Source organism: Notechis scutatus, chromosome 3, assembly GCF_049901735.1.
Source record: "Notechis scutatus isolate UNSWTSFEM ecotype Mainland chromosome 3, rNotScu1.2, whole genome shotgun sequence".
Lineage (NCBI taxonomy): Eukaryota > Metazoa > Chordata > Lepidosauria > Squamata > Elapidae > Notechis > Notechis scutatus.
Genome location: NC_142011.1, coordinates 210,366,605 through 210,641,769, shown reverse-complemented (window position 1 = coordinate 210,641,769; position 275,165 = coordinate 210,366,605). Strand labels below are relative to the sequence as shown.

At 53.2% G+C, this 275,165-nt stretch overlaps 12 protein-coding genes and 1 long non-coding RNA gene across 16 annotated transcripts; 9 read left to right on the top strand and 4 right to left on the bottom strand.

Annotated features, from left to right (window-relative positions):
• Nucleotides 1-32,382: 32,382 nt before the first annotated feature.
• SPATC1 (spermatogenesis and centriole associated 1) lies at nucleotides 32,383-44,099 on the top strand. The gene is made up of 4 exons (XM_087960098.1): nucleotides 32,383-32,467; nucleotides 33,399-36,644; nucleotides 43,032-43,171; nucleotides 43,731-44,099. The coding sequence occupies exons 1-4, from the start codon at nucleotides 32,383-32,385 to the stop codon at nucleotides 44,061-44,063; spliced, it is 3,804 nt and encodes a 1,267-aa protein (XP_087816224.1). The 3' UTR covers nucleotides 44,064-44,099.
• Nucleotides 44,100-97,112: 53,013 nt separating this feature from the next.
• LOC148131594 (uncharacterized) lies at nucleotides 97,113-100,973 on the bottom strand. The gene is made up of 2 exons (XR_015749077.1): nucleotides 98,917-100,973; nucleotides 97,113-97,975 (listed from the first exon to the last, which is right to left on the bottom strand). It is a non-coding gene; the product is annotated as an uncharacterized LOC148131594 (long non-coding RNA).
• Nucleotides 100,974-117,765: 16,792 nt separating this feature from the next.
• On the top strand, nucleotides 117,766-124,768 carry LOC113425137 (sphingomyelin phosphodiesterase 5). Its single transcript, XM_026687134.2, is given in 10 exon segments — nucleotides 117,766-118,582; nucleotides 118,584-118,971; nucleotides 119,427-119,499; nucleotides 120,042-120,119; nucleotides 120,122-120,158; nucleotides 120,160-120,179; nucleotides 120,269-120,358; nucleotides 120,522-120,585; nucleotides 121,444-121,594; nucleotides 123,654-124,768. Coding segments are annotated over 10 exon segments (1,545 nt in total). The 5' UTR covers nucleotides 117,766-118,064; the 3' UTR covers nucleotides 123,780-124,768.
• Nucleotides 124,769-136,141: 11,373 nt separating this feature from the next.
• Nucleotides 136,142-148,626, bottom strand: OPLAH (5-oxoprolinase, ATP-hydrolysing). Its single transcript, XM_026687120.2, is given in 35 exon segments — nucleotides 136,142-136,632; nucleotides 136,722-136,819; nucleotides 137,162-137,265; nucleotides 137,267-137,320; nucleotides 137,651-137,808; nucleotides 138,085-138,216; nucleotides 138,219-138,236; nucleotides 138,349-138,483; nucleotides 139,472-139,618; nucleotides 140,024-140,208; nucleotides 140,303-140,401; nucleotides 140,404-140,476; nucleotides 140,651-140,722; nucleotides 140,724-140,753; nucleotides 140,852-141,012; nucleotides 141,087-141,128; nucleotides 141,131-141,217; nucleotides 141,220-141,236; nucleotides 141,461-141,491; nucleotides 141,494-141,553; nucleotides 141,556-141,571; nucleotides 143,816-143,954; nucleotides 144,058-144,148; nucleotides 144,151-144,194; nucleotides 144,274-144,444; nucleotides 144,696-144,808; nucleotides 145,093-145,346; nucleotides 145,436-145,503; nucleotides 145,733-145,871; nucleotides 145,947-146,112; nucleotides 146,729-146,924; nucleotides 147,215-147,338; nucleotides 147,426-147,534; nucleotides 147,889-148,080; nucleotides 148,305-148,626. Coding segments are annotated over 35 exon segments (3,861 nt in total). The 5' UTR covers nucleotides 148,479-148,626; the 3' UTR covers nucleotides 136,142-136,470.
• A 56-nt stretch (nucleotides 148,627-148,682) lies between these two features.
• Nucleotides 148,683-149,746, top strand: EXOSC4 (exosome component 4). 2 transcript variants are annotated; one of them, XM_026687127.2, is made up of 3 exons: nucleotides 148,683-148,925; nucleotides 149,018-149,227; nucleotides 149,308-149,746. In XM_026687127.2, exons 1-3 carry the CDS (start codon nucleotides 148,755-148,757, stop codon nucleotides 149,665-149,667), a joined length of 741 nt encoding a protein of 246 aa, XP_026542912.1. In that variant the 5' UTR covers nucleotides 148,683-148,754; the 3' UTR covers nucleotides 149,668-149,746. The 2 variants fall into 2 exon arrangements, with proteins under 2 accessions (XP_026542912.1, XP_026542913.1); XM_026687128.2 differs by having other exon boundaries at nucleotides 148,686-148,925; nucleotides 149,021-149,227.
• Nucleotides 149,747-149,939: 193 nt separating this feature from the next.
• GPAA1 (glycosylphosphatidylinositol anchor attachment 1) lies at nucleotides 149,940-154,561 on the top strand. Of its 2 annotated transcripts, none has more exons than XM_026687124.2 (12): nucleotides 149,940-150,082; nucleotides 150,171-150,353; nucleotides 150,425-150,536; nucleotides 150,632-150,782; nucleotides 150,864-150,965; nucleotides 151,277-151,473; nucleotides 151,700-151,896; nucleotides 151,981-152,134; nucleotides 152,563-152,655; nucleotides 152,871-153,067; nucleotides 153,189-153,359; nucleotides 153,987-154,561. In XM_026687124.2, exons 1-12 carry the CDS (start codon nucleotides 150,009-150,011, stop codon nucleotides 154,228-154,230), a joined length of 1,875 nt encoding a protein of 624 aa, XP_026542909.1. In that variant the 5' UTR covers nucleotides 149,940-150,008; the 3' UTR covers nucleotides 154,231-154,561. The 2 variants fall into 2 exon arrangements, with proteins under 2 accessions (XP_026542909.1, XP_087815074.1); XM_087958948.1 differs by having other exon boundaries at nucleotides 149,942-150,082; nucleotides 151,259-151,473.
• Nucleotides 154,562-155,715: 1,154 nt separating this feature from the next.
• CYC1 (cytochrome c1) lies at nucleotides 155,716-158,430 on the top strand. The gene is given in 8 exon segments (XM_026687125.2): nucleotides 155,716-155,773; nucleotides 155,776-155,822; nucleotides 156,472-156,665; nucleotides 157,030-157,156; nucleotides 157,375-157,532; nucleotides 157,636-157,796; nucleotides 157,872-157,972; nucleotides 158,123-158,430. Coding segments are annotated over 8 exon segments (936 nt in total). The 5' UTR covers nucleotides 155,716-155,730; the 3' UTR covers nucleotides 158,228-158,430.
• Nucleotides 158,431-158,538: 108 nt separating this feature from the next.
• Nucleotides 158,539-170,155, bottom strand: SHARPIN (SHANK associated RH domain interactor). Its single transcript, XM_026687122.2, is given in 17 exon segments — nucleotides 158,539-159,006; nucleotides 159,163-159,306; nucleotides 159,387-159,485; nucleotides 159,938-160,014; nucleotides 160,017-160,116; nucleotides 160,246-160,316; nucleotides 160,319-160,356; nucleotides 160,446-160,470; nucleotides 160,473-160,605; nucleotides 165,322-165,495; nucleotides 165,610-165,746; nucleotides 165,884-166,154; nucleotides 166,298-166,388; nucleotides 166,478-166,619; nucleotides 169,127-169,210; nucleotides 169,665-169,839; nucleotides 169,912-170,155. Coding segments are annotated over 17 exon segments (2,061 nt in total). The 5' UTR covers nucleotides 170,131-170,155; the 3' UTR covers nucleotides 158,539-158,925.
• A 9,096-nt stretch (nucleotides 170,156-179,251) lies between these two features.
• MAF1 (MAF1 negative regulator of RNA polymerase III) lies at nucleotides 179,252-184,245 on the top strand. The gene is given in 10 exon segments (XM_087960097.1): nucleotides 179,252-179,480; nucleotides 180,523-180,651; nucleotides 181,006-181,171; nucleotides 181,568-181,689; nucleotides 181,770-181,889; nucleotides 181,980-181,993; nucleotides 181,996-182,098; nucleotides 182,253-182,379; nucleotides 183,215-183,616; nucleotides 184,225-184,245. Coding segments are annotated over 10 exon segments (1,287 nt in total). The 5' UTR covers nucleotides 179,252-179,397.
• A 1,221-nt stretch (nucleotides 184,246-185,466) lies between these two features.
• WDR97 (WD repeat domain 97) lies at nucleotides 185,467-205,650 on the top strand. Of its 2 annotated transcripts, XM_087958946.1 has the most exons (29): nucleotides 185,467-186,563; nucleotides 186,655-186,812; nucleotides 187,753-188,345; nucleotides 188,606-188,727; nucleotides 189,094-189,754; nucleotides 189,998-190,146; nucleotides 191,158-191,394; nucleotides 191,505-191,595; nucleotides 191,955-192,087; nucleotides 192,208-192,335; nucleotides 192,990-193,065; nucleotides 193,178-193,333; nucleotides 193,816-193,971; nucleotides 194,225-194,296; nucleotides 194,564-194,746; nucleotides 195,015-195,119; nucleotides 195,629-195,772; nucleotides 196,390-196,521; nucleotides 197,619-197,762; nucleotides 197,896-198,018; nucleotides 198,937-199,137; nucleotides 199,342-199,463; nucleotides 199,992-200,151; nucleotides 200,622-200,693; nucleotides 200,949-201,029; nucleotides 202,217-202,276; nucleotides 203,202-203,338; nucleotides 203,927-203,988; nucleotides 205,199-205,650. In XM_087958946.1, the coding sequence occupies exons 1-29, from the start codon at nucleotides 186,539-186,541 to the stop codon at nucleotides 205,399-205,401; spliced, it is 4,686 nt and encodes a 1,561-aa protein (XP_087815072.1). In that variant the 5' UTR covers nucleotides 185,467-186,538; the 3' UTR covers nucleotides 205,402-205,650. The 2 variants fall into 2 exon arrangements, with proteins under 2 accessions (XP_087815072.1, XP_087815073.1); XM_087958947.1 differs by lacking the exons at nucleotides 202,217-202,276; nucleotides 203,202-203,338; nucleotides 203,927-203,988; nucleotides 205,199-205,650 and adding an exon at nucleotides 202,033-202,189.
• A 78-nt stretch (nucleotides 205,651-205,728) lies between these two features.
• Nucleotides 205,729-258,743, top strand: NUGGC (nuclear GTPase, germinal center associated). Its single transcript, XM_087960096.1, has 32 exons — nucleotides 205,729-205,829; nucleotides 214,238-214,384; nucleotides 215,621-215,805; nucleotides 216,041-216,150; nucleotides 218,871-218,948; nucleotides 220,758-222,395; nucleotides 222,505-224,799; nucleotides 224,902-225,703; nucleotides 227,919-228,963; nucleotides 229,639-229,864; nucleotides 229,969-230,181; nucleotides 232,014-232,220; nucleotides 232,801-232,982; nucleotides 233,490-233,610; nucleotides 233,875-234,018; nucleotides 234,146-234,265; nucleotides 234,421-234,607; nucleotides 236,924-237,057; nucleotides 237,261-237,461; nucleotides 239,522-239,670; nucleotides 241,593-241,752; nucleotides 241,866-241,974; nucleotides 242,975-243,108; nucleotides 243,346-243,457; nucleotides 244,585-244,790; nucleotides 245,939-245,972; nucleotides 247,646-247,789; nucleotides 248,151-248,326; nucleotides 248,793-249,004; nucleotides 250,181-250,283; nucleotides 257,360-257,408; nucleotides 257,748-258,743. The coding sequence occupies exons 2-32, from the start codon at nucleotides 214,290-214,292 to the stop codon at nucleotides 257,858-257,860; spliced, it is 9,684 nt and encodes a 3,227-aa protein (XP_087816222.1). The 5' UTR covers nucleotides 205,729-205,829; nucleotides 214,238-214,289; the 3' UTR covers nucleotides 257,861-258,743.
• Nucleotides 258,744-261,575, top strand: HGH1 (HGH1 cochaperone). The gene is given in 8 exon segments (XM_087958944.1): nucleotides 258,744-259,815; nucleotides 259,818-260,001; nucleotides 260,074-260,174; nucleotides 260,260-260,358; nucleotides 260,446-260,537; nucleotides 260,957-260,978; nucleotides 260,981-261,078; nucleotides 261,169-261,575. Coding segments are annotated over 8 exon segments (1,476 nt in total). The 5' UTR covers nucleotides 258,744-259,079; the 3' UTR covers nucleotides 261,313-261,575.
• A 1,060-nt stretch (nucleotides 261,576-262,635) lies between these two features.
• On the bottom strand, nucleotides 262,636-273,603 carry LOC113425134 (testis-specific serine/threonine-protein kinase 5-like). Its single transcript, XM_087958945.1, is given in 9 exon segments — nucleotides 262,636-262,732; nucleotides 262,735-263,070; nucleotides 263,243-263,452; nucleotides 264,604-264,719; nucleotides 264,797-264,929; nucleotides 266,007-266,062; nucleotides 269,639-269,841; nucleotides 270,824-270,931; nucleotides 273,332-273,603. Coding segments are annotated over 9 exon segments (1,461 nt in total). The 5' UTR covers nucleotides 273,536-273,603; the 3' UTR covers nucleotides 262,636-262,637.
• Nucleotides 273,604-275,165: the final 1,562 nt, after the last annotated feature.

The window sequence follows — 275,165 nt, the reverse complement described above, 5'->3', positions numbered from 1 at the left end:
CACAAGAAGTTGTAGGGCAACTTAAGTCACGTCATCAAGTCACTTGATGAATCGGGACTTTTCCCTTTCCCTAAACTGGGCATGGGTGTGGCCAGAGCAGGGTGCATCCGGTCTGCAGGCAAGGAGTCTGACAGCCCTGTTGCAGGGCCTCCGTCACTGGAGGTTTTAAAGAAGAGACGGAACAAAACAGTATTTTCTACTTCAGACGGGTTGGACGAGGGTTCAGCCAAGGTCCCTCCTGACTCTTATCCTGAGATGAAAGACGGGCTCCATGAAGAAGTAGATACCCTTTGATCAACAGTGAGATCTTGCTTGGCCTCTTCAGTGCAAGAGAATGGTGAGATTCTGCAGCCGGGTGGGAGCCGTCGGGAGAGTGGGCAAGTGTGACAGGTCCTCTCTCACCAAAGACCCGTGCAACACGCAACTTCCTCATCACCGGTGCAGGTTTCCACTTGGCTACTTCCTGGCTGTACCTCGACTCCAAGCATTGCACCTTATTATGTCCTTGTCAGGAGAAAAGGTGGGATGTCAGAATGCGCCTGTGTTGTGCTGACTGCTGGACAGAACAAAGGTGCATTGTCTCCAAAGTGAAGCTCCAAGCTGTGACCTCAAGGAAGCGAGGCCATCAAAAGACTCAGGCCAAGCTGCCAGGCTGTCTGAGGCCTTTCAGGGCAGCAGAGCTGGAGTCCAATTCAAGTACAGAGTGGATGGGAAGCTCTTCAACTTAAGGAGGCCTCAAACTTTCACCAAATGAAGGAAGTTTTACATTGACATTTTGTTTGATTTGTCAATCGCTTACAAGATACAGGTATAAGAATAAATATAGTTTTGAATACATGAGATAGATACTTAGAAGTTGTTCTGAGCGGCTTCCTCTTAGCTGATGACCATGTCCTGAATGCTGGCTCAGGGCCAGAGATGCAAGTCAGTGTGGACAAATTCTCCATGGTTGTGACAACTTTGGACTCCCCACCAGTATTCAGAAGTCGGTGGTTGTGCACCAGTCTGCTCCTCATGCATTGTACGCAGAACTCAAAATCACAATCAAAAGTCAGAAATGAGAAGCAGTGGACCAGTTCAAGTACTCTGGCAGCCTCTCTCCAGTGTCTGTGCTGGTTAAACCGTATATAGTTAGTTTGGGAATGAGAGCTGTCCCCTTGAGGGAATGCTTCATGGGAAATGTAGTTAATGTCTCTTGGGAGATGTAGTTTATGTCATGTGGTCACATCTTTAATCTTTATTGGTCACTGAATTGACCTCTAGTTGGGTTGGGGAGAGTTTCGGTCATTCCTACCTGGACCCCAGCATCATGCTGGAGTCTTCCTTTGCTGTACCATTATGGGATGAAGATAACTATCTTTTCACACTATGAAGACAACAGTGTAAAGATTGGACATTAGATGAATCTCAACATAACTGTGAGTTATACCTTGAGGATGCCTGAGATAGTCCAATAAAGAAACTTTGTATGGAAGCCTTTGTAGTGTTTAACTCCTTACCTCGGGTATTTTGAGAAGATAAATATTGCCTGAGACGAGACAGTGAAAAGATATGGAATCTGATTTCCTATAAATGGTGAAAACATAAGTTTTTTTATTCCTTCTTAAATCAGTAGCAAGAATTTTGAATTGTATCTTAGAAGAGGGAAGAGGAACTGTTAAGCAAATAGAAGATTGCACCCATGCTGTTTCCCTGTCTCTCCCTACGAGCCCTCCAGTTTCGTACTAACAAAATGCAGTCGAAACAGTCCAAGTGATCTTTTCTTGTGTCCTAAAGCAAAGAAACTGCATTATTCCTTATCTCTGGAACTGCTAGAACAAAAGTTTGATTCCTCTCTGTGCCATGGAGGAAACAGGCAATAAAAAGGGGCCCAGCTTTACTTTGAGTTTATGATGGTGGTCTCCAAGCAACCGAGTTGTAAATACCTTAAGCTACTCTGCATGGAAACCAAAACCCCCCAGCTTACAGCTAAAAGAAAGTTGCCCTCCTGTTATCCCCTTTCCAAATTGGAGAGGCAAATCCTTAGATGAATTTAGCAAGAATCAGTCTAAATTCTACACAAAGGAAAATGCCCAAACCCAGTTGAGCAGAACATAAGATTAAATGACAGCATCCTTTGATGACTACTCTTCAAAGCTTAACTGCCTGCAATCAAGCTACCTGTTGCAGCGCACCCCAGTGGCCAACATGTGTATTGCACCAGCATCTTCCAGAGCTTGCAACGCACTCTAACGGCCAACCAGTGTACTGCACCAGCATGTTCCAGAGCTTGCAATGCACTCTAGCGGCCAACCAGTGTACTGCACCAGTGTCTTCCAGAGCTTGCAATGCACTGTAGCAGCCAATCAGTGTTCTGCACCAGTGTCTTCCAGAGCTTGCAATTCACTCTAGCTGTAAGGCATCTAGAAAGTATCCATGATATCAATCACTCCAAGACATTTTATCTCCAATTGATTCATTTAGGAACAGATCTGGCATGTCAAAGGCAATTTCCCAAACTGAAAATTTTTCGCGCGTTACACAGAATCCACCTTCTCCCTTCTCCCACTTCTACACTTCATAAATCACGAGAACCAATTAACTGCCACTGGACTTTCTTAATACGACATACAGAATAACCTTGAACTTTTCAACTCCTCCAACTCCTCTCTTAAAAAAATTGTGGCAGCTGAATTTCAAAGCTGACAGGCGTCCCCCCTTGAAAACTCCTCCTAAAGAAAAAAAAACATACAGGGGTTAATACATCGCCCTTAACCCCCTCTCCCCCCTCCATGAGGACCCTTCAGTTTGTGGGGAAAATCCTCATGGAATTGGTTCACCAATTGATCAGCATGAACATCCCAACTCTTTACTCAACTAGCATCTGAGAGGGGGTATCCTTTCCATAAGACCAAATATTGCAATCGGCCATGGTGCAATCTAGAATCGAGAATTTTTTGAATCTCATAATGTGTTTCCCCCATACCATTACAGTTTAGGGGGAGCGATTGGCAGTGGTCTTATTATTGATGCAGTAGCTGGTTTTAGTAAACTACAATGGAACACTGGATGAATTTTCCCCAATAATCGAGGAAGACTTAATTGAACAGTGACCGGATTGATTATTTTTGAAATTGGAAACAGACCCAAGAATTTTGGACCCAGCTTCTTACCGGGCAGCTTCAACCTAAGATACTTGGTCGACAAATATACTTTGTCCCCTACTTTAAAAGGTGGTTGAAGTAATCTATGTTTATCCGCCTGTTTTTTATAATTTTTTTCAGCTTCGTTCAAAGCTTTTTTTGTATCTTCCCATCCTTTCTTTAATGAGTTCATCCATTCTGTTAGGGACATGGACAAGGGAGGTTGGCTAGGTAATTCTGGCATCAGGACAAAATCCATTCCAGTGTTGATTTGGAATGGAGTCAATCCCATGCTGCTATATACTGCATTATTGTAAGCAACCTCTGCAAAAGGTAATAACTCAGCCCAATTTTCATGTTGTTAATTTACATAGCATCTAATGTACTGTTCAATCATGGTGTTAGCCCTCTCCGCTGCTCCGTTACAAACAGGATGGAAAGCTGAGGATAACCCTTGAGAGGAACCAATGGATTTCAGAAATTCCCTCCAAAATTTTGCAGTAAATTGTTCCCCTCTGTCCGATATTACTCTACGAGGTACTCCATGTAGTCTATAGATATGTTTCACGAACAGCTTTGCAAGTTTTTTCGCAGATGGAAGTCCTTTGCAGGCTATAAAATGGGCCTGTTTAGAGAATAAGTCAATTATAGTCCAAATGATTGTATTCCCTTCACTCTCAGGTAGTTCAACAACAAAGTCCATTGCTATTTCTTTCCAAGGTTGGGTTGGTTCAGCAACTTGTTGCAGGAGGCCAGGGGTTTTTCCAGTTCTGTGTTTCATTGTGGCACAAATTGAACAACTTTTTACATAGTCCTTGACATCAGATTTCATTTTTGGCCACCAGAACTGTCTTCTCAGTAAATGTAGGGCTTTTAGGAATCCGAAGTGGCCTCCCAGCTGGGAGTCATGGCTATGCTTTAGTACCAGTAGTCTTAGGGTTGTGGATACATAAAGCTTAGTCCATTTCCAAGCTAGTCCATCATTCATGGTCAACTCGGTTTGATTGTCCAGGAACCAAGGATCGGTCAATAGGCCGTTTTCAATTCTGCAGTCAGCTTATCTTCCAGGCATTTGGGGTTGCAGTTGGCTTGGGCTCGAGTGGTCACTTGGCCTGCCGATTGAGCATCTGAAATTAAGGCTTGTACTATTTCTTTTTGGTGGCTGTCAAACTGAGGTTTTCGGGACAGACCATCCGCCAGTACGTTTTTCCCTCCAGGGATACATTTAATGTTGAAATTGAATCACTTGAAATATTGGGCCCAGCGGACTTGTTTGGGTGATAATCTCCTAGGGGTCTTTAGAGCATCAAGGTTCTTATGATCAGTCCATACCTCAAAGGCCTCTGGCACCCCTTCTAGAAAATGCCTCCAAGTCAATAAAGCCCATCGTACAATGAATGCTTCTTTCTTCCAGACTGCCTGTTGAGGTATTCCCTGTTAGGAGAATAAGTGCACTCAGGGAAACGTAGTGAGAGTGATGTTGAATAACACACGACCAGCATACAGATACACTGAATAGTAAAATATAGATTTTACTTCCAGTAAATGGGTAAACAAAGTCCAACACAGTCCAAATCATACACAGTTAAAGCAGTTAATATCAGTCCAGGGATAATCAAAAAATGAAGTCAAGTATCATAAACAAAGTTCAGTAAACGGAGTTTGCTAACAGTTGCAAGACTCACAGCAATCCAAGTAGAATGACAATCAGGCAATACGGCAAAACAGAAATGCACAGAGGTTTCTGGCTCCATCTTATGGCCGTTGGAGGAACCTCAGCCACTCACACTTACAGCATTCTCTTAAAGATACAGTATTAAACGACTATCCTGGTTTATATATTCCCAACCCAATTGTTAGGGGACTAACAGGCCCCCTGAATCCTGGCTGGGTGGTGCCTCTCTGGAATAGGGGTCCTTGTGGCCTCGCTGTTGGTTGGGGCTGCAATTGTGGTTGCCAGGAGGAAGATGGGTGTGGCCTGGTTCCCTGGTTGGATGGAGGGGAAGTGGCTCCTGTCTGCTGTCTGGGCAACCCCCCTTCAGACCAGGACTGTGTTGATGCTGGCTGCCATTGGCATTGAATCCACCCCTGGCCTGGATAAAATCCCCACCCTGGAGGGATACTCTCTGCAGGGGGCAAAATTCTGGAAAATGAGGGGATTGCCTCGGAGGCTGCAACATACCTCTGTCAGTCGATGCTTCTTTCTGGCTTCCACCAACTGGCATCTGTATAGTCTCCTCGTTCCTCATGATACTTGAGTAAGTGAATATGGGTGGTCTCTAGCTTCCACCCATCCAAACAGACTGTGAGACCAAACCTGTCACCTTTAAATTCTGGAACTGTTGATGTAAATCTGTCCTAGATGGACTTCCAGGATAAATCTTGGGGGTGTCTTCTTGGGAGAATTCCAACCACAATTGTCTCTCTTCCCTCCAATCTGGCAGAATAGCAATATGCCTGGGGCTAGAAAAAGATTTCTCTTCAGACAGCTGGATTACATCTGGGTTATAACAACTTCTTGAGTTGAAATGCTTCAGTATAGCTCCCAAATCTCTTTCTCCTACTGCCATTCTGAAAGCATCCATCATCTCCTCCAAACAAGGGCTGGCAGGTTCAATTAATACTCCGGAAGGAGGGCCCCCACAAGCTCCCTCCAGCACATCTCCAACTTCAGCTGATTGTTGATCTTTATCCATCTCTGGGAAAAGAACTCTGGGGTATCAGCCAAGCCCCCTTCAAAAATAAAAGATGACTTTGGGAAATAATTGTAAGGCATCCAGAAAATATCCATATCAATCACTCCAAGACATTTTCTCTCCAATTGATTTATTTAGGAACAGATTTGGCATGTCAAAGGCAGTGAAAAATTTTCGTGTGTTACATAGAATCCACCTTCTCTCCTCCCTTCTCCCACTTCTACACTTCATAAATCATGAGAACCAATTAACTGCCATTGGAATTTCTTAATACGACATACAGAATAACCTTGAACTTTTCAACTCCTCCAACTCCTCTCTTAAAAAAATGTGGCAGCTGAATTTCAAAGCTGACACTAGCGACCAACCAGTGTACTGCACCGGTGTCTTCCAGAGCTTGCAATGCACTCTAGCGGCCAACCAGTAAATTTCAACGGAATCTCCTAAATTGAGCTACCAACCAGAAACGCAACCCAGTGGTCAAGTAGTGAATTTCATCGGTGTCTCCTAAATTTAGCTACCTGCTTGCAGCGCACCCAAGTGGAAAAACAGGGAATTGCATGGAAAACTGCTAAATTTTCCAAAATTCACTTTTTGCTAATATAAAGCATGGCAGCGTCTTCAGCCATGACAGATGTCTCTGATGTGCCAGAAGACTTGAACCCTCCACCCACCCTTGACGTAAATGTGGAGCTTGGTTCCCAAAGCCCAAAATCAGATGTCCAAATTTCTGACGAGGCAAGGGTACCTCAGAAAGCCTATGACCTCAGACAGCAAAGAAAGTCTACCGAGGCCATGCAGTCACACTTGAGGGAGGATTGGAACAGGCAGTATCGATGCTATGCAGACTCATGGTCGGAGTTGCTGAAGATCTACAATGCCCCCAAATGCAAGTTGTCCCTCGAGAGCACCCACTCATTGATGAATGAAATAGATTAGCTTCTTGCATGGTGGAGAGACAGCGAAAGTAGCCTCAAATCCATCCAGTCGAAGCTGTGTGACTCAAAGCTCCAAGACCATATACAATGCTTTGAGGAGTTAAACAAGGAACACAAGGACCATGTTCAGAGAGGCAAAGACTCCCTCCATGCAGTGCTCCACGCTGTGCTACAGCTGGAGGAAATGTCAAGGGAGAAGGCCACATCTGACATAGCCCCTCGATCACACTTGGCTTCCTCCCACTATTTTAAGAAGGCTTCCTCCCTCCATCCCAAGCCAACTAGATCTCAAGTAGGTTCCAGCGTCTCACGGCAATTCTCTGCACTAGCTCTTCCCACCCTTCCACAGCATCCTCCCATCACAGCAATGCATCTAAGGCCTCAAGAGCAGCAAGTTATGCAGAACGAGCTGTAGAAGCTCAAATCGAAGCTGCAGTAGCGAAGGCAGATCTATGTGCAACAATGGAGGTGACATGGCAGAAGGAGGCAGTAGCAGCTTAAGCAGCAGAAATGGCCAAAGCTCAGGCCAGCCAACAGGAAGAAATGGCAAAGGCTCAGGCCAAATTGGAGTTGCTCGAACGACAACGGGAGATGGCAGCAAAGACAGCATGAGCCGCAGCATTGCAGAAGGTGGCCGACGAAGCTTCCCTCAACTTCAATCTTGGAGAGTTGGAGAGAGAGAGCCCAGATAAATGTCTCAAGGCCTATGTGGATGAACAATACTTGCTATGGCACGAGCAGGTGGAACTGGCATAGTTAGTCAGCAGTCTCCCAAAACCAGGGGATCGAGGGGGAGAATCTCAACCACAGGCTCTAAATGCCAGTCCAAAAATTGATGCTGTATGACCCAAAGCTCGAGATTCCTTCTCCGCAGTTAAAAAACTTACCCCAATGTCTCAAGACCTACAGAGCAAGCAAATTAGCCCACCATTAACAGCGAAGGTTTCTCAGCAAGGAGACATACATCAAGCATCAACTTCCCAGCTCAACCCAAATGCAATGGAGTTCCTGCCACAACCTCAACACAATTCGAGCTCAGAGGTACACCAAGATAAACGTGGTTGCCTGCCCAGCAGCATGAAGCACAGCCATCGTATACGACATGGCAGGACAATCTCCTCAGGAAGTACAGGGGGAAAGACTACAAGCCATCATTGAGACACAACCCGGACCAAGTCCACGAGAATCCAAAGGGAGACCTCACCGTACCAATGCATCTTACTTACAACCCCCATGCAACCTCAGTGGATGATCCAGCACTCTGGAGAGAGTTGACACTAAGGAGAGGAAAGCTAGATTTGGCCGCTAATGGTGTATACAAATTCTCTGACAAGCCAGGCAAAGGATATCTACTATGGAAGAGTATCTTCATGCAAGGAATAACATGGTTACCTAACGTAGTTTGGGTAAAATAATATATATAAACTATGATAGTGAGTTCATGTGTGTGTCACTTTAAACTGCAAAGCATGTAATTTTGGGTGCAGCTGTAAAAATGCCATAAGAGGGAGCAAGAGAACTGGATTGATTGCTGGCTTACTGGATTGCTTGCTGACGATGATGGATTGATGGTGTGATAACTGCGTGTTCTCTGCTGTTGCTGAAGGAAGAAAAGAGGTTTGACTTCATATCTCTATTGCGAAGAGATATATTACTGGACTGATATTTGTAAGTTTACTGACCTCTTTTTCAACACTGGACTTTGCAACTGATTAATCCCTGGACGGACTGAACTAGTGTATGATATATGGACTGTTTGACTATGCTAAAACTATTACTGGAATAAACTATTTAACTAGCACATTGTATCTGTTTTACTGAGTGTAAACTACAAAAACGTTTATCTCACATATTTGCCTGCCTGCCTGCCTGCCGTGCAGATTCTGCTAGGGTGTATATCCCTAACACTGGTTATGGGCCCAGGCTGCACAGTCAGACTAACCAGGATATAACAGGCTTATATAAAGTGAGAGTTTGTGTAGTTACACAATACTGTAAACAGACAGCTGTGTTTTATTAATTATAGTTTAATATCCAGAAAAAGATGGCACAAGTCAATTTACAAAGTTTGTCTCTAATATCCAAACTGGATGGAACAAACTATGTTTCATGGTCTATGAAATGCAGCCTACTTCTACGCAGAGAAGGTTTGTGGAGTATAATTCAAAACCCACCAGAGGTAGATGCTTGGGATCCGGAAGATGAGGATGATGCCCAGAAAATACAAGAATATAAACTAAAGAATGAGCAAGCTCTCTGTATAATAGGACTGACACTCTATGACCAGCAGCTTGTCCATATTCGTGGAGAAGAAACAGCTGCGAAATGTTGGGAGAATTTAAAGAAGATTTATGTTCGAGACAGTGTAGGAGCACATATAAATCTTACACAGAAACTGTTCAGAACACATCTTCAAAAGAATGGAGACATGTTGACTCATATAAACACAATGAAGAGAATTTTTCAGGAACTGCATCTTCGTTAGATGAGAGCTATGATGACTATGTAACTTCACTGGAAGTACTGCCAAAAGATAACCTCACATTAACTGACATTACTGGCAGATTAATTGAAGAAGCCAGGAGAAGGCTTGAAAGGGATCAACTCAGAAGGGAACAACCAAAAGAAGAAGATAAAGAATCTTCGACAGCCTATACATTTAGAAAATGTTTTAATTGTGGAGGAAAAGGACATTTGGCTAGATTCTGCAAGAAAGGAAAACGCCGCAATGCCAGCCAGAATGCTAAAAGGCATCAAAAGAATGAAAAATGCTTAGAGTTAGCCATGTATAGCAACGAAACTGTGAATAATAATTTATGGGTTGTAGATAGTGGAGCATCGCACTGCATAACGAAAGATAAGAAAAGATTTGTTAAGATGTCCACGAGTTCACAGCAGATGTTGTTAGCTAATGGCTGGAAAATGAAAGCAAAAGGTGAAGGTATTGCACATTGTTCTTGCATAAAAGAAAATGTAAAAATGTTATATGTACCACAACTTAAGTTTAATTTGCTTTCGGTTAGAGTTTTGGTTAAACTAGGTTATGTAGTTACCTTTAGGGGAGAAAACTGCATAATAGAAAAAGAAGGTAAAAAAGTAACTGCAACTTTAAAGGGTGAATTGTATGTTTTAAATGATAATTCATCAGAGGTAGTTAACACAGTGTATAATAACGTTAAACCTCATGATGAATGCATACATTTGTTACACAGACGTTTAGGGCATATAAATTTTAAAATGCTCAAGCCAACGGTTGAACTGTCTGAAGGTATAAAACTGAAGCCTTGCAGTAAGTATTTGCAGTAAGTATTTGCACTGCAATGCGTGTAGTCAAGAAAAAAGCAAGGTAATACCAGCAAATAGAATAAATGGATTTAAAACTAAAGAGCCTCTAGAGGTCGTATTTGCTGATATTATAGGTCCTAAAAAACCAAGTGTGGGAGGTGCTTGTTATATATTAAGTATAATGGATCATTATTCTAGATATGGTTTCTGTTATTTAATGAAGAGTAAAACGGAAACATATCAGAATTTCTTTAATTGGTTGAAGTTTGCAGAAAGAATTATTTTAAGTTTGCAGAATCAATTATTAACCAATCCATCATCCTCCACTTAGAGTCAAACAACCTACTCTCCAATAAACAATTTGGTTTCAGAAAAAAACTATCCTGTAATCTGCAACTCTTACACTGCAAAAACATATGGACGACACAACTCGACCAGGGCAAAGCAATTGACGCAATCTACATAGACTTCTGTAAAGCCTTTGATTCAGTGGTACACGACAAACTACTCCTAAAAATAAAATCCTATGGTATCTCTGGACAACTGAATAACTGGATAGAAGCATTCCTGTCAAACAGACAACAAATGGTCAAAATCGGGAGCGTTCTATCAAATCCAGTACCTGTCAATAGTGGTGTCCCCCAGGGCAGTGTTCTAGGACCAACTCTCTTCATACTCTACATAAACGACCTCTGTGATCATATTAAGAGCAATTGCGTTCTCTTCGCTGATGATGTAAAGCTGTTCAATACCACAGACAATACTGCTACCTTACAAAAGACCTTGACTATGTATCTGAATGGTCAAACAAATGGCAACTCCAAATCTCAACAAATAAATGCTCTGTCTTACATATTGGCAAAAAAAATCAGAAAATAAAATACAAGCTGAATAGTCAAGATCTTGTTGATGACCCAAGCTCTGTAAAGGACCTTGGAATACTCACCTCTAATGATCTAAGTGCTAGAGCCCACTGCAACTACATAGCCAAAAAGGCATTAAGAGTTGTTAACCTAATCCTACGTAGTTTTTTCTCTGGTAATATCACACTACTAACCAGAGCATACAAAACATTTGCTAGACCAATACTCGAATACAGTTCATCAGTCTGGAACCCTCATTACGTATCTGATATTAGCATAATTGAGAAAGTCCAGAAATATTTCACAAGAAGAGTTCTCCACTCTTCTACTCGTTGTAGAATACCTTATGCCACCAGACTTGAAATTCTAAAACTAGAAAACCTTGAATTACGCCGTCTTCGGTCTGACCTAAGCATGGTATATAAAATCATACATTGCAATGTCCTACCTGTCAATGAATACTTCAGCTTCAACCATAACAACACAAGAGCACACAATAGATACAAACTCAAAGTTAACCGCACCAAACTTGATTGCAGGAAATACGACTTCAGCAATAGAGTGGTCAATGTCTGGAATACTCTACCCGACTCTAAAGTCTCTTCCCCAAACCCCAAAAACTTTAACCTTAGACTGTCTACTATTGACCTCACCCCTTTCCTAAGAGGTCTGTAGGGGGCGTGCATAAGCGCACCATCGTGCCTACCGTCCCTGTCCTATTGTTTCTCTTATTCTTTTATTTTTCTTATATGTACCCATTTCATGTATTCACAACTATGTATACACTTATACTTATTATCTTGTAAACAATTGGCAAATCAAATAAATAAATAAAGAAAGAAAGAAAGAAAGAAAAACTAAAAGGAAACTAGTAACTCTTGTAACTGATAATGGTACGGAATTTATAAATAATAAATTCCAAAATAAACTGAAGATGGCAGGTGTTGAACATAAAAAGTCTGCACCATATAGGCCACAACATAACTCCTTTATAGAAAGACGAGGCCAAACAATACAGGCAATGGCTCGTACTATGTTGTCGGATTCAGGATTACCTGAAACTTTGTGGGGAGAAGCTATAATGTGTGGTAATCATATATTAAATAATGTTGTTAACTCAACAACAGGTGAATTACCATTCACACGGTGGCATGGTAAAAAACCTGACCTAAGCTACATGCACACATTTGGAGCACCAGCATGGGTGCATATTCCTACACAACTGAGACATAAGGGGCAGCATAGGGCTAAAAAGTTATTATTTGTAGGTTATGAATCTAATCACAAATCATACAGATTCTGGGAAAAAGGTACACCTAGAGTTTACTGTAGTGCTAGTGCACAATTCCCTGAACATGTAGGATGGGAAAAACTGGAACAAGATTCAAGTAAGGATGTAATCATAGAAACCTACAAAAGACCAAAATCACATATCAGTAATAAGAAGTGTACAATTAAAGAGGAAGTACAGGAAGAGCACATAGGACCAGAACAGGAAGAAATAGATGAACAGGAAGAAATAGATAACCAGGAACAGGTAGTACATGAAAGTCTACCTGTAAGCCCTGTAATACCTAGACGATCAACACATGAAACCAGACCATCTGACAGGTACCAAGCAAGTGTAGTTTGCCAAGTTAGTAAAGTTCCAACTACTGTTGAAGAACTTAAAATGTATCCAACAAAGGAACAAGAAAATTGGCAAAAAGCAATGGAGAAAGAATTAAATTCATTGAAACAAATGGAAGTTTATGAAAATGTTAAATTACCTCCAGGTGAAAAGTCCATTGGCTGTAAATGGATATTTAAATTAAAAACAGGTAAAAATGGGACTGTTACCCATAAGGCTAGGTTGGTAGCTCAAGGATTTAATCAAACTGCATGTGATTATGATGAAGTATTTGCACCGAGTCTAAAAGCAACAACCTTGAGAGCAGCTTTAGTGTGGGCAGCTAAGAAGAATTATATTATAAATCACTTAGATGTAGAAACTGCCTATCTGCATGCACCATTGCAGCACACTATATACTTAAAGAAACCTGTAGGAATTAAGGATGATAAAACAAATAATGACTGTTGGAAACTTAAAAAGAGTCTCTATGGATTAAAACAATCTGGTTACGAATGGAACCAATATATTGTTAAGGAGTTAAACAATATAGGGTTTAAAGCAGGTTTAGCTGATCCATGTGTATTTAAGAGAGAGAAAAATGGAATAGTGTCATTATTATTGTTGTTTACAGATGATATTGCTTTAATTACAAAAACTAATAATGAAGCTACTGAAATAATATCATTATTAGGTAAGAGGATAAAATTAAAGCAATTAGGAGAGATAAAACAGTATCTAGGATTGACAATAAATAAAACTAAAAGTGGCTATAAGATATCTCAAGAGGATAAGATTTATCAATTACTAAAAACATACAAGATGGAACTTTGTAAACCAGCTAAAACTCCAATGAGTCAGGAATTTGGCCACACTGATGCTCAAAGTCCAAAATTCGATAAGACTATTTATCAATCACTAATTGGTAGTTTATCGTACATTAGTAATTGGTCAAGGCCAGATATTGCCTATGGCGTTAATCAATTGGCAACATTCAATGCTGAACCCACTGAACGACACTGGCAAGCGACATATTAAGATATCTTAAAAGGACAATGCACTATGCATTGTATTTGGAGCCAAAAGATGATCTGATTTTAAGTGCATATGCTGATGCAAGTTTTGCAACAGACATAAACACTAGGAAATCAACTTCAGGTACGGCTATAATGTTAGGAAAAGCACTGATTGGTTGGAGGTCAATTAGACAGCAACACATAAGTATGTCCACAATGGAAGCAGAATTTTCATGTCTATCTTTATTATGTACTGATTTAATTCTGTATAAACAGTTGTTATTGGATATGGGAATAACTGTTAATGATTCCATTGTAGTTTATGAGGACAATCAAGCAGCCATACGGTTGGCTACAAATATTGCTGTAAAAACGAGATCTAAGCATACAGATCTTAGATATCTGAATGTAAGACAATCTGTAAAAAATGGTTTAATAAGATTGGAATATTGTATGACTGAAGAAAATATTGCTGATCAATTTACAAAAGCCCAAGGTTCAGTCAAACACAAAAAAAGTTGTGATAACTATGGTTTAAAGTTGTAAATAGATATATATATTATTATATTACCCAAAAGGGGAGTATGTTAGGAATAACATGGTTACCTAACGTAGTTTGGGTAAAATAATATATATAAACTATGATAGTGAGTTTATGTGTGTGTCACTTTAAACTGCAAAGCATGTAATTTTGGGTGCGGCTGTAAAAACGCCATAAGAGGGAGCAAGAGAACTGGATCGATTGCTGGCTTACTGGATTGCTTGCTGACGATGATGGATTGATGGTGTGATAACTGCATGTTCTCTGCTGTTGCTGAAGGAAGAAAAGAGGTTTGACTTCTTCATATCTCTACTGCGAAGAGATATATTACTGGACTGATATTTGTAAGTTTACTGACCTCTTTTTCGACACTGGACTTTGCAACTGATTAATCCCTGGACAGACTGAACTAGTGTATGATATATGGACTGTTTGACTATGCTAAAACTATTATTGGAATAAACTATTTAACTAGCACATTGTATCTGTTTTACTGAGTGTAAACTACAAAAATGTTTGTCTCACATAATTGCCTGCCTGCCTGACTGCCGTGCAGATTCTGCTAGGGTGTATATCCCTAACACACAACATTCAGGCCGCATGCCTGCAGCCTGATGAAGCACTCGTACATTTGATAGCATGGCTAGGGCCGTGGTCTGCAGAAGCAGTGAAGGACATTTACGGATCCCACTTAAAAGATCCAGATGCTGCCCTTCGTTTAACGTGGAAGAGACTCGACGAGGAGTATGGCGCTCCCACAGAGGTGGAATCCTCGCTCTTGGACCGCCTCAGCAGCTTCCCTAAGATCAGTCTCAACAAGCCTAGCCAGCTCAGGGAATTCTCTAATGTACTTATACAGCTGAGAGCAGCACAAAGGGATCCCGACTTGCCGGGACTCGCTTGTCTTAACCAGTTTGAAATGCAAAGCAAAATCATTCGAAAACTATCACAGCTGTTAACTGAACAATGGATCCAGTTGACTGAGGCCTACAGGGCCAATGGTCAAAACAAAGAACCTTCCTTTGCCCTTCTCAAAGTATTCGTGGCCCACCAGGTACAGACATGCAATGACCCCTGGACCCGCAGACTCAGAGCTGATCGTTCACCAACTGACAAAAGAGCCAGCAAGAACTCTGCACCATCCATGGGTCTGGCACAAACTGCAAAGGGAAAATCCCTCGTGGCTATACATAAAACCAGAGTTGCTACCCCACCCGTAAAGAATATGGGGGGAAACCCATCGGAGACAAAGAAAGGCCAGATTTGTCCACTCCACAAGTCCTCACACCCGCTGAACAGGTGCAATGTATTTGCAAAGAAACCCCTGCACCAAAGGAAAGCTTTGATAAGGGAATACGAACTCTGCTACAAGTGTCGCAAGTCTACAGAACACATGGCCAAAGACTGCACAGCTAAGGTGCGATGTTACTTATGCAACAACACCGAGCACCCAGCCGCTCTGCATCCAGACTCTGAGCCACCACAGCAGACAACTCCCAACCCTCCCTCGACCAAGGAGTCCCAGAGTGCTACCGAGGCACACCCGGAGCCGGTGGCGAGTGTCAAGTGCATGGCAGTGTGCGAGAACACACTATCCCTTTGCTCATGTCCTCAGATCTGTTTAGCCAACGTCTACCCCGATGGATGCCCAGAAGAAGCTCTGAAGATGTATGTAATACTGGATCCTCAGAGCACTCGTTCGTTAGCCAGGTCCGCATTCTTCGACCTTTTTGATGTTCAGAAGGAAGAAGTGCACTTCACAATATCATGTGCATCATACCACAATGCACGGCAGGAAGGAAAGCTACTGGACTCTATATAGAGTCATTAGATGGGAGTTCCCGGTTCCCACTGCCACCTCTATTAGAATGGGATGGGATGCCAATTGACCGCAGCCAGATTGCAACACCAGAGGTAGCAAGTAACATACCTCACCTGAAGCACATGGCTCATCACCTTACCACTCTAGATCCTGAAACCGAGATTCTGCTCTTGCTGGGAGTAGACGCCCCTGATGTTTTAGCTTACACTGAAGTTGTCAGAGGCCCGAGAGGCTCCCCATTTGCCTTCAAAACAGAACTGGGATGGGGAATCTCAGGAATAGTCTGTGTCAATCGGCTGCAGGCCCCATCCCAGGCAAATGTCTTCACAACATCCATTCCAACGGCTTTCTGATACCCTTTGGAACCATTGGAAGCAAGGATACCTGTTTACCCTACAAGACTGCCATAAATGGAAGACCAAAGAACTGAACCTCAAAGAAGGGGACCTTGCCTTGCTAAAAGGCAAGGATGTGCATTGGAACTCATGGCCCATGGGACTTATGCATCGAGTCCTACCGAGTTCTGATGAATTTGTCCGCCGAGGTCCAGATAGTGAGGTCGCAAGATTCTTCCTGTGACCAGCAGACTTTCACCAAGAAGCTCTACACCAGACTGACCTAGTGTTGCTGTGGAGAAAGGCTGAACTCGAAGATTGAACCTCAAGCTTTGCATGCTTTGTATCTATCTCATTGCATTGTTTGATGATATGTCACTATTGTTAGGGATAACATTGTTTACCCTAACTGGTTTGGGTAAAAAAATAATAAATATGGTATCATGGTTTGTTAGTTAAAGTGTGTGTAACTTTAACAGCAAGAATGTAATTAAGGGTGTGGTTGTAAAAGCACTATATAAGAAGCGAGGCAATGCAGCTCTCTCTCTCTGGCCTACTGATCTCTAATTACTGAATGGATTGATGACTGCGTTCTTGCTGAAAAGGGGAGAGAAGAAGGAGTGTTGATTTTTCTCAACGGAGAGATAGTAAAAAGATTGGACTGATTTATTGTAAGTGAACTGACATTGGCTATTCAACACGGACTTTGCAATTAGAGTATCCCCGACAAGACTTGACTGAAATTGATATATGACTAATGGACCGTTTGTTTGACTATGCTATAATTCTTAAATGGAATAAACTATATTTTTGATAGCACAAGCGTATCTGTATTTTTACTGCGTGTTAACTAGAAAACTTATCTCACACATTTACCTGTCTTCCTATCTGACTTCGCTGCACGTTCTGTTTAGTTTGTTTTCCTTAACACCCGTTGGGGAATCCAGGCTTAACAACTATCTAATGTTTACTTTAGTTGATAGTTAGCTGGTAATGGAATTTATAATTCCAGGCAGGGAGCGTGCTGGTTAAACAGTATATAGTTAGTTTGGGAATGAGAGCGGTCCCCTTAAGGGAATGCTTCATGGGAAATGCAGTTAATGCCTCATGGGAGATGTAGTTCATGTCATGTGGTCACATCTGTAATCCTGATTGGTCACTGAATTGACCTCTAGTTGGGTTGGGGGGAGTTTTGGTCATTCCTACCTGGAGTCTTCCTTTGCTGTATCATTATGGGATGAACTATCTTTTCACACTATGAAGACAACAATGCAAAGATTGGACATTAGATGAATCTCAACATAACTGTGAGTTATACCTTGAGGATAGCTGATAAATCCAATAAAGAAACTTTGTATGGAAGCCTTTGTAGTGTTTAACTTCTTATCTCAGGTATTTTGAGAAGATAAATATTGCCTGAGACGAGACACTGACTATCGGTACAGAAGTCCACTGCAAAAGAGCAGAGGCGAGTTCTGCTTTCAGGACGTTGCACCCCACTGTGCTGTGGAGAAATTAGATGAGCAACAGAAGGTCTACAGAGATCTTGATACTCACTGCCCTTCAGTCTGCTTGTAAAATGAGTGTATTGAAGGCATGCAGGACAACTCAAGCATCTATGTGGGATGTGTCTTTGCAGAGTATTGGGCACCAGACACTGAAGTGCTAGAGCAAATCTGCCCTAAGTCCACATAGATAGCTAACAGAATAACAGAGTTGGAAGGGACCTTGGAGGTCTTCTAGTCTAACCCTCTGCTCAAGCAGGAGACCCTGGATCATTTCAGACAAATGGCTGAACAGTCTCTCCTTAAAAGCCTCCAGGGATGAAGCCCCTACAACTTCTGGAGGCAACTTCTGTTCCACTGGTTAATTGTCCTGTTAGGAAGTTGATCTTCAACTCCAGGTTGCTTTTTTCCTTGGTGAGTTTCCATCCATTGTTTCTTGTCCTGCCTCCTGGTGCTTTGGAGAATAGTTTGCCCCCAGGGTCTTATTTGTGGAAGCCTCTCAAATACTGGAACACGGCTATCACATCACCCCTACTCCTCCTGTCTTTAAACTACACATATTCAGTTTCTGCAGCTATTTTCCATATCTTTTGGCCTCTAACTTCCTTTAGATCGGTGGGCAGATCATGCCATCTGTATGCTACTAAAGGCCTTCTAGAACATGCTTGAAATGGACACGACCACCAGGGAAACACTGACACAGAATTGCTCTGCCTGGAGTGGCCCCATCCACGAAGGCTGCCAAGCCAAGGAAGGGAGGTCCATCACAGACGCACGGCACAAGCACAAGCTGCGCAAGCCCAGAGCCACTAGTGCAACAACTGCAGGAACTGCATGCTTGCCCAACGTGTGCCAGATGTTCCCTGCTCAACTAGGCCTTACCAGTCATCTTCCAGCACCCCACATGCAGTTTTAACAGGGCTAATGTGATGGATGAAAAAGCATGGAGGGCAGATCTGAGGATCAGCTGCTGCAAATGCGGGGGTTGTTAGGAATGTAAGTCACCTAACAGTTGGGTTGGAAAATATATAAACCAGGATAGACATTTTAATACTGTCTCTTTAAGGGAATGCTAAAATTGTAATTGGGTGTGGTTCCTCAAACGGCCATAAGATGGACCCAGAAACCTGGGTTGTTCTGTTGTTGCTGAGAGTGTTGCCGTTCCTGCATTTCCCTATTGACTTTTGCTGATTGTCGTTATTCTTGGATTTGATGTAAGTCTGTTACTAAACTATTTATGATACTGGACTTTGTTAATTGGATTCTCCCTGGACTGAAAACTGACTGCTTTAACCGTGAATGACTTGGACTGTTTGTTGAACTTTGCTTAATCGTTTTTACTGGAAGTAAAAACCTACATTTTACTATACACTGTATCTGTGTGCTGGTTGTGTGTTATTCTTCACTACTCTCACTACGTCTCCCTGTGTGCGCTCATTCTCCTAACAGAGAATTACCTCAACAGGGGTTGTCTTTACATACATTTGTAAGAACTCCCAAAGAATTAATGTGGGGAACCTGTGGGGAAACACTGCCTGTTGAGCTATGAAATGGGTCCTCTCATTGGCTGCTTGCCTGATCTGAGCCCAACCACTCTGGCAGCACTTGGCAGGGAAAAAGCTGCTTCCTCTCCCCTCCCCCATATATTCTCCCTCTTCACCCTTCCACAGCCAAATTGTGGGCCTCGGCTGCACCTGCTGGGGACTCCATGGCTGCAGAGAGGTGCCAGTGTGTGTGAGACGCACTCCGTGCCCTCCCCATGGCCTTGTCCCTTCACAGCTGCCTGACTGCGGAGCCTCCAGTGTGAGCAGGTGCCACTCTTTGCACAACGGGTGCTTCCTGTCCTCTCTGAGCTGGGAAAGGGGCCACTGTTTTCTCTTCCAGGCAAAGCTCCGTGGAACCTCCTGTGAGCCGCCTCAGGTGGAACTCAACTTTCACGTCTTCTGTGAGGCTCCACGCAACAAGACACAGTTCCCCAACCCACCCACAGGACAATTCGGGGACTTCTCTCCAGCCCACTGCCGTGGGTCAATAAGGCTGAGCCTGCTTAGCTTTCAGAGCACCAACAGTTGGCCAAATGCTGACCACACAACCGGAGCTTCTTTCTCCGCAGGCCAAGAGGTGATCTTTTCCCAATATCACTTCTGCAAGAGGACGGGGGAGAGGGGGGTGGAGGAAGGGGGGAGAAGGCCTCTTGTCCAGAGGAAGCATAAATACGACAATAGGCAAGTCACGGATGGCCCAGAATGTTTGACTGCTTACTGAAGGCTCCCTAGACAGTTCAGGCACCCCGTCCATCTCATCTGTGGGGACAGGAGTCGTTTAGCTGTTTTCAACAATGCTCTCACGTTAAATCAGTCTTTCTGTATTTTAAACAAAGCTTGGAAGTACAGTTTGGAGGGCCTGGGTTGCACCAGCATCGGACAATTCATGGGCTGTGAGCACCACCCACATTCTCGGCTTTGCCCCTTGTAATGGGGCCATGGACCGGAGGCCACCAGCCAGGAGAGCTGCCCTGGAGGCCAGGCTCAGAACCCACGTGCTTCTTTCCCTCTTGCCAGAAGGGCCAGAGACCCTCGTCAGCAGGCTGGCAGGCCAGAGGAAGAGGCCAATGTTTCAGCTGCAATCAGCCTCCCCCCTACCCCATGGCCAGGCCCCAAAGCAGCAGATTCCCCAGAAGACCCCCCCCCTTTATTGTGGAAGCAGCTGGCTAGAACCAGGCACCACTTTTGGGCTGGCGAGGGTCCCTCCTGGCTGGGTCAGGGCATTCCTGGCCCACCCAGGAGCTCCTTCTGCCTCACTGAGGCAGAGCCCAGATCCCCCCACCCCCACACCTTCAAGTTCCTTCCCTCCCCCACCTGGCCGCATCACAAAGGCTGATTGTGTCACTGTGCCGGTTATCCAAGCTCCCACCTAACAGCTTGGCAGTGGACAGGAGAGGGGAGCTCTTGGCAGCTGGGGCTCCCACATGGCCCTCTGAATGTCATTCTTTTGGGGCACCCTGAGGCAGCAAAATCTCCCCATTTCATATCGCTTTTAAGGGGATGGCTATCTTTGCTCGTTATGAGGCATTGAGAAAAGAAATCAAAGCCCTCGTGGCTGAAAACGAGGAACTGAAACAGCTGGTGCTGCTCTTACGCGAGAACCAGGAGCTCAAGTCTGCCCTTCACGACCAATTCAACGAGAGGAATCAGCTGCCCGACTTTGAATCCACCCGTCTGGACCAACAAGGTGGTATGGGGGAAGGGAACGAGGGGATGCCCTTGATTCCAATCAAATAAGAGCCCTTCGGGCTGCCCCCAGGCCCCAATCCAGGGGTCCCTGCACATCTACTCGGTCCCATGCTGAGCTCAGCAGTGTCCCAAGGGGTCAGGGCAGGTGGGGAAGACCTTGGCCTGGAAACCTTGGGGCTGCTCGAATGGAAGACGGGCAACACCCTGGCTCCAAAATCAAGTGCCACTCAGACCCAAAACTCAGGGGTTGGCACCTCTGGTTATCCTTGAGGGGGCACCCACAAAGGGTAAGCTGAGCTGAGAGGAATACTTTGTGAAGCCATGGAGGAGAAAGAGGTTCTCTAGGTCCCCTGGTTTTGGCTAGTCCTCAAAAGACAGCAGCAGAGTGTCCAGGAGCGCCTCACCAGCTATGAGGGCCCCCGTCACCATCGGCCTCAGTCCAATGTTATGCCCGCTCATCCAAGGGTGACCCAATTGGAGACTCTCCATGGATTGCCATGAGGACTTCCGTGTCTCTAAGTCCCCCCACCCCAATGGTGGAGGCAGACAGGGCAAAGGCCCACTTGAGGAAGTGCATGCAGGGAGGCCCGGAGGCCCAATTCTCCACCCACCCACCCCCTGCCTGCCTGCCATCAAAGAAGAAGGAGTGGGAATCCATGAAATACGATGTGGTGTTATTGGGGGGGAGGGGTGTCAAGGTGGTTCTTTCCCCTCAGCAGTGGGAGGCTGACCCAGGCTTCCCCGTTTGTCCTCTCCACAGAACCGTTAGCCAACCAGGCCTTCCTTGGCGCTTCCAACTTGGATCAATCCCAAAATTCCCAGTGCACCAGCTTGCGGCTAGGCATTCGACAGCGACATCCTTCTGGCCTCACAGCCCAGCTCACCACACAATACCCTCCACCCCCTTGCACTTGTACTTGTGCTTCAGGAGCCATGGCTGCCAGGCAGAGCCCTCCCCGCTTCCAGGCCTGCTCTCCAGGTTCCGCTTCAGGTGAGTCACAGGTGCCCATTGAGGCTGGCTGAGAGGGGCGTCCATGCAGGATAAAAGGGAGTCATGTGGTCGAGGGCACCGATGGACTCTGGGAGGACAGAAGTTGGCAGTGCTCCAAAGGCTTCAGGGATTCCGTTGTTGTTCCTCCTCCTGTAGCTGAGAGGGGAATTGGCCTGGTGGGCAATTCATGATGATGATGATGATGATGATGATGATGATGATGATGATGATATCGATTCAGTCATGTCTGACTCTTGGCGATTCTAAGGGCCAGGTGGTCTCTCTGCATCTCCTGATCTTGCACTGCTGCTTTGAGTTGTTCTGTGCTCTGGCTGGTGTCACCTTTGGCCGCCTGGTTCCCTTTTACCCCTAACTCTTCCCAGCACAGTCGCTTTCTCCCATGAACTCCTCCAAAGGATGGGGCCAAAGTAAGTGAGACCCAGTTTCAGGGTTTTGCCTTCCCGTGACATTACGCAGTCTAGTATTTGTTTCCTTTGCTGTCCAAGGAATAAGCCTTTGACCCCTATTCACATTAATTCCAGGGTTACATATAAAGCCTTGCTTGCAAATCAGGGGAATTTTGTTTCATACTAAAGAGTAGCTGAGTGGGCTGAAATCAGGGGTTGGGGGTGGGGAGAATGAACTTTGTGGCTGTTTTGCAAAAGAGAAACCTACAAGAAACCTGAATGGGGAGGAGTTGCAATGGACTTTGCCTGCTCCGATATCTAGGCTGGCATTTCTCAACCTTAAAGCTGCTGAAGTTGAGAAATCCTTCCTTGGATTCAGGGCAGCTATCTCGGATCTGATAGCCCTCTTCTTGTTTGAAGCATGTCCTTCCCAGTAGAAGGCCATCCAAACACTTCCTGCACCCCTTATTTGGTTTACTAGCCAAAGGGCTCTTCCTTTATCATTCATGGGGTCAGAACGTGAGAAAGCTGCCAGCGGGCTAAAGAGGCCAGAAGTGGAGATTGGAGATTGCCAACAGCTGTATAGGGATCTGTGTGAAGAGCTTAGGACCAAATCCCTTGGAAACAAGCCGGTTGGAGGAGGAGCTTCAAAGGAGGAAGAGGAGGAGGAGGAGGAGGAGGCAGGATGGACCTGGCCCATTATTGACTCGCCTCTCTCCCTTTGTTAACACCACAGAGAAACTGTACACCTGATACTTACTTATCGAATAAGCAGAAAGAAGAACAAATTCTTCCTTTAACAACAAAGAATGGCTTCGTACTACAGCAGGAGTCTCCAAACTTGGCAACTTTAAAATTTCATCCCTGGTGCTTCATGACTGGAGGTTTTGAAAAAGAGACTGGACAGCCCCCTGTCTGAAATGACATAGGGTCTCCTCCTGGAGCAGGGGGTTGGACTAGAAGTCCTCCGAGGTCCCTTCCAGGTCTATTTGATTGAGTTTCTTGTGGACTTCAACATAGCTGGCTGGGGAATTATGGGAATTGAAGTCCACAAACCATAAAGTTGCCAAGTTTGGAGATCCTTGTAGCAGAGTACTGAATAAGTGAAGAAAAGATAAAGGAAGGGAAATTGGAAGCTTTGGTAGACCTAAAAGCTACCCGTGAGCTCATGAATGGAAAATTGGAAGCTTTGGGTTGGCGGAAGATGTTTAAATTGCTCTTTCTATTCAGCTATTTATACAACTGGAGGTTGGCCCAAAACCAGGTCTCTAGTTTAATTTATTCATGTGACATTTTGATGTTTTTGAATTTTGATGTTTTTGAATTACAAAATATTAGCAATAGAAACGCACACGCCCCGTTGCACTAGTGGGTGACCTCCATTTCAGGTGGCCTGGACAGATGACAAAAAATGTGGCATTCTGGAAGATCCGGGCAGCAAAATAAGGGCCCTTTTCTTTGAGGATGGAAAGTCAAGCGGTTTTCTTATCTTGAGGTTTGCTTTACCAGCAGGTGGTCTTGTTTATTGCAGATTCATGTTCTTTAAAAGGACCAAACCACCAATGGGTTGAATAATATTAGTCTACGGGGAAGAGGACGGGTAAAAGAATGAACTCTGGGCTTGTTCGGGCAATGATAGTCGCCAATGACTGCTTATAGAATCATTGTTTGAGATCGTGCACTTTATATGCTGATTTATAAAGTTTACTAACCTGAATTCTGAGGAACCCACGGCAATATACAAATATCAAAGATTAGAAACTGGATCTCTGCTGTGAATTTATGGTATTTGCACGTTGGGATTTGCATCATGGGTTGAAGCTCAGAGCCATGCCAGCCAGCAGGCCTCCCTAAATTCACCTCTCAAGATCAGAGTTGGCACCCCAGGGCCTCAGGACCTGAAGGGCTGACTGTTGCCTCCCCCCCGCCCTTCCTCAAAGATGGGGTTTTAACCTGGATGGAGGCTTGGGTAGGTAGGGCCTGGTACACAAAAGGATCCTGGACCCTCTGAGGCAGATAAACAAGGCTGGATTTGAAAGCTGACAATTTACAGTTAAAACCCTAATATATAAAGCCTTTCCAAGACAAGACAAAGGTCTGAACATCCCCTGGAGTAACACTTTTAAAACCAGACCGCAAAATGTAGGAGGAAGGAGAGAGCAGGGCCACCACTGAGGAGGCCCGTCCGGCTCAAGAGGTCCCCTCTGGGGGACGGAGGGTCCTGGCTGGGCGGATTCTGCCTCGGCAACCCATCCTGAGCCAGAGCAGCCCCATGGAGGCCTTTTAAAATGGCGGCTGCCATCTTGGCTGTGTTTCTCCCTCCACTGCCAGGCCTGCAGGACAAGCATCTCCTGAGCTGGGCAGGACGGAAGGGACCCCACTTAAGTCCGCTCAGCCTGCCCTAGGCCTTGCTCCTACACACTAACCCTGGTTAGTATTGAACTTATGGGGCGGGCGGAGGGGGGGAGGCTGGCTTAACATAGTTTGCAAGTCCAGCCTCTGGCATCTTCAATCGATTGTGGAAACCTAACCATGGACCTCAGGCCTCTTGTGTGAGTGGAAACGTACCTCCCGTGGCTGGCAGCCAAACCATTGCTGCTTTTGACTGAGCTTTCTCTCTCTCTCCCGGCCCTGGCCTGTTCCAGCTGCAGGACGGGGCTGCTCTTTTTTTCTTTCAGCTTTGCTATTACAAAAGAATATGTCAATTCAGTAGGCAAACAAGGTTTTAGGAAGGGGATAGCAGGGTATATAGCCGGGGAGGGCTTCCCCAGAACAGTCCTTGGTTACCCTCCCCCCAGTCAGTGACCAGATTATATCAATTAGGCTTTGTGGAAAAACTTTTAATAGGATGACCATTTCAGTTCATGCTCCAAATACCAGTGCAGAAAAAGATTATTTATTTATATAAAAGGTTTCTAGTGGCTCCCATTTTAAGCAACTCTGGGCAACTCGCAGTAAAAGTGAAACCAATAAACAAAAATATAGATGCAATAATAAGAACACTGAAACAAAAACACAAAAATCCATAATCAAATCCCACCCCTTTGGCCCACCCCATAACAGGCTCAGCTGCCCTCCTTCCATTCTTTCTCCCACACCCCAGGGGAAAAATGGGTCTTAAGGGCTTTCGGAAAGGCAAGAAAAGGACTGGGGAGGGTGTTTCATTATCAACTGGAGATGGACAGAACATGCAGGGGAGATGCAGGCTTATGCCTGGTGACCGGGATGTTAAAGAAAGATGGAGGAGGAGGAAAATGTGGTTGGATTGTATGGGACTTACCCACTGCTGCCATTCCAGGGATTTCTTCGTAGCTAACACTGTCTTCCAACAACCCTAATGGTGGCCTGTGAACATGGATGCCACCTGATGGAGCACAAAGGGATGCCAGGTGCTGCCTGTGGAACAGATCACAAGCTGCTCCAAATTAAGTTGACGAGAAGAAAACCAGGCAGCTTCCATGATATGAACTTGAACATGGAGCCACCAGCTCAGGTCTAGTGAAGAGAAAGACCAGGGCTGACATGATAGTGGAAAGGGCTTCCTCCAGAAGTCGTGAGTCCCTGGAGATCCCTGGAGATTTTCAAGAAGAGTTTGGACGGCCATTTGTTCCAAAGGCACAAGTGTCAAACTAACAGCGTCACATTGCTGCCACATAGCGCATTGCAACGTTCTCCCCCTTTGCAGAGCTGCGATGAGCATGGCCTGCGCATGACTCACTGGCCTGCAGGCTGCCAGTTTGACAACCCTGGTATAAGGTCTCCCACTTAAGCAGGAGGTTGGACTAGAAGACCTCCAAGGTCCCTTCCAATTCTGTTGTTCTGTTAATCTCTGTGAAGTCCTGGAACTCTTCAATAGTGAAGCAGAGGAACTGTAGAACGAACTCAAAGGAAATGGCTAAGGAGGAATGTGGCAGGAGACTCTGCCAAAGAGGGAGAAACGGAAGAAAGCAAAGTGGATGTGGGAAGAAACCATGGAAATCGCCAAGAGCAGAAGCCAAAGCGAGGAAAGACAGAGATCTCAAGAAGGAGCTTCACAGTTCCAGAGACCGACTGGAAGAGACCAAAAACAGGGTTACAACTCCCGTAAAGACACCCAGGACAGCAACAGACACGGGAAAAGAAGGGACGTCTTTCAAAAGGTCTCGGACGCAGAAGGGGCTTCCGACTTCAATCTGGCGGCTAACGGACACCGAGGGACCGATAGTCAGCGGCTGAAATTGATCCCAGGAAGAGGGAAGGGATTCGCTCTGAACCCCCGAGTGGCCGAGAGGTCAGTACCCAAGAGGCCTCAGGAGAACAGAGCATTTCATTGTTCTCGTGAGGAACTTACCTACAGGTCAACAATGCATAGTCTGGACAGAATAGGAAGAACAGACTGGATCCAGGTTGGCAAAGGCTGGATGTGCTTCCCTTATTTTTTCAGCCTGTGTTCTAAATATATTAAGGGAGGCTAGGTTGAAAGAAGATACATGTGGTTTTGAAATTAGAGGAAGGAACATCAATATGCTACGCTGATGATGACACTGCCTAGACAGTGAAAAATGCAGAAGATTGGCAAACTCTAATAATAAAAGTCAAGGAGCAGAGGGGAAAATGGGATTAAAATTAAACATAAAGAAGACCAGATTAATGACAACAGGCACAGCCTTAGAACCAGCAATGAAGCTATCAGGAACGTAAATGGCTTATGCCTTTTAGTGCCAAACATGCACAGTAAAGCATGTAAAGCCTTTGAGACACACCCGGTGAAGGAGCCCTCGCTGGAGGGTCCACGCAGCTCTGGGAGGGACCTGCACCTCCAAACATCAGAAATCATGGAAGCCTTGGAGTCCCCTGTGTGCTCTAGGGAAGCCAGACTACCTTCCGGAGGGAAAAGGATCAGCAGTGGGATCCTACCTGTTCCACCACCGGTTTGGTGATCGCACGCACACTCAATGCACGCACACCTAATGTATATGTGCAGCTTTCCTGCAGCACCAATCAGCTGAGAGGATAAAGAAGAGAAAAGCGCAGGGGCAGGTGGGAGGGGGGCCGATCCTGCGCTTTTCTTCCTCCTCTCAGCTGATGTTGGAGGCTTTTTTTACTACCAGTTCGGCCAAACCAGTCCAAACCGGTAGCATGCCACCACTGAAAAGGATCCAGATAACCTTCATTCCTGGCCCTTCCCAGCTGAAGCCTGCCCTAAAACAGGAGATAGTTCCCTTACCTGAGGGAAGGGTGACCTCTGGTGGAGGGGGCCAACCACCCACCCTTTCAAGGCAGGCAGGAAACACCCCCTCCCACAAAGAGGCGCTTGCCGCTTCTCCGACCCCACCGCATGCCCCTCCCGGCCTCCAATGTTTTCCCATCAGTTTTCATTTATCAACATTTGGAAAAGGGCCAATTTTGAAGGATAACAGTTTCAGGGCCCGTGGCTTTAAAATGCAAATGAAATGAAGGGGATAGGGATGCCAGATGCCAGAGATAAAACATGGGCTCCTCTAGAGGCAGAGTTGCCAGCTGGAGCAAGACTTTGGCTGCAAGTGGTGGCACCTCTGCGCACCCAGGCCAAGGAACGGCGAGTAGCATTCCCTCTCTTTCCAAGATGGGTGGCACACTTTGTAGGTGCGCACACTATGCTCCTCAGGTCACACCTATTTTTCTGCCCAAGGACGGACTCTTGGCACTGGTGCGCTCAGTCCAGAAGCATTGCTGGCTGCCTCCAGCTTGACTGACTTGTGTGCGCATCGCACCCTGCCCTCCAGGCACTGTGGCCATCAGGGGTCTCATTGTGACCACTGTTTGGAAGAAGGCTGTGCCAGGAGGGCTCTGGCCATCCCTGCTGTGCCCTGCTGTAAAGCCGGGGTGCCAGTCACAGCTGGGATGCCAGGGCTCAGATTTTCCCCTGAAAGTCTGAAGGTTTTGTGCCAGCGAACGAGGCAGCAGCCCAGACAGCAGATTCTAGCCTTTTAGGGGCAGGTTGCCCAGGGCTGGAGAGATCAGGAAAGGGGGGCTCCCAACATCCTTCTGCCCCCTCTGCACAGAGCCCCTTCGGGAGGGTGCATGTGTGTGTGGGGGGCTACATCCCTCCATTTAATGAAGTAAATCAAGTTCTGACCAAGAACAGCTGAGGAAGCACCACCCGGGCATGGTGTTAGCAGAAAGGGGGGTCCAGGTGGCTCTGCAGAAGGGAGCCGAGCCTGTGCCTAGAATGGCAGGTGGCACCCAGCAGAACAAGCGGGTGGGGGGCACAAGGCGCAGGGCTGGAGGGGGCGGCAGGTGATGGGTAGGGACAAGATCAGGAGGCAGCCTTCCCTTCCCCAAAAGCATTGGGGAAGATCCCAAGGCCTCCGGGGAGCCAGTGGGACCCCTACCCTGCCCTGCCACAGCGCTCGTTTAGCAGACACTCTCTCTGTTCTTTGCAGCCAGTGGCACTTCCAGCCCGAAGTTCGCCGCCCCAGCCACTCCTCCCACCTCCCTCCACCCCTCCAGTTCCCGTGGCTACTGCCACGAGTGTGCCTTCCCATGGCACCCGCACCGGCCCCCTTCGCCCCCAACCTTTGCCAGCGGCACCCCCTCACCTTTCCTGCCCTGCTGGCCTCAGCCCAGCCTTCAGCACTTTCCTGTGGCACCTGGTTCTAGTGCCCATGGGATCCCCACTGCCTTCCAGGCTTTTGGCTTTGGCCATGGAGGCACCGCACCTTCCCAGCCACCGCTGCCGCTCGCCTTTTGGATGGGGCCAGGTGGTGTGGCTGGTGGAGGTGGCCCTTTGGTTGCTGCTCCGGTCCAGAGCACTTTTCTGCCTGTGGCACAGGGCAGCCAGCCCCCCGCTGCCCTGCCACAGCCCCCCACACCCTCTCCTGGCCCGACCCCCCCACCTGAGGTTGGGAAAGGCGAGTCCCCAGCTCCGGAGGAAGCCCCGCAGCCCCTGCAGGCGAAGGAGAGCAGCGGCTCTGTCCAGCGAGAGGGTGCCGCCGACAGCCGCAACAGCACCATTGGCACCGGAGAGACAGGTGAGAACGGCAAGGGGAGGTTGGAGAGTGTGGGATCCTTTGCCCGGAGACCCTGCCCAGACCAGAGGAGGAGGAGGGGGTGGGTGGAGGGGCACAAAAGGACTCTGCAATGCTCGCAGCCACGCAACTCTGTACAGGCTAAGAAGTTTGGCCAGGCCAACAAGCCAAGAGGGACACAACATATTTCCAAGTTCCTCCATTAAATTTCAAATGGAATTAAAAGGAAAGCAGAATAGTGGCTCCCAAGCTCCATTTCCCACAGTGTCCCACCCAGGTCTCTGCCCCCTTGGCTGGCTTGGCCTTCTCATGCCCAGACACTGAGTGGTGGTCCCACTGTGTCCTCATCCGTGGCGCTGGCTCAATGCAGCCCCCAGCTGGCCCTGGTTCCTTTCTCCCGGCCAGGGCTAGGTCATCCTGAGCCTGCCCCCCTGCCGGCCCACATTGGGGACCCCCGCCCTGCTTTGGAGCATAGAAATAGATCGAGCAGGAGGGAACCTGCCCCCCCCCAGCATTGCTGATTGCTGGGTCTCCGGGAATCCCCTTCTCCCCCAATGCTGACCAGGCTCTGGGAGGGGTTGATTCCTGGCCCCAAGAGAGAAGCCGGCCTAGCTTTAGCCACCTGCGGGGGGCGGGGCTGCTGGGGGTGGGGCTGCGAAGGCTGCTGCTGATTGGCGTTCTCTTGCAGAAGCCAACAAGCAGGAGCGCATTGTGGGTGAGGTCGCCTTTCAGCTGGACCGCCGCATCCTCTCCAGCATCTTCCCTGACCGACTCCGCCTCTATGGCTTCACCGTTCGCAATATCCCTGAGAAAATCTCACAGGTGAAGCGACCCACTCTTGTGGCCTGTCCCTACCCTGGGAGGTATCTTTGGGGCAGGAAGAGATGCTTTCTGCCCTATGGGGTGTGACTGGCTCACGGCTGAGGCAGCCACATGACAACCTCCCCCAGACTCCACCTGGAGTGACCTTTGGGTTTTACATGGGGAAAGCACTCCCCCTCCCAGCTTCTCTGGTAGTCAGGAAGGGGCAGGGTAGGTCAGGTAGTTTGCCCCTCCCGGCTGGACTCCACCATGCCTGGCCCACAGAGGCTGCTTTGCCGGACTCCCTCTGAAGGGGGGCAGCGCTGGCTCTCTCCTGTCCTGGTTCCTGGGCTGCCCTCCCTTTGGAGGCCCCAAATGAAGCTCAGGGACCCCAGGGTGGGTATCTTGCCCCCCCCTGCCCTTCTCACGCTCCCCGTCTCTCCCCAGAGAGAAAAGGACCCCTTCCTGCAGCTGAGCCCGGAGCAGTCCGAGGCCATCATGGAGCGCTACAACAGCATCATGGACTCCCTGAAGCCCCTGGGCTACGACCCCAAGGTCCACCCGAGCCTGACAGAGCGCACGGTGAACACCTTTGGCATCCTTCGCGAGCGGCCCGAAATCTCCAGCCCCGAGGCAGCTGCCTACGGCAACCTCCAGCACTTGGAGGAGGTGGTGAAGAGTGTGGTCCCTGCCGAAATGCTCGAGGACTGCCTGCTGCTGCTGAACTGCCTCCAAAAGCTCTCGCAGGAGGACGGGAAGCCCCTCTTCATCTGGTGACCCCCCTCCCCCTTATTGTGCACCCCCATTAAAGGCAATAAAGGTCTAGAAAGGACTGACTGCTGTGTCGCCCTCTCAGTCCGGAGCCCTGGCGTCTGTGCTGCTGCCAAGCTCCTGATGGCCGATGCCATGCCACCCTGGGGGAAAACCTGGACCTTCCTGGGGGGAGGGCTCTGGAGGTTGCAGGGAGTCCCTGAAGCGAGGTGTGGGGGCCAGAAAAAAGCCCCCCATCCCGTTTAAGACAGGGGGCTTGGATTAAACATTAACAAATCCCAGGCCAGGAAGATTGCGGTGACATCGATGTGATGTAAAATAGACCAAGGAATGTTTGATAAGAATTTGGACAGCTGCATCCTGTGTTATATGTAGATACCCACTTTATAAAAGACAATGGAATTAAACATAATTAATGGGGTTGAAGGATTTGCATATTTTCACCTTCAGGCGTTTCTTAAAAGAAAATAGGTTGGTTTTGTGCCATCAAGTCATTGTCAGCTCTTCATGGTCACCTCGAGTTTCTCCCTCTGGTCTTTAGACCTGGTCAGCTCTGCAGGGGAGCCCAGAGGCCTTGTTGCTGGTCACTCCTTCTCTGGCCTTGCCGAGCACTAGACCCGCGCCTGAGAGAGGGGTCTCCCCCTCCTGGGTCTGATGGAAGAGAATTCTGGTCTGGTCAGTTTTGTTTCAGGGACAATCCTGGCTGGGTTTGTCTGATGTCTTGGCGGTCCCCTGGCATTCGGAGGAGCCTTCTCCGGCCCCCCGAGTTCAGATGGATCAGTGCTCTTCATCTCCCGCTCGAATCTTTGCTCCTTTGTCTGCTAGGAGGCTCTTTCAACCATCATTCTCCAAGTTTGCTACTAGACCCTTGACTGCTTTTTCTTCTGTCGCTTGCTGTATCTCAGCGGTCAGTTCTTGTAGCCTTTTGAATTGGAGATGGCCAGAGGGGTGGTCCCCCTTGGTCTTCTGGGACTTAGAATTTATTGGGAATAGGCCGTGTCTCCTAAGGCATCATGGATGCTGACATCTGTGCTGCTTCACCTTTCAATAGAGATAGTCCTTGGCTTACAACCACAATGGAGCCTGCCCTGCACTCTGGCGGCTACCCTTTGCTACCTTCTACCCCTGGCTGAGAGGGCAGGCTGCCTCCACCCTTGCTCCTTGAGCTGCTGGTGGCTCTCCAGCATCGCCAGACGATGGAGGGAGCTTCACCTCACCTCATCCTCCCACTCTCTTTTCTCTGGTGGGGCCTGGCAAGCTCCCTTTGGCAGATGAGGCTCTGCACTGACCACAGGAAGGCCAAGGTTGTTGGAGCCTGAATCTGCAGATGAAGACAAGCCAGAGCTGACAGAGATCAAGGAGGTGGCTTCTTTGGCTTTGGAGGAATGTGGGGAGGAGCAGGCTGAGTCAGGCCAAGCCATTTCAGGGATGGCTTGTAGGCAGGGAGGAATGGGCAGGATGACTAAGAGAGCCTACGCAGTGAACATGAGGAGTGAAAGAGCTCAGGTGATGAGCAAGGATCATCCCCTCCTGATCCCTGAGGGTGGAGAGTGGAGAGAAGGCGGGAACAGTGCAGGCTGACCCAACAACTCAGGAGGAGAGCACCCCGCCCCTCTTCACAAGGCACACCTGGAGACTGAAACTTAAGGAGATGCTGTCGGGAGGGGTATTTGTTGGGAAGAAATGCTGAATTCATGGAGTGTTGTGTGCTGTTGCCTACATTTGGAGTTTCCTGGATTTCTTGCTTTATTTCTTGCTTCCTGGATTAGTTGCCTTGTTCTTTTGCTTGCTGGACTCATTGACTTATTCCCGAGCCCCGCTGGATTTCTTGTTTTGCAGCCGTTGTGCTCACAGTGTTGTGCTGGACTACTTACAGCCAGAGGCTGCTGGAGGTGTGTGTGTGATCACTTTGCTGTGGAACTTGCCATAAACATGGGAGCGTTTGGGGGAAAGTTGGAGCAATAAAGGAGCAGTTTGAACTATCAGCTGACTGTGTCACCTCTGTGCCTTGCCCTGGGTCATCACATGGGATCTGTGACAATTCACCGTGGCCAACTTGCCAAAGCCAGCTCACCACAGTCAAGCTGCCTCTTTCCATGCCCAGTCAGCAAACATATGCTCCTCCTCCCCCACAAGAACAACCCTGTGAAGTTGGACTGTTCTGCGGGAGAGCAACTGGGCCAAAGTCACCCAGTCAGTTTTCATGGCAAAGGCGGGACTAGAACTCACTGTCTCCTGGTTTCTGACATGGTGCCTTAACTACTCTCACACCTTTCCGATTGTAAGGGCGAGGAGGGGGGGAATCCCAATTTTGATCATGTGAACAAAGGGGCATAACAATAGCTGTAACTTCAAGGACCATTCATCACTCTGTTTTTTCAGCACTGTTGTAACTTGAAACAGTTGCTGAATGAATAATCCAAAGGGAAAACTGCGCTCCCACTCAGAAGGTAACTTGACTGCCCCAGATTAAGCGGGGGAGGATAATGGCAGTTTCCTGCCCCCTATTAGATGCTACCACTTCTTTCTCTCTCTCTCTCTCCACCTTGCAGGTGTTGGCGGTGCAACAATCTCAGGTCAAAATGCTTGTCAGCAGAGCAACGGCAGCTCAATCGTCCCGCGGGGCTACTGCTTTGAGTGCCCCATCCCATGGCACCCCCACCTGTCTTCCCCCTCTACTCCCCTCATTGCACCAGCCAGTCTGCCCAACCTGCCTGCCATCACCCAGCCAGGTGGGGCGTTCATTCCCTGTGACCTCCCCAGCACCCAGCTCACCTCTGTCTTCCCTGGCAGTAGCTTGCCCAACCTTCCTGTTGCCAGGCAGGGAAGGGGGACGTACATCATCCCCACCAGAGGGGGTACATACTCTGTCCCCAGCACTGGAGGGTCAACGCCTCCCTGGCACGTTGGTAGCGCCGAGCTCCCCAGCATCCAGCAGCTCTCCCAGCTGCCCTCTGTCTTCTACAGCCCCACCGGGCCCACTGCTGGGCAAAGAAGGGGGACATACACCATCACAGGTGATGAAGGGGGGTTGCCCAACTGGTACCTTGATAGCGCCGAGCTCCCCAGCACCCAGCAGCTCTCCCAGCTACCCTCTGTCTTCTACAGCCCCACCAGGCCCACTGCTGCACAGGTAAGGGGGACATACTCCATCCCTTCCAATCTAGGCAGTCCCGAGGCGCCCAGCACGCAGAACCTGTCACAACTCACCTCCGTCTTTGGGAGCAGCCTGCCCTCCACCCAGCTGCTCTCCCAGCTGTCCTCTCCCTTTAGCTCTGCCCAGGCTGCTTCTGCTGGGCAGGGAGGTGGGGCTTTCTCTTGCATCCCAAGCAGTCCCGAGGCGCCCAGCACGCAGAACCTGTCACAACTCACCTCCGTCTTCGGGAGCAGCCTGCCCTCCACCCAGCTGCTCTCCCAGCTGTCCTCTCCCTTTAGCCCTGCCCAGGCTGCTGCTGCTGGGCAGGGAGGTGGGGCTTTCTCTTGCATCCCAAGCAGTCCCGAGGCGCCCAGCACGCAGAACCTGTCACAACTCACCTCCGTCTTCGGGAGCAGCCTGCCCTCCACCCAGCTGCTCTCCCAGCTGTCCTCTCCCTTTAGCCCTGCCCAGGCTGCTGCTGCTGGGCAGGGAGGTGGGGCTTTCTCTTGCATCCCAAGCAGTCCCGAGGCGCCCAGCACGCAGAACCTGTCACAACTCACCTCCGTCTTCGGGAGCAGCCTGCCCTCCACCCAGCTGCTCTCCCAGCTGACCTCTCCCTTTAGCTCTGCCCAGGGTGCTTCTGGTGGGCAGGGATGGGGAACTTTCTCCACCCCTGGCAGTCTAGTTAGTCCTGAGATGTCTGGTATGCAGACCGTGTCCTCACTGCCCTCCATGTACATGAAGCCCGCTGTTAAGCAAAGGCAGAGGATATTCACCTTCCCCACCATTCTAAGCAACGAGGGAGGATATTCACCTTCCCCTTCCCCAGGCAGCCCTCAGCTGGCGAGCACGCCAAACCTCTGCTCGTTGCCCTCCATGTACATGAAGCCCGTTGTTAAGCAAAGGCAGAGGATATTCACCTTCCCCACCATTGTAGGCAGTCCCGAGCTGCCCGGCGCACAGTACCCCTCCCAGCTACCCTCCATCTACATGAGGCCCACATCTGGACAGGAAGGGGGAATGTTCTCTTGCCCTCAAGGGACTCCCGAGGCGCCCAGCACGCAGAACCTGTCACAACTCACCTCCGTCTTCGGGAGCAGCCTGCCCTCCACCCAGCTGCTCTCCCAGCTGTCCTCTCCCTTTAGCCCTGCCCAGGTTGCTTCTGCTGGGCAGGGAGGTGGGAATTTCTCTTGCATCCCAAGCAGTCCTGAGGCGCCCAGCACGCAGAACCTGTCACAACTCACCTCCGTCTTTGGGAGCAGCCTGCCCTCCACCCAGCTGCTCTCCCAGCTGTCCTCTCCCTTTAGCCCTGCCCAGGCTGCTTCTGCTGGGCAGGGAGGTGGGGCTTTCTCTTGCATCCCAAGCAGTCCCGAGGCACCCAGCACTCAGAACCTGTCACAACTAACCTCCGTCTTCGGGAGCAGCCTGCCCTCCACCCAGCTGCTCTCCCAGCTGTCCTCTCCCTTTAGCACTAGGTCCATCCTTGGCAGGGATGTGCCATTGGCCCTCCCCACCCAGTGGCAGCCCTTCCAGCCTACCCAGACTTCAAGCCCTCTCTCCGCTCCCTCTGGCCCTTGCCCCCCCTCTTACATGGTCCCCTCCTGGGATTCTTATGGCGGTTTGCAGCTTCCAGCCCCTGTCAGTGACCCCTTTTCCCAGTTCTCCAGTGAGATCTTCCCCTCAGGATCTGACCCTGGAAGGGCCGCCCGGCCTCAGCTGCCTGGCATGCCCGGCATGTCCCCGATACAACCCTCCCGCTATGTACACTTCCCTGACGAAATCTATACTCTCGGGGGGGACCCCTACCATGCCCCCTACAGTCCTGGCCAATTTTCTCCCTATTCTCCAACTAGCATTTTCTCCCAGACAGACACCTGCAGTCCAATCAGCAGTCCAATCAGCCTCAATAACTCTTTTGCCCCACTGGTTCCAGGATCCCCTGATATGTCCAGCCTCTACACCACCCTGGGAGCCTCCAGCCCTTTCAGAATCGTGCCCCCAGCCAGCTCCCCTGACACATCCAGTACTTTTGGTCCAATGCTCCCAGCCAGCTACACTGGCACCTCCAGTGTCTTTGGGCCAATGATCTCGGCCAGCTCTGGCAGGGGCAGCCCACTGATCTCGTGCCCTGAGTTCTCCTACCTCATGAGTCCCCTGATCCCGGACAGCTCCCGTGGAACAGTGCCCAGCACTTACAGTTCTCTGGGCGCCACCAGCCCTTTTAGACCAGTGGCCACCGCCAGCTCCCCTGACACGTCTAGTCTCTACGGGCCCATGTTGCCGGCTAGCTATTTCTCCAGCTTCTACGGGTCAATGGTCCCAGCCAGCACCACCGGCTCAGGCAGCCCAGTCTTCTCCAGCGGCCCCTCCAGCCTCTTCAGCCCCTTAGCTCCAGCTAGCTCTCCTGGCACCATTTGTGTCCCATCGCCCATCCAATATTCCCCACTGATCAGTTCACCTGTCCCAGCCATGAGCCCAAGAGCCATCTCGCCACACATGCTGGCCAGCCCCTTGGCCCAACCCGTCAGCCCAGAGCCTGCTGAGAAGAGTGATCGCCGCACACAAGCCACTCCCATGGGCAGAGGTAAGACAGTCCGTGGAGGGAGAGGGAAGACAGATGGGGGGGACAGATGGGGGGGCTCCCCCTGGCCCCACTGCACCCAGCATGCCTCTGCCAGGTTCTAACTGCTCAAGGCTGGTGGGACTAGCCCGGCCCTTTGGGCTGCAGGGAAGAAGGCCAGCACAGAAGTATGTGGGGCTCCTTTGGGCCTCTCCCCCTAAGCAAAAAAAAAACAACCAACGGTTCCCTACCACTTTGGGCAGGTAGAGCTCAGTTCACCTGCAGACCCCTCTCCCTCTCTGCTCAGCCATGCCAGCCCACCAGGGCTGCCCCCGGAGGCTTCAAGACCTTCTTCCCAATTGGGCTGCCTTTGGGCCTTTGAGAGTGACCAAGAAGTCACTGGACCCATCCTCATCCTGAGGCAGCACAGATCCAAGCATTTGGAAGATCCTGCCAGGAAGTCCTGGGAAAGGCTGGACTTCCTTTCCTGTTTTTGGACCGTTCCCCTCTGGCAAAACGGCCATCTTTCCTCTCCCTTGGCTACCAGGAATCCTGGGAATCAGGCTTTCTGATACACAGACGTGCCCGTCAGATGGGTCAGCTTTCCAAAGGCTGCCCGGGGCAATCCCGAGGGCCAGAGGGGCTCTCCCCGTGGTCTGTTGTAAGTTATAATATGTGGCACATCTTTCAGCTTGGCCAGGTAAGATTTTGCCCCTGAGAACATGGCAGGCTGTGTGTAGCGACAGCTGTCTTTGCTTTGGGGTGGGCGTCCCCTGAACTTTGCCTGAAGCTCTCTGTTAGGTCTAAGGGGAGAAAGCTACGGGTCCACGCCAGATCTCTAGGGAGACCTCTTCTGGGATAGACGTTCAAGGCACCAGGCTAAAATGTAGGACATGGGATGCTCTTCTCCTGCCTTAGACACAAAGGCTGATGGTGACCTTGGGCCAGTCCCTCCCTCTGAGCCTAGGAAGAAGGCAGTCAAGGAGGAATGGGGGGTTGGGGTGGGGGTACGATCGGCCAGGGAGCTCCTCCTTCCAGAGGAGGAGCTAAGCTGTTTCCCCAGACAGGTGAGCCAAACAGGGGCTGTGGCTGAAGAAGATGAGCTGAAGAGCCCCTGGGGGGCAGTGCCCTTTGCATCCACCAAAAGCACCTTCCAGCATGCAAGGAACACAGCCCTCATCTCTGAGAAAACCTGAAATGGGTGATGGGGAAATGCAGCCCAGAAGCCAGAGCTGTCATCTCTTTCCCCCTTCTCGTGTCCCCCAAACACCTGGAGGCACCCCACTCCCCAAAAGGAAAGGGAATCCCAGGACCAAATCACCAAATTCTTTTCAGCTAGAACTTCCTAGAAGCCCCTCCTTTTTTCCTCCTCCCCCAGCCTTTTAAAAAAGGTGGTCTTTTAAGTTACGGTTTCCATTTTGGCCCAGAAATCTGTGGCAAATCACCCAGGGAGCCGCTTGCCAGGCAAATGGCAGAGACATAGGTATTTCAAGAGATACATCAAGGGGCTTGTTTGGTTTTATCCTGGCCAGAAGATTCCCCCGGGGTCCTTTGCCATGCTTGGAGGCATGTCCATTGAGGGGCTCCCGCAGAAGGCAGGGGGGCTTCGTTCAGGGCCCGCCACCTTTAGGAACCGTTCGCAGTTGCAACCTTTATGACCAATCCTCGCATTTACTTCACAGGTCTCTAAAGGAAACGAAAGCTGAAGTAAGTTCACCAGCACAGTTGTGGTTTCCATTAGCGACCGGTCACGTGATCAAAATTTGGGTGTTTGGCAGCCCACCCCCACCACAGGATTGCTTCAACTCCCCTCCGCCTCTCTTCCCTATCCCCCCAAATCTACACCCTTTTGGCCACTGCACTCACGGCTGCCCCTCCTGAGCCGTTCTTCGTGGGCTTCTTGCTTGACCACACACAGCCAGCTGAGCCCTTGGTGGGCTTTCCTCCCGAGGTCACCGTTGGTGGGTTCCTGTGAGGTCCAGCTCAGAGGCTGCCTGGCAAAGGGCTGGGCGGGCAACCCTCAGCAGCATCTGGAGGAAGAAGAGGGGGCAGGGCCTCGGGGTGCAAGCAGGCATGGGGTGATTAGCACATGGGCCCTCTTCCCAGCAGCAGACCGCCCTTGGCCCCACGGATAAACAAGAACCCCCTTCATAAACAAAACAATTGGAGGAACAGCTGTGCTCCCCCAACCACCTGATTAAATGCCTAGGGAAGCCTCATCTTCTGAAAGGCCACCCAGGTCTCCATGAGGTGGGTGTGCCCCTGAGAAGGCCGGACTCCCAGGGCATCGCTTGATAGAAAGGGCCTAGAATGGGTCCCGTCTGTTAAGTCTGGTGGGGCAGGCAGAAACAGTGAGGGGGAGAGAGGCAGTCCCACAAGAAATACGACCATGTTCTGGATGGCTTGATAGCCGATAACCAGCACTCTAAATTGCCTGCTGGGAGCCAGGGCAGCTAATGGGGCAGTGGGGTTATGTGGGTGCAATGAGAAAGACCCCAAACCACCCACACTGCTGCATTTTGCCACTTCCGAACATGCTCCTATGGACTCTGTTACAGTAGTCGGTTCGTATCAGTTCACTGTACTTGTTACAGGCTGAAATGGAGCTCCGTGGGCCCAATCCACTTATTCCTCCCCACCCTATTTCCCATGGCTTTCCTGTACTTACTTTTTAAAGAGCTGCAGAAGAGACTGACCCAAGTGGCAGAGAAGCCAAAGTCTTTTATTCAGAAGCCGATGAAGCAGTAAGAAGTGAAACTGCTTTCCCCATCTGAGTAAAAGACCAGCTTCTCTGCCAGGAGGGCCCACAGGCTTATTTTGAGCCCAGTTGGCCGGCATGGAGCAGCCTCCTGACTGGCTAGTTTGAATGAGCAGCTTCAGGGATTGGGGTGTGGCAGCCAATCATCAAGGGACTTGCCGTTCAGCCCAATGAGACAAAGGAAGCAAGCTCCTCGTTGATTGGCTGCTGTTGCTACCTCAATCCCTGAAGCTGTCCTAAAGCAGGAGGCCTGCTGGCCACATGGCCGTAAGCAAAAGTCTTTTACTCAGAAGCTGGTGAAATTGTTTTCTGCCAGTGGGTCAGCATCTTTTGGATCTCTGGAGATCTTCAAAAAGTAAGTAATCCCTGGGAAATGGGGTGGGGAGGAGTAAGTGGAATCTGGATGCTAGCAAAGCAGGCCCAGTCTGTGGGGACCTGGTGGGGCAGGATGGGGGGGAAGCAATTGTGGGGACCCCAGAGGAACATGAGGTATCTCAGTGGATTGGGGGAGACCTGGCCTGCTTAGCACTAGGGCCCCATGCTGTTCCCCAGCCTAAGTTACCTCATGTGCATTTAATGACCTGCACACTCGATTAACAAATGCATTGAGGAAAGCAAGGAGTGATCAAGTTCATTTAACATGATTCAATCAAATGAATCCCCAAGTTACAAATGTAATTGGCAGGCTCTATTACATTTGTAACTGGAGGATTGCCTGCATAATGAGAGTGAGGGACAGTCCCATGAGTCCCGTGTTACCCCTATCCCAGCCATTCCTACCCAGCTGGTCATTAGAGCAGAGAACCAGTTGTTAAATTATTTGAATCCCACCACTGAATTATAGGCCCAAGGTATAACCAAAGCCCCCTTGGCTCTTGTTGCCATCTACTCTTCCAGCAGGAGCCACACGAAACTGCACACTGACTTGGGGAATGATCCACACACAGATCTAAAGAGGGGAGACCCCCAGGACCCCAGAAGACAAGCCGCTGTCTGCCATCCAGACTCTCACCGCCTCCAGGCGCTGGGAAAGGAGCTCAATTATTTTGGATGGTTGGTTGGTCAGTCTGGGGTGGAGACACATCACTAGCAACTGATATCTCAGCCCAAGCTGACCAGCTGCCTCACCCAGCAGCCTCGGCGTATGTTAAAGAAGGTCAAGGAGAGTTCAGGCCATGGCTGGAATTGGCCCCGGCAAAAGAACTGCAACAGAATGCCCCCATTGCCAACCCCCAGTGGCCCAGAGTGGCATGTTAAAGGCTGCCGAGATATCAAAATAGGACCAGGGGGACCCCACTCCCCCACCCCTGTCCTAGGTCTGCATAGGAACCTGCAACCACCCTTAATGCTGTTGTTTTCGTACTGCAACCAGGCCCAGCTGGGCTGGATTCAGTGAGGGTCTCTTAAAAAAAATAGACCTTCAGGGCAGAAAAAATCTTCCATCCTGCGGAGACAGAATTTTATGTTATTTATTACTAAATTTATTTACCACCCATCTCACTATGAAGCGACTCTGTGCCTCTTACAGCATAATCATTAACCATAAATATTCCTAACCCAATAAGATGCCAACCCCCCGCCCTCCGCCAGCTTCTGTGAGAGCTCAATTCCACCTGGAGGGACAGAGATAGCTGAGCTCGCAGTTCTGAGGACCCTGCATGCTTCTTCTTCTTCCTCCTCCTCCTCCTCCTCCCCCTCCTGCTCCTTTTCTTCCCATTTCCTGCAAGGGCAGGGCCCACTTTTTTGGATCATCCAAATGTTGATCCATTGGTTGCAACAGGAGTTGACCAATCGCTTTGTCACCTGATCCAGACATTGTGGGCTAAGGCAGAGTGCTTGGCCCAAAGTCACCAGCTGGATTTCATGGCTAAGGCAAGACTAGAACTCATGGCCCCCGTTTATTGCCTGGTGCCTTAATCACTAGCCCAGACTGCTCTCACAAGGTCTTGTACACATCACCAGAGCCAAAAAGTTTGAAATTTTCAGGTCATCCGGTAAACCATCCTCGGCAGCTGTATTGCAACTCTGAGTGAATCCAACTGACTTGTATCTGGGGATCTGATGGGTCCTTGAATAATCTTCACCCCAGCCCTACAAGGCTTCCCTTTGGCCCCTTCTTGCCCAGGAAGGATCCAGTCACCCCAAACAGACCCACCAGCCGGCTCCCTCTGGACACAAAATGACTTCATTTCACTGTCATTCTGTGTAGAGAAGGCTCGGGCCTGAGACGGGCCAGGTCCACTCTTGGGTTTGTTCCAGAAGCGTTCCAGGTGTCTCTTATGCCTCTCCATCACCTGGGGCTCCTCAAAAAACCCGGAGATGCTGTGAGATCCCCTGGCATGAAGAGGCACCTGGCTGCAATTTGACCCACGGACCAGGTCACCCTCTCAGCCCACGCAGCCACCTGAGCCTCAGTGATCAGCCGCACTTCAGAGCCCCTAAGCTCCCTCCAGGACTCAGGAAGGGCTATGCAGGATGGACTTTGTAGTACTTGCAATATGGAATCTGTAGTACTGTTGCATTGGCTAACTAACATTAGTTTTCTTGTGTTTTAAATTTGCCTTTTACAAACGTATTGCTAGTAACTTGCGATGAGCCTTAATCTTCAAGAAGAATTAAAGCCTTTCTTTGATAAACCAGGCCTGGCAGAGGGATTTGAAACATTTGAAAAAGGCAAGTGTAAAATACAAGAAAACCACGTTAGTCTGTGCAAGTACTACAAAACCCATACTGCAAGTACTACAAAGCCCATCCTTCGTGGCCTTCAAGAGCACCCCGTGGGGAGGGCTGACCCCAGAGCCAGCAGGCAAGGGAGCCTGACCAGCTCCAGATCACGTTGCCACCGCCCCAGGGCCGATGCCTGACGCGTGGCCTCTGTGGGGAGTGGAACAGCCACGATTGTTGTGGTGGCCACCAACTCCCAAGCTGTCTCAGAGCCCATACCCCCCAGGGTGGCAGGATACGCAAATAACAAACTCAGGGAGTCCTCGCTTAGCAACTGGTTGCTTAGCGACAACTCAGTTACAATGGACACCTCCCCCCAAAATAGTTACTTCCACCTGGTTCTAGAGTTCTGATAGCAGCAAACTCCCCCACTCCCCCCATCGCATTTTGTGTGCCAGGCAACGGGTTCACCCTTACGGCCAACTGCAGGGTCCCGTGGTCACGTGACTGTGATTTATGATGGTTTCTAGCAAAAAGTGCCCTTAGGAATGAATGAACTCTATGATTGTTGTATTCGCTTTACGACTGCCCCCAAAAGGTCATAAAAATCGGATCGGTCATGTGGGTGTCTCAGCTTATGACTGTCAAGATTTACCACAGAAGTTCCAAACTGCATTACGGTCATAAGTGGAGACTACCCTTTAGTCGCTGGAGTCTGACTTGACCCCTCTGTGAAGGAGCCCCTCTGAAAGGGTTTCCTGGATGACGACCCCCCCCTTTGCCCACTGATTCCTGCATGCTGGGTTTTTAAACCTTGTCCTGGCATACTATGACCCCCCCCCCAAAGTTGATCTGGACTCAGCTATCCCTAAACTCAGGTCAAGAAATGCAACCCATCCCCAGTGGGGACGAGCCCTTTGGCCAGGCCAGGAAGAAGGCAAGGGTGGCTGGGGGCCTCTCAGACTGACCGGGGATTCTGCTCTCCTCAGATTCCAAGTCTGCCAACTTTGAACGTATCGTGGGGGAGGTGGCCTTCCAGCTGGACCGACGGATCCTCTCTAGCATCTTCCCCGACCGAGTCCGCCTCTACGGCTTCACCGTTGGCAATATCCCTGAGAAAATAATGCAGGTAAGACTGACATGGCCGCCAGGGGGCGCTTTGCCCTTCCGCCTTCTGTGGGGCCACAGCAGATACCCTCATCTCATGAGGCGGGTCTAAAATCTCACTTAGCAGTTGGCGTCAAACTCACGCCACTCCAAGATTTACGTAACACTCAGGGTGGGCTTTACAGGATTATTGGGAGGACAAAGGTTTGGGCTATTAATGTGACACCCATATCAGCCATGGGTTACCTCAGTTGGGGTGAGGGACAGAAAGAGGAGCACCAAACACTGGCGGGCAGAGTCGATGCCCATCCTGCTGAGGCCTGGAGATCACATCCTAAGAATGCAGGAATGTCAGGCCACCTGGCTCGACAGGGAACCTTGGGATCTCCTTGGATCAGGGGCACCTGAGTGCCAGACAATTTCAGGATTCCCGTGGCTGTGAGGTTATTGCCGTCAGCACCAGTGCCAGGTCTCCTGCTTGCTCCTGAGGGACAGAGTGGGTGGGCGCTGGGCAGCCAATCTTGAGCACCCCAAAGATGAGGAGGATGAGGAGGAGACTGAAAATGTGCTTCTTCTCCCAGCAGGCTGAAAATGACACCGTCAACCCCCTGACCCAAGAACAGCGCTCGGCCATGATGGACCGCTACAACGAAATCATGAACCGCTTGAAGCCACAGAACTACAACCCCACCTTCCACCCCCAATTCACCGAGCACATTGTGAACACCTACGGCATCCTCCGCGAACGTCCTGACGCCTCAGGCTCTGAAGCTCAGCTGTATAATGATCCAAACTACCTGCACGAGGTGATTGTCAGCGTGGTGCCCCAGGACAAGGTGGCCGACTGCCTGATCCTGCTCAACTGCCTCCAACTGCTGTCCCAGGCTGATGGGAAGCCCCTTTTCATCTGGTGATCACCCTGCCTCTGCCCCCTTCCTGTCTTGCATCCACCACAAGCGCAATAAACCATCTGCGAAATGCAACGTGTGTCCTCCTGGGAACCCTGCAGGGCCCATTGCTCACCAGCCCATGAGCCTCCTTGTTGGGAGGGGACCAGTCCTGCCCCCTTGTTAAGCAGGGAAACCAGGTCTGGCTCGGCACAAACAAAGAGGCAGAGTCCAAGTTTTCTCTCTAGGTAACACATTTATTTAGCATGGAACAAAAGTGGGTCCTTCCATAAGACTGGAAGGGCCCTGAATGCATTTTGAAACAAGAATATATAGGATGGGCCTAATATGAGCCCTACCCAGAAAATTGTCCCGGGAGGATGGCCATGGCCAGCAAGAGAGGCGGCTAGTGCAGGGGGTGGGGCGATGGTGTCCGGTAGCAGCTGCAGTCTGCCAGCCCCTTGGTGCAGCGCAAATACTGATAGGTCCGAGTGTGGGGGCAGAGGCAGGGGGGAGAAGACAGGTGACCCAGACATGCTGCCTGACTCCGGGAGGCTCGCAGGGGGCTTGCGCAGTGGCAGCAGCAGCAGCAGCAGGGGGAGGCAGAGGCATGGGGGAGTCTGGTGATCCCGACGCCCCGTGTGGGTACTTGTTTGGCGTAGCCTCAGGCACCCAAGAGATGGTGGGACGGAGTGGGTGGTGCATTGCAATTGCCTCTGCCTCCGCCTGGCTCTGCTGCACACTTTCCACCCAGAGGGAGGTGGAGCTTTGTCTGCTTGCAAAGGGGATGCTTTGAAACAGAGCTAAGCACTCCAATTTAAGCCATTCCCTTTGCAAGCACGCAAAGCTTTGCGTCTCCGTCGTTTCTCCATCCGGGAAAAAAGCGTTTGGTGACCTATGGGGTGTTCGGGAATGGAGCAAATCACTACCTCTCAGCACTACTGCCTGCCAGCAGCCAATCCACCCCTGTGTCTGTGAAGGCAGGCAGCTCTCCGTCTGGTGGACCACCTCCCCCAATGACTGAGAGGCCCACGACAGCATCGTCCTTGGTCCCTGTCTTCTCCAAACATGCCAAGGGAGACTGGCAGTGCCTGCTAGACAGTCCCAGTTCCAACTCCTCCTCCTCTTCCTCCTCCGAAGTGGCCTCCAGTGGTTATGATCACATGTTCAGCTGTAAACTTGTGGCTTCTTTATCAAAGCTTCCACAACTCCAAAGGTCTGTAAGGCCTGAATTTTATTTCAACATAAGAATCTTTGGACCAATCATCAGAATTATCAGAATCCTGATCAATATCCTCACCTCATTTTACTTCTGGAAGAAAAAAAATGCAGGAACCATGAATGGTCACCCAGCAGGCATGATCTGAGGCCCGGCCAGGTCTTTGAAAGACAGGGGGAAACGGAGGATGGGAGGGAAATGCTGGTGGAGAGCGGCCATTTTGGTTCCCAATGGATCAATTAAGGGACCAGTCCACACTTTGGAAGGCTGAAATACAGGATAGCAATTTCTACCATGAAGTAACCAACTCAGCAGTAACTTCCCCAGACTTGGGAACAAAATACAGGGTAGCCATGAGTTTGCCTTTCTGGTAAGAAACTTCCAGTGGGCAAATTCAGCACAGGAATAACAAAACATCAGAGTTGTGTTGGAAATAACTCAAAACCAACAAAAAAAACCATGTGGATCGTTGAAAACAAAGAGGATTTATTAAAAAGAAATAACAGACGGTTTGCTGGTGCTGGTGGTCTTTAGAACCTCAACAAACAGGTTCAAATCAAAAGCCACACCTTTGACTTCCAAAACATACTTTTTATACAGTTTCATCTGGTCACCCAAGTTCCCTCCTTGTTGACACACATTCCTTCCCAAATTCAAGCTCATTGGATTTGGCCTCAGGTGTTGCAGCTGATCCTAGGATGTTCCCAAGGAGAATTCCCTCCCTCCGTTTCGTTCTCACCCATACTCCTCTGTACCTTTTACTTTGGCTGCCCACATGGCATCTTTCCTTAGCATTAAGGAATGTAGCATCCCCTCATCGGGGCCTCTTTCTAATTTCTGAAAATACAATTTTACAGTTTCATCTTATACTACCATTTTCCCAAAGAGATTACAACAAACCCCCCCCCCCCGCCGCCGCCAAACATAATAATAATATAAAAGGCATAAGACAAAAATATAAAAAGGCTTAACAATGGAGCATGTGAAAAATATAAAAACAAATCATGTATATACAGGGACATATATTTCATTTGATAACGTTTGATTTGAATTGGAAGGGGCTCTGCAGGTCATCTAGTCCGACCCCCATTTGTGAAACCTTTAAGCATCTTATATACCATTTTATTTTTGAATTTCCTTAGGGGGTCTTCTAACCCCCTGCTCAAGCAGGAGACCCTCTATCATTTCAGACAAATGGCTCTCCAAACTCTTCCTAAAATCCTCCAGTGATGGAGTAATTACAACTTCTGGAGGGAAGCCATTCCACTGGTCGATTTTTCTCACTGTCAGGAAATTCCTAGCTTGCTCCTCTCCTTGATGAGTTTCCATCCGTTGCTTCTTGTCCTGCCTTCTTCAGGGGCTTTGGAGTATAGGTTGACCCGCCCCCCCTTTGTGGCAGCTCCTGAGATGTTGGAAGGCTGCGATCGTGTGTCCCCCGGTCCTTCTTTTCTCTAGACTGGCCAATACCCAATTCCTGCAACTGCCCTTCGCATGTTTTAGTCTCCAGCCCCTAATCACCTTTATTGCTCTTCTCTGCACTCTTTCCAGAGTCTCAGCATCTTTCTTGCATTGCGGTGACTAAAACTGGGTGCAGCATTCCAAGCCAGGTGTTACTAAGGCATTATAAAATGGTACTAATGGGAGGTGCCCATCTTCTCCACCTGGGCCCTTCTAGAAGCAATGCCTAGAAGGGAGCTCCCTCTCCCCCATCCTTCCTCCTCACTGAGTCCAACTGTTCAGCCAGCACTGTGTCCATGCTGTCCCACTCTTGCCATCCTCTGCTGGGATCTTTTGGGAGAGTGAAGCTGTGTCTGCTGCGTTCCCCTCGTCAACTAAGAGAAGAAGAAGAGGCCAGCTGCACAGGGTTTAGTCTTGCGAAGTTCTGAGTCCTCAGAAGCGGAATGCAAAACCATCTGTTTGGGTATCAGGTATCCAGCTGTCCAGTCTGGTTACTTGTGGCCTCTTTTCCCCCTTTTTGAAGACTGCCATAATCTTTGCTCCTTTCTGCTCTCCACTGGCTCCTCTGTCCATCCTCCATGATTTCTCAAAGGCTCTGAGAAGGGCTCAAGGATGACCCTCACCAGCTCTTCAAGGCTCTCACTGACCTGTCCTGGGGCTTCAACTCCTCCCAGGGGCTCCATGACCCTCCCATCGTGTACCTGGAGTTGCCCCTCTCTCTTCTTGGCTCCTCATGAGCACAGCTCCTCTCTGTGGAGAAAGCCGGTGCAAAGGGGGAGTGGAGGCGTCCTTTCCTTGTTCCCACTGGAAAGGCTGGGCCACCGCCATCCATTTTGGAAGCCCCAACCCCCCTCCCCCAACTCTCATTCCTGTGGAGATTTTGATCTGAAGGACCCTGCCTCAGACTTCTCCAGGCCTGTTGAGGTTGGCTTCTCTCTAAACCAGGGTGCTTGTACAATCATTTTCAAGTCTCCAATCTTCTGGCTGAATAGAGACAAGCAGTCCAACACTACAAAAGCTTCCATGCAAAGTTAATGTTATTGGATTATATCAGGTATCCTCAAGGTATAACTCACAGTTATGTTGAGATTCATCTAATGTCCTGTCAGTCTGTGCTCCCTTCAAAATCCAAGAAAGAAATACCCAGACTCCATGGGTTAGAGCAAAGTTATCCTTTTACTGGAAAATAAAGGGAAAGCTACAGATTTAATTCCGAATCTGAGAAATTGGCGCGCAGATCACATATACAAAGGAATGGAAATACTCCCACCCCCCAAAGTCCAAATGATTCTTCCAATTAAAAGTTCTGAATACGATCATGTGGCCATCTCCAGGTGGTGATGAGGCTTCTGTCCGTTGACCTTGACATATTTTGATAAAAGTTCGCAGTTGCGCAAAGGGGATAGAAGCTAGTGAAGAAATGGAAAGTTAAAGACAGGAATCCCCCTCCCCTTGCTACCCACAGCAAAGGAATGCAAAACACCTCCAGCTTTCTTCCCCTCCAAGTTCCCCCCTCCTTCTGTTGCTAATGACAGCCGAAAGAAATAGATTGGCATAGCAGCAGAGAAGATGCAATAGTTAGAATGCAGAATATATATATTATGGAAGATATCTTGAGGCTGACATTCGGACCCCCTAGAAGAAGGACATTAGTCCCTGTAAGAAAAAATAGCATAAACATATGTTAACATTTGCATGAAAATGGCAGGTGCCCCCTGTAGGCCAAAAGGGAGAACATTGAACTGGAAACAACCCATCGGGCAGTTGAACGCAGTCTTCCACTCGTCTCCCTCTTTAATTCGGATTCAGTAGTACGCCTCCCTCAAGTCCAACTTTGTGAAAATCTTCCCTTTGGCCAGGTGGGCTAACATGTCCTTCATCAGAGGGAGGGGGTACATGTTCTCCACGGACACTGCATTTAGGTTTCTATAGTCCACCACCAAGTGTTTGGAGCCATCTTTCTTCTCGCGGAACATCACAGGGGCCGCCACTCAAGGTCTGGCGGGTTGGATGAAACCACGTTTCAAGTTCTTGTCGATAAACGCTCTCAGTTCCTCCAGCTCCCGTGGTGTCATCGAATAAAGCTTCGGTTTCGGGAGCGTCACCCCCGGTAGAAATTCAATATTACAATCGGTTGACCGAAGAGGGGGAGCTCGTCGGAGGCCTCTTCGCTAAACACCTCTCTTAGGTCCCAGTACTCCTTCGGGATTTTCTCCTCCCCCTCCACGCGTTCGGCACCTGCGGAAGCTGTCTCGGCCGGACCCTGGAGCTTCAGATGGGATTTCTCCTCCCCTTCCGGGTAGGGTTGCTCCTCCCCTTCCGGTGGCCGATCGGTGCGGATACGTATCCACCCCTCTCTCCAGTTCACATGGGGATTCCACTTCCGAAGCCAGGGCAATCCCAATATTAGAGGCTGTTCCATCCCAGGGGCCACAATAAAACACAGGGTCTCGCGGTGGGATCCCATGGTCATCTCTAGGGGCTCCGTTATAAAATGTGCGGGGCAACCTCCCACCTCAGATCCATCCAGTTGGCAGAAGGATATGGACGTTCTTAAAGTTCTCAGTCCGATGCCCATACCCTTGACTACCTTCATGTTAATTACGCATCTCGTGCACCCTGAGTCCAATAAGGCCAACATCTCTCCCTCGGCCCCTGAGGTGGGCACCCTTAACTTTATTGGGATGGTCATGGGCCCTTGGTTAGGACTTCCGAGTCGGTCTCACTCTCGTCGAGGGGGGTCGGAGGTCCCAGCTCCTCTCCCGCCGGAGGGGCGACCTCTACAACCTCCCTTATCTTCAACCCAGTTTCGCAAGGCTTGGTTGGGGGGTTTTCGGGCTTCCTCCCTGGGCCCTGCACTCCCTTTGGATCCGGCTTGGCCCGGCAATCCGCCATCCGGTGGCCCTCCTTCCCACAACGAAAACAGGCCGTGGATTTGGCTCTTGCCATCGCCCCTCCCTTTCGGGGGTTGGAGGTCTCTCGGAGACGTGGGGGGAGTGGTTTGCTCCAAACGGGCCCCCCTCTGCATCTGCTTTGGGTCAGATCTATGGCCACTTCTTCCGCCAGCAAGTACCATGACTGCAAATCATGTGGATCCCTTCTGGAGATGCACATGTGGTATATATCTTCATTTAAGCCATCTTTGTAGGCTTCTACCAGGGCCCCCTGGGACCAGCCTCGGATGTGATATGCCAGCTGCCTGAATTCTTGGGTGTAGTCAGCAACTGATCTCCCCCCTTGGATTAGGGTCTTCATTCTGATCCTGGCCCTTCTCTCCGCCAGAGGGTCCTCAAACCTCCTCCTCAATGCAGTCATGAAAACATCGAGGCTCCGCAATTGGGGGGAGTTATCATTGTAGAAAGTCACCACCCAGTCTGCTGCCATCCCTTCCAGGGTTCTGGTAACACATCTCACTTTGGCTGCCTCAGAGGTGAACTCCCTTTCAAATTCTGCCATATAGCTCCCGACTTGTACCAGGAAAACCCCCAAATCCTTGGGATTTCCTCCAAACTTCACATCTAACGGGGGCAGGTGGCATCTTCCAGGAATCACACCTATTGCTGGGGCTCCCTGGGCGGCGGCGGGTGGCTGCGCTGGCATAGGCTGGGCTAGGGGGGTGGGGGCAGCTCGCCTTCCCCAGGCTGAACTCGCTCCCCCTTCCCCCTCATACCTTGGAGCCGTGCCGGGCTTCTCAGAAACGTCCATAAGGAATTTCCCGGCTTGGTCCAGCCTGCATTCCATCTCCTCCCTCTCTTGCCACAGCCGTTCCCTCACACCTCTTCGACTTACAGTGATCCCAGGAGGGGGGGTCTTCAGGGTCTCTCCAACCAACCCCCAACGACCATCTGGGCATCTCAGCTGGGGTTTCTTCCAGAGTCAGGTCGGCCAGCAGGTCAGCAGCCGGCATCTCTGGTAGCAGCATCAACTGCCCCCCCGCAGCTCCCTGGTCATCTTCATCGCTGGCTGGAGACGACATGAGATGAAACCCCCTCCGAAGAAAAGTTGATATTTTCTCCGGGTGGGTTGATGCTGATATTCGGAATAATGTCAGTCTGTGCTCCCTTCAAAATCCAAGAAAGAAATACTCAGACTCTATGGGTTAGAACAAAGTTATCCTTTTACTGGAAAATAAAGTGAAAGCTACAGATTTATTTCCGAATCTGAGAAATTGGCGCGCAGATCACATATACAAAGGAATGGAAATACTCCCACCCCCCAAAGTCCAAATGACTCTTCCAATTAAAAGTTCTGAATACGATCATGTGGCCATCTTCAGGTGGTGATGAGGCTTCTGTCTGTTGACCTTGACATATTTTGATAAAAGTTCGCAGTTGCGCAAAAGGGGATAGAAGCTAGCCAAGAAATGGAAAGTTAAAGACAGGAATCCCCCTCCCCTTGCTACCCACAGCAAAGGAATGAAAAACAACCTCCAGCTTTCTTCCCCTCCGAGTTCCCCCCTCCCTCCGTTGCTAATGACAGCTGAAAGAAATAGATTGGCATAGCAGCAGAGAAGATGCAATAGTTAGGATGCAGAATATATATATTATGGAAGAGATCTTGAGGCTGACAGTCCAATCTTTGCCTCAGTAGTTGCCTCAACAGTGTGAAAAGATGGTTATCTTCATCCCATAGCGTTATATCAAAGGAAAACTCCAGCACAATGCCTGGGGTCCAGGTAAGAATGCCCAAAAACTCCCTCAGCCCAACCAGAGGTCGATTCAGTGACCAATCAGGATTACAGATGTGACCACGTGACATGAACTACATCTCTCAAGAGGCATTAACTACATTTCCCATGAAGCATTCCCTTAAGGGGGCAGCTCTCATTCCCAAACTAACTATACACTGTCTAACCAGCACACTCCCCGCCTGGAATTATAAATTCCACTACCAACTAACTATCAACTAAAGTAAACAGTATATGGTAACATAGCATCAAACAATGCAACGATGAGGTAGATACAAAGCATGCAAGGCTTGAGGTTCAATCTTCAAGTTCAGCCTTTCTCCACAGCAACACTAGGTCGGTGACCGGTCCGGTGTAGAGCTTCTTGGGGAAAGTCTGTGGGTCACAGGAAGAATCTCGTGACCTCACGATCTGGACCTCGACTTGGTGGATTAGTCCATCAGAGCTGGGTAGGACTTGTGCATCAAGTCCCCTGGGCTACGAGTTCCGATGCACATCCTTGTCTTTTAGCAAGACAAGGTCTCCTTCTTCAAGGTTCGGTTCTTTGGTCTTCCATTTACGGCGGTCTTGTAGAGTAGACATGTATTCTTGCTTCCAACAGTTCCAGAAGGTGTCGGAAAGCCGTTGGACTTGTCTCCATTGTTGTTTGTACAAGTCCTTAGAATCAAAGTTCCCTAACAGTGCGGGTGAGTCACCTAGCTTCTGGGTTAGCAAGGTGGCTGGGGTGAGAATAGCTGGATTCTCAGGACCTGAGGAAATTGGAACTAAAAGTTGACCATTGATGGTAGCTGCTCCTTCTGCCATCAGGGTGGTTAGGCTCTCATGGATCAGCATATGTGTCTTCATCAACATGGAATCCAGGATTCTGCGGGCTATGCCAATCATGGGTTCCCACGCTCCTCCCATGTGGGATGCATGGGGAGGTTTAAATATCCATACACAGTTATGGGCTTTTATGTAGCCATCAATTGCCGAGTGAGGGCGAATGCCTTCATCAATCTGTAATTCTACAAGCTCCTACAAAGTTCGTTCCACGATTGGATCTGAATACCTTGAATGGGCCTCTATAGGCTTGAAACCTTCTTAGAGCATTGATAAAGCAAGAGGAGTCCATGGATTTGATGACTTCAATATGGACAGCTCAAATGCTAAGGCATGTGAAGAAAACAGCCCAGCGTTTGCTGTTAGCTTGACCACCTCTGGTCTGGTGGGCAGACACTGACCAAGGGCCAAATGCATCTAGGCCTACATTGGTGAATGGTGGTTCGGGACTAAGATGCTTGGGTGGCAGGTCAGCCATCATCTGGTGTTGAGTCGTGCCCCGTTGTTTGTGACAATTTAGGCACTTGTGCAGAACAGTCGCAATGCATCTCTTAGCACCCATGATCCAGAGCCCCGCAGCTCTGATGGCACCTTCTGTGAAGTGCCGGCCTTGATGGTGGATGGCTTCATGGTGGTGTTGGACCAGCAGGTGTTACGTGTTGCCGAGCAGGAAGGATGATTTTGCTGTCTAAGGCCATTTCAGCCTTGTCGAGGCGTCCCCCTATTTGAAGTAACTCATGGCTGCCGAGGTACAGGTTCAGTCCCAGAAGCGGGTTAGACTTCGGGCTCGACTTCTCTGCTTTCAGGCATTCAAATTCTAACTGATAAACGTCTTGCTGCACACTTTGTAGAATTCTTCTCTCTGCTTGGACGTAGCTGTCTGGGAACCTGGTCTGGAAACTCTTCTGGTGACTTTGGAGACAGATGATCGCACGGATGATCACGGTCGCGCCCAGATGGACAGGTTTCCAACAGGAGAAATGCTCAAAGCAAGCTGGTTCTAGGGGGCGTTCCTCCTTTTCTTTGACTATCATTGCCATGCAGATGGCCTGTTTGTTCTCCTTCTTGTCTAGAGGTTGAATGTCAGCATCTTGGTCTGGATCTAGAAGCTCATGGTGTTCTGATTCCCCAGGATTCAGGGTGTCTGTGCGTGACAGGGCCTTTTATCCATGTCGATTCTGCTAATTGGGATGCAGGAATAGACCTTGTAGCATGGTCTTCTGGGTTCTGGTCTGTTGGCACATACCTCCATTGCTCAGGTTTTCAAGATCTTCTGATCCGATCCATTCTGTTGCTCACATAGACATAGAAGCATCTGCTCTCATTGTGGATGTAGCCAAGCACCACCTTGCTGTCCATGTAGAAGGTGGTGGGTTCTAGCTCAAGGTCTACCATCTTCGTTTTCAGATCTGCTAATTCCATGGCCAGCATGGCCCCACAGAGTTCCAGCCTTGGCACAGTATGAACTTCTTGTGATGCTAGTTTCGCCTTTCCCATGACGAAACCGATGTAAATGTTGCTCTCTCCACCATAGACCCTGAGGTATGCCACAGCTTCTACTGCCTTTGTTGATGCATCTGAAAAAACATGCAATTCTTTCTTCTGTGTGGTGGCAGGGGAGATAGGAACATACATGCACTGCAAATGGATATCTTGGAGACAACTTAGGGAGGTACGCCACGTCTCCCATTCTTGCTTCTGTTCTAGGGGACGTGGCTCATCCCAATCCTTGGTGTTCTGCAAACATCAACTCCATCAACCAATCAAGAAATGACAACACAGCCAACCTCCCCACCAGTATATATAGGGAGACGGCAGCTCCAATCACGCTTTGCTCGCACAAGCATGAAGCCAAAAGCACCAGCCTGAAGATGGCGAGTGGGACCTCGTTGAAACGTTGCCAAGATACTCTCAATCTTACACAGGAAAAGACCCGAACATGAAAAGAAACTCTCAAAATCATCAAAAATAAATACCAACCACCCAAATATCTCATGGAACTAGCAGAACACTGTTTAACCAACACATATTTCACATACAAAGGACAAAGATACAAGCAAATTGAAGGAGCCCCTATGGGAGCACCACTGTCACCCATCATTGCAAACCCGTTCATGGAAGAATTCGAATTCAGAGCCCTAGCCAATACCACCCACAAACCCAAACTATGGTTAAGATACATCGATGACATATTTGTGATTTGGCCCCATGGAAAAGAAAACCTAAACAATTTCCTAACACACCTAAACAGCACACACCCCAAAATCAAGTTCACCATGGAAACGGAAACAAACAAACAACTACCATTCCTAGATGTACTAATCTACAAAAAAAAACAGATGGCACACTAGGACACACCATATACCAGAAGAAAACACACACCAACCGCTACTTCAACGCCCAATCCCACCACCACCCAGCGCAGATAAACTCCATGGCCAAAACACTAATCGCCAGAACCAAACGCCTGGCAGACAAGACACACATAAAGACTGAACTATGCACCCTGACTAAAGTACTGACAGCTAACGGCTTCCTCAAAAGCAAAATCGCCGGCTTGATCCACAAAAACACACTGAAACATAATGGAGACCTAGAAGATGAACAGACCTATGGAACAGCTGTCTTGCCCTACATAAGAGGTACAACAGACAAAATCAGTAAGATACTACACAGGCATCACATCAAGACTGTTAGGGATAACATTGTTTACCCTAACTGTTTTGGGTAAAGATAATAAAATGATGAATCATGGTTTGTTAGATAAAGTGTATGTGACTTTAAGCTAAAGGAATGTAATTAAGGGTGCAGCTGTAAAAGTACTATATAAGCAGCAAGGCACTCTCTGGCTCTTACTGGCTGGCTTATTGAAGACTGCGTTCTTGCTGGATCGGGGAGGAGAAGAAGTGTTGGATTACTTTGAAGATATTTCTCAACGGAGAGAAGATAAGTTTTGGACAGATTTATTATATGTGTACTGACACTGGCTATTCGACACGGACTTTGCAATTAGAGTATCCCGACAAGACTTGACTGAATATGATATATGACTAATGGACTGTTTATAATGACTATGCTATAATTCTTAAATGGAATAAATTATAATTTTGATAGCACAAGCGTATCTGTATTTTTACTGCGTGTTAACGTTAAGGCTTATCTCACACATTTACCTGTCTTCCTATCTGACTTCGCTGCACATTCTGTTTAGTTTGTTTTCCTTAACACCCATTGGGGAATCCAGGCTTAACAAAGACTGCCTCCAAAACAGACAGAAAAATAGCAGCCATCCTTAGCAACCCCAAAGATAAAATTGACCTGGAAAACCAAGGCATATACGAAGTCCCCTGTGCATCATGCCCAGCCACATACATTGGACAGACCAATAGAAGAATAAGTACCCGCCTGGATGAACACAAAAATGCAGTCAAAAAGCTGGAACACACTTCCTCACTAGTCCAACACATGGAAGCCACAGGTCATAGCATCAACTTCAATGGCACCAAAACCCTAGCCACTATAGAAAACCCTAGCCACAGAATCATCAGAGAAGCCATAGATTGAAAAAAGACCAGAAAGCATGAATAGAAGAGATGATTCCACCAGGCTGTCAATCATTTGGAAGCCTGCACTCACAAACAAAAAAATCTCCACACCACAAGCCAGGCAAACACCTGGGCACAAACAGATCCCCCTGATACCTCCAGCTCAAACACACACCAACCAGGCACCCAGATGAAACCCAGCTTCCTAACTAATGATAGCCGTCCGTTTACTCAGAGCCAAGCCACACTAAAAGCCTCCAATACAGGAAACACAATGTTGCCAGCCAATCAAGACAAAAAAAGCTACAAAACAGACAGAAGATATTAGAAATACTCACTCTGAGAAGCACAGAGCCGAAGACACAAGCCTGAAGATGATGAATGAGACTTCATCGAAACGTTGCCTAGATACTTCCAATCTTACGCGGGAGAAAACCCGAATAACCAAAGATCCACATACAAATACCCGAGAACCTCAGAAAACAAAATATATATATATATATATATATATATATATATATATATATATATATATATATATATATATATATATATATATATATATATATATATATATATATATATATATATACACATATACATATACATATACATATACATATATATATATATATATATATATATATATATATATATATGGATGGATCTTTGGTTATTCGGGTTTTCTCCCGCGTAAGATTGGAAGTATCTAGGCAACGTTCGATGAAGTCTCATTCATCATCTTCAAGCTTCTGTCTTCAGCTCTGTGCTTCTCAGAGTGATGTGACTTGCAGCTGCTTCTTCCTTTTAACTGCTAGTGGGGGTGTGACTTGATTGGGTGGGGGCTTGGCTATGTTCTGATTGGGTGGCCATGTTCTGACCCCCAACCAATGAGAACACACCCCCACCCAATCAGAACACAGCCAAGCCCCCACCCAATCAAGTCACACCCCCACTAGCAGTTAAAAGGAAGAAGCAGCTGCAAGCTCACATCACTCTGAGAAGCACAAAGCTGAAGACAGAAGCCTGAAGATGATGAATGAGACTTCATCGAAACGTTGCCTAGATACTTCCAATCTTATGCGGGAGAAAGCCCGAATAACCAAAGATCCACATACAAATACCGCGAGAACCTCAGAACACACACACACACACTATGTATGTATGTATGTATGTATGTATGTATGTATGTATGTATGTATATGTATGGCCTTCGGCTTTGTTCGGGTATTTTCCCACGTCATTGTAGTTGTTCTTTTAAAGTTGTAGCAACGTTTCAGCAGAATCTCATCTGCCATCATCAGGCTTCGTATAGTGTTCGTCTGTGAGTCAGACTTTTACAGTGGTTTCAGATTTAAATTTGGGGCAGCCTATTGCTGTGCCAGAATGGTTTTTCTTCATCCTGATTGGTTGGAAGTCTTGGTCTGTGTTTATTGGTCTCGGAGTTTGCTGTGTTCTGCTTGATTGGTGTCTCTAATATCTTCTGTCTGTTTTTTGGCTCTTTTTGTATCTTGATTGGCTGGCAGAATTGTGTTACTTTATTGGAGGCCTTTAGTGCAGCTTGGCTTCGGGTAAATGGACGGCTATCATTAGTTAGGAAGCTGGGTTTCATCTGGGTGCCTGGTTGGTGTGTGTTTGAGCTGGAGGTATCAGGGGGATCTGTTTGTGCCCAGGTGTTTGCCTGGCTTGTGGTGTGGAGATTTTTTTGTTTGTGAGTGCAGGCTTCCAAATGATTGACAGCCTGGTGGAATCATCTCTTCTGTTCATGCTTTCTGGTCTTTTTTCAATCTCTATGGCTTCTCTGATGACTCTGTGGCTAGGGTTTTCCATAGTGGCCAGGGTTTTGGTGCCATTGAAGTTGATGCTATGACCTGTGGCTTCCATGTGTTGGACTAGTGAGGAAGTGTGTTCCAGCTTTTTGACTGCATTTTTGTGTTCATCCAGGCGGGTACTTATTCTTCTATTGGTCTGTCCAATGTATGTGGCTGGGCATGATGCACAGGGGACTTCGTATATGCCTTGGTTTTCCAGGTCAATTTTATCTTTGGGGTTGCTAAGGATGGCTGCTATTTTTCTGTCTGTTTTGAAGGCAGTCTTGATGTGATGTCTGTGTAGTACCTTACTAATTTTGTCTGTAGTACCTCTTATGTAGGGCAGGACAGCTGTTCCATAGGTCTGTTCATCTTCTGGGTCTCTATTATGTTTCAGTGTGTTTTTGTGGATCAAGCTGGTTATTTTGCTTTTGTGGAAGCCGTTGGCTGTCAGTACTTTAGTCAGGGTGCATAGTTCAGTCTTAATGTGTGTCTTGTCTGCCAGGCGTTTGGTTCTGGTAATTAGTGTTTTAGCCACGGAGTTTATCTGCGCTGGGTGGTGGTGGGATTGGGCGTTGAGGTAGCGGTTAGTGTGTGTTTTCTTCTGGTATACGGTGTGTCCTAGTGTGCCATCTGTTTTTTTGTAGATTAGTACATCTAGGAATGGTAGTTGTTTGTTTGTTTCCGTTTCCATGGTGAACTTGATTTTGGGGTGTGTGCTGTTTAGGTGTGTTAGGAAATTGTTTAGGTTTTCTTTTCCATGGGGCCAAATCGCAAATGTGTCATCGATGTATCTTAACCATAGTTTGGGTTTGTGGATGGCATTGGCCAGGGCTCTGGATTCAAATTCTTCCATGAACGGGTTTGCAATGACGGGTGACAGTGGTGATCCCATAGGGGCTCCTTCAATTTGTTTGTATCTTTGTCCTTTGTACATGAAATATGTGTTGGTTAAGCAGTGTTCTGTTAGTTCCATGAGGTGTTTAGCTGGTTGGTATTTATTTTTGATGATTTCAAGGGTCTCTTTTATCGGGACTTGAGTGAATAGTGAAACCACGTCAAAACTTACAAACAGATCTTCTTGCTCCACATGTAGATCTTTGATCATTTCCAAGAAGTGGTATGAGTTTTGTACATGTGAAGCTGCTGTTTCAGCATGGGGCTGTAGCTGTTTTGCTAAGTGTTTAGCTAGGTTTTGTAGTGGTGCTCCTCTGGAGCTGACTATGGGTCTGAGAGGTATGCCTTCTTTGTGTATTTTTGGGAGGCCGTATAGTTTGGGGCATCTGGAAGATTTTTCTCTTGGGATGATCATCTGTTGGATCTCTTTGCTCATGTGGCTGGTTATAATTTTCTTCTTGGTTAATTTTTCCAGATATGTGGTTGGGTCTGTGTTTATGGGTTTGTATGTGGAGTCTTGGAGTAGGTCTGTCAATTTTGTTTCGTAGTCTTTTCTGTCCATTACTACAGTGGCATTCCCTTTGTCTGCTGGGAGGATGATTATGCTGCTATCTCTTTTCAGGGTTTGTAGTGCTTTAATTTCATTTTTCTGCAAGTTGCTTTTGGGTGGTTTGCTTGTGCATAGGATGTTGGTAACTTGGTGTCTTATTTTATCAGCTTCATCTGTATTTAATTTAGTTAGGCTGGATTCTACTGCACATATGATGGATTCTGTGGGGATTTTTTGGGGTGCTATAGCATAATTGAATCCTTTGGTTAGGACATCTGTTTCTGTTTTGGTGAGTTCTCTGTTGGAAACGTTGTGCAGTAATTGTTTCAGGTGTTGTTGTGAGTTGTTGGGTGTTTTCTTGTCATGTTCTAATTTCTTTAATTTTTTCAATAGTTTTTCCTGTTTGTAAGTGGCTTCAGATTCAGCTCTCCAAGTTGTAAGTTGTTTTATCTTGTCCCAAAGTAGAGGGTGGATTTTGCTGCTCAGTTCCAGGTGTAGTGCTAGCAGATCTTTGTTTAACTGATCTAATTGGAATCTCTTACTGTGGAGCTCATTCCTTAGTAGAGCCATTTCAGTTCTTTTCAGGATACGTTTAGTGGCTGCTGTGCTTGATGAAATGTTAATTTGAAGCAGGTTGGTGTAGTATTGTTGTCTCTGCAGCTGCGTAGGAATTGGAGGTCACATAGTATTCCTGCTCTTTTAATTTCCAGTTTCTCGTAGGTTTTAAATGGACGGCTATCATTAGTTAGGAAGCTTCCTAACTAATGATAGCCGTCCATTTACCCGAAGCCAAGCTGTACTAAAGGCCTCCAATAAAGTAACACAATGCTGCCAGCCAATCAAGATACAAAAAGAGCCAAAAAACAGACAGAAGATATTAGAGACACCAATCAAGCAGAACACAGCAAACTCCGAGACCAATAAACACAGACCAAGACTCCCAACCAATCAGGATGAAGAAAAAACCATTCTGGCACAGCAATAGGCTGCCCCAAATTTAAATCTGAAACCACTGTAAAAGTCTGACTCACAGACGAACACTATACAGAAGCCTGATGATGGCAGATGAGATTCTGCTGAAACGTTGCTACAACTTTAAAAGAACAACTACAATGACGTGGGAAAATACCCGAACAAAGCCGAATGCCATACATGTAAGTACCCATGCGAAAACTTAAGAGAATATATATATATATATATGTGTGTGTGTGTGTGTGTGTGTGTGTGTGTGTATGTATATGTATATGTATATGTATATGTATATATGAATGGTATTCAGCTTTGTTCGGGTATTTTCCCACATCATTATAGTTGTGCTTTTAAAGTTGTAGCAACGTTTCAGCAGAATCTCATCTGCCATCATCAGGCTTCTGTATTGCGTTCATCTGTGAGTCAGACTTTTACAGTTGTTTCAGTTTTAAATTTGGGGCTAGCCTACTGCTGTGCCAGAATGGTTTTTCTTCATCCTGATTGGTTGGGAGTCTTGGTCTGTGTTTATTGGTCTTGGAGTTTGCTGTGTTCTGCTTGATTGGTGTTTCTAATATCTTCTGTCTGTTTTGTGGCTTTTTTTTGTATCTTGATTGGCTGGCAACATTGTGTTCCTGTATTGGAGGCTTTTAGTGCAGCTTGGCTCCGAGTAAATGGACAGCTATCATTTGTTAAGAAGCTAGGTTTCATCTGGGTGCCTGGTTGGGGTGTGTTTGAGCTGGAGGTATCAGGGGGGATCTGTTTGTGCCCAGGTGTTTGCCTGGCTAGTGGTGTGGAGTTTTTTTTGTTTGTGAGTGCAAGCTGCACTAAAAGCCTCCAATACAGGGACACAATGTTGTAAAAGATTATTTTTGTATTCCTGAAGCCCAAGAAAAGTAAACGGATTGCTTAATTTGAATTCCTGATGCCAAAAGAGGATTAAAAAGTAAAGACTGTTAATTTGGATTTGTGATAAAGCAAGTAATGTTGAAGCCAGGAGTGAATGTAGAATGCTAAGCTCTGTGCCTCAGTTTGAATTGCAGGGAGGGAAAAGAATCCCCACTTCCCCTTTTACTCAAGAGACTTTTCCAATATCCTACGCTCTGGCTTTCAAAGGCTATCAAATTTGCCTCCAGGATTCCTTTGTCTTTGTATCAAGCCAGGAAGTGGCAAATTCCCCCTCCTTTTCTCTTCAGTGAAAGAAGTGCTGTGTCTCAAATTACAACTCCTTACTGGGAAGAGTCAATTTGTAAAACAAAGGGAGGAGCCAGGTTTTACCCATCTGCCCTGTTTCTCCCCGGTTACTACCTACAATTTTTTTTCAAATGCAGATGAAGCTACAATTCTCAGCAGCTTTTGCTTTTTTTTCTTCCTTCTTCCTTCTGAGACAAGGACTGCATCTCACTGGCCCTTCCAACCAAAAGCTTCCACAGGAAGTCAGTAATTAAAATACCTCATCACCATAGAAATGGACTGCCCATGAGGTAGAAGCCCTTTGTCTCAAAGCTCTTTACAAATGCTGATTTCCCTCCCTGTACAACTTTGTAAAAACTCCCTGTAAAAACTTTGAAAAGCCGGCTTGGCTGCTGGGGGAATTGCCGCCCCCCCCCTTTCTCTATCCAACCACAGAGGCTCAGGAAGCTTTGCTCCATTTTAAAGTTATACAGTCTGTTTGGATTACAGAGAGGGATCCTTTCTTTCTTGAGTTCTACATTATCTCTGCTGACTTGTTAAAATGTTTACACTCCAGAAAGGGAATTTAGCAGGACTCTGTAAGATTTTCTGAATCTTAAAGCAGCCCACAGCAACATCTGGTGCTCAAAGAAAAATCTCCCTGAGTTTTCCAATACGTGTTTGCATTGATAACCCCTTTTTGAAACTATTGTGAACAATTTAATCAATTTAATTCAAATGTTCCAAGATTACCAGACAGACTAACAGACTCAAGTAAAGCAGCCTACATCTCCATCTGGTGGTCAAGAAGAAATTTACAGTGAAGTCAAAGAATTCTTACCATTTTTTTCCTTTTTTTTTTCCCAAGAGTAGGCAGGAAATTCTCACAGTTTCTCAAATTTGACCAGAGTGTTTATCCAATGACAATCCCTTTTTGCAACTATTGTGGACAATCTAATCAATTTAATTAAAGGTTCCAGGATTCACTGCAACCTCATCTTCCAGATCCTCTGCTGCCACCTTGTGAAGCAAGCAACAATAATAGGCATATTTCTGCGTTCAGCCCTCAAGTCTTCAGACTCCGCTATGCATATTTCTGCATTCAGCCCTCTAGTCTTCAAACTTCGCAATGCAACCTCTAATGCCCCCTTGTGTTGCAAGCTCACAACATACCCTATAAGCAGCCATACTGTGTCTTGTCCTAGCATTGCCCAGACTTTGCAGTGCCACCTACGTGCTCATGTAATAAATCCAGCAGCAATTCTACTTTCTGCTACCTGCGCATAGTGCCCCCTAGTACAAAAAAGGAATTACACGGAAAACCACTAAATTTCCCAAAATTCTTCCTTTGCCAATTTGAAGCAACTTCCTCAGCCATGACAGATGTCTCTGATGTACCACAAGACCCAAATCCTCCACCCACCCTTGTTGTAAATGTGGAACCTGGTTCCCAACAACCACCTTTAGATGTCCAAACCTCTGGAGAAGCCGCGATACCTCAGAAGGCCTACGACCTCAGATGGCATACGAAGCTTACCTCACCCGCAGTGACACGCTTCAGAGAGGATTGGGAAAGGCAGTATCTCTGTCATACAGATGCATGGACAGAGCTGTTCAAGATTTGTGACACCCCCAAAAGCAAGTTGCCCCTCTTCCTGATGCAGAAAGAGTTAGAGGAGCGCCTCGCACGATGGAGAGACAGTGAAAATAAGCTTAAATACATACAGTCAAACCTGGAAGACCCAGAGTTCCAGGAACATATTCATTGCTTTGAGGAGACAAACAAAGAACGTGAAGACAGTGTTTGGGAAGGCAGAAACTCCCTCCAGGCCACGCTCCTTGTTGTGCTACAGAAGGAGCAAATACCGAGGGAGAAGACCACATCTGACAGAGATCTTCAATCACAAGCAGCTTCTTCCCACCACTCAAAGAAAGCCTCCTCCTTCCATCCCAAACTGACTAGACCACAGGCAGGTTCTAGTGTCTCATGCCAATTCTCTGCTGCCGGCTCTCACCATCCTTCCAGAATATCCTCCTGTTGTAGCGGCACATCTAAGGCCTCCAAAGCAGCAAGTTATGCCGAACGAGCTGTAGAAGCCCAAGTTGAAGCTGCAGCAGCGGAGGCAGATTTATGTATTATGACAGAGGTGGTATGGCAGAAAGCTGAAATGGCCAATCAACAAGCAGAAATGGCCAAACAACAGGCAAAAATGACCAAAGCTCAGGCCCAAGTGGAGTTACTCGAATGACAAAGAGAGACGGCAGCAAAAACAGCACGGGCCGCAGCATGGCAGAAGGCGGCCAATGCTGCCTCCCTCAACTTCGACCTCGAAGACTTGGGAGAAGAGACCCCAGATACACAGGTCAAAGCCTACGTGGATGAGCAGCACTCGCTTCGAAACGAGCAGATGGAACCACCTCAGTTGCCTAACAGTCTCCCACAACCAGGGAAGCACAGGGATGAATCTCAACCACATACTCTACACGTCAGTTATGCAACTGACGTCGTATGATCTAAAGTATGAGATTCACTTCCCACCAACAGCAAACCTTCCCCAACTGATGTATGTACTTAGGTTCAAGATTCTCTTCCCAGCACCAGCAACCCTACTGCAACGTCTCACACCATGCTGGCTGAGCAACTTAGCCCACCAGTGCTTACACTGACTTCTCGACGAGTTGACATGCCATCAACAACAACTGCCACACTCAATCCACAGGCAGCAGCATTCCTGCCACAACCTCAATACCACTCCAGCTCCCAGACACCACAAGGTAACCATACCCAGCCTACATAGCAGCGTGACGCTCGACCATCATCCCCAGGATGGGAGAACGACATCTTCCATAAGTACTGGGAGGAAGACTACAATCCGTCATTGCCTTACAACCCGAACCTGTTAAGGCAATTCCCCATTAGGAGAATGAACGCACACAGGGAGACGTAGTGAGAGTAGTGTAGAATAAGAGTCACGCAGCACATAGCTACACTGTATAGTAAAATGTAGGTTTTTACTTCCAATAAATGTTTAAGCAAAGTCCAAACAATCAGTCCAAGTCGTTCACGGTTATAGCAGTCAGTTTTTTTAGTCCAGGGTAATCCAAATATCAAAGTCCAGTATCAAAAACAGTTCAGTAACAGACTTACATCAAACCCAAGAAGAACTATGATCAGTAACAGTCAATAAGGAACAGCAACACTCTCAGCAACAGGACAGGAACTAAAACAACCCAGGTTTATGACTCCATCTTATGGCCATTTGAGGAACCACACCCAATTACAATTTTAGCATTCCCTTAAAGAGACAGTATTAAAATGTCTATCCTGGTTTATATATTTTCCAACCCAACTGTTAGGTGACTTACATTCCTAACAGAACCCACCCTACAATAATCCAGGGGGAGAACCCTCTATGTCAATACCTCCCCCCAACTCAGCAAATGCTGAAGATTACTGGAGCAACTTGGCTGTACAGAGTGGAAAGCTAAATTTGCACGCCAACGGAGTTCGCAGATTCTCTGACAAACCAGGCAGCAAGTATCTAGTATGGAAGAAACTTTTCCTGCGCCCCGTTCAGGCGGCACACCTGAACCCTGATGAAATAATTGGACACTTGATAGCATGGCTAGGGCCACAGTCTGCCGACATACCGAGGGCACTTTTTTTTTTTTTAAACAAGTTTTATTAATTTTCAAAACACACAAGTCATCATTATCCATTACATATTTAAACCTTTTTCCATTATAAATTTAACAAGTCAGATGAACTATAATTCTGTTTTAAACCATTTCCATATAAACATACAAAAACCTCTTATCCACTTTCTCTTTATTTCTCTTTACTCTTATTCCATTTTATTATTATTATTTCATCTATTTCTTTCTGACTTAGTTACCATTATTCTCATTCTATATTTCTGCAAGGTTTCATTAATTCTCCCGGAAAAAAAACATATATACACAACACACAAAACATAAAAAAAATCTTTTGGAAAGTAACTTGGACCCAGGTATCTCTTTCTTCATGGACTTCAACTGTATTCATGCTCATCTTACATATCATTACTTATTTTATTTACCATTCTAAGTCTTCTATATTAACTTCTCCACATATTTCACTCTTTTTAATTCTATCTTAATTAATCATCTTAATTTGAATCATTATATTTGTATCTTTTGTCCATTCTTTATTGTACCTTTGTCTCATTCCTTATATAAAAAAAGAAATTTCTCCTGAAATCACTAATCAGAGTATGATGCCTTTCTATCTCCCCACTAAATTAATCAAATTAATCTTTAAAATAACACCCAATACCCAATCTGATTTTGCTTGGTACATTCTAACTGAATAATACATCCAGAATAATTAAATACATAGTTAAACAATAAATCTAAATATTAAAAACAAATACTATAATAAAAATTTTATAATAACATCAATATCATAATCTTATTAAACTCTTTAATTAAAACTCAATATTCTAAACCTCCCCTCATATTATTAAATTTTAAAACCAATCATTATTAACATTTCAACATTTTAATCTCTTATCAACTCTTAAGCCATTTAAGTTTTCTATTTCTAATACAATACTACAATATCATCTTATGTACCTTGCAAAATCTCTTTGGAAAAATTATACTTATCCTTTATCCCTAAAAAGATTCCTTTTTCCCATTTAATTTCAAAACTTTGTAGCTTTTCTCCACCTTTTCCCTTTCTTTCTTCTCCCAACAAACCTTTCTACCCCCCCTTCTTCTAGCCTCTGCCTTACTGGCTTCCCTTCTCTGTCGTATTCCTCTTCCCTTTTGTTTACTATCATTATATTGATTTTGCACCTTATTTTTCCCTTTCTTAAATGTTTTTTTAAATCTTAAGTCCTTTATTTTTCTTCCTTTCCCTCTTCCTTCTTTCTTGGTCGAGTTCTGAGATTTATTAAAGATGGCTTCCTCTCCTTCTTCTTCTTCTGCTGTCTTCATCTGTTGTAATGTTTGTTGATAGTTAATGAGCGCCATTTCTAAAAAAGGAAGGCTTCTTTCAAACCAGCTTTACCATTTTTTTTTTTGCTTGTTCATAATCTTTTCTCAGTTCCTCAATAGAAGGAGCCATTATAAATCTTTTCTTTTCTTTTCTCTTACAACAACCAGAATATTCCAAAGGAAAAATAAAACAATCCCAAAGTTATCAATCAGTCCAAACCAAGGCAGAGTTCTCACTTTCTCCTCCTAGGGTAGTATCAATCAGAGAAAAAGAAAGTCCAAATCTGTTTCTTAAAATCTTATTGCAATATATTTTAGTCTTTCAATCCTTAAGGCATCTCCTCCAACAAAGTCTTAGTATACAATTTTTTTTTTTTAATCATCTCTTTTCCCACTCATCGCTTAAAGCCAGTTTTCACCTAAAAAAAATAGGTTTCTTAATATTCACTTTTATTCCGTAGAAAAAGAGGGTAAGCTATCCTTTCAGCACCATCAAACTGCCGCTTTTTCCTCTTCTCGAAGGTATCATTCAGAAAGTCATACTTTTCAGGAATTTTGTTAAATATGTCTTAGAGTCCTAGGAACCAAGAAAAACTTTCTCCTTTCAAACACTTTCTCCACTTCCTCCTGCGCATTCTTACCCGGCTGCCAGCTTCTTTGTGGCGGCCATTACGGACCGCTGCTGCATCGTCCTGGGAAGAGGGGTTCTGCCGGCCGGGAGGGGGTCTGCAACACCCCCAAACCCCTCTCCGGATCCCCTACCTTCAGCTGCCCCTGCAGGGCAGCCTAGCTCCGCACCCGTCCGGATCGGAGCCCCAAAAACGGCTAGCGCGGCAGGGATCGCGCAGCTTCGCAAATCCCTGCCACTCGCGAAGCCGACAAACCGGAAGAGACATACCGAGGGCACTTTTGGCATTCCACTTAGACGACCCGGCCACTGCCCTACGGTTATCATGGAAAAAGCTTGACGAACTGTATGGCACTTCCAAGGACGTAGAAGCAACACTCTTGGATAGCCTCAACAGATTTCCTAAAATTCCTATCGACAAGCCTTGCTGGATTATAGACCTCACTAACATACTTGTCCAGCTGAGAACAGCACAATGGGATCCCAACTTACCGGCACAGACCTGTCTCGATCACGTCGACATGCAGAACAAAATTGTTTGAAAACTTCCACAGGTGCTAATTGAAAAGTGGCTCCAGTTGTCTGACACCTTCATGGCCAAGGGTCACCACTGCTTTATACGCTTCACATTTCTTGAAGAATTCGTGTCCCACCAGGCGACAGTGTGCAACACACACTGGGCCCATGGACTCAGAGCTGTTAGTCCTCCTAATGACAGAAGATGCAACAGCAGCCACATATCACCCTCAGGCCCTATGCACGCTACCAGGGAACGACCCTTCATGGTTGTCCATAAAACCGAGATCGACTCCTCATCCACACACAGTTGGGGAGAGAACTCATCAGTTACAACCCAAGTTAGATCCCCGAACACAAGGAGAATATAGTTTTGTCCTATGCACCACACTCGTCACTCGCTGAACAGCTGCACTGGGTTTGCAGCGAAACCACTGACCCAACGAAAAGAGTTGCTAAGGGAGTACCAATACTGCTATAGGTGTTGCGAATCCAAACACCCATCCAAGTACTGCACAGCCAAGGTGCAATGTGACTTATGTAATAGTAACCAGCACCCAACCGCGCTGCATCCAGACTCCGAGCCGCCACCGCAGATATCTTGGAGCCCTCCTTTGGACAAGGAGCCTCAACGTAAAACAGAAGCATGCAGGGCTCCTCGGCAGGCTGCCAAACTGCAACCAAAACCAAGGATGAGTGTCAACTGCACAGCACTGCATGCCAATTCACTGTGCCCTCGTTTGTGTCTTCCCATCTGTTTAGCCAAAGTGTACCCTGAAGGATGCCCTGAAGATTCCATGAAAATGTACGTGCGGATAGACACTCAAAGCACCTGCACCCTGGCCAGACCTGCATTCTTTGACCTCTTTGAGGTGCAACAAAACAAACTTCACTTCACTGTATCAACGTGCCATGGACCAAGAAGCATGGCAGGGAGGAGAGCTACTGGACTCTGCATAGAGTCATTGGATGGAAGTTCCCAGTTCCCACTCTTGCCCGTATTTGAATGCGATGGGATACCAAACGACTGCAGTCAGATTGCAACACTGGAGGTCATAAGTAGCATGCCTCACCTACAGCACCTGTCTCATCACTTTCCCACTCCAGATCCGGAGGCTGAGATCCTACTCTTGCTGGGAAATAATGCCCCACGTGCCTTTCTCTTCTCTGAGTCAGTCGGCGGCCCTGTAGACGGTCCAGTGGCCATCAAATCTCCACTAGGATGGGGGATCGTAGGAATCGTCAGTGACAATTGGATGCAGGCTCCAACCCAGGCAAATGCCTTAGCACCATCCATTCCAACAGCCTTCCGACGCCCTTTAGCACCATCGAAAACAAGAATGACGTTCCAGCCTAAAAGGACACCAGCAATCAGTACACTTTCGCTAGGACACGCTAAACGTCCACCAACAACCACCAGACGTCCACTAAGACACTCTACATGGGCATATGCCTATGCAACACCCTTTCCAACAGCTTCCCGATGCTGTTTGACACCGTGGAAGCAAGAGTACTGTTCCAACCCTAAAAGGCCGCCAGAAGCGACCACCAGACTTTCACGATTGGTACCAAGAGTACCTGTCAACCCTAAAAGGCCGCCAGAAGTGACCACCAAACTTTCACCTTTGCTGCCAAGAGTACCTGTCAACCCTAAAAGGCCACCAGAGGTGACCAGCAGACTTGCACCAAGAGGCTGAACTTGAAGATTGAACCTCAAGCTTTGGATGCTTTGCTTTGTTTGATGTTTTATTAATGTTTACTGTTTTTTCTTAGTTATATAGCTAACTGTTTATCTTAGTTATACTGTTATCTGCTATTCATAGTATTACTGTTTACTGATTATCTTAGTTTATAGTTAATTCTTTTTCTTCTTTTAATAGTGGAATTTACAATTCCAGGCGGGGAGTGTGCTGTCCAGCCAGTGTATGGGAATTGGATAGTTAGGTAGGGCCCTTCGTTCAGGACCTGTGGTTGCTGCAACCAAACCCCTTTGCATGCGTATTGGGCAGCATGTGGAGGAAATTGTGTTTTACGTTGCTGCAGTGCCTCATTTTCCGGTGGTGCTGGGTTTGGAGTGGTTACAGGCCCATGATCCACAGATTGTCTGGTCATCTGGAGTTGTGCAGTTCCTTGTCTGGTCGTCTGGAGTTGTGCAGTTCCATTGCTTGCGCTCCTGTGCAGGGAGTGTGGCTACACCCATGGACCTGGATCTACCTGTGGAGTTGGTGGACTTTGCTGATGTGTTTGGGGAGAAGGAGGCAGATCAGTTGCCTCCTCATCGGGTGTATGACTGTCCAATCAACTTGTTGCCCAATGCAAAATTGCCGGTGGGTCGGAGATATTTCCTGTCGGAACCGGAGTTGGCCGCATTGCGGGATTTTATTGACAAGAATCTCCAGAAAGAGTTTATCCGGCCTTCTACCTCCCCATTGGCTGCACCAGTGCTTTTTGTGAAAAAAAATCGGGGGAGCTACGTTTGTGTTGTGATTACCGCAAGTTGAATGCAATTACAGTGAGGAATCAGTACCCGCTTCTCCTCATCCCTGAACTGATTGAGCGGCTTCGTCAAGCTTACGAAGTTGGACTTGCAGGGGGCCTACAATCTCATTTGCATTCGTGCAGGGGACGAGTGGAAAACAGCCTTCCGGACAAGGTATGGGCATTTTGAGTATACCGTGATGCCTTTTGGATTAACCAATGCCCCAGCTGTGTTCATGCATTTCATGCACATGATTTGTTGGATCAATTTGTGGTCATTTATTTAGATGACATTTTGATTTACTCAGACTCCCTGCAGGAACATTGGCAGCATGTGCGGCTGGTGTTGCAACGTTTGCATAATAACCACCCGTTTGCTAAATGTGAGAAGTGTCAGTTTGCACAAACCACGATTGACTTATTGGGACATCGTATTTCACCTGCTGGGGTGGAAATGGACCTGGAAAAAATTCAATCGTTGCAGGAGTGGAAACCTCCACAGCGGGTTAAGGATGTGCAACGACTGTTGGGGTTTGTGAACTACTACCGCACATTTATTCCCCGCTTTGTTGCATTGACTGCTCCCCTTTCTAATCTGCTCAAGAAGGGGGAGAAGTTCCATTGGGGTGCTGAGGAGCAGGCAGCTTTTGAGGTGTTGAAAGTCGCCTTTGCTTCTGAGCCTATCCTCAAACACCCTGATCCAGGCCAGCCATTTGTGGTGGAAACAGATGCTTCTGATGTGGCTGTTAGTGTGGTGCTCCTCCAGGCCTATGCTCCCGCAGGCACCTTGTTCCCGTGTGCTTATTATTCCTGGAAGTTCTGGGCTCCAGAGCGCAACTATATGATTTGGGGCAAGGAGCTATTGGTGGTTAAGGTCGCTTTTGAAACATGGCGGCATCACCTGGAGGGGGCTCATCACCAAATCGAGGTTTGGATGGATCATTGCAATTTGGAACACTTACGTACAGCTCGGACATTGAACCAGCGTCAGGTGAGATGGTCCTTATTTTTTTCTTGATTTGATTTCCGGGTGACCTATGTTCTGAGTGGAAGGAATCAACGTGCCGACACCCTATCTCGGAAGCCCGAGTATACCTGAAGGGAGGATAAAATCTTGTCCTGGACGGTGATTCTGTTGGAGTGGTTTGTGGCCACCGAGGAACCTGTGGACCTTCGAGTGAGGATTCAGGAGGCGCAGTGGCAGGACCCATTTGTGACAGCTTGACGTCGAGAATTGGATGAGAATGGGAGACAAGAGACTCCTTGAGCGTATATTGGGGACCTGTTGCGGTTCCGTGATTGCATTTATGTGCCTGGAGGTCCTCTTCGTGGCCTTATCCTATGTCAATGTCATGATAGTCCAGCGGCAGGACACTTTGGGGTGTTCAAAACACTGCATCTCATCTCTAGGACATTTTGGTGGCCGAGACTTAAACATGATGTGTCGGGATATGTGGTGTCCTGTGGGATCTGTCGCCAAGCAAAGTATGGTCCTGGTGCACCCCCTGGTTTCTTGCAGCCCTTGCCCATGCCAGAATGACCATGGGGAGCAGTTTCATTGGATTTTATCGTTGAGTTACCACCATCAAATGGTGCCACAACCATTTTGGTGGTGGTGGATATGTTGACTAAAATGGCCCACTTTATTCTGTGTGCAGGTCTTCCATCGGCCAAGATAACAGCTCAATTGTTTATCTCCCATGTTTTCCGATTGCATGGGTTACCAGACCGCATGGTATCAGATTGGGGGGTACAATTTATGGCACATTTCTGACAGACCCTACTCGTGAAACTGCAGGTTCAGGTGTGTCTGTCGTCTGCTCATCACCCCGAAACTGATGGAGGGACAGAGAGAGTAAATGCTATTTTGGAGCAGTACCTCCACTGTTTCAGCAATACTCAACAAGACAATTGGGTGAAAGCGCTGCCGGTGGCAGAATTCACTTATAACAATTCTCAACATGCATTCACCCATGTGTCCACTTTCTTTGCTAACTATGGGTTTCATCCACGACTTTTCCCTTTAGCCCCGTCTGATTCCTCAGTTCCAGCAATGGATACATTTTTGCAGGAGTTAAAAGCCATGCACCACATGGTCCGCAGTCAACTAGAGAGAGCCAAGGAAGACTATAAACAGTTTGCAGACCGACATCGTTGTGATGTTCCATCTTTAGCGGTTGGCGATCGGGTTTGGCTCTGTACTCGATATTTACCAATGATGTGACCATCGAAAAAGCTTGATCACCGTTACTTGGGACCTTTTCTGGTCGAGGCGGTGATCAATCCTGTGGCTTATCGTCTCTCCCTGCCATGGACCATGTGTATCCATCCTATTTTTCATCATTACCTGTTTGTCCCTGCCTCGCCCGACAGTCTGCATAGACCGGCTCCATCACAGCCGGCCCCAGTAGCCCCTCTGGGAGAGGAGGAATACGAAGTGGATAGCATCTGAGATTCACTCTAGTTGCAAGGCCAATGTCAGTATTTGGTGGCATGGAAAGGTTATGGACCAGAGGATTTCACCTGGGTCGATGCCACTGATGTTCATGCTCCTCGTTTGGTCCAGGACTTTCACGCTCAGTTTCCTCAATGTCCTCATCCATCTGGTCCCGGGGGAGAGGGCCCTGTGGGGGGGGGGATAGTGTCATGCTCCTGGTGGAGTCTGACTCTAAGGAAGAGAAGGAACAGCCAACAGGGAATGGGAGTGTGGCTCCAGAGGTGGTGGAGGAGGCTGGGGAAGGGCAGAGGCTGGCTGAGCAGTCAGAGGAGGATCCAGGCCCATCCCCTATCCATCCTAGGTCACGCAGGGAGGAGAGGATCAGGGAAAAGCGAGGTCTACTCAAGAGATTACCATGATCCTCCTCGTGGCTTGCAGGTGGGAGCTATGTATATAAGTTTGCAACTGCGCAGTTAGAATTGCTGAAGTCAATTAGTGTTTACCTTGAAAGAGGCTTATCTTTGCTGGCATTCTTCCCATGGACTTTTCTTGTTTATTTTCCTGGAGTTTATAATTTGTTATCTTGGCTTGCTTCAGAACTCTCATCAATGCGGTTTGTTTTGGTTTTCTGTTTGCCTCATTATTTACTTTTGTGACTTTAAACTGTGCCTAATAAAACAGTGAAGTTAAGTAGAAGGCTTTACCAGACTTTAATATATGTTTTGGGTTTTGGGTTATTTTGAGAGACTACGGGTCATCAAGCTGTCCCCTTAAGGGGACATCATGGTAAATGTAGTTAAGGTATTCTAGGAAATGTAGTCTATATCACGTGACCACATCTGTAACCCTGATTGGTCACTAAATTGATCCTCGAGGGGTTGGGGGAGTTTTCCTCACTCTTGGCTGAACTCACAGACTCATGGTAACTGGTCTATTTCTCCTGCTACGAGATGAGGGAAAAAGGATAGCAGATAATCATCTTTTTACCTACAAGACGGATATGCAAAAGATTGGTCATTAAAGAAGAACTGTGTCACAAATGTGAGTTATGAGGATACCTGATGAACCAATAAAAGTACATTGTTATGGATGTTTTGTGGAGTTTATCTATCTGCATCTGTACAGAAGACAAATCTACCATTGTACAGAATACAGAACAGTAAAAAGGTGAAGAACTTAAATTTCTGTTGTCATGTCTAGGACCACAGTCTAACTACATGGTGAAACACATTCACACAGGCTTACTTAATGACCCAGACACTGCTTTAAAACGAGCGTGGGATGCTTTGGACCAGAAATATGGCAAAGACACATTGATGGAATACTCGCTCCTAGAACGACTTTACAGTTTCCTGTGTATCACCATCCACAAAACCTGAAAACTAGAGGACTTTTCCAACATCCTTACAGAGCTGCGAACAGCCAAAGAATGTTCTGACTTACCAGGACTGGCTTGCCTTGATCTCTTCATAACGCAAAAAGCAATCATCACCAAACTACCAAAAGAAATATTAGAACGATGGATTGTTTTGTCCGACGCCTTTCTGGCCACAAATCGCAAACGAGACCCACCTTTTGCCTTTCTCCAAGAATTTGTCTTCCAGCAAACAGAGTCCTGCAACAGCTTCAGAAACCTTCACCTCAGAGGCAGATTTCACCAACCTAACAGAGACCCCTACCGCAACTCTGAACCTCTCCAGCCTCTACTGCACATCTCTACAGATCATCACCAAACGACAACACATAACACTGGGGTCGTGACCTCATCCGTACACAGTGCGGGAGAGACCTCATCAGACACAAACCAATTTAGATCTCCTACTCCAAAGAGAAACCAGTTTTGTCCTATGCACCACACTCATCACTCGCTGAACAGCTGCACTGGGTTTGCAGTGAAATCAATGACCCAACAAAGAGAGTTGATAAGGTAGTACCAATACTGCTACAAGTGTTGTGAATCCAAACATTCGCCCAAATACTGCACAGCCAAAGTGCAATGTCACATCTGCAAAAGTGACCAGCACCCAACTGCCCTGCATCCAGACACCGAGCCACCATGGCAGATATCTCGCAACCCTCCTTCGAACAAGGAACCTTCCCATACCACAGAAGCACACAGGGCTCCTCAGCAGGCTGCCTAACCCCAACCTTAACCGGTGATGAGTGTCAACTGCACAGCCCTGCGTGCTGACTCACCATGCCCTCGTTCATGTCTTCCCATCTGTTTAGCCAAAGTGTACCCTGAAGGATGCCCTGAAGATGCCGTGAAAATGTACATACTGATAGACACTCAAAGCACCTGCACCCTGGCCAGACCCACATTCTTCGACCTCTTTGAGGTGCAACAGGACGAACTTCACTTCACTGTATCAACGTGTCATGGACCAAGAGGCACGGCAGGGAGGAGAGCTACTGGACTCTGCATAGAGTCATTGGATGGAAGTTCCTGGTTCCCACTACCGCCCATCTTTGAATGCAATGGGGTACCGAATGACCGCAGTCAGATTGCAACACCTGAGGTCATAAGTAGCATGCCTCACCTACAGCACCTGGCTCATCACTTTCCCGCTCTAGATCCAGAGGCTGAGATCCTACTCTTGCTGGGAAATAATGCCCCACGCAGCTTTCTTTTCTCCGAGTCAGTTGGTGGCCCTGTAGACAGCTCAGTGGCCATCAAATCTCCACTAGGATGGGGGATCATAGGAGTAGTCTGTATTGATCACTTACAGGCCCCAACCCAGTCAACTACCTTAGCTGCCTTCTCAAGAATGGCAGACCATCTCACCTGACACCATACCAAGAACACTTCACGCTTTCTAAAGTCAAACCTGTCTTGGGAGAGGTACTATTTCAGACTACCAGAGAAGACAATGACTTAGCTCTGTCTGTTGAGGACAAAAGATTCCTTCAGTTCATGGACAAGGAGTTTCAACAGGACGCAACCGATAGTTGGGTTGCACACTACCCTTTCGCACTCCCAGACAATGCTTGCCAAACAACCAGAAATATGTGCTCTCCCGCCTCTTCAGTCTGAGTCGGATCCTGACCCAGAACCCAGAGATGAAAGCTCATATGGTGGAGTTCTTGGACAAAATGATACAGAATGGACACGCTGAGCTGGCCCCACCCCTGGAAACTGATGAAGAATGTTGGTACCTGCTGTTCTTTGGAGTGTACCATCCACAGAAACCAGGCCAAATATGTGTAGTCTTTGACACCAATGCACAGTTTCAAGGCCACTCTCTGAACAAGGCCCTTGTGACAGGACCTGGCCTCATGAACAGTCTACTTGGGGTGCTTATCCATTTTAGAAAAGAATCCATAGCAGTTATGGCCGACATACAGCAGATGTTCTATTCCTTCCTTGTACAAGAAGATCACCGTAACGATCTCCGTTTCCTGTGGTTCAGTGATGATCAACACAACCAAAGGATCTCGGAATACCAAATGAGGGTGCATGTGTTTGGCAATGGCTCCTCCCCTGCAATTGCAAACTACGGTCTCCAATGTACTGCTCATGAGGGAGGAGACAAATACTGAGCAGAAGCTCAACGCTTTGTAGAACACGACTTCTACGTAGACAACAGCTTGAAATCTGTAGCCACCCCAGCTGAGGCCATTGACCTCTTGAAGAATACACAGCAAATGCTAGGGACAGCCAACCTCAAGCTACACAAGATAGTGTCCAATAGTGAAGAAGTTCTAAAGGCCTTTAGTCCTGAGGACCATGCCAAGGAATTGCAAGACCTCAATTTCGCCAGCGACACCCCCTTCATTCAACACAGTCTCGACTTGTGTTGGGACTTGAAGAAAGACCTCTTCACCTTCAAAACCCCAGCCCTAAAGACTGGCTTCACAAGGAGAGGAGTACTGTCAACAGTTAAAAGCCTGTTCGATCCTCTCGGATTTGCAACTCCTGTTGCCATTCAAGGCAGAATCCTACTGCGCACAGTCTCCCCAAACATCAAAGATTGGGATGAACTGCTCCCATCAGGGCAGAAGCAAGAATGGGAGTCATGGTGCAACTCTCTCTGCTGTCTCCAAGATGTTCCCCTACATCGCACGTATGTTCCCATCTCGCCCTCCATGGCACACAGAAAGGAACTACATGTTTTTTCAGATGCCTCAACAAAGGCAGTAGCAGCCATGGCATACCTCAAAGTCTACGGCTGGGAGAGCAACGTATATGTCAGATTTGTCATGGGAAAGGCAAAACTAGCACCGCAAAAAGGTCATACTATACCACGACTGGAACTTTGCGGAGCTGCGCTGGCAGCAGAACTATCAGACGTGATAACAAAGATGATAGATCTTTCCTTAGAACCCACCACCTTCTATACAGACAGCAGAGTGGTACTGGGTTATATCTACAGTGAGAGTAGACGCTCCTACGTCTATGTGAGCAACAGAGTTGAGTGGATCAGGAGATCTTCTAAACCTCTGCAGTGGTGATATGTTCCAATGGATCAGAACCCTGCAGATCATGTGACAAGGTCTATTCCTGCATCCCAGTTATCAACTTCTACCTGGCTCAAAGGCCCCGGGTTCTTGCGGTGTACAGATGCCTTGAAGCCAGAAAAACCCGATTTGTATGTACTCCTAGAGCCAGATAATGATGGTGACATTCGACCCCTAGTCAAGAAGGTAGAACCAGTCATCCCTCTGGTTGTCTGCCTAGCAACAACGTTCCAAGGCAAGAAGATAGCACCCTTAAAACCTGCTTGCTTTGAATGCTTCTCCCAATGGAAACCTCTTGTACTGGGAATAACTGTACTCATCCACACAGTCGTCCGTCTCCTCGGTCATTGGAAAGGCTTCAAGTCATATTTCCCAGACCACTGCACTCATGCTGAGAAACGAATATTGAAAAGTGTGCAAAAAGATGCATATCCGTCAGAATACGGATGCCTGAGTGCAGGGAAGGCCATACCACAATCCAGTCCACTTCTGAGACTGAACCCTTACCTTGACGACCAGGAGGTACTGTGAGTAGGAGGTCGCCTACACAAAGCAGAAATGGACTCACCCAGCAAGCACCCCATCATCCTTCCGGCTAACCATCATGTAACGAGGCTGTTAGTACAACACCACCACAAACTAATCCATCATCAAGGCTGCCACTCACAGAAGGTGCCCTCAGAGTGAGTGGACTCTGGATCGTAGGCACCAAAAGATGTATTACAACTGTTCTGCAGTCTTGCTTCCATTGTCACAAGCAACAAGGCCAGACTCTATACTAGATGATGGCTGACCTACCACCCGACCGCCTGAGCTCCGAACCGCTGTTCACCAATGTAGGCCTCTATGTATTCGGCCCTTCATCTGTGTAATGCCTGATGGACCAGGGGCGGTCAAGGTAACAGCAAACGATGGGCAGTACTCTTCACATTCCTCAGCATTCAAGCAGTCCATATCGAAGTCATCGAATCTATGGACGTCTTTTGCTTCATTAACGCCCTGAGAAGGTTTCAAGCCCACAGAGGCCCAGTCAAGGTATTCAGAACTAACTGTGGAACGAACTTTGTAGGCGCTTGTAAAGAACTACAGATAGAAGATGGAATTCACCCTGACTTGCCACTTGATGGCTACCTTAAAGCCAACAAATGCACATGGATATTTAATCCTCCCCACGCATCTCACATGGGAGGAGCGTGAGAATATATGATTGGAATAGCTCGTCAGATCCTTGATTTGATGCTGGTGAAAGCACCTAAACTGACACATGAGACTCTATCTACCCTTATGGCAGAAGTCACAGACACCATAAATGGTCGACCTTTATTTCTGGTCTCTTCAGATCCTGAGAATCCAACCATTCTCACTCCAGCTGCCTTGCTCAGAAGACGGGTGATTGGCCCACGCCGTTAGGGAACTTTGATTCTAAGGACTTGTACAAACAACAATGGAGACAAGTTCAACAGCCTGCCAACACCTTTTGGTTGGAAGCAAGAGTACCTGTCTACCCTAAAAGACTGCCGTAAATGGAAGACCAAAGAACCAAACCTTGAAGAGGGAGACCTTGTCTTGCTGAAAGACAAGGATGTGCATCGCAACACGTGACCTATGGGACTTGTGTCTCAAACCATGCCCAGCTCTGATGGACTTATCCGCAAAGTCAAGGTCCTGATGGTGAGGTCACTAGATTCCTCCTGCGACCATCAGACCTTTACCAAGAAGCTCTACACCAGGCCAGTCACTGACCTTGTGCTACTGCAGAGAAGGGCCAGACTTGAAGATTGAACCTCAAGCTTTGCATGCTTTGCTTTGTTTGATGCTTTATTAATGTTTACTGTTTCTCTTAGATATATAGCTAAGTGTTTATCTTAGTTATATAGTTATCTGCTATTCAGTTAGTATTACTGTCTACTGCTTATCTTAGTTTATAGTTATTTTTTCTTCTTCTTTTAATAGTGGAATTTACAATTCCAGGCGGGGAGTGTGCTGTCCAGCCACTGTATAGGAATTGGATAGTTAGGTAGCAATTGTGAGCTGTCCCCTTAAGGGGATGCATCATGATAAATGTAGTTAAAGGTATCCTGGGAAATGTAGTCCATATCATGTGACCACATCTGTAACCCTGATTGGTCACTAAATTGACCCTTGAGGGGTTGGGGGAGTTTTCCTCATTCTTGCCTGAACTCACAGACTCGTGGTAACTGGTCTATTTCTACCGCTACAAGATGAGGGAAAAAGGATAGCAGATAATCAACTTTTTACCTCCAAGACAAATATGCAAAGGATTGCAAGTATTTGGTCGAGAGGAATACTTTATCGCCCACCTTATACAACATCTGTGGGGCTCGCTTTCTGTCAGCAAATTTCTTATGAGATTGGTGCGCCTCGTCCAGAGCTTTGCGAGCGACCGGCCAATTTAGTTGAAGTTTAGATATCCAGTCGCCCAACGATTGGACATTGGGTTTTTCTTGAGGCAGTTCAGGTATGGGCACAAAATCTTGTCCCGTGGCTACTTTGAAAGGAGTAAACCCCGTACTACTGTGTACAGAGTTATTATACGCCACCTCCGCAAAAGGCAGTAAGTCCACCCAATTGTCTTGCTGATAGTTTATATAACATCTGAGGTATTGTTCTAACACCCCGTTTGTCCTCTCACAGGCCCCATTAGTTTGGGGATGATGGGCGGAGCTTAAGCTCTGGGTGGAGCCTATCAACTTCAAGAATTCCCTCCAAAAGTTCGAGGTAAACTGGACCCCCTGATCAGAAACTACACGCTCAGGAACGCCGTGTAACCTGTAGACATGTATAATGAACATTCTGGCCAATGATTTCGCTGAAGGAATCTTGGAGCAAGGGATGAAATGGGCTTGTTTGGAGAACAAATCAGTCACTACCCAAATGACAGTGTGTCCAACACTCTCGGGTAGATCTACTATAAAGTCCATGGAAATTTCCTTCCAAGGAGCAGTTGGCCTGGCCACATTCTGCAACAAACCTGGTGGTTTACCAGGAGGCCTCTTTGCTGAAGCACAAACTGGACAGCTTGCCACATAAGTCTCAATGTCCTTTTTCAACGAAGGCCACCAGAACTGCCGTTTCACCAAATGTAGAGTCTTCACAAACCCAAAATGACCAGCCGCTTTAGAATCATGAGTTTGTTGTAAAACTTGGCTTCTCAGGATTTGAGGTACATACAATACTTGATGAACCAATAAAAGTTACTTCTCAGGATTTGAGGTACATACAATACTTGATGAACCAATAAAAGTACTTTGTTATGGATGTTTTGTGGAGTTTATTTATCTGCATCTGTACAGAAGACAAATCTACCACTGTGGTTGTTTTGTGGAGTTTATCTATCTGCATCTGTACAGAAGACAAATCTACCACTGTGGATGTTTTGTGGAGTTTATCTATCTGCATCTGTACAGAAGACAAATCTACCACTGTACAGAATACAGAACAGTGGCAGCACATTGGGAAAGTGCCACCGCTGTCGCATTCTGTCTGTCTGTCTGTCCCTCCGTCCATCCATCCATCCATCCATCCATCCAAAAAAGAGAGAGAGAAAGAGAGAAGGAAGAAAAGAAAGAGAAAAGGGAAAGAAAGAAAAAGGGACAGACAAAGAAAGGGGGGGATAGAAGGAAGGGACAGAAAGAAAAAGAAATAAAGAAGGATGGAGGGAGGGAGGGAGGAGAAAGATAATGAGATATCTATTCTAGTCCAATCACCTGCTCCAGCAGGGTTAGAAGGGAGTGTGTGTGTGTTAGGCTAAGAGGCAGCAGGGGGGCGTTTGAGGCGCTGGCACCACAGGCTCACTCCATTGACTGTTGTACCGCTCTGGAGCCGGCGCCTCGAATGTGGTGGCGGCAGCTTTTCCCAAAGTGCTGCTGCATTTGAGGTGCCTGCTCCAGAGCGATGCAACCGTCAATGGGGTGAGCCATGATGCAATACACTGGTTGGCCACTGGGTTGCAAGCTCTGGAAGTTGCTGGTGTGGTACACTGGTTAGGCCACTGGGTTGCGTTGCAGGCTTCAGAAGACTCAGATGCAATACATTGGTTGGCCACCAGAGGGTACTGCCATGGGTAGCTTGTTCACAGGCTGTAGCTTAGAGATCAATCACCAGAGGATGCTGTCATTTAATTTTATGTTCTGATCAACTGGGCTTGGGTGATTTCCTTTATGTAGAATTTAGGCTAACTTCTTGCTAAATTCAGCTCATGGTATTTTCCTCTCCAGTTTACAAACAAAGATAAAACAGGACAGCAAAGTTTGTTGACTTTCTTTTGGCTACAAGCCTGGTCACTTTTTTCAGCTTTCCAGAGGCAGATTCCCTCTTTAGGGGGTTGGTTTACAAGCAGAGTGGCTAAAGGTATTTATGACTCGGTTGGCTTGGGGACCACTGTCATAAAATTCAAGGCAAGGATGGGGCCCTTTTTATTGCCTGCTTACTCCATGGAAGAACAAATTTTAGTAGCTTCAGAGACAGGAGATAATCCAGCTTCCTTACTCAAATCAGTCTCTCGTTTGCAAATACAGTCACTCAGATGCGGAGAGAGACAGAGAGGATGCAACTGTCCGTTTGCTTGTTTGCCTCTTGCAAATGGGGGGATTTATGGCTCCTCCCGGTGATTCAAACAGGCTTTATGACTTTCTTGCACAGAGAGAGGGGGGAGGGAGGGAGGGAGAGAGCGAGGAGGGAGGGAGGGAGAGGAGGGAGGGAGGGAGGGAGGGAGGGAGGGAGGGAGGGAGAGAGAGAGTATTCAGGAGTTAAATCCTTTGTTGCATTCTGATTTGAGAGAAGGATTCCATTCAGTTTTGTTCTTGGTTAAGAGGAAGTCAGAATCATGCTTCTTTTCATTGATTTCAGAGGAAATCAAACTCATAACCATCTTTTCACTTTCAAGTCTCCAATCTTCTGGCTGAATAGAAACAAGCAGTCCAACACTACAAAGGCTTCCAGGCAAAGTTAATTTTGTTGGATTATATCAGGTATCCTCAAGGTATAACTCACAATTATGTTGAGATTCATCTAATGTCCAATATTTCCCTCAATAGTGTGAAAAGATGGTTATCTTAATCCCATAGCATTATATCAAAGGAACAGAGTGGTCAAGGTCTGGAATCCTCTACCTGACTCTGTGGTTTCTTCCCCAAACCCCAAAAACTTTAACCTTAGACTGTCTACTATTGACCTCACCCCTTTCCTAAGAGGTCTGTAAGGGGCGTGCATAAGCGCACCAACGTGCCTACCGTCCTGGTCCTATTGTTTCTTTTATATATATATATATTTATTTTTCTTATATGTATCCATGTATTCATAACTATGTTTTTACTTATACCTATTATCTTGTAATCAATTGACAAACCAAATGAATGAATAAATAAATAAAAACTCCAGCAGGATGCTGGGATCCAGGTAAGAATGCCCCAAAACTCCCTCAGCCCAACCAGAGGTCGATTCAGTGCCAATCAGGATTACAGATGTGACCACGTGACATGAACTACACCTCCCAAGAGGCATTAACTACATTTCCCATGAAGCATTCCCTTAAGGGGGCAGCTCTCATTCCTAAACTAACTATATACTGTCTAACCAGCAAAATCATGCTCCAATTTCCTTTTCTCTAATATCTTGACACACTACAGGTGGTTGACTTACAACCATTCATTTAGTGACCTCAGTGGTGCAGTGGTTAGAGTGCAGTACTTCAAGTTACTCCTACTGCAATTTGGCAGATCGAATCCCACCAGGCTCAGGGCTGACTCAGCCTTCCATCCTTCCGAGGTGGGTAAAATGAGGACCCAGATTGTTGAGGGCAAAAGGCTGACTCTGTAAACCGCTTAGAAAGGCCTGTAAAAGCACTATAAAGTGGTATATAAGTCTAAGTGCTGAGAGAAAAGTATTATATAAGTTACTCATTTAGAATAGGATTTTACGCAATTTAAGTATGGTTAAGCTAGAAGATTCTTCTTTACTCTTTCTGTTACATATAAAACCCCCACCTAAAACACAAAATGTGTTCAGTTACAAGTACATGATGCATTGTTACAATCTTCTTGGAAAACAGGAAGATCTGCCCGGGGCTGGGCAACAAGTAAATAAGATAAGGGACATCCTCCCAAGGTAAAGCCCAGCAGTGAAACAAGATAAGACACCGAGGCACAGAAAACAATGTCATGTTGACCGTAAAGCTTATACTTTAGCTCATCTTAGAGTGTAAGAAAATACCAGGTGTGTGTGGGGAGGGCCTCTTAGCTGTGGCATGTTCTGTGCAGGGGTATAAATATATTGTGTGAATATGAAATTTTGCTCTCCTTGTACTCAATCCACTTGGGAAGAGTCTTGGAGGCCGCGCTTGCAACCGCTTTTTCTTTTCTTCAATAAACCTTTGAAATTGGACCAGACTTGTCTTTGTATTGTGAATATAAATTCATTGGGGGTCATATATCTCACAGTGCTATTGATATTAGAGGTTACAACAGCGCTGAAAGAAGTGAGTTTTTCACATGACTATTGCAGCCTTCCCAAGGTCACATGATCAAAATTCAGATGTTTGGCAACTGACTCATATTTACAACAGCTGCAGTGTCGTAAATGCAGAAGATTTTGTGATCTTAAGTCAATGGGGAAGCCAGATTCACTTAACAACGGTTATTGATGTAACAAATGCAATGATTTACTTAACAACTAGCAATAGCAAGAGCCCTTAGACTTATATACCGCTTTACAATGCTTCCCAGCCCTCTCTAAGAGGTTTACTGAGTCAGCCTCTGGCCCCCAACAATCGGGGTCCTCATTTTACTGACCACGGAAGGAAGGAAGGCTGAGTCAACCTGGAGCCTGGTGAGACTCAAACTGCCAGACTGCTGGCAGCCGGCAATCAGCAGAAGTAGCCTGCAGTACTGCATCCTAACCACTGTGCCACCAGGACTCATATTGGCTCAACTATTGCAAGAGTGATTGTAAATTAGTCACGTAACAACTGTCTTGCTTAGCAGTGGAGATTTTGGTCTCAATTGTGATCACAAGTCGAGGACTGTGCTGGCTGTTGAGGACCAGCTGGACGCAGCTCCCGTCCCACCTTGGGTACAAAGCCAGTTGGGTGACCCCGAGCCAGTCCCTCTTTCTCAGCCCTAAGAAACAGGCAAGGGCAAGCTACTTCCCGAAATCTTGCCAAGAAAACTGCAGGGACCTCTGCAGCCAGGCAGCCTCTGTGAACAGGACACGGTTGAAGGGGGAAAGCTACTTTAAACCCAAGGAGATGCTCTCCCTTCCTCCCCCTCCCCCTTTGTTTTCTGTAGCCAGCTTTTCTCTCTTGGTGAGGCTGGGATGAAAGAGGCCATGGCTCTCCTTGGCTCTGCTCGAGACCCTTGGAAAATGACACCCTCTGCCCTGCTACTGAAAGCCCCTGGGGACGTTGGGGGATCTCGGCTCAGGTGTTTTTCCATGGTTGCAGGTTCTTTTCTCCCTCAAAGTCCTGGAATCTGGTCCAGCAGCTCCTTAGTCTGCCTGGCTCTGCAGTTAAGAGCAGGCACACACACACACCCCCCTGTCTCAGCTGAGCTCTGCTGTTGCTGTACCTCCTGGGTCCTGATCTGTGTGTGGCACCATTAGGCCCCTCCCCCTCTTCCCCCTCCCCCATTTCTGGCCTGCTTCTTTTGAATAGGATTCAATCCCTCCATTCCACCTGTGAGCTTCATCAACCCCAGTTTCAATTACAGCCATAAATCCCATTTGCTTTCCTTCGTTCAGACGTCCAGCTGACACTTTACTTCCCACACCCTGTGGAGGCAAAAGGAGAAAACCGCACCTTGGACGGCACAAGGTGGCCTCTTCCTTCCTGGAATTGGGTGCCGTACTTGGGTGCTTCATCTTCTGCAGGGCCCTCCCGCTCTTATTCCTGGCCTCTGGCATTGCACCATTTCTGGACCCAACAGGCAGGTCAAGGGGGGGGGGCGCTTTGCATTTTGCTGCCTCAGTCCAGACTGCCCTCATTTTGAACAGGCAGCATGAGGTGGCATGCACACCCATGAGAGGGGCAGAGGTTGCCTGGTGAGGTGCAACATTAGAACACTTTCTGTCTAAGTCACTAAGGATCTAGTGCCCTTAAATTTCAGCTAGGCAATGGAAAAGTCACCCAGGGCTTCCTCCTTGATGATGTGGCACTGTGTGGGATGGAGGTCCCACTACTGGAAGGATTTGAAGTTGGTGGAGCCACCACACCTCTTTGCCACTTGTTGAGGTAAGTCCCCGTTGGGAGAATAAGTGCACACAGGGAGACATAGTGAGAGTGGTGAAGAATAACACACAACTAACACACAGATACACTGTATAGTAAAATGTAGGTTTTTACTTCCAATAAATGTTTAAGCAAAGTCCAAACACAGTCCAAGTCATACACAGTTATAGCAGTCAGTTTTCAATCCAGGGATAATCCAATAACAAAATCCAGTATCAAAAACAGTTCAGTAAAAGACTCACATCAAATCCAAGAATAACAATGATCAGTAACAGTCAATAGTGAAATGCAGGAATGGCAACACTCTCAGCAACAACAGAACTAAACAACCCAGGTTTCTGGCTCTATCTTATGGCCGTTTGAGAAACCACACCCAATCACAATTTTAGCATTCCCTTAAAGAGACAGTATTAAAATGTCTATCCTGGTTTATATATTTCCAACCCAACTGTTAGGTGACTTACATTCCTAACATTCTCCCCTTTGGGTAGGACAATATATACAACCTTACATTCTAAGTCCATAATCCTCACAGCAAGCCTTATGCTTTACAGAGCCTTGGGCTTTTGTAAAATGATCTGCAATGTTATTTTCTGACATACAGTATTCCAGCTTAATCATCTTACTTTGCACACATTGTCTTACATTTAAATATCTTAAATCTGTGTGTTTTGTTCTTGTCTTTACAGCAAGATTTGAAGCCATCTGTATTGCTGATTGGTTGTCTTCATAAACAACAATAGAATCTGTTACATCAATTCCCATATCAATTAATAGTTGCTTATAATAAACTAAATCTCTATGTAATAGAACATGAGATTTCAGCCTCCATTGTTGACAAACTTAGATGTTTCTGTCTAATAGACCTCCATCCAATCAACACTTTTCCTAATAATACTACAGTACCTGACATAGATTTACGTGTATTTATGTCTGTAGCAAAACTTGCATCAGCATATGCAGTTAAACTTAGTTCATCCTTAGGCTCCAAACATAATGCATAATGCATTGTTTGTTTCAGATATCTTAACACATGTTTAGCAGCTTGCCAGTGCCTTTCAGTTGACTCAGCATTAAACCTGGCTAATTGGTTGGCACAATATGCTATATCTGGCCTTGACCAATTACTGAGATAAGATAAACTACCAATCAAGGACTGATAAATGTTCTTATCAAAAACAGGACTTTGAACATCACTGTGGCTAAACTCCTGGCTCATCGGTATTTTAGCCAGTTTACAAAGTTCAATTTTAAAACTTTTTAGTAATTGGTTAATTTTATCTGCCTGTGAGATTTTGTATCCTCTCCTAGTTTTATCTATCTTTAATCCAAGATATTGTTTGATTTCTCCTAACTGTTTTATCTTAAATTTCTTCTCTAACAGTGATATTATTTTAGTAGCTTCTTGTTCAGTTTGGTGATTAATGCTATGTCATCAGTAAACAGTAGCAACAATGACACTACACCATTACTTTCCTTTTTAAACAAACATGGATCAGCCATGCCAGCTACAAAACCTATCTTTGTTAATTCCTTAACTATACATTGGTTCCACTCATATACTGATTGCTTCAAGCCATAAAGACTCTTTCTCAATCTCCAGCAATCAGTTGTATTATCATTTTTGAGACCTAAAGGCTTCTTTAAATATATAGTGTGTTGCAACAGTGCATGCAGATATGCCATCTCTACATCTAAATGATTTACAATGTATTTCTCCTTAGCTGCCCACACTAAAGCTGCCCTTAATGTAGTAGCCTTCAGACTAGGTGCAAACACCTCATCGTAGTCGTTTGCTGTCTGATTGAACCCTTGTGCTACTAACCTGGCTTTATGGGTAACAGTCCCATCTACATCTGTCTTTAGCTTATAAATCCATTTACACCCTATGGCATGTTTACCAGATGGTAACTTAATATTTTCGTATACCTCCAACTTTTTTAATGATTCCAGTTCCTTATCCATTGCTTCCTGCCAAGCATCCTGATCCTTAGCAGGATGCAGTTTCAGTTCATTATAGTTAACAGGAACAGTATCCACTTGGCATACAATAGTTGCCTGATATCTATCAGGTGGTCGTGTTACTCGAGTTGAGCGTCTAGGTAATACAGGACTTACTGGTGGACTCTCCTGTTCCACCTGCTCCTGTTCTTTTACTTCCTCCTGTGCCTGTTCTCCTACTTCCTCCTGTGCTTCCTCTTTAATGGCTATTCGTGGCTTACTTATTTCATCTTTAGGGACTACTTGGGTGTCAATTACAACATCATTGCTGGATTCCTGTTCCAGTTTATGCCACCCAACATGCTCAAGAAATTTAGCACTAGTGCTACAGTGAACATGAGCTGTGCCTGGATCCCAGAATCTACAGGTTTGTCTTGTAACCTACGAAAAATAATTTCCTAGCTCTATGTTGCCCTTTCAGTCTTACTTGTGAAGGAATATGCACCCATGCTGGAGCTCCAAATGTGTGTAGATAACTTAAATTTGGTTTTCTGCCATGCCAACAAGTGAATGGCAATTCTCCAGTTGTTGTGTTAACTACATTGTTTAACACATGGATGCTACACATTATGTCTTCACCCCACAGTGTTTCAGGTAAACCTGAATAAGATAACATAGTGCGAGCCATGGCTTGTAATGTTTGCCCTCTTCGTTCTACAAACAAGTTATGTTGTGGTCTGTAAGGTGCAGAACGTTTATGCTTGACACCAGCCAATTTCAACATAGTTTGGAATCTATTGTTAATAAACTCAGTCCCATTATCAGTAACTAAAGTAATTATTTTTACTCCTCATTTTTCTCTCAGCAAATCTTAGCCAATTAAAGAAATGTTGGAATGTTTCTGTTTTGTTTTTCATGAGATAGCAGAAACTGTACCATGAGTGATAGTCCATTATACTCAAAACTTAGCAGGCACCTCCCAAACTAGATTTCATAGGACTAATTATGTCAGCAAACACAACCTGTAAAGTTTCTTTGGTCTTAAACCCATTCAGTCTGTTTGCAGGAGTAACCTTGCTTTTCTCGTGGCTACAGGCATTACAGCTTAAGTACTTACTACAGGGTTTTAATTTTACTCCCTCTGACAATTTAACAGTTTGTTTCAACATTTTGAAATTAATGTGCCCTAGATGTCTATGCAGTAAATGTATACATTTGTCATGTGGCTTAGCATTGTTATAAACCGAGTTAGCCATCTGCAACTGGTCATCATGTATAACATATAAATCATTCTCTAATGTAGCAGTAACACTTTTACCCTCTTTCTCTATTATACAGTTATCTCCCCTAAAGGTTACTACATAACCAATATTAACTAAAGCCCTTACTGATAACAAATTAAATTTGAGTTTAGGTACATATAACATGGTTAAATGCTCATTTATACATGAACAATATGCAGTACCTTCACCAGACATTTTCATCTTCCATCCATTTGCCAATGATACATGTTGTTTACTCGAAGACATCTTTACAAACCTTTCTCTATCTTTAGTAATGCACTGCGATGCTCCACTATCAACAACCCACAAATCATGGTTTACAGTTGAATTGCTAGACATAGCTAAACTAACATTCTTCTTAGCCTTCTGGTGATTACCAGTATTCTGTCATTTTCCCTTCTTACAGAATCTAGCTATATGTCCCCTAGCCCCACAAGAAAAACATTTCCTAACAGTATAGGCAGTTGAACACAAATCCTCTTCTTGTGGTTGTTCCTTTCTAAGTTGGTCCCTATCCAGCCGTCTTCTTGCTTCCTCTAACAATCTTCCAGTTATGTCAGTCAATGTCAGTTTATCTCTGGGCAGGACTTCCAGTGAAGATACATAATCATCATAACTTTCATCCAATGAGGAAAAAATGATGTAAACTTGATGCAGCTCTGAAAAAAATCAGTTCCTTTTCATGTAGCTCTTGAAAAGTTCTTTTTATGAAGTTCAAATGAGCTAACATATCTCCACCTTTCAGAAGACGTGCTCTAAACAGTTTACGTGTAAGATGTATGTGTGCACCTACACTGTCATGACCATAAATCCTCTTCAAATTCTCCCAACACCTAGCAGCAGACTCTTCTCCACAAATATGGACTAGCTGCTGGTCACTCAGTGTTAGTCCAATTATATAAAGAGCTCGTTCGTTGCTCTGTTTAAAGTCAGCAAGCTTCTTGGCATCATCCTCATTATCTGGATCCCAAGCATTTACATCTGGTGGATCTTGAACTGTATTCCATAACCCTTCTCTACACAGAAGTAGACTGCACTTCATAGACCAGGAAACATAGTTTGTTCCATCCAACCGGGTTATCAGTGATAGACTTGTTGAAGGGTCTTGTGCCATCTTTATCAGGATAGTAAACCACAATTAAACAGTAAACAGCTGTCTGTATATGTTACTGTGCATTCACACTACCTCTCAGTTATCTGAGCCTGGTGTTAGGGATATACACCCTAGCAGAACGTGCAACGGCAGTCTAGCAGACAGGCAGATATGTGAGATAAAACTTTGTTGTAGCTTACACTCAGTAAGACAGATACACTGTGCCAGTTAAATAGTTTTTTATTCCAGCAAGAGTTATAGCATAGTCAAACAGTCCATATATCATACACTAGTTCAGTCCATCCGGGGATTAATCAGTTGCAAAGTCCAGTGTCGAAAAAGAGGTCAGTAAACTTATAAACAATCAGTCCAGTAATATATCTCTTTGCAGTCAGAGATATGAAGAAAATCAAACCTCTTTTCTTCGTTCAGCAATAGCAGGGAAAACACGCAGTTATCGCCATCAATCCATCATTGTCAGCAATCCAGTAAAAGCCAGCAAACAGTGAGCTCTCTTGCTCCCTCTTATGGTGATTTTACAACCGCACCCAAAATCCATGTTTTACAGTTAAAGTGATACATACACTTAAACTCACTAACATAGTTTATATATATTATTTTACCCAAACTAAGTTAGGTAACCATGTTATTCCTAACATTCTCCCCTTTTGGGTAATATAATAATATATATATCTATTTACAATTTCAACCCATAGTTTTCACAATTTTCTTTGTGCTTGACGGAACCTTGGGCTTTTGTAAATCCATCAGCAAAATTTTCTTCAGTCATGCAATATTCCAATCTTATCAAACCATTTTTTACAGATTGTCTTACATTCAAATATCTAAGGTCAGTATGCTTAGATCTAGTTTTTACAGCAATATCTGTAGCCAACCTTATGGCTGCTTGATTGTCCTCATAAACTATAATGGCATCTTTAACAGTTACTCCCATATCTAACAACAACTGTTTATACAGAATTAAATCAGTACATAATAGAGATAGACATGAAAATTCTGCTTCCATTGTGGACATACTTATGTGTTGCTGTCTAATTGACCTCCAACCAATCAGTGTTTTACCTAATAGTATAGCCATACCTGAAGTTGATTTCCTAGTTTTTATATCTGTTGCAAAACTTGCATCAGCATATGCACTTAAAATCAAATCATCTTTTGGCTCCAAATACAATGCATAGTGCATTGTCCTTTTAAGATACCTTAATGTTATGTCCCACCTTCTAAAATAAACAGTTAAGGCTGAAAGCAGCAGTCCTTGTAAAGAAAGGCAGCAAACAGGAAAATGTTATGTCCCACCTTTTAAAGTAAACAGATAAGGCTGAAAGCAACAGTCCTTGTAAAGAAAGGCAGCAAACAAGAATTTTCACAGATAGCTCCAATAAGTAAAAGTTCCAACGAACTAAATCCAAGACTCAACAAGATTCTTCAGATCAAAATCCTTCACAAAATAATTCCAATAAGTAGAAGTTCCAACGAATTAAATCCAAATCCCAACAAGATATTTCAGATCAAAATCCTCCAAACTGTGCTCTTCAGTTCTCTCTTGCAAATAGACACTTTGTTCGGACAAAGTGCAAAGTCATATCTCTCCCTTTATAGAGTAACTAATTAGTCTAATTGCTGGTCTGCTCTCCTACTGTATCCTCGTTGGTTCCTCCTTGTCAGGAGACGCCTTGTCCTGACATCTACCCAGCAATCATCCAAATTATCATCTTCTTCACCTGAAGATAACATTTGTTCCTCATTATCACCCGTTCCCGGCTGACCACCTAATTGAAGGGTGGAGGAGTTTGAAGGTTCAAGCCGATCTTGCAAATCAAATGCATTCATCTCCTCCTCATCGTTAGAACTTGCTGATTCATATAAGTCCTCCTCGCTGGAGCTGTCATTCAAAAAACCTGTAGCAGATGCCAGAATCACAACACTATCCTCACCGCAGGGCCCTTCCCCGGGTCTGGCGATCCGGATGCGGTTTCAAGGGAAGCGTGCATGAAAGTCTCGAAGCAGATCCGAAGCATGAAGTGTAGACGCATCCATCCAGGAACAAACCTCCGAGTCATCTACCCTCCTCCTGACCAAATACTGGAAGCGACCTTTGAGCCAACGGGAATCAAGGACGCCGACCACCGTATCGTCAACAGCAGGCTCCTCAGAAGGCAATGATAACGGACCCGGTTCAGCAGAATCACGTAATCGACAAACAGAAGAATCAGGAATCAAAAGAGATCGATGAAAGACGGGTGAATACGCATGGATCGTGGCAAAGTGAGGCGGTATGCCACGGGATTAATAACTGCCTCAATCGGGAACGGACCAATAAACCGATGATCAAGTTTTCTAATAGGGCGATCGACCTTCAGATGTTTTGTAGATAGCCACACTTTATCACCCACAACTAACGGAGGTGTATCTCGACGGGACCGATCTGCAAACCGCTTATAATCTTCTTTTTGCCTTGTTCAATTGTTGTATCAGTAGACGGCAAACTGCGTGTAGTTCTTCCAAAAACTCTCGGGTCTCAGGAACCGGGAATCCATCATAGTTAATGGGAAGAAACGCGGATGATAACCCATATTTGCAAAAATGGCGTGACACGGGTGGAGGTATGCTGCGAGTTGTTAAACGCGAATTCTGCTAACGGGAGGTATTTCACCCAATCGTTTTGTCGCAAATTAACAAAACATCTCAAATATTGAGTAAGAATCCCAATCACCTTCTCCGTCCCGCCATCAGTTTCCGGATGGTGCGCTGACGCTAAACATACTTTCACTTGCAAAGCCGCCATTAACTGTTTCCAAAATTCTGCCGTAAACTGGACCCCACGATCAGAAACCACTCTATCAGGCAGTCCATGTAGACGGAAGATATGTTGCAAAAATAACTGAGCCGTAGTGCGGGACGATGGTAATTTCCGACAGGGAATGAAATGGGCCATTTTAGTCAACATATCCACTACCACAAGCACTGTTGTGAACCCCGATGAAGACGGTAAATGTGTCAGAAAGTCCATAGAGATCGCTCCCCATGGTCTACTTGGAGTCGGCAAGGGTTGCAAAAGTCCAGGAGGTGCACCGGATGCTGCTTTCGCTTGCCTACATTGAACGCAAGAAGCGACGTAAGAAGACACATCATGACGAACTCGAGGCCACCAAAAAGTCCGAGTGACCAAATGCAAGGTCTTGTGTAATCCAAAATGACCAGCGGCTGGGTTATCATGACATTGTGTCATGATGAGAGCCCTCAACGGTCTGGTAGGCACATATAATAAACCCCGATATCGAAGCAGATCGCCTTCAAAAGACCATGGAGAAGTTGGGCCAATGTCCTCCCGTCTCTGCTGCGTCCACACATCCAAACGTTGCGCCTCTCGTAGTTGGGCCCGTAAATCTACCGGTTCCTGCAGTACGGCTAGAGATTCCGGTGGTAACACTGTCCGTAAAGGAAGAGGATCTTGGCATAAGTATACTCCGGTTTCGAGATAATGCATCCGCCCTCCGGTTCTGACCACTTGGAACGTAAGTAACCGAAATTAAATCTGGCAAAAATAACGACCAACGAATCTGCCTTTGATTCAATTTCCTAGCCGTGGTCAAATGTTCCAGGTTCCTATGATCTGTCCGAACCTCCACCTTGTGTCGAGCTCCTCCAAAAGATGTCTCCAAGTCTCAAAAGCAACCTTAATAGCTAACAACTCTTTTTCCCAAATGGTATAGTTGCGTTCGAAGCTGTAAGCTTCCTAGAATAATAAGCGCAAGGAAACAAAGAGCGCCATCCTCCGAAGCTTGTAACAGCACTGTTCGATAGCGACATTAGAAGCATCTGTCTCGACCACAAATGGGCGATCCGGATCAGGATGCTTCAATATGGGTTCAGTTATAAATGCTTTTTCAAAGTGTCAAAAGCCTGTTGTTGTGGAGGCCCCACACAAATGGAACCTTCTTACAAAGAAGCTGGGTTATGGGATCCATTATCTTCGCAAAACCTGGAATGAAAGTCCGATAATAGTTGGCAAATCCTAAAAGTCGTTACACATCTTTAACCCGACGAGGAGCTTCCCAACTACACAACGCCTCAACCTTTTTGGGGTCCATAGCAATGCCCACAGGAGAAATAATGTGTCCCAAGAATTCGATAGACGACTGAAAAAGAAACATTTTTCTAATTTAGCATAAAATTTATGTTCCCGAAGACGCTGAAGCACTTGACGCACCTGCTGAAGATGTTGCTCTTTAGATTTTGAATAAATCAAAATGTCGTCCCAAATATATGACAACAAACTTATCCAACATGTCTCAAAGATGGTTAGGTCAGGGCGCAACGGAGGTTCTTATGGTTGGTGTTGGTTTTGGCGAGTGAGTTTATAGTATAAATAATTTACGTTTGCTTGATTCATTTTTGCAAATGACCCTACAGCCACAGAGCCGTCTCTATTTTTGAGCTCTCGTCGATGCGGAAATGTCAAGTATTTCATCAGCGGAGATGGTTGATGCTTGATAATCTCTTGATGATGTTTGACAGTTGTGATGTCATCATTGACATTGATGTCCTCTAGACCAAATAAGATGGCGTTTGGACGTTTCCGTTCACGCTCAACGGCTTCTCTGATGAGGATTGGGATATCAATATTTGTCTGGGTTGTGTTTATTTGTGGATTGGGTTTTGGATCGGATTGTGGTTGTTGGGTAGAGATGTGGTTTGTAGCTATTGGATGTTCAGGTTTTTGCGTTGTGTCTTTTTTTCAAGGTTGGATATTCTTTCTTTTACGGCGTCTAGGGATGCTACTATGGTGTTAAGGGATGTTTCAATGGTTTCGATGGTAGGGGATGTTTCAATGGTTTCGATGGTATCAACTCTTTCAGACAGATCCAGTTTGGGTCTGCATGATTTGCAGAAATATGGAAACTCATTGGATGATTCTAGGTATTGAATCATTTGCTCAGGTAATCTCAAGCAGTCATGATGAGCGTATTTTTTACACAGAGAACATTTGATGGAGTTTTCATTATCCTTTAGATTTTTGTAGCATTTAAGGCATGTGCAAGAGTCTTGTGGTTCATTGGTGGGGATTATCTTCTCTTTAGGTTGTGGTTTGGCGTAGGATTTTCTTTTTGGCATGGTAGGTTTGTTAAAATAGTACGTTGATTGAATTAATTTTGAACAATTTTGGGTAATCTATATAGGCAATATTACATCAAACAATCAATTGCAGTAATCTCTCAAGTCAGATAATATTCCTGAGCAACAATCAGCCTGATCAAGTCAGATAATATTCCTGAGCAACAGTCAGCCTGATCAATTAATTACTCTAATCACTAATCAATTAATTACACTAATCATTAATCACACTGTTCATTTAAATTCACTAAATCATTGATTTTACTATTCAATTAAATTACATGAATTTTGATCTTTTAAACTAGTCAGTAATCACACTATTTGCACTAAACACTCTAATCACACTGATCAATTAAAACAATAAATCAATTAAACCATTAATAAAATATTTTATAGAAATTGATTATCTAATCGTTGATATAGGTGCTGAGGTAGAAAAGTTGAAAGTTTTGAGGTAGTGAATTAATCAGTGTTTGATTAAAGTAATGAGGTAGTATTAAGAGTCTGCAAGGAACGGGTTAATTGTTTTACTAGCAGCTGTAGTTGACTGAATGGGAGGAATTTATTGCTCTTTGAATAGCAGATCGCTATTACTCTGTAAACAGGAAGTTGTAACACAATGTTCAAAGGGTTTTTATCCGAGCGAAGGAAAGGGCTTCACTTCTAAGAACAGAGGAAACCAACTAATCTTCTCTCCTTTTTTGCAAGCAGACTTTGATTCAGCAGAGACAAATTGAACAGCTCACAGGAAACTATTTGTTTTTGTTTTCCCTTGATGAATGAGATTTCTGGGCCCCACCTAGTTAACTGAATACACTTTCAAAGTTTGTTGCTTTTAAGAGAAAGAGGCACGTCTTGCACTGGTAATTCTAACAGTTTATATTTTATGCTTATATTTTATAACAGTTTATAGTTTATGCTCGACACCAGCCAATTTCAACATAGTTTGGAATCTATTGTTAATAAACTCAGTCCCATTATCAGTAACTAAAGTAATTACTTTACTCCTTATTTTTCTCTCAGCAAATCTTAGCCAATTAAAGAAATGTTGGAATGTTTCTGTTTTGTTTTTCATGAGATAGCAGAAACTGTACCATGAGTGATAGTCCATTATACTCAAAACTTAGCAGGCACCTCCCAAACTAGATTTCATAGGACTAATTATGTCAGCAAACACAACCTCTAAAGTTTCTTTGGTCTTAAACCCATTCAGTCTGTTTGCAGGAGTAACCTTGCTTTTCTCGTGGCTACAGGCATTACAGTTTAAGTACTTACTACAGGGTTTTAATTTTACTCCCTCTGACAATTTAACAGTTTGTTTCAACATTTTGAAATTAATGTGCCCTAGATGTCTATGCAGTAAATGTATACATTTGTCATGTGGCTTAGCATTGTTATAAACCGAGTTAGCCATCTGCAACTGGTCATCATGTATAACATATAAATCATTCTCTAATGTAGCAGTAACACTTTTACCCTCTTTCTCTATTATACAGTTATCTCCCCTAAAGGTTACTACATAACCAATATTAACTAAAGCCCTTACTGATAACAAATTAAATTTGAGTTTAGGTACATATAACATGGTTAAATGCTCATTTATACATGAACAATATGCAGTACCTTCACCAGACATTTTCATCTTCCATCCATTTGCCAATGATACATGTTGCTTACTCGTAGACATCTTTACAAACCTCTCTCTATTTCTAGTAATGCACTGTGATGCTCCACTATCAACAACCCACAAATCATGGTTTACAGTTGAATTGCTAGACATAGCTAAACTAACATTCTTCTTAGCCTTCTGGTGTTTGCCAGTATTCTGTTGTTTTCTCTTCTTACAGAATCTAGCTATATGTCCCCTAGCCCCACAAGAAAAACATTTCCTAACAGTATAGGCAGTTGAAAACAAATCCTCTTCTTGTGGTTGTTCCTTTCTCAGTTGGTCCCTATCCAGTCGTCTTCTTGCTTCCTCTAACAATCTTCCAGTTATGTCAGTCAATGTCAGTTTATCTCTGGGCAGGACTTCCAGTGAAGATACATAATCATCATAACTTTCATCCAATGAGGAAAAAATGATGTAAACTTGATGCAGCTCTGAAAAAAATCAGTTCCTTTTCATGTAGCTCTTGAAAAGTTCTTTTTATGAAGTTCAAATGAGCTAACATATCTCCACCTTTCAGAAGACGTGCTCTAAACAGTTTACGTGTAAGATGTATGTGTGCACCTACACTGTCATGACCATAAATCCTCTTCAAATTCTCCCAACACCTAGCAGCAGACTCTTCTCCACAAATATGGACTAGCTGCTGGTCACTCAGTGTTAGTCCAATTATATAAAGAGCTTGTTCGTTGTTCCGTTTAAAGTCAGCAAGCTTCTTGGCATCATCCTCATTATCTGGATCCCAAGCATTTACATCTGGTGGATCTTGAACTGTATTCCATAACCCTTCTCTACACAGAAGTAGACTGCACTTCATAGACCAGGAAACATAGTTTGTTCCATCCAACCGGGTTATCAGTGATAGACTTGTTGAAGAGTCTTGTGCCATCTTTATCAGGATAGTAAACCACAATTAAACAGTAAACAGCTGTCTGTATATGTTACTGTGCATTCACACTACCTCTCAGTTATCTGAGCCTGGTGTTAGGGATATACACCCTAGCAGAACGTGCAACGGCAGTCTAGCAGACAGGCAGATATGTGAGATAAAACTTTGTTGTAGCTTACACTCAGTAAGACAGATACACTGTGCCAGTTAAATAGTTTTTTATTCCAGCAAGAGTTATAGCATAGTCAAACAGTCCATATATCATACACTAGTTCAGTCCATCCGGGGATTAATCAGTTGCAAAGTCCAGTGTCGAAAAAGAGGTCAGTAAACTTATAAACAATCAGTCCAGTAATATATCTCTTTTGCAGTCAGAGATATGAAGAAAATCAAACCTCTTTTCTTCGTTCAGCAATAGCAGGGAAAAACACGCAGTTATCGCCATCAATCCATCATTGTCAGCAATCCAGTAAAAGCCAGCAAACAGTGAGCTCTCTTGCTCCCTCTTATGGTGATTTTACAACCGCACCTAAAATACTTGTTTTACAGTTAAAGTGATACAAACACTTAAACTCACTAACATAGTTTATATATATTATTTTACCCAAACTAAGTTAGGTAACCATGTTATTCCTAACATTCTCCCCTTTTGGGTAATATAATAATATATATATCTATTTACAATTTCAACCAATAGTTTTCACAATTTTCTTTGTGCTTGACGGAACCTTGGGCTTTTGTAAATCCATCTGCAAAATTTTCTTCAGTCATGCAATATTCCAATCTTATCAAACCATTTTTTACAGATTGTCTTACATTCAAATATCTAAGGTCAGTATGCTTAGATCTAGTTTTTACAGCAATATCTGTAGCCAACCTTATGGCTGCTTGATTGTCCTCATAAACTATAATGGCATCTTTAACAGTTACTCCCATATCTAACAACAACTGTTTATACAGAATTAAATCAGTACATAATAGAGATAGACATGAAAATTCTGCTTCCATTGTGGACATACTTATGTGTTGCTGTCTAATTGACCTCCAACCAATCAGTGTTTTACCTAATAGTATAGCCATACCTGAAGTTGATTTCCTAGTTTTTATATCTGTTGCAAAACTTGCATCAGCATATGCACTTAAAATCAAATCATCTTTTGGCTCCAAATACAATGCATAGTGCATTGTCCTTTTAAGATACCTTAATATACGCTTTAGCGCTTGCCAGTGACGTTCATTGGGTTCAGCGTTAAATTTTGCCAATTGATTAACGCCATATGCAATATCTGGCCTTGACCAATTACTTATATATGATAAACTACCTATTAATGATTGATAAATAGTCTTATCGAATTTTGAACTTTGAGCATCAGTTCAACAAAATTCCTGACTCATTGGAGTTTTTGCCGGCTTAGAAAGTTCCATTTTATATGTTTTTAGCAATTGGTAAATTTTATCTTCTTGTGATATCTTATAGCCACTATTGGTTTTGTTTATTGTCAATCCTAAATACTGTCTTATTTCTCCTAATTGCTTTAATTTTATCCTCTTACCTAATAATGATATTATTTCAGTAGCTTCATTATTAGTCTTCGTAATTAAAGCAATATCGTCTGTAAACAACAATAATAATGACACTATTCCATTTGTCTCTCTCTTAAATAAACATGGATCAGCTAAACCTGCTTTAAACCCTATATTGTTTAACTCTTTTACAATATATTGGTTCCATTCATAACCAGATTGTTTCAATCCATAGAGACTCTTTTTAAGTTTCCAACAGTCATTATTATTTTTATTATCCTTAATACCTACTGGTTTTCTCAAATATATAGTGTGCTGCAATGGTGCATGCAGATAGGCAGTTTCTACATCTAAGTGATTTATGATATAGTTCTTTTTAGCTGCCCACACTAAAGCTGCTCTCAAGGTTGTTGCCTTTAAATTTGGTGCAAACACTTCATCATAATCATATGCAGTTTGATTAAATCCTTGAGCTACCAACCTAGCCTTATGGGTAACAGTCCCATTTTTACCAGTTTTTAACTTAAATATCCATTTGCAGCCAATGGACTTTTCACCTGCAGGTAATTTGGCATCTTCATAAACTTTCATTTCCTTTAATGAATTTAATTCCTTTTCCATTGCCTTATGCCAATTTTCCTGATCCTTAGCAGGATACATCCTAAGTTCTTCAACAGTAGTTGGAATTTTACTAACTTGGCAAACTATACTTGCTTGATACCTATCAGGTGGTCTGGTTACACATGTAGAACGTCTAGGTATTACAGGGCTTACAGGTGGACTTTCATGTTCTACCTGTTCCTGGTCATCTATTTCTTCCTGTTTTGGTATTTCTTCCTGTTCTGGTCCTATATGCTCTTTCTGTACTTCCTCTTTAATTGTACTCTTCTTATTACTGATTTTTTCTTTTGGTCTTTTGTAGGTTTCTATAATTACTTCCTTATTTGAATCTTGCTCCAGTTTTTCCCATCCTACATGTTCCAGGAATTGTGCACTAGCACTACAGTAAACTCTAGATGTACCTTTTTCCCAGAATCTGTATGATTTGTGATTAGATTCATAACCTACAAAGAATAACCTTTTAGCCCTATGCTGCCCCTTGTGTCTCAGTTGTGTAGGGATATATGCACCCATGCTGGTGCTCCAAATGTGTGCATATAGCTTAGGTCAGGTTTTCTGCCATGCCACCGTGTGAATGGTAATTCACCAGTTGTTGAGTTAACAACATTATTCAATATATGATTACCACACATTATTGCTTCTCCCCACAAATTTTCAGGTAATCCTGAATCCGACAGCATAGTACGAGCCATTGCTTGTAATGTTTGGCCTCGTCCTTCTATAAAGGCATTATGTTGTGGCCTATATGGTGCAGACTTTTTATGTTCAACACCTGCCATCTTCAGTCTATTTTGGAATTTATTGTTTATAAATTCCGTACCATTATCAGTGATAAGAGTTACTAATTTCCTTTTAGTTTTTCTTTCTGCGAATTTAAGCCAATTAAAGAAATTCTGATATGTTTCCGTTTTGCTTTTCATTAAATAACAGAAACCATATCTGGAATAATGGTCCATTATACTTAGTATATAACGAGCACCTCCCACACTTGTTTTTTTGGGACCTATAATATCAGCAAATACGACCTCTAGAGGCTCCTTTGTTTTAAATCCATTAATTCTATTTGCTGGTATTACCTTGCTTTTTTCTTGACTACAAGCATTGCAGTGCAAATACTTACTGCAAGGCTTCAGTTTTATACCTTTAGATAGTTCTACCGTTTGTTTAAGCATTTTAAAATTTATATGCCCTAAACGTCTGTGTAACAAATGTATGCACTCATCATGAGGTTTAACATTATTATAAACTGTGTTAGCCACCTCTGAATTATCATTTAACACATACAATTCACCTTTTAAAGTTGCAGTCACTTTTTTACCTTCTTTTTCAATTATGCAATTGTCTCCCCTAAAGGTAATTACATAACCTAGTTTAACCAAAACTCTAACCGAAAGCAAATTAAACTTAAGTTGTGGTACATATAACATTTTTACATTTTCTTTTATGCAAGAACAATATGCTATACCTTCACCTTTAGCTTTCAGTTTCCAGCCATTAGCTAACGATATCTGCTGTGAACTCGTGGACATCTTAACAAATCTTTTCTTATCTTTCGTTATGCAGTGCGATGCTCCACTATCTGCAACCCATAAATTACTATTCACAGTTTCGTTGCTATACATGGCTAACTCTATGCATTTTTTATCCTTTTTATGCTTTTTAGCATTCTGGCTGGCATTTTGGCTTTTTGCTTTCTTGCAGAATCTAGCCAAATGTCCTTTTCTTCCACAATTAAAACATTTTCTAATTGTATACGCTGACGAAGATTTTTTTCTTCTTCACATTGTGGTTGTTCCCTTCTGAGTTGATCCCTTTCAAGCCTTCTCCTGGCTTCTTCAATTAATCTGCCAGTAATGTCAGTTAATGTAAGGTTATCTTTTGGCAGAACTTCAAGTGAAGTTACGTAGTCATCGTAGCTCTCATCTAAAGAAGACAAAATTATATAAACTTGATGTAGTTCTGTGAAGATAAGTTCTTTTTCATGCAGTTCTTGAAAAATTCTCTTCATAGAGCTTATATGATTTAACATGTCTCCATTCTTTTGAAGATGTGTTCTAAACAGCTTCTGTGTAAGATTTATATGTGCTCCTACACTGTCTTGAACATAAATCTTCTTTAAATTCTCCCAACATTTCGCAGCTGTTTCTTCTCCACGAATATGGACAAGCTGCTGGTCAGAAAGTGTCAGTCCTATTATACAGAGAGCTTGCTCATTCTTCAGTTGATATTCTTGAATTTTCTGGGCATCATCCTCATCCTCCGGATCCCAAGCATCTACTTCTGGTGGGTTTTGTATTATACTCCACAAACCTTCTCTGCGTAGAAGTAGGCTGCATTTCATAGACCATGAAACATAGTTTGTTCCATCCAGTTTGGATATTAGAGACTTGGTAACTTGGTAAATTGACTTGTGCCATCTTTATCTGGATATTAAACTATAATTAATAAAACACAGCTGTCTGTTTACAGTATTGTGTTGCTACACAAACTCTCACTTTAAAACCTGTTATATCCTGGTTAGTCTGACTGTTCACCTGGGCCCATAACCAATGTTAGGGATATACACCCTAGCAGAACGTGCAACGGCAGTCTAGCAGGCAGGCAGATATGTGAGATAAAACTTTGTTGTAGCTTACACTCAGTAAGACAGATACACTGTGCCAGTTAAATAGTTTTTTATTCCAGCAAGAGTTATAGCATAGTCAAACAGTCCATATATCATACACTAGTTCAGTCCATCCGGGGATTAATCAGTTGCAAAGTCCAGTGTCGAAAAAGAGGTCAGTAAACTTATAAACAATCAGTCCAGTAATATATCTCTTTTGCAGTCAGAGATATGAAGAAAATCAAACCTCTTTTCTTCGTTCAGCAATAGCAGGGAAAACACGCAGTTATCGCCATCAATCCATCATTGTCAGCAATCCAGTAAAAGCCAGCAAACAGTGAGCTCTCTTGCTCCCTCTTATGGTGATTTTACAACCGCGCCCAAAATACTTGTTTTACAGTTAAAGTGATACAAACACTTAAACTCACTAACATAGTTTATATATATTATTTTACCCAAACTAAGTTAGGTAACCGTGTTATTCCTAACACCTGGTATGGCCTGGGCCCATAACCAGTGTTGAGGTAATTCCCTGTTAGGAGAATGAGCGCACACAGGGAGACGTAGTGAGAATGGTGAAGAATAACACACAACCAGCACACAGATACACTGTATAGTAAAATGTAGGTTTTTTACTTCCAATAAATGTTTAAGCAAAGTCCAAACACAGTCCAAGTCATACACGGTTATAACAGTCAGTTTTTCAGTCCAGGGATAATCCAATAACAACATCCAGTATCAAAAACAGTTCAGTAAAAGACTCACATCAAATCCAAGAATAACGATGATCAGTAACAGTCAATAGTGAAATGCAGGAATGGCAACACTCTCAGCAACAACAGAACTAAACAACCCAGGTTTCTGGGTCCATCTTATGGCCATTTGAGGAACCACACCCAATCACAATTTTAGCATTCCCTTAAAGAGACAGTATTAAAATGTCTGTCCCGGTTTACATATTTCCAACCCAACTGTTCGGTGACTTACATTCCTAACACCACTGTTGGAAGTTACGATTCCCCTCTCTTCTAGGAAAACATTAGAAGGGGAAGGAAATTTCCCCTAAAAAAGAAAGAAAAAGGTGAAAACACAAGCAGGGTCAGCTCCATCAGCCCCCACCCTTTGTCAAGTAGGGCTATTAAAATAGCTGGAGCCAGCTTACTTTTCACAACAAAGGAAGGAGAAAATTACAGGCATGAGATACAGAGAAAAAAACCCTACAAACTAGCTAAGACCCTTTCCCATAGAAATCAAATAGATGGCAAGCTATAAAAAAAACTTGTGAAAAGCAAACCAAAAGGCATGGCAGGAAGGAACCACGATAGCAAACAAGCAACTACAAAGGATCAGGACCATAAAACCAAGATCCCAGGAAAAGATCCCAACCTCAAAGAGACAGGAATTCAACACACACAAAAATCAAAGTCTTCAAAGATTCACACCTACAAATCAAAGAACCTGAAGTCTATAAGAGAGAGGTTTTCCTACTCACTCATTAGATTAATCCTAGGAACGCTGTGAAATTTCTTCTTATCTGCCTTCCTATTAATAAACGGATTCTGACTTTCAACGTAGCTGACCAAATCATTTTGCATTAAAACCGGGAAATTTGATGGTTGGGACTTTTCTGGAGAGGAAATTCATTGTAAATCTAATAAAAGGGGTTTATTGGGATGAAGACTTGGCTTTGTGCTGTGGGGAAACTGAGGTCAGAACATGTTTTTACAGCTGTCTCTAAGCATTTTTCAGAGTCATATTTCTCCACAACAATCTGGGTCCTCGTTTTACCAACCTTGGAAGGACGGAAGGCTGAGTCAACCTTGAGCTGGTCAGGATCGAACTGCTGGCAGTGAGCAGAGTCAGCCTGCCTGCAGTATTGCATTCAAACCACTATGCTACCATGGCTTTTATCTCCTTCCCTGGTGTGGTGCAGCCCACCTCTTGCCCAGAATTGCAAATGCCCTACTCAGAGAATCCGCTCCATTGCCAGCTGGTGCCAGCTGCATGGCCACCTGCTCCCTTGCAGGACTCTTCCTTCTCTCTTCTTGGGTGGGTCCTTGAACAGGGAGAAGAAAAGAAATGCCAGCTATGAGCCCAGCTGCTTCACCCACCCACCCAGCGTATTGTACCCCCTTCCAGCATCCTCAAGGCTGTGCCACTCTGGGACATTTGCTGCCAGGGGGTCAGTCGAGGGGGAGGTTGGTCAGTGGGGAATGTCTCCGTCTCGCCGGTGCTCTTAACGGTCTTGGGAATGTCTCCTTCCCGTCCCGAGGAATCCCCGGGGGGCTCAAAACACAGTATCAGCGGGGGGGAATTGTCATCTATCCTTTGAGATCAGAAATGAGCTCCTCTTGACAGGCTGGTCCTCGTCCCTCCACAAGTCCTCCCTTACCTGGTCCAGGAAGGGCCCTTCTTCCAGGCGCTCCAGCCCCTTCCCTCTCAGAGGGTCCTTTGGGGCCCGGAGTCCTTGTTGCCTTCCGAGAGGGAGACAGGTATGGCTGGCATTTCCTTGCAGGTAGGCTGGGCTTCTGCCTGGCAGGGCAATCCAGGGCACCAAGCAGAGGCGTCATTGCGCAAGGACCCCAGCAGTCGCCCCACTTGAGGAGGGAGCCCCTTTTCTTTGCCCCGGGCTGGGTGGCCTCTCTTTGGAGCGGGGTGGGGGGTGGGTGAGGAGGCAGGGTCCATGCCTCGTGCTTGGAAATGGCCAGTCTGTGTAGCACTGCGCCAGCACCACCTTGCCTAAGGAGGCCGGAGAAGGAAACGCCTCACTTGAGCCCCCCAAATGCCCTCACAGATCCCCAGATTGGATGGTCCTGGTGTGAAATCCTCCTGGCTGCTTTCCTTCGCAACCAGGGGTCAATTTGCCTGGCCAACCACCAGCCAAGACACCGTAATTTGCTTCCTTGATTGCAATAAGCGGGGAGAAGCTGCTATCATATAGCTTGGTTTCTCTCCAAAGGTTCAACTCCAGCCATTCCCTTCTTTATACGCCCCTGTCCCGGCCGCCCACCCCTCGACCCTCCTTAAACCTCCTACATCCCATATCTCACTGCATTCTAATTAGCAGATTATGTATGCAAGGTGTGTCCATTAGTATTTGAAGCATGAGTTTTGCTTACTACTGTGACCCACTCCTTACTTCTATTGTTCGGAATATCGGGTACTCGCCACAATTTGTGTGCCCCTCTCCTGTGGCTCAGCTAGCGCCTGTTTCCATTCCTCCCTCTGAAGCCCCTTCTGGGGTTTACGCTCTGAGTCCTTGGAGTTGTAGCTACTGTTTCCTCTGGCAGTTTTGCACTTTCTGAAGAAGCTCCACTCATGTTCTCCATCCCTGGCTACTCACTTCCCAGGTAACTGGGGCAATTGAGAGTGTGTGTGTGAGAGAGAGAAAGAGAAAGAGAAAGAGAAAGAGAAAGAGAAAGAGAGAGAGAGAGAGAGAGAGAGAGAGTCACTTTAAATCCACACTAATCGGCATACCTTAAAATGAAATTCCATTGCAAGCAGCTCTCAAAGGGTCACCACCTCCAATAGGCACCCCATAAACATGACAAAATGAATAAATACAAAATTATGCATGTACCTCCATACTTTTCTCCTCAGTCAGGGCCCTTTTGTACAAATAGGGATGAACAGGTGGATGGACGGGTGGAGGCACACCCACACCTACATAACGTAGATCAAAGGGCTGACATAGAATGAGGATGTAGCAAGTTGCTCTCCCTTGGAACAGGCCCAGCCCAAAGGATCCGGTTCCAGAAATGGGATTCCCATCCAGGGGAGGACCTGGCTGTTGGGCAGTCCCCTTCGCCAGAGCTTTGGAGCAAGGCTGGGTGTCCACTGGGAGTAGCCATGTCCTTCGGGAGCAGGAGGGGGGCTCCTTGAGGCCCCTCCCTTCCTCCCAAGACCCAGTCGCTTCCAGCGGGAGAGGTCTGGTGCTGCTCCTCTGGCCCCACAGAGCTGGCCTTGGCAGATCCCAGGATCTCCCGAACAGCCCGATGCCAGGCACAGCCTCTTGGGCACCAGCAGGGGGCAGCAGAAGCCGCCTCAGGGGGCCCCAGGGGATCCCAGGGAAGCTGAAAAAAGCGCCTTGGCGGCCGGCGGTGGGGACCAAAGGCTGCCTGCCGCCCCACGGATGGGGGGGGGAAAGCTTTTCTGTCCTTTCTGCCTGGGGGTCCCAGCTGGCTCCCCACCAACAGCCTCCTGGCGGTGCAAGAGAGCACAAACCTCCGCCCAGGTCAGGAGGAGGGAGGCAAGTTCCCGCTTGGGGGGGGGGCTGGACCCTCCGCTTCCCTAGCCAGGAACGTGGGCTTTTTTGTCCCTGTGGGGTTACAGGACAGCGGTCAGCAGGGTCCCAGGGTCCTGTGGCCAGGCCACCCCTTTGAGGGGCTGCTCCAAGGGCCCTTGGGGGGTGGAGGAGACCCAGGGAGGGAGAAAGTCTGCAGGGGCCCCTTTCTCCCTTGCGAAGGATCCCGGCCTCGCTTGGTGCAGCACAGACCGACTTTGGTTGATGGTGGCCTGAACTCTGAACGCTTTGAAGTTTTCCTAATGCGGTTTTTCAGTTAAATGCTTTGGTGAAATGCAACTGTGACGTGTTGATTTGTTTTATCTGGAGGAGGCTGTAAGCGAAACGTTCATGAGGAAAAACAGGGTCTCCTTTTCAAGTCAGCCGTTAGAGCATCGGTGGAAGCCCCGAGCGGCCCCCAGGCCGGCTTCATCTCTGCCAGGGGTGCGCAGGGCCCCTTTCCCATCTGGGCACAGGGTGGGCAAGGCTCCCCCGGGGGCTGGGTAGAGGCAGGTCTTTCGTCAAGAGCCTCTCTGGGCAGCCTGGCCAACTCACGATGCCAGGGGAGGCCGTTCCCCTGAGAGAGCCGGGTGAGGTCGCTCTGGGACAGGCCTCCCCAGGGAAGGTCTCACGTACGCTCCCGCCGGTTCCCCTCCAAGTGGGCAAAGGTTGGTGCACCAGGCCCAAAGGGGGCACCAGAACATGGCTTTGTTTGTACAGTATGTGCAAAGGAGGGGGGCACCAAGATTTGTCAGTGCTCAGGACACCAGGGAGCCTTAATCCGCCACTGGCAAGGGCCGCAGTGCCCATGTGGCCCCTTTGGTGCTCTCAGAGACGAAGAGTGGGGGGCTTCCATCCCTCCCAGCTTGCCCTGAACAGCAGCAGCGCAGCAGCCCTCAAACAGGGGCAGACGGAGGGCAGAGCTGAGCCCCGACTACACACCTGACCCAGCTCCCTCCTGGCCCCCGGGGGCAGCGCAGGCCAGGTCCAGCAGGGTATCCTGCCCGGGACACCCTGGAGGCTGGGCCAGAGGCACGAAGGCTTCCTTCAGAGCTCACAGCCCCCAAAGAGAACAGGGATGCAAGCGGGAACTGGGGCTGGGGGCTTCCTTGGGCTCCCGTGGTTCCTTCCCTTTGCCGCTGGGCTGGGGGATCCCCCAAAGCCAAGCTCTCCACGGGATGGGATGGCCGACTCCTCTGCAGTGCCCAGCAGGAACCAGCAAAGCTGCCACGGGGCTCCCTCCTTCCCACGGAGAGACGCCTTAAAACGGTAGACAGCTCATATTTTGGATTCTGAGAGTGAAATGGGCACTACATGATAAATACAGGTACATCAAAACTAATGTAAATGTCACACTAATTTTATTTGAGCGTATTGTTATTTTAATTGCTGCTATAATAAATAATCAGATGCAAACGTATGTGCAGTGGAATGTCTACATTCCTGCGTAGAAATGCCTGAATAAACGAACACAAAGTCCTGTCCTAAAAATAGTCAGGACAGAATAATGAAATCCTTAGGATTGGGGGGGGGGGCGCATTGTGTTTATTTTAAATTTCTTCTATTAGCCATCCCTCAGCATGGCTTCTAGGGTGCTTTCCAAATGCATGATGGGATGGAAATAAGCTAAACAACCCATTATAACAATCCAATCAGTCATTAGGTAATTAAAAACCTGCAGACATTACCTCTGCCCAGGTCCAAGAAGGTAACGTTTGAACTTAATGTCTTTGATTTATATAGTTTCATTTTCATGATTGTATGCTGCCCAGAGTTACCTTGAGGTAAGACAGATGGCCCATAAATTTTATAAATAAATTTTGGAGCAGATGTGCCCCTTTAAAAAGAACATATACAAGAGGTTCCTCCCCCCCACACACACACACTCTGTTCTGGCCGTCCACTTCCTGGAAGTCACCTGTTGAACCAATTAGCATTTCTGAGCTGCCTGTGGCCAGGACTCCTCCTCCTGCAGTGGGAAGGCGCCCTTAGCTGTTGCCTGATTCTCATCCCGAAGGGCTGCCGCTTGCAAGTACCAGATCCACCAGATACCGCCCCCAACCCCTTGGAGAAGACCTCAGGCCCCTCTGCTCCCCCTGCCACTGAGGACTGGAGCCTTGGTCAGGGCAGTGATGGCATCGCTGCCTCCAGCTGCAACGCCCTGAAGCCCCCCCACCCAGAGCAGGCCCACCTGTGGGGCAAAAGGGGGGTTTCAAGGGCTTTACTAATTGGATCCATGTGTTGGAGGGCCTGCCCCATGGACTGCAAACGATTCAGGGCTTTTGCAAGCCAGTGAGCCATATGCTATTTATTTATCAAATTTGCATGCCCCCCCACCCCCCTTGTTCTTTGGAGTTATTGGCTTCCACCAGAGCTAATTCATGTCAACCTGTGCTTTGGCTTGATGGAGACACCTTGTTAGGATCAGCACTTGGCTTCACACGGCATCCTGCAGCTGACATTAGCAATGGGGGGGCGGGAAGAGAAGGGGGATGCCTGGAGCCAAGCCCTGCCTGCCCGAACAGTGAGACCCACCGATCCTACCCAAGGCCATTCAAAGGAGTGTTGAGACGGAGAACGGGCGAACGGAGGAGGGTCCGCTACCTAAACAACATGAGAACTTCTAATTGGACTGATGGGGGGGGGGCTGGCCAGCAGAGAAAGGAAACATTAATTTTGTTTATTTTATTTATTTATTTGATTTGTCAATCGCTTAGAAGATAATAGGTATAAGTATAAACATGAGTAAGAATTACAGGAAATAGGTACAACTAAATGGGGACAATAGGACAGGGACAGGAGGCACGATGGTGCCCTTATGCACGCCCCTTACAGGCCTCTTAGGAATGGGATGAGGTCAATAGTGGTTAGTTTGAGATTAAAGGAGTCGGGGTTAGAGGATGTAACAACAGAGTCATTGACCACTCTGTGGCTGAAGTCATACTTTCTGCAATCAAGTTTGCAGTGGTTTACACTGAGTTTGTATCTGTTGTGTGCTCTTGTATTGTTGTGGTTGAAGCTGAAGTAGTCATTGACGGGTAGGACATTGTAGCAGATAATTTTGTGTGCTACGCTGAAGTCCATCCATAGGTGGCACAGTTCTAGGTTGTCCAAGCCCAAAATTTCAAGCCTGGTGGTGTAGGGTATTCTGTTGCGAGCAGAAGAGTGTAGTATTCTTCTCATGAAATACTTCTGGACTCGCTCAACTGTATTAATGTCTGATATGCAGTGCGGATTCCAGACTGATGAGCTGTATTCGAGTACTGGTCTGGCAAAAGTTTTGTATGCCCTAGTTAGCAATTCTATATTTCCAGAGGGAAAGCTTCGTAAGATTAGATTTACAACTCTGAATGCCATTTCTGGCAATGCTGTTACAGTGAGCTCTGGCACTTAGGTCATTTGATATGAGAACTCCAAGGTCCTTGATAGAGTGAGGATCATCAACCAGGTCATACCTGCCTAGTTTGTATTTGGTGTACTAATTTTTTTTTTTTTACCAATGTGTAGGACAGAATATTTGTTGGTCAAGATTTGGAGTTGCCAATTGTTTGTCCATTCAGACACATAATCAAGGTCGCTTTGAAGGACAGTAGCATTGTTGGTGGTGTTGAATAGTTTTACGTCATCCGCGAAGAGGACGCAGTTGCTTATAAGGTGATTTCAAAGGTCATTTATATAGAGTATAAAGAGTGTGGGTCCTAGAACGCTGCCTTAGGGGACACCGCTGTTAACTGGAGCAGGGTTTGATATAGCGCTCCCTATTTTTACTATTTGTTGCCTGTTTGACAGGAATGCAGTAATCCACTTATGAAGAGATCCGGAAATGCCATAAGAGTTTAGTTTTAACAGTAGTTTGTCATGTACCACTGAATCAAAGGCTTAGCAGACGTCTATGTAAATTGCGTCTATTGCTTTACCCTGGTCAAGTAGAGTAGTCCATATGTTTTTGCAGTGTAGGAGTTGTAGGTTGCAGGATAATTTTTTCCTGAAACCAAATTGTTTTTGGGAGAGTAGGTTGTTTGAATCTGTAGAGGGTGATGAATTGATTATTGATTGATTCCATGACTTTGCACATGATACAACACACTGAGATTGGTCTGCAATTTTCAACCAGGCTGGGGTCACCTTTTTTGAAGATAGGGATGACCGAAGCTAAGGACCATAGGTTCGGTAAGGAGCTGGTTCTGAATGATATATAATATATAATGCTTAGGGGTTCCGCCATGGCAGAGGAGAGCTTTTTTAAGAAGTATGCACATAATCCATCGGGGCCAATAGATAGGGATGGTTTTAGGTTACGTAGTGCCTTTTCTATGTTATCCTCTGTAAAGTCAATACGTAGTAGGTCATTACAGTTAGTTGTGGTACGACTAGGAAATGTGGGGCATGAGCCATTGCTGTTTACAAAGACTGAGCTGAAGAATGTGTTGAAGAGATTGGCCTTAACGGCTTGATCATTGCAATCTTTCCCATTTGGTCCATTTAGGGGTGGGATGGTTCTTGAGTCTTTAAGTTTGGTGTTTACAAAATTGTAGAAGGTGCTGGTGGATTTTGTACGAAGGAGGTTTTCCTCTTGCTTGCAGTGGTAATTTGTGCATTCTGCCTTTATCTGTCGGCATAAGATGTTGTACTGGTTTTTAAAGTTCGTTACTTAGCTGGTTTGGTTTTAAGCCATAGCGATCTTTTTTTGGATTGAAGTTTCCTTATTGTTATGGGTAATTTGTTTTTTTTTTGGGGGGGTTTACTAATGGTACATATAGTTTAATGACTCTTTCAGGTTCAAACAAGAATGCATTATAATGGTCTTCTGTAGTATTACAGCTAGAAAACAGAGTATGCCAATCAAGAGATGATCAAGAGTCGGCATCTATGAGATCACAGTTGGCTTTTTTGAAGTTGTATTTTGGGGATCCATCATTATTTCTTTGTGAGGGCGTAAATTGAGACAAAAGTCCCCCTTGATACATATTGGAAAGCGCTGAAGAGGCTGGCCACATGGTCTGGCTGGCTGATGGTGGCTTTGCAACCGGACTTAAGAATTTGGCAAGTGGGGAGGGGCTTCAGCTGTGGTCAAGGCTCTCCGGACACAAGGCCAGAAGCAAAAGGCTGGTCGTTAGCATATTAAAAGGCCCCTCCGAAGGTGGAGAGCTTAGCTAATGAAGTGTCCCCCCCCTGCATATTATGGGATGTTAGCCTACTCTGCGCACATCTCCAGTAAATCAGGAATAAGTGAGGAAATGCCAGGAAAATCCTGCATGGCTGTGTGGTTGTGTGGTTTTGTGGCCTCAATGCAGCCGGCTGAATATCAGCAGGAGCCCTCAATTCGGGCATGGATCCCCAGCGTGGCTTTCTCTGCTTCGGCCACCCGGCTCACAGGGCAGCTCTGTGCACCCACCTTGCCGGAGGACAGAAGCATAACCCCCCCCTCCCCAGGTATAAAAACAAAAGGCAGGACCCTCAAACAGCATGGAGAACCCGAGAGAAGCACGGAAGAAGCGAGTCCAGCAGCGCCTCGTCCATGGAAGAATCTCGGGGGAGAGGGGGTCAGCTGCTCCATCTGTCCAGGGGGAGCCCCATTTTCAGGGCCCTGTGGATGGCTGGGGGGCAGGCCAGGGGGGAAGGAGGCCTCATGGGGCAGGGGCTGTGCCAGCGGTTGCCCATCTCCTGTGCCCTATCTCACCTGCTCTGGGCGGGGGGAGGGGCTGAAGGGTGCCCCCATTCTTGGACTCATGGGACTAGCAGAGACAATCAGAGACCACAAGTAACCAAGCCACGAATGGTGGTTTGATAGGTGATACCCAGTATCTTGAGTTGGCCCTGAAGGCTAGAGGAGGCCAGTGGGGTTGTTGAAGCTCTGGGATTCTATGGGCACACCAGGGTGCCCCCCAAATTCTTGGACGGCGCATGCTGGGCCAGTGGCAGCTTCCGGGTGGTTCTCCAGGGAAGGCATTCACTCCTCCCTCGCCCTCTGGCCCACCTGAATGTGGGGTGCAAGGGGCCAGACCCCTCCCACTTCTTCTGCAGAGCCACAGGATGGGGACCATGGGCCTGGAGGTGCCCCTCGGCAGCCAGCCAGCCAGGCCTGCGGCTCAACTGAACCCCAGAAGCTCCACCCCAGGCGGCCACTCCGGTGGGAGAAAAGCTGCTGGGAGGGTAGGGAGGGGGGGGCCTTCCCGTTGCTGCCCCTCGCTCAGAGGCCCAGCCACCCTCAAGGCACACCTGCTGGTCCAGGGGAACCGGTTGAGCCACCTGGTGGCCCCTCCCACCCTGGCTTGGGGCGGGGGCTTCCTCCCTGCCGGTAGCTGCTCAGGGCCAGCCCCCCCCATCTCCTGGCTGGAACCCCAGTGCCAGAGACAGCCTGCAGCTCCTTTGTGATATCCTGGTCTGCCCCCCCAGCTGTCCTGGGCCTCACGGACCCTTTCCCGGTTGGGGGAGCCCAGCAGCCTCGGTGGCTGAGGAGGTGGAGCAGCCGGTCTCCTTCTCGCGTGTCCACGCCCACCCCGCCCCCTCCCCTGCTTGGGGCTTCCTCAGAGGCCCTTGTGGAGCACGGACATGCCAGCGGAAGCGCCTGGGGGCTGGGAAAGCCGCGTGGCCCTCCTTCTCCCCTCTGCAGAGAGGCTCCTGAGCCCCCAGGTCAAAGGCTGCCGGAGGGCCTTGGGAGCCACGGCTGCTGTGGATCGGGCTCTTGTGGGGCTCCCCCGTTGGTGGCCAGAGGCACACCAGGCTTAAGGGCCACCCTCGGTTGACACAAGTGGCCAAAGTGGCCGTCCCTGGCCAGGGTGAGCGGCAGCAGCGGCCCTGGTGGGCGCCAGAGGGCAGCCAAGGGGAGGAGGCCTTGGGGTAGGGGGGCAGGGAGCCCCCATGCCCTGCCTGGCAGGCACCCAACCGCCCTGGCATGCCAGCTGGTTTGGCCCCGTTGGGCCCTGCTGCTGCGTTTGGGCTCCTTCCCCGGGAATCCCGCAGCTTTGAAAGTCTTCCGCGTCCGTTCTCTTCAGCCAGGGGGACTCAGCCTTCCTTCCCTCCGGGGTGGGTAAAGGGAGGAGCCAGATTGGGGGCAGAGTCTGGCTTAGAGGGGCTGCCAAGCTCGGTGAAGCAGGATAGAAGCCTCTGTGCGATCGCTCTCTGCTCTCTCCCTTCGAGCCAAACACACCTTTCCTCAGGCTGCTCCAACCTCTCCCAGCCCCGTCCGAGCCCAAGAAGAGCTGCCAGGGACCTGCAGGCGATGCCCAGGGCTGGCAGTGGCCCCTCCCCTGCCCGGCTACTGCTGAGCCTTTCTGAGCTGCTGGTCTGCCAGGGGCCTGGAGCCCCCCCCCCTCCCCCCCAACTGGGAGGTTAACTGTCAGCACTGACATTTGGGCTCTTCCTTCCCTTCAAACTGGCTGCTTCTGCCCCTTCTCAGTCCTTCCTCCGGGTGAATTTGGCTGAGACTGGGCAGGACGAGCGGCTCCCTGGCCCAAGCCCCAGCCTTGCTCCCCCAAGCAGACCATGCGTTGTCTCCGGGGGAGGGGGTTCTGCAGAAGCCCCCCATCCCTGCAAGGCCTCTCCCCTCTGGCCTGCCAGTCTGGCCTTGCTGGCACAGCCCCCTCCCATCTTTAAGTGTCCCCCCTCAGCCACCTACCCCAAGGGGGCAGGAAGAGAGCAGGCTTCTCCATGCTCCCCATTTGGGCCCCAGAAGCAGAGGGGGCTGGCCCCCAGAGAGCCCCGCCCTCAGCCCTCCAAGCCCTCCCTGGGATTCCTGCCTGGGAGGCCAAGGGGCTTCGCTCCGCCCAGGACTCCCCAGAAGGCATCCATGGAAGAGGGCTGGATCGGCTCGGCTGCCCCCCCCAGCATTCGGCCTTCCTGGCACGAGGCGGCTCTTCCCCAGCCCCCCCAACCAGCAAGGCTGAATTGGCCGGAGGGCCCAGGTGAGGAGGTCCCCACAAAGGCCTCCCCTGCCCTGGGCAGGTGGCTGAGGCCCCACCTTCTGACCCCCTCACCCCCCCAGAGAACGGGAGGAGCAGCTGGAGAAGGCTGAGCAGAGCCAAGGAAGCCTCGGAGCTCCAGTCCCCGCTGGGCAGGGAAGTGACTCACCTGCCAGGCTCCCCAAATGCCAGGCAGATCCTGTTGTCTGCTGTGGCCTCTCGGCTGAAGGTGCCTGCCAGGGCTCTGCTGCTACCGGTGGTTGGTGCGCAGGACTCCCAGGGGCAAAGAAGCGGTGACCCCCCTTTGATTAGCGCCCTGGTGGCTGCAGCTTCTCCAGGACGGCTGCCTCTCCAGGGCCCCCCAAGGCCTGGAAGAAGGTCCTGGAAGTGGAGGGTGGCATGGAGGCTCCAGAGCTCCCGGCAGGGAGACTGGCACACGGGGGTGGGGGGTGGGGGGGGCTCTCCTTTGGAAAGGGTTTTCTTTGGGGAAAAGAGGGAGGGGCTCGGGCTGAGGAGGGGCTGCGTTCCCCCACAGGGGGTCCTCGCCTTACAACCAAAACGGAGCCTAGAAGTCCAGGCGTAAATGGTTGCAAGGGTCAGCTGAGACAGCACGTGAGCAGAATTGATTTAGGGACCATTTTGACAACCGTTGTGAAGTGAGTCACTGCAGTTGGTCATAGAACCACATGGTTGTTAAGTGAATCTGCACAAATTGCAGCCAGGCAGATGTGGGCTGCTGCCCCCGTCTGACTGCAGTGGGGGGGGGAGGGACACGCAGGCCACGGCTTCTAAAAGTCCCTCACAACTTTGAACGGTCATTAAGCCGCCAGTCATCAGCCGAGGACTCCCGGCACAAGCGGCTCAGCTGCAGGCCTGCGCCAGAGGGCCAGGGAGGCGGCATTTCTGGGGGCAAAGATCCATGCCACCCCTCCCCTCCCCCAAGGTTATTCTCCAAAGACCTCCGTGAGGAGCCCCGGTGGAAGCCAAACAACGAGAAGGATTGAAGAAACCTGGAGGCCTGGTAACCTTTGGCCAGCGCCCCCCCCCTTAGCAGTTGGGGAGGGGGGCGGAAGCACTGCAGCCCAGCCAGCTCTGGAAGCAGCCGAGGCGGGGGGGGGGTGTCAGAGCAGCAGCCCGGCTGTGGGCTCTGCTGGGCCCAAGGAGGGAGCAGGCGGTTCCAGGGCAAGACGCAGAGGGTTTGCCCTTCCAGGAGCTGCCCTTTGGGGGCCCGTCGTTAATTGGGGAGCCTGACTGGCTACGTGAAACCGGCCGAAGGGTGGCGTGGCCCCTGCAGGCTCCCTTCCACACGTTTCCGAAGAGCTCGTCAAAGAATGGCCTTTGGGGGGGGGGTGCAGTCTCACCATTGGGGAAGACTTTAGGAGCTGGAATATGGGGCAGAAATCAGGGTTGCAAGAGGGAGAAACAGAACCTGCCCCCCCCCCCAAGGAAACTCAAAGGCTTTGGACATGGCAGGAGGGGAACCCTGGCCGGGAAGCAGAGCCTAAGGGGGGTGGTCCGGATGGAAGCGGAGCCCAGCTCAAGACAAGGAATCCTCCTGCCTGGGGGGAGAGGGCCGGCCCTGGGTTTAGGACGCGGAGGAAGGAGCAGAGCGGGCCGGAGGGTCCCAGCCTGGAGAGAAAGTTACACAAGAGCCCAAGTGTCGCAAGCATCTGGCCGAGGGCAGCGCAACACGGCGGGGCTCTCCCGAGAAGCGGCCAGGCGTGTTCAGTGCTCTTCCAGAAGACGAGAAAGGAAGGCTCCAGTTACCAGGAAGCGGATTTCAATCAGGCATCGGGGAAAGGATGGGCTTCCCCAGACCACCCTCCTCCCTTGGGGGTTTCTGGGGAGGCTGGAGGGGGTCTGCAGTGCCTGGGGAGGAAGCCTGGGCAGGAAGGAGGCCAATGGCTCAGGAGGCGGCCCCCTGACTTGGAGAGGGGGGGGCGGGCTTTGTAGCGCCACCAGGTGGGCCTTCCTCGTGGGACTCCAGACCCAGGAAAGCTGACCTCCCCACGAGGCAGCCATGCCCGCATCGCCTCACATTCTTCCGCCCGTTGGTCACAGAAATGCGGGAGGATGTTAGAGAATTGCCCTCATTAGTGCAAGCAATGCAGGGAATGAGGTGCCGGGGGGGGGGAGATTGCGCACCCAGGAATCCAGGCCAGGCACCAGGCAGCCTTGACCTCCTCTGGGCCTCTGGACCTGCTGGTTCTCCCAGAAACTGGACCTCTGGCAATTCTGCCCACGAACTTCAGCAGGACACCTTGGGGGGGCCACAGGGCTTCCTTGGCAACTTGAGCTGGGCAAGCGCAGGCAAAGCGCAACCGACAACCCCAATCTCAGCCCCAGCCAGCAAGGGGTAGTGGCTGCTCCTGGGACGGGGAGGGAGGGGGCGCAGCGGGGGAGATGGAAGCCCCTGGGGAGGGGGAGGCAGAGCAGGAAGTGAGGTCCCCTCAAGGCTCCACCTGTGGCAAGCAGGCAGACCAACATGCACGCGCAGGCGCACGCCTGCACCTGGAGAGAGAGCCCTCCCCGGCTTCTCTCCCGCCCCCGGCAGAAACTTTCTCCTGGAAGTGACCCTTGGGCCAGGGTCCCTGGGTCTGCCCCTCCCTCCCTCCCTCTTAGACTTTCGTCCACGGCGTTTATGGCTGCGCGGAAGTTAATCTGTAATCGGCCGGGGAGCCAGCGAGGCATGACCTGTTAGTCAGCTGCGTCTGGTCGCGGGCAATTTGCGAGCCGGACCGACCTGCCTTGCTCAGCGGGAGCATGACGGGCACCTGGGGAGGCATGACGGGCAGCTCAGTTATGCGGAGCACATGACCGCCGGCAGGTGCTTCTGCCGGCCAGCGCGGCCTCAGTTCCCCGACCGCTCCGGCCACGCGGAGCAACTCCGTGGATGCTCCGGCCAGGCACCGGCAGAGGTGAGCGTTGCGAAGCCGCGGCGCTGGGACTTACGGTCGCTCTGGGGGCAAAGGGGGGGCGGGCAGAGGGGCCTCTCCGCGCAGGTCCCGGGTCTTCCTAGAGCCAGAGGCATTCTCTCCGGAGCCCTTTCGCTTTCCTCCTGCTTGCAAAGCCAGTTCGGGGCTCCTTCCGCGTCCTGTTTGGGATCCTCGCTTGGTCGGGAACACAAACCAGCCTCACTTTGCCACAGGGAGGCCGGGCATTTCTCGTTCAAGTTTCTGGTCCTGCATGAGGCCAGCCCAGCTGAGACTGGGGGGGGGGGGGGCTGCAAGGCGTTCCCTTGAGGACTTTCCTGAAAATCTTGCCCTGGGAGCCCCCAGGAGTCAAGGGGGCCGCCCTCACTCAGCAGGACAAGACAGCAATCGGTCAAGGGGTTACGAAGCCAGGAGGCTGCGAGTTCTAGCCCCGCCTCAGGCAAGAACCAGCGCAGTGACTCGGGACCCCTGGTTCTCAGTTGTAGGAGAGGGAGGAGGGGAAAGCCACGTCTGAAAGGGCTGCTAAGAGAAGCGGAAGCTGGAGTTGACTTCACCGCCGCCGCCACTCAGCAAGGAATCTGCAGGGCATCTTTTATTTCCCTATACAACATCCCTGAAAGGTAGGCCAAGAATGCAACCAGCCGGGTCACCTGTTCCTTCACCAGGCGGCGGCTGCCACCTGCCAGCCAGCGCCGCCCAAGAGCTCCGGCCGGTCTCTGCGCGCTGGGTCCTCATTTCAGCACCCACAGCTCCGGCTCTAGAAGGCGCATCGGCGGTGGGGGTGGAGGTGAGGGCTGAGTATCCCCTAGCAGCATTTCAGCCTCTTCCCCGCCGCCCCTCGATGCCGGCAGCCGCTCCCCTGGAGCCTCCCCCATTGTCGCCCAAAGCCCCCTTGTCCCGCCATGCAGTGGCCCTCGGCCCGAGAAGACACCCCCGCTCCCCCCGCAGGCCGGCCGAGCGTCCCAGCTGCCAGCCCCGCCGGCAGCGCTTAGCGCGGCTGGGTCGCTCCGGTGCGTCGGCGGGTGGAGCCCGAAGGGCGCAGCGGTCAGTGCGGAGCTCGCCGCGGGGTTTCGGACCTCCGTCTCCCCCGGTCCTGCGGCTCCTCGCAAAGGCCAGGCGAGCCTCTCCAGCGCGCAGCGAGAGCCGCAATCCAGGCTGCCTGCGGAGCTCACGCGCTCCTCTCGCTCTCGCTCTCTCTCCCCTTTGCGCAGCGCGCACCGGAGGCGTCCGCGGCAGCATCTCCAGCCACTCCGGGACTCGCCCCCCCGCCGCCGCCGCCCTCCTGCCATGGGGCTCCGGGAGTCGCCGTACTCCAGCCGCGTCCTGGGGGGCCTGGACACCACCATGAGGGCCCTGCTGTTCCCCGGCTACTGGCTAGCGAACGAAGTGCTGGCCCTGCAGCGGTGCACGGGGGAGAAGCCCCGCTGCGCGCCCTACGGCCTGGAGGTGGCCGTCCGGGGGCCGCTGCTGCTGCTGCTGCTGCTGCTCTACAGCCCCGTCTCGCTGCTGGCCCTCCTCCTCTGGCTGCCCCTGCAGGGCGCCCGGCGGCCCTTCGCTTACCAGCACACCCCCGGCCGAGCCCGTCCCGAAGCCTGGGCGCTCCCTGGCCCGGCCAGGACCCTCCGCCTCCTCAGCGGGAACGTCTGCCTGCTCCCTGAGGGGCTGGCCAAGTTCAGCAACGTCTGGCGAACCCAATGGCGGGCCAGGCACATCGGCCAGAGTCTGGCACAAGCGGCACAATGCTCTACGCCCTGTGCACCCACCGGGGCCCCCAATGGCCTGGCCATCCCACATGGGCTGCCGGGGGCCTGCCGCTGTCCTGGGCCACCCCTGGGGTGACCCTGTGGTGACCGTGGAGCTGCTCCCCGTGGAGGAGGTGGGGGCCGTGGCAGGGGAGGCCAACGGGCCCGGGGAGATCGCCGTCCGCTGCCCTCCAAACTTGGACCTCCTGTGCCTGCAGGAGGTCTTTGACCTCCGGGCCTCTGCCCACCTGCGCCACTTCCTGGCCCCCCAGTTTGAGCACATCATCCATGACGTGGGCACCTATGGCCTGCAGGGCTGCTCCGCTCTGAAGCTGCTGAACAGCGGACTCTTCCTGGCCAGCCGCTACCCTCTCTTGGCCGTGGAGTTCCACTGTTACCCCAACGCCACTGGAGAGGATGCCCTGTGCGCCAAGGGCCTGCTGTGCGTGCAGGTGAGCCAGCCGGGGCCTCCTTGGGCAAGGGAGGGGCATGAGCGGGACCTGCCACCATGTGCCCCCCCCGTGCCAGGGTGGGGCCCCTGGGGCTTCAGCATGGGCTTAAATGCTGCCTGGCAGCCCCTGAGGGTCCTGCTGTCCGTGTTGCCCCTTGTGGCCAGTCTCTCACACCTGCTTGAAGCCAAAGGAGGGGGGGGGCTCCTTCTGCAGGGCTGCCCCATCTCTGGAACCACAGACTGATACGATGCCACGAGACCCACGTGCCGATCCAGGGCAGCACCCAAGGCCCCTAAGGGGTCCCCGTGACCTGAAGGTCTTCCCACTGGGGGCCCTAGTGAGGTCGAGTGTACCTCCGTGGACTCCCCAACCTGAGGGGGTGTCTCCTCTCAGAAAGCCTCTCCCGCCCACCCCATCCACGGAGGCTCACCTGTGTTCCTGCTTTGTCCACTCAGGTGCAGCTGGGAGCCTGCCAAGGGCGAAGGGTCATTGGATACCTGAACTGCACCCACCTGCAGGCCCCTGAAGGTAGGGGCAGGAGCGAAGCCCTCCAGGGGCTGCACCTGCAGAGCCAAGGCAGGGAGGGCTGGAGAGCAGGGCTGGGGGTCAATCCCTGGAGAGAGGGAGAAAGGGGGAGGTCCAGGCCAGATGTGCTGAACCTCTGTAGACTCTCAACCGGTGCTGCCTTTGCCTTCCCTGGAGGGCTCCGCATAGAGGCCGGACGGTCCCTGTCAGAGATGTGGTGGACTAGATGATCTCATGGTCCACCTCTGTCCTGTGATGGCCGCCCAGGGTCTTCTCCTGGCAGAGGAAGCCTGGCGGCGAAGCAGAGAGACGGGGGGGGTTTCTGGGTCTCCTTCTTCCCCCGAAGGCGGCTCCCCGCTTGCCGTCCCTCTCCCCCCCTGCCCTGCCTGCTTGAGGAGGGGGCGAGGGGGGCACTGGGGGTGGCGTCCCCCATGGCTCTCTTGGCCTGCTGGGCAGTCTCCCCGCACCCCACCCCGCTCTGGTGGAGCAGAGCGCAGAGGGGAGCCCCCCGCCGAGGCTGATGCGGCTGCCCTCCCCTCCCACAGCGGATGGGCCCATCCGGCACGAGCAGCTGAACCTCTCCCTACGCTGGACGCAGCTCTTCCAAGACAGCCATGCGCAGCCGGGGACGTGGTGGCCTTCGACATCTTCTGTGGGGACCTCATTCGACACCTGCTCTCCAGGTGGGTGTCCGGGAGGGGGACGCAGAGCCCGAAGCAGGGGAGGGGCCTCCCTCCTGGCTTGGCTGTCTCAGGCCCCTCTTTCTCCTCAGGTGATGCCATGGAACAAGGCCACGAGATCTTCAGCCGGTACATTGACCCCTGCCGCCTCGGTCCTTGCCAGGATGAGCCTTGGGCCATCGGTGGGTGAGCCCCGCACCCCGGGGGGCTCTCTGACCCGGGGGGGGGGCTGGTCTGCTCCACCCTTTTGCTGGGCCCAGGGGGTGACTGGAGCGGCTGGGCAGGGAGGGAGGGAAGGGCCCCGTGGTGGGCGAGAGGCCAGTGGGACCCTCCTGCCCTTCACAGGGACGCTGATGAACCCGCTGCGCATCTACGACGAAGCCGTGGCCACCCCAGAGAGCCTGAAGAGGTGAGGGGCCTGGGGCCCATCCTGGGATCTCGGGGGGGCAGAAACAGGGGCCCCCTTGAATGACATGCCGGGTTGGCTTCTTTCTGGGGGGGGGAGAAGGCCGTGCCTGATCTGACAGCAGCCAATCCCAGCCTGCCTCCCTGCTCCCCACCCCCAAACCAGCTTCCAATCCTGGCAGCTGCCTGGTGGTGCCCCTCCGTTTCCTTGGCACGGTTCCTTGCCCGTGCTGGCCTCTTTCTGGGGCCGAGAGAGGCCGAGGGTCCCTCATGGGGACTTGGGGGCCCAAGGCAAGGCCCACCTCGCCCTCCCCCACTCCCGATCGAGGCCTAAATGTGGTCCAAGGATGGAGGCTGGCTGACCCCGGGGAAGCCTCTGCCAGGGGCTGGGAGGGGCGGCTTCTGTCCCTGGGGGAGAAGGCGGGAGGAGGGAGGGGCCTGAGCTGGGCAGGGGCAGCTGGAGCAGGAGAGCCCACGTCTGGGGCAGAGGGGGAGGGGGGCAGGGCTGCCAAGGGATGAGGGCCAGTCTGGACCTTTGAGACGAAGAAGGGAAGACGGGGGTCGCAGCCTTCAGCCACCCGGAGGGCAGGGCCTGAGCCATGAGCGGAAACCAAAGTGGGGGGGGGGATTAGGTTAGAGAGGAGGAGGAGGAGGCACCTCCCGACCATAGGAGCCATTAGCCAGTGGAACTGCCTGCCCCCTGAAGGGGTGAGTTCTCCTTCTGCGCATGTCTTCAAACAGGCACCAGGCACTTCATTCGGCAGCACTTGGAACGACTAGAAGATCCCAACATTGATTTGTTTCTTAGACTCCTTAAAGCTGCCCAGCCCTCCACCCCGCACCCCTCTGCTTTGCCTTCCAGGACTCTGGAGAATCCGGAGGAGCGCAGGAAGTACCTGGCAGGCCCCCTCCAGGCCGAGGGCAGCGCCAACCTCTTGGCAACCTGGCACAAAGGGCGGCGCATTGATTACACTCTCTACCGGCAGCACTGGCGTCCAGGGCACTTGAAGACCGTAAGTGGCTGGAGAGCCTGTGGTCAGCTGAGGCAGCTGGGTCAGCCTCCCCTGCTGGGCCAAAGGGACTGGGGGGGGGGGCTCTCCGGGTCTTCTGGGCTGCAGGGGGCGGCAAAGAGTCGGGGTTGGGAGGGGTCGATGCCTTCCTGGGCCTGCTGAGCAAGCACCAGTCTGGGGAGGCTGTGGTGGTCGGGGCAGCATTGGCGGGGGGCAGGCAGGGGGCTGGGGAGATGCCAAAGACAAACACACAAGCCAGGCAGGGATGTGCTGGGGGAGGAAGGCTGAGCTGGCCATGAGCAGCCCCCAAGGGCGGGGGGGGGGGCTGTCCTGGGGAAAGGTTCTCAGAAGCGGGGAGAGCTCATTGGGGGAGCCAGCAATGGGCCTGGAGTGGGGCAGCAGAGGCCGGGGGTGGGGGGTGCCAAGAAGGGGCTGGATCCATGCCAAACAAGACGCCCCCGGAGCTGCCTTCTCGTCTGGACACACGATGCCTCTGGACCAGGTGAGCCCCTTCTGCAGTCGGAGGGCTGAAGGAAAAGGAAGGGCGGGAAGCAGGTGAGGGAAGAGGGGCCCGGAGCCGGACCCAGGCCCAAGGACTCCAGGACTGTGGGCAGCAGGGCCTGGCAAGGCTGCCCCACCGAGGGGCCTCCCTGCTGGTATTGGCACCGGCTTCTGGCTCTTTGGGGGCGGAGCTTGTGGTGGGAAAACCCGCCTTCGTGCCAGCCCCTGCTCAATGCCTGCAGTCAGCCTTGGCCTCTCTTTGCCTCTCTTTGCCTCCTGGAGAAATGGGCCCAGCAGCGGCTTCCTGTGCTTGGTCTGCTCGGCTCACCTCGCGGTTCTCACCCCCCCCCCAAGACACGAAACCGCCCTCCTTGTGCAGGGCATCCGTTCCCAGGGGAGGTGGGGGGCGCCCCTTTTCTCTGCTGGGCAGCTGCTTTCTCTGTGGAGCCCCAGGACGCCCCTTTAGCCCACCCGCCCTAGGGGACACCGGCACCCCCGAGAGCGGAGCTGTCCTCCCTCCCGAGTAAGCCCAGAGTAACGCCCTCCCACGCAAGGTGGCATTTGCTAGGACAGGCACGGTGGCTGTGGCCGTAGCATCGTTTATGCCAACCTGAACCAGGGCTGGACTTCCAGGCCTCCTCCCCTCGTGTTGAGGATCGAGTCCAGGTAGACGGTCCTCGTGGGCCAATCTCTGCCCTGTGGCGAATGCAGCCTTGTGCAAGGCCCACCCGGCGTTTCTCTCTCGTGGCGATGCCTTCCTGCACTTGGCGTTGGAAAGTATCTCCTGGGTGAGCGCAGGTGCAGCAGCAGCAGCAGCCTTGGCATTTCCTGGTCCTCCACCTGCGGCCAGCCAGCTGCTCTCTTGGTGGATCGGGTCCTTTGGAGTTGAGCAATCAGATCCGTGATCCCCCCGCGACCATTTTTCCCAGGTCACGGGGAGGCCTCTCCCGTCAATTCCAAAATGGTCCACTTGATGCCAGTAGTGAACCCCTGGACAGGAAGGTCCCCCTGGCCTGCAGAGCCCCCAGCAACTGTTCTGACTTCCCCTCCCCTCAAGACTGAGGCAATGAATGCCCCCCGGTCAGGTAGTTCTCACCATCCCCTCAGCCTCCACAAGTGTGTGTGTGGGGGTTGTTAAAGGGGAGAGAAGTGGGTGGGGGTCTCCATAAGAGCAGTGATCCCACCCAGGCGGATTTCCCCTCCTTCCAGAAGAAGGCCCCTTCCCCCTTTCCAAGGGCTCTCTGGAAGGGGCCAAGGAGAGAGGGAGGAGGGTCTCTGGGGAAGGGGTGCAGGAGGGAACCGGCAGGCTTGGCTGGTGTTGGGAGTAAGTTGGGCCATAGCAGAGTAGGGGGCTGCAACCGATGGCTCTGGAAATGGACGGAAGGTGCCTCCACACCCCGAGTCTGCCCTGAGCAGCCGGTTGGCTAGGCAGCCTTCAGGCCCCTTGAAACGATGCAGGATTCGGGCCAAGCAGTCCAGGGTCTCCCCTCTGGGTCCCCTCCTGGGCCGTTGCTCTGCTACTCTCAACCCTCCTGCTGCTGTGTCCCCTCCTTGCTTGCAGGCGGTGGAGAAGGTCTTCTTCTTCACCCAGCTGGCCACCTGCTCTGACCACTTGCCTGTTGGACTGCAACTCCTGGTGTCTTCAGAGGTGGAGCCGGAAGCCCCAGCGCGGAAGGACCCACTGTGACCTGCAGCTGGACTGACCTCCTTGATCCAAGGAGGGGGAGCCGTCCTGTCCCTGATGGAGCCAGAGGGGGAGAGAGTCGCTCCTCCGGAGCCAAGCCGGGCACCCTGGGGATGGGCGAGGGGCTGGCGTGGGAGCCCTCCAAGGTTGCAGGCCGGGGCTGGAGAAGTCACCGGCGGGCTGGCTCTGGTCAAGGGGGACCCTCTGGGCGACTGCGGCCTCCTCTGCCCGAGCGCCTGGGCCTCTTGCTCAGCCTCTCCCCCCGGCCCTCCGAGGAAGGGCGGCATCAGTGGAGCCAGGCTGGAGGAGGACACATGCCCGCCCCCCAGAGTGGACGACGGCCCCCGTGGCTCCTCCCGCCTCTGGGTGACGCTGGCTGCGGAAGGGCCTGTGCAGACTTTGGGCTGGGGAAGCAGATCTCATGTCCGAACCAGAATTTTATCACAAGGTGTGACTTGAGTTTTGTAACTATTTACCCAAACATTGGCAGCCTCCCAAGAGCAAAATCTCACCACCACACAGATTACACTGCGAAACCGAATGTTTCAGCACAACTTGAATTGTTTCCAAGAAACCGAAAGGCCTCAAATATGAAGCGTCTCCTATGTTTGAGCAGAGCATCCTGGGCTGTTCTTAATTGGTGGCCCTCTTCAGCCACGTGGGAAGCCTCCCCTGGGCCCTGGGGGCTCCAAAGCTCCCAACTTTCAGCGGGGTGGGGGGTGGCCCTGCCCCTCCCTCCCTGGTGTGCCGGAAGGCGTTTCCTGGCTCCGAGGACTCTACGGCACTTTGTTCAACCACTTGAGTAAACATCTCTGCCATCGGTTGGCCCAGAAGGCCGGCCTCTTGTGGGACGGGGTGCAGCCCAAAGTCTAGGAGGGCCTGGTGCAGGGGGAAGGGGGGCTTTATCCACTCTGGCTGTATAGACAGCCCACAGGGCTTGATACCAGCCCCCCTGCTCCCCTCCAATCCAGACAGAATCCCCCTGGCAGCTGCAGGGAGGGTGGGTTGCGCCTCCCTGTGGGCAGAGATGGGATTCAGCCGGCTCCGAGCGGTTCTGCAGAACCAGTAGCGGAAATTTTGAGTAGTTGGGAGAACCAGCCAAGCCCATCTCTTCTCTGCCTCCCATTGGGTCCCAGCTGATTGGCTGCGTCTTCTTTGGTTGCCCTGCACAGGAGAAGGGAGCTGGAAAGCAGGGGGGGTTTTACGAGATATCCTTCCCCTGCCATGCCCACCAAGCCACGCCCACAGAACCGGTAGTAAAAAAATGGGAATCCCAGCGCTGCCTGTGGGTCCGCAAAGGCTCGTCCTCTCCAGCAGAGAAGGCCCTCTAGTAGGAGCTGGACCAATTGGGCTGGGCCTGGACCCCCAGCCAGAGAAGAGGGAGGGAGGGGGGCTCAGGCCCAGGAACCCCAGGCTGGCGCTCAAGGCCCCGACCTGCACCGCCATCCCTTTGCCCCTGCCGGGCGCAGGTTGGCAGGAGGGCGAACAGTCGGAGAGGGGGTACCGGAGGGCTGCAGGGAACGGGGGCATCCTTCAGCCTAAGGAGCCCTTCACGCAGCACTTCAGCCAGACGGGCGAACCTCAGAAGGGGGCAGAATGGATCCAGTTCCGCTCCCAGTTGGCCCGCTGCCCTGAGCCGCAAAGCACAGGGAGGAGGGGGCTGATCTCCCGGGGGTGGGGGTGGGGGCTTTGCCACGGCAGAGGCCGCCAGAACAGCCAGGGAACCATAAACACAGCAATGACAGGATCAGTCCTTTCTTTTAAAAAGGCCGTTTCTTCTCTCCCCCCCCAAGGAAGCCAGGGAGAAATCTCCAGGATGGAGCATCTCAGGATCTTTCAACTCAGTGGCTGGAAGAGTAAAGTCTACAAGTTGTAGCTGATTGGTTGGAGAGTGCGGGGAGGGGCTCCAGCAGGAGGCAATCTGTGCCCTGATTGGTTGCTGTGGGGGTAAAGGGGGAAGTTCCTCCCCCCCACACACACACACACTTTTTTTCTTCTGTGTGCTCTGAATTCTGTGATTTACCTGAAGATTTACCTGATGATGTAGCGATGTGCCTGTCTTGCCTGCGGTCAGTATAGAAATAAAACATATTTATTTGTAAAAAACTACATGTTTGTGTCAGCGTCTCTGACTCCATTTGGGCACCCGCTGTGCCATTCCCTGGCCCTCAGCACCTGGGCTGGGCAGGGATGCCAGCCTCCGTTTCCACCCTGCGGTGGGTGGACCTTTAGCTGTGAGCCATGGGCAGCAGAGATCAGTTGCCCCCCCTTCTGCCGGGGGTCTCCAGCACCCTCCACTTCACCCTGCAGGCCTCTCCGTCTCCGTCTCCCTCTCAGCGGCATTTTCCAGAAACAGCCAGGAATTGTGGGGTCCTTGGTGCTCTCTGAGCTGAGTGGTTTTCTTAGAGACCTTTCATTACCAAACTAGGGAACATTATCAGTGCTGTAACACAATGAGAGCAAACCCCCCCGCCCCAAGCACTGATGGTGTTACCTAGAGCAGAGCGCCAACCTTTTGGATCTCAGGGACCGCCAAACTCATAATTTTAAAGCCCGGGAACCAGAGGCCCTGGGAAATTCCCCCCAAAAAAGACTGCAGGAAAATTCCCCACCCCGTTTTCCTACCAATCAATCATTCTTTATTTGGGATCACAGGATACCGTCTCCAGCTCCGTTCTCAGGGGGGAGAGAGAGAGACTTTTGGCTTCATGCAAGGAAAGTAGCAGAAGCTGCAGAAGTCTTCCTTTCTCTCCCCCAAACTCTGCCAGAAAGGAGTCTTTGGAAGACTTGTCATGCCGGCTCAGCCTCTCGGAGCAGGAGACCTTGCAGGGTCCCAAAGATTCATTTCTGGCAGAGTTTGGGGGAGAGAAAGGAAGACTTTTGCAGCCAAAAGCAGAAGAAGAAAGAAGTGGAAAGAAGCAGCCCAGTGGCCAGGCCAGGCGTGTGGGGCAAGTTCCCCCCCTCCTCCCTTTCCCCCCTCCCGTCACTACCTCGTGTTGTTCACAATGTGACGCAAGCCTTGTGTTCCCATGTGGGCCATGTGGGCGGAGCAGCCTTGTGTTCCTGCACAGCCTGGATTAATTGCTTTGGGGGTGACATTTCTCTGCAGACCACCAAAATTTTCTCATGGACCATCAGGGGTCCCTAGCCCACTGGTCAGCGACCACGGACCTAGAGCAGGGGTCTCCATCCTTGGCAACTTTAAGACTTGTGGACTTCAACTCCCAGAATTTCTCAGCCAGCTTTGCTGTCCACAAGTCTTCAAGTTGCCAAGGATGGAGACTCCTGACTTAGAGAACCAGCTAGGAACCTCCAGGTCCAGGACATGGTCCCTAGTAAGTGTGTGGGGGGGGGGGAAACACAACTCTGACACTGGTGCAGCCCTGCCAAGGAGGTTTTGCTTCAGGGGTTTCATGGGAGAGAGAACTGAGCAGCAGCCACAATCGGGGATGGCCTAATTGACCCTCGGGAAGCTGGAGGTGACCTGGACTCATCAACCACATTTAGCGAGGTGCTATTCTGAGGGGTTCTGAGTCTTGCGGGGGGGGGGGAGAATTGATCCTCCTCTTGAAGTGACTGTTCTGCGTGCAACGGCCTTCACTTTAACGGGACTGGACCATCAGCAGAGGCAGCGCAGGGAGCACTCAGGAAGGAAGGAAGTCTTCGTAGCTGCACAAGCGGCCTCTTGGGAAAGCTGCCTTCCCTCCCGATGTGTGGGTGCTCCCCTCCTTCACCAGGAAAGACCACCTGGGGCCAAGGCAGGCGGCAAGTGCGCCAGGAGGGCAGGGCAGGGCTGCTCCTTCACAGGCGCTCAGAGGAGGAGGAGGAGGCTGGGGCAGGGCGGCCTTTGCAGCCCTGGGCTCTGCCTGCCTCCACCGACTTTGGCACCTTCTCAGCTTGCAACAGGTGGCCACGAGGCCAAGCCAAGCTCCACCGTCCCATCAACCAAGCAGCCTGGAGACCTCATCAACGCCCCGCTGGCACTCGCACCATCACAATGCCAAGGGCGGGGCTGGCAGGGAAGGGACTGGGGGAGCATCTACAGCCCACACCTCCCTCTCCTGCACTCTTCCCATTTCTCTGCCCGCTTTCTTCCCAGGAGGGCTGGTTTCAAGAGAGCGGGGTGGGGGGCTCAGGGGCTGCTCTGGAGGAAAGAGACGCTGGAAAGGCCCGTTGGCCCCACAGGACACACCCGGGGATTTCCTTCCAGCGAGCTGACACTGTGCAAACACACCGCACCCACAAGCGCCTGCTCGAGAGAAGCCTGACAAAAGAGCGCCTGGGTGGCCTCGCCTCCGTTAAAGGAACCGCTAAAGCAGCGGAGGCCCGGGGTGTGTGTGTGTGTGTGTGTGTGTGTGTGTGTGTGCGGGTGCTTTGGTCTCGCTTTGGCAAAGGGGAGAACCCGGGACGCGCGAGAGGCCATGCAAGCGGCTCCTCCCGCCCTTGCCCTCCCCGGGACCTCCACCCATTTCCCCCCGGCCGGGCAGGAGGGGAAGCGCTGCTTGTCGGGCAACGGCAGGGGATTCCCCCTCCCAGCCCCCGTCCACTTGGGGAGGGGCTCCCGCCCGGGGCTGGATCTGGCCCTGGAAACGCCGGGAGGGCCAGCCGGACGGGGAGCCCGAAGAGCCCCGGCGAGGGAGTCGCTTCCGCCCCGGGCCCGGCTCGCCAGGAATCCCGTCCGGCTCGGCGGAGACCTCGGGGCCGCCTCGGCGCTGCTAATTGTGGGTGCCGGCCGGCTTCCTCTGAGTCAAGCGCTTGGGACGCCCCCGGAGGGCCCGCCGGAGCCCTTGGCCGACCTGGCCGGCTCCGCGATGGAGGCTGCCCGAATTCCTTCCGCCTCCTTGGGGAAATTGCACCGCGTGGCCCAATTATTGTGGGTGTGGGGTTTTTAATCATCAAAGAAGCACATAAAGCGGTCACACCTTTGACGTGCGTGCCCAGAACAGGAACCTAGGCGTTATTTAATTACGGCCATTTAATTTGGATGCTTTGGGTGTTTCTATTAGTTTTGCTGTTTTTACTATTTTTAAAATGTTTTTAATATTTTTACCTGTAATATATTTTGAGACAACCAGAGTCATTGAAATGGGTAACTATAGATATTGAATAAATAAATATCTAAAGGTAGAAGATACAGCCAGCAAGATAAAAGTGTTTTTGCAAATCCACAATTGAAGTGACCAAATTTTTAACTCTTGTAAACCTTCCCTCTGTTTGTTCTTCAGCCTAATGTGCCAGTAATTGCAGGGATGGCAAAATCTCCAATTTTATCCATTCTCATTGTGAGATCTCTAAATTTTCCCATTCTTTCTAGGATCTGTTGTCCCTGGGCATTGGTAGCCAATTATACCAACTCTTTATGTACCTGAGGCATTCTAGATGGTAATCAGTTTGTATGCAAGCATAACATTTAACCTAATTATTTTAATGTTATTTCATGATTACATGGATTGGGAATCTCAGACATTCCAATTTCCTTTGATGGAAGAAGCCAAAGGATTGTAGAGTAGAATAGAATAGAATTCTTTATTGGCCAGGTGTGATTGGAGACACAAAGAATTTGTCTTGGTGTAAATACTCTCAGTGTACATAAAAGGAAAGATACATTAGTCAAGAGTCAAGAATCATCAGGTAAAACACTTAATAATAGTCACAGGGTACAATAAGCAATCAAATCATACTAGGAAACAGTCAATATAAATCGTAAGGATACAAGTGACAAAGTCACAGTCATACCGTCACAAGTGGGAGGAGATGGGTGATAAGGAGTGATGAGAAGATTAACAGTAATAGCAGTGCAGACTTTGTAATAGTTGGACAGCATTGAGGGAATTATTTGTTTAGCAGAGTGATGGCTATGGGGGAAAAGCTGTCCTCGTGTCTAGTTATTCTGCTGTGCAGGGCTCTATAGTGTCATTTTGAGGGAAGGAGCTGAAACAGTTTATGTGGGGATGTGAGGGGTCTGTAGATATTTTCACGGCCCTCTTTTTGACTCGTACAGTATACAAGTCCTTGATTGAAAGCAGGTGGGTAGTAATTGTTTTTTCTGCAGTCCTAATTACTCTCTGGAGTCTCTGTCTGTCTTGTTGGGTTGCAGAACCAAACCAGACAATTAGGGAGGTGCGGACAACAGACTCAATAATTCCTCTGTAGAAACGGATCAGCAGCTCTTTGGGCAGTTTGAGCTTCCTGAGTTGGTGCAGAAAGAACATTCTTCGTTGTGCTTTTTTGACGACGTTTTTGATGTTAGGTGTCCATTTTAGGTCTTTTGATATGATAGCTAGAAATTTGAAGGTCTCCGCTATTGATACTATTTTTGTCTAGTATTGTAAGAGGTGGTAGTATGGGAGGGTTTCTCCTAAAGTCCACCACCATTTCTACAGTTTTGAGTGTGTTCAGTTCCAGATTGTTCCGGTTACACCACGAGGCAAGTTGTACAACCTCCTGTCTGTATAGGGATTTGGGTTCGTTGTTGTCTCAAATGAGACCAATCACTGTTGTGTCATCAGCAAACTTCAGTATTTTAACAGATGGATCGTTTGAGATGCAGTCATTGGTATATAGGGAGAAGAGAAGTGGAGAAAGCACACAGCCTTTGTGGGGAGGGGCTGTGCTAATTGTACAGGTATCAGGTGTGATTCTGCCTAGGCAATATATAACAAGCAAACAGCAAGAGTAATAATAAACGGGGAATTGACAGAAAATTTTGACATTCAAAAAGGAACCAGACAAGGCTGTCCGTCATCCCCATTATTGTTTGTATTGACCTTAGAAGTTTTGAATAGAAACATTAGGAAAAATGAAGAAATCAAGGGAATGAAAATAAAAAAGGAAGAATATAAATTACAAGCTTTGGCAGATGATTTGGTTTTTAGATTGGAAGAACCATTGGAAACAGGCCCTAAGTTGATTAGAGAAATAGAGGAGTTTGGCAAAGTAGCAGAATTGAAAATAAACAAAGAAAAAACAAAAATCTTGGCGAAAAACATGACAGAAAAACAAAATAAAAGATTAATGGACAAATTAAATATTCAAATCACAAAGAAGTGATTTGTATAGCGATACAAATGACAGCTGGATGTGGAACACTTAAAGAAGATAATTACGAGAGATTATTACAACAGATTGCGATAGACTTGGAAAAATGGAAAAACTTACAATTATCTTTAATAGGTAGAATAGCGACAATTAAAATGAACATATTGCCAAAAATATTATACACTGCTCAAAAAAATAAAGGGAACACTTAACACAATGTAACTCCAAGTCAATCACACTTCTGTGAAATCAAACTGTCCACTTAGGTAGCAACACTGATTGACAATCCATTTCACATGCTGTTGTGCAAATGGAATAGACAACAGGTAGAAAGCAGAGGCAGGTAGCAAGACATCCCCAATAAAGGAGTGGTTCTGCAGGTGGTGACCACAGTCCACTTCTCAGTTCCTATGCTTTCTGGCTGATGGTTTGGTCACTTTTGAATGCTGGCGGTGCTTTCACTCTAGTGGTAGCATGAGACGGAGTCTACAACCCACACAAGTGGCTCAGGTAGTTCAGCTCATCCAGGATGGCATATCAATGCGAGCTGTGGCAAGAAGGTTTGCTGTGTCTGTCAGCGTAGTGTCCAGAGCATGGAGGCGCTACCAGGAGACAGGCCAGTACATCAGGAGACGTGGAGGAGGGCGTAGGAGGGCAACAACCCAGCATCAGGACAACGCTACCTCAGCCTTTGTGCAAGGAGGGACAGGAGGAACACTGCCAGAGCCCTGCAAAATGACCTCCAGCGGGCCACAAATGTGCATGTGGCTGCTCAAACGGTCAGAAACAGACTCCATGAGGGTGATATGAGGGCCCGGCGTCCACAGGTGGGGGTTGTGCTTACAGCCCAACACCGTGCAGGATGTTTGGCATTTGCCAGAGACCACCAAGATTGGCAAATTCGCCACTGGCGCCCTGTTCTCTTCACAGATGAAAGCAGGTTCACACTGAGCACATGTGACAGACGTGACAGGGTCTGGAGATGCCGTGGAGAACGTTCTGCTGCCTGCAACATCCTCCAGCATGACCGGTTTGGCAGTGGGTCAGTAATGGTGTAGGGTGGCATTTCTTTAGGGGGCTGCACAGCCCTCCATGTGCTCACCAGAGGTAGCCTGACTGCCATTAGGTACCGAGATGAGATCCTCAGACCCCTTGTGAGACCATATGCTGGTGTGGTTGGCCCTGGGTTCCTCCTAATGCAAGACAATGCTAGACCTCATGTGGCTGGAGTGTGTCAGCAGTTCCTGCAAGACGAAGGCATTGATGCTATGGACTGGCCCACCCGTTCCCCAGACCCGAATCCAATTGAGCACATCTGGGATATGCCTCGCTCCATCCACCAATGCCATGTTGCACCACAGACTGTCCAGGAGTTGGGGGTGCTTTAGTCCAGGTGTGGGAGAAGATCCCTCAGGAGACCATCCGCCACCTCATCAGGAGCATGCCCAGGCATTGTAGGGAGGTCATACAGGCATGTGGAGGCCACACACACTACTGAGCTTCATTTTGACTTGTTTGAAGGACATTACATCAAAGCTGGATCAGCCTGTAGTGTTTTTTTCCACTTTAATTTTGAGTGTAACTCCAAATCCAGACCTCCATGGGTTGCTAAATTTGATTTCCATTGATCATTTTTGTGTGATTTTGTTGTCAGCACATTCAACTATGTAATGAACAAAGTATTTAATAAGAATATTTCATTCATTCAGATCTAGGATGTCTTGTTTTTGTGTTCCCTTTATTTTTTTGAGCAGTGTATATGTCCAGATGATTCCAATAAGACTGAAAAAAAATACTTTGAAGATTTAAATAAAATGATGTTGAAATTCATTTGGCAGGGTAAAAAGACAAGAATCAAGATAAAACTACTGCAGGACGCAAGGGTGAGAGGGGTTTTTGGATTAACCAATTGGGAACTATACTATCAGGCAACAATATTGATGTGGATGAAGGAATGGATTGGATTTAAAAATGCCAGATTATTAACACTAGAAGGGAATGATTTACAATTGGGCTGGCATGCATTCTTATGGTATAAAGAAAGTAAGGTATTTTAGGAGACATTACATTAGGGATGCTTTATGAACAGTATGGGAAAAAATAAGAGATTATCACTGTATGAAAATACCAGTCTGGCTATCAACATTAGAAGCTTTTACATATCCACAGCTTTTTAAAAAAGAACACATTATTAGATATGAAGAAATTTTAAATGAAAAGGGTGAACTCAGAACAAAACAAGAATTAGAGTTACAAGGGATAAAAATGAATTGGTATTTGTATTTGCAAATACATACAAGGTATGAGAAAGACATTAAGATGGCTATGTTTTATAAGGAATTGACTGAATCGGATAAAATCCTAACAGGCACTGAAGAGAAGTTGATCAAAAAACTATATGGTTATTTACGAGAAGTGAAAGTAGAGGAAGAACAAGTTAAAGAATCAATGATTGCATGGGGGGAAAATTTTGGATATGGAATAAACTTGGATAAACAGCAGATACTATGGTCTAGAAACTATAAATTAACTATGTCAACAGCCTATAGAGAGAATTTGTATAAGATGTTTTACAGGTGGCATTTACCCCCATTGAGAATTGCCAAGATGTTTAAAGATAAGTTGGCGAAGTGCTGGAAATGTCAGAAGTCACCAGGATCATACTACCATATGTGGTGGACATGCACAGAAGCTAAAAAGTATTGGTATACATATGTGGTATACATATGTGGCTGGAGAAAATGATAAAACAATCTATAGATTTAAAACCAGAGACATTTTTATTGGGAATTTTGCCTGAGGGTTACAACAAAGAGTTAACCTACCTGATTATCAATGTATTAACAGCAGCTAGGATTGTATTTGCACAAAATTGGAAAAAATGAGAAAATTCCAATGGATAAGGAAATAATTAAGGAAATAACGAAATGTGCAGAAATGAGTAGATTGACAATGGCAATTAGAGAACAAGAGGAAAAAGATTTTTATAAAATTTGGAATTTATTTTATGAATGGCTAGATAGAAGAGTAAGAAATTGAAATTTAAGTACAGTATAATATTACTGATAATTGAATGAGTTAGACAGAGTAAGAAAATGAATGTGAAATATATTATTGAAAATCAATAAATATAATGTTAAGGCTAATACAATAAGTGATATATGTGATATAAAATACTGATTAGAATGATTATAAACATATATAAGTAAAATATGTATGACAATGATATTATGTGCACAAAGAAATGTGTACCCAGCTGACATACTGATGAACAGAAAGGTTTTATTTGTTTTTGTTGTTATAAATATATATATAGACGAACACAATATAGAAGCCTGATGATGGCAGATGAGATTCTGCTGTGATTCTGCCTAGCTTCACTTGCTGCTTCCTGTCTGTTAGGAAGCTTATGATCCATTTACAAGTGTGGTCAAGTACCGCTACCTGGTTTAGTTTAGTTAGAAGAATGTCTGGAATGATGGTGTTGAAGGCTAAGCAAAGGGGACCCTCGCACAGGTCTTTGGAGATTCAAGGTGTTGTCGGATGTAGTGCAGAGCCATATTAACAGCATCATCCATAGATCTATTTGCTCGGTATGCAAACTGCATGGGATCTAACAGTGGATCCGTGATGGTTTTCAGGTGGGGCAGTACAAGCCTTTCAAAGGTTTTCATAATTACAGATGTTAGAGCAACTGGTCTGTGGTCATCCAGTTCCCTTGATGGAGGGCTTCTTTGGCACTGGGATGGTGGTAGAGCATTTGAAGCAGGAAGGAACATAGCACATCTCTAGGGATCTACTGAAGATTTGGGTGAAGATGGGGGCCAATTGGTCAGTAGTGGCCCTTGTTGTTTACAGAAGGTCTGAGCGATGTTGCTGCATTTCCTCACCTGATCTGAAGCTTCAGGTCTTTCCCAAAGTCACCCCATTTCCCCCCCCCTTGCTCTTTGATGAGGCCCGAGGAGACCTCGATTCCATCCCTCTGGTTGGCAGCCCTTGTCCCCCATGCGAAATTTAATCCCGCTTGTTTGGGTGGTGCCTGCCCACAAACCACCCCATTAATTTTCAGTCTTGGATGTGCCCTTCTTGGTGGGAGAGTTCCGAGTGGGGATCCCTTGCTCAAGCAGGAGAGCCTGTATAATTGGAGTCCAGTCTCTTCTTAAAAGCCTCCCCAGTTGGAGCAGCCACAACTTCTGGAGGCAAGCAGTTCCACTGACGGTCTCCCAAGTTCCAGGTTGGGTCTTTGTTTTCCATCCCTTGCTTCGTTCTGCCTTCTGGTGCTTTGGAGAATAGCTCGACCCCCCGCTTCTTCTTTGGGGCAGCCCCTCAGATAGTGGAAGGAGACTATCATGTCCCCCCTTCTTTTCTTTTAGACTGGAGACACCCAATTCCTGCAATGTTTTAGCCTTCAGTCCCTTAATAATCTTGGTTGGTTTTCTTTGCACTCTTTCCAGAGTCTCAACATCATGAGCTAAACCCTTCAGTTCCTTCACCCACCACGAGCAGAGGGTGTGTGTGTGTGTGTGCGCACGCACACATATGTATGTCACAGCCCAATCTCCACCTGCCTGGGCTAAGCGATGCACTGTGTGGGCTGCCTCTGGATACCCTCCCCCGGAAGCCACAACCATTCACAACGATGGCAGTCCAGCATCCACAGGACGACGTGCCCCACGGGGCTGCCCAATCAGCTTCCAAGGGCAACGTGGCGCAGTCCTTGGCCTATAAACCCAGATGCCAGGAGAAAACTGCTGCCGGCTTCCAACTTGGGGAAAGCTGTTTCTTCCCCTGCAGGCCCCATGGCTGCCCCTCCGCTCCCCCGGGTGGACGTTTCCTTCCAGGCTGTCACCATATTGGCCAATCTGCCAACAGCAGTTACCGCGAGGTTTGCCCGGCTTCCCCCTCCCCCACTCCCCGGTGCAATTGGTCATCAAAAGACGGGGCTCCTTTGTGCATCTCATGGCCAGGGAGGGCCCTGGGCTCCCACCTCCTGCCCGCTGGGCTTCCCTCAGAGGGAGGGGCAAGCGCCCCAGCCGCCACACAGCCTGTTGGTCTGCTGGCCAACACCCAGGTGGCTCCGTTAGTCTCACGCCAGAGAACACCGTGTGCAACCTCCCCAAGGGAGGCCCTCTGCCCCTCCCCCCCTCAGAGTTACACAGGGAGGGGCTGTTGGGCCAGAACACATTGGGGGAGAGGCTCTAGTGCAGGAAGGCCTCGACCTGGGCCTGGGAATGGGGGAGGGGGGAAGCAGACCTGAGCAAAAAAAGAACTTGGCACACGAGTCGGGTTGTCGCCTCCAGGCACAGAAATGACTTCAGGGACTCCAAGCAGGTTCTCACTTTATTCGTGTGAAGCTACGCTATGCACCTGCCCAGCAGCCTGGAGCCAGGAAGGGGGGGGGGGGGGGGGGGGGGGGGGGGGGGGGGGGGGGGGGGGGGGGGGGGGGGGGGGGGGGGGGAAAGGGGGGGGGGGGAAACCCCCACTTCACCTGCCCCAAAGCACAGAAAGGAAGAACGCCGGTCTCTGCTGCCCCCTTGTGGTGAGAGGTGAAACTGCCCCGCCACCTTCTCCTCCCCCCATCTTTCCATCCGGTCCTTCTGGGCAAGATCCCCCCTGCTCAGCCAGTGGCCGCCCTCTTGCCCCCCCAGGGGCTGGTTCAGGGCCCCTCAATCGCCTCCTGGGACCGGCTGTAGTAGTAGAAGCTGCCCCGCTCCCGGAAGAGCAGGGCCCGGGGCCTGGCCTCCTCTGGCCCTTTGGCCGAGCGTTGGGGGTGCCGTCCGAAGCCCCCTCCGCCTGGGCTCCGCAGGCAGAAGATGTCCTAGGGGAGAAGAGGGGGGGGGGACCCGTCAGAAGGTGGCTTCCGGGCAAAGCAGCAGGGCAGGGAGACGCTCCAGGACCCCTCCTCACCCCAGGGTGCACTTCCACAGACATCTTTCCGCCCAGGTTCATGGTCCGTCCGTTGGGCTGGATCAGCAGGTTCAGGCCAGGGGCACCAGCATCTCCACCTGTGCGGAAGGGGAGAAGGGCCCACCTGGGGGGTGAGAGGAGAGGCTGCACAAGCCACCCCCAGCCCTGCGGGGAGAGCCTCCCCTCTTCTCCCTTCCAGCTGCCCCTCTGCCCCCCCCCCCAACCCACCGTGGCCTCCCCACCAACAGAAGCTGGACGGACGGAGACATCCTGGGGCTGCCCCACTGAGCAGTGAAGGCCCAGCCGGGTCCCTCCAACCCTGGGATTCTAGGAGTTTAGCCCACAACTGCAGGGACCCCCCGCCCCCAGGACAGGCAGCGGAAGAGCCGCACTGCCACGCTGGGACCCCCCAGCCAGCCAAGGAGCCCCAGAAGCCCCACCTTGCAGCCCATAGGGCTGGAAAGCCCGGCGCTCGCTCAGCACGGACAGGACCATCTCCTCCCGGAACTGCAGCTCTCGCCGGACCCCGTCCCCTCCCGGAAGAGCCCAGGCCCCCTGTGTTGGGCGCCAGCTGGAACGTTCTCAGGACCACGGGATACCTGGGGGAGGAGAAGGAGAAGTGGGGCCTGCCATCCCCTGCCAGGCTCCTCCTGCACAACAGACTGAGAGGACGTGCAGCCAACACACACACACACACACAACACACAAACACAACACCGCTTGCCTTGGGGCGAGAACACCCAGTTGTGTGATCACCGAGGGGGAGCAGCAGAGGTCTAGGAAAAGGAGCACCCAGAGTGAGCCAGTTTGCCAGGGAAGAACCCCCACTCAGCCCCCCACCTTCCTTGAAGCCCCGTGGGATGAGGAGGCGCATCGCCCAGGACTGGGTGCCAACAGGGCCCCCCCCTTCAGGTTCCGTCTGCACCCACCGTTTTTCCAGGATCTCCGGATCCGTGATGCGGGTGTTGGTCATGTGGCTGTGGACCCCGCTGCGGCCGTGCCAGTGAGGCCCTGCCCCGGCCCCCCCAGCCACCGTCTCGTAGTAGCCGATGTGCTCGTTGCCAAAGGTGACGTTGTTCATACAGCCCTGGAGGATGGGGAAGGGGGATGGAAATCGGCCCCCTGGCCAGCCACAAAAGCCCCCCACCCACAGCAGGGCGGAGAAGGAAGGAGGCCCCCTGGTCTCAGAGACGGTGGAAACGTCCCCGGGGTCTCCCCAAGCCAGGGTCCGCGGACAGCCCGGCTCTCACCAGGTTCACAGGACCAAAGAACTTCCTGGCCCAGTGCTCAGAAGCTGCGTGAGCCCCCCTCCCCAAGCCAAGGGCCTGAGACCCCCAGCCTGGCCTCTCTGCGCTCCCCTCACCTGCGAGGCGGCACAGACTTCAAAGGCCCGGAAGATGACATCCACCACCCTCTGGGAGGTCAGCACGTTGCCCCCCACCACGCCAGCATCCAGGGAGGGGTGAAGGATGGAGCTCTCGGGGACCACGATGCGCAGACGGGGGACAGGCAGCCCTGCGAGGAAGCAGAGGGGGCACTTCAGGCCCTCCTGATCCAGGGAGCCCCCTCCGCACTTCTGCTGGAACCCCCCACCAGTTCTTCCGAGGGCTGGCCCCTCCCTCTGCACCTGGTTGAGGGGGATGTCCTCGCCCACCATGCAGCGCAAGCAGTAGATCAGGGCGGAGAGGGTGATGGCACGGGGCGCGTTCCAGTTCCCGTACACCTCCTGGCCGGTCCCCGTGAAGTCAAACAGTGCAGTGCCCTGGGGGGAGGAGAGACTCCATTAGCCCCCCCTCCCCCCCGTTGAGGTAATTCCCCGTTAGGAGAATGAGCGCAAACAGGGAGACGTATAGAGAGGAGTGTTGGAATAACACACACAGAGCACACAGATACACTGCACAGTGAATGTAGGTTTTCACTTCCAGAAAGGTTTAAGCAAAGTCCAAAATAAGCAATCCAAAGTCATTCACAGGTAAAATCAGTCAGTTTTCATTCCAGGGATAATCCAAATATCAAAGTCCAGTGTCAAAAACAGTTCGGTATCAGACTTACATCAAATTCCAGTAATATCAGTCAATTAGAAGAAATGGAGGAACGGCAACACTTTCCAACAGAAGGAAACAGAGACTTACTCACACTCTCTTCTGAGACTAAGGTGAAACAAACCAGGTTTCTGGCTCCATCTTATGGCCATTTGAGTAACCACACCCAATTGCAGTTTTTAGCATGCTCTTAAAGAGACAGTTTTAAAATGTCTATCCTGGTTTATATATTTCTAAGCCAAATACCTGTTAGGTGACTTATATTCCTAACATCCCCCATCCAAGTTCACTGATGCTCTCAATCTTGAGATTGGCTCAACCCCCACGGCACTCAGGTAGCAGACGTGGCAGCTGCAGCCACTGTAACCCCTGGAGAGCAGTGGCCGTTTTGTTGCCTGTGTTCCCCAAAAAACACCCCCCCGCAAGGAGAAGTCCCGGGGCTTCTGCTCAGCTCCTTCCCACTCAGAGTTCCCCAACCTCAGGCGGGCAAGCGTGCGTGCGTGTGCAGCTCCATTTGCATGAGCAGCAGGGACATGTGCCCGCCGCTCGCACAAACGGAAGGCGCACGCATGCGCTCCCCTCTGCTCCTGCCAATAGGGACGGGTGTGCTCAAGGGCCACTGGTGGGCCACGGCCTGAGGGTTGGGAACCCCTGGAGCCGACCACCACAAAGGCCCCTCCCAGCTGCAGGATTCCGTGACACGCTCACCTCCTGCGGGTCCACGGTCACCCGGAGACAAATTGGGGTGCCATCGTCCATGAAGTCCTTGGCCTCCACCTGCAGGGGTCGGTCCACGTGTCCACGGCGTGTGGCAAACTTCCTCAGCATCGTTCGGACGGCGACCTCCGCGTTGGCCTGAGGGCACAGCCAGGGCAGAGCCGAGATGGCAGGGACTTGGGTGGCAGAACCTTCCCCATCCTCCCAGGGAGGGCACCCCAGGTTGGCCCCACACTGCTGCCCCCACCCGTGGGGCCCCAGCATTCTTCAGACGAAGCACCTGAAACTGCCCCTCCAGTGTGGGGCAGGCCTGCCGCAAGGGAATCTGGGGGGCACTGACCCCCCTCCCTTTCCACTCGACCCACTGATGCTGAAGGGGGGGCCTCTGAACGCTCCAGGGTGGGAGATGTTGATTCCAACCACAGCAGATCAACCCCCCAGCTCCCTCTTGGCTCTCCTCTGGCCACGCAGTGGGGCAGACCTCCTCTGAAAGCCTCCAAGTGGGAGGCCAGCCCTGGGGTCAAGCGGGAGACCCTTCCTCACCTGAATGTGGCCCATGTACGCCTGCACCACGCCCAGCCCGTATTGCCCAATCAGCTCGTTCACCAACTGGATCCCCCTCTGGTTGGCGGCCACCTGGGCGCGCAGGTCCGACAGGTTGTCTTGGAGGTTGCGGGTGCCGCTGCTGCCGGGCAGTTGCCCAGGGGCCAGCAGGGCCGCCGTGACGGCTGCAAGGGAAGAGGCTCTGTGGTGGCAGGTGGGGTGGAGGGCGCAGCCGCCGCCCCCGGCTGGAGAACCAAAGCCCCCTCCCCTCCGACCCACCTTCCTCTTGGAAGACGCCCTCCTGCACCAGCTTGAAGGAGATGAAGATGGCCCCCTCCTCCTGGAGGGAGTGGGAGTGGGGGGGCATGGAGCCCGGGTGATCCCCCCAATGTCAGCATGGTGGCCCCGGCTGGCCACGAAGAAGATGGCCCTGGGCTCCTTCTCCCAGAAGACCTGGAACGAGTAGAGGCCACTCCGCAAGGGGGCTGGGAAGCAAGGGGGGGCTGCAGGCCAGGGGCAACTCCCCACCCCCCCCCCACCTCCCCTCCTGCAGAAGCCTGGGGCCCACCCCAAGGAAAGCTCCGCCTCCCCCTTGGCTGCCCCTGTGGAAGCGGGGGCCCCACTCACGGGGGTGATGACCGTCAGGTCAGGCAGGTGGCTGCCCCCTGCGCAGGGGTGGTTGCTCAGGATCACATCCCCCCTGGCGAAGGTCGGGGCCCAGGTGCTGGATCTGCCGGGGCAGAAGGGAAGGGGCGGGTGGGAGGAAAGGCCCCGAGGGAGGTCCGGGTGCAGCCCCCCTCCCCTCCCCCACCCCGAGGCGGCGCCTACCTGGAACTGCACCGTCTCCTGCATGGCGCCCAGGTGGACGGGGATGTGGGGGGCGTTGGAGACCAGCCCCCCACTGGGGCCGAAGAGGGCGCAGGAGAAGTCCAGCCTCTCCTTGATGTTGGTGGAGATGGCCGTGCGCTGCAGGACCCGGCCCATCTGCTCTGCTCGGGGAGAGAGGCGGCTGTTCTCTGGGGGCCGTCCTGCCCACGGGGGGCACTCACGCCCTCACGCTTACCTGCAATGCTCATGAAGCGGTGGGAGAAGATGGACAGCTGGACGGGTCAAGCTCCGGCCCGATGGGACGGACGGCCCCGGAGCCCACCGTGATGGAGACGTCGCCCAGGGCCGTCACGAAAGCTGCGCAGCCGGCTCCACCAGGATGGTGCTGCAGGAGCGTCGAGGGGCCCTTCAGTGGGTCACACAGCCCGCTTCCCCCGCCCCCGGCCCAGAGCAGTTGGCACGGAGCATCGTCCGAGCACCCGGGAAGCTGCAAGCCGACTGGGAAGAGCCGGGTTTCATTGGCTCCCTGAGTCCGTAGCTTCTTTCCTGCTCTGGCAAGATTTGGACCCTGCCCCCCACACCTGCCCCTCCCCCGCAGCCCCTCCTCACCTGTTCTTGTCCACCAGGATGCTGGGGCCGGGACGGAGTGGCCGTGGAAGAGGTTCTCCAGCAGGTAGACGGGGGTGTCCTGGTAGCCCCCTCAAAGTAACAGCGGGTCACCTGTAGGTGGGAGCGGCTTACACACAGAAGCCCCCAGCTGGCGCAGCTCCGTTGGCCGCCTTTGCCCAACCGCTCGCTCCCTTGCAGGGTGTCCCCCCTCCCGCCACTGCACCCGACTGGCACCGTTTGGAAGCTGGTCTCTGAAACTGCCCCTCCCCCTGGGGCCCAGAAATCCTGGGAAGGGAGGAGCCAAGGAGAAGTCGAGGACCCCTGGGGCTTTGCTCCCTGGTTAGGACGGGCAAGAGGGTGCAGCCTCCAAGGAAGGGACCGGCAGCAGAAAGGAAGCCAGGAAGGAGACAAAGAGGCTGAAAGGACTTCCTGGCTCGGCAGAAGCACTAAGGCCGGGCGAGAGGCACTGGGCCGCCCTGAACGCCTGAGGCCCCGGTCCGGCTCAGTCGGAGCCCCCTCCCCCTCCACGGCTGAGGGAGCCTGGGCGATGGGCCTCTGCCAGAGGATGGAAGGGGGGGGAGGACCAAGCACCCTCTGGCCCCCTGGAGGAGAAGCTGCCGCTCGGCCGGAGCCAGCAGGGAGCTGCCAGGGCACTTCAGAGAGGGCGAGGTCCACGTCCTCCTGGCCCCAAGTCTCCCTCGACTGCCCCCCAGCCCCTCCCCCGCAGCCCCTTCTGAGCCAGGGCACGCGAGGCAGGCCAGAGGGAAGCACCAGCCTTTGCCCTGATTGGGGCTGGCAGCCCCTGGCAAAGACTCCGATTGCGAGGTGGCTGGAAGGGGCTGTGCCCGGAGACGCTCAGGGTCTGCTGGAAGCTTTTCCTGGGGGTTTGGGGGTTGGGGGAACTGGCCCTTGCCACCCTAGCTAGGCCACCTGGCCCGGCTGCGCGGGAGCAGCGCGGCACAAGTTCACCCGCAGAGGGGCACCGAGGAGCTCGTGCCGGGTCCAGGGTGGAAGGAAGCAGGGCAAAAGCAGCAGCAAGCCAGCCGGGACATTGACGGATGACCGACCGGGAAGCGCCAGGGAACACGAGGATCGAGTCTGCGGGGGAAGCAGGGAGGGGGAGGGGAGGGGTGAACTGGGAGGCTCTGGACAAAGTGGGAGAAGAGGCAGAAGGAACCTCGAGGGGGCAAACACAAAGTCCTTCCCTTGGGAAATCTCAAAGGCACCAAGACCGGGGAGGGGGCAGCGGGGGGCTGGACACAGAAGTGCTGCCTCTCCCTTATCTGGGCCAGGTCAGGGGGAGAATTCATGGGTGGGGGGAGCTGGGAGGCGTCAGGGGCAAAAGGGGGTCAGGCTGCCAAAGAAGACGATGGCCGGACGCCCTCAAAGCCCAGACCAGCCAGAGCAGAGAAGAACTCAAAGAAGGTCGGAAGACGAGACCGCCTGCCCAGAGAGCGGCCGAGAGACGGACACGGCTGAAGGGGCAACATTGTCATCCTCACTTGGCGACCTGCCCCCCCCAAAACCTCATCGCGCTGCAAACGGCAGGCGAGCCAAAGCGGCCAGGCTGTGGCAGAAGCCGCAGCAGAGGCCCTGGGGGGGGGCGAGAGCAGCCCCCCTTCCTCGACCACAGGCAGAGAAGCGCTCCTCCCGGGCCGCGCCCGGGGAAGAGGAGGCGCTGGCCCCTGAGCCCAGGGCAGAGCATCGGAGGGCCCAGGCCGTCCCCAGAAGCCAGGCGCAGAAACTGGGGGTGGGAGAGGGTTTGGGCAGCTCTTCCTAACGGTCAGAGCAGCTGAGCAAGAGAGGGGGCGGCCTCCCCGCTGCTGGGAGTTCTTCCAGTGGTGGCTGGAGTAGATGATCTCCAGAGTCCCTCCAAACTCTCCCAGCCCACCGCTCTTTGCACTTTCCACCCTTCCCCTTGTGCCCAGGGATCGCCCAGCTGAAAGGGAGCGGCAAGAGGAGCAAGAGAGGGAAGGAGGGGGGGGCATTTACTTCTTGAGGCTCCCCCAAGGAGCCCTACTGCCCCCCCATCTGGGATTCTGGAGGGGAGGCAAGAGAGGCAGGCAGACCAAAGGCTGCGTTCCCCCGGCGGCCCTCTTGGCTCCTTTGGACTGTCCGGGTTGGGAGGCCCTGCCTGGGGGCTTCCGCTTGGCAGCATCGTGCAAGTGGGGAAACACAGCCCTGAAAGCAGCGAGACCCTCCCCAGTGGGCCAATGCCTTCACCCAGGAGACATTCAGCCTGCGCCTTGAGGGGAGGCCCGGGGGACTGCGGGGGCCCAGAAGGCCAAGGCTAAAGGGCAATGCCAGCTCCCGTAGGGAAGCCCAGCCTGGAGCCAAGGGGGGGGGGAGCCGTACCATTTCTAGGCTGGGGGTCTCTTTGCAGACCGGCTGAGGCTCTTCCTGGCCCATCCCAGAGCAGGCTGTGCCCCTCACCCGCACATCGTCCACCAGGATGGCTCGCTCGGGGATGGTGAAGCCGAATTCCTGCCGGTACCTGGGTGGGAGGGCAGGCTCAGCATTGAGACCCCTCTGGCTCCCCAGAGGGAGCAGAAACCCCGCAAGCCCAGTTCCCCGGGGGTAGTAGGTGCACCACTGACCTATTGGCAAAGGCTGTGCCAAAGTCTCCGTGGCTGCAGGAGCCGGCGTGGGCCGGGTAACCCCTGGCCGAGCACATGAGGGCGCAGTCTGTCCGCCGTAGCGCAGGTGCAGGAAGGCCTCGGTGGTGATCTGGGACCTGGGGGCAGAGGGGGCTTCACCTCTTCCGCTCTGTATGCCAAAGCCCCCTCCCGCCCCTCCCGCCTCTCGGGCCCCACCTGGCAAAGCCCTGGGCCTCCAAGGCGCGCACACACGTCTCCTCCAGGGCAGCCGTCCGACGGTCCAGCTGGGCGAAGGAGGCTGCCTCGTAGACCAGCGAGCACGGCTCCTGGGCCTCGTGGACGATGTCCGCCAGGGCCATCCCGTAGGCCGACAAGACCCCACTGTGCCTGTGGGGGAGGGGGAGACCCTGCAGAACAACAGGCAAAAAACCCTCCCCTCTTTTGACCGGGGCATCCGCCAGGGCCCACGCCCCGCACAGGAGGGCAACGCTGACCAAGACCCCCTTCCGTGGAACAGGGGCACCTGTGGGGCACCACCCCGTGCTGGCAGGAGAGGCCTGCTTGGCAAACGCAGCCCCAGGCAGCAGCAGGCCTTCCGGGGAAGCCTCTTCCCTCACCGCACGGCCCCAGGAACCTACTTGTGGATGAAGACAGTGCTCATGCCCAGCGCCCGGGCGATGGCACAGGCGTGCTGGCCCCCGGCCCCTCCGAAGCAGGCCAGGACGTGGCGGGAGGTGTCATGGCCCCGGGCCTAACGGGAGAAGGGAGGGAGGGACAGCACCGTTGGGGCAGGCCCACTCTGAGGCGATTGGGGGGCAGGCCCAGCCACCCGCAGCCCCTGGCCTGCTTGGGGGTCGCTAGTTCCCAGCGCTCTCTGGCTCCCAGGGTGGAGAGCTGTTGCTCAAAGGGGCCCCCTCTGCCCACCCTGGTCATGGCCTCCGTCTGGGGCCCCTGCTGTGAGGGGCCCCCTGGAGGGGTCCGGCAGGGGCCTTTCTGGGGGCCCAGATCAAGGACGCAGCCGATGAGGAGCGGTACCTGCGTCAGCGCCCGAATGGGCCTGCACATGGCTTCGTTGGCCACCTGGATGAAGCCCATGGCCACCTCCTCAAGGCTGAGGTCGGGCCGGGCTTCCCCAGAGGCCTTCACTTCGGCCACCAGTGCCTGGAAGGCCTGCAGGGAAGCCTGGAGCGAGAGCGGCTGCTTCTCGTCAGGCCCAAAAATGTGAGGGAAGTGGCTGGGCAGAAGGCGGCCCAGGCAGAGGTTGGCGTCCGTCACAGTGAGCGGCCCCCCTGCGAGAGAGGAAGACGGTGCCCATCACTGATCTGCTGCCCAGCCCCCCCCCCCCCTTGCCCAGAGTGATGCCATGCGGCTCCCTCACCCTTCCTGTAGCAGGCGGGGCCGGGAAACGCCCCTGCGGACTCTGGTCCCACCACGAAGAGCCCGGACCTGTGGGGGGAAAGTGGGGGAGGGGCTTTCAGAAGCATCCAGCAGCCCCTCCCCCTCCCCAACTCAGAGGCGTTGAAAGGGCCAAAGGGCAGCTGGTGCCCGGTTCCTGCTCGCAGGGCCAGCGGCTGCCCTTCACCCGTCCCCACTCAAAGGAAGGTGAAGGGCAAATCGCCCGGAGCTCAGGGGCCTCCCTGGGGCCAGAGGGGGGACCCCAAGGCAGGACGCTCACCTGAAGAAGAGGCGGGAGCCGCCCCCGGCCGCCACCGTGTTGATGTCCAGCTGCGGCACCTGGATGCTGATGCCGGCAGTGGTGGCCTCGAAGACGTGCTCGTACTCTCCGGCGTAGCGGCTCACGTCAGTGGAGGTCCCTGTAAGAGGACCGGGTGAGCCCCCCTCCCCTGCTTTGGACAGGGCCACGGAGCCCCTCTGCTCCCGCCACGCACCTCCCATGTCGAAGCCGATGACCGGACGCTCTTCCGTGCGATGGTAGCTGGTGACCGCATAGCCCACGACTCCGCCAGCAGGGCCTGAGAGGATGGCCCGAGAGCCACTGAAAGCCTCCATGGGAGTCAGGCCTCCGTCCGAGCGCATGAATGCAACCGGCACGCCCTGTGGGGAGGGGGAAAGGCCAGAGGGACCGAGGGGCGGGTGGTTGGGCAAACGCCTTGCCAGATCCCGTGGGGCCCTGTGCCCCTCCAAAGCCCTTTGGGGTCCAGTGTGCTAAGAGCCTGAGGCCCCCGGCCAAACTCCCTGAGCCCCAAGGCAACGCCTCCTCTGCTTTGAAGGCCAGTGGACACCCCCGACCCCCAGGGCAAGTGGGACCCTTCCCTCCCCAGCCTCATCCACGAGCAGCCAGCAGAGCAGCCGGACTCCTCCCCAAGCCAAGAGGGGCTACTCAGAAATGTGCTGACTGCCCGGCTGCTAGGCCAGAGGTTGGAGGGCAGCCGAGAGGCAGCGACTGCATGCTTGGTGCACAACTCCCAGCCTGTGCGTGGCAGCACACCAGTGTGAGGCAGAGTCCCATACAATGCACAATAGTTCACAAAGCTCAGTCTCTGCGCTTGAGTAATGTGCACCAACAACCATCTTCTGCCTTAACGCAACAATCCGGGGCATTCGAAACAACAGCCGATGAGCGAGCGGAGCCTGGGCCACCCGGACAGACTGAAACCCCTGGAGTTCAAGCCAATGCGTCCCCCTTCCTCCTCCTCCTCCTCCTCCTCACCTGGAGCTGTGAAGCAAAGCCGTCCCGGAAGCTCTGCAGGTAGCGGAGGATGCAGGGAGTCAGGTAGGCGTCTATGCAGGCCGTGTAGCCACGGGGCACCACGCGCACCATGGGCATCACCTCGGAGGACAGCGAGACCTGCCGGAAGCCCAGCTCCCGGGCCAAGGTGCCCACCTGCTGCTCGTGGCCGGGCCACCTGTCAGAGACACCCAAGGCTGACTGCGCGGGAGAAGGGGCCCCCTTGCCAGGTGGCATGCTCAGCCCTGCCCACTGAAGGGAGATCTGGCCCCCCAGCCCCTCCCCTCCGGCCACCACCAGCCCTCAGCAGGAGAGCCAGGCCCAACCCTTGGCACCCAGAGGTTGCCTCTCCCAACCGCCTTCTCCTCGGCTGTGTCTCTCTATCCGCCTGCCATGGCGCCAAGGGCGCTCCTTCCATGCCCGCACGCCTCCCTGCTGGGGGCTGCCCTGGAGGGTCAAGGAACTCACAGGTAGGAGTGTAGCAGGACCACGGCCAGACTACGGATGCCCCGTGCCAGCAGCGCCTCCAGCTCCACTCGCAGGGCCAGGAGGTTCACGGGCTGCTCCACCACCACCGCCTCCCCGGTCAAGCCTGGTTTTTTTGGGGGAGAAGGTCTGCACTCCAGAGGCTGCATGCAGCTGTCCTCCCCCGCCCCCAGGGCCCAGAGGTGGCTCCCACCTGTCACCCGCTGCCCGGAATCCGAGAGCGGGCAGCCGTCCCGATGGAGCACCAGGCGCTCGTCCACCTCCAGCACTGCCTCGTACAGGACCTCTGGCATTCGGACCTCCTGGGGGGAGAGCGGCCTTCAGGGCTGCCCCTGCCTGCTTGGGGGGAGCCCAGGCAGGGAAAGCAAGAGAGGCCCCTGCCAGGAGAAGGACCTCCAGCATCAGGCACAGCTGGGGCAGACCCAAGTGAGGGGGGCAGGGGCTTCCAGCCCACCAGTTGCCGCCACACAGCTGGCTGCCGCTGCTGCCAAGCCCAGGTGTAGCAGGGCACCCTCCCTCCCTGCTGCTGGGGAAGGTGGTGCCAGCTGGCACGGAGATCAGCCCTCCTGCGTGAGACACAGCAGAGCCGCTGGGTGTGTGCGTGCGTGTGTGTGTGTGCGTGTGCATGAGTCCCCTTTGCAGTTCACAGCACTGACCAGGTCAAAAATGCTGGGCCGTGCCTGGTTCCCGATGTAGAGCAGGTCCCGGAAGCCCCTGGTGATCAGCAGGGCGAAGCGCTCGCCCTTCCGCTCCAGGAGGGCATTGGTGGCCACCGTGGTGCCCATTCGGATCCACTCGATGCCCGTGGTGTTGAGGGGCTGGTCTTTGGGGAAGGAGACCCCGCACTCCTGCTGAAGGGAAGGGTGGACCTCGGCCGGCTGCTGCCTCTCGTTTCTCCCTCCCCCACCCCCAGGTATCGCCGGGTGCAGAAGTGGGGCAGGCCTGCAGCTGCCAGCATCGGCCTCAATCCCGGGAGCAGAGACCCCAACTCCGGGCCTCGCAGGGCCCCATCGACGGCTGCCGCCTGCAGAGAAGGCGGCCTGAGGCAGGGGACGCGGCCGGCCGCTCTGACCTCCTGCAGGATGCGGCGGATGCCCTCGGTGGGGGCGTCGCGGTAGTTGGCCGGGTCCTCGGAGAGCAGCTTCATCACGCGGATCTTCCCGTCGGGGCAGCGGGCAAAGACGTCGGTGAAGGTGCCGCCGCGGTCGATGGCGAACTGGAACTTGCCCGCCTGCGGGGCAGCCATGGCGAAGGAGGAGAGCGGGCGGGCGGACGACGAAGCCCAGCGGCTCCGGCAGCGGACGCCTCCCTCCGCTCCAGCCGGCCCCCGTCGGAGACAGCGCAGCTCTCCGCCTCCGGACCGCTGCAGCGCTGCCCCGTGTCGAGTCCCGCCCCGCCCGCAACGACTTCCCAGCTGCGAGGCGGGCGGGGCTCGGCAGCGCTGCGCGCGCCGAGCAGCGAGGGGGCGGCGCCTGCAGCCCCCCGTTGGGGCGCGGGGCAGGCCGGGAAGCGCCGGGCGGGCATGGCGGGTCTGGAGCTGCTGTCGGAGCAGGGCTACCGGGTGGACGGGCGGCGCGCCGGCGAGCTCCGGCAGATCCGCGCCCGCATGGGCGTCTTCGCGCAGGCCGACGGCTCCGCCTACCTGGAGCAGGGCAACACCAAGGCGCTGGCCGTCGTCTACGGGCCCCACGAGGTAGGCAGGGGCTGCGCGCCCGGGGGCGGGGCGGGGGGGGCTAAGGCGGTTCCCCTGCCTGCCTGCCTGCCTCTCTCCGCCCGTCTCCCCAGCAGGTGCGGGGCTCCCGGAGCAAGGCGCCGCCGGACCAGGCGCTGGTCAACTGCCAGTTCAGCATGGCCACCTTCAGCACGGGCGAGCGCAAGCGGCGGCCCCACGGCGACCGCAAGTCCAGCGAGATGACGCTGCACCTGAAGCAGACCTTCGAGGCCGCCATCCTCACGCGGCTCTTCCCGCGCTCCCAGATCGACATCTACGTGCAGGTGGGGCGCCGGGGACGGGGGCGGCGGCGGGCGGCCAGGCGGCCTGGCTGGGGCGCTGACCGCCGCTCGGCCGCCCTCAGATCTTGCAGGCGGACGGCGGCAACTACTGCGCCTCGGTGAACGCCGCCACCCTCGCCGTGATCGACGCCGGGATCCCGCTGCGCGACTACGTGTGCGCCAGTTCCGCGGGCTTCGTGGAGGAGACGGCGCTGGCCGACCTGAACTACATAGAGGAGGCGGCCGGGGGGCCGCAGGTGGCGCTGGCGCTGCTGCCCAAGGCCGACCAGATCGCCCTGCTGGAGATGAACGGCCGGCTGCACGAGGAGCACCTGGAGCGCATCGCCGAGGCCGCCCGCAAGGCCTGCCGGGACGTCCACGCCGTGCTGGACCAGGTGGTGCGCGAGCACCTGCGCGAAGGGGCCGCCCTGCCCGGGACCTGAGCGGGGCCGCCCGGGACTCTGGCCCCGCTTTCCATGCCTGTTTCCCCCGTCCCCCCCAATAAAGGTCTGCCATTCCCAAGCGCCCGTGCAGTTCTTTGCAAGCCGGACGGCAGGGGGAGCGGGGTGCCGCCACGCTCTCCGCGCCCTGTCGAGGCCGGTGCCGGCCGAGCGACGCCGAGGAGCTCCGGGCTCCGGCCGCGCAGTCCGGGACAAACGCGGCGATAGGCCGGCTGCGCGCTCGGGGCTGGGACGCTCCTCCCCGGCGCCGGGCGGAGCGTGCGCGTCTTCCGGGGCGGCGCCTCCTCCTCGGCCGCTGCCGCTGCTTCTGCCGGCCGGGCGCCATGGGGCTGCTGTCGGACCCGCACTGGCGCCGCGCGCTCTCCCGGCTGCTGCTCCGGCTGCACGCGCCGCTCTGGTGGGGCCGGGCGCGGGGCGGGCCGGGGGCTGGGCGGGCGCCGCTGGGCCGCCCGGCTGAGCCGCTCTCCTCTCCCTCTCGCCCGCAGCGCGCTGAGCTTCGTGGCCGGGCTGGGCTGGTTCCTGGGCCTGGCCTTCCAGCCGCTGGCGCCGCGCGCCTCCATGTCCGAGAACGCCATGGGCTCCACCATGGTGGAGGAGCGCTTCGCCCGCGGGGACCGCGCCCTGGCCCTCGCCCGCGAGTTCGCCGCCCAGCGCAAGAAGGCCGGCGGGTGAGTCGGGGGCGCCGGGGGCGGAGGACGGGCGATGGGGGCGCCGGGGCCCAACGCTGCTCTCCCCGCAGGGCGCTGCCGGCGGCCTGGCTGGAGAAGAGCCTGCGGGCGCTGGGCCTGGAGGTCTTCGCGCAGAGCTTCTCCCGGACGCTGCCCTTCCCGGACGAGGCGCGCGAGAGATACGTACGCGCGGGGCTCGGGCGGGGCGGGGGCGGCTGGGCCGGGCGGGGGCGGCGGCGATGCCCAAGCGCTTCCCCTCCTCTCTTCTCCCCGCGCAGACCGTGAAGGGGACCAACGTCTACGGGATCCTGCGGGCCCCGCGCGCAGCCAGCACCGAGTCGCTGGTGCTGAGCGTGCCCTGCAGCGACGGGCAGCAGCGGAACAGCCAGGCGGTGGGGCTGATGCTGGCCCTGGCCGCGCATTTCCGCGGTGAGTCGGGCGCGGGGGAGGGGGGCAGTCGGAGGGAGAGGAGGGCCGGTGCTGAGCTGCCCCTCCCGCCCTCCCTGGCAGGCCAGATCTACTGGGCCAAGGACATCATCTTCCTGGTCAACGAACACGACCTGATCGGCATGGAGGCCTGGCTGGAGGCTTACCACGACGTCAACGTCACGGGTAGGGGCTCCGATGGGTGCTCGGCTCTCTCCCCCCGCTGTGCTCCTGGGCCCCCGGCCTCCCATTTGGGGCTCTGCTCCAACACACCTGCCATGCCCCTCCTGCTTTCAGCCAAAGCTTCCCTTAAAAGGAGCAGGTCTTTTACTCCTCCTCAGGGCGGCAGAGCTGGCCTTAGGCACAGTTGCAACCTCAGAAGGCCTGACCCTGGCTTCTGGCGGAGCCTGGGGGGGGCTAAGTACAGCCACTAGGGAATATTATCGGCCGGCCGCTCTCTGATGAGGGTGCCCACACAACCGCTGGGCCCTCTGCAGAGACGCATTCGTCGGGGACGTTCGGGCGAGCAGGAGCCATCCAGGCCGCCATCTCTCTGGAGCTGAGCAGTGACGTCATCACCAGCTTCGATGTGGCCGTGGAGGGGCTGAACGGGCAGCTGCCCAACCTGGACCTGGTCAACCTCTTCTACTCCTTCTGCCAGAAGAACGGGCTGCTGTGCACCATCCAGGGCAAGGTACGCGGGAGGCCGCCCGGAGGGGAGAGCCTCTCGGACATCGGCTCCCCCAGGCCGGAGCAGGTGCCTCGAGTCAGGCTCGGCCACGGCTTGAGCAGGCAGGTGGTCAGCCTGTCGGCAGGATATCCCTCCGCGGTTGGGGGTGGTGGTGTCCCTCCTTCGCAGGGCCAACGACCGGACAGGGCCTGCCCCGCTGAAAGCCTCCTCTGCCCCGCCTCCCCCGCAGCTGCAGCGCTCCGACTGGGACTCCCTGCCGGGCTACCTGCACTCCCTGCAGACGCTGCTGCTGATGGTGCTCAAGCAGGGCTCGGGCCACCCCCAGGGGGACCACGGCCTCTTCCTCCGCTACCACATCGAGGCCATCACCATCCGGGGCATCAACAGCTTCCGCCAGTACAAGTTCGACATGGGCGTGATGGGCGTGTGAGTGTCAGAGTGGGCTGAGATCCGACCGGGGGCCGCCGGGGACGGGAAGCCGCAAGCCTCTGTCCGCTCCTCCTCCCCCAGGACCTTCGAGGGCATCTTCCGGAAGCTGAACAACCTGCTGGAGCGGCTGCACCAGTCCTACTTCTTCTACCTGCTGCCTTCGCTCTCCCGCTTCGTCTCCATCGGGCTCTACATGCCGGCCTTCGGCTTCCTCATCCTCATCCTCGTCCTCAAGATATCCTCCTCCAGTGGAGGCAGCCAGCCAGGCCAGCCGGTGGCCCTGCTCACCGGGAAGGGGCGGCCTTCCTGGAGGCCTGTCTGCTTTGGGGGCTGCTGGGGGCTCCGGCCTGAAAGTGGGGCGCTGGAGAAGCTCCCAGCTGAGTCCTTCAGGGCCCCACGTGCCGAGCAAGAAGGGAGGGGCCTGGGTGGTGGGAGGGCCTGTTCTCTGCCCGTCCAGGAGGGAGGAGCTCTCATTCCCCAGCATGCGAGGGGGGCCCTTTGGTGCGAGGGAGACGCCCTGGGATGGGGGGGGGGGTCGCCTCTGGTCCAGAGCGGGCAGTGAGGGGCTCCTTCCACCCAGACACCGTCGCGGGGCACTCCGGGCGTCTTGTTCGGGGCTCGCCTATGCCCTGCCTGTTTTCCTGGACTCCTCCCTCCCTCAACGCCCTGGACCTGTGGGTGAAGCTGAGCAGTTTCGACACTGACGGGAGCCAACTCTGCGATGGAGACCAGGCTTCGAATCCTGCTCCTGTGGAGGTGGGCTTAGCCCCGGAGAAGGCGGGTCTTGTCCTCGTGGCAGCAACCTCTCTCTCCGGGCATAAGAGTTAGGCCGTGGGTTCGGTCTGCTGTCCAGCCCTCCAGCCTTTTGGGGGGAGGGGGGAGACACCGGCCAGCTCTGGCTCCGCTGTTCCTTTGCTTGGGGGGGTGCAGCGGGGCATCCCCATAACTCCTGCCGTCCTCCTCTGGGACAGGATCCGAGGCCCAGCGTGCTGACCCTGATCCCCCCGCTGCTCATCTGCCACGCCACGGGCCTCGCGCTCTACTTCGTGCCGGTCTGGGGGCAGCAGGTAGCCACGGAGCACTTCCCGGTCTCTGAGTCGGAGGCGGTGGTGCTCACCAGCATCGGGATCTACGTGGCTGGGCTGGCCTTGCCCCACAACACACATAGGTAACGGAGGGGTGGGAGCCCGGCCTCCCGCCAGGGGTTGCACCCGGGTCTGAAGGGGAGGAGCAGGAAGGCGGCTCTCCGGGAGATTCTGCCCGGACGAACCGGCCTTCCCGCCTTGTAGAGTCTTGATGGGCTCCGGGAGCAACCAGGGCTGGATGATGCTGAAGCTGTTTGCGCTGCTCTACCTGGCCATGCAGCTGAGCTGCGTCGCCCTCATCAACTTCTCCCTGGGCTTCCTGCTGACGGTCACCATGGCGCCCGTGGCAGCGGTTGTGCAACCCACGGGGCCCAGGTACGTCCTGGGGGGCAGCACTGCAGGGGCTCTGAGGCAGCAGTGGGGGGACACACAGTCACAGGGCGGTGGGGGCTGCTTCCCTACCCCAGTGACGCTCTCCAGGGTGAAAGGGGCGTTTTTGAGCCAAGGGCCAGGGGACCCTCTCCAGGCACCAGAGGCTGGCATTGAGGGGGCCCGTGGTTTCACAAGCACGAATCCTGTTGGGCGACCCCCACCCCCACCCCAAAGCTCAAAGTCCAGAACAGTTGTGCCCCAAAGCAGGGACAGGAGCGGAGCCATTTCCTGTTCTTCCTGGTTCCTGGACGAAGGAATCGTTAGCCAGAACCTTTGCACACCGGGTCCGTTGCAGTTCAATAGACGGGAAAGAGAGGGGGGCGTCTTGCAGCGGGGGGGCAGTGCCAGACCGGCCACAATTTGCTCCTCAACAATTTAAGCTTGGAAAGGAGGCCAGGCGCTCCTGCCCAACCAATCGGCCACCTGGGCAGCGCAGGAGGAGGAGGCGGCTTGTGCCTGCCTCTCTGCATGATCCTCTGGGCCTGTTGATCAGGCCAGCAGAGAGCCGGCAGGTACCTCGCAGGAGGGAGGGCCAGGTGGGCCTGACCGGGAGCCCCTTCTCCCTGGCAGGTACCTGTATGCGGGGCTGCTGCTGCTGGTCACCCCGGCTGTCACTCTCCTCCTGTGCATCTTCCTGTACCAAGAGCTGATGGAGTATCCCATTTCGCCCCTGGAGGGCTGGCAGCGCTTCCTCCAGGTGATTGCCGAGGGGCTGCTGGACCACTACCTCTACGGCTCCATCGTCTTCCCCTTCGTGGCCATCTTCGTGTACCCCTGCTGGCTGCTCTTCTGGAACGTGCTCTTCTGGAAGTAGATCACCAGAGGCTTTGAAGTGGACTGTGGGGGGCAGCCTGGACCCCCCCTCCTCCTGCACAGCAGCTGCTGCTGCCCAGAGAGCTCTCCAAGGGGCCAAGGAGGTGGCAGCTGCCACGCTTGCAGCGTTGAATGTCCGGCTGGCTGCAGGCTGGGGCCTCCCTCTGCTTGGCTAGGGGCACAGAGGGCCACGGGGCCCTGACTCTCTTGGCCTTTGCTGTGGTTGCAAAAGCCAGAAAGACAGACTGGAGGGCTGGGAGAGAGGCAGGAGCTGTGGTTTGCCTGGAAACAATTTTAGCAAAATAAAAAGACGTTGGATGTTGTGGTGCAAAGAGTGGATTTGTGTGTACGCCTCCCCCGGTCAATATTTCAGGCACCCACAATGCCTGAATCAATGAAGACTCCAGGCTGTTGCGAAGCTGAGGCTCGAGAGGGTGAAGGCCAGGCGGGGTTCGTGGACCGTGAACTCAGAAGAAGGACATTGAACTTGAGCAATGGGCCCTGACCAACAAAATGAAATTTAACATGGAGAAAACCAAGATTTTTTTTCACCTGGGCAGGAAAAGCCAAAGGGACAAGTACAGATTAGGGGAAACCTGGCTCCAAAACCAGTAACTCTGAGAGGGACCTGGGAGTCCCAGTGGACAATCCCTTAACCAGGAGCCAGTCGTGTGCAGTGGAGGCAGCAGCCAGAAAAGCTAACACGATCCTTTGGCTCCAAGGATCCTTTGGTCATATAAACAGACGCAGAATGAAGATTGCATGAAGTTATTAGCACCGCTTTATGAATGCCTAGTTAAGGCCACGCCTGGAGTGCTGCACCCAGTTTTGGTCCCCACATTTACAGAAAAGAGGTTGAGACGGGGGGGAGAGGGGGAGTGCAAAGAAGGGCAACAAAGAGGATTGAAGGCTAAAACGCAGGAAGAACGGCTGCGGCTCCAGGAACCGGGCATGGCTGGTTGAAGGAAAAGGGGGGGCGGGATAACTCGAGGCTTTTTACGGTCTCCTGCTTAGGCAGGAGGAAGGGGGTTGGACTAGATGACCCACAAGGTCCCTTCCAACTCTTGATTGTAACTGAATATATCAAGAAGACCGGACAACCACCTGTCTCATGGTATAGGGTCTCCTGCTTGAGCAGGGGGCTAGACTAGAAGACCTCCAAGGGACCCTTCCAGCTCTCTTCTGATTGGCTGATCGGTTCGGGTTCAGCCCTCCCTCCTGAGAGCCTCCCGCAATCGAACCGGAGCTGGCTGGGATCGCTGAGGACCCGCGAGTAAGCGGAGGGGGGCTCCTCTCCAGGATTCGTAGATCTGCCTGCTCCATCCGGGGAGGCCCGAAAGAGCCTCGCGTCACGTGCCCTACGGAAACCGGCGCGTCGCCGCTCTAGCCCACCCCAGGCGGCTAGGGCGTCGCTCTGAGGGCCGGAAGCGGCGGGAGCTACGCTTGTACTTCCGCCGCGCGGCACCTTGTGGGAAAGCTGTCTCGCCTCGTCTCCCCCAAGATGGCTGCGGTGGCGGCGGCGGCGGCGCGGAGCCTGGCGCGTTCCCGGGGCGCTTCCTGGTCCCGGCCCTGCCCGGCGGCCCCCATCCGCGGGTACGGCGAGGCGGCCCTGGCGACGCGCGCGCCGGTTCCTCCCCCCCGCTCGGGCTCCGGTCGCGTCCCGCCCCAAGGTCACCCCGCGCCCCACCCCGCCGCGGCCCGGCTCCCCCTCCCCGGCTGCTGCACTGCGGCGCCCCGAAGGACGCGAGCGGGAGGGAAGTGGCCCGGCTGCCGGGAGGAGCGGGGGCCGAGGCTGTCCCTTTGCCGGGCGCCGCGCGGATTGGCCCCGCGGGGAGTCCGGTGGGGCGTCTCGGGCAGGGAGGCTGGAGCGCGGCCAGGCAGCTGAAGGCGCTCCGAGGGGGATGAGAGGCAGGACGACGCCCCCCCGCCCCCGCCCGCAGGCCTTTGCAGCCCCCGGGCCCCGTCCCCGTCTGGTGCGGCACCTTGGAGGTCTGAGCGGGGTGGCCCCACGCGCGCCTCCCCCTGGGCCACTTCAGGCTTCCGGCTCGCTGGGGAATCCTGGGAGTTGTACGTCATCTCTGCAGGGACTCTGGGGAAGGGGGGGGGGCTGTTCACCCAGGAGGCGGGAGACTCCCGCAAAGGGCTCAGGGGAAAACCTGCGGGGAGCTTAGTGGGGTCCGGGGGGCTGGGGGGGGCTTCCATTCAGCTTGCGGGCAATTCGCTCAGCGGCCTTTCTTTGCAGGCCAACGTGGCGTCCGTGGCGGGCCTGTCCCGGGGCAGGAGGGTGGCCCTGGGCGCTCTGGGCGTTCTGACGGTCGGCGGGGCAGGGCTGGCCTGGGCCCTCCATAGAGCTGTGAAGGCCTCGGAATTGGAGCTTCATGCACCCAGCTACCCCTGGAGCCACAACGGCCTCCTGACTGCCCTGGACCACAGCAGGTGGGTGGCGTCAATGCCCAACAAGGGTCGCTGGGGCCCCCGCTTGACTTTGCTTTGCCCCCTCTGGACAGGGAGCAGCTGCCAGGCTTCCTCTGTCCGTGTCCCGTCCTTTAGCTGGCTCCCCCTCCCTTTGCTGCCCCCGTCTTCTGCCTGCCTTCCGTGCAGGCGGTCATTTCCGAGCTTGGCCCAGCTGCCTCCTTCCTCCGGCATTGGGCACACTGGGCTCATCCAGAGGGATCCTAGTCTTGGGCAGGGCCAACCCCCCCGCCCCCAGTCTGCTTCCTGCCATGGTTTCAATACCTGGCTCATAGGTAAGGACTGCCTTGTGAGGCTCGTGGCCTGAAGGAAACATTTGTGTCCACAGCGTCCGACGTGGCTACCAGGTGTACAAGCAGGTGTGCTCCGCTTGCCACAGCATGGAGTACTTGGCCTTTCGCAACCTTGTGGGCACTACCCACACTGAAGAGGAAGCCAAGGTGCTGGCTGCGGAGGTAAGCAAAGCGTGCAGCTGGTTCGGGTGTCATGGGCTCCGCTCTGGGCTGCCTCGCCTGGTTCTTGCCTCCAAGAGGCTGGCTGCAGGGCTGGTGGCCGCGTCACGCTGCTGGTTAGCTTGAGGCGGGGATGATGGGTGCAGGTGGACAAAAATAGCTTTCCCATCTCTGGGGAAAGGTGGAGGTTTGTCAGGCGAGGCTGGCCTCTCGCCCTTTAGGTGGAGGTGCAGGATGGACCCAATGAGAATGGCGAGATGTACATGCGGCCTGGCAAGCTGTCCGATTGCTTCCCCAACCCTTACCCCAACGCTGAAGCAGCGCGGGCGGCGAACAACGGGGCCCTGCCTCCTGACCTCAGCCTCATCCTCAAAGCCAGGTAATCCTGCCTGAGGCGGGGGCCTGGGCACGTGGTGGCTGGCATTGCCAAGCACAGAGGAGAGGCTTGGAGAGGCTGGGCCCTCACTGCCCTTCCCTTTCAGGCATGGGGGCGAGGACTACGTCTACTCCCTCCTCACTGGCTACTGCGACCCCCCTGCTGGCGTGACGATGCGAGAGGGGCTTTATTACAACCCCTACTTCCCCGGACAAGCAATAGCCATGGCTCCTCCCATCTACAACGACATTCTGGAATACGATGACGGTGAGTGGGCTTGAGGGTGGCCGGAGGCCTCTTCCTGGGCTTGGCTGGAGATCACCCGGGTCTGCTCCTTTACAGGCACGCCTGCCACCATGTCGCAGGTTGCAAAGGACGTCTGCACCTTCTTGCGATGGGCAGGAGAACCGGAATTCGATGACCGCAAGCGGCTAGGCCTCAAGGTGCGTGTTCTCTGCTGGTTGTGGCCTGGTGGGCCAGGCAGAGCCAGGAGCTGCTGCTGCTGCTGCTTCCCTGGTGGGGGCAGCAGGGAAGCTGGCTGCAGGGTGGTGCCTTGGGGCAACTCTGTGACAGCGGCTCCTCTCTTCACCCAGGTAATACTAATTGCATCCCTGGCAATACCCTTCACGTTCTTGATGGCAAGGCACAAGTTTTCAGTTTCGCTGAGCAGGAAAATGTTCTACCAGCGTCGTGACTGACCTCTGGATGAGGTAGACCGGCCTCCAGTGCCAGAGCGCTGATGGCGCTTCGTCCTTCGTGCAGCTGGGCGGGGGTGGGCCGCTTCCCCAAATGCGTTGGCTGTTATTTAATGTCTCTCGCCATTCGTCCAGCCGCTCTCTCAGCTTTGGCAAGAGGACCCTGGGGTGAGGGGTGGCAGCCCCCCAATAAACGTGTTTCTTCAGCCAGGCGTTAGTTGCTTTCTTGAGGCGCCCAGGATCCTCCCAGCCTGCAGACCCTCCACCCCCTTGCAATCCTTCATCGGCCCCAAAGAGAACCACTGGCTCACAGCTGGCGTGTTTTTCTTTTATTGGGAAGGTTCTCCGGCCCTGTGCAGCAACAAGAGAGCGGGAGCCCCTCCCCTTCCTCCGGCTCTCTCCACGTGGTGTAGCTGTGCCTCAGTTGCCCAGAGTTGTCAGCCAAAGCCTTGGGGGCGTGTCTTTGGAATCAGGCAATCGGAGGGAGGGGAGACCCACCAGTTTCCTGACTCTCCCGCTGCCAGTGAAGTCAGAAAGCAGACTTCCCGAGGTTGCTGCCTTCCAAGCTGGGGGCAGAGCCACAGGCCTTGGGCACACCCCCCCCAAATTAGCAGGCTTGACCCCGGTGGAGCTGTTGACATGGGGGGAGGGGGGTAGCGGGTAGAAGGCTGCCTGCCCGCCCGCTTCCTCTTGCCAAGCGCTCAGTGGCAGTTCTGGCACAGCCGGTGGCATCTCACTCCATCCACGTTGCACCGGCAGCCCCCACTGATGTCACCGTGGCCCTGCAAGAAAGGGGTGAGTGGGGGTGACCCGGCAGGTGACCCTCCTTTCCAGCTGCCTCCTGCCCCTCCCAAGGCCTGCACAGGGAGGAGGGAGGCTAAGGAACCCCCCCGCCCCCGACCTACTCTCCGGCTCCTCCCTTTCCCGGGGACACATACCCCTGGCCCCCAGCGTGGCCCCTTGGTCACCCAGCAGATCTCTGTCTGGCAGACAGGGCACCGGATCCAGTCGCAGCCGCCCTTCTTCTGCACCACGATGCGGCAGGCGGGGCAATGCATGGCCTCCCCCAGCTGCACCAGCATCTGCCGGGACAGAAGACACCGAGTCAGCTGCTCGGAAGGCCCAGGCTGCGTAAGGCAAGCAGGGAGGGGGCTGGCCTGACCTTCAGCATGTTGTTAGTCTCTCGGGCGGCTGCATCGTGATGAGCCTGGGACTTTAGCTTGTCCTGGTACTGCTTGCAGTTCATGCCCTCGTGAATGGCCTGTGGGCAGAGGCAGCTTCAGGCCTGGCCCTTCCACCCTGCAAGCCCCCGTGCAGGGGCTGAGAACACCTCTTCCCCCCCGCCCCAAACAGCAGGCAAATAGTTGCCCCCCGCTTTTGGCAGCAGCAGGCGGCCAGCAAGCTTCAGGTGGGCTCCTCCGCCAGGGCCCTGCTCTGCTGGGCAGAAGGCCGCAAACTCTGCCCGGTTCCACTGCTTGGACCCGGGGCTTTAGGAGCCGGCCTCCCCTGGCAGAGGAGGAGCCCAGGAAGAACGAGAGAGGGAATTATGTTTCCGGCTGCCGGTCTCGTAGAGGAATCTTGAAGGGGCAGCAGGAGCAGCCAAAGGGTGCAAATTCAGGGTCCCCCCGGTCCTGCCAGCGTTCCTCCCCACTCACTCCTGGGCCAAGCAAGGACTGGGGGAGGCGCGTCTGAGGCATCTCCCGCTGGGCCCACCTTGCAGACGAGGCAGTTCAGAGCCCAGCAAATGGGGCACCGGAACTCGTTCACGTCGTCCTCGTAGACGCACCACCGAGACAGTCGGCCGTCCGGCAGTGGTAGCTGTTCTGCGCCCGGCTCTCGGCCACCGCCAGCCGCCGCTCCAGGAAGCGCTCGTACTCCTCTTGGGTCACCAGCTGCAGAGCCGGGGGGGAGGAGCTGGCTCAGAATCCTGCCAAGAGCAGAGGCAGCTGCCCCCTCGGTGGGTTTCCTCAAGCCCCCCCCCCAAGGCAGGGCTGCCCTGGCAACTCCCGGCCTGGACTCACCGCCCGTATCTCCCTGTCCTGGAGGTGGCTGGTGCAGGCGTAGTAATTGTCCCGAAAGGGACAGGACACCTGGGGTCCTGGCTGCAGTTGACCAGCTGGCGCAGGCAGGCTCTGCGGAAGGAGAAGGCGGCTTAGCGTGGCTTGAGGGGAGGCCCAGCCCTGCCTCCCTCCCCCTCCCCGCCGCAGGTGAGGCGCCTCACCTGCAGAAGCTGTGCAGGCACTCCTCAGCAGCACCCCGTTGCCCGGCTCCACCTTCAGGTAACAGATCCGGCACTCCATCTCCTGCTGGTTGGGCACCAAGGCCTCTTCCTCCAGCTGGCACAGCTGCTGGAAATTCTGCATCCGCTCCTGCTCCAGAGCCTGCAGGAGGAAGGGCAGCAAGCTGGTCTCGGCCGCCAGCAGTAAAGGGGGCCCGGAGGCCTGACAAGCAGAGCCCGAGGGGGTCAAAAGGAAGGCGGGGCGTAGGCACGGGCTCTGATAGGGCTCAGAGCACGGTCCCTGGAAAGGTTCCTGCAACAGCTACGCAAAACGCCCCCGGTGCATCCGCCCTGCTTCTCGGAGCCCCCTGGCACGGAGGGCACTGCGAGGGCCCAGGGCGAGGACAGCAGCCAGTGGGGTTTGTGGCATTCACAGCCCGGCCGGAGTCTCTGCCCTTCCCCTTCTTTGCAAGCGGTGGGGAGGCTGGGGCAGCAGCTTCACGGATGAAATCTTCCCGCCCGCCTTTCAGAGGACAAGGAAGCCACGTCGTTCTTCACCGTGGCCCTTTGCTGTTATTCGAAAAGCTGCTTATTTATCGGTGAATTGTTTTGTCACATTTCCAACCCACTCGCTCGCTCCCCGTCAAGCCAGCCCGAGGCAGCTGAGCTCCAGACAGCAGCCCTGAAATAAGAACGCTCGGTGAAACCTACGCATCGGGACGCTGTCGGGTGAACCAATAACCCCCAGGAGAGGCCACCGATTTCAGCCCTGCCTCCCGAGCGGGTGAAATGCGTCCCAAGGAGAAGAAGGCTGGAACCGGAAGAGCCTCCTTGGGGGAGGACTGAGCCCTGAAGGAAGGGGCCGCGGAGCCATAACCCCCACACAGCGACCCTCCTGTACAAAGTCCCCGAAGGAAGCTGGGATTCACAAAGGATCGTCCGAAGAAAAGCCCCCCCCCAAGAGGAAGACAACGGTCCTGCCCTGGCTGGGCAGATTGGGGGGGGGCTTCAAGCCCCTAAAAAAGAGCAACCAGCTGCCCAGCCCCCGGGGGGAATCCAACCCGTCTCCAACGGCTGTGGAGCTGGAGTCAGGCAAGGGCCCCTTTTCCCCAGGCAGCCCCTTGACCTCAGGGGTCCAGGACTCCCCCTCTGCGCCCTGCGACCCTCAAGCAGAGGGTCACTCCGGCCAAGGCCGGCCCCCACCCACCCGAACGGAGTTCCTCCCTGGGACCCTGGCCCTTTTTAGTGACGGACACTGGGGAAGGTCCTCTGAACTAAAAGTCTGTAGAGATTCTCTGTCATCCAGGTCACGGTGGCCCCAAAGGTGCTTTTTCAGGAGGCAACTGGACTTCGTTTCTTTTGAAGACATTTCACTTCTCACCCAAGAAGCTTCTTCCGCCCTGACTAGGATGGTGGGGAATGGAAGGATTTATACTCCTTGCAGGCGGCTCTCCTGTCCGTCCTCGAACACTTGGAGGTGCACAATCATTGCGGTCTTTGCCGGGTCAAACAAGCCAATGGTGGCCTGGACATTGCCGGTCCCGGTGGATGTGTGACCAGTTTGGAAAGTCTGCTCATGTGGCATTGACAAGGGACGGTTTGGCCCGGGCTCCGGCTTTGCTGGCGAAGGTTGGGCTCATCCAACGGCTCAGCGGACAAAACGGATCTCGAACTGATCTGACACCAACCAGGATTAACGTCTCCCGGAGAAAGTGGATCCTCTCCCGGCTCCATCTCTTTGGATTGAGGGGTTTTATATAGTGCTACTGCAGGCTTTGCATTCTTTAAAAATGTGTAGGTTTTCCTGCAGACCACCCAGATCTAAAAAGGCAATCGGATCGTTTGCGTTTTGAGAACCACGGGAAGCCAAGCAGCTGTGCCTCCTGCCAATGCCAGGGGTAGCCGCTTCCTGGGCCCCTGGCAGCCCAGGGCCCAACCTGCACAGCCACCAAGGACCGATGCTGGGATGGACAGCGCCCCAGTTCCTCTGGGCTCCAGGGGGGCTGCTGCTCAGCCGACCCCAAGGCTTTCGAGCAGTTACCCATTCAGACGTTCAGAGTGGCCCTGGGGGTGGGGTCACAACTGCTCCCACCCAGGGGGACCACCTCCCCAAGATTTTCAACCATTCATCAAAGAAGCGAACTGGGTGGTAGAAAACAGGAGTCATTTGTTAATTCAGCCACTTGGCTGTAAAACACAATGACATCCCAGCCCGTAAACCCAGGCAATGGCAAGATGCGGGTGGCACATTAGATTAGTGTGGGCACTGAGAAAGCAAAGGGTTTGGGGGGGGCGTGGAAAATGCCATCCTTGTCAACAATCAAAACCACAGATCCATTTCCTGGAAGGCAACTCTCGACCCCCTTTTCCTCTGACGTTGTTCTACAGTATTAAATTTACACGCTGCCCGACTCTCAGCCACTCTGGGTGGTTTTATTTATGCAGAAGACGAGGGAGGACTCCCACTCCCCACCCAGCCCGGATTTCCCAGGAGAGGAAGCCAGGCGTTGGTTCAAGAGCTGTGGGTTTTTCTGGGGGGCTCCATCCTCCCTCTCCCCACTTTGTTCCCCCTTTCAAGCACCTTCTGGCCCAACGGGTGCAGAGAGCGCCCCCACGAGGATTTCCACGGAGGCCGCCAAGCCACGTCCCGTGATCCCCTCGGGTGATGCCAGCTGCGATGAGGGGCCTCTCACGCTCCAGGGGCAGCAAGGGGACCCCTCAGAAGACGCCCCGGAGTCCCCCGCGGCCCCTCTCACGGGGGGGGGTGGCTCTCCAGAGGGGATTTCCCACAAGGACTCCCCACCCCCCACCCCCACTTCTCATTGTTGGGGGATCTCCCCCTCCTGGCTCAGTCAAGAAAGCACGGCGGATTCACTGGGTGGGCCACTTGGCCCAAAGGCATCTTTTAATGGAACAAGATCTCCAATTCATTTCAAAACTTCAAATGTTCAAAGGCAAGATGTAGAAATTAGCCCATCTCAGAAGGGCGCCCAAAGCCGCCGTTCAGCGAGAGACTTGGAGGCCGCTTGTCCCTCTGCAGATGCTCCCCAGCAGGCAGGCTGGGCCCAAGCAACCCAAGGAAAAGGTCCCCCTGGTCTTGGGACACGCTCGGTAACCCCTGGCCCCAGTGGGCCAACGGCTCCCAGCCGGCCTGTCTCCTGCCAAGAAACCTGGCCCAAGGACAACCTTCTAACTTTCTGAAGCGCCACCCCACCTGGAGAGGCCCTACTTCCAGCTTCCCTCTCGCACCACACGCTGCCTAACGGGCAGGGCTGCTCCTGGTGCAGAGACGGCCTGGCCCCCCTGCCCAGCAGCTTCACAAGGCAGTTGGGGAAGGTGGCAGGGAGGAAGCCTCAGTCCCCACTGGCAGCCCTGCCCCCAGAACGACCCTCTAGCCCTCTCAGTCTCCGCCCCAGAGAGGGGACCGGTGGAGAAGAGGCCCGTCCTCCCGCTTCCTTTGCCTGCAACTCGGCCCCCTAGTAAGTTCCCAATCCCAACAGGGGATAGCAACCCTGGCCTGAATCTCTGGGTAAAGGGCCATGCTTAGGCCCCCCCCCCCCTCCACGGGGCCATGCCTGTTTCTCTCTCTCTCTCTCTCTCTCTCTCAAAGGAGGGCTCTGCTGCCTGCCTCAGTCGGGGCAGGAGCTGTCGCGCCAGAGGAGCTGGCCAGGGCTGCGAGTGCAGCTATGAGAACTCCGAGGAGAAGTGGATGGCTGGACTGTCTTCTCTCCTTCCCTTTTCCTGCCACAAGAGAAAAAAGAAAGAAGAGAAGAGGGTCATCAGGGGCCGTGAACGGCGGCCTCCCCTTCGCTTTTCGCCCCCTCCCCACAAGCCACAATCGCCCTGGAAGCCTCAAAGGTGGGAGGAAGTCTTGCAGGGCACAGGATGCCACGTAAAAGTAAACATAAAAAATAAAGCAGGAGGCTTCTACACAAAGTGTAACACAAACCGGCACGGGTCACTTTTATGAAAGCAACAGGAGTTATAAAAAGACAAAGCACATACGGCATTTCTAAGTTCATACAGAAAGCTTTAATAACATTACAGCGCTCCTCTAGGTCGGTCCCTGCGAGTCACACAGTCCCCGAGTTCTGCGCAGTCCCACTGGGGACAACCCCCCCCCAACCTGAAACTGGCTGGCTCAGCCCCCTTCCCCCGCTGCGGAGCCGTCACCTCCCCTGCCTCGGCCGCCTGGGTGCTACACCTGAGCCTGTGGAACCAGGCCACCCGGCCCACCCTGGCCGACATCCCAGCCCATCCTCCCGCCGGGTCCTCTGTGGGACCGTCCCTGAAAGGGGGCTAGAAGCCGCCTCCTGGGGTGCCAGCAGGAAGAAAGGCCTGGACTGGTGGTGCAGTTGCTCCCCACGCACAAGGGTATCTGGGGTGGAAGCCGGTTGTGACAAACCTTGCACGGCTGAGCTGACGCTGCTCCCACGAAGGAAGTTGCAGGCGTTTAAGGTCTGCATAGGGGGGGGAGGCCCTTCTGAAGAGAAGGGGGCTGTGGCCCACCCACGCTGCCCACACCGGAAAGGGCTGAGAAGTGCTCCCAGGTGTGCAACCCCTCCCTCTGGAGCTGGGCAATTGGTGCCGGCTCTTTCAGCGTTGGGGACATATGTACTTTTACCACCTTGTACCCGGTGAAGGACCAGAGTCTTCAAGCAAATTCTAAATCTCTAATTTCACATTTTGAAATTCCCCGTTTTAAAGCAGCCCCGCATTTGCAGATCTGCAGCCTCTTCCAGGCTGAATGGGAGCTGATTCAGCAAGAGATGCCTTAACAGGGTGAAAGGCCTGAGCCCGGGCAGACAAAATGCTTCCAGCAAAGAGAAGGAGCCCCCTCCCCTTCCTCTCCCACCCCCACCGCAAAGGGGCCGCCTACCTTCTGGTACTGCAGGAAGCCCTCCTCCTCCTGCTGCACCCGCCACATTTCCACATCGTCCGGCCGGTAGCTCACAGGAACCACGTAACCAGCAGGACGGTCAGTGCTGCACATTTCACAGCCGGGGCGGGTGGGCTTGTTGATGAACGTGCAGGTGGGACACGACCAGCCGGCCTGGGCAGAGGACAGAGGGAGCCCTGCCTCAGTGCCACCTGCCAGGCAGGGATGAGCCGAGCGCAGGGCCTATGGGCAGGGGTCAGCTGACTGAGGGCCCTGCTGCCAACCTACCTGCACAGGAGAAGTGGGGGCAGCAGCTGGGAATGTGGGGGACTGAGTGCGACACGGAAGAATTTTACTCATGTGCACAGAGTCCAGGAAGCGAGTGATCTCCCCAACATCCGACTTCCTGTTGAGGTCTTTCCCACCTGTGGGCAGAAAAGCAGCCCTGGGATCAGTCCGGCCACCTTCCAAGCAGGAAAAGGAGGCCACGCGGGCACATGGACTTCCTCCTAAGGCATATTTGGGGCGGGGGGGGAAGAGAGATTATGTTTCCCCAGCTCACCTTTCTTCGGCAAAGAACTGGCGCTGCTTTTGTGCCTGCCGTCAGAGCTGCCAGGGATGGCTGAGGGGGGTGGCTGGAGCACCACCCAGTCCTTGTCCTCCTTGTAACGCTGCTCGGAGAGGTTGGCTCCCTTCGCTGAGAGCAAGTAGAGGAAGGCCGTATCGCCATCCTTCCGGATTCCGTAGGAGCCAACCGTTCGGTCGTCCACACACAGGCACTGCCCAATAATCCAGCGCTGGACAGTGGGGTGGAATCCATAATCCTGAAAGACCTGGCGGGCAAAGCAGGTGGGCACATGGGGGCAGGCCTCCCAAGCATGCTTGGCTGGACCTCAATCAAGCGTTCCCCCACAACTGTGTCCAATGCCGCCTTTCCAGAGGCTGACCCAGAGGGAAGAAGCAGCTAGCTGAGTACCTGGTGCCTGAGGGCGGCGATTGTGGTGTGCGTGTGGACCCGGGCCATGATGCTGGCAGAACAGGAGGCGTCTTCCACGTGCACCTTCATGCTAAGAGGAAGCAGAGCTCCAGTTAGAGGTGCCACCTGCAAAGCAAAGGACAGGAGCCCGACCAGAGGCCTCCCTCTCCTCTGACTCACCTGATCTGGCTGGCAGGATAGCAGGACTCCTTCAGCTGGATGCGCAGAGCAGTGTGCTGCTGGGCGAGCAAGGAAGCACAGCGCCTGGCCTCCTCCTCGTTTCCAAGTTCGATGGCTGCAGAAAGCTGGAGCACCAAGTCTTCTACGGAAGGAAGGAGGAGACTATCGTTCATTTACTCTAGTTTTGGCCTGCACCCTGCTCACGTTGTAGAATGCAAATATTAAACATCCTTGGTAAACTTCAAAAATCATTAACAGGAAAATAGACAAAAAGAAAACATGAGCCATAAAAAGGTTCCAACCGTCTCCAGAATAGCTGCATCTTCAACCTTTTCCTCAAGGCTCTTGGACCAGCCTGAACTATCAGGAGGACCATACGAATTGGCTGCTGCTGCTGCTGCCTCCAGCTCCCTTTATACCACCTGGAAGATTGGGAACCACAAGCAGCTTTTCCCTGGACGATTTAATAGGTTCAGGTGAGAGACAAGCTACAAAGGACTTTATAGATAAAAAAAACAACCATGACTTTAAATTGCACCCAGGTGCCAGTAGCAGCCAGTGCAGGGCCTGACCGATATGCACAATACATTCCCAATGATGGGACCAGCCAGCGCACGGACTCTGTGGCTTTAAGCATCCAAGCGGTCTTTAGCTTCAGGTCAAGCACACAACTGGGGTTCCACCCAAAGGTGGGCAAAGGCTCCTGCATCACGGGAGCCATCCCTGTTCCAGCAGCAGCTGTGAATGGCCAAGTAGCACTTCCAACTTATCAGGGTTCAGTTTCAGCCCGTTCTACTCTCATCCAGACCCCGACAGCCTCCGAGTCCCTGACAGTTCAGAGTGGGGATGTAAAGTCAGGTGTCACCTGTTTACCTATGATACTGAACCCCCAAACGGGAGTGGGCTGACCCCCTGGAACCCCTTTAGCGTTGGGGCCACCAAAACCACCTCTCCTCCCCACTGCAACTGATAGGGCCCACATGCCAAAGGAGGAGTGGAACCTCTGCAAAACCGTGAGACCAATACTGTCTCAGTCTCTTATCTGAGTCCCACCTGAACAGAGTTAGAGATAAATCATGCAGTTTAAATAAAGTTTATTGTTCTGTATGGTTTGGTTTTAGGTGTCCTGTCTGTTTTTAATCTGCATGTGCCTAGAGTCAGTAGTGAATTGGCATTACAGGAGGAGCTAAGGTAGCCCAAAATCATAAGGAAACTGGTAGCCACTCTGCATTTGATGAGGTGAGCTGTAGCTCATGAATTTTAATAGTAGTTTACAGACTTTTAAAAAAAATTCTAGTCAGAAAATGTGCCTTCTGAATGTGGTTGGTGGCCTTGTAAATCTAAATAATAAACAAATGACTTCTCCATACTGTATTGAACATGCCCCCAGTGTCTCAAACTGCATTATCTCAAAAGCTTGGTGACTAGATAATAGTTTATCCAACACCAATGGATTCAGGGAGGATCTTATCAGGAGGGAAAAAATCACAGCTTCTTTCAAAATGGCTGGAAACTCCCCCTCCAGTATTGGAGGCAGCGATAGCTTCCACTGTCCTCAGCCCCACAGAGCCAAAGTGGGCCTGGGTCAAGTTCCCAGGTGGCAGATGATCATCTAGGTAACCCTCTCACTGCCATACCCGAGACAGAGTCCTGGTCAATGCAGCCAAGTGATGCCTTTGTTGTCCTGAAAGGTTTCAGTACTTAAAACTGGCCAATGGCTCCCCTGACCACAGCTTCCAAGTGCTGACCCAGCAGGAGCTGGGCCTCCTGGAGAACCTGGACATCAGGCAAGCTCCACCTTGTTCTAGAACTATCACGGAACTAGTTTCTGGATTAATAACCAGGATGTTTCAGAATTAACCACTCTAGATTCAGTCTTAACCTGGGTCTTCCTACTGAGACCCCACAAACTTCTGCTGTACAGGTGATCCTTGACACACAACACTTCATTTAGTGACTATTTGAAGTTACAAAGGCACTGAAAAGAGTGACTTATGGCCATTGCCGCATCCCCATGGTCATGTGATCAAATTTTGGAAGCCTGGCGATTATATTTATGACCTTTGTAATGACCCCCTTTTGTGACTTCCTGACAAGCAGAGTCAATGGAGAAGCCAGATTCATTTAACCACGTTACTAATTGAACAAATGCAGTGATTCAATTAACATCTGTGGCCAAAAAGTCATAAAACGGGGCAAAATTCACTTAACAAATATCTCACTTAACAGAAATTTTGGGCTCAATTGCAGTCGTAAGCCGAGGGCTACCTGGATCGCCCATTCGGTCTGGGTACCATCTGCAGATTGATGCTACTGGACCCCAAACTGTCAAATGCACCTCCAGGTGCCTGTATTAAATAAAACGGGGCAGACGGTCAACCTGCTCATGCCTCATGAACAGCAACTGGACCTGCCCACTGAAGTTGGGGGAAACAGGGCCAATGACCCCCCACAACCCTCGCAGACGAACCACAAAAGTTCAAGATATCAAGAGCTGCCAAGAGGCAAAAAAGAACCGCTGAGATTTTAAGAAGGACACGTTTGTCTGTTTCACTGCACATATTTCAATTTAACTATCCTGAGCCCATAACGGAACGAACCGAGTTCACTTGTTGCCAGGCTACTTACTAGGCAGCAGCCTGCACTAACCTTTCTTCGCCGTCTCCAAAGGCAGAGAGGCAGCCAAAGGCTGGGAAGAGGGCCGTCCGGTGAGCCCGTTGGTTCCTTCAGGAGCTGGAGAGAGAAAACGTTTTCCTTTTTGAGGCCCAGGCAACTGCCACAAACAGCTACCAGCCCTTCAGAGAGAGAGAGAAAACTCAAGGGGGGGGGGGGGATTCACATAAAGAGCAGAGCAGCCCCCAGACAAATAACAGACAAATAAGTGGAGGGAGGATGTTTCCGGCCACAATTCTTTGGAAGGCGTTTCCCACCGGGGAGGAGGAGGAGGAAGCCCTGGAAACCCAGCAGGTCGCTATCATAAGCGCCTCCCCTGCCCGGATCGACCAGCGGAATTCGGCTCCAGCTTCTGCCTGGGAGAAAAGGGGAGCCCCAAACCTCAGCTGGCAACAGGCAGCCGGGACAAGGCCTCCCCAGGCGGGAGCAGCTCTCTGGCCTCAACGCAGACGCGCCCCCGAGGCCTCCGGTCCTTCTGGAAGCGGCCTGCCTGCCCCCCCCCCCCCCGACCGACCTTGGTGCACTTCGCGGAGGGAGCTGCTGAGCACCGCCCACCAGGCCTGCGCCTCCTGCTCGTCCTCGAAGTGGAAGACCAGCGGGTCGTCGGGCCGCGCGAGGACCTTCAGCTCGTGGCAGGTGCCGCTCTTGGCCTCGTACGAGATCTCCTTCAGGCCGTACTCCACCAGGCTCTGCCGGGGAGCGGGGAGCATCACGCGAGCCGCCCGGGCAAAGGGCGCCCCCCACCGCCCCCCCCCCCATACCGGCTCAGGGCCCGAGTCGGGGCCGCCGCGGAGGCCGAGGCGGAAGCGCTCGGGGCCGGGAGCCGCGCTCAGCTGGAGCCGGAGCAGGCGCTGAGCGTCCCGGGCGCCCGGGGAGGACGAGGCCGGCGGCGGGCGCGGCACCCAGGCCCGCGCCGAGGCCAGCACCACCGGCCCGCCGGACGCAGCGGCCGCGGAGGCCGAGTCAGGCGCTGCCGCCATCGCGCCGCCGGAAGCGGAAGCCCCCGCGCCACCTTCCGGAAACTCGGGCCCCTCTTTACGGCAGCCGCCGCGGGGCACGACGGGAGCCGTAGTCGCGCGCTCCGCCCGCCGAACCTGTCTCCCCGCTCGCTCGCCTGCGGGACTCCGTGGGGGGTCACTCCGCCCAGCCGCCCACCCCACTAGCAGCCGACGCCTCCCTCGCCGGCGGGGCGAGGCGGAAAGGGCGGAGGAGGCCGAAGGGAGCGCCGCTGCTCAGCCTCTCCGAGGACCCCCAGGGCTCACCCTTGGGTCGCCCAGCGGCCTTGCCCCCTTCCTCCTCCTCCTCCCGGCGTCAGGGCCCGAAGGAACCCCGAGGGGGGGGGCCTGTCCCGGGCGTCCTGTTCTCTGGAGCCCACGCCCAGGGGCAACGACACACAGGTGGTCCTCGACTTACAACTGTTCGCTTAGTGACCGGTCAAAGTTACAATGGCACCAGAAAAAGTGACTTAAGACCGTTTCACACTTAAGACCGTTGCAGCATCCCGGTGGTCACGTGATCAAAATCTAGACACATGGCAAGCAACCTTCTGACCAGCAAACTCAATGGAGAAGTCAGATTCACTTAACGACGGTGTTGCTAACTGTTGATTCACTTAACAAATGTGGCCAAAAAAGTCGTAAAATGAGGCAGACCTCAACATCTCTCACAGCCACAGAAATGTCAAGCTCAATTATGGTCATAAGTCGAGGACTACCTGTCCTCTTCATCTCCTGCTTGGTATCTTTCCTCCAACCACCGGCCCTTCTCCAGATCCCCTGGCGTAGCTCAGTTACAACCTGGGTGGTGGCTGCTTCTGTCGCTTGCCGTATCTCGGGGGTCTCCGTCAGTCCTTGTAGCCTTTTGAATTGGTGATGAGGCCGGACTGGAGGGGGGGCGTCTCCCTTGGCCTTCTGGGACTTAGAGGTTCTTGGGAAGAGGCAGCGGCGTCTCCTGAGGCCTCTTGGGTGCTGACCTCTCGGCCACTCGGGGGTTCAGAGCGAATCCCTTCCCTCTTCCTTGGATCAATTTCAGCCGCTGACTATCGGTCCCTCGGTGTCCGTTAGCCGCCAGATTGAAGTCGGAAGCCCCTTCTGCGTTCCGAGACCTTTTGAAAGACGTCCCTTCTTTTCCCGTGTCTGTTGCTGTCCTGGGTGTCTTTACGGGAGTTGTAACCCTGTTTTTGGTCTCTTCCAGTCGGTCTCTGGAACTGTGAAGCTCCTTCTTGGGATTTCTGTCTTTCCTCGCTTTGGCTTCTGCTCTTGGCGATTTCCATGGTTTCTTCCCACATCCACTTTGCTTCCTTCCGTTTCTCCCTCTTTGGCAGAGTCTCCTGCCACATTCCTCTTTAGCCACTTCCTTTGAGTTCGTTCTACAGTTCCCTCTGCTTCTCTGTCAATGAGATTCTCAACCTCACAAGGATTCCTTGTGTTCTCCTTGGAAGTGGTGGGTACATATTCAAGATCCTGTCTTGATTCTCCCCACGCCATCAATAGAGCCATTGCTTCTTGTTTCTTATTCTGCCTTTAGGTACTTTGGACAATAGCTTGACCCCTTCCTCCTCCTCTCTGGGGCAGCCCCTCCCTCAAATACTGGAAGGCTGCTCTCCTGTCTCCCCTGGTCCCTCTCTTCCCCAGACTAGCCAGGCCCAGTTCCTGCAACCGTTCCTCCTATGTTTGAGCCTCCAGTCCCCTCATCCTCTTTGTTGCTTTTCTCTGCATTTTATCTAACATCTTTTTTTATATTGTGACCCAAACTGGATGCAATATTCCGAGTGGTCTTTCCAAGGCGCTATAAAGTGACAGGCCCCGGTTCTCCTCAGGCTTAGGAAAGCCCTCAAGACCTGGCTCCTCCCCACCCACCCCGGGCATTGGGGGGTCAGTGAGTGGGAATCCCCCCCTGAACTTCGTTCTCTACTCCGTTGCCATTTCCTACATGGCATTAAAATAGCCAGTTTGATCCGGTGGTGAAGGCACCAGGCTAGAATGGGAGGAGAGTTCAGGCCCTGCCTCATACACGGAAACCGGATGAGTAACTTTGTCTACTGACAGGACTGTTTTTGTGGGGGGAAAGGGAGAAGGAAGGAGGGTGAGGTATGTTTTTATTTTTTTTTTGAAAACAGTTTTATTGATTTTAACAACAAACAAAAACACATAGAACATAAAAACATCATCCTTTCCTTCATAAGTTTACAGACAGTGTATCGGTTGGTTTACCACTTTTTTTGTGCATCCTTTTCATAGTCTTCATTGTAGTTATATTACATAATAGCTCATATTATCAATCAACAATTATATAGCCTGATATCATTATTAAACAATCATTTAACTATACTTTTATTAATTCATACTTTAGCGAGATAACTATAGTTTACTTAATTTATTTTATAGCAAGTCATAAAATCATACCTAGTCTATCTTAATAAAATTTTATAAAGATAATATCAAAGAAAAAAAAGAAATATATATTCATTGTTTCCTAAAATTCTAAATATTCTATTATTATATTTTATTATCTAGCCATTGATAGAAAAGGTCCCAAATTTCATAGAATTGTTTATCTTCTTGTTCTCTAATTTCAAATGTCAATCTACTCATTTCAGCACATTCCAATATTTTCTTAATAATTTCTTCCTGTGATGGTATTTTCTCACTCTTCCAATTTTTAGCAAATACAATCCTAGCCGCTGTTAATACATTTACAATCAAATATTTCAAATTTTTATTGTATGTATCAGGTAAGATTCCCAATAAAAAAATCTCTGGTTTTAAATCTATATGTTTCTTTGTCATTTTTTCCAACCATATGCGAATTTTAGTCCAATATTTTCTAGCATCCTCACAAGTCCACCACATATGGTAATATGAGCCAGGTATCTGATGACATTTCCAGCATTTTTCAGATTTATTCTTGAACATTCTTGCTATTCTTGTCGGGGGGAAATGCCACCTGTAAAACATCTTATACAGATTTTCTTTATATGCTGTTGACATTATCATTTTATAATTTTGAGACCACAATTTTTGCCATTTCTCTAAATCAATCCCATATCCAAAATTCTTCCCCCAAACAATCATAGTTTCTTTAACTTGTTCTTCCTCTAATTTAATTTCCAGTAAATAACCATATAATTTTTTAATCACTTTTTCATCAGTACCTGTCAAAATCTTATCTAAGTCAGTCAATTTATCATAGAATCCCTCTGTTTTAGAATCTTCAACATACCTTGAGTGTATTTGCGCATATGAAAACCAATTCATCTTTATACCTTGTTCTTGCATCGTTTTAAGTTCACCCTTTTCATCCAATATTTCCCCATATCTAACTGTTTGTTCCTTCTTGTATGTTATAGGATAAGAAAAAGCTTCAATAGTTGATAACCAAACTGGGATTTTCAAATAACATTGTCTCTTAATTTTCTCCCAGTTTAACCACAAAGACTCTCGTATATAATGCCTTCTAAAATAGCCCTGCTATTTAGTTCCCTTATACCACAGAAAAGCATGCCAGCCCAGTAATAAATCATGTCCTTCTAGTGTCAACAATCTAGTCTTTATTAATGTTATCCATTCTTTGGCCCACATCAAATTTGCAGCTTGATAGTACAACTCCCAATTAGGAAGGCCAAATCCTCCTCTAGCTCTAGCATCTTGTAAAAGTTTTAATGTTATTCTCGCTTTCTTGCCTTGCCATATATACTTCAACACAATTTTATTTAAGTCTTCAAAGTAGTCTTTGCCAAGCTTAATTGGTATTGTTTGAAACAAATATAAAATTCTAGGTAAAATATTCATCTTGATTGTTGAAATTCTGCCTATTAATGACAATTGTAGGTTTTCTCATTTCTTCCAATCAAGTGCTATCTGCTGTTTGAGTTTAATGTAGTTATTCTCTTTCAGTGTAGTACATCTTGACGTCAAATATATCCCCAAATACTTAACCTTATTCGTGACTTGAATTTTCAGTAGGTCTGCCAGTTCTTCTCTTTGTCTTAATAATATGTTCTTTGTCAGGATCTTTGTTTTATCTTTATTTATTTTCAAACCAGCCATCTCACCGTACGTCTCTATCTTTTCCAATAGTTTTAAAGCTGTCTCTAGAGGATCTTCCAGAATAAAAACCAAGTCATCCGCAAAGGCTTGTAGTTTAAATTCCTCCTTTTTGATTTTCATTCCTTTTATATTTTGGTCCTCTCTAATATTTCTATTCAACACTTCCAAAGTCAATACAAATAGCAAAGGTGATAATGGACATCCTTGTCTTGTGCCTTTTCTTATGTTAATAGAGTCTGTAAATTCTCCCTCTATCATTACTTTTGCTGTTTGCTTATAGTATATAGCTTCTATTGCTTGAATAAATTTTCTGGCAAAACCCATCTGTTCCAGTAATAGTAACATAAATCTCCAATTCACATTGTCAAATGCCTTTTGGGCATCTAGGAATATCAAAGCCATTTGTTTTTCAGGATGCGCCTCATAATATTCCAAAGTGTCCAGAATTACTCTCATATTGTGTTTGATTTGTCTCTTTGGGAGAAATCCATTTTGATCAGGATGAATAAAATTAAGTATTTTTTAAGCCTTTCTGCCAAAATTGAAGCAAAGATTTTATAATCTGTATTCAATAAAGAAATAGGTCTATAGTTCTTGATTTGTAATGAATCGGCCCCTTCTTTTGGAATAAGTGTAATGTAAGCTTCTGACCATGTTTTAGGTATCTTCTTATTTGACATGACTTCATTCATGACTTCTAGCAATGGAATGCTCAACGATTCTTGTAATGTTTTATAAAATTCTGCCGGAAGCCCATCTGGACCTGGTGCTTTTCCATTATTCTGTCTGTTGAGTGCTTCGGTTAGTTCCATCGTTGTTATAGTATTTTCTAACATTTCTTCAGTCTCTTTAGGTATCTTAGGTAGGTTAGCATTTTGTAAATACTGTTTAATTTTTTCCTCATCAATATCCTCTTGTTTATATAGTTGTCCATAAAAGTCTCGGATAATTGCCTTCTTCTCCTTATTACCATAGCACATTTGGCCTTGATCGTCTATTAACTGTGATATTTTCCTTGATTCTTTCTCCTTTCTCAGTTTATATGCTAACCATCTACCTGGCCTATTTGCATCTTCAAAATAGTTCTGCTTAGCACTTCTAATTTTTTGTGCCAGTTCTTCTTTCTCTATCTGACCCATTTTATGTTTAATTATGTCCATTTTAAGTTTAATATCTTTTTTCTGTGGCATTTTCTGTAACTCTTTTTCCAGTTTTCTGTGATCATCTTCTAAAGCTTTGATAGTTTGCCTCTTCCTAATGTTCTTTTTCTTTGTATAATCTATTATTAGTCCTCTCACATATGCCTTCATTGTATCCCATACATTCTGTATTGAAGTATCTTCTTTTTTATTTTCACTAAAAAAGAAAGCCAATTCTTTCTCCATTGTGTAAAGTCTTTTTCCTTTAAAATAGTATTATTTAATGTCCATCTAGATCTTCTTTTTTGTCCTTTCCATTTAATTGTCATTGGATTATGATCTGCCCATGTACTTGTTTCAATATTTATTTCTTGGATATTAGATATTAATTCTGTTGAGGTCCAAATCATATCTATTCTGGACCATGATAAATGTCTATTTGAATAAAAAGTATATTGTTGAACTTTAGCATTTCTTTCTCTCCATATATCTTTTAAATTTAATTCATCTATCATTTAAAAAAAGGATTTAGGGAGAGTCTTTCTATTTTGTCTTGTTGCTGTTGCTGTATAGTCCAGTTTATTGTCTACAATTCCGTTGAAACCTCCCATCATAACCATATTAATATAGTCCAGTCCTATTGTTTTCATATGTAGTGAGGGTGAGGTATGTTGATCTCCTTGAGTTATGGATAAAAATGATAAAAGCAGGATAGAAATAAATACAATTTTATACTTCAGATTTTAGAATTTGTATGTTTTTGCTGTTTTGTTTTTTTCTTCGTGGTTGATTGTGTATTTATGCTGCGCCCTTTAGGTACAACATAACTTCCTAATAAAATTTGACTCGTTAACAGAGTTACAGAGTTTGAGTCGAGCAGCCTTATAAAACTTGAATGAATGAATACAATTTAGTCATGGAAACCAACTGACTTCCTTGCTTGCCCTTAACTTGAATTTCTACATCAGCAGTTCACTCACTGTTTCACACTCAGCCCTCGGCCAGGTGTTTAGTGCTGTAGTTGAGCTGCTCCGCTTGGTTTTGGCAATCAAGAAAGGCTACCTTACAGCCCCTAAAAGCACTTCTGGGCACCATAAAACACCCTCCCCCCAGTCCCATGACTGCAATTCAAGCGCCTGGGAGCATATTTGCGTTTACCATGTGATCCCCATGTGAATCTTCTGAGGAAGGTTGCAAGTGGCAGGGGGGCACTGAGGGATTTCCCCTCCCCTACCTGCAGGGAGGAGGAAACTGAGGGGGCTGAGAGAGGGCCCGTCCCTCCTGGGGGGTGGTGGTGGGAGGCCCAATGTCAGACTCCAAAAGCCAAGACAAGCCAAGGATCAACCATGGAGATGCTTCCAAGCAGACTTCTTTATTCGTCCACACCTCTAGACAGAATCTTGCCAAACTGAAGCAGACTCTGGCCTAGCATGAAGCGTCTGCTCTGGGAACTCTTAAGAAGGAGCCGTCTTCACCCTCTTTCTCTCACACCCTCTTTCTCTCTGAACTGTTGCCTCTGGCTCCTCTGGAATCCAGCCCATTATCTTCCATCACCCCCACCCCTCAATGCCCAGGAGGTCCTTTAATCACCGCTGGGAGAGCCAGGATTGTGGGCGCTGAGCAAAGTGGCTGTGTGGCACTTGCTTAACAACTGCTTCACTCAATGACCAAGATTCTGGGCCCAGTTGTGATTGTAAGTGGAGGACTACCCACAGTGGCTATCTTGTCTGTTTCTGTGACTGCCGGGAGTGGGGTGGGGTCCAATGCTGGCCACTGGTGCTCCTTTGCCCCTTGGGAAGGTCACTGGCCTGGCAGCCGCCTGAGCTGCTCCTCGTTGGAAGCGGCCATCGAATTCTGAGAGGGTGGAAGTGCTCCGCCCGAGGGGTATCAAGAGGCTGTGGGGCACGTTTGCTGCACTGCCTGCCTCTTGCCAGCCGGTCCCGGGGGCATCTCGGCTGCCCTACAGGGAGTCCTCCACTTACAATAGTTCATTCAGGGTTACAACGGCCCTGAAAAATCTGACCACCTGCCCAGGGTCCCTCGATCACAATTCAGACGCTTGGCAACTGACTCATACTTATGACGGCTGCAGCATCCCATTCCGGGGTCACGTGATCCCCTTTTGGGGACCTGACAAAGTCAGTGGGGCAGCCAGATTCACTGAACAACCGTGTCACTTAACTGCAGCGATTTGCTTAACAACCGGCAAGAAAGGTTATAAAATGGGGCAAAATCCACTTAATTGTCCCACTTAGCCACTGAAATGTTGGACTCCGTTGCGGTTGCAAGTCGGGAACTGCCTCTATCCAGAGAACTGGCTTATTAACAAAGGAGGGAGACGAGGGGGAAGGCGGCGTCTGGAAACCTTGCCCTTTAATTCTTAGGAAGAATATATTGCTGGGAGCTCCGCTTGGGACGGGAGTCTGGGTGTGTCTCTCTCTCAGGCACACCCACCCACCTACCCCCGACTCCAACCTGGACGCCCCAACTCCCCCTCCTTCCAGCGTCCCTCCGCGGCCCCGCCCACCCTCAGGAAGCCCGGGGCGGGGCGGGGCCTGCGGCATTGAGTGGCAGCCGCCCCCTCGCCTTTGTTCCCTGGTCGACGACATCGCGCCCTTGAAGCTCCGGCCAATGGGAGGCGGGCTCTGCCTCGAAGGCGGGACGCTGAAGCGGATTGACGCGGAAGGCAGCCACTGTGTCTTCCCTTCCCGGCGATTGGCGCCGCTTTCCTTCAATCAGAGCGGGGAGTCTGGCGGGCGTCCAATCCTTGGTGGGAAGGGCGCGGCTTCCTGCTGCTGTTATCGTCTGCCGCCCGTCCGAACGAGAGGAGTCCGGTCGGGGGCTTTGCTCGCGGGAGCGGCAGCGGGGCGGTTACGGCGCGGTGGCTCTTCCAGCCGGGGACATGTCGAGGCGGGTGGGGCTCCGGCGAGCCGCTTGGAGGAGACGAGTGGCCGCCGAAGCGACGGCGGCGCCCGACTCGAGTTCCTCCGGGAGACTGCGCCGCTCGACGGCCCTCCGACCTTGAGCCCCGGGAGCGCAAGCGGACGCGGCCCGCGGAAGGCGAGTAACGGCGCTCCAGGAAGCCCCTCAGCCGCGGGACTACATCGCCCGGCGTGCCCCGCGCCGAGGCGGCGCGCGCTGCATCACGGGACTCCGTGCGGGGGAGCGGAGGGAGTGCTGGGCGCGCGGCATCGCGGGAAGTGTAGTTTGCCCGGCCGAGGAGCCGCGGAAGAGCCTCCCCGGCCCCGCCCCAGCGCCGCCGCCGCCCCGGGCGAACAAGGCCTAAAGGCGGCCTTGCTTGGTCCGCTGGAGGGTGAGCCCGGGCGGGGCATTTGCCCGACCTTCCCGTGTCTCGGGGCCGCCCCAGAGAAGAGGAGGGGCGCCGCCTGTTCCCCAAAGGGCCCTGAAGGCAGGAGGAGAAGCGACGGGTGGAAACTCCTCAAAGGAGGGAAGAAGCAACCTGGAACCGAAGTTGCCTCCAGAGGTTGTGGCTGCTCCATCGCTGGGGGCTTTTGGGGAGAGACTGGACAGCCACTTGCCTGCAATGGTTGAGGGTCTTCTCCTGCCTTGAGCAGGGGCTGGACTAGAAGACCTCCAGGGTCCCTTCAAATGCTGTTATTCTGGCTCCACCAAGCGGACGTTGTTCCATCTTGGGGTCCATGGAACCCACTGAACTGCTTTGGAGTTGCATGCTAAATGCCCCCCCCATCGATGTGCCCTAACCAGGCTGGCCCCGTTGCTTGGGGGCCCAGCCCGGCCTGTAAGGCAAGGGGGCTCCATCGCCACCCCTGAGCTGAGCTGTGGCACAAGTGGTCTTGTCTGCTAGCGTTCCTCTTGGGGCAGCGAAGGGCACCTCTGGGGGCACAGCTGGCACGGGGTTCTTCTTGGGGCTTCTGATGATCTCCGCAGTTCTCTTCGAGGCTTTGCTTGGCCCAACCGGTTCCAGCCTCCCCTCCCTTTCCTGAGGTGTAACCGGAGGACCCCTTTCCTTTGTCTCTGCCAGGGAATTCAACCGCACAGCCAAGTACCGAGGGCTCCTCTGGCACTAGGAAGGACAACAATGAAGCTGTTGGAAAACTCCAGTTTTGAAGCCATCAACTCCCAGTTGACAGTGGAAACGGGAGACGCGCATATTATTGGCAGGTGGGGGTGGCCGCTTTGGAGGAGAGGGCAGCGGGGGGCAGGCCTTGTGACAGGAGGGGTCCAATGGGTGTCAGTTCTGTGAAGGAGCCCCCAGCCCTCTGGTTAAGTGGCTCCCTTGAGCCAAAGCTCTGCCCTTTGGCCGCCTCTCTTGAGCAGCCCTGGGACCCTCCCTTCGCTGAGCCGATGGTGGACGTGTCTGATTGGGAACAGTTATTCTTCCCGCTATTTTGCGGACTTCAGCGGCTTCTCTTTCCTGAGAGCAGCCTCTGCTCTCGGGGTCCCCTTTCTGTTCCTTTCCTTAATTCACGCGGGTCTCTCTTCAATCCCTGCCATCTTTTGTTTTCAGACCTTTATCCAACCCTTTGGGTAATCACACTGGTGGCTTCACCCTTTCCCCTCACTGGAACCGTTGGCGATTGGATCCTTTATCTGCTGCCAGGGACCACCTAGTTAGCTCCCCTCGGTGCCTCCCCTTCGGTCACTGCAACTTTTTAGCTGCCTCCTTAGGAATCGTGGCTTTGTCCCCAATTGTACCTGCCTTAAAGTTGGGCTGTGAGAAAGAACTGGCAGGACCCTTGCGGAGGCTCGGGGCCCCTTAGCTGAAAGACCATCTCCATGCAGGACAGTCAATGATTTCGTTATTATTTATTAAATGCACATGCTGCCCATTCAGGCAACTTTGAATGAACGAACAAACGAATCAAGGATTATTCTGATTTATTGCTGACTTGCCTTGCTGGTGTGTTTAAAGATCCAAGAAGAGCCCCAAGGCTGGAAGAAGCTCTGGGCCCCTTGGGCTCATGTCCTGCTCTGCGCAGCAGCCAAGAGAGGCCACCGTCCGGCAACTGCCCCGTTTCTGGCGGCCTTTATAGTCCGAAAAGAGAAGCTGGCCGGCTAGAAAACGGGTCCTTGCTTTCCCTGAAAAATGGGCTCCAGGCTCCACTAGCTCAGGAGGAAGCGATGGCCCCGAAGTGACCCTCCTGGCTGGGGCTGGGGTGGGCCTGCCCTCTGGGCTCAGAGGGACCCCTTTATCTCCCCGCAGGATCGAGAGCTATTCGTGCAAGATGGCCGGGGACGACAAGCACCACTTCAAACAGTTCTGCCAGGAAGGTCAGCCACACGTCATGGAGGCTCTGTCGCCGCCCCAGACCACCGGCATCAGCCCTAACCGGTAGGTGCCCCCACCCAGGCCAACCCCACCCCCCCGTGCAAAGGCCCCCCTCCTCCTCCGAAGGTGCGTTTGGCTGCACCACCAGTCGGCTGCACGAGCGCGGCTCCCGTGGGAGGAGGAAACAGAAGCGGTCAGGGGGGGTAATGAAGGGGCCTCGTTGCAGGCTCCCCCTCTAGGCCAGCTGGTGGGGCTGCTTGGAGGAAGCCTCCCTTTCCCCAGTCCCCGTTGGGAGACCAGGGCAGCGTCTCTCCCGCCCTCCCAGTTGAGCTGAGCAGGGCCCAGATTGCCGTGAGACCCCGGCTGCGCCTCCAAGGGAGGCAGGCCTGGGGCCAAGCGCTGCGTCTCTCGTGCCAGGCTCAGCATGAGCCAAAGTGGAGACGAAGAAGGACCCCTCAGTGACAAGTGCAGCCGCAAGACCCTCTTCTACCTGATTGCTACCCTGAACGAATCTTTCCGCCCGGACTACGACTTCAGCGCTGCCAAGAGCCACGAGTTCAGCCGGGAGCCAAGCCTCAACTGGGTAAGCGGGCCCCTTGCCCTCAGCGTGCAGCCCAGCGGTGTCCGAGGAGGGCCTTCCCCACAGAGCTTCGCAGTCGGGGGCCCTCTCGCACTGGGCTCTTGCTTGGGGAAGCAGAGGCCAGCCCTGGGCTGCTTTGTCCCGCCCGAGTTCCTCCTGCTGTAATCTGGCCTGTTTGGTCCTTGGAGTCGGCTCTTTCCCATTATCCCCTCCCCCTAGCGACGGTCTCCCAGCTGGCAGCCTGGGGTGAAGGTGCTGGGCCAGGCCTCTCCGGAAATGCTGCTCCATCAGCTTCCGCTTGGGGCCTCCCGGGTCCCCTCTCCTGTCCGGGAACCGCAGGAGGCGCCAGTTCCTCCCCACTTGCAGTTCCAGACGTGTCCACTTGGGGGCGTTTTCCAGGTGGTGAAAGACGTGAACTGCAGCCTCTTCTCTGCCGTCCGGGAGGATTTCACCGCCCTGAAGCCTCACCTGTGGGACGCAGTGGACCAGGAGATCTGCCTCTCCGAGTGCGACATCTACAGGTGGGGGGTCCCTGGGGGTGTGTGGGCGGGAGTGGGGCGTCCCTGAGTGAGGCCCCTCCAGCTCCCCTTCTGTGCCGCAGCTACAACCCGGACCTGGATTCGGATCCCTTTGGGGAGGAGGGCAGCCTGTGGTCCTTCAACTACTTCTTCTACAACAAGCGCTTGAAGAGGATCGTCTTCTTCACTTGTCGCTCCATCAGGTAAAGGAGGGCCGGGGGAGGCCCCCGGGGGTCCCTGGTTCCCCACCCTCTGGGGGCTGTTCTGAGCCCCCTTTGTCGTCCCTCCCCCAGTGGCTCCACCTACCCCACTCCGAGGCTGGGAATGAGTTGAACATGGACCTCAGCGAGGACGATGCTAAGGAGACCCCCGGCAGCTGCGACAGGGACGGGGGCAGCATGGAGGCGGAGAAGTGAGTAGCCCCCACCCCTGCCCTGCCCTTCCGGCTGCCGAGGGTCCCCCTTGGGCCAGGCCTGGCTGCTGCTCGCCTGAGGGCTGCCCTCTTCTGCTGACAGGAGGCCGGTGGTCTGCATGTGATTCCCGGGCCGGGGGCTTCTCCCACGAAGGACGCCGCTGCCTGCCCTGCGGATGCTGCGTGAACAGTTGGTGCCAGGAGTCCCTCTGCCCGCCCGCCTGCGGATCCGGCTCTTGCCTGCCAGCGGCCTTGAGGCTCTGCGTCTTTCCAGGGGACAGGCAGGGAGAGAGAGACGGCCCTCGGACTGGCTGCTGCGGGGGCTCCTGTTAGCCTCGGGACCCTGGAAGGAGGAGCCCAGTGGACGTGGGGACAGGACGGAGAGGCTCCGCCCCCTCAAGACTTTTGGCTTCAAGTGGCTGGACTGGCCTTGGGGGCCCGTGGCAGGCTGGCTCCCCCCCAGAGATTTTATTTTTGTATTCCTGCCAAGGGTCTGCTTGCACCTGCGCCCCCCCCAGCACTTTCACCAGCTGCGGCAGCAGCAGCTTCCTCTCCCCCCGAGACTGATGGAGGCTGGCTCCCCCCCCCCCACAGGCGCACTCAGCACCTCCCTCTGCACTGGGGGAGGCTGGCTGTCCCTTTATCTGTCCGTCCATCTGAACAGCAGCCGCCGTCCCCTGCTCTCCTTTTGCACTGATTCCTGGGGGGTGTGTGTGTATCTTTGTCTGTTTTGGGGGAGTGGGCAGGTGCCATCACTTCTGCTGCAAATATTAGGACAGCCTGCCCCCCCCCAAGCAACGGTGGGAGGGATTTCCCACAATTCCCGGCCTTCAGTGGGGTGCAGAAGAAAGGGGGTGCTATCCTGCAGGGCACCCTCCAAAATTCAGCCTTGGACTACTAGACACTCCTGCCCATTGCAGGAGCACTTAATCTCCCCCCATGGAGAGGTTGGTCCCTCCTGAAGACTTGGGGGGTGAGATTCAACTCCCTTTCTTGTGTCCCCCCTGCCTCGTGGTTCTGTTGGCCATAAACTTTCTCTCTCTCTCTCTGGTGTCTCTGGAGGATTTTGTCTTTCCAGGCAGCTTTTCCCCCCTCCTCCTCCCGCTGGGTGGGCAGGCGGGCGAGGGGGCGCAGAAGGGCCACGGACCTCCGACCGGAATCGGGCTGCAAAGCCCGCGGGGGAGCGCGGACCGCCTGACTCTGCTCTTGGGCTCCACTCGCGGATTCGGCCCGGGAGCCCCGGCGCTGGGACGGCTGGAAAGCTGGCCCGGGCGGGGGCGGGCGGGGGAGACGCGGCCAGCCGAGCCGCCGGCCCAGGAAGTGGCGGCCGTGGCCGAGGGGCTTGGCCCAGGGCTCGCGCTCCGGCGCCGAAGCGGGGGTCCCGCCGCGCGCCTTGGAGCCGAGCCCTCGAGGCTCTCGGAGCGGCCCGTGTGCGGAGGGTGGAGGAGGCGGCGCCGCAACCGACCGCCTGTCGCCAGGGAGACGCCGCCGCCGCCGCGCAGGTGCCTCCCGGCTCAGGTGAGCCGCGCTTGGGCGAGGGGGCGCGAGGCTTCGGGCCAGGAGCGGACGAACGCGGCCGCCCCACCGAGAGGAGCGCTTCGTCCGGCCTTTGGCTGGGGGGCGCCTGAGCGGCCGTTTCCTTCCGCGCGGCCGCCTGGAGGGGCGCCCCGCCTGGTTTTCCTCTCACCCCCGCGGGCCCCCCAGGTAAGCGGCCGATCCCCCGGGAGAGCCGCGCGTGGCTCCGGGTACAGCGCGGGCCTCCTCCGCGGGGCTGCTGCGCGGCTTGCCTTGGGAGCCCCGCGGGGTCTCGCTCGTCATCCGGGGGAATCGCGCTCCTCTCAGGGGGTCTCCGTGCCCCCGAAGCTTCTCTGCCTTTGCGCCTGGTCCTCGCTTGCCCACCGTTTCGTCCGTGACCGACCGCAGCTACGACGGTATTGAGAAGGCAACTTTAGGGCCCCCTTATGACCACCTGCGATCGTGGCAGCCTCCCTCCGTCTTAGGACTGGCCCTACAGCCCGCCTGGGATGTCCTCTGCCTGGCCTGCGTTTTTGTCCTTAGTTATTATTAATAAAAATAAAAGCGGGACGAAAAACATCCCCCCGGATCTCTGAGTTTGTTTCTTGCAGACATTCCCTGACCCGAACTAGGAGCAGCATCTTCACTGGTGTTAGCACTGACGGTGCTGCCTAGTTCGGGTCATGTAACGTCTGCAAGAAAACATCCCAGCTCAGAGAGCTTCCCCAAGTTTCAACCCTGAGCTGCACGTGAGATGATTCTCCTTTATTGGCCCCCCTGACAGGCCAGAAAGATTGGAGAAAAGGGGATTGCAAGAAACGGAGCTGTTTGCTAGGCATCAAAAGCTCTGATTGCACCACAGCCTGGACTGGGAGCCACAGGAACGCCACGCAAACAGCTTCTCTTTATAAAATCTTTCTTCCATCTCTGCAATCTGGTGGTATTCCACTACTGTATTAAATAACACATAATCAGAGTTGGAAGGGACCTTATAGGTCATCTAGTCCAACCCACACACACAAGCAGGAGACCCTACACCCTTCCTGACAGAGGGCAGTCCAGTCTCTCCTTGAAAGCTTCCAGGGCTGAAGCTCCCACAACTTCTCAATTATGGAATAATAACAGAGCTGGAAGGGACCTTGGAGGTCATCTAGTCGAACCCCCTGCCCAAGCGGGAGACCCTACACCATTTCTGACAGAGGGCAGTCCAGTCTCTCCTTGAGGGCTGAAGCTCCCACAACTTCTCAATTATGGAATAATAACAGAGTTGGAAGGGACCTTGGAGGTCATCTAGTCGAACCCCCTGCCCAAGCGGGAGACCCTACACCATTTCTGACAGATGGCCGTCCAATCTCTTCTTGGAAGCTTCCAGGGATGAAGCTCCCACAACTTCCAAAGGCAACTTCTGTTCCATCGGTTGATTGCTCTCACTGTCAGAAAGTTTCTCCTTGTTTCCAGGTTGAATCTCTCCTTGGTCAGTTTCCATCCCTTATTCCTTGTCTGGCCTTCGGGTGCCTTGGAGAATAGCTTGACCCCCTTCCTCCTCCTCTCCGGGGCAGCCCCTCAGATATTGGAAGTCTGCTCTCCTGTCTCCCCTGGTCCTTCTCTTGACCAGACTAGCCAGGCCCAGTTCCTGCAACCTCCAGTCCCTCATCATCCTGGTTGCTCTTCTCTGCACTAGAGTCTCCACATCTTTTTATAGTGTGGCCAAAACTGGATGCAGGACTCCAGGTGTGGCCTTCCTAAGGCGGGGTGGGGAGAGCAAAGGGATCCGTTTGTGTGGGCATTCTCCCCTTTACCTGATCCTTTACCTTTACCATTTGCATCCCGCGGGGCAGAGAGTGAAAGCGATTTCAAGGGGCTCCTGGAAACAGTTTGCCTGCTGCGCCTGCAGCTCCCGGCCCCAGGCGATGGAGTGGTCACCTTGCAAGTAACCTTCTAAAGGAGGGTCTCCAACCTAGGGCACTTTAAGACTTGTGGACTTCTACTCCCAGAATTCCTCAGCCAGCACGGTTGAGTGAGGAATTCTGGGAGTTGAAGTCCACGAGTCTTAAAGTTGCTAAGGTTGGAAACCTCTGTAAAATGTGAATGGCAAGAGCCTTAGGAGGCAAATGGAAGCAGGAGGGATGAACTGACTCCTCTTGTTTCTTTCCAGCTGCAAAACACAATGGTGGGCACTTAGCTATTGCATCACTTTGTGGCAGAACTTCCGGTCCCCGTGAGGGGTCATTCTGTGAGGACCACCTGTATTGACAAGCCACAATAAGTTTGGACCCTTAGTGGAATTTGGTTGTATAACACAAGGCCACCTTGAAGCCGAGGGCTCGGGTAATGTGTCTGCCTGGAGCCTTCCTTTGCCTGTGGCCATTTAACTGGCCCCCTGAAAGACCCCAGCCCTGCCTTCAAACCGCTGCAGCAGCGCCCTTCGAGGGAGCCCGAACTGGCCAAATCCTGGCCTTGCTCTACTAGTAGGCCAGCAGGGTCCCCCCTCTGGCTTCCCCAGATGCAGCCAGGGGGCCCTTCTGGAGCAAAGGAGGCCCTGGACGGAGGCCATTGCCTGAAAGGGAGGCAGGAAGAGAGGGAGGCTCGGGGTGCAGCCTTGTGGGGGGCTGTTTTTGGCACGCTCACCTCAGGGAGCTGCAGGAGGCCCCGAGGACCCCGAGCAGCACGGGGGGGCTGGTAGCCAAGGGGGTGTCCCAGCCACCTGGGGTCATCTGAAAGATCAAAAGAAGAGGTCAGCTTTGATGGCAACCGTAGGCCTGCCATCTTGACTTTTTGACCAGCCCCGGCTGCACCTCTGTTTATGTGTTCCAGAGTCAAATCCAGCCCGGACATTTGGCTGGACCTCTTGCTTTGAGCACCTTCAGCCCCACACACCCCTCCTTCAGCAGGAGGGCGACTCTTCAGACGTGCCCGGCTGCCGAGATGGTGGAGTCCTCGGGCAGCAGCTGTAAGCAAGCCCCCCCCCGCCTTGGCCGGGCACCTGCTGGGCAGCGGGGAGCCCTCTCCTCTCCCTCTGAACGTCCGACACCCTTCTGCAGCCAGCCGAGTGGGGCAGAGGAAGAGGCCGCACCAGCACTTCCCCCCCGCTGGAGAGAAGGGGGCGAAGGAGGAAGAGGCTCCCCTCGGAGGGGGGCAGGCAAGAGGGGCCAGGCTCTGGGGCCTCCTGCGGAGGGGCTTCCGACGGGCTGTGGAAAAGGTATGTTCCCCAGGGGAGGGGCAAGCACGGGCAGCCCCCTGGGCAGGGCAGAGAAGCAGCCCAGCCCCTCCCTCCGTGGCCTGGATACCCTCTCCCCCCAATGTAAGAGAGGAAAAATTAAGGGGGGCTTAAAACCACCACCTTTCTTTAGATGGCATCATAGGAATGAAAGAAAATTATTTTTGGGATAATAATATATAAAATTAGTAGGAAAAAGGAATTGGCAAGGAAGCAATATGATAAAAGAACCGCCTCTGCCGAGATGGGCAGCATACAAGTTTAATTATTAAAAAATTATTGCCTGTGGCAGGTGCTGGGAAGAATTGGGGGGGGGTTTCATCAGTGGGGAGCTGGCGGAGCAAGGAAAGGGCCCCCTAGGTGGGCAGCAGTCCATCCGAGGGCCACAGGAGCCCCGGGGCAACAGCGCCCCTCAGGTCTCCTCTTTGGCCCCTGGGGTTGGAGGAAGAGCAGCCAGGCGAACGGAGCTCAAAGCTTCAGCCGGGGCCAGAAATCCCGGCTCCCCAGGGAAGGTGGGCTGATGGGGGCCCCTCCCCCAAAGAGCCCGAGTCTTGCCAGACCCCCTGCAGGATGGTCATGGGTAAGGAGACCCCCCCTCACCATCACAGTAAGAGGGATGAGCCCCGAGGTCCATGCAACGCCCCCACATGGCCTGCCGGGGCCCCTGCTTAGGCTTGTTGGTCAGCCTTGTGGTCAGGGCTGTGTCCACCTGCAAAGCGGAAGGCCCTTCCATGCTTCATGCTGGCACTGCCAGGGAGCAGGTGGTGTAGAGATGAAGGGGGTTGGAAACTCAGGGCAGGGTCCTGGCTGGCACTGCCCGGTCCTGCCACAAGGTCCCCAGCCAGCCACACCCTCGCAAACAACCGGGGGGGGGCTCCTCCTCCTGGCTGCCCCCAGCCCCAGACCTTTCTTTCCGGGTCAGATGAAGAGCGAGGAAATGAAGACCCTCCACCTGAGCCATGGCCTGCAGCATCAGTGCCGCATCGTCCTGCCCAGTCCGGTGTGCCACGTGACCTACGACCTGCAGAGAAGGGCCTTCGTGGTGCTGGACGCAGCCGACACGCTGCACCTGTTGACAGAGGACGGCTGCTGCCAGGGCAGCGTGAAGGGCCCGGCCCCCATGAAGGGCATCCTCTATGCCTCCCACGTCAACCAGTTCGTGGCCTGGGACACCGGAGCCCTGCAGGTCCTGGACTCCCACTTCCAGCCGCTCTCGCAGATGCCGTCTGCGCTCCCCATCCGCTGTGGCATCTACAGCAAGCAGCTGAACCGGATCGTGACTGCCGGAGATGGGAACTTGACCCTCTGGAGCTTCCGTTACGGCTCCCGCAGCCTGCAATGCCGGGCCAGCGTGAGCACCGGCCTGGGGCCCACTGACCTCTTTGCCCACCTCGCCTTGGACACGGGCAGCACCAGCGAGCCCCACTGCTGCTTCGCCTCTTGTGCCACCGGCGTGGCCACCTTTGACATCTCCAGGGGGAACCTCCTGGCCTTCCGGACGAAGCTCCACAGCAGGTGAGGCTGCCATGGCTGGGGAGGGGCCCCCGTGGTCCAGGGCTTCTCAAAGGCTGGCCCTTTGCCAGCATCCCCCACTGGGGGAGGGGGGACTGAAGGAGAGGTCTGGGTGCTGCCCCCCTCCCCCTCTGAGGCTGCTGCCTATGTGAAGGAGGGGGAGGGGGAATTAGGAGGGTGCAGGGCTGGGCTCGGGCCAGGCGCTGGTGGTCAGAGAAAGGTGGGGGGGGGGCTCAATTGCAGGTGCCCCCGTGTCTCTGCAGGGAGATCACAGACCTTGTCTACTGTGAAGCCATTGGCTGTGTCATCACGGCCTCCCGAGACACCACCATCAAGGTGTGGAACAAGGAGTGGGACATTCAGATCGTCTTTGTGGGGCACACCGGTGAGTTCGTCTGCCCAGGTGCCCACCAGTTGAGCAGGAGGAGGAGCCCCACCCCACCGCTGCCCTCCCTTTCTGCCCTCTGCTCATGGACGAGGAGGATGAGGGGGCACCAGCGTTGCCCGTTCCTTTTCCAAAGAGCTGCATGGCTGCTAGAAGTTCAACAGGCGAAGCTTCTCTCAGCCCCCTGAGTTTGCCTGACCTCTGCTGAAGGCAGGAGGTGGCTCCTCCACTCTCAGCTGCTGAGCCCACAGCTAGTTCCCCCAAAGGCCTCTGAGCAGCCCCCACACACACACACACGCTGAAAAAGGTCTCCAGCTCTGAGAAGACCTTTCTTCCCCCCGCCCCTCCCCTCGCTTCTGCCTGCAGCTCCAGTCGTGGCTGTGACCATCTACCCCCACCGGCCCCTCATCTTCTCTGCCTCCCAAGACGGGACCATCCGCACCTGGAACCTCAACACCGTGGACCAGGTAGACCAGGTCCACGTCTCGGAGCCCGTGGAGTCCCTGGACACCCACACCAATTCGCACGTCTTCTCCGTCTCGGGCTGCACCCTCAACCTCTGGAGGATCAACCAGCTCTACTCGCTCTACATGGCGCTGGGCTCCCCCGCCAGGCGGCTCAGCTGCATCGACCTGGGGCTGCTGGGCAACTTCCCTGCCCGCATCCTCTGCCTGTGCCAGGACTCCACCGTGCGGCTGCTGGAGGCCCACAGTGGCGCGCCCGTCTCCGTCCTCTCCTTGGACCAGTATTCCCCGGCTCGGGAGGTGGCCTACTGCTTGCCCCGGGAGACGCTCTTCGTGCTGCTGGAGCAGGGCCACGTGCTGCGCGTCAACGCTGCCCCCAGCTCCATGGTGGTGAAGCGATGCTTCAGCAGCAGCCTCTGGGAGTCCAAGCCCTGCTGCCTCCTGCTCTACAGCCACGTGGTGGAGCCGGACAAGGCGTACGCCACGTGGCTGGACGTGACCCAGAACCAAGGCTACCGGAGGAAGTGGCAGAAGTCCACCATCAACATGCAGGACAGGAACAGGTAGGCGGCCTCAGGAGCCCCAGGCCTGGCTCCCTTCGTCCCAGCCCACCGCCTCCTGTAGGGTCCCCATCGCCTGGGGGGCTTCTCCAGACAGGCCTTGACTTTCTGGGAGCGGCGCCTGCGCTGGAACTCTTGGCTGGGGAAACGCTCCCTGAAAGGCTCTGGAGGCCTTGAGAGGACGGACGGGGCCGGGCCAAACGTCTTCTGCCCCCATTGTCCCCTCGGTGCGTCTCTCCGTGCCAGATTCCTGCCAATTCTGGGGCACAAGAATGGCTCCCTCAGTGTCATAGATTGGTTCATGGGCCGAGTGCAGTACACAGTGGAGGCGCATAACCCCCAGCGCGTCACGGCACTGGCGGAGTACCCCACGCAGATATGCCTCTTGTCAGCAGGTGAGTCTCAGAGGCCCCGGGGGGAGGGAGGGGCTTCAGAGGCTCCCAGGCCTCCCCAGAAATGACCTGGAGAGACTGGGGTCAGCCTCACTGGGTAGACTGGAAGGCAGCCTTACGCAACTCCCTCCCAAGTTGTCCCGTCTTTGGCGGGAGCAGCCAGGAGGGCCAGCTGGTCTCCAGGTCTGCCAGCAACCCCACTGAGGTGGCCAGCTGCCAGCATCAAGAGCTACCGCTTCTCACAGGCTGCCCACAGTTTGGTGCCAGTGGGCCGCATCCCCACGGACTTCCCGATGCTGAGCTGCCGGAGGCTCTTCTGCAGCCCCACAGGAAGGCAGCTTTTCCCCTGGGGTGCGGCTGCCTTCCTCTGTGGTGACTGGCCCAGTGCAGGGCTTTGCTGCCACCGCCAAAGGGGCCCGAGGAACAGGCGTCCTTCAGGGGACCCAGGAACGGATGGCAAAGCCCCCCCCAAGGACCCTCCTCTTCCTCTCCTGCTTCTGGGGCGTAAGAGTCTCCTGCCCAGCTGAGAAGGCCAGCGGCCCTCCTTCCTCCTGGGTGCTCCATCACTGGAGGGTTTCAAGAAGAGATTGGACTGCCATTCCTCTGGAGCTGCGTTGGGTTTCTTGCTTGAGCAGGGGTTGGACTAGAAGACCTCCAAGGTCCCTTCCAGCTCTGCTTCCTACACTGGGGAGGGACTTTGCTCTCCCTGCACAAGTTTCTTGAATCGTGCTGGAGCTGCTATTTTTTTCAGTTGTGTTGCACTTGATGGTGGTGGGGATTCTTGGTGCTTCTTCTCTGTAAAAATCCCCAGTTAACCCCCACCTCTTAGAGTCCTAACAGGAGGAGGCCAGAGCCCACCGAGTGAGTAAACCCCCCTGGATAAGAAGGGGGGGATGTTGTAACTCGACCACCCTTTGCAGCTACCCGTGAGGGGAATTCTTCAGGCACAGCGCAGTAACTGGGAAGAGGGAGTGGCAGACACAGGTGACCAAGCGGTGCCCTTGCCCAGCACAGGTGCTGACCTCACGGTGAAGATGTGGCGCCTCTTCCCCTACGTGGAGGAGAGCCTCCTCCCCCTGCTGTGCTTCTCCTGCGCCTCCCCTGCGTGGCACCTGTGCTTCCTCGGAGAGACCCTGGCTGTGGCCTTCCAGGACCCTGAAACAGTCACTTACAGCATCGTCCACTACAACCTGGTGGAGCAGACGCGCTCGGAGCACGGACCTGAGGACGACGCCCAGGATGACATCACAGGTGATGCCCCCGGAAGGGACCAGGGGAGGCAAAAGAAGTTGTTCCACCTGGACTGGGTGGGTCTCAGCTCCCCCCCTCCCCTTACTGCATGCCCCAAATCCTCTTGCCAGGACTCTGCTGCTGCCCAAACCTGCAGCTCTTTGCCTCGTCCAGCCGGGACGGGTCGGTCAAGATCTGGGACCACAAGAACAGGCTGCTCCGGTGAGGGCCGGGTGGGGAGGGGCTGTGCCCAAGGGCCCTCTCCCCAAAGGCCAGTCCAGTGCAGTGCTGGGCTCTTCTCCTGGGCTCCCCCCACCCCAACGGCCCCATTTTGGGGGCCTCATCCAGCCTGGCTCCAGGCAGCCAATCAGTGGAGCTGCTCTCCAAACGCCGCCTCTGCTTGGCCCAGTTGCATCCACCCTGCCTGCCGTGGTGATGGGATAAACCCCGGCCCTATGGAAGAGGCTGTTTCTGTGCTTTCCTGGGCCTCCCTTGGAGCAGAGGGGGGGTCTCGCACCTTCCGTGGGGTTTCCCACTCTGTCTCCCGTTTGGGGGCCCAATCCTGCTCCCCTTACCTGCAGCCACCTGAAGCTGAACACCATCCCGGAGAGCCTGGCCTTCGCCAACCCCAAGGGGGACCTGCTGGTGGGCCTGGAGCAGCACCTCTACCTCATCCCCCACACCAAGTACCTGCCCAGCTACTACCAGATGCAGGTGAGTCCGGAGGGCACCCCCAGGTGGGTCCAGGCCCCATTGCCAGGGACTGGGGTGCTCTGGTCCCCCGAAGGGAGCCTGCCTCTCCTCCTCCTCCTCCTCCTGTTGCTGCTCTTCTAGCTGCTGTGGGCCGAGTTCCTGGAGCCCCTGCAGGACGTCTCCTTGCCCATGAGCCCCACCAGCTTTGAGGCCCTGGTGCAAGAGAACAACCGGCGCTTGATGCAGGAGCTGCCGGTCAAGAAGTCTGAGTGAGCTCTGGGCCCAGGCCGGGGTGGTGGGGAGGAGGGGCTTGGGTGGCACGCTTGCTAGGTCCTGAGCATCAGCCCAGCGGTCCCGGGACCCTCCCCCACCACTGTCCCCCATCACCGCTCCTGGGGCTCCTCCTCCTCCGCCCTGGGGCACCTGGGGCACCTGGGCTGCTCTGTAGGTGCGAGCGAGCGAGGGAGGGGGCACCTGCGTGGCCTTCACTCCCCACTTGGAGTCCTGCCATTGCAGAGGCCCTTGGCCCCTTCTTGGCAGAGCCGAGCGAGCGGGGCTGGCGTAGAGCCCCCAGCTGGGACTCCTGCCTCAGGGGCACCCCAGATTGTACCCGGGACGTCCTAAAGGTATGAGGTGCCCGAGGCAAAAGGCGGGCATTGAAAGGGGCCCGGTCTCCCCCACGGAGGAGAGCCCAGAGGAAGGGAGGGGAGAGGGACGCAGCCTGAAGTGCGGATGGGAAGCCTCCTGGGGGTTGGCTGGAGCTGCTTTGGGGGCCCTCCGGCCTTGTGGGGCGGTGTCTCCGCTCCGTGGCCCCTGTGAGGCAGCATCTCTTGTGGCAGAACAGCTGCAGCTGCAGCTCCAGTGCAGGGAGGGGGAGGGGGCTGGGGGCCGCCAGGAGAAGGACCCGCCTCCTCTTTCGGCAGGTCCAGCATGTCCAGCGTCTTCCAGGTGCCCCTGAAGGAGTCCCGGGAGGTCAGGGAAGCCAAGCTCAAGCTGGAGGTCAGTCCCACCCACCCGGGGGGGCAGGTGGGGTGGCGGAGGAAGCGCAGCCCAGCAGGAGCCGCCTGGGGCTCTGCTGAGCTCGGAGGCCTGACCTGGGGCTCCTCTGCAGGGCATGGCCCAGCTGGCGGAGAGGAACCGGGACCTGCAGCTGCTGCAGGAGGGGAAGATCAGCCCGGCCAAGAAGCCGCCCCTCTCCAAGGAGATGCGGATGGAGGCCTTTGAGCGCTACCTGCGCTTCTTCTACAAGGAGCAGCTCAGCCTGCAGGTGGCGCTGCGGCTGGCAGGGCTGCCGGGGAGCGGGTGGGAGCGCATGCTGGGCTCTGGGCCGGAGCCCCCTGGCACGCTCTTCCCTGCCCGGTGCCAGCCCCCTTCCGACGGGACCAAGGGACTCCTGCCCCCGCCTGGGCCGTTTCTGTGCCTAGGGAGCCCCTCCCACGCCCTCCCCTGGGCACCCAGCATCGGAAGGGGGGAGGGAGGGAGGGGGTTCTGTTCTCTAAAAGGCTTGGCGGCGGCTCACCCGGGCAAAGGCTGGCGGCAGTCCTCCGGTCCTTGGAAGCTCTGGTGGGCCAGCTCTGACCCACAGACTCAGCTGGGCACCCTGACCTGGCATCAGCACCAGCCCCTCCCCCCAACCAGGTCTGGCAATGTCCGTAAGGGGCAGCTTTCCCCCTGTCCAACGGGGGCCTTTCCTGGGTCTCCTGGGCTGGATCCCAGTTCAGCCCTGCCGCTTCCTCCTCCCCCGCCCAGATTCCCAAAGAGGATCCCTTCGACGCCGATGAAGTGCTGGAATGCCTGGGATGGATGGACCCCCTCTCGGCCCTCTGCGGACCCTCCCTCTCTCACATGTTCCTCAGGGGCTTTGCTAAGCCCAGGAGCCTCGAAATGAGCAGCTCCCTCTTTGTGGTAATGGGCCTTTCCCGCTCTTGGGGGTCCCAGGCCACCTGGGGTGTGGCGCAACTGGGCCGGACCCTGGCCAGCCCCCCTCTTTTTTCCTCTTGGGGGCGCCCCACCCCCCACAGGACTCCTCTGGGCAACGTCAGGGCTGTGGGCAGGAGCAGCCCCCACACGGGGGGTTGCTGTGCTGGTCTCCCTCTCCCCCTCCCGGCCCTAGGCCTTACAGGGGACCTTTCTTCCTCTCCCCTATTCCTCCCCCCAGGATATCAGCCCCTCCCTGCATTTTGCCTCCTCCCTTGCAGTTCCTGGCAGCCTCCAGGTGAAGAGGAAGAAGGTGAGGGAGCCTGGCTGGCCAGGTGCACGTTTGTGGGGGGGGGGCAGCCTTTGAGGGGTATGCTGGGGGCCTCATTCCCCCCCAAAAAGGGGGGGCTGATGCCTTTATGACCTTGTTGTACTTAAAATGTGGTCCAGCCAATAAGCCCCAATGGAATTATATTTCCCTCAGCAGGTCCGCCATTGCAAACTGGGAAATGGTTTCTGGCAGCTGGTGGGGGGGGCCTGGGCTGAAGCCCCCTCTGCTCTCCCTCCTGGCTTCTCCTAGGTGGAGGTCGCCACTGACCCGTCCTCTGCCAGGATGCAGGCGTCCCCCTCCCTGGGGAGGGCTGAAGCTCCCCTGCCCCCCCTGATGCAGGAAGCCCCGGAGGCCGTCCGGTCCCTTTCGGCCAGAGCCAGCAGGCAAGGCGTCCAGCCTGAGCTGAAGGGGCCCTCGGAGGAGGCGCCCAAGGTGAGGGTCCGGGGGCTGCCATTCCCCCTCCTTCCCCTCTGGCCCCCGTCTCCCGGGCTCCCCTTCTGGGGTGACGGAGCCGGAAGAGCAGTGGCCCAAGGGGGAGTCTGCTTCTGCCCCAGGGAAGATTGGGGGCACAGGACGGGGGGTCAGCATGGGAAGCTGAGGCTGCTCCGTCTGTCCTGCCCTGCGGGCCCAAGGGACGCGCCAGAATGGCGGCTGGGTGGGACCAGGCCCAGGGCCTGCTAAAGTGCCCGCTCTCCCTCAGCTGGCAGAGCGCTTGAGCCTGGTGAAAACGGTCCAAGCTGTCATCTCGGTCGCCCCAGAGAGCTCTTCGTCCCCCAGCCCCTCCAGGCGCTTTAAGAGCGAGAAGGTAAGGAGCCGCTGTAGCCGACACCCCCCCGGCCTTGGTTGCTGCCCTGCGGGTGTTGGGGCTCCACGGCGCCTCCCAAGGCCCGGAGTTGGAAGGAGGTCGAGCAGAGGGAGGAAGGAGGCCTCGGGGCAGCTGGGGGGGGGTGAGTGAAGACCCCCTCCCCTACACTGCTGGGTGGGGGCTTTCAGCAGTATGAAATCATTCACAAATTCTGGAAATGTTGACCCGGCCACGGCTTCCTTCCCCAAGCCCCAGACGAGGGGCCAACCCATTGCAGGCCTCTAAAGGAAGCCCCCGTGGACAGATTCTCTGTGGTCAGTGCTCCGTGGCACCTCTCCCCCATGTGACTTCACCTCCCCCGCTCTCGGCCACCAGGAGCCTTTCCAAGGAGGGCTCCCGGCTCCCGGTGGAGGTGGCAGTCCTGGGCGGCCTTTGCAGGGAGGAGGGGGTGTGTGTGGTGGGGGTGAAAGGGAGCCCACCGGGCCTCTTGTGGTGTGTCTGGCGCCCAGAGCGTGGTCTTCAGGGAACCGGTGTCGGCGGAGCCGAGCGAGGCGTCCGTGGCCTCCACCTCGCGTTTGAAGAGCCCCCAGCCGTCCGGCATCGTCAAAGGTTTCTTTCCGGAGAGGCCCAGCAGCCCCCAGGGGTCTCGTGCGGTGAGCAAGCCCTTCGGGGGCAGCTGCGGCTCCCTTCCCTGACCCCGCAACGGGCTGAGCTGTGGGGGGGAGGCTGCATTGCTCCACCCACCCTGTCCTCAGCCGGGGATCTGCAGGGGGCCCACCTCCCCTCCCCCAGCTCCTCCGTGCTCCCCACGGTCGGCCTCTGGGCCCAGAAGCACCTGGGGTTCCCTCCGGGGCTCACCATGCCCACTGCCCCCGCCCTGCGTCCCCACCCCCCATAGAGCCAGGGAGTCGGAAGGGGCTTCTCAGGCCTCCTGGTTGGAGCAGATCGGGCCCTGTGGCCCCTCGCTTGCAGCGGCCGTTGAATTCTGCCTCTGCTTTATGGGAAGGGATGGAGGAGCCTTCAGCCCCCTTGCCCCCCCCCCCCCGCGGAGGGTTGGATGCCCTGCCTGTGGATGGTGATACCGTCTTGGGTGGGGAGGGGGGCGTTTTCCTGCCTGTGCAGCCCCCCCCCCCAGCTCTTTCGAGGGAGCTCCCAGCTGCAGAAGACAGTCCTGCTCACAGAGGGAGGGCCCCTTGTTCCCCCTGGGCTCTGCCCCTTCCAGGGGGAGGGCTGGGAGAGCGGCCCAACTCTTCCCCTTCCTCGTCCCCAGGAGCTCAAGAGCCAGAGCCTCCAGCTGCCCAGAATATCCTCCGGCTTCATCCCCAACTCCGTGGTCGTCCAGCAGCTTCACTCCAGCTCCATGGAGACGGAGGACCTGGTGAAGGTGGTCGAGCCCCAGGAGGTAAGCTGGGGCCTGCAGGAGGCTGCCCCCCATCCCAGGGCTGGCAGTTGGCAGAGCACGGAGGCTGGGCCCCCAACCCAGCAGTGCCCTTTCGGGCCCACAGCCCCCCAGGAGGACTCGGGACAGGCGCACAGCCACCCGTTTGAAATGCCAGCCGGTTTGGGCGATGCATGCCCCACCTGCAAGGAACGGAAGGAGGGGGGAAGAAATCACGAAAGAGCCCCTCCGTGATGTTGGGGTGCAGAACCTGAACATGCAAGGGTGGGGGGTGATTGGAGAAGCGACAGAGGGCCGGGGAACCCCTGAACCCCAGAAGAGGGACAGCTGAACTGGCCACTCTGCAGTGCTGGAGCCTGGCCTGGGGTCTGCCCTGGCGCTACAGACCCCCTGCCCCCCCCCCCGGGCGGTTCCCACTGCAGAATTTGCCCAGTTGGGTGCCCCCTGGAAATCCCTTCCCTCTTCTCCGCCCTTTCAAGGAGCAGAGAAACCGGGAGCCCCTGGGAAGGCCAGGCGGTGGGGGGAGGCTTGCTTCTCTGCCCTGTCCTTTGCTGCAAGGGGTCTGGGGACCCTCCCTGGCTGGGATGGGCAGTGGGTGGAGGGTCACACGGGGGACCAACCTCTCCAGCGTCCTGGAGCAGAAGGCGGGTCGCCTGGAGGGAAAGGAGCAAGAACCGTTACTAGCTCAGGGCTCCCAACGCTGGGCGACTTTAAGACTTCAACTCCCAGAATTCCCCAGCCAGCATGAAGTCCACAAGTCTTAAAGTTGCCAAGGATCGGGGGGGGGGAGGGATGGGCGAGGCCAAAGGCTGCATGGGAAGCCAGGTAATGCCTGGAAGCCGCTCAGGTTCGCTGGGGGGGAGGCGATGCAGCAGCCTCCAGCTTGCCAGGTCCCCTTATTCCAGCCAAGGTCAACCGAGTAAGTCCAGCCTTCCGGTGGTTTCCTGGCTTGGTTGGCACCGCATGGCCCCGAAGGGCTGCTCTGCCCATCCCTTGCCTGGCTGCAGCCTGTGGCACAGAGAGGGGGCTGGGTCTCGGGGCCAGTCGGGGCTGCTCTGGCCGCGGGCTCTGAGGGACCCTTCCCTCCCTCGGCTGGCCAGGTGTCGACGAGCTCCTCAAAGGCCAGTTTGGTGACATTTGATGAGGCTGAGCTGCCCAAGGAAGAACTGTGGCCGGTGGGCCTGGCGACCACGTCCAAGTCCCGAATCACGCCAGCCAAGGAAGGTGCCCCCTCCACAAAGCAGGTGCCTCTCTCCTCCCCCCCCCAGCTGCTGGGCTCCCCCGGCTGGCCCCCCAAGGCGGCTGCCTGGTGTCAGGGGCACCCAGGGCACAGCGGATGTACTCGCTCCCTTCGCACCATCCCCTCCCTGGTTCCAGAGCATGCCTGGGGTCTTCCTGACTCAGCTGGATGAGTCCCAGTATCCAGAGCCACAGGAGGCGATGCCGGCGTTTGTTTGGCCCTTCGTGGACCAAGAGTGGTTCCAGGATCTTTTCCCAGAGGTGAGAGGGCACCAAGGGAGCCTAGCCCCCACAGCGTTTACTTTCCATCCCCCCCCGTCTTTCTTGGGGATGGGCTGGCCTTGGGGCTGTCTTGGGTTAGTGACCTCCATTGATAGAAAAGGGGGCATGATGGCTCAGTGGTTAAAGGCAAAAGCTGACCGCCCAGGTTGAAGACCCAAGCACCGCATGAAAGGGTGAGCTCCTCTTGCTGGCTCCAGCTCCTGCCCACCTAACAGTTGGAGAGCATGCAAATGTGAGTAGATAAATAGGTACCACTTCGGTGGGAAGGTAGCAATGGTATATCGCCATGCTGGCCACGTGGCCACTGAAGCCTCTTCTCAGCTGGGGTGGGTGGGTGGCGATGAGCCCCTCCCTCTAGAGCCAGGCGCCCCTGGCAGGGGAAACCTTTGCCTTTATAAGAAGAATTGCACCCGTTGGGGCTCAGCCTGGAAGTGACCCCAGTCCCGTTCCAGATACCGAAGAGCAACTCACCGATGACCTCTCAACCTGTGTACAAACCATGGTGATGTTGGCTTGTTACACTGGACTAGAAACCAGGCAGCCTCAGCCGAGCCCCATATGCAGTGGGGACCATGTGGATCGGAGGACTGGAAGGGCCCTGAGGGGTCAAAGGGTTGGAGTCCGGGGGGGCTGGCTGAGGTGGGAAGCCCAATGCATCCTCCCCCTTATGAATGGGGGTGTGTGCCCCCCTTTCGTCAACATGTTGGCCTGGGGCTGGGTTGCCTTCCCGATTGCCCGTCCCATCCGTCCAAGCAGAAGAGGTCTGTTCTGGGTCCCCTCTCTGGGCAGTGGGCCTTTTCTGCGATGGCCCCTTCCTCTGCAACGTCAACGCCCCCCCAGGTGAGCTTCGCCCCAGCCGCCGTCGCCGCCTCCTGAGTGGGTCTCCCGTCTCCACAGGGTATCCGCCCCGAGATGCCCTTGAAGTCCCTGGTGAGGAAGCTGCAGGAGGCGCTGGTCACCTCCGACTTCCACATCAAGACGGAAGTGCTGAGCGCCATCAGCTACTTGGAGGACCAGCTGGAGGACAAGACCAAGAGGTGGATCCAGTACACCCTGCTGGAAGTGCTGAATGAGGAAGGCAACACCCCTTCGCTGCAGGTGGGGCTGATCTGCCCCTGGGAGCCAGGGGGCAGGCGGGGGTGAGGAGGGGGCCGGTGGGAGGGCCCCCTCTTGGCAGAGGAGGGCTCCACGAGGGAGCCGCCCGCATCCCAGCCGCCCGGGAAAGGAGGAAGCTAAAGGTGGGCCTGCCCTGACCCCTACCCCCACGAGGGCTGCCGGCTGAGGCGCCCCTCCCCCTCCTAGGAAAAGAGCCAGAGGAGGTTCATCCTGGCCGCCCTGCGCGTCCTCCTGGACCTGGACAAGGACAGCCTGGACTTGATGGTGGAGCTGATGACCTGTTACCTGATGGCGCCTCCCTGTATCCGGTGAGGCCCTCGCGGGAGAACCAGGCCTGCTGCTTCCTGCCTGGGAAGCGCCCTTCCTGGCTGAGCTGCTCCCTGGCACGGCAGGGGAAGGGAAGCTCCCAGGGGCTGCAGGGGATCCCAGCCTGGATCTTCTGGGGGGGAAGGTTGGACCCTCCGTGAGCTCCGGCTGCAGGCGGGAAGCGACAGAGGCCGCTGGGTGTGGCATGTGGTGCCTGGGTGGCTGAGTCCTCTCCCAGGGGCAGGGAAGGCAGGTGGGCCGTGTGCCCTTCTGCTGGTATGGCTGACTGGCCTCTCTGCAGCCCTGAGGAGCTCCTGGCAGGGGTCTAGGGCTGCTCCAGAAGCCCCTCTCCTGCTGCGGGTCCTGTGGGGCCATTGGGCACCGGGTGGAGCCTTGCCTGCTGCAGGGAGCCCCGTTATTCTCTTCATGGCAGGGCAACACAAGGAGGGGAGAAACTCCCCGTGGGCTTTGTGTGCATTCTGTGGATAGGAAACTCCAGCAAAGGCATGCTCCTCCCCCCTCCCCCCCAGGGCCGTCTTTAAGGACATGTTCAAGGAGTTGGGGCTTCAGGACCCGCACAACTTCTTCTTCAAGGAGATGAACTCCTGGATGGTGGAGATGGAAGACCCCAAGGAGGCCGTGCGGAAACGCAGCAGCCAGTGGCTGGAGGAGATGATCAGGATTTTCCAGGTGCTGCTGCCCCCCAGCCCCCAAACCTTTGCCACGGTTTCCCAGCAAAAACCGACGCCGTGTCTCGCCCGTTTCTGCTCCTGCGGCCTCTGAATGCTTCAGTGGTGCCCGAGAGGCGTGCGTGGTGCGGCTGCCCCCGTGGCCTGGGGAAAGCGTGGCTGCCGTAGGGTTGCCGGCAAGGGGCGGCTTGGGCCCCTGATTCTGAGCAGTCGGAGCCCCCTTGCCCCTCCGGGAAAGGCCCTGGGGGTCAGCCAGGGGTGGGTCCCCAACGGGGGAGTCCCTCCAAGGGGAAGGGAGTCTGCAGGGAGCGGCTCTGCTCAGAACCGAAGGGCCGAGACTGGGAGCTCAGGGGGGTCATTGAGGGGACCTGAGCTGGTATCGGGCCCCTCAGGCCTCTCCCAGTTCTGGGGGGGTCCCCTTTGCTGAAAAAGGGGGGCCACGTAGCTCAGGCGTAGCTTTCCTTCCTCCAGGAGCACAGAGTTCGTCTGTGGCAAGAAGAGGCCACCTCTGGGAAGAAGCCTTCCCTGGACACCGGCCACAAGGTGGGCTCCAGCTCAGACCCCCCAGCCCTGCCCAGTGGGTGCAGCTCGGCTCCCCCGCCTGGTCGAGGAGGCCTCTCTGGGTCCCCCCTTGTTGGTTGGCCTCAGGCAATGCAAGGGGCCCCAAGGAGGAGACTGCCTCCCTCCCCACCCACCCCCGGCTCTCTCAGGAAAACCGGCTCTTCCATTGGTGCTGAGATAGAAGCCCCCGAGGAGGGGCTCCTGAACTTGCAGACCACCGACCCTTGTGCTCTTTAGACCCAGCAAAGGAAGAGGCTGGAGAAGAGCCACAAAAAAGCCAGGAAGCTCGCTGGAAAGCCGGCCAAGGCTGCCCACAAGGTAAGGCTCGGCCTCCCCTTGAGATGGGGCAGAGAGCATGGGGAGGGGGGGGAGAGTTAGAGAGTTAACCTCCCAGTGGCCACAGAGCAGGTGGCCTGCCATGAGAAAACACACACACACACACACACACACACACACACACACACACACACACCAGCCTCTGGCAAGCCCAACCTTCACTTCCTCTTTCGCATCCAACAAGCAGAGCCAGCAGGAAGTTGTGGGTTGCAGCCCCCCAGGCAAATAAGTGGCTGCTGCCAGGTGGGGGAGGGAGCAAGGGTGTGTGTGGCTGGGCACAGGAGGGTCGGGGAGGGTATGTGCAGCTGTGAGGGGTGTGCAAGGATCGGGGGGGGGAAGTGCAAAGGTTGGGGAGGTTGCGAGGGGGTGCGTTGCGTGAGAGGTCGGGAGGGCGTGTGAGAGGCACTGTGTGGGTTGCGCAAGAGGTGCCCCGTGGACTGGGGAGGGTCGAGGACGGTGCACAAGAGGGCGCACAAGGGTTGCCACGGGATCAGGGAGGGTGCACCACAGGCCTCGTGTGGGTTCACCCTCTTCCTGGGGAGGGCTACGAGGGGTGCATGAGAGGCGCTGTGCAGGTGAAAGGGGATGCACAAGAGTCCCCAAGAGGTTCAGGAAGGGTGCGCAAGAGGGGGTGGTGCCGGAGTGGTTGGTGTGGAGCAAGGCCAGAGGGGCTGAGGTGGCGCATGGGTGGGGGGAGGAGCAACGTGTGACCTTCTCTGGTGGCTTCCCCATTGACTTTCTGGGGAAGCCAGCAAGGAAGATTGCAGGTGGCAAACCGGTGATGGTGGGGTGCTTGAGAACCAGTGGCAAATGCACACAGGTTGCCAAGCATCCAGGGTACGATCCTGCGACCATGGGGTGCTGGGGCAGCCAGAACCCCGAGAACCATCTGCAGCCACAATGGTGGGGACCTCCTGCATGCAGAGTTTGGCCTTGGACTGGTCATGTGCCATCGAGGCTGTTTTGAGATGGTCTCCGTGATTAGGCCTAACCCGACTTCCGGCTCTCCCGGTGGTTCCCTGGGCCCCGTGACGGAGTCCGTAGCCTTCCAAGGTGCCCAGGGAGGCAGCCGTCTCTCCCCCAAGGGGGCGCCTCCGATTGGCTGCCAGGAGGGGATGGAAAGTGGCCAGGAGGAGCTCTCACTGCCTTGCCTTCCTCTTTGGACTCAGGAGGCGGCGGAAAGCGAGGAGGAGTGGCAGGGGAAGCACAGCTTGGAAGACCTCCAGAAGGTGAGGCTCCATCTGGCCCTCAAGATCCCCCTGTCGCTTCAGGGGCCCATTAGCACCCTGCCTTCCTGATGGGAAGCCCACCCATGGTGCACAGCCCAGCCTGGGAGGGACCTTGGGCCGGGCTGGGAGATGGCCGGGCGTCCCGTGCTTTGAGGGGGAAGAGGGGGGGCTGCCTGGGGCCCTTGTGTTTTGTTTAAAAGTCTAAACTTTTGGATAAAATTGTTGGATAAAAGCTGTTCTTCCGCCTATTTGTCCGGCTGGCTCTGCCTCTGTATCTCCTGCCCGATGGTAGGAGAATCAGGAGATGCTGTCCAGGGGGTGAGTCGGCCCTCAGGATTCCCCTCCCCACTTCATTCTGAGGAGTAAAAAACACCACACTGACTGGATTTGCTGTACAATAACTGTAAACCAATAAGCTAATCAATAAAAGGAAAGGCTTGTAGCTCAGGGTTGACATGAGCTCCCCTTGGGGCTCTCTGAGCTGGGTTGCTTTCTTGCAGGCGTTTCATATCCAACCAGGTAACATCCTCAGTGCTGATGGTGTTACCTAGTTGGGTCATGAGAGGTCTTCAAGAAAATGACCCAGCTCAGTGAGCGCCAAGGACTCCTGATCACCGTAAAACAAGGCCCTCCATATTCTCCCTGCATAGTCACACCCACGCGCGTAGCCCCCCAGACCTTGGGTCACTTCCTGTCTGGACTACCGTAATGTAATCTACACTGGGCTGCCCTTGAAAGGTTGGGAAGCTCCGCGAGGAGGTTCAGGGTGCAGCGGTGCACCTGGCGGCTCTCGGGCTTCCTGTTTTTCCCTCGGTGGCCGTTGTGATTCAAGGCCCAAAGAAAACGAAGCTCAGAAGTGCAGCTGCTGCCTCCTCTTGGGCCCTGCTGACCTGTGGCGGCCATGTTCCTCTCTCCCCTTCCTCAGCCCGTTCGCCCCATTGATGCCATCCAACATTTTACGGACAAGCAGCTGGAGAGAGAACTGGAGGCGCTGAAAAAGGCCGTCTGTTTGAGAGCCGATTCCCCCCGGGACACAGTCTTGGCGTTGCCCCCTCTTCAGAAGTAAGTCGCAGGATCTGGGCAACCTGCGGCCCAGCTGCTCACCTGAGGGCCTGGCCAAGCCAAGAGCTCCTGCCTCTGCGGGGCTTCTGGGCTGGAGTTCCCCCCCCGCTCCCCGGTTGCGATCCCTCCACGCTTCTGTTGCAACAAGACTTCTCCCCTGCTGCTTTGGGACCCAAACGCTCAAGAGGCGGGAAGTTGGCGGCCCCTGGACTCGGTGGATTTCCCCTGAGGGGATGGGCGAGAAAGCCCACCCACCTTCCGGCTGCCCTGGGATGGCTCTGGAGGAAGAGGGAAAGCACCACCCAACCGCGGGGAAGGAGGGCTAGAGTCTGGAGCAGACCCGTCTGCTGCTTCACACTCTCTCTCAGGCTGCAGCCCCTTTTGCCCCTTTGCCCCTCCCAGCTGCACAGGAAGAGCTGCGGCCCGTGCATACAGAGCAACATCTGGTATCCGGCGCATAAGCAGAGCACTGGTGGCATCTGGCCAGCCTCTGCGAGGGCCGGAGAGTCCATTTGACCTTCTCCGACCTCCTCGGTGGGTGGATTCTGCTGCCCTGGGTTTGTACGAGCTCTGGCTTTTCTGCAACAGGTCCAAAGCGATCCTGCGCCTCGGAGAAACCAACGTAATGCTGAGAACGAGGATTGCTGAGCGTGAGTGTTGCTCCATCACTCTAACGGGGCTCCACCTTTCCTCCCTCTGGCGGGTGAGATGGTTGCAAAGGGCGTGGCGCCTCCCTGGCTGCCTCCTTGCCAAGCCTGGTGCTACTGCGGCTGCTGCACTCTGGTGCCACCTGCGCCCGTGCCACCTAATGCCAGACAGCCAAAGGACAGTGGCTGGTGGCTTCCTCTGCCCAGGGAGGGAGTCCGTGTGTGATGACCCGGGGCGTGACACAAAAATAACCAAGTCACAAAAATAGAATAAATTCCCTTTAATGCCTCCAACTTGGCCCCAATGTCCAGTTATCCTCGGCTGGATATCAAACTTGTAAAGAAAACAGTTTACGGAGGGAGTAAATCAGAGGTGGTCTTCAGCAGGTTCTGACCAGTTCTGGAGAACCAGTAGTGGAAATTTTGAGTAGTTCAGAGAACTGGCAAATCCCACCTCTGGCTGGAGATTTTGCAGTATCCTTCCCCTGCCATGCCCACCAAGCCATGCTCACAGAACCAGTAGTAAAAATTTTGAATCCCACCACTGGAGTAAATGCAGTTAGCACCCAAAGTAAAGTTAATTTGAAATAAATAACCCAACACACCACACTGAAGGAATTACTACATCAGGCAAGGATGATGAATTGCAGACTTCTACCAGATAACACAGCAACCACAGTTGGGAGGAAGCCAAAACACAGATAAGCTTCGACAAGAATAATGCACGGTTTGCTTCCAGTAACTTTGCCATGTGCAGTTTGTCCTTTTAACCAGTCCTCCCATGAAGCAGCCCATGAAGGGGATCAGGGCCCCTTCCTCCCCCGTAGACCACACCACTCACGTTTCTCCCTTATCCGCTCCTCCCTGCGTGTCCTAGGATGAAGAGGGGATGGCCCTGGGTCTTCCTCTGAATGCCCATCCGGCCTGTGCCCTTCCCCAGTTTCCTCCACAACCACTAGAGTCAGATTCCAACAGGGGCATGACCCAGCAGAAGGTCCAGGAAAGCCAGGAGGGTTTTCTCCTTCCTTGATTAAAAGTCGCCCTGTAGCTGCCGATCCAGCCCTAGAGCGGCCTGTGGACAGTCAGCCATGCAGGCTCCTGGTTGCCTCTGGTTCATCATCCTGGTGGCCCTAGGCAGGAGCCCGTCTCTGGCCTGGCCTGAAGCTCTTCCTTCCCTCCCTCCCTTCTCTGCTGTCTCCTTCCTCCAACGCAGGCTTCTATTTCCCCTTCATCTTCCCCCGCTACCTCATGAAAGGCTTCGTCCCCTTCGTGAAGCTGCCTTTGCCAAAGGTCACCTTGCAGCCGTTTCCATCCCTTTCCAAGAGTCCGGCAGCGCCAAGGACTTTCACTGCCCGGCAGCAGCTGGTGCACAAGTACTTCATCCCAAAGTTCTCCTACGCCGACAGCTACCCTTGAAGGCAGGGAGGCCCAGGACGGAGCCGAGGGGCTTCCAAAGCAGGAACCGGAGGGGTCCCGTGCTGAAGAGCCGGGTGGCACCAGCCTGGCACACGCCCACGGGCTCCAATCGACCAACCGGGTAGCAACAATCAGACTCTCCAGAGGCGTTATATTTTATTTATTCAAAGTGACAAGAACCCGATTTATGACACCCGATAAGATTTCCAGGCGGGGTGAGGGAGAGGCGCCAATAAAGAGGAAAAACTCTTCGGGCTGCTGTTCCGTGGGCCCCCTGCAGAGGGAGGGGGCTCGGGGGCGGTGGGAGCACGGAAGGGGGCGGGCCAAGCCAGGCCCACCGGGCCGGGCACTTCTCAGCCTCACCGGGTGGGCGGACCAGGAGGCCAGCTCCGGAAGGCGAGCGGGCGGAGAACCGGAGCGGCCGGCAGGTTCGCATCTCCTGCGGGGGGGGCGTGGAGCAGGGCCCCCAAACCGGGCAACTTTAAGACTTGTGGAGTTGAAGCCCGCAGGCCTTGAAGGGGACTCGCGGCTGGCAGCGGGGCGTCTCCTCTCCTTGCGGGGGAGCGGAACGCGGCTCTTGGCGCCACGAGAGTCCGCAGAAGAGCTCCGGCCAACCTGCTCCTCCGCAGCCGCGGCGGCCGGGCAGAGGCACTGAAGCCTCCGGGAGAGGCGGGGCGGGGTCTTCCTCGGGGTCCCCACCAGCGGGACCTTCATGGAGGCTGGGAAAGACCCGCGTCTCTCGCCCCGCAAAAGCCCCGGCGAGGGCGCCGCCCCTGGAAGGCAGCCGCGCGCGACCCTCGGCCGGCGCCCCCTGCCGTCCAGAACCGCGATCGCAGCCCTTGCGAGGCGGTGGGGGGATGTGCGCAGGCGCAGACGAGGGCCCCGGTTTCACTTTCGTTTCCCTCCTCCGGCCAGGGGCGCGGCGGGTGGGCGGAGCCTCCGCTTTGGCGCGAAAGGAGGCGGCGCGGAGAGGTCGGCGCTGCTCGCGGGGCTCCGGCGGCCCTTCCAGGTGGGCGAGGGCCGGGGCGCCGGGCTGGGCGGGCGGTCCGAAGGAAGGACGGGGCAGTTGGGACCCCAGGAGCCCCGAAAGAGCCCCGCGGGACGATGGGCACGAGGGTCCGGGAAGCCTGGCCCTTCCCTCGGGGGGCTGCCCGGGCAAAGAGGCGCTGGCTTGACTTAAGGCCACGTTGAGGGGCCCGGTTGCGTTCCTGCCTTGCCTCCTTCGGGACCCTGGCCGGTCCTCCCACTCCTGCCAGGCGACCCGGCGGCCGGGCTTCTTCCGGGGCTGGCGCAGATGAAGGCGTGGCTGGCAAGGTCGCTGCCGGAGCGGAGGGGGGCGTCCTCGGGGCGGGGGAGATTCCCCCGGGGTTGCCCAAGGCTTTGCTCGGGGTCCCGTGCCTCGGTTTCCCCAAAGGGTGGGCAGGAACGCTCGGCGCCTCCCCTGCGTCGGAGTCCCGAAGGCGCCGCTCTTTGCGCTGCTGGGCGGAATAAACGGGCCTCAGTTTCCCGCTTGTTGGGCCGGGCCGATCCGGGCTTCGGGCAACCTCGCCCGGTCCCGGCCCGGCCAAAGAAGGGCTGCCCTTGGACCGCCGCCTCTCCCGGGATCCGATGGCAATGGAGGAAAGCGGCCAGACCTTGATGACCGGGAAGCACGCAGGGAAAAGAAACGCTTCGCGGCTCCTCTTAGATTCATAGGTTAGAAACAAAAGGGCCGTTAGCCAGGTGAGGTCGAGCAGGTTCTCCGAAGAGTCAGAACCGGGGCGAAAGAGTCTGGAGATGAGGAGAATTTCAGCCCAGCTGCTTCTGTGCCCCAAGGGGGCAAAAGTCCGTCCGGTAAGAGGAATTCCAAGCCTGTCCCGGTTAGAGAGCAGTTGGGACACTCGGGGCCCTGAGGCTCCGGGCGGTTGATGAGCATGCCGGAGGGGGCTCAGCTTCAGACAGGACCCACTGCAGAACACCAGAGGCCATCTAGTCCAAGCCCCTGCTCAACAGGAGAGCCTGTATCTCAGGTGGGAAACCTTGGCAGCTTTAAGTCTTCCAAACTTCACTTCCCGGAATTTCTCAGCCAGGAGACAAAGTCTTAACAGTTCCCAAGCTTGGACCCTCCTGCCCTCTCCAATTGGACCCTCCTGCCCTCTCCCATTGGAGACCAAGGGCTGCCCAGTCTCTTCTTCTTCAAAACCTCCAGTGTTGGAGCACCCACAACTTCCGGGGTCCCACTGATTAACTGTCTTCACTGATTCCTTCTCGAAGTTCCAGTTTGATAAATTCCAGTGCCAAACTACTTCCGGAAATTATGCTTTGGATTAAAAAACACAGCAGGATTCCTTCTTTGTTCTTAAGGAAGATACGGAACAATATTAAATCTTATGCTCCGTAGCTGCTGCTGAAGCAAAAGCTTTGGACACCTGTGACCTCAGAGACTCCAGGTGGTTTTTGAGAACTATTTTTAAATTTGAGAACTATTTTTAAAGATTTACATCTCAAAATTTAGCCTCAGGGAACATTAAGAGTAGATGAATTGGAAAGACCGGTTTTATTGCCACAAGACCAGATTTATCATGTACAGAATCTGAATTAATAAGAGCTTTCCAACTTTTTTTTAAAAAAGGGGGAGTCTCATTGAGATTTATTAGTAAATTCTACATAGAATCGAAAGATATTTCACTTCCACCGTGTTTGCAAAAGGTAGTAGATTATCACCCTCTACTTCATACGAAGTTCTAAAGTGTTCTGCATGAAAATGGGTTGTTGGGCCTGGAGCAGGTCAGGCAACCAACCTGCATCTGCCCCAATTGACCAAGAATCCCTAGTGCAGGATCTGTTTTTTGTCCTGGGTTAGTTAAGATCAGGCAATGGAGTCAATTGCCATCCTGTCTTGAACAGATTACTCTGCCTGTGGAAATAGCCAGAGCAGGGGGTTGGACTAGAAGACCTCCAAGGTGCCCTCCAACCACGTCATTCTGTTCTACTCTCTAGTTGCCTTTTGAAGCCCTGCAGGGAGGCTCCTTGGACCGGCCTACCCCAGGCAGCTGATCCAGGTGGGTCCCCTCCGGATGTCTCCACCCAGCTCCCAGAGGAGCGCGTGAGCATCGGCTGGGCTGCCAGGAGCCGAGTCAGATTCTGCCCCAGTGGTTGCCTTGGTTCTGTCATGGCATTCTGCACGTTGGCCCTCTGGGCATCTGCTTGCCATTGGTGTCGCAACTGCACTGCAGCCAGGTGCTCAGCAGATAGCCGGGAGTGCGGGGTTCCGCGAGGTTCGGAGGCTGTTCCTGAAGTTCTTCTCTTTGAAAGAGAGATTTGCAGGGCTGATGGCAGCCGTCCCAGGTGCACCAGGTAGGAAACAGGACCAGAGAAGACGGTTCTATTGGAGGAGGAGGAGGAGGTTGTCCATTTGGACCCTTGGTGGCTTCATGGGCCAGGTCTCTCCGGATCTTCCGATGGTGGTGTAACCTCCCTGGAAGGCCGTGTTAACAGGTGTCCGAAAGGCTGGCAAGACAGACCCCCCACCCCAGCCTCCTTTGCAGCCTGAGAAGCTGGGGAGGGTCCCTTGCGAGCCTCTTTCTCCGCCCATTGGGCAGCTGCAGACTACATGTAGTCCTCTGCTTATGATACGGAGCCCTGTTGCTAAGCGAGGCTGTTGTTAAGCGAGCTCTGCTCCATTTTACCACATTTCTCGCCAGTTCAGTGAACCACTTCGGTTGTGCAGTTGGGACCTGAATCTGGCTTCCCCATTAAGTTTGCTTGTCAGAAGGTCATGAAAGGGGGTCATGTGACCCCGAGATATGGCAACGGTCGTAAATAGGAGTCAGTTGCCACGCCTTCCAATTTTGATCACATGACCATGGGATGTCGCAAGTGTGGAAAATAGTCATGTCACTTTTTCTAATGCCGTAACTTTGAATGGTCCCTAAACGAACCAGTGTGAGCCGAGGACTACCTGTATGCCCTCCCTTACCTGACCTTTTCCTTGGCAGCATCCCTTCGCCCCGTCTCCCAAGATCAGCCCCACATACGGCTACAGAAAGCTCTGGGATTTCCAAAGCCCCCCTCGTACGCTTCGATGGGGAGACCTCCATTCAGGCCAGTCTGTAGCCCATGAGTCCCACTGTCATGCCCCTGGGAGTCTGAATCTGAGGAGGAAGATGAACAGCTGACAGGGACCGGGAGCCAAGGCGGCTCCCTTGGCTGTGGAGGAAACTGGGGAAGGGCAAAGTCTGGCTGGGCAGAGCTAGAACAAGGGAGAAGGAGTTCAGAGGAAGACCCAGGCCCACCCCCTCTTCATCCCAGGGCATGGAGGGAGGAACGGAGAAGAGACCAATGTGGGTTGCATGGCTTATGGGGGAGGATTCCCTTCATTAGCCACACCTGGGAATGAGAGTTTAACAGAGATGCATGCTGAGTGTGCCAGCTGTTGGGAGCAAATGTGAGTTTATCTTGTGTTGACTTTAGTTATCTGCGTTCCTGGCATCTTCCCAACTGTGTTGAGTTATTGCCATGCTTTCACGTCTGGAATTCTTGTTCCTGCCTTGCCGGACTACTTGCCTCATTTTGCCTTGATTGGACTTATAGTTACAGTTTTTGTTGACCATGTTTTGGACTTGATTCTCTGCAGCCAAAGGCTGTTCCTGGGAGAGTTTTTCTCCAGCCCAGAAGGTAACCGGGACATTGGTGGCAAAGTTGGAGCTAATAGAGGGACTCCTACTGATTATCTGACTGTGTGGCCTTTGTGCCACACCCCTTTGGGTCATCACACCAGAGGTGGTATTCAACCGGTTTGCACCGGCTCAGGCGAACTGGTAGCAGTGATTTGGCGTGGGTCGCCATGGCGACCCCTGGCTGGCCACGTCCCCAACCCGGTTGCCTGGTCGCTCACTTGCCCTGGTCGCTCTCCTAGCCTTCCCTACCATGTGGTGGCTGGGCACAGCTCGGGCGGATGTTCCACAGCTGCTGCAGATGTGCACTGTGTGCGCAGCCACTACATATGCAGTGCACATACGCAGCAGCCCTGGGACATCCGCCCACCTGCCTGGAGCACGCTTCTCCCGGCGGACGTGCCTCGCCCGGCCTGGCCCGGCACAGCCAGCATGTAGGTGGCCATATGTCCAGCCGTCCCTTTTGTAGCGCCAGAAGTCTCTCCCAACCGGCCGACTACTCTCTTCCTCCTCAGCCATATAGAACAAACAGGCAGAGAAGGAAGGGAGCAGATGTCCGTCTGGTTGCGCTGAAAAAGGGGCGGCTGGGACCGAAAATGTCATTTCCAGCCACCTCTTTCGGAGTGCTGCACCAGCAGGCTCAGTGGGGTGGACCTGCGTGGCCGGTGGCTAGGATGCAGCAGGGGCGGGTTAGAGAAGCGCAGCAAAGCCTCTTGAAGAAGCCTATAGCCACTTCCTATTTTTCCGTGTGGAAGGAAGGAAGGTAAGGTTTCAGGCAGTCCAGAAAGCTGCCTAGCCCAGAGCTGCTGAGGGGGGGGGGGCAAGGCTGCAGCACATGACTCGCTTGAATTTCCCAGCCCCAAAAGCGGGAGGGGAGGAAGTCTTCGTCAGGCAATGCGGGACAGGAGACTGGCTGGGATGAACCCTTGTAATGAGCGATCCTGTGGGTTTCAGATGGGTCTCCTTTCCTAGAGGGAAAGAGAGAGGTAGAGAGAGGAAGAGAGAGACAGAGAGAGAGGGGAGGAAGAGAGGGGAGAGAAAAGGGAGAGAGAAAGAAAGAAGAAACAAAAGAAAAAAGAGAAAGGAAGAAAATGGATAGACAAAGAAAAATGGGACAGGAGGAAGGAGAGAAAGAAAGAAAGGGAGGGAGGGAGGAGAAAATGAAAGATATACGGATGAGTGGGTGGATAGATACATGGAAGGAGAGAGGGAGAGAGAAAACAAAGGAGAGGAAGGAAGGGGACAAACCCTGGCTTCAGAAGATTCTTTGAAACAGCACAGCAATCTAGGGCTGGAAGGGATCTCGGAGGTCATCTAGTCAAACTTGGCAAATTTAACTCGTGGACTTCAACTCCCAGAATTCCTGAGCTAACATGACTGGAGGAGGAGGAGGAGGAATTCTGGGAGTTGAAGTCCACAAGTCTTAAAGCTGTCACGTTTGAAGAGCCCTGGTCTAGTCCAACCCCCTGCTCAGGCAGGAAAACTCTGAGGATGCCAAACTCTGAATAGAGGTCCTGGGAAATATGTCAGAGTAACAGAAGGACACTTAGAAGGGACCTTGGGGGCAACTCTATACCATTTCAGAGAAATGGCTGTCCAGTCTTTTGATAAAACCTTCCAGTGTTGGAGCACCCAGAACTTCTGGTGGCAAGCAGTTCCACCGGTTGGTTGTTCTCACTGTCAGGACGTTTCTCCTTACTTTTAGGTTGCTTCTCTCTCTGTTCGGTTTCCATCCTTCTGGTGCTTTGGAAAATACATTGCCCCCCCCTCCCCCTCTTTCTGGCAGCTCCCTAAAAGCCTGTTGCCAAAGCATGTGAGCCATTTCCTCCTTTCAGTGGCCCATGAAAGTCCATCTGTAGTAAGCAGACGATAAAGTCAAAAAAGGTGAACAACATTTTTACACAACTATAGATAAGTTGAGGCTGGGGGTGAGAAGGAATGGCTGGGAGGGGAGGGGCCAGGCGAGGCACCCCTTGACGTGAGTGACATTGAGCTGGTCACGCCCACCCAGTCACATGACCACCAAGCCATGCCCGCCCAGTCATGTGACCCTAAGCCACGCCCACAGAACCGGTAGTAAAAACATTTGAATCCCACCACTGCATCACACCCACGCTGGCTTCTTTTTGCTCTCCTTTGACTTCCTCAGTTATCCAAAATACAGTAGATCAGCGATCGTATTTCTTTATCGGCCTTTTCCAAATACCTGGCATCTCTTTTTCCAAACGGGGCCCTAAGCGCTTGGATTGTATGTGACTATTGTCTTCTTTCTTTGGTATTGATACGTTAGACTGACCTCTTCTAGTCAGTTGGCCATTGGGTCAGTTCTCCTCCTGTAGGAATCGTTGCCTGTTCTTTGTCCATGACTTTGCCTTATTCTGGTAGATACTCCATAATTCCTGCAGCCTCCTGACTGGTAAAAGGCCTTTGGGTCAGTCCCTCTCTCAGCCCAACCCACCTCACAGGGTTGTTGTTTAGGGTAAATAGGAGGAAGGATTTTTATGTACGTTCGCTGACTGGAGTTACACATAAGGTAATAAACAAACTCGGGATACAAATCAAAGAACCCCTGGAATAGTGACCTGACTTCATCTCTTGGTATTGGAGGTCCTTGTACGTAGAGATCAATGAAGTCCAGGTATATTTTCTTCCTTAATCTTTCCAAATTTGACATTCCAGTCTCCAGTTCAGCAGCAGCAAATCTTACATCCATTAATTTCAAGGAGGACTTGACCATAAAATGAATCCTTCTGCATCAGTGATTAGAACATAAACTTAGCTAATGATATTCATGGTTTGTTGACCCAAGAGCTGCCCTTTCCTGCCTCCTTCTGGACTAGGGAAGCCAGACAGGTCCTCCATTGCGTCTTGGGTAGTAAGAATGACCGTAGCGCTTCTAGCTGAGAGAGCCCAATTCCAGCCCATTTCCGTTTGCTGATGCCTCTCTACGTCTTCTGGCTTCTTAGTAGCTGAGGTTGGAGCTAGTCAGAGGAAAGAGGAGACAAGGCATTTGTAAAGGATGTGTTCAGAAGTACAAAGAAGGACCCGTTGGAGCGTGTATCCCTTGAGTAATTGCCATGCTGGAAGAGGAAGTGGCTGTCCTACTTCTCGTCCATCTGCTGCTGGCGTTAAAATAACAGGAAATCTTACTGGGACACGTAAGCCATAAGAAGGGAGGGGGGGCTTCTTTTGGTCTGTCTCTTCTTCCCTGGGCTGAATTGAACCCAAGAGTTATTGTTCGTTCGTTTAAATCCCCAACCCCCATTCCACGACCGGGAAGGTACCGGGCCGTGGTCTCTTGGGAACTGGACCAGGCAAGTGGTGGGCGAGCGTGCAAAACCATCCGCCCTCCTCACCCCACTGCAGCTGCCACTATCAGTCCACAGAGCCGGGAAGGTTGGGGACGGCTGATTGAAATAATCCTCTTGAATGGGGGGGAGCATCTTTCGCCCAATGGTTAATGGGGGTTTGGGTATTTGAAGGACAATCTCCGACGTCTGAGCAAATAAGCAGCTAAGGTAGAAGTCTCCAGAGTTGGCCACTTTAAGACATTTGGACTTCCAGAATTCTCCAGCCAGCTACGTTGAAGTCCACAAGTCTTAAAGTGGCCAAGTTTTTTTTTTTTTTGGGGGGGGGGGCTGAGTTAAGGGATCCTATTGTTTCCATCTTGGCAGAGCAAACAGGCTTTGTGGATGAATCAAATGGCGGCTTCTTTCACTGCATGCTGCCGAAGAGACCAAACCTGGCTTGGCGTATACCTGCAGGCTGCCTTAGCCCCACCAGGGAGGAACTGCTGCAGGCCCCCACAGTCTGGGGAGTTGGGAGGGCTGGGGGGGGGCAGGAGGCACGGCACAGCCTCCCCGGGAAAGTCAAGCTGTCCCCGGATCTGATGGGGCCGTCTCCCATCTGAGGGGGGGCCTCGGTAGAGTCAGGCCAACCCGGGCCTTCACACCCTGCCTCCCCAGGAAAGCGGTGGGGAGGGGGAGGCGTTGAGCCCTGCGAGAACCCAGCTGGGGCCCGAGGGAGGAGGAGGCGGGCAGGACGGGGCTCTGGGCTGGGCGGCTTCCTTCGCTCCAGGGCAGCCTCTACAGGCACCCGAGCGAGGAGCTTCGTCCCGCACCGCAGGCAGGAATCCGCCCTCCGGGGGTCTAAGAAGGTGCTTTTTTGTTCTCCGTTGACAGGGTGAAGCTGCCTGGCTGGAGTGGAAGGAAGGGGGCCTCCCCTGAGACTGAGATGGCGCTCGCCCGTCCGCCGGGGGGCCAGCGGCTGAGTCACCTGCGCAGCATAGGCTCCTGGGCTCCGGTCCCCGGCGTCAGTCCGGTTATCCAGTAAGTGACGTCTCCACCTGAGGGAGGACGGGCCTCGTGGTCAGGGGCCCCTTCAGAGAGCGGGGACGCCACTGAGTGGCCCAAGGCCCCCCCCGGCCCTCCTGGGCATGCAGGGTGGGGCTTCCACACTTCCTTGTCCCGTCCCCCCCCACAGGCAGCCCTGCTTAGGGTGCAGGCAGGGCTTGGCATACAACCCTTCCTCTAGGGATCGTTCAAAGTCACAAGGGCACTGAACAAAGTTTTCACACTTACGACCGTTGCAGCATCCCCACAGCCAGGGGATCAAAAACTCAGCCGCTTGGCAACTGACTCGTATTTATGACCGTGGCAGAGTCCCAGGGGGGCCACGTGATCCTCTTTGTGATCATCTGATGAGCAAAGTCAGCGGGGGAAGCCAAACTCGGCTTAACGACCATGCTACTAACTTAACTGCAGTGATTCACTTAACAGCTTGTGGCAGGAAAGGTCGTAAAATGGGGCAGACTCACTCAGCCAATGTTTCACTGAGCAAGATACATTTTGGGCTGAATTGTGGTCCAAGGCTGAGGACTGCCTGGGCCTAAAGGTCAGGTGGTTGGTTTAATTTTCCCCACCTCCTCCTCCTCCTCCCCTACTTAAAGTCGCATTTCTGCCCGTCAGTCTTTCCGATTGAATCCACGTGTGTCCATCATGATTGTTCCCTTCTTCAGTTCTCAGGAAAACGGTGGCCCAGAAGAGAAGCCTCCTTCATCCCAGTGCCCGCCCCCCTCTCTCTCTCCATCCCTTTCTGATGTCCTCGTGCCCGGCTGCTTCTGCCTTTGGCTGGCCTTTTGCTCCGCTGGCAGCCGCCTTGGCTCAGGAGCTCCGGGGCGAGGACTCTGCCAGCCCTGGGAGAAAAAGGAGGGAGAATCGCCTTGCCGTCCTCCGCTGGCCGGCCAGAGGAATTCCTTTCCGGCTCCTTATTTTCTCTCAGCTGTTTCTCCCAGAATGGGTTTTTCAAATGACAACTCAGCTAGATGTTTGGTCTCCCCTTTTTCTGTCTGCTTTTTAACATCCTGGTGGGGAATTGGGCTATTCCTGAACTATCCGAGCATCTGACCTCAACGAGGCTGCATTCTAAATCAGGTTCTCCAAACTTGGCAACTTTTTAAGAGTTGTGGACTTTCGGGGAGTTGAAGTTCACAAGTCTTAAAAAGTTGCCAAGAACTGAACCATGCAGTAAACTGACCAACACTTTACTTATTTATTTCTCCCCAGCTTTTCCAAGGCCGTCACCCTCTTCGGCCGTAACACCCGGGTAGCGGACTACCACCTCAACTTGCCTGCCACAGACCTCAATTACATCTCCCGTATCCACGCGCGGATAATCCGGACAGACGGCGAATACATTCTGGTGGATTCCAGCCTGACGGGCGTGTATGTCAACGACATCCGCATCCAAGGTAGGTGTGTGTGGGCAGCGGCTTCAAAGAGGCGTGGGGAGGGACAACGGCTGGGAGGGCTGCCCTGGTTGACTGTCAGCCGCTAATAGTTCTTTTTATCAATGGTGGTTGTGATACCAAATCCAGCACAGTCGTGCCAGATTGTGAGTCTGTGTTGCAAGAGGAGCTTCGTGACAAAACCCCTGAACTTTAAATATATTCTGAAAACTCTTTTAATCGATCGTTTTGTGTGCAGGCGAAGTAAATTTGCGCGAAGGAGATACAGTCACTTTTGGCCATCCTGATGGGAAAAACGTCCTCCTGGGAAGCCACACACGGCAGCCAAATTCTCCCTTTTATTTCCTGGTAAGACTTTTCCCTGCACAATAAGTACACAAATTGGTCAGAAAACGATTCATGGTGATGATTAACCATCTTATTTGCAAACAGCTTCTAAGGCTAAATGAGGAATGGAGAGGCGCAGAGCCTAAACTACAGCCCGACCTTGCCGTTTTTCTGATGAACCGACAGGTCTGGGTGGCCTTTTGTGTTCCTTCCTGCCAGGTCAGGATGCTACCAGCTGCGCAGGCCGTCCTTGACCTGTGACAGGAATTGGGATTTCCGTCACCAAGCGAAGCAGTCGGAAAGCGCAATGTGACATGGCTGCACCCCACATGCCGTCATCCCCCAAATCCTGCTGGTCGTTAGGCAAGGACCCCACGCCAATCCAAGTCAGTCTAGATGTTGAGATGAGTGCAGAGAAGGGCCCGGAGGATGATGAGGCGCGTGGAGGCTGAAACAAGGGAAGAACGGCTGCAGGAACCGGGCACGTCCAGCTCAGTGGGAAGAAGGACTAAGGGTGGCACGATCACAGTCTTCCAGCGTTTGAGGGGCTGCCCAGAGAAGCTTCCCAACAGGGAGGACAGTTGACCAGTGGAACAGCTTGCCACCAGAAGTCGTGGGTGCTTCATCACTGGAGGTTTTCAAGAAGAGCCTGGACACCTGTTTGAATGACATATGGCATAAGATCTCCTGCTTGGGCAGGGGGCTGGACTAGAGGACCTCCAAGGTCCCTTCCAGCTCTGTCATCCTGTTATTCCTCGCTTGGTCTCCCGGGGCCGAGCCTTGGTAAGGCGAGGGACTGCCTGCTCTGTCTCCTCTTGAACTCTCTCCCCACCCCGCCAGTTACCTCCCCCCATCTCTGCCCTTTGGGCACAGGGGCAGCCCTCGGCGGTGGCAGCCGGGCTGGGGCTGGAGGAGAGGCCCAGGGTCTTCAGCGGTCTCAGCCGGCCTCCGCTGAATCCACATTTCGGATCAATTCCAATTTCATCTGGCGTAACTTTTTCTTCTGCACAGTGTTTGCCCACCCTCCATCTATCTATATTGTTAAATATTCTTAAAATTAATTCAGGATTCAGATTAACAGAATTGGAAGGGACCTTGTAGGTCATCTAGTCCAACCCCCCGCCCAAGCAGGAGGCCCTACACCAGGGGTGTCAAATTCAATTTCATTGAGGGCTGCGTCATGGCTGTGGTTGACCTGGTGGGTGAGGACCTGGTGGGTGTGGCCGACTGGGGGTGTGTGGTCAGCTTGACCGCACTCACTGGGTGTGGTTGACGGGCATGGACAGCTTGAGACCACTCCCCAAACTGCTGGCCTCTTCGCACTGAGTAGACTGGTCCAAAGCCACACTGGCCCAATATTTCTCGGTCCAAATCTTCATAAAAGCCTCTCGTTAAAATATTTTGTTCCATTTTGAATTGATATTTCAACTTTTTTCTCCTTTAATTTTTGATTCCTGATTCCTTCTGGTGTCAAACATTCAAAGTCCCTTTTTATTGCATTATCTTTCCAGCAAACCAGAACAATCAAATGTTCCCCACAGGAAGAATTTTTATATTTAATAACAAATTCTCATTTCAAAATCCATCTGGCCGTTTAGCCTATTTTTAACTTTCCAAAATCATCCCTTTGAACCTCTTTTTCCTGTTTATTCCAATAGAATAAATACTATTTCTCCAAACCTTTATGCTCATTTGATAAACATCTGTCGCAAAGGTGAAAAACTCCCCCACGGAGCTGCTGTGTGGAGCGCACGTGATTTATCTCATGGTCTCCGTGCTCCAGAGAGATTTTGCCAGTCTGGATTCTGCATCCGGCCCTGTTCTCCGTGCGGATGCCGCCCTCTTCAAAAAGAGACATCCAGCTGGCTATGAATCTTCCCTAGGGGTATCATTCTTGCCTCCCGATTGGGGACAGCGGTGGACTAGGCTGTGTCCGAAGGAGGGAGGATGACTTTGCAGGGAGTTCCGGTGGCTGAGCCCCAAGCCCAGACCAGCGGAGACTCCTGGATAAGGGAGGCCAAGAGATGGGCCACTTGTGCTCTGGAAAGCGGCTTCTCATGAGGAGACCGCAGGATTTGCAGCCAAGTCATGACTTTGGGTGACTGGGAACCATGGAAAAGTCATCAAACTCACAGCCATAGGGGATGCTTTAAGGACACGGAGTTGGCTTAAAGCTGCACTTTCTTAAACCACGCCTAGATCATCGTTATTTCAAAGCTAAAAGAAGCCTTCGGAACCGCAGGACAAAAAAACCCCATGAGTCTTCATTCCAGATTTTTATCTTTATGACACGTTTGATTAGGGAAAAGACAACAAGAACGTTTATCAGTGACTGAAAACCTTTTATGGACCTTTTGCTGAAAATGGGGGGGAAAAAACGAATTGATCATCATAAGGGGTATTATAGGGAAAGAAAGGAATCATGGAAACAACCTTGACCCAAGAGAGGAAGTTCAATCTGTTTGTACCCCAGAAAGGAATCTCTGTAGCCGTTCAGGGTCAAACCATGGAGCTGCTGGCTGGCGCTTCTCTGGCCTGGGAGGATTTCTTGCAGACGCCTCAGGAGCCAAACTGGCTGGTTGGTAATTGCTGTAAAGAAGATTGGAAGCTGCTGCTTGTGCTTCTTCCTCTTCTCCTCTTCATTCGCCACTTTTTTTTATTCTTTTCTTTTTCAAAACTCGTATCATTTAACTCTTGAGGGGAAAAAACATTAGTAACCCTTTTTCTTTTTTTTCTTTCAGTTTGAGCATTGCGATTGCTCTCCTGGCCGGATGCAGAGCGCTTATGCAGACGGGAGAAATTTCCCCCAACTGTTGAAAGTGAGAAAGACAAATGTGTGTTTTCCGTTAACGGCTGAATTCCTGAATCAAACGAAACCCATTATTTCCCTTTAACACGTTGAACAAACGACAACAATCTCCTGCTAGACACAACAAATAAAGTTGTGTTGACAGGAAAGAGCCAGTTTGGTCTAGTAGTTGAGATGCCAGGCTGGAAAACAGGAGACAGTGAGTTCTAGCCCTGCCTAAGATCTTCAGGAGTCAGTGGTCATAAATCTGATATAGGTGGTCCTCATTTAGTGACCACAATTGAGACCAGCAGATCTGTTGTTAGGCAAAGTGGTCGCTAGATGGGAAATGGTGTGCCTGGGTCATGCTCCCCCTTGTCCTACTCCAGTGCCCTTTGGAACGCTTGCTCAGGAACTGGGATAATTAACCAGAAGGGAGCTAATGTTTGCATTTACAATTAACGGAGAGGAAGGGATTCTAAGCAGGCCTACAATGGGGGGCGACGGCGCCTGCAGCCCCAGGCGTGCAAAGCCTGGTGGATTCCCCATTGTGTGCGCACGCCTACTTGTTCTCTTGTAATCCTTTCCTCTGCAGTCTCTCTGCTCTGCAGAAAAAAACTGGGCAGGCACAGGAGAGATTGTCTGCTGCAAACGCCACAAAGATGATTAGGGAACTGGAGGCTAAAATACGTGAAGAACAGTTGCAGGAATTGGGCATGTCTAGTGAACAGAAGGACTAGGGGTGACATGATATCAGTCTCCAATATCTCGGGGGGTTGCCTCAAAGAAGAGGGGGTCCCCCTGTTCCCCAAAGCACCAGAAGGCAGGAGAAGAAGCAACGGATGGAAACTCCTCAAGGAACTAAGGAGGAATTTTCTGACCCTGAGAACAATTAACCAGTGGAACAACTCACCTCCAGAAGTTTTGAATGCTCTGCAATGCTGGAAGTTTTCAAGAAGAGATTTGACAACCGTTTGTCCGGAATGGTGTCGGCTCTCCTGCTACTTGAGCAGAGGTTGGACTAGAACAGGGGTCCCCAACCCCAAGGGCTGCAGCCCACTACTGTTCAGAACTGGGCTGCAGAAGCCGCCGGGGAGCGTGTGTGCAGCTGAGCACACGCAGCCCCATTTGTGGGAGCGGTGGCCGTGTGTGCCCTGCCACTTGCGCAAATGGAGCTGTGCACTCGCCTGCTGCTTGCGCCAAACCATCCCCTCCCCCCCGCCCCGAAAGGTTGGAGACCCCCGGACTAGCAGAGTCTCCAAGGGGTCTCCAAGGTCCCCTTCCAACTCTGTTATTCTTTCGCAAATTCCTTCCCCCTTGACAGTAGAATTAGGATAGAATCATAGTCTAGGCGTGGACCTCCATCTCCAACACTTCTCGAATGTTGATGGGCATTAATGTTGTCTGTTAAGTGTGGGAAGTGGAGTTCCACCCGTGTAGGACAGGGGTCTCCCGCCCTGGCAACCTTAAGCCCGGAGGACTTCATCTCCCAGAATTCCCCAGCCAGCATGCTGAGTTGGAGGCCATTCATCTTGATTCAGGGGTCTCCAACCTTGGAGCTGGAGTTCTGGGAGTTGAAGTCCTCCAGGCTTAAAGGGGCCAAGGTTGGAGCCCCCGGTGTAGGAGGCCGGGCGGGTGGGATCCTTTCCGAAGTAGCCACCTGGTGGGGCTGAGCCTGAGAGCTGCGGTTGCAGCCCGTGCAAAAGGTGCTAATTTGGCAGGCGAAGGAGAGCGTGACAAATTTGGGGACTCCTAGGTAGGAGGCCTCCCTTTGCCCTGAAGATCCGGAAGAGGTGGAGGGCGTTCGTTGCTGATCTCTCTGTTTTCTTTTTTCCTGCAGGGTCCCGACTTGGTTTCTGCAGGAGTTTCACCTCCAGGCAACCCGAACTTGGCACTTGCGGGCAACGTTTCTCCTCCTCAGATGGCACTAGCAGGGGTGCTGCCAGGCCGGGCCCCTCTGGCAAGCTCTGTCACACAGCATGGCCCCCAGGATGCTCTGGCCCCACCACCAAACCCAGCGCTTTCCGCCTCTTCCCCACTTACGGCTGAGAAGGCATCCGAGAAAAGCAGCTTTCCTTCCTCACCTCGTCCTCCATTAAGTGCTCCGTGCAGACGGGCCTCCCAGGTTCTCCGTTCCGCTTCACCAGATTACACACTTCCCGACGAGAACTCTTTTGCGGCCACTGGGTCTCCTCCGGAAAGTCCAGAATCCGGCGACTCCGTTTCTCGCAGCAGCAGCAGCAGTGAGAGTACCGTGGAGTGTGACACGCCTCCTCCACAAGGGTTGCCTCCACACGAGGCTGCCGGAAGTGATCCCGAGGGAGGCTGCGTGCCTCCGCTCCTTCCCGGCCCCACCTGTTCAGAGGCATCTGAAGCGGCTGATCGCGATGGCTCCCCAAAAGCAGCAGAGGCCTCTGGGCCCTGGGAGGAAACGCTGCAGCTCACGCCCGCCTTTCCCACGGAGACGGAAAGCGAGTCTGGTTGTGCTCGGTCTGTTTCTGGCCCAGAGTCTCCAGCTCTTAGCGAAGCGGGTGAGGAACAGGCCCAGGTGGATCTTTGCCCAAGCATGGAAGACACCGCTTGTCTGGGGGAATCGTTTGCTTCAGAGCCAGAGAGCCCAGTGGAAGAAATGGAAGTGGCTGAACTGGCCGGGAGCCGTGCTCAGGTAAGGAGGGACTCCGTGGAGGAGCGCGAAGAGAACCTGATGGAGAAGCACCCAGCGGAGGCCTCTTTCTCCTCCGCAGAAGCAGAAGTGGCAGAGGGAGCGGAAAGCGGGGCAGTCGGTCCCTCTGCGGAAAGCCAGGTTTCTGAGCTGGGGCACATTCAGCAACATGACTCCGCCAAGAGAACGGCTGAGATCCATTTTCCTCCTGGGGAAGAGCCGACGAACGATTCTTCCACCCAAATCTTGAGCCAGGAGACGTTGGACTCTGAGAGGAGAAACCCACTTTTGCCTTCAGGGCATTCATCGCGTGGTGGTGTGGACCTCACAGTGGCTTCTCCACAAAAGGCTGCAGCCAGTGAAGCGGTGGAAATGGAACCTCCCACAGGTGAGGGCTTAGAAGGCCTGGATGGCCATCTTGGTGGTAGAGAACTTGAGCCAGCGATGAGTTCTGCGATTCCAGCAGACGCTGAAGGCGTTTGCGAGAAGGCCAGCATGGTGGACCTTTGTGCAGAAGTGGGAAGGCGGACTGATGGAGGGAAGCCTGGAGAGATGGAAGTAGCAGCAGCAGAGTCTTTCAAGGCCCTGGATACAAGCCAGGAGCCGGGCGCTGAGGGCGCTGACTCAAAGGCCTGGGAGGCCAGGGAGATGCTGCTGCAGAAACAGCCGGAGACCCTGGTCCTTGGCGAGCAATCCAAGGGCAGATTCTGCCAAGGAGAAAAGCCCAAGGACTGGAGGGGAGCTTCTGACACAGCAGACAGAAACCTCCATTCCAAAGACCAGCCGGAGCCTCCTGAAGGAGCAGATTTGCTGCAAGCAAGGCCCTTTTTGGGGAAACAAGGTTCTCGCAGGGGCCTTGGAAACTTCAGCTCCCGAACCTCCCGAGAATTTGGGCGAAGTGATTTCTGAGCAAGGCCTCTTCCAGAGCAACAGGATCCTCTTTGAAGATCAAGGGGGGGAAGGGCCTGTGATGGAGGGAAAATGGGAACCTGAGACCCCCAGAAGTGCCGAGTCCAGCAACAACTCGAGTGAGGTGGCGGCTGATTCCCGGCTACAGGATGGAGATGAGGCGAGTGAAAGCCACGATTCTTCCCTGGGAGTGACTGGTGTTGCCGTGGTTGGGCTGCCTGGAGGGGGACCACCCAGTTACAAAAGTGGCAGTGAGGGACAACTTCAGGGTGACTCCAAGGATCCACCCAGGGAGGAAGAATCGGAGTGGAGGAGAAGCACAATCAGCCCCTCAGCAGCAGCAGCAGCCGCCAACGAAGATGCAGCCAAGCAGCACCGAGAGGCTGAGGGTGGCCTGGAGAAAGACCCCACGTGCCTTGTAGGGCAGGAGGAAGCGGAGGGCTCTTCTGCTGCTGCGGATGCCTCCCTCGCGAGAAGCCCCAGCCCAGAGCAGTCCTTTTGGGGCTCGGCAGGTAGACAAGGGGATTCCTCTAGAGGGGGCCTTGAAGAGGGGAGAATTCCCCACTTAGGGGACTGTTCACTTGCGGGCACACAACTACCTTCTTTGAACAGCCAACATGAAGCAGGAGAGAGATCGGTGTCTGAGAGTAGCCACCTTTTGAGTTGTCAGTATGTCACCAAGGATGAACGGTTTACAGGTCTGAATGAAGAAGGCGGAGTGAAGACCACCATGGGAGAGGAGGAGGAGGAGGAGGAGGTGGAGGGAGAGGCAAGTCCTGTGGCAAACGCTCCTTCGGCTGTCACCAAGAGGGATTTGGATCCAAGTCCTAGGCAGGTGGGGTCGTTGAATGGGCCTGGTAGTGCATTCTCCAGTGGTTCTTCCTGTGTGGTTGATCTCCAAGAACCGAATCCTAATACTGTTGAGCCTGAGAGACTGGAAACCTGTTTGGAAGGGGCATCCCAAGGAGCCGATGTTGGGGGAAGGTTGCTTCGTCTGGAAGACCCTCTGATCCGAGACAGAGCTTCGGAGGAACCAGAAGCCCCTGTTGAACGGATCAGCCTGCCTGTTCCAGGAGAACCTGGGCCAGATGTCCTCCTTCCTGAGGAGAGGGGTGGTTCTGCCCAGATGGCCAAGGCAGGAGGCAGCCCTCCTGGGCTCCCCCTTCCAAGCGTTGGCCTTCTACAGCCTGGGGATGTTGCTGTCAACCTCCCAGTGGAGCCAATGGACAACTCTGATGGGGCCCTGCAGTTGCCTGATGGGGATGATGGGCTCCGTGGTCAGGTTGCTGAAGCGGAAAAAGGAGAGCCGGGCCAGTTGGGTCCTTCCAAGACGGATGATCTTCATGGAGGAAGGGACGCCTCCCGGTTGGACCCAGCTGAACAGGCAGCTAATGCGACCGAGAGCAGGGAAGCCTTTAGGGAACCGACTGAGGAATCAGCCACCCGAAGACCAGCTGACCTGGCCGTGCCAGAGACCAGGGCTGGGCCACCGAAGGGCACGGAGATGACCCTGGAGATGAGCCCGGAGGGCCAACCCTCCTCCCGTTGTGACCAAGGCAGTCCTGGAAGGGGGGCTGCGTCTTCCACCGCAGGGACAGAGGCCGAAGAGCCCCCCCATTCAGGAAAGAGCCGGAAAAGAGCATCCGAAGCACCGGTGGAAGCAGGTGGGGAGGAGATGGAGCCGGATCCTGTCAACCTGGCCGGTCAGCCTGAAAAGCCCCCTTTGGACTCCGCTTCAGAACCAGCAGAAGACGGCAGGGTTGCCTGGAAGGGCTTCCCAGAAGATGCCAGTCTGGACTTGGTCCAAGGGAGCGGGCCTGTGGCTGGCAGGCTTCCTGGGCAGCCAGGCACGGTAACTGTGGCTTCACCTCTTGGAGACGCCGTTAAAGGGCCTCCGGCAAGAGAGGCGTCCAGCAGTCCCCAGTCAGGGAAAGGTGGATACGCTCAGAAGGCCAGGATGGTGCCTGAGGACGCCAACAGGCTGCCGGCCCCAGAAAGTGCCTGCCGGCTGGGCAAGGACCCAGAGGCCTCTGCCGGGCACAGAGGAGGCTTCGGGTGCTCGGAGCCCTGCGAAGAAGAGAAACCAAACCGCTCTCCTCCTAGGAAAAGACCTCAAAACGGGGACTTGGATTTGGAAGGCGCTGCCTGTCACCCAAAGAAGCTCTTCCGGGAGGATTTGGCTTCTGTTCGGGGCCCTGGGAGTGACCCAGCGGCATCTCCTGTGGCGCCTCCTCCTCCTCCTCATCTGAGGGAGAGCGTCGAGCAATTTGGCAAAACAATAGAGAATTTCCTGGATCAGTGCAGGAACCGAGTCCCTCTGTGCTCCGACCCCACGGAAAGAAACCGGAGAAGCTCTTGCTCAGATAGTGAGAAATTACTTTAAAAGCAACGTTGACTCCGATGCACCTGAAAGGGGGAAGCCGAAGAAGCTCCGTCTTCAGAAACTGCAGCCGCAAAGGGGATCGGCTGCCAGTCGGAAGGGGGGGGCGCAGGAGGCCCCAGGGGAAGCCGGGGCGGTGATGGGCCTGGCTCACCCAAAGGGGAGGAAGCGGAGGGTGCCCGCATCTCTGAAGATGCACCTGTGTCCCCTGGAGGCCGGTCAGCCGCCTCCGGCTCCTCCACCAAGGAAGAGAGCAAAGGCTCAGGGGCCCCCGGGCAGGGAGGCTTCTACTACTTCGAGGAGGAGCCCTTCCCCATGGAGGTGGGCTCAGCGCTGGGGGACTCGGGTTGCAGCTCTCCTGCCGAGTCGCTAAATGCAGCACTGGTGGAGGGGCCTTGGGAAGAGGAGTGGGACACCCCTTCCTCCTTGGACATCACCGCCAGTTCCCAAAGCTACGAACCTTCTCCCAGTCCACACTGGAGCAATTCGGACCAAGCGCTGGACAGCTGCTCTGAAGGCTCTAGCTGCCTCTTGGAAACCGACTGGTACTATGCCTCCGATGAACGCCCGGGGATATTTCTGGACGTGGCCGTGCCGTGGCCGGAAGACAGCCCGGCTGCCGCAAGGGACCCCCGGCCGGAGTCTGCCCGCCCCCTCTGTCCGCTTGAGCAGGAGGCTCCCGGCCATCGGCTGCAGCATGGAGAACTGGACGGAGGAGGTGGGCCTGGTGGCTCTGCCTGCCGAGAGGACCCTGGGAGCCCCCCGGAGAAGGCAGCTGAGGCCAATCGGAGGGGGATGCCGGCCCAAGGCAGCCCTGGAGGCTCTCCTGACCCAGGTAACGTCCCCACTGCCCAGCCCTCCTCCCTTGGCCCTGGGGCCTGGGAAGGCCACCTCTACCGTCCCCTCTGGTTCATTTACCCCTGAACCCGATTCCTGTCGTCTCCCACCTCACCAAGGGCAACTCCGGCAGCTGCTGCACCAGAACAGGTGAAGGCCAGAAGGCCGTTGGAAAGCTTACAACCATAATTGAGCACAAAACCTCTGTTGCTAAGTGAGCCAGTGCTTAAGTGGGTTTGGCCCCATCTGACGACCTTCCTTGCCACCGCTGTTAAGTGAATCACTGCAGTTGTTGAGTTAGTAGCCCGGTCGTTAAGTGAATCCGGCTTCCCCATCCACTTGGCTTGTCCGAAAGTCCCAACTGGCGACCATGTGAGCCCTGGACGCTGCAGCCGCCCTGAGTAGGAGGAGGGACTTGCCAAGGGCCCAGGGTGGGTGGTGGGACCAGGAGGAGGGTCCCGAGATGAGCGTGAGGGAGAAAAGCGCCACCACCAGTCCCTTTTCCCACTGCTATTGTCCCTTCAAACGGTCACTAAGTGAGCTGCTGTAAGTCGAGGACTGCCCTCCTGAGCAGGGAGGGGGCAGGGACAGGCAGCCCAGCAGCCGCCTTGGCCTCTCTCCGGTTCCCGGGGGCCGTGGGGCTGCTTCCGGAGGGAGGGGGAGCCGCCCAACGGCCTTTCTGGGCAGGGCGGGGCGCTGGCCGGGCGAAGCAGCAGCTGCAGTCGGGAAGCCCCTTCCTCAGGGTGGGCTCACAGAAGGGAGGAGCAGGGGTGGTTAGGAAGACCCTTTAGTGGCCCTTTCTTGACAGGTAATCCTGGAGAGACGACCGGTCACTGAACGGCTATTCAGTTACAACAGGTCCATCCACCCCCGAAAGCTACCGCTGCGGCCATTTGCCCTTGCGACCCACTGCAGCGAAGGAAACCCCCCGGCCTCCCACCCTGGCCCAAAGGGACCCCCAGGCCTCACCCGGCTGGGCCCCCTCACACGCGGACCTGTGGAAGGGCTCCGGAGTCCTCCTGCTGGGGCTGCCTCCGGTAAGCGGCCGTCCTTCTCAGCGTGATTTCGCAGCGCTGCGCAGGCTCCGCTAAGGGATTGGCAGAAAAGGACGGCGTCTTACGGGAGGCAGCCCCCCCCCCCAGCCCAGGGACCCCCGGCCTGCAGGAGGGCTCCAGGGACCTTCCACAGGTGAGGGAGGAGGGGGGGGATTTTCAGCCTAGGGCCCGCCGGGGTGGGAGGGTGGGGCTCGGGGGGTTTGGGGGGCAGTGGGAGAGGACTTGGGAGGCCTGTGCTTTACTTAACAACCGGCACATTCGTTAAATATCTCACTTAACGTCTGTCACCACTTGTGACCATAATTGCTTCCCCCAGCCAAGGCCTGCTTGGCTTCGTAGAAGGAGGGCTTTGACGTGGAATACTTGACCCCCCCCCCAACTTATTTATTTTTCCTCTCTTTCTTAAACTTTGAAGGTGGTCCTGGTGCCAAACGGACGCGTAGCTCAGGGAAGAACCGCTAGATTGGGAATGTGGGGGGGGGAGGGGGCAGTTCTCTGGGTTAGCTTCCCTGCTTGCAGACATCTCATTACCAAGCTAAGCAACCTCATCAGTGCAGCAAGGGGTCTAGTGGGCTGTCTGTGGCTCGGCTCCCCTCCCTGCCTTGGTGGGGCATTGCTGCTTCCTTGCCCCTCTGGCGCCGGTTCCTGCTGGATGGGGGGATCGTGAGGAGGAGGCCCTGAACCCCCCAAGAGCCCCGCAGAGTTTCAAGCAGGGGCGCCCAGCCTTGGCCCCCTTAAGACTCCAGTCCCAGAAGGCTGGGAGTTAGGAGCCCCCGAGGCTCAAAGTGGCCCTGCTTGGAGAGACCCCTGCTTGAAAGGGGGGGGGCTGGGGAGAACCTCTGAAGCCAGAAAAATGGGAGAGTAGTCAAGAAGTTCACGGCCCCTCCCCCAAAGAGAACCCCCCCTCCCCCAGGGAAAGAGGATTGGGGCCCTCGGTCTTTGGGGGAGGGGCTCCAGGAGTGCTTGCTTCCTTTGTTCAGGGCTGGTCCTGGAGGGAGGGTACCTCTGACCTGGGGGGCTGCGGGGGGATTTCCCACGGAGGAACAGCCTGGCCTTCGCTTGCTGGTCCTTTTCCAGCGGGGGGGGAGACGGAGGAAGGGGAGGAGATGCTTTGCCTTAAACCGGACTTTTCCCTCCATTTTAAAAATATTCCCGCAGGCCGTATGGAAAGTGCCCGAGGAGCCCACCCCCTCCATCCCCGGGGGATCCAGCAGCAAAACCTTCCTGCAGCCAAGCGTGGGGCGTTGGGACCCCCTGAAAACGGAGCCGAGCGACGGAGAACCGGATGGCCAAGACTGCAGGCGAAAGGAGCCCCTCCCCCTCGGGAAGAGCCCCGGGGCCTCTGCACTGGGGGTGGCAGCCCTGGGAAGGGTCCTCCCTGCCCTCCCCCTGGCCCGGCTCCTGCCGAGGGCTCCGCTTGGCCCCTGGTGAAGGAAGAGCCCGTGCAGGAAGACGAGCTGCTGCTGCCGCCGCCGCCGCCGCCTGTGGGGCCGCGCGTCCTCCCCCTCTCCACTCTCCGCCCCTCCCAGGCTGGCGAGAGGGGCTCTCCTCCGGGGAAGGACCTGTGCGGGCCTGGGCTGCGTGGGGTGGGGCAGGCTGCCCCCACCAGGCCTCCCAGGAAGCCCCGGGATCCCGGGCACATCGGGCTGCTTCCCAGGGGACGAAGGAGCTCGCGGGGCCTTGCCCCGGCAGGGGATGGGTCCCCCCTGGCACGGAGTCCCTTGGCAGAGCCCGGGCTCCGCTCTCAGGGCTTCCAGGAAGCAAAGAAGCAGCCTTGGCCTCCCCTCTCGTGTCCCGCGTCCTCTTCTCCGCTGTCTCCCTCCGTCTGCCGGCATTCGCACGACCCCAAGACCTCGGCCGACGAGCAGCCCGAAGGACCTTGGCCCCGGCAGACCTCGGAGGGCGAGAGCCTGGCGCCCCCTGCCAGTCGGAGGAGGCTGGGCTGGGCGAGCCTTCGGATGCAGAGTGCCTGCACGTGGCCGCCGCCTTCTCGTGTCCTGCACCCCCGAGGCCGAGGAAAGGGCCCCCTCCCCAGAGAGCCTCCTGCTCAGACAGAGTCCCACAGCCGCAGCCTGGCCGAGTGGGCGTCCTCCGAGCAAGACGTGGCCTTCCAGCTGCAGGAGTGCCAGTCGGTGCTGGCAGAAACCCTCCAGGCCCTGACTGCAGTAGAAGGCCTTGACCACGCCCACGTGGAGAAGTGGAGGTACTTCCTCTCATTGTTTATGAAAGCAACTTACACACCCCCGCACACCCCCAGCTCACTCTCTCGGCAATAGCTGGCCCCAAACTGTCCGGCTTGGCAGACCAGTAGGGAGGGTAACAGATAACCAGAGTTGGAAGGGACCTTATAGGTCATCTAGTCCAACCCACACACACAAGCAGGAGACCCTACACCCTTCCTGACCGATGGCAGCCCAGTCTCTTCTTGAAAGCCTCCAGGGATGATGAAGCTCCCACAACTTCCGAAGGCGAAACTTCTGTTCCAGGGGTTGATTGTTCTCCCTGTCAGAAAATTCCTCCTTATTTCCAGGTTAAAGGGTGGGGGAGGGGATGGTTGTGTGGGAGTGGCAGGCGTGCAAGAGCGTACAGCTTCATTTGCATCAGCAGTGGGCGCACGCTACTCTCACACAAATAGACCTGTGAGTGCAAATGCCCGCCGCGTGTGCGGCCCAGTTCTAAACCTGCGCTAGAATTCCCCAGCCAGCCAGGTTCAATTCTAGGGGTTGAAGTGCACCTGCCTTAAAGTGGCTTAGAGCCAATTAAAGTGGCCACGCCGGAGAAAGGCTGAGCTGGGCAGGTGAGAGAGGGAGCGGGGTGGGCGGGGAGGCGCTGGGTGCCAGGGCATGGCTTGATGCTCCCTTTCCTCCCCTCCTGCAAGGGACCAGATTGCTGCCCTCCAGAAGGCGACCAAGATGCCCCAGACCCACATAGCCGTGGTGGGGAACACGGGGGCCGGCAAGAGCTGCTTGCTCAACGCCCTGCTGGACGAGGAGGCCATGCTGCCCACCTCGGCCATGAGAGCCTGCACCGCGGTGGTGGTGGAGATCTCCAGGGCCGCAGAGGGCAGCCCGTACGAAGCCGAGGTGGAGTTCCTCTCCCGGGAGGTAGGCGCTGCCGGGCTGCGTTGGGCAGGGCCAGGCCACGGGGTGACCCGGCTGCAGAGGGGGCCTCCTGGAGCCCCTTCCCTCTCGTGTTCCTCCCCCCCCAGGAGTGGGAGCAGGAGCTGGCAGCCCTCCTGGAGGACATGAAGGACAAAGCCGGCATCCTGAGGAAGCGCTGCCCGGATCGCAAGACGGAGGCCGGGGCTGCCTACAGCCGGGTGAAGGCCGTCTATGGGAGAGTGGACGAGCTGGACCAGCTGGAGGACACTCTGGGGGTGACCCAACACCTCGGGACGGTCAAGCGCATTTCTGCCGAGACGGTAAGCGAAGCTGCTGCCGGGGCTCCCCTGCCCAAGTGGCGTTGGGGGCGGCAAGGAAGAAGACGGGCTTGGTGGGAGCAGGAGAGCTCAGGGCGGGACTTTGGACTTGGGTCTCTTACCTGCTTGTGGCCGCGACTTCAGCGCCCCTCTCAGTCCAGCCGATCCTAAGGGGTTTAGAGGAAAGAGCCGAAAAGGTGAAAAGGCTACATTGAAAAGGCATCCGGAGGAAAAAGGCTCCTGGGGATTCAGCCCCACGATATCCGCAGGGCCTCCTCCGTCCTTAAAAGCACCCCATGAAAGCAATGCCAGTCAGCCTCCCGAACGTTGCAAGAAACGAAGGCCCCTTGCTGGACCCCTCGGCCTGAGCCCCCCCCCCGCCCTTTGCCCACACAGGATGGGCAGCTGCTAGTTCAGGCATTGTGTAGAGCTGGGTAGGCGAAAAGCAGCACCCTGAATTGCGCCTGGAAACAAGCGGGGCGGGTGGGGGGCAGCGCAGCTCCACAGCAAAGATGTTGGGTGGCAAAAGTCATTTTTCCGTATCGACTGAAGCCCCGGAAGGCCCTCAAGGGCAGCCCCAGCCAGGCTCAAGGACAGTATTCCAGACCCAAAGCGAACGGCCGGTGCCCGCTGATCTACAAAAGCCCAGAGCAAGTGCAGCCCCATCCAGAGCTCAGGTGGCAACCCTGGCAGCTGCCCCATTTCTTGCCAGCATTCGGCCCGAGACGGGCCGAATGCTGGCAAGAAATGGGGCAGCTGCCAGGGTTGCCACCTGAGCTCTGGATGGGCTGCACTGGGCCTGACAGCCCCCAAGTGCTTCTAGGGCGCCTCTCTGGTGGCCTGTGGGGTGGAGAGGCGCTCCTGGGGAACCACCCTCCCCCCAAGTCCCCGTTGGCCTCTTTCAGCATTCCCTAGAGAGAGAGAGAGGCGATGAAATGACACGGGGCAGGGCTGGGCCTCGGAGCACCACTTGGGGAAACAGCCCTGGGCTTCCCCTCCTCTTGCTACTTCAGGGAGCTCCGTGGAAGGGTCTCGGCCCTGCAGCCGACCCTCAGCAGTGGCTCCGGAAGGATCCCAGGCTTTCTCCGAGGGAGTCAACTGGGCGAGAGGCCCGGGGCTTCCTCCTTCACCTGAGTCCCACCAGAGCCAATCCACTGTGAGAGCCACTACGGTGGTTCCTGAGCCACGTCCTGTTGGGGTAATTCCCCGTTAGGAGAATGAGCGCAAACAGGGAGACGTATAGAGAGGAGTGTTGGAATAATACACACAGAGCACACAGATACACTGTACAGTAAATGTAGTTTTTTTTTACTTCCAGAAAGGTTTAAGCAAAGTCCAAAATAAGCAATCCAAAGTCATTCACAGGTAAAATCAGTCAGTTTTCATTCCAGGGATAATCCAAATATCAAAGTCCAGTGTCAAAAACAGTTCGGTATCAGACTTACATTAAATCCATTAATATCAGTCAATTAGAAGAAATGGAGCAACGGCCATACTTTCCAACAGAAGGAAACAGAGATACTCACTGAGACACACTCTCTTCTGAGACTAAGACTGAAACAATCCAAGTTTCTGGCTCCATCTTATGGCCATTTGAGAAACCACACCCAATTGCATGCTCTTGCATTCCCTTAAACATATAGTACTAAAATGTTTATCCTGGTTTATATATTTCTAACCCAAATACCTGTTAGGTGACTTATATTCCTAACACGTCCCGGGTGGGACACGCATAAAAAAGGGTGGTTTTGTACGGAAGTGTTCAGACGGTTCTTAAGCTAAATCCGGAGGCCTTCCAAAAGTCTCACGTCCCGGCTGGCTGGTTGACTTTCTAGGCCGCCGACTTTCGCATGGAAATCGAGAAGTTCATCGATTCTCATACCGACAACTTGCGTGAGATGAAAGGCGGGGAGTTCTGGCCCATCGTGAAGTGTGTGAGGATCCGGGTGGCCACGGCGGAGGTCCTGAGGACGGGAGCGGTGCTGGTGGACCTGCCTGGGACCCGGGACTCCAACGCGGCTCGGGACACGACAGCCCGAGAGGTAGGCGCCCTCCTCCCTCTGCTCTGGGGCCACCCGCTTCTTCGTCGCCAGAGCGGTTCAGTTCTGGGAAGAGATTGCGGGGCCTTCCGTTCCTTGGGCAGCCTTGCAAGGGTTACGCGGCAGGCAGTCCTTGACTTACCACCACAATGGAGCCCAAAATTTCCGTTGCTAAGTAAGACGGTTGCTAAGTGAGTTTTACCCCACTTACGACCTTTTGTGCCACAGTTGTTAAGTGAATCAGTGCAACTGTAAGCTTAGTAACACGGTTGTTCAGTGAATCTTGGTTCCTCGTTGACTTGGCTTGCCAAGAGGTCGCAAAAGGGGATCACGTGACCCCAGGACGTGTCGTAAGTACGAGTCAGTTGCCAAACGCCTGGATTTGGGTCAGGGGACCCCGTGGAATTTTGCAACAGTTGGGTTAAAAAAACAGTCCTAAGCCCCCTTTTTATCAGTGCCGTCACAACTTTGAATGATCTGTTGTAAATGGAGGGCCGCCTGTGGCTCATTCGGGGGCGGCCGAGGCTGGAAGGCTGGGCATCCTGGAGCAACAGCTTCCCTGCTTCCCCCCACTTCCCCCCAGTACCTGAAGGACTGCAGTGCCGTGTGGGTGACTGCCAGCATCACGCGAGCCGTGGACGACAAGACGGCCAAAGAGCTGCTGAGTGCCAACTTCCGCCGGCAACTGTTTATGGACGGCCTCTATGGGAGCCTGGCCTTCGTCTGCACCAAGACGGACAGCTTCAGCATCACCGACATCATCAGGTGGCGCCTCCCTCTTCCCCGGGCAGGGGCTCCAGCAGGGAGGGTGGGAGGGAAGCCCCCCCCAAGGGTTCTTCATGTCAAACGTTGCTCTCGGGGCGTAAAGCCGCCTTTGGGGTGAGAGCAGGAAACGGGGTCTCCCGTCCGCGGAGGTTCTCCCCCCACCCACTTCATGCTTTCTTGCGAGGGGAGCTTTTCCAAGTGGACTTTCCTGGGTTTTTCCCCTGGAAAGAGTTTTGTTTTTCCTCCAAGAAGCTGAACTGGATTTGGAAAGCTGGACTTTCTGGGAACTGAAGAAGCTTCTTGGAGAAGGGAAACATTTTCAAGGGGGGAAAAGACCTATTTCCCCTGGGGTAATTTCCTTGGGGGGGCACTCTTCTGCGGCTGGGCCTCCGTTGCTGGCTGAGCACAGGGTGCCCTAAAAGGAGGGGCCTGGGGGTCCCTGGCCTCAGAATCCAGCAGTCCAGCCAGGCGGCCCTCGGAAGCATCCCTGCCCCGCAAACGTTGCAGGGACCTCCACTTACAAGACCAGATCCGCCCCCTGGAGGAGGAGCTGCAAGAGCTGGAGCGCCAGAGAACTCGGGCAGAAGCGGAGAAGAAGCACCTTTACGATCAGCTGCAGCAGCAACAGGTAGCCCCCGTCTGCCCCTCCGCCCGGGCTCAGCATGCAGCCGCCTTGGCTCTCGGAGCTGCGAATAGAAACGGGGGTTTGCTCCTCGGCCGTCAGTTCCCGGCTGGCTCTTCCTCCTGTCGCCCCTCAGGGCCCACCCAGCTCCCACTTCAAGCCGGAAGGGGTGGGGGGTGGGGGTGGGGTGAATCTCAGAGGTGGACCACGAATGCAACTCATCTCTGTGTGTGTGTGTGGTGGTGGGGGGGTGTCTTTTACCTCCCCAAGAGAAATGCGCTTTCTGAGCCCCACCCAAGAATTCTGTGCCCAGCTACCAATGACCCTCTTTCTGTGCAGCCAGCGAGGAAGGAAAGTGCAGCCGCAGAGTCCGCCTGGCTTCAGAGACATGACATCTTGGAGAAGGAGTTCCAAGTAAGCTCCCCTCGCCTTCCAGCTTTCAGGAGATGGACGTTAAAAGCCCCCCCCGTTCCCCCCCATGGAGGCATACCTCCCAGGGGAAGGGCTTGCCCAGTTTCTCCCCCTGCCTTCCCTTGTCCAGATCTGTGCCTTGCAGCGCGAGAAGGAGGCCAGGCTCCGGGCCATCAGCCTGATCTGCGTCCAGGCCCGGAACGAGTTTTCCAAGCAGCGGATCTTGATGGACTTCAGTGCTGGCCTGCAGGTAGGAAGGCTCCGTGCTGGAGGTCGGGAGGCTCTGCCGCCCGGCGTGGTCCGCGGAGCTTTGGCGGTGCCCGTGGCCGCCCTCAGCAGCCTTGTGGAGGGAGGCGGCTTGTCTCGATCTGCGGGTAAGAGCGGGCCCCGCGTGGCCTTGTGCAGGAAGTGTCCAGGAGAGCGGAGGGCGAAGAAGACGGCGAAGAAGAGGTGGACGAGGGGGACTCGGCTGGAGAGCAGCAGCCTGTCAATCTGGAGGTTTTCACGGTCAGCTCGACGGAGTATCTCAAACTTGGTGGGAAGCTGCTCTGCAATGGCCAGCCTCAAGTTTTCCATGACATCAAAGACACAGGTATTCCCGGGGGGGGGGGGTGTTTGTGCAGCTCTTTGTACATGATTTGCAGAAGGATTTAGGGACCAGAAATATTTCATATTTGGGGCATATTGTTACAGCAGAATCCTGTGAATCTGCCTGTTTTGCTCCCATTTCAATCGATCAATCAGAATGGAGCTGGAAGAGAGAGACCTTGGAGGTCATCTAGTCCAGCCCCCCGCTCAAGCAGGAGACCCTGTAGCATTCCAGACAACTGGATGTCCAGTCTCTTCTCAAAAACCTCCAGGGATGGAGTACCCACAACTTCTGGTGGCAAGCAGTTCCACTGGTTAATTGTTCTCATTGCCAGTACATTCCTCCCTAGTTCCAGGTTTGCTTCTTTCCTTGATGACTTTCCAACCCTTGTTTCTTGTCCTGCCTTCAGGGGCTTTGGAGAATAAGTTGACCCCCTCCTCTTCTTTCGGGCAGCCCCTCAAATACCGGAAGGCTGCTATCATGTCCTCCCCCAGCCCTTTTTCTCTAGACTGGCCGATACCCAGTTCCTGCAACCGTTCTTCATGTGTTTTTAACACATTTCCTTTGAGACCCCCGAGGCTTACTCAAGTAGGTAAGGAATTGCAGTGAAATAATAATAGGATAGAAATTTACTGGTGCTCCTGCTTTGAGCCTTCAGACATCAAATAGTGTGAATTAGCACTGAGGTCTTTAAACTGCTTTTGTTTTTATTTGGCAAATGCCCAGAATCTGCAAGTGGGCAGCCAGAGAAATTCAAATAATAAATCACCTGAACCGCATGTGTAAGAGTCCGATATTAGTCAACAATTAAGAACAGGTTTAAGAACCGTACGGACAAAAGGAAAGTGGGCTTTCAATGGGACGCTAAAAAAGCACCAAATATCTACTAGATTAAATGTGTCCTTGGTCCTCTCAGCATGATCCTTTGCTCACAGACATTTCATTACCCAACTAGATAACATCATCAGTCTGAGGGAGTGCTGGGTTTGCTCCTGTTTATGTGCCTCAGCTTGCCCTGCCAGTGTTGGTAGAGTTGTGGTTTTTCTCCTTGGATTAGGGCATTGTTTCCTGCTTGATTGATTGTCTGGTGCTAATCCCTGCTTATCTAGGTGTTGGGCGCTGGCAAGGACCAATGTATTGTTTCCTACTTAGCTTTTTTATTGTCTCTTGAGTGGTGTGTAAATGTGATTTATCTGTGTGTGTTTGTTAATGGATGATTTGTCTGGACCTTTGAGGCACAAAAAACCCAATGCGTTAGGGCTTAGGAATTACCAAGGAGTAAGCTGCGCCTTCACCCACACTGGCTAGGAGAACTAGTGGGTATAAGCAAACTCCACACTCGCTAGCTTGGATGATGGTACATTGAAACATCTGAAAGCAAACAACATCCAGAGTTCAACCCTGAACGACAGAGAACCTCTAGAACAGGTTTCTCTACCTTGGCAAGTTTAGGGTAGGTGGAGTCCCAAAGTCATAGGTGGCTGGGGAACTCTGGGAGTTGGAGCCCACAAGTTTTAACCTTGCGAAGGTTGAGAAATTCTGTTCTAGAAGAAGTTTCTGCATCTATCACATTACACAGTAGTATGAAACAGAATATATATCATTTCTGGGAATGAGATGTTTCCACGGTGGAAACATCACCAGCAGGTTTCTCAGGATCTTCCAAAGAAAACCTCCTTCCGTTGTGCCTGTTGAGGTAATTCCCGGTTAGGAGAATGAGCGCACACAGGGAGACGTAGTGAGAGTGGTGAAGAATAACACACAACCAGCACACAGCCACACTGTATAGTAAAATGTAGGTTTTTACTTCCAGCAAAACCGTTAAGCAAAGTTCAACAAGCAGTCCAAGTCATTCACGGTTCAAGCAGTCAGTTTTCAGTCCAGGGATAATCCAAGAACAAAGTCCAGTATCGAAAACAGTTCAGTAACAGACTTACATCAAATCAAGAATAATGATGATCAGTAACAGTCAATAGGGAAATGCAGGAACACACTCTCAGCAACAACAGAACAACCCAGGTTTCTGGCTCCATCTTATGGCCGTTTGAGGAACCATACGCAATTCCAATTTTAGCATTCTCTTAAAGAGACACTATTAAAATGTCTATCCTGGTTTATATATTTTCCAACCCAACTGTTAGGTGACTTACATTCCTAACAGTGCCTCTTGTAGACGGTTCAACGCAGCCTCCTTCCAAGAGGCTCTTGTGGCATTTGGACCCTCTCACGACTTAATAGTTCTGCTTGGCTGCCAGGAAGGTTGGCAGAAGAGCTGCCGGTAGAACGAACTCCCCTCCCTCCCTCCCTCCCTCCCTCCAGAGATTCCTGCGCTGAAGAAGTTTGCCATGGACACAGCGCTAAAGCACAGCATGGTGGCAACCGAGAAGGTCATCCGGGACGTGGCTCGTGTCCTGAGCCAAATGGTGAATTACCTCAACAGCCAGAGGACGGAGGTAGGAGCGGCACTGGGAACCCTGGGCTCCCTTGTGGGGGGAATTTGGGCGCCCAAATCTTGACTGGAAGCTGGCAGAATAAGAGAGTTGGGAGGGACCTGGGAGGTCTTCCAGTCCACCCCCCTGCAGAAGCAGGAGGCCATTCTGGGCAAATCTGGGTGCCCAGCCTCTCCTTAAGAGCCTCCTCCCTCGCTCCCTCGCAGGCTGATGCCCACCAGGCCCAGGTGCAGGAGATGCTGCAGCAGGCCTTGCAGGGCCTCCCTGCCCTCCTCCAGGGGGTCCTCAGGGCCAGCGCTCAGGACCTCCGGCGGGCCTTCGAGGCCCTCCTCCTGGGCAGCCTGCAGAACGGTGCTGAGAGGGCCAAGCAGCTCTCCGAGGCCATCGCCAAAGGCTGGGGCTCGCCGGTAAGTGCCTCTTTGCTCAGAGCCCCCTCCAGGAAACGACCCCCGAAGCAGCCGGCAGGGGACCCTGGGACAGGCCCTGGTTAGAAGCCTTCAGGGATGGTCCGTAGCGGATCCTGCCTAGAATGGGAGGACCTGGTCCATCTTGGGAATCTGGGATTGTTTTTCACCTGTAGAATGCAATAGAGCTGGAAGGGTCCCTGGAGGTCATCTAGTCCAGCCCACTGCTCGAGCAGGAGACCCTCTGCCCCATCAGACAGGTGGCCGTCCAGGCATTCACAGCTTCCTGTTTCCTTGTCCTCACAGTGAGGAAGTTTCTCCTTAGTTCCAGGTTGCTTCTCTCCTTGGTTCGTTTCCATCCATTGCTTCTTGTCCAGCCTTCCAGGTCTTCCAAGGCTGAACCCCCCCCCCTCTTCTTTGGAGCAGCCCCTCCAATGCTGGAAGGCTTTTCACTAGACTAGCCAAACTCAAACCCTGCAGACGTTCTTCGTACGTTTTTTTGTCTCCAGGCCTTCAAACATTTGAGTTGCTCTTCTCTGCACTTTTTCCAAAGTCTCAAAGTCTTTTTTGTAATGTGGGGACCAAACCTGGATGCCGTATTCCAGGCGTGGCCTTCCTAAGGTTTGAGCAAACTGAAGTAGTATATAGAAAGGCCTCTGGTAAGATGGGAAGGAGCTGCAACCCCCCTGCTATTCGTGATTTATTTATTCATTCATTCATTCATCACATTTGTATAGCCACCCATCTCACATAATGACAAAATATACAAAATACAAGCCAAGTATATAAAAACCCAGATAAACAAAATAGAAAAGCGTAGCAAAACGTACCCAGGGCGCCTTGCAATTAGCCATGGTTAAGCCTCCAGCAGGCTGCCCAGCCAGGGGGCTCCAGCCATGTTTGGCCAACTGAGCCAGGGGGGGGTCGATATTCCAAGTAAGGCCGTGTGGATTCTCCTCCTCCTGCCCGTTTCCCCTTCTGCAGCCTTCTTTTCTAGATTGGCAGAAAAGTCCAGGGCCTGTTTTTCAGACTTTTGCTGGGATCTGGGAGGCGGCTTTTTCACAGGAGGGCCTGCAGGCTGCCCCAAGATCCTTTTTGCAGCTGTTCACCAAGCGGTTGGGGCTTCTCGGGCCATTGAGGGAAATCAAGGTCCACATTTGCCATGTTGTTATCATTGACGAGGGTCACTTTCAAACATTTTTACTGAGTTATAGAAGGGGTGGGATTCTACCTGGTCGCACCAGTTCTATAGAACCAGTTGTTACGATTCTGCGCAGTTCGGAGAACCGGCAAATCGCACCATTGGCTGGCCCTGCCACTCCTTACTTGGCATGCGTGCCATCCAACTTGCCTGCTAAGATGCTAATTTTCCTTTTTCCCCCGACCATCAGCTGTTCCAACTGGATTAGCTAGAAAGCAGGAAATCGTTGGATATCTTGCTTTCTAGCTAATCTAAAAGCAGAGCTGAGCCTTCCTTAGGACTGAAGTTTCTATTTTTCAGGGCAGACTCAGCAGATAGCAGATAGATAGATCTCTGAGTGCATCTGTGATTCTGTGAGCAACTCAATCTGCCTGCCTGCTTTGCCTGATTTTGGGTAAAAGTTGCTCTTTTTTTAATAAAAAATTCAATATTTACATAAATATTTACAATATTTACATACAAACCATGCCCAGCCAGTCACATGACCACCAAGCCACACCCACAAATTAAGCCACACCCACAGAAACGGATGTTTAAGAAATTTGAATCCCACCCCTGGTTATAAGAGTATTATAAAATAAAAAATACAAAAGTAAATAAAAGAAATGCAAAAGTAAACGGAAGCTCTTCTATTTACTTCTGTATTTTGTATTTTATAATACTCTACAACTAACAAAAATGTTGGAAGTGACGCGTGTCGGCTGCTTACAGACTTCCTGCTTCAGCCCTGACCCGTGTGATGCACGTCTGTATGAGAGGAGTCCAGCAACTGTGGGCTCCCCTCGGGACTTGGCCCTGAAAGTGGGGAGCCTGGAGCGGAGCTGGCATCTCTGATGGAGGCCTCTTCTGCCCCCCTCCGCAGGTGGTTGGCTACCCCCACGGGGCCTATCGGGCGATCTGCAACCACCGTGGCGTTTACACCTCTCCCAAGTACCAGTCTGTGGATTTCAACAAAGAGCTGGCCGAGCCCATCCTCCAGGTCATCTCCCTGGCCTGGAACGAGGTCTTCAGGTAGGCTCCGCCCCCCAGCAGCAGCCACGCCTCCTCTGAACCCATGGGACCCTTTGGCCGAGTCAGAGGGGAGAAACCGGACAGGAGGCCAAAGGTGGCCCCTCTCCAGCCATCGGGGTCTTCCCATCCTGCCCTGGAGAGCCAGCTTGGTCTCTCTCTCTCTCTCTCTCTCTCACACACACACACACACACACACCCAAAGTCACTGCGTCCAGGCAGTGCCTCACCTGTTGTTCCCCCTCTCTCCAAGCCCAATCCAGGAAGGAGAAAGAGAGGCCCCCACTTATTTTGGGGGGCCATAATAAGGGTGGTGAATACGGCTTCCTGCTCTTTTAAAGCTATGTGACTGGAGGCCTTCCTCTTCCTTTTATGACATGCATCAATCACAAAAGGGATAAGTGAAATCGAAAGAGTTATTAAATGACTCCAATAGGATCTATAAAGCCGGCTGGCAGACCACATGATAACAGAATAATGGAATAGAAAGAAACCCTGGAGGTCTTCTAGCCGAACCTTTTTCTCAGGCAGGAGACAGGATAAATGGCTGACCCGTCTCTTCTTAAAAGCTTCTAGTGTTGGAGCCCCCACATAATGGAGAATGTGGGTCCATTGTAATCTCGAGAGGGGGAGAGAGAGAGAGAGATTGTTTCCAAGTTATATATTTGCTCCCAAGACATTGCAAACGAAAAGTAATTACTGTGAAATTACACCCAGTAAGGTGCTTATGCAGAGAAATAAGAGGAAAGCCACGTTTGTAAGTGAAGTTTTAGCCCAGGGCAGGAATAACCTGGCTCCCGATCTCTGCTTCTCCGTCCCTGGATATTCCCTCAATTCCTGGGGGGCTCCCGGCTGTGGGCTCCTTGTGCCGCTTCCAGCTCCTTCCCCCCAAAGCCAGGCCTGCCTTCTGCCCGGGGGGGGGCTGGGTGGAGGGAACCCAGGCCCATCGCTGGGAGAAGGTGCCTGGGCTCTGGCCCCAGGAGGAGGGGGCTGCGCTGGGGATTGCAGCCTGGCTGCTCCCAGCCACCCCCATCCCAGGAGGGAAGGGGACCAAACACACAGGCAAGCGGGGAGGTCCTGTAAGGCAGGCGGTCCTCAAACTATGACCATAACTGAGCCATAAGCCATGCTGGTTATTAGACCTGACCAGCCCAATTTTTCGACAATTAATTGCAGCGGCCGTTCAACCAACCCGCTGCCTGTAACGGTTTTCTTGGCTGGAATCCAGGGCTAAACGCCTGTTTCCAGCACAGAACCTGGTCCATCACGGTTAGGCGGCCGTGTGTGTGTGTGGGGGGGGTCATGGCCACTCCTGAGACCTGGGGCTCTTGGCTGAATCCCCCCGTTTTGCCTTGGGAGCTCCAAGTCCAGGCACTCCTCAACTTACAACCATCCATTTAGGGACTTACTAAAGTTACAACGGCCTTGAAAAAGGTGACTTAGTTAAGGGCCCCTTTTCACACTTACGGCTGCTGCAGCCTCCCTCTTGGACCCGGGATCGGAATTCAGGCCCTTGGCCACCGACTCGTATTTACGACGGTTGCAGGGTCCCGGGATCCCCCTCCTGCGACCTCCTGGCCAGCAAGGGCAACAGGTCCACTTAACAACCGGGTGGCTCACTTAACGAGTGCAGGGATTCACTTAGCAACCGAAGCAAGGAAGGTCGTACAATGGGGCAAGGCTCACTTGATGGTCTCGCTTAGCAAGGCGGATGGTGGGCTCCATTGTGGTCGTAACTCGAGGACTGCCTGGTTGGATGCAAAGGGATCCCAGCATCTCCACCACCACCCCCCCGTGAGGGGCTGCCCTTTGGGCCATGGTGGGAGAGGGGGGGCCTCTGGGAGGCTGGAGGCGGCTTCTGCGGCCCCCTTGGGGGCTCCCCTGCTGGGCTGATGGGGCCCTTGGCCGCTTCCCCCCTCCCGCAGCTCCCGGCTGGCCAGCTCCATCGAGGGCTTCACAGCTGCCCTCCTGGACCAGTTGAGCTCCTTCTTCAGGGGCCTCAAGAAGAAACTGCACCAGCACCGCCCGGTTGCCGAAGCCCTGCATGCGATTCACGCCCAGCAGATGGAAGCCGCTCGAGCGCGGGTGAGGCCCTGGAGCCCCTGGGCTTGCCTTTTGCCCCCAGGGGTCCCCCAAGGGAGGGTCCCCTTACAAGACGGGGGACTCTGACGGGATTTCCCCCTCCCTCCTGTCTCCAGTTGCTCAACTTCACCCTGGATCAGACGACTTCCATCACGAGGAAGCAGCGGACGGTTTCCCGGCTCTTGATCCCGACGATTCAGGCCGCCATGGAACCGGCCTATGCAGGTGACCTGTCGCCGGGAGGCTCCCTCACCCCTGGGTTCCTGCCCAGGGGCTGCAAGGAATTCCCTCTTCTGGAGCTACGTTAGGTGGTGGGAGGGCAGAGGCGGCCCGGAGGAAACACCCATTTATGGCTTCGTGCAGAGGTGGGCAACCACGGTGCCTCTGTGGCTTGTGGGCTCCAGCTGGCTCAGGTAATCCTGGGAGTTGAAGGGGGCCACCGTTGCCCACCCCTGGCCCAGTCTAAGGCATAACTCCAGCCACACCCCCACCATAGGAGACACGCGGCTCAGTTTGTGCCCCTGGGCCACCCGCCGTGTTATAGGCCCGGCTTCCCTCCTGCGGGAGTCCAGTGTTGGGGTCCTGAGGAGGAAGAACGAGAGGGAAAGAGGTGGCACTACGAGGGAGATCCACCCTCTCAAAGAAAGTGATCTGGTTGCTCCTCTGAGGCACAGAGTAACGTGGCCAGGGCAGCTCCCTGTTTTCTGAAGTTTGGCCATTTTCACATGTATGGACTTCAACTCCCAGAATTCCCCACGCCACACAGGAAGGCTTGTGCAGGAAATCCTCCACTTACGACCAACATTTATGTAGTTAAATGAGATTTGCTCAGTGAGTTTTGGCCCACTTTGCAACTTTGCCACAGTTGTTAAGTGAACCACTAGTCAGACGGTTGTTAAGTGAACCTGGTTTCCCCATTGACTTTACTGGTCAAAAGGTCACAAAATGGAACCGCCTGATCCCGGGGCACTGCGACCGTCATAAATACGAGTCAGTTGTCCAGCATTCAAATGCAAACCGCGTAGAGACCATGGGGATGATGCAACGGTCATAAGTGTGAAACATGGTCGTAAGTCACTTTTTCCAGTGCCGTTGTAACTTCGGACAGGCACTAAGCGAACTGTTGTAAGTGGAGGACTACGTTGCGTCAGCTGGTTCCCCCGGCACGGGTTCAAGGATGCCCGAGGCACGACGGGGAGGACCGACTTGCACAATCTCTTGGCAGCCTGCTCCCAACTCTCCGGCCGGGGGTATTTCCAGAGGATGAAAGAGGAGATGGAGACATTCGTCCACCTGCAGAAGGACGCCATCTTTGACTCGGCTGTGGAGAAGATGTGGCAGCAGCTGGAGCTTTTCCAGGTGAGGCGGCCCCAGAACGGCCAAGCGCCTGTCAGGGTCCCTCCGGGCCGATTTCCAGGCACTGGGTTGTAAGTCGAGGACTCCCTGTGGGCTTTCCGGGGCTGGGAGCTTGGCTGCACCGAGGGAAGACCACAGCCCCTCCCTCTGAGCCCCTTTCCCCGCTTGCTGTTGGGGGAGCGGGGAGGGCCTTGGCCTGACCAGCTGCTCAGGGGGCTTCACTCCTGCTTTCCCTCCCAGCTGTCCATCCACCGCAGCCTGCAGTCGGTGGCCCAGGAGCTGGCCACGTCCATCAGGATGCAGTTCGAGCCGCTGCTGAGGCCGGTCCAGAAAAACAAGGAGATCCTTCCAGGTAAGGCAGGCTCACCTCGTCTGTTGCAAGGCGCCAAGCCGAAGATGGCAGAATGGACCTGCCCATCAATACCCAGGAGGAAACTCTGCCCGTGTCTCTTGTTTCCTTCACCTGGTTACTTGCAGCCCATGTTTTAACCTGTCAGGAAACGGAGGGTGGCCGTTTATTCCTTTTGGCGGCAATTGCCACTTTGCCAATTGATCCTTTTGAAGGTCACTTCTTTGATGAACTGCCCCGCCCAGTTTTAGTCCCTCTGTGTGCATTTCACACGATTCCCCTCCAGCTCTTTCTCCAAGCCGTGAGTGGAAATGGCTCTCCCGCTGGAATCAGCCCCCCTGATTTGGGCACCCCTGGAGAGACGTGTGGGCCCCCTTTCTCGATGGGGATGGGGCTGAGTCATCTCACCCAGCTGGGGCTGGTGGTGTTCTCTTAGGGCAGGGGTCGCCAACCGGTGGGCCGGGGACCACTGGTGGTCCGTGAGAAAATTTTGCTGGTCCGCAGAGAAATGTCACCCCCAAAGCAATGAATCCAGGCTGCGCTTGCGTCGCTTGCATTGGGAACCACACGAGGTAGTGAGGGGAGGGGGAAAGGGCGGAGGGAGGGGAACTTGCCCCACGCGCCCCACACACCTGTCCATCGGGCTGCTTCTTTCCGCTTCTTTCTTCTTCTGCTTTTGGCTGCACGCAAGGAAAGCAGCAGAAGTCTTTTTTTCTCTCCCCCAAACTCCGCCACAAAGGAGTCTTGGGGACCCTGCAAGGCCTCCTGCTCCAAGAGGCTCATTTCTGGCGGAGTTTGGGGGAGAGAAAGAAAGACGTTTGCGGCTTCTGCTGCTTTCCTTGCATGAAGCCAAAAGTCTTTCTCTCTCTCCCACTGAGAACGGAGCTGGAGACGGTCTCTTGCAATCCCAAATAAAGAACAATTGATCGGTAGGTAAATGGGGTGGGGGATTTTCCTGAAGACTTTTTGGGGGATTTTCCCAAGGTCTCTGGTCTGCGGGATTTAAGATTATGAGTTTGGTGGTCCCTGAGGTCCAAGAGGTTGGCGACCCCGTCTTAGGGAAACTGGCCAAATGCCACCAGGCCCCTCGTACCGGTTCTCACCCTGGCTTTGGTGCCACCCTCTTCCAGAATTGCAGCGTCTCTGTGCTAAGGTGGACAAGATTTGCCAGCGCTCGGGCGTGGACTACGTGCTTCCCACGGCCCTGCAGCCAGAGGAGCAGCCTCCCAAAACAGAGGCCAAACTGCCAGGAAGTGGGGGCTGCGTCAGCTTTCCGGCCGCATCCATGGATGTCCGAGTCGGAGCCCTCCCTCTGCCCCACCTGGTGGCCATTCAGGTAGGTCAGCCACTGGGGAGGGGCAGGGAGTTTGGGGGAGACGGCAGCAGGGACCACCTGGGTTCTCGGCAGCCGAGGCGGCGGAATGAGTCCCGGGACTGGCAGAATCTCCTTCCAAACAGCACCGGGCTTTCCAAAGCGTTTCGTTGCAGTGCCCAAAATTGTTAATACAGGTGGTCCTCGACTTGTGACCGCAATGGAGCCCCAGATTTCCATTGCTAAGTGAGACTCATTCGTTAAGCGAGTTGGGCCCCATTTTATGCCCTTCCTTGCCACCGTTGTTAAGAGAATCGCTGCAGCTATCCACTTCGTCTGCCTTCCCCGTTGGCTTGGCTTATCCGAAGGGGGCAAAAGGGAACCACATGACCCCTCAGGGCCCTGCAACCGCCATAAGTACAAGTCAGTTGCCAAGCGCCTGAATTTGGATCACGTGACCACAGGAAGGCTGCAACGGTCGTAAGGGTGAAAAACAGTCACGTCGCTGCTTTGTTCACTGCTGTTGAAACTTTTGGATGGTCACTAAACAAATGACTGTAAGTCGAGGACTGCCTGTAAAGCGAAAGGGCCCTGACCCATTCGCCCCTCTCCCCCTGGAGAGGTTCTGCCACCTTCCCTTTGCCACTTGGCCTGCCTGCTTCGGATGCACGTCAGGAAACCCCGAAGCGAAGGCAAGGCCCCTGGACTTCTGGGCCGCCTCTTGCTTCCCCCAACCGCCTGGGTCCTCCTTTGACCCACCTCGGACGGACGGAAGGCCAAGCCAGCCTGGAGCCTGGTGGGACTCGAACTGCCAAACTTCTGGCAGCCAGCAGCCAGCAGAAGGAGCCTGCAGTGCTGCACTCTAACCACTGCACCACCGTGGCCTGTTCCAAGCCAGCATCTTTCGGAAAGGCTGGCTCAGAATTTAGCAGTGTATGGAGGGGAGATTCTGCTCTCCAAGGAAACAGCCAGTCGAGCTGAGCCCGGGAGGAGCCAAATGTGTGTGTGTGTGTGATGGGGGAGGAGGGGTTCCCTCGGAGTCATTCTCCCCGCGAATTGGGCTGTGGGTGGGGTCTTGGGCGCCCACCGCTGACCCAAAAGGTAGCCTTCCTCACCATGTCCCCTTCCAGGTTAGCTCCCTCTCATTCCAGCGTCTCTTTTTCTGTTTCAAGGTGTCCGGGGAGCACATCACCTTGACTCTGGCAGGTGAGTATCCTAACCCAGTGGGGGGGGGGGGAGTTGGCACACCTGCGCAGGTAGCCGTGCGAGGGGTCAGTGGCTCCATTCAGGAGCTGCTTGGTTGGTTCTTTGTGGTGGCCGTGTGGGGCCTCTCATCTCAGTGGCTGGTGGGTGAGGCACTCGGGGCCTCTGGAGAAGAGGGGAGAGGCCCGCCTTCAGTCCCTGGGGCACGGAGGTGCCAGGCTGGCCCTGACTGGCAGGTCCTTGTGCTGCTCTGCAGCCAGCTTTGGCCAAAACTGGCTGTGATGCCCCTTGGCCACTCTCTGCGGGTGGGTGGGGGGCTGTTGAGAGGTGCTTCCTGGCACGATGCTCTGTTTGGTAGGCATCCCCTCCGGGCAGAAGCCACAGCAGAGCGGTCTGCTCACGTGGTCCCTCTGGCGATGGGAAGAGTGTCATGCCTCTGCTGGAATCTGACTCGGAGGAGGAAGCCAAACAGCCGACAGGGAGCGGGAGTGTGGCACCGTTGGCTGTGGAAGAAACTGGGGAAGGGCACGGTCTGGTTGGGCAGAGCAGGGGAGAGGTAGAGCAAGGCAGAGAAAGACCCAGGCCCACCCACTCTTCATCCTAGGGCACGCAGGGAAGAACGGAGAAGGGAGCAACGTGGATTGTATGGCTTATGGGGGAGGAAAGGGCCCTGATTCCCTTCAATAGCCGCAGCTGGGAACACAGCGTTTTAAAAAGGCAAGCTGTGTGCAGCAGACTGTTGGGAGCAAACGTGACTGTATCTGGGTTCCTGGCATCTTCCCAACTGTGTGTCTTTTGTTGGCCTTTCGAGTCTGCAGTTCCTTCTCCTACTCTGTCCAGTTAATTGCTGCAGCTTGGTTTATGTGGATTTTTAGTTACAGTTTGTATGTGCTTTGTTTTCGGACTTAATTTCCTCCGTTAAAGGCTGTTCCTGGGAGAGTTTTTCTCCAGCGGAGGGTGCCCTGGACACGGGGGGCAAAGTTGGAGATAATAAAGGGACTCTCCTTGCTTATGTGACTGGGTTGCCTTTGTGCCACGCCCCTTGGGGTCATCACCTTGAGTTTGCCATTGGTCACTTAGAAGCAGAGAAAGACCCTCGGGGGCTGCTGTCCAGCAACAGTAGACGGTCCTCGCTTAACAACCCTAAGCAAAGCAACCGTTGGGCAAAACTGCATTGCTTCACGACGGCAGTTCTATAGGGCTGGTTGTGGTCATTAGGCGAGGACCTCACACTTTGCCCCACTGCCTCCTCGATGGGGGCCCAGCAAGCTCCCTTTGGCAGAGGAGGCTCTGCTTCAGCTCCCCCACCCACCCGCCCGCCCAGCACCCAAACTTTGATCCGGTGACCGGAGGGGCACGGCAGCAGCCATAACTTCAAGGCCCTGAGCCCCGTCCATTTGCAGCATCCAACAATTGCTGCGGGCCAAATGGTGGCTAAGGGAGGGCGACCTCTGGGGGTCCTTCAGTCCAAGCACTGGCTGCAGATGATGCCCGGCCTCCCTTGGGCAAAACAAGGTGGCTTCTAGGTGCCCAATGTTGGATCCTGGCTTGGCGTTCATTTTAAACAATAATGCGCCATCAGCCTTGAACGGAAGTTTGGGGGGGGTGCGGGGGGGGGCAAATGCACAGTCCCCCGCTGACCTGAGCTGCTGCTGCTGCTGCTGCTGTCTTCCCAGGTGAGCCCACCCAGGCCTCCCTCCCCCTTGGGAGCGTTTACCGCTGCGAAGTCTGCCTGCCCCTGGGCTGCCTGATCCTGCGCGTCTCTGCAAAAGCCGCCTGGGAAGTTGGCGTCCAGTGCAGAGTCCATTTGCCGAGCCCAGGTGAGCCGAAACAGGAAGGCTGCTGCTGGGGGAGGGGTCCGCCAGCCCCCCTTCATCGCCCGCCCTGCACGGGGGCTTCTGTGGCGCAGCCTGGCACGGACCCTCGAGGGGAACCCCTTAGGCCAGGTGGGGCCCCCAACCTGGGCCGCTTCAAGACTCGGGGGCTTCAACTCCCAGAATTCCTCAGCCGGCTTTGCTCTAACTCCGCTGGCTTTGCTGGGAGTTGAAGCCCCCGAGACTTGAAGCGGCCCAGGTTGGAGGGCCCTGCCCTAGGCAGCCGTTCCCCGCCCCCGCCCCTCCAAGCAGCCCTGGTGCTCAGAGGGGCCGGGAGAACCGGGGTTGGCTCTGCTCTTCCTTCCAGGGCTGTGCAGCCAGGAAGCCCTGGTCATCCGGGAAGCGACCCAGGACGAGAGGCAGCTTCCCAGGCTGAGGGACTGCCTGGCAGCCAGGCTCAGCGCGGCCACCCGGGTGCAGGAGCTCAGCCCACAGCAAGGAAGGGAGACGCTGCTGTCGCTGGGAGTCCCCTACCTGGGCCAGGTGAGGGACAGGCGGCTTGGCTCAGGTTTTGGATCAGTTGCTGTGAGAATTAGGGAGGAAAAATGCTTGGGGGGGCTCCAGTCTCTGCACCCTACATTGGGCGAAGCCCCCTCAGCTGTGCCCCAGGGTCCTGTGGGGCAGGAAGGCAGACACCGCCCATATTTCGCCCTTCCAATACTTTTCCATCTTGTGGCCTTTTTTATTGCTGGGTTATTTTTATTTCCTTATTAGAGTTTTATCCCACCTTTATTATTTTCCTTCAGATAACTTAAGACAGCAAACATATCTAACACAGCTTCTTCCTATTCTCCCCAGAACCACAACCCTGTGAGGTGGGTTGGGCTAAGAGAGGGGGACTGGCCCAGGTCACTCAGCCGGCTTTTGTGCCCAAGGCAGGACTAGAACTCGCATCTCCTGATTTTTAACCTGCTTCAATTCATGGCTTGGTCCCCATTTTCCCTCCCAGCAGAACCTGGAAAGCGCTGAGCCCCCCGGACCCCAAGGGGCTTCTGCTCCTGAGCCCGTCGCAGCCGTTGGCACGGTTGGGCAGCAGCCACGCCCCCTCCTCCTTCCCTGGCACCCCTATGCCAGAAAGAGGGCCGGGGAGGCAGTCCTGCCACAGCTGGAGAAGAAGTCCAAGGTCCTGCCTGTGGAGCCTGCCGGCTACGCTTGGCTGCCGTAAGTTCTTGTGTTTTGGGCTGAATTGGGAACCGGTTTGGCCTCCCCGAAAAGGCCGGAGCCAGCAGGCCAGGCCCCGATTCTAGCACAGCTTCCGTGAGAAGGCGCTCCCCGGCCACGGAGGACGTCCACGGGTGGGTCAACCTCCATGTTCAGCTGGGGAATGCGGGGGTTGGGGAACCAAAGGCCCCCCCTTGAACGTCTCTCCTGGCAGCGGCAGCACCAACTTTCCAGAATCCTTCAAACCGCATAAAAGTACCACTTTTATAAACCCTCCGTAAGGCCACACTTGGGATCCTGTATCCCATTTTGGTCCCCACGTTGCAAAAAAGAGGTTGAGGCTTTGGAAAAAGGGCCGAGAAGAGCAACTGAGAGGATCGAAGGCCTGGAGGGTAAAACCTAGGAAGAACGGCTGCAGGGTTTGGGTTTGGCCAGGACTGGCGGGGGCGGGGGAGACATGATAGCAGGATTCCAGAATTTGAGGGGCTGCCCCAAAGAAGGCGGGGGGGGCACTTACTTTCCAAAGCCCCAGACAAGGCAAGAAGCAGCGGGTGGAAACTCATCCAGGAGAGGAGCAACCGGGAATCGAGGAGGGAGGACAATGAACCCGTGGGGTGACTTCCCTCCAGAGGTTGTGGATGCTCCCTCACTGGAGACTTTCAACGGGAGAGTGGACCGCCCCCTGTCTGAAACGGCGCAGGGTCTCCTGCTTGAGCAGAGGTTGGACTAGAAGACCTTCCAGCTCTGTTATTCTGGTGGCAATTGAAGGCAAAACTCCCCACGTGTGGGTGGTGCGCAGCCCTTTCTCCCCACGTGCTCCCGGAGGGGCTCAGAGCCTCTCTCCCCTTTCGCTCATCGGGGCCCAGCCGCCGCCTGCTCTGCCGTGGATCGGAGGGCCCCTCCCGAGCTGTTTCCTGGGCCCAGATAGGCCACAAGGGACCAGGAGTGTTTATTAGTCCTTTATTATGAAATTTATGCCCCCACTCCACCCCGAATCTTATATCCAACCCAGAAACATTAAAAGACATTAAAATCACCCATTATAAAACAACAGATAAAATCATGAACAAGGTGGCAAAGGATGGAGGAGTGAAGCAGGTTGGCGTGTCAGTGGGAGCCAGGAAGCCTTGGAAGGGGCTGGGCTGGCTACCTCTGCTCCCTTCTGCCCTTCTCCAGGTGCGGCCAGGGTGCAGGTGTGAAGCCCACGTCCCACTCCGCAGCCCTCCTGGGGAGCCACAGCCCAGAAGGAGCCTTCCGTCCAGGCAGCCCGCCGTGTCCGGTAAGTGTTCATGGGAGGCCCAAAAGCCGCCCTTGGAAAGAGGCAGCTTCCCCGAGCCCTGGGGGTTGCTTAGGGGGGTGGGAGTCCCTTTCTGCATCCCCTTGACCAGGGCGCCCCAAACTTGGCCACTTTAAGTCTGGTGGACTTCAACTCCCAGAATTCTCCAGCCAGCCGTGCTATGCTATTCCCTAGCAGGCTATGCTATGCTAGGCTAGGCTATGCTGGCTGGAGAATTCTGGGAGTTGGAAGTCCACCAGACTTAAAGCGGCCAAGTTTGGGGAGCCCTTGACGGGAGGGAGCCTCTCCTTGGCTGCTTCCTGTCCCTCCGGCCGGCGTCCATCTTAATGCTCTTCATGGCAGTGAGGAGACGAGGCACCAAGACCCACCAACACGTTTGTGGCTAAGAGGAACGTGAGCTGAGCAATAATGAAGCCCCTACACCCTTCTCTCCTTAGAGGGAAAATGAGAGCTGGGCAGACCATGCAGGACATTCCTATTGCTGGGAGGGTTTGGAAAACGAGCTCGGCTGCAATTGGGAAACAATTTAAAACAATTAAATTAATTCAAAACAAAGTAATTGGGAGACAATGAATAGAAACTAATCAAGGAGGGAACCAACTTCCAAAAACCTTCCCAGCTGTTAGGGTTTTGAGGATTAACCCCTAGCAGAGTATTGCAGCAGTAGTCAAGCCAGGCAACCAAAGGAGGCGGAAGGGCCCCAGAGTATACACACACTGAATACAAACACTGTTTGTAGTTTAAATAGTTTTTAATTTAATCCCACAAACCTTCTCTGCGTAGAAGTAAACTACATTTCATTGACCATGAAACATAGTTTGTTCCATCCAGCCTGGATATCATGGACAGTTGTGACAAATTTACTTGTGCCATTACTCTTCAGATATTTTGACTATTTTAAACTAATTAAAACAGTTTGTTTTTACAGTAATGTGCAACTCACACCAACTCTCTCTGCTATATCCTGGTTAGTTAGACTATGCTGCTGGGCCCATAACCAATGTTAGGGTTTTGGGAATTAACCCCTAGAAGAGTATTGCAGCAGTAGTCAAGCCAGGAAGGACCCAATGAGTATACACACACTGAACACAAACACTGTTTGTAGTTTAAATAGTTTTTAATCCAGTTAGAGGTTAAGCATTGTCATTCAGTCCATTAAGTCATTCACAGTATTTCCATCCAGTAAGACTCACTAGTATAGTCCAAGTTAAGAGTCCTTGCAATATCTTTATCAGCCGATAAAGATATCTTCTCCTCCTCCGGTTTCACTCTCCAGAGAAACAAACGCTGGATATTCAGTAGAATTACGCAAACAATAACAGTTCAGTCACAGGCACTCACAGTCAGTAATCACAGTTAGTCACAGCAGCACACAGTTACAGTAAGTTACAGACAGTTACAGCCAGTCAGACAGTCAGCAAGCAATTACAGACAGTAACATACAGTAAGCTTTCCAGCTTCTAATGCTTCCTTATATTGTAACTTCTAACCGCACCCTTAATCGGCTAATTGCCTGCTGCATTGTGCTTAAAGTGATAAGCACTTAAACCATGATATCTAAGTTTTATATATTTATTCACCCAAACCATATTTGGTATCAATGTTATACCTAACATACTCCCCTTTTGGGTGAAATAAATATATAATACCTTTACAATCTGATCCCATATTTTTCACAACTCTCCTGGTGCTTACTGGCACCTTGGGCTTTAGTAAAATTATCAGCTAAATTGTCCTCCGACATACAGTACTCTAGCTGAATCATATTACTTCTTACAGATTGTCTCACGTTTAGGTATCTTAGATCTGTATGCTTGCACCTTGTTTTTACTCCAATATTTGTGGCCATTTGAATTGCTGCCTGATTATCTTCATGTATAATTATAGGATAATCTACAGTTATACCTATATCAATTAACATTTGTTTATACATTATTAACTCTGTACATAACAATGATAAACAGGAGAATTCTGCCTCCATAGTAGACAAACTTATATGCTGTTGTCTTATTGACTTCCAGCCTATTAATGTCTTACCCAGCATTATGGCTGTTCCTGAAGTCGACTTTCTAGTGTCTCTTTCTGATGCAAAACTAGCATCTGCATATGCACTCAGAATTAAATCACCCTTTGGTTCTAAATACAATGAATAATTCATTGTCTTTTTAAGATATCTTAATATCCTCTTAGCTGCATTCCAGTGTCTTTCACATGGTGCAGAATTGAATCTAGCCAACTGATTCACGCAGTACGATATATCTGGTCTAGACCAATTACTAATATAACTCAAACTACCAATTAAAGATTGATAAATCACCTTATCAAACTCAGGGCTTTGTACATCAGTGTTGCTAAACTCCTGACTCATTGGAGTCTTAGCTGGCTTACAAAGCTCCATTTTGTAATCTTTTAGTAATTTGCTTATCTTATCTTCCTGAGATATCTTAAAACCTTTCCTTGTTTTCTTTATATTCAAACCGAGATACTTCTTTATCTCCCTAATTGCTTGATCTTTATTCTCTTTCCTAATGATGCTATTATTTTATTTGCTTCATCATTAGTTTCAGTTATCAAAGCAATATCATCTGTGAATAGTAATAATAATGATACTTTCCCATTTGTCTCCCTCTTAAACAGACATGGATCGGCTAAACCAGTTTTAAATCCTATATTGTCTAGTTCCTTTACAATATACTGGTTCCATTCATAGCCTGATTGTTTAAGACCATAGAGACTTTTCTTTAACAACCAACAATCATTATTATCCTTATATTCACTTTTAATACCAACAGGTTTTTCATATAAATAATATGTTTTAATGGGGCGTGCAAGTAAGCAGTTTCCACATCTAAATGGTTAACTATATAGTTTTTACTAGCTGCCCACACTAAAGCTGCCCTCAAGGTTGCTGCCTTAAGACTAGGTGCAAACACCTCATCATAGTCATTAGCATTCTGCCTAAAACCTTGGGCTACTAACCTTGCCTTATGGATTAAATTACCATCTTTATCTGTTTTTACCTTAAATATCCATTTGCAGCCAATGGATTTCTTTCCTACAGGTAATTTGGCATTTTCATACACTTTCATATCTCTTAATGAATTCAGTTCCTTATTCATTGCTGCATACCATTTTTCTTTTTCCTTATTAGGATACTTTTTAATTTCTTCAACAGAATTAGGAACTTCATTAATCTGGCACACTGTGTTAGCCTGGTACCTATCAGGCGGTCTAGATATACGTGTAGTTCTTCTGGGAATTATAGGGCTTACAGGAGGACTTTGTTGAACTACTACCTGTTCATCTTCCTCATCCTGTTCAGCTATTGAATCTGTTTCTTCCTTTATGGGCACTATTTCATCCTGTATTTGTCTCTTAACTTTATTTTTAAAGTTACAGGGATAACTAATGGGATTTCTATAGGATTCAATAACTACATCTTTATTGGCATCCTGTTCTAATTTCTCCCATCCTTCATGTTCTAGAAATTGGGCACTAGCACTACATAACACTTTAGATGTGCCTTTCTCCCAAAATCTATATGCCCTATGGTTTGCCTGATAACCAACGAAGAAAAATCTTTTAGCTCTATGTTGCCCTTTTTTTCTGAGTTTTGCAGGAATATGCACCCATGCTGGTGCACCAAATGTGTGCAGGTAACTTAGATCAGGTTTCCTGCCATGCCACCTGGTGAATGGAATTTCACCTGTTGTTGTATTAACAACGTTGTTCAATATGTTATTAGCACACATTGTAGCCTCCCCACAAAGAATCAGGTAACCCAGAATCATTTAACATTGTTCTAACCATTGCCTGTAGTGTTTGGCCTCTTCTTTCAATAAAAGCGTTATGTTCTGGCCTGTATGGAGCAGACTTCTTATGCTCTATTCCAGCTATCTTAAGTCTGTTCTGGAATTTGTTATTAATAAATTCCGTGCCATTATCTGTCACCAGGGTTATCAGTTGTCGTTTAGACTTTCTTTCAGCAAACCTAAGCCAATTGAAAAAATGTTGATATGTTTCAGTTTTGCTTTTCATTAAATAGCAAAACCCATATCTAGAATAATGGTCCATAATGCTCAGTATATATCTAGCACCCCCATACTGGGTTTCTTTGGACCTATTATGTCTGCAAATACTACTTCTAAAGGTTCTTTTGTTTTGAAACCATTTAGCCTATTTGCAGGCAATACCTTACTCTTATCTTCACAGCAAACATTACAATGCAAATATTTATCACAAGGTTTTAACCTTATTCCTTCAGATAACTCAACTGTACGTTTTAGCATTTTAAAATTTACATGCCCCAAACGCCTATGCAATAAATGGATACATTCATCATGAGGCTTAATATTATTAAATACAGTTTGTGCCTCCCCTTTCTTACTATTATCTAAGACATATAATGTTCCATTTAAAGCTGCAGTTACCCTTTTGTTATCTTTTTCAATTATGCAATTATTATCCTTAAAGTAATTACATAACCTAATTTATCTAATACCCTTACTGAAAGCAAATTAAACTTTAGTTGCGGTACATACAACATTTTTATATCCTGGTTTATGTACGGACAACGTGCAAAACCTTCACCTTTTGCTTTCAGGTTCCAGCCATTTGCAAGTGATATATGTTGAGAACTTGTAGACATTTTTATAAATTTTGTCTTATCTCTTGTGATGCAGTGGGATGCGCCACTGTCAACCACCCATAAATTATTCTTCACATCAGAGTTGCTAAACGTGGCTAGTTCAAATGCTTTCTTTGGCTTTTTACATTCTGGCTTTTTCTCTTTTGCAAAATCTTGCCAAATGTCCTCTGCCTCCACAATTAAAACACTTTTTAATTGTGTATGCTGTTGAAGATAAATTCTCTTCTTCCAGGTGCTTTACTTTGCTTTGCTGGTTTCTTTCAAACTTTGAAGATAATTTCTCTTCTTTCTTATCTTCTCTCAGCTCGTCACGCTCACGCCTTCTTCTGGCTTCTTCTAGTAGCCTGCCTGTAATCTCGGTTAATGAGAGGCTTTCTTTTGGCAATACCTCTAACGAAGTCACATAGTCATCATAGCTTTGATCTAATGAAGATAATATTATGTAGACTTGTTGCAGTTCATTAAATATAAGCTCTTTTTCTTGCAAATCTTGAAAAATGCTCTTCATACAGTTTAAATGAACTAACATATCTCCATTCCTCTGAAGATGCGTTCGAAAAAGCTTCCGTGTAAGATTTATATGTGCTCCTACACTGTCCCGAACATAAATCTTCCTGAGGTTCTCCCAGCAGTTTGCAGCATTTTCTTCTCCACGAATATGGACAAGCTGCTGATCACAGAGAGTCAGTCCTATGATGCATAAAGCCTGCTCATTCTTCAGTTTAAAGTCTTGTAACTTTTCTTTATCATCATCATTAGCAGGATCCCATCTACTCACATCTGGTGGGTTTACTATAATGTCCCACAAACCTTCTCTGCGTAGAAGTAAACTACATTTCATTGACCATGAAACATAGTTTGTTCCATCCAGCCTGGATATCATGGACAGTTGTGACAAATTTACTTGTGCCATTACTCTTCAGATATTTTGACTATTTTAAACTAATTAAAACAGTTTGTTTTTACAGTAATGTGCAACTCACACCAACTCTCTCTGCTATATCCTGGTTAGTTAGACTATGCTGCTGGGCCCATAACCAATGTTAGGGTTTTGGGAATTAACCCTAGAAGAGTATTGCAGCAGTAGTCAAGCCAGGAAGGACCCAATGAGTATACACACACTGAACACAAACACTGTTTGTAGTTTAAATAGTTTTTAATCCAGTTAGAGGTTAAGCATTGTCATTCAGTCCATTAAGTCATTCACAGTATTTCCATCCAGTAAGACTCACTAGTATAGTCCAAGTTAAGAGTCCTTGCAATATCTTTATCAGCCGATAAAGATATCTTCTCCTCCTCCGGTTTCACTCTCCAGAGAAACAAACGCTGGATATTCAGTAGAATTACGCAAACAATAACAGTTCAGTCACAGGCACTCACAGTCAGTAATCACAGTTAGTCACAGCAGCACACAGTTACAGTAAGTTACAGACAGTTACAGCCAGTCAGACAGTCAGCAAGCAATTACAGACAGTAACATACAGTAAGCTTTCCAGCTTCTAATGCTTCCTTATATTGTAACTTCTAACCGCACCCTTAATCGGCTAATTGCCTGCTGCATTGTGCTTAAAGTGATAAGCACTTAAACCATGATATCTAAGTTTTATATATTTATTCACCCAAACCATATTTGGTATCAATGTTATACCTAACACCAGCAGTGAGAACAGTTAACCACACCGCTTGCTTGGGGAAGTTACGGAGGCTCTCAGGAAAAGGCTGGGCAGCCCCCTGTCCGGAGTGGTCGAGGGCCCAGGGGTCAAACGTCACGGCTGCGTCACGTGTCGGGATGATTTTTCCCCTTTGCTAAACGGGGCGTGGCCGGCACCTGACGCACCTGGCCTGCAGGGCGGGAGTTTGCCAGCCCTGGTCTAGGGCCTCCTGTGTCCGTCCGCAGGGGTTGGGCTGGAAGGCTGATGGATGCACTCGAAGGGGGAAGCTCTTCAAGCTGATTCATTTCTGGAAAAGCAGAGGAAATAAATGGAGTGGGGGAGGGTGACTGGAGTTTGGCATCTCTTTTGCTAACCCCCCACCCAGCTCTCCTCCGCTCCTTTCTTGATTGTGGCGAGATTGGGGAGAACTGACCTTCAACGCAGGCTGGCTGGCTGGCTGGTGGGGGGGAGGGGGGGCGTTGGGGGAAGCCCCTAAGAGAAATGCCTCTGACTGCTGGGGCCAACTAGTGCCAAGTGGCATCTGCCTGGCAAGCCAGGGGGTGGCCAAAGGCTGAGGGCAGTTCTGGGAGCCCAGCCTGGCCGGCAGGGTCCACCATTGAGGGTGAGGAGGGGGCTGTTGGAGAGAGCAGCCGGCCGGGAGGGGGCGGAAGCAGCCGGACAGAGGAGCTTTGACCGGAAGGGTTGGGCCGGGGGCTCTCTTGGTTCTTCAAACTCCGGTGCTGATCTCACATTTTTAGATGGCCGAGACCCCTGGCGGTGAGCCACTGGCGGCGCCCCGTGCTGCAGGTACAGTAGCTTTTGAGGAGCTGTTAGCTCTGCCTGGCCGGCGAGCAGCTACCTTTGGGGAATCGGCCGCTCTTCTTCCTGGCCTGAGGAGAAGGGCCCCTCCAGAGTGCAGAGGGGTGGGTGGCCGCAGGCTTGGCCTCTTGGCCTCCCCTGGCCCTGGACGAGGCGGCTGGGCAGGAAAGGCTCCTCCGCCTCCCAGGCCCACCCCCTGCTCCGTTTGTGGGGGGGAGTTTCGTGAGGAGGGAGACGGGCAGGGAGGGAAGCTCTTGGTTCTGGAACTGGCCACCCGGGCAGGCAGGCCGGAGGCCTCATCATCTTCCCTTCTCCTAACCACGCCAGGCCTCCTCTGGGCCGGAGCCCACCAGGGAGGATGTAGGAAGCCTCCAAGCATCACCGTGAAGGAAGAAGAGGCGGATCTCCCACCCGAGAAGACTCGGCCCCATTTGCTTTGAGACGGAGCTCTTCAGGACAACGTGGCCTTCGCTCCTCTCCTCCTCCTCTTTCCTCTTCGGAGCTTCGGCCTTGAAATGCAGCTCTTGAAGGAGGGAGCCAAAGTCGGGGGACCATCCCCATCGCCGGGAGCTTAGCGGGGCAGAGCTAGAAACGGGGGGCATTGGGGGGCGGAATCGCCTGCCGGTGGCGTTACAAGCAAGGGAAGAGGCCTTCGAAGCCCCAGCCCCCCCTCCTGCCCACAGCTGCTGAAGGAGGAGGGGAAACGCTTCAACCATCGCTGGGCAACCTGCAGAATTGTCCGTTCCACGGAATTCTCTACAGTAGTTCTGGGAATTCTCTAGGCAAAGCTGGCTGGGGAATTCTGGGAGTTGAAGTCCACGAGGATTAAAGTGGCCCAGGCTGGAGACCCCTGGCCTAGATTAGCCTTTGGAAGATCATGTTCATATAAGTGGACTTCCAATCCCCAGAATTCTCCAGCCAGCATGCATTGAAGTCCCACGTCTTCAAGTTGACCACATGCCTTAAGCTGCCGTGGTTGAGAAGCATTAAATGCAGATTATGGTGATTGTTACAGTTGGAAAAGGGAAAAGTTCCTCTGAACTTTTAAACTACAAATAGAAACCATTTTTTTCCTGTAAGCAATTAGGGAAGCTTTCCCCCCCCCCCTCTGCTTGTGGGCTTACAGTATTCAGTGGCCTACAGTGGATTTCTTCCACAGCGCTTGTTATTTTGCTCTTATATCTGTTGTTTCAGTGTTCATCTTTATTAGGGTTACTTTGCACAATTACTATTTAAAAAAACAACCAAAAGGTTGTTTCTAAAACTCAAGACAAGGACTGTCAACTTGTAAATGGTATATAAATAATAGGATAATAAAACAACTCACTGGATTAAAAGGCTATTTCATAAGCTGGGTTGGGCGATCCTGAGCAGAAGCAGAACCGGAGGGTACGGAGGTAACAAGGGGACAGTTGGTAAAGCTTTTGATAATCCACCTGGTGACCTTCGACCCCTCTGAGGCCAGCGTGCTAGCTTCACAATCTCTCATACAACCAGGAATATGATGGTTTGCTGGGCCATTGGTTCCCTCCTGGTGCCAGTTGGGACCAATTCAGCTTCCTAACGAAGTTTTCCTCAAAGGGCACCTTAAGCCCTTTGCATTTAATGGGTGTATATCACATTTGGGAAGGAAGGCGAATGAATGGAAGCCAACATTGAATGGGTGGTCTTGGCTTGAAGCAGCCTCCCAGCGGCCAAGGAAGTCTTGGCTGGACAGGCAGAGGTTGCAGCCAGGGCTCTCCAGCCTTGGCCACTTTAAGCCTGGCGGACTTCAACTCCCAGAATTCCCCAGCCAGGTCGGAGAGGCCTGTTTCAGCGGGAGCGAGGCGGGCTCCTCTGGGCATCCGCCCGGGAAAGCGGGCAGGCGGGGCCTCCGCGGAACTCCCGCCGGGGATGCGGCCGGACTCCAACTCCCGAGAGGCGCTGCTCCAGAAGGCCGCTTCCCATTGGCTCCGGCGCTGTTCGGGCCCGCTCGCGCTCCAGCCCCGGGCGCGGATTGGCGGAGCGGGGCGATCGCGGAAGCGGCGGCGGCCGCCGCGCAGCATGGACGAGCGGCAGGCGCAGGAGCTGCTGGGCTTCCTCCGGCCCGAGGCCCGCGGGGACCTGAAGGGCCGCGCGCTGCGCTTCGTGCTGGGGCTGACGGGGGGCGCCGAGGGCCGCCGCCTCCTGCTGGCCCGGCCGGACCTCCTGGCGGCGCTGCTGGCGCTGACCGGCGAGCCGAGGCCGGAGCTGGCCGAGCCGGCCTTCCACGCGCTGCTCAACCTGGCGGCGGAGCCGGGGGCGGGCGGGGCGCTGCGGGCGGGGCTGCCGGACCTGCTGCGCCGCCTGCTCGACCCCGCCTTCCCGCTGCCCGGCCTGGCCTGCGCGCTCCTGGCCAACTGCTCGCGCGAGGAGGGCCCTGCCGGGAGCTGCTGGCCGAGCTGCGGCGGCGGGGCGGCGGCGTGGCGGGGCTGGGGCCGCTGCTGGAGGCCTTCTGCGCCCAGGACCCGCGGCCGGGGGCGCCCTGGCACCAGCTGGGCGCGCTGCTGGGCAACCTGAGCCAGCTGCCGGAGGCCCGCGACGCCCTGCTGGAGCGCTCCGGGTGAGGGGCCGGGAGGGCGGGGGCCGGGGGGCCGGACCCGCCAGGCGCGGCGCTGAGCGGCTCTTCCCGCAGGGGCGCCGTGCGGAGGCTGCTGCCCTTCACGCAGGACGCGGGCTCGGCGGCCCGGCGGCGCGGCGTGGCCGGGACGCTGCGGAACTGCTGCTTCGACCCCCGTGAGTGTCGCCGGCCCCGCTTCGGCTCTGGGCGGGGGGGGGCGCCGGTCCGGCCTCGGGGTCACGGGCGTCTTCTGCCTTCCAGGGCACCACGAGTGGCTGCTGAGCGAGCAAGTGGACCTCCTGCCCTTCCTTCTCCTGCCCTTGGCCGGCCCCGAGGAGTTCCCGGAGGACGAGATGGAAAGTGGGTGCCTCCTGCGGGAGGGGGTGCAGGAACACGGACGCTTGGGGGTCTGCCTGGACTGAGCCCCCTCCCTCCCTGACCCCCCAGGGCTGCCCCTGGATCTGCAGTACTTGCCAGCCGAGAAGCAGCGGGAGCCGGAAGCTGACATCCGGCAGATGCTCCTGGAGACCCTTCTGCTGGTAGGTGGGCAGGTCGGGTGAGGGGAGGGTCCCTGGGGGCTGCTCTGGGCCCCGGAAACCGCCAAGTGGGGCTCCCTCGGATTCCCACCCAGATCTGGAGGAATCAAGTCTGCCCCCAGTGTGTCCCATTCTGCACATGGTGCGCCGCTCCGGAAAAGAGGCTCCCTTGGCCCCCTGGCTGGCTTGCTTGCTTGCATCAGCTGTACTGTGGGGTGGGATGGCAAAGGGGAGGCCTGGAAGACCCTCCCCCCCCCCGCCCCCACCACGCCAGGCTGCTGTATTCCCTTTCTGACCCTGGGCAAGACATCCAGAGGGTTTCTCCCCCAACAAAGGCCTCCTTTCACCTTCCCGGAGACGCGGGATGCACTCCAGGCCAATGGCTTCCCCGCAGCTAGTGACAACCCCCCGCCCCTTGACAGCTCACAGCCACCAAACCGGGCGGCTCCTGGTGCGAGAGAAGGGCACCTACTTTGTCCTGCGAGAGTTGCACAGGTGGGAAGAGGACCGTGGGGTCCGCGCTGCCTGTGAAAAGCTGATCCAGGTGAGTGGGGAGCCAAGTGGGCCTCTGGACCCTCCCCTCACTGGCGGCAGGGGGGGGGATTTGGGGCCTCAGCCGGTTTGCCCTGAACAGGTCTTGATTGGTGATGAGCCCGAGGCTGGGATGGAAAACCTGCTGGAGGTGAAGATCCCCACAGAGGTGGAGCAGCAGCTGCAGTGCCTGGACCAGCAGGAGGAGGAGGAGGAGGAGGAGGCCCTGCTGGGAAGACTTGTGTGAAAGTGGAAGGAACCCCCTCCCCCTCCAGTGCTGGGCGAGAAAGAACGTCCTCCTTTGTGGCTGGTCTTGGCATTTGGGCACCAAAATCCCCGCCCCGCCTTGGCTGCCAAAGGTGCTCCTTGGCACGGCCTAGAGACTGAGGGTGCCACGAAGGCCATTACTCTGCAGCCTGGGCAAGCGAGAGCTGGCATCCCTCCAGCCCCAGGAAGAGGGGAGGGAAGGGGGGCTGGGGCTCCCCTCAATAAAGGCTGCGGGGCACTTTTCCTCCTGCCTCGGACCTCCTGCCTCGCTCAGGGAAGTGGGCAACCGCCCCAGGTGCTTCTGGCTGTCCCTGGTCCCGTGTTGTAGGGGCACAGGAGGTGAGGGAGCTTGGGTAGACACTCTCTCTGATCTGCAGGGGAAGGGGTCCCTCCCTTGCTGGGGAGGGGGGGTCTCCTGGCTGCCCGCTCTACTTGAGGGGGGAGGCAGCCCCTCTGCTCCATTGAAACCGGGCAAAGGGGCAAAAGGGGGGCAGGGTGGGGACCCCCGGCTGCTTTCAGGGCAGGAATCCAGCCAGCCAAGACCTTTGCTGTTGGCCCCCTGCTGAAGACTCCCCCCCCCAGGGCCAGGGTGGGGAGGGTGGACCCCGCAGGGGAAGGTCTCTGGCAGCTTGGGAGACAGAAGGCCAGGTACAGCTTTCCTGGGTGGTTCTGCGGGGGGGGGTGTCAGTTTGGGTACATGAAGGGATACTTGGGCTCCAGAAGCCCTGGATTGGGTGGGGGGACATGCTTGGAGCAGGCTGGCTTAGATGGGACCCCCAAACCATGGGGGGTATGAGGGAAAGCCCAATCCCCTTTTCCGAGAGCAGGGGGCGGCAGCCAAAGAGATGGACAGCCAGCTTGAAGTTGGGGTCTGGAGCAGCTGCTGTGGACAAGCTCCGGGTGGTGGTTGGGGGGGACGAAGGACCCCACCGTCCGCTCTGTCTAGGAAGAGCCGCGAGGGGAGGGAGGGAGGGAGGGGCGGCGGCTGGGCTCCAGAGGGGAGGAACGGGCGTCAGACAGCAGCAGCCGCACACAAAGCAACGGTACACGGATGTATATGCAGAAACAGTGGAGAAGCGCGCGTGCCGACAGGCGAAGAGCGGCGCCGAGGCTCGGCCAGCCGCCTCTCAGGTCCGGGGCCGCCGCGGGGGCGCACGCATCGCAGCAGGCAGCAGCCCGGGCGACTCTGAATAAGCTTTAATGGGCTCGTCCGGCGGCGGCGACGGGGTGCCAGGCGCTGGGCCGGGCCGGGCGGCCGTGGCTGCTGCTGCGCCGCCGCCGCTCTCGAGCCGGGCGTCGGGCGCGTCACGGGCAGGGCGTCATGCTGTAGAGGGAGTGCACTTGCTTGGAGAGGCTGGGCGAGGCGCTGCCCAGGCCGGCGGCGCGGGCGGGCGCCTTCTCCCGAGCCGCTTGCTGGTCACGTAGGCGCTGGCCGAGAAGCCCGAGCCGGGCTTGCGGAAGTTGGGCAGGTGGTGGAAGGGCTGCAGGGTGGTCAGCAGGCTGGGCCGGTAGAGCGAGAGGCGCGGCGGGCGCTCCGTCTTGCGCGGCGAGGGCAGCTGCAGCACGCAATTGGCCGGCGTGACCGGCGGGCTCTTCTTCTCGGCCTTGGCCCGGGGCGGGAAGGCTCCCGCGGCCGAGGAGGCGCGCGCCGGCGGCAGGACCTTGCTCTCCTTGGCTGGGCCCTCCGCGCTCTTGGCGGGGCTCTCGAGGTCCGGCAGCTGGGCCGAGGGCCGCCAACCTCGCCTGCAACGAGACGGAGGAGGGGCGCCCGGTCACGGCCTGGGAGCGCTGCCGGTCCCGTCGAGGGTGAGCCTGGGAAGCCCGGCCCTCCCGCCCCCGACCGGCACTGGAAGGAGGCTCCCGAGGCTCGTGGGGGGAGGCCCTGCGGACGCCCCTTTGGCCAGCGGGACCCGCCTCTCCGGACGCCCCTCCAGTACCTGATGCCGCCTGAGGCTTTTCTTGGCCCATGGAGCACTCCGGATGGACTCCCATGGAGCTCATCACCCGGTGGAAGATGGCTGAGGTAGCCGGGAGCATCCAGCGGTGGGTGGCCACCTGCTGCAACCCCAGGCGGGCCGCCGGCTTCAGCTGCAACAGGCCCTCAATGAGATTCTGGCATTCTGGAGAGAGGGAGAGGCAGCGGGGAGGAGAGGGAGGAGACTGCTAATCCTGGGCGAGATTACAGATGAACAGAGTTGGAAGGGACCTTGGAGGTCATCTAGTCCAACCCCCCCCCCCAAGCAAGAGCCCCTACACCATCTCGGACAGAGGGCAGTCCAGTCTCTTCTTGAAGGCTTCCAAGGATGATGAAGCTCCTACAGCGTCCGAAGGGGTTGATTGCTCTCCCTGTCAGGACGTTCCTCTGCTCAGAACGGCAGGCTGGCCTGGGCTCAGCTGGCGCTTCCTGCACACCTGCCCAGCAGCTGGAATTCAGGGCTAGATTCTCCGCCCTCCAGGTCACGGTTGTCCCGGAGGGGCTTTTCCAAAAGGCAACTGGACTCTCTCAGTTTTTCCCTTTGAAAACTTCCTGTTTCTTAGAAGCAAAACACTTTCAAAGGAGAAAAAGAAAAAGAAACCAGAGAAAGTCCAGCTGCCTTTTGGAAAAGCCCCTCTGGGCCTGGAGTTCAGGGCCTCCGCAGTGCAGCTGCTTGGAGCTTTCTTCTCTTGCCTCTCCGCTGCGACGTCCCACTGGCAGAACCTGCTCCAAAGCACGGACCAAGCCAAGCCCTCTCCCCCTCCCTCCCCCCACCCCGTGGCAGTCAGGGGTCTCTGGGGGAGTTGTTGCTAACTGTCAGCAGGGGGGGGGCAGGGACCCCGCTGGGGGAGGGAGAGCGCTTGCCGCAGGATCTTCCTGCTCCCACCAAATGTATTGACCAGCAGGGGCTGTGGCAGGACCGGCCATAGCCAGTCTGACCCTCTGGCCCTGCAGCCCCCTCCTTGGGGGGAATCCCTGGGCTTTACAGGCCCCCAGCAGACCGGAGCCCTGCCCCACTGCCTCAGGGCCAGCTTCCGCCTCTCCCCGGGGGCTTTTATGGGGTTGCCAAGGACCAGCGTCACTTATGGGTCTCAGCCCAAACCCACCTCTGGCAGCAGAGGGAAGAGCCAGCGGGAGGCGCCCTGTCCTCCGCCAACACTGTCGTGCCTGGGCACGGGTGGTGGGCCCGGGCAGAGTCCGTCCCCGTTCGTTGGGTGGGGCAGATGGGGACGCAGAGCCCTCCGGCCTCCGGCTGAGCCCCTGGGGACGGGGGGCAGGGTGGGACGTCCCTCGTACCTGGCGAGATGGGCTGCCGGAAGGCCAGGCCTTGCTTGATGACGTGGATCATCTTGTGTGGCTGGCGCTCCTTGAAGGGGAGCTTCCCCGTCACCATGGCGTAGAGGATGACCCCGCTGCACGAGAGGAGGCGGTCAGGAGGGGCCCCCGGGTCAGCCCAGGCCCTGGTCATGCCGCCCCCCGCGGTGCTTACAGGCTCCACAGGTCAGCCAGCTCCCCATTGTACTTCTTGCTCATGAGGATTTCGGGGGCAGTGTAGGCCACAGAGCCACAGAAGGTGCTCATCAGTGAATTCTTCAAGGAGTAGCGGTTGGCAAAGCCAAAATCTGCAAGGAGGGAGAGCCGTCAGCCCTGAGCCCAGCCCCCCGCACAAAGCAGGTAAATTTGTCCCCAGGTATAAGAGAGGCAGACTCAGACAGGGGTGCCAAACTCCCAGCGTCACAGCATCGTCACGTGATGCATTGCGACTCCCCCCCCCTTCGCTACACCGGGCTTGGGCGTGGCCAGCGTGTGATGCATCCGGCGAGTTTGGCACCCCTGGACAAGGAGAAACGAGGGTGCATGGCAGGATGGAGAGCAATCAAGCGCCAGTGGAAGAGAGATGTGGGCGAAACAATAGCATTACAGAACAACAGAGTGGGAAGGGACCTTGGAGGTCTTCTAGTCCAACTCCTTACTCAAATAGGAGACCCTGTACCACTTCCAGACAAATGGCTGTCCAGCCTCTTCTTGAAAACCCCCAGTGATGGATCCCCCATAACCTCTGGGGGGTGGGTGGGCAATTTCTCCTTAGCTCTAGGTTGCTTCTCTCCTTGGTTGGTTTCCATCTCTTGCTGCTTCTGCCTTCAGGGGCTTTAGGGCTCTCCAGCCTTGGCCACTTTAAGCCTGGAGGACTTCAACTCCCAGAATTTCCCAGCCAGCTTTGCTGCAAAGACCTCCAGGCTTAACGTGGCCAAGGTTGTGAGACCCTGCTTTAGGGAATAGACTGACCCCCTCCTCTTTGGGGACCCCCCTCAGATACTGAGATGATAACTGAACTCTTGAGATGTTAACCTGGACCGGTGAGGAGGTGAGGGTGCCTCTACGTGCCCCAAGTCCACAGCCCTTCACAGGCTAATTAACTTCCTTTGGGACTGGACCATGTCTTGCAAATGGCCAGGGCGAGAGAGACCAGCCTGCTGAGAGGAGAAACTGGCTGGCAGAGAGCTGCCACTGAGGCGGGAAAACCGTTCTGCGTTTAAAGACAACCACAGCTTGATGTAGGGAGCCCGGGTCATTTGGGCTCATCTGGGGAGGGCGCCTGGGGCTGCTCTGCACTGTTCTGCAATCCTGGCTCAACCCTTATTCTGCCGTTGGCAGGAGGAGGCCACCCCATTCTCCTCTCTTCCAGGAAGGAAACTCACCTGTCAGTTTAATGAAGCCACGTTCATCCAATAAAATGTTCTCACACTTCAGATCTCTGTGGGAGAGAGAAGAAGAGTCCCATTTGTTGACCAGCACGGATCCTTCTTCACTTGCTTATTCAGCCAGAACAGGGGACGGTTTCGCCCAGTGTGCTGTCCAGCCAGTGTATGGGAATTGGATAGTTAGGTAGTACTTGTGAGCTGTCCCCTTAAGGGAATGCATCATGATAAATGTAGTTAAAGGTATCCTGGGAAATGTAGTTCATGTCACGTGGCCACATCTGTAATCCTGATTGGTCACTAGTTTGACCCTCGATGGGTTGGGGGAGTTTCCCTCACTTTTGCCTGAACCCCCTAACTCATGGGAGCTGCTTTCTATCGCTACGAGATGGGTTAGGAGATAACCATCTTTTACTACAAGGCAGATATGCAAAGGATTGGTCATTAAAGAAGAACTTCGTCACAAATGTGAGTTATGAGGATACCTGATGAACCGATAAATGTACTTTGTTATGGATGTCTTGTTGAGTTTATCTTTCTGCATCTGTACAGCTTATAAATCCACCTCTGTACAGGCTACAGAAAAGTAAAAGATGAAGTCTTGAAGCCCATTCAATATAAATGATGTTAATTTGGATTTGTGATAAAGCAAAATAATATTGAAGCCAGGAGTGAATACGCAATGTTAATTTAAGCCTACATTTTCTCGTCTCTCTCTCTCTCTCTCTCTCTGAGCAATGGAACTTTTTACATGCTGTTTGCATGGTGGGAGGGGCTGGAGACCCCCACATGCTACAAACAAAGAGAACTTTCTAACCCACCCACCCCCCTCCTCTCTGCTCAATCCGTCTTCCTGCTATCTCAAAGACTCCATTTGCATAACAAGGAGAGTCAGATATTTCCCAGCTCTCAAAGGAAAATCAAACCTCTGACTTTAAACCTTCTACAAATGCAGTGAGAGACTGAGAAATCATGCCTTTATGCTTGTCGGTAAAACAAAGCTGATCTTCCTCTGCTCATCTGGAAGGCGGGAAAAGCAATAAAGAGGCCAGGGTTATGTTTATCCATTGATGACCCCTTTTTGCAACTCTTGTGGACAATTTAATCAATTTAATTCAAATGTTCCAAGATTAACTGCAACCGAACAGACTCAAGTAAAGCAGCCTAAATCCCCATCTGATGGTTAAGAAGAAATTTACAGTGAAGTCGAATTCTTACCATTTTTTCCTTTTTCAAGAGTAGGCAGGAAATTCTGCCCCCTCTTTTTTTCTTCAGCAAAGAAGTCAGACCTAAGCAAAGCAGCCCATAGCTACATCTGGGGCTCAAGGAGAAATTTCCCAGAGTTTGATTTTTTACACAGTTTCTCAAATTTGAACAGAGTGTTTATCCAATGACAATCCCTTTTTGCAACTATTGTGGACAATTTAATCAATTTAATTTGAAGGTCCCAAGATTAACTGCAACCTAACATGGGCGTAGCAACAGTGTCTTCTAGACCCTCTGCTGCCACCTTGTGAAGCAAGCGACAATAATAGGCATACTTCTGCATTCAGCCCTCTAGTCTTCAGACTTCGCAACGCAACCTCTAGTGCCCCCTTGTGTTGCAAGCTCACAATGCACCCTAGAAGCAGCCATACTGTGTGCTGTGCTAGCATCGCCCAGACTCTGCAGTGCCACCTACATGCTCAAGTATTAAATTCAGCAGCAATTCTACTTTCTGCTTCTTGCTTGCAGCGCAACCTAGTACAAAAAAGGGAATTGCACGGAAACTCACTAAATTTTCCAAAAGTCACCTTTTACCAATTTGAAGCATGGCAACTTCCTCAGCCATGACAGATGTCTCTGATGTACCACAAGACCCGAATCCTCCACCCACCCTTGTCGTAAACGTGGAACCTGATTCCCAACAACCACTTTTAGATGTCCAACCCTCTGGAGAAGCCGCGATACCTCAGAAGGCCTACGACCTCAGACAGCATAGGAAGCTTATCTCACCCACGGTGACACACTTCAGAGAGGATTGGGAAAAGCAATATCGCCGTCATGCAGACGCATGGACGGAGCTGTCCAAGATCTGTGACACCCCCAAAAGCCAGTTGCCCCTTCGAGAGCCTCTTCCTGATGCAGAAGGAGTTAGAGGAGCACCTCACACGATGGAGAGACAGTGAAAATAAGCTTAAATACATACAGTTGAACCTGGACGACCCAGACTTACAGGAACACATTCAGTGCTTCAAGGAGGTGAACAAAGAATGCGAAGACAGCATTCAGGAAGGCAGAAACTCCCTTCAGGCCGTGCTCCTCATGGCGCTACAGAAGGAGCAAATACCGAGGGAGAAGACCACATCCGACAGAGATCCTGAATCACAAGCAGCTTCTTCCCACCACTCAAAGAAGACCTCCCTCCATCCCAAATCGGCTAGATCGCAGGCAGGTTCTAGTGTCTCACGCCAATTCTCTGCTGCCGGCTCTCACCATCCTTTCAGAACATCCTCCCATTGTAGCGGTGCATCTAAGGCCTCCAAAGCAGCAAGTTATGCTGAATGAGCTGTAGAAGCCCAAGTTGAAGCTGCAGCAGCAGAGGCAGATTTATGTATTACAACAGAGTTTATACGGCAGAAAGCAGAAATAGCCAAAACTCAGGCCCAAGTGGAGTTATTCGAACGACAAAGAGAGACGGCAGCGAAAACAGCACGGACCGCAGCATGGCAGAAGGCAGCCAACGCTGCCTCCCTCAAAGGATTGGTCATTAAAGAAGAACTTCATCACAAATGTGAGTTATGAGGATACCTGATGAACCAATAAATGTACTTTGTTATGGACGTCTTGTTGAGTTTATCTATCTGCATCTGTACAGCTTATAAATCCACTACTGTGCAGAAGACAGAAAACTCAGGATTTGCCCCCCCACCTGCCTAGCTTCCCCACCATTGTAAAAATAATCATATAATCCAGGGGTTATGGGGTGAGTTGGCTTATGACCATCGTGGCTTGCGACCAGAATTCTGGGCTCAACTGTGGTTGCAAAGCTGAGAGCTACCTGTAGTCCTATCCCTTGACTCTATTTCTTCTGTAAAGTCAGATTCTCTTGTTTCTTTTTAAAACAATTCAAACTTGGCTACTTAAGTCCTCTTTGGCGTAAAGAGATGCTTCTAGCTGTCCTGAATTTCTGTGCTTTTAAAAACATTTCTGATAGTGATCTCCAAGGAATAATTCAACAAATACTAGACTAGAATCTTCCACTAACGCAGAGTTTGCCTCCCCGTCAGAATGGCTAAAGTTCTCCACCTGCACTCCTGGATCCTCTTCCTGCTTCTGTGGGATGTTTTTTGCGTAGAGATTTCCAGGCCACCAGCTGATCTCGCCCCTCTGTGGCTTCTCAAAGAGTCCTGCTCTAGAATGTAGCCCTGAGCAACAAGCATTGTGTTGCCTGCGGTTGCTTCTTGCGCTGTGTTTCCTGCCCTCCACCCCCCGCCTGGCTCTGGTTCCTGGGAGCGGATGCCAACCAGTCCTGACCAGCTCCTGCTGCTGTTTCTGGAGAGGCTTCTGGCCTCGTAGGACACCTGGCACATGCCACCGTCTCCCCCGCCCTGCCATGGCATCTCTTCCTTGTGCCCGCCTGCTTGTCTCACCTGTGGACAATGCCAACATTGTGACAATGGGCAACAGCGCTGACAATCTGTCGGAAAAGCCTCCGTGCCTCCTCCTCCTCCAGGCCTGGGTACTCCCTGCGGTCAGATGTGGCGTTGATGTGCTCCAGGAGGTCCCCCCGGGAGGCCAACTCCAGCACCAAGTAGGTGCGCTTGCTATTCCGATACATCTCATAGAGCTGGATCTGCAAGGCAGCCGAGCTTTGAGTGAGCATGCAGCCAGGGAGCCCACGGCCTTCCCCTCCTTCCGCACCGACCTTCCTGGCAAGGTGGCCCTGATGCTCTGACGCCCCAGAATCCCTGTTGCTTTGGGGGGAGTGCATGGTTCAGGCAGCAGCAGCGGAAAGAGTGGGGAGGGAGCTTGGCGGCCTTTTAGTCCAGGGGGCTCCAACCGCGGCCACCTTAAGGTTTGTGGACTTCAACTCCCAGAGTCCCTGCTCCAAAGCAGCACCCTCCAAACTTGGCAACGTTAAGACTTGGGAACTACAACCAGGGGTGGGACTCAAATTTTTGAACAACCGATTCTGTGGGCGTGGCTAGGTGGGCGTGGCAATGTGACTGGGTGGGTGTGGCTTCTCCCCCCCCCCATGGTTTTTTTTGCTTCGTGGGCCTCAGGAAAGCCTCGGGGGGGGGGGGGGCGGTTCGGCTTCCAGGAAGCTTCCCTGGGGCCCAAGAAGGCAGGAAACGGAGCCCGGGAGGGGAGCAGCACCACCACTGCACGCGCCCCCTTTTGGCCTCCTGGGCCTCAGGGAAGCCGCCTGGGCGAAGCAGTAAGACAGCCAGGGGAGTCCGGCACAGCTGATCGTTGGAACAGCTGATCATCGGGGGTGGGGAGAAATACCTTAAGGAGTGACTGGGCGCAGAGGAATGGGAGGCCCAGGAATGGGGAGGGGCCAGCCAGGGTCACGATTTGCCGGTTCTCCGAACTGCAAGCCAGCATGCTGTGGGCGTTGTAGTCCGCCCAACCCGAAAGCCCCCGGAGTTGAGATGCGTCGCTCCAGAGCAGCGGCTTCTCCGGGACTTTTTCAGAAAACGCCTCCGTGCTGCGAATCAGATCCCCTCCTGGGTTGCACACGATGCCCCTTTTGCCGTTGGGGGCTCTCAGACACACTTTGGACCACTTGGGGTGCTTCCCTCGGGGTTGGGGGTTCCCCTGCAGAGACTCACCACATTTAGGTGCTTGTAAGTCACATTCAGAGAGTAGATTTCTCTTGGAAGGAACTTCTTTGTGTATTCCACAGGTGCCTCGGCTGTTGAAATTATCTTGATAGCCACCTGCGGGGAGAGAAAGCAGGTGCTGGGAAAGGTCCTCGGCCGTGGAGGAGTCAGCAGGACCTCCCTGACCAGGGCGGGTGAGCATCGTATTGGGTTTGGCGGCCCCAGGACAAAGCATCCCGAGCCACAGAACAAGAGAAGAAACGAGGCACCAAAATGGAATGCAACCAGTTTCAATAGTAAATCGAATTACCCAAATATTTAGTCTGTTTAAAAGCTTTTAAAAACACCAGGGAGCGGGAGGGTCTCTGGCAGAGCAGCTTGCTTGCTGCCTCTCTCTTCCAATGGACCTCCAGCTTTTGCACAGAAGTGGAGGAAGGGGGCAAAGCCGTCCCGGATGGAGCAAAGGACATGCAGGAAGGGGCCAGTGAAAGAGAGCGACCCCCAACTGCTGCATACAAGCAGCATACGCGTGTGTGTGTGTGTGTGTGTGTGTGTGTGGTTTCAAAGGTGCTTCTTCAAAAGGCCTGTGCACTTTAACTCCCAGAATTCAAAAGGCAACAGAGGCGTCTCCTGTGGAGCTGGGTGTCATCACGGGGTGTCATCAGCAAATGGAGGAGCCCAAGGCCGTTCGACGTAGATGTTAAATAGGATGGGGGGGTCAAGCCTGAGGTTCCCCATGGGCCACCTGGAACCCCCAAACCAGAAGGACCCCTGAAGAAAGAGGGGCCCTCCTGGGGGTGGGGGCAGCTGGAACATTGGGAGTCATCCTGGAACTGCTGCCCTCCACCCCCCTAAGCCTTGGATCGGGGGGGTCTGGCCTGGACTTTCCAAAAGGCTCCAAATAATCCATTTCCCTCGTCCTCCGGGTCCCCTTGCAATTGAGGGTTCAAAAAAGCAAGAGATGCAGCTGGGCCCATATATGGAGGGTGGCCCAGAACCATCTCACCCCGCCCCCCCCAGATGGCAACCGTTGTGGTTATTTATTCTCCATTTACATTTGTCGGCCACTCCGATCCAGCGGACTCTGGACAACCAATCAGCGGGACAGATGAAACGAGGATGAACCTGGGGAGGCGGCCAGCTGGCCAAGCTCAGGTCAGGGCCGGTGTTCCATATCCACAGACTTGAAACCCCGCATTCCCATTGGTTCGTTTAAACCGCTACCTGATTGGACAGCTTGGACAGTTCTGATTGGCTCGCTAAGAGTCTGCCGCGATTGGCTTAAACCAAGCGCGGCAGACTTGAAGCGGTGTCATTGGCCGCCTAGCCACGGCCGGCTCTATAAAAGAGCCGCCGCGGCTCCTGTTCTTTTGAGTGTTATCTAGCCGATAAATAAAGAGCTGTTGTTCCTGAGCCGCAGAGTCTCTCGTCTTAATGAACCCGACCTTCCGAACTTAACACTGGCGACGAAGGTGGGATAAAGAAGACAACGAGACAACTCAGCACGTGGTAATGGCGCGAAACGACCATCAAGATGGCCAGCAACGCCACGCCACCCGCTCCCTTTAACCCAGCCATTGAGGACTGGGAGTCCTACATCGATCGGTTTCAGATGTTCTTAGAATGCAGCAACCTGAAGGACGCCAACGGGAAACGGAAACGGGCCGTATTTTTAACACACTGCGGACCCGACCTTCCGAACTTAACAGCCGGAGAGACTGGACAGAGGACCAGTTCCAAGAAAGCTGGGACGGAACCCCCTGCAGAAGGATTTGGGTGAGAGCACCTCCAGAAAAGCACCTCATCATCAGACGCCAGAAACGACAGAAAACAATTCGGAGTAGCAGATGGTCCATTCCGGGGCATTTCCCCCTCTGATCTGGTCCCAGGGAGCTGCTGCCCCCACTACGGCCAAAGCCTAAAATGGTGCCTCCTTGAGCCAGCGGGACAGGTGGGAAAGCCCAGCACAGCATCCGGGATGCCTTTCACCTTAATAGCCCACCTTGAACTAAGGGCTGGGAGAAGGATCTGGAGATCCAGAGATCTCAGTCCAGGAAGCGCTTGGTTCAAGAAGGCCTTTTGGGAAGGAGGATCTTGAAGAGGGAGGGAGAGCCGCAGGGCAGGACGGGAGAGCTTTAACCAAGAACGATGGGCGGCAGCAGCAGCACCTTCATTTGCTGAATGGCCAGAAACTCTTCCGCCAGACCGAATAAGCGCCATGGAGTTGTGTTGACTGTCAATGGCTCACGGAGAGACCTCCGGGAGGATCGGTCCCAACCAAGTTCTTTGGGAGGTCCAACAGTGCCCCCCCCCACGACTTATGAGTCCACCCACCCAGCCAGCCTCCTCCTGGTTGTCCCACTCTTCTCTTTCCATTATTGCATAACTATCTCCAGGTCAAACCTGCCTTCCAGGTCCAGGTCACCTACTGAGAGGCGGAGGGTAAGGCGGCAGGAGAGATGGCAGCGGGGCATAAGCAGGGGGACAGCCCCTCCCTCCCCGCCCCCTGGGGCTCACCATAGAGTGCCGCTTATTCCTGAGGTCTGAAGCCAGCTTGTAGTTCTGCATCATTTTCTCCTGGGTGGCGTAACCCAGATAGACTTTGGAGAAAGCCCCCGACCCGATTTTTTTGGAAGAGAGGAGGTAGCCATTCTCCTTGCTTTCCCGAACCTGCTCCAAGAACGTCCTCCGGTCGGCCTCGCGCTTCGAGAAGCTCTTCATGGCCCCGAACTGGCCCAGGAGGGGGCGCCCTGGCGGCCGGGCTGAGGGGGCTGCTGGGGGAGGGGCTGCCGCGGGGCTGGGGGAGAGGCCGGCAGAAGCGCAGTTCAGACAAGCACATCAGCTCTGCAAGGGGGCCAAGCACAGCGTGTGGGTCCTTCCTAGCACGGCGCCTTTCTCATCTTCTGGGTGGGTGCTGCCACTGGCCAAGCACAAGGAGTGGCAGTCCGAGGGGTTCCTTGTTGCTCTAGACAGAGGAGTTTCCACAGTGACCAGCTGGCCCGGGCATTCCGGAGGCAGCCTTCTAGAACCGAGGCACAACAAGCAGTTGTAGAACTCCGGATCTCCGGCGGGGGGCCCACAGCTGCCCTGGACCTCCAACCCCACCACCCCTGCTGGCAGCCTAAGGGCCCTCGGCAGAGGCCTCAGGAGCCCTTCTCAGGCAGAGCGTCACAGAGGCCAGGTGAGTCCCAGGCGGGATTTATTCCTCTGGCTAAGCTGGGGTGGGGTCTCTCTGGTCCCAGGGTTGAAACCACCAGGGCGAGCAAATGCAGGCCCAGCGGTTGGCTTGAACGCCAGGATCCTGTACGTTCTGCAGCCCCAGCCCCATAGGAGCTTCTCAAGCCATCTGGATGGAGAAACGCGCCCATCCTGTGCCTGGTGGCTATGGTTCCCCCTTCCGTTCAGTTGTGCCTGGTTCTCAGAGACAGCGTGACCAGTCCCTGCCATTTTCTGGGCAGGGTTTTTCAGAAGGGGTGGCCCTTGCCTCCTTCCTAGGGCTGAGAGCGAGTGACTGGCCACTCACTTGGCTTTGTAGTGTTCCTAAGGCAGGACTAGAACTCACCATCTGCCAGTTCCTAGCCCAATGCCTTCACCATTGCACCACCCTGCTCTCGTGGCTGGCTTGGCCGAGGCCAAAGGTTGGCACGGATGGCTGCAGAGTGGCACTAGGGCTCTGCGCTTCCCAAGGGTGCCTTTCCTTCCTCAGGAACTCCCTAAGGACAAACCTTAGCGGGATTAGGTAATCTGCGAGTGCAAGAGCAGGAGAATCTACCAGGAATCCCATCGGAAGGTGGGAAGGGATCTGGCACTTGAGGAGAGCAGAAGGCGGTTTAGAAAGAGAGCCCGGAAAAGTGGGTGAAACAAACAGGATGCGAGTTAACAGGGACAGCTGTCACGTTCTCCACCTGGGCAGAAAATAGGAATGTAGAATTGTGCAACCTGGCTGGCTGGGCGCACATGAAAGATGCTCAACACGAACCCCCCCCCTCCCCGAGTGATGCAACGGTTAAAAGGCGATGCTGCTGCTGTGGAGTCCGGACGATGGGATGTGATCATCCCACTCCACTATGCCCCCCTTGGGGTAGGGGCCCAGCCCCCCCTCCCCCAGCAGAGGATGGCAACTTGGGATGGTGAGGGGGCTGGAAAGAGGGTCCTCGCTGGAGGCACATTGAAAGGGGGTGGTCTTTGGGTGACCTCAGAAGGGAAGACATTGCCCTGGGGGACCAGGGGCTACAGAGCAGTTCAGGTAAGAGAGTCCCTAAAGGTAGAGGTCCCTTCCAAGCCCACTGTGATCCATCACCTGGAGGCTGGGAGCTACAGAGCAGGGCCGAGACTTAGGGCAGGTGGTGGC

Coding starts and splice junctions, on each gene's coding strand:
- SPATC1 (XM_087960098.1), top strand. CDS start 32,383: ATGACTAAGAGAGCCTACGCAGTGAACATGAGGAGTGAAAGAGCTCAG. Junction 32,468..33,398: donor TCCCCTCCTGATCCCTGAGG/GTGGAGAGTGGA, acceptor CCCCAGATTAAG/CGGGGGAGGATAATGGCAGT. Junction 36,645..43,031: donor AGCCACTCCCATGGGCAGAG/GTAAGACAGTCC, acceptor TGCTCTCCTCAG/ATTCCAAGTCTGCCAACTTT.
- EXOSC4 (XM_026687127.2), top strand. CDS start 148,755: ATGGCGGGTCTGGAGCTGCTGTCGGAGCAGGGCTACCGGGTGGACGGG. Junction 148,926..149,017: donor TCGTCTACGGGCCCCACGAG/GTAGGCAGGGGC, acceptor CCGTCTCCCCAG/CAGGTGCGGGGCTCCCGGAG. Junction 149,228..149,307: donor AGATCGACATCTACGTGCAG/GTGGGGCGCCGG, acceptor GGCCGCCCTCAG/ATCTTGCAGGCGGACGGCGG.
- GPAA1 (XM_087958948.1), top strand. CDS start 150,009: ATGGGGCTGCTGTCGGACCCGCACTGGCGCCGCGCGCTCTCCCGGCTG. Junction 150,783..150,863: donor CCTGGCCGCGCATTTCCGCG/GTGAGTCGGGCG, acceptor CCTCCCTGGCAG/GCCAGATCTACTGGGCCAAG. Junction 152,656..152,870: donor CGAATCCTGCTCCTGTGGAG/GTGGGCTTAGCC, acceptor CCTCTGGGACAG/GATCCGAGGCCCAGCGTGCT.
- WDR97 (XM_087958946.1), top strand. CDS start 186,539: ATGGTGGAGTCCTCGGGCAGCAGCT. Junction 188,728..189,093: donor CGTCTTTGTGGGGCACACCG/GTGAGTTCGTCT, acceptor TTCTGCCTGCAG/CTCCAGTCGTGGCTGTGACC. Junction 193,334..193,815: donor AGGAGCAGCTCAGCCTGCAG/GTGGCGCTGCGG, acceptor TCCCCCGCCCAG/ATTCCCAAAGAGGATCCCTT.
- NUGGC (XM_087960096.1), top strand. CDS start 214,290: ATGGCGCTCGCCCGTCCGCCGGGGGGCCAGCGGCTGAGTCACCTGCGC. Junction 241,753..241,865: donor TGGAAGCCGCTCGAGCGCGG/GTGAGGCCCTGG, acceptor TCCTGTCTCCAG/TTGCTCAACTTCACCCTGGA. Junction 249,005..250,180: donor GCCGGCTACGCTTGGCTGCC/GTAAGTTCTTGT, acceptor GCCCTTCTCCAG/GTGCGGCCAGGGTGCAGGTG.